The sequence below is a fragment of the Perognathus longimembris genome, chromosome 28 (genome assembly GCF_023159225.1).
Source record: "Perognathus longimembris pacificus isolate PPM17 chromosome 28, ASM2315922v1, whole genome shotgun sequence".
In the NCBI taxonomy this organism is placed as follows: Eukaryota; Metazoa; Chordata; class Mammalia; order Rodentia; family Heteromyidae; genus Perognathus; species Perognathus longimembris.
In genome coordinates this window covers 21,740,746-21,974,661 of record NC_063188.1, presented here as the reverse complement: position 1 = coordinate 21,974,661, position 233,916 = coordinate 21,740,746, and the positions used below count along the sequence as shown (strand labels likewise).

Below are 233,916 nucleotides of genomic sequence, written 5' to 3'. Positions count from 1 at the left end.
CCAGGTACCTTCCTAATCTTCTTAAAGCCAATCAAATTTTAAAATATTTGACCTCAAATGTAGAAAGCCACAAAAAGCACAAGCCATGTGGAATTATCACATGAGCCCCTTATGATCACAATGATAGCAGAGAATAAAACCAGTTAAACAGGGCTGGGGATATGGCCTAGTGGCAAGAGTGCTTGACTTGTATACATGAAGCCCTGGGTTCAATTCCCCAGCACCACATATATAGAAAATGGCCAGAAGGGGCGCTGTGGCTCAAGTGGCAGAGTGCTAGCCTTGAGCAAAATGCAGCCAGGGACAGTGCTCAGGCCCTGAGTCCAAGCCCCAGGACTGGCAAAAAAAAAAAAAAAAAAAAAAAAAAAAAAACAGTTAAACAGGGCTTGGAATATGACCTAGTGGTAGAGTGCTTGCTTCGCATACATGAAGCCCTGGGTTCAATTCCCCAGCACCACATATACAGAAAAAGCCAGAAGTGGCACTGTGGCTCAAGTGATAGAGTGCTAGCATTGAGCAAAAAGAAGCCAGGGACAGTGCTCAGGCCCTGAGTTCAAGCCCCAGGATTGGCAAAAAAAAGATGCAAAAAAATTCTAAAATAAACCAGTTAAACAAAAGCACAATGCATATAGTGAAGAATGTTGGACTATAAATTTAAAGCTTCCATATGAGAAAAGTCACCACTAGAAAGTTACAAGCAAGACCCACAAATTATTCACTATACACCATGTGGAAAATAAACTATGTAACTTGTGGGCAGGGATAGGAAAAGGAAACCAAGGGAAAGCAAAGGAAAGAGTGACATTGCCGAAAAAAATGTACTCATTATGTAACTTATGAAATGGTAATCCCTCTGTACAACACAATAGTAATAACAATAAAATCATATTTTTAAAAACACACAAATGGGGGCTGGGAATATGGCCTAGTAGTAGAGTGCTTGCCTCATATACATGAAACTCTGCGTTCGATTCTTCAGCACCACATATATAGAAAAAGCCAGAAGTGGAACTGTAGCTTAAGTGGTAGAGTGCTAGCCTTGAGCAAAAGGAAGCCAAGGACAGTGCTCAGGCCTTGAAGTCTAATCCCCAGGACAGGCAAAAAATACACAAATAGGAGAGATTTGTACTATAACATATACCTATATTATAGTAGTTATTATATTAACGTATTATTAAGGATATCCTTATACAACAAAATAACAACAGAAAAGTTAATTTATTGTAAGTTAATAGAAAATGAGGCCGAGTAAAAGCACAGGATGGAAGAAAGACACCCTCTTCAACAAATAGTACTGGTAGAATTGGCTATTCACATACAGAAAACTGCAATTCGATTCTTATATATCAACCTGCACCAGAACCAACTCCAAATGAATCAAAGACCTCAATGTAAGACCAGATACCCTGAGAATATTACAGGAAGGGATAGGGGAAACACTCAGACTCCTTGGCACAGGTCAAAACCTCCTAAGTAAAGATCCAGAATCACAACAAATTAAGAAAGACTGGATAGGGGCTGGGGATATGGCCTAGTGGCAAGAGAGCTTGCTCATATACATGAGGCCCTGAGTTCGATTCCCCAGCACCACATATACAGAAAACGGCCAGAAGTGGCGCTGTGGCTCAAGTGGCAGAGTGCTAGCCTTGAGCAAAAAGGAAGCCAGGGACAGTGCTCAGGCCCTGATTCCAAGCCCCAGGACTGGCCAAAAAAAAAAAAAATTTAAAAAAAATTTTAAAAAAAGAAAGACTGGATAAACAGGGTTGCATCAAACTGAAGAGTTTCTGTATGGCAAAGGACATAGCTAGCAAGATAAATAGAAATCCCACAGATTGGGAGAAGATGTTTACTACCTATGTGTCAAACAAGGGCCTCATATCTGAAATATATTCAGAGCTCAAAAAATTAAACTCCCCAAAACAAATTCCCAAACAAACAACCCAATTAATAACTGCGGTAAAGATTTAAAGAGAGACTTCTCCGAAGAAGAAATAAGAATATCCAATAGACACATGAAGAAATGTTTGATATCTCTGGCCATAAAAGAAATGCAAATCAAAACAACACTGAGATTCTACCTCACCCCAGTTAGTATAGCCATTATCAAGAAAACTAACAATAACAGACACTGGTGGGATGTGGCCAAAAGGGAACCCTACTACATTGTTGGTGGGAACGTAAACTTGGTTAACCAGTCTGGAAAGCAGTATGGATGTTCCTCAAAAGACTAAACATAGAGCTCCCCTATGACTCAGAAATCTCACTCCTGGGCATCTATCCAATTGCCACCAAACAACACTAAAGCCACCAGCATGACCATGTTCACTGAAGCATTGTTTACCACAGCCAACACATGGAATCAATATAGATGCCCCTCAGTGGACAAATAGATCAAGAAAATTTGCTTCCCAGAAACAATGACATTGCCCCCATTCTTAAGGAAATGGAAAGACTCAGAAAAAAATTGTACTAAGCAAAGTAAGCTAAACCCAAAGAAACAAAGGCTGCATAGTTTCCCTCATTTGTAATCATTAGAATGTACCTATAAACCTACAAGTAAACATTCACACAGTGAGAACAAAGGAGGATATTCCTTTTTTTTTTCATTGAAAAAGTGATGAGCAGGGGGGTTACAGTTACATAAGTAAGGTAATGAGTACATTTCATCCCTCATTTTCTCCTGCTTACCCCTCCCCACTCCCCTACCCCCCAAGTTGTAAGAGCATTGCATGGACTCAATATATATGTGCATATGATCTTATAAAATGATGCTTATCGAAATAAATTACAAGGACTGAAAACAAGAGATTTATTATTGTTTTACAGTTTGTGGTTCTTTTTTTTTCTTTTCTTCTTTCTTTGATTTATTCCCTCTGTGATTTTGTTGTTTTTTTTTATTTCTGTACCTTTTGTCTTCTATATAAGTTTATCTGATTTGGTGAGGGGAAGGGGAAGAGGAATCACAGAAACAGTGGGATAAAGAGAGAACCAATTCAACAGAGAAACCCACTAGACACTCTACTGGGAATGAACTGTACAACTTGGGGGGGGGGGGACTCGGAAGGGGAAAAACTGGGAGAGAATGAGAGAAGGGGTGATTGTTCAAAAGGAAATGTACTAGTGCCCAGGCCCAGAGTTCAAGGCCCAGGACTGGGAAAAAAGGAAATGTACTCATTACCTGACTTGTGTAACTGTAACCCTTTGTACATCTCCTTTACAATAATTTTTAAAAGAATATGGGGAAGCATGAATCTAACTTTACATGAGGATAAAAATGAGGACAGTGGAACTGTATGTAGCTCAAATGGTAAAGCAATAGCTGTGAGTGAAAAACCTAAAGGACAGTACCCAGGTCCTAGGGTACCAACACACATGCCAAAAAAAAATTAGATTCCAGGGCTGGGAATATGGCCTAGTGCTTGCCTCCTACACATGAAGCTCTCGGTTCGATTCCCCAGCACCACATATATGGAAAACGGCCAGAAGGGGCGCTGTGGCTCAGGTGGCAGAGTGCTAGCCTTGAGCGGGAAGAAGCCAGGGTTGGTTCTCAAGCCCTGAGTCCAAGGCCCCCCCCCCAAAAAAAAAAATTAGATTCCATGGTATAACCACTCGGAAAAATGAACAGGCAATGAAACAACATTAATACCATGAAACCAAAACAATGTTTTGACTGAGAGGAGATGGGGACTAGAAGGGGGAGAGAAGATGAATGGAGAGAAGAATGGTGAGTAAATACAGTCATAATACTGAATGTACATAAATGAAACCTGAACTTAGGCAAGTAGAGGAGATGTGGTAGGATGCTATAGATAGAGAAAAATGAGGGAATGGTGAGTCTAATCAAGATGTATCATACATATAAATTGACATTTTAAATTTAAATTACTTAACTTATTTAAAGAAAATAATTTTTTAAAAGAAAACAAGAGCCACAGGGCTACTTCCACCTTTTTCTGAGTAGTTTATTGGAGATAAGAGTCTCATGGACTTTCCTGCCCAGGCTGGCATTGAACTGTGATCCTCATATCTCAGCCTCCTGAATAGCTAGGATTATAGGCGTGACCTACTGGTGTCCAGCCTAATGTAACTATGATATTACTTGTGTGCTTAGATTTGCAAGATTATACATATAGCACATACATCACAATGAGTCGAAAGAAAAATGGTAATAGGATACAAAACACACAAATCACTTTTTAACAAACAGTAAATTGGATCGTGTGAAAATTAATGATTTCACTATTTAAGAGAGCAGAAAGGTTAAGGTGGGGAGTTTGAGAAAGCATTCGTAAAACAAATACCTAACAAAGACTTGGTGTCCATTAAAGTGAATAAGATGACAGATTAGAAGCACATCTATGCTGACATGGTGAATGAGACGAGTCAGGTAACATGATAAAGATGCCGTTCTAAAGAGAGAAAGATAGGAAGAGCATTGGGAACCTTGAAATATGTGGCAGGACCTAAGAAAAGCACAGAGAAAACAAAGACAGCATATCAAATCAGATTATAGCTCCAAACCCCAGCTGTGGCTCTCCAGGACTGGGAGGAGAATCTGAAAAACCATTACAAAGTAAGCCTGGTGGCTCAAGTGGCAGACAATTCTAGCTGCAGGAAATTTCACACTGCCCACAGCCTTAAATTCAGTGTAGGGAATTTGGTGAGATAGTAACTGCCCCAGGGAAGAAGGCTAATCCCAATAAAGAAAGACATTCTATCACTTTATCTCAAGGGTATATCAAGATGCCATCTTGAAAGAGAGCCTATTATTTGAAACTGAGTTAAACTGGCTTCAAATCAAGGAACAGCCATAGACCAGGGCGTCAGTCATGAGACACCCTGCTATAGTATCTGGGTGAGAGATTGCCTTGAGTGGTGGGGGGGGGGGGTTCTGACATGGTGTTGTGAATTATAAGCAGGGGAGATCTGGAAGCATAGGGTGCAGCAGTCAGAAGTGATACTCTCCTTGTCAAGGAGAAAGTCTCATTGCCCAAGGGCAATGGTGGAAATAAAGCAAAAAGTCTGAACCTGGTATCCTATTTAGCCTCCAGAGCTTAAAAATGTACTGGCTGCTAGGTTTATCTGTGGCACCTAGTCCCACATCCTCCAAATCACAATATATCCATAGTTTCTTCCCACACACAGGAAAGTAAACTTTTGGGGCATGGTCTGAGAACACTGAGCTCCAACTCCAGGAACTGTGTCCACAAAATGTGCTTGCTTTCAGACAGTGCTGAGGACCACAAATCAAGAATCACAAGAGTTCCATAGCCTTATCCCCCTATACAGAGGAGTGAACTGCTGAGCAGGAGTGAAAACACTGAGGCACACCTCCAGAAACTGCATCTCAGCATGTGCTTGTTGCCAAGTTGGTCTGAGTGTGCCAAGCCTGTCTGCCAAGTCATATGGTTTGTACAGCGTTCTCCTCCCCATAGGGGTTCTCCTTCATAATTGAAAGAGAAGTAAAAATCTTCATGATTGCCAGGCACCAGGGGCTCATGCCTGTAAGCCTAGCTACTCAGGAGACTGAGATCTGAGGATCATGGTTCAAAGCTAGCCTGGGCAGGAAAGTCTGTGAGACTCATATCTCCAATAAACCACCAAAAAAAAATATGATCAGAGGAAAATGGCAGAGGAGAATCCAGTTTTAGTGTTCCAGCAAAGACCCACAACTACAGAGTTCCACTAAGTGAGCCATAATAACATAGAGATTTTGCCCAGAAAGGGAATGCCCAGTCAGCTGGCTCAAGAAGACAGATAGGAGCCCCAGCAGTGGCAGCAGTGGCGAAGGCAGCAGTGGTCCACTGCCACACCGGCAGACAAACCCAGCTGAAGAGTGGCAGAGTCAGAGCCCACAACTCTCCACTCACCTCCAGCACACAGCAGCAATCTGGACCAGAAGCCTTCAGCCTGCTGACCAACATCTACAGAATATTCCACCCAGCAACATCAGAATATACATTCTCAAAAAAAAAAAAAAAAAGAATATACATTCTCGGCAGCACATGGAACATTCTCCAAAATAGATCACGTGTTAGGGCACAAAGCAAATAGCTACAAATTTAGAATTGAAATCATTCCTGGTATTCTTTCAGACTGCAAAGGTATAAAATTAGAACTCAATGCTAAAAGCCACCATAGAAAATCCTGCAACTCATGGAGACTCAATAACACATTGTTGAACCACCAGTGGGTCATTGAGGAAATCACAACAACAATTCCAATGTGTATGGTATTCAACCAAAAGGAGTACACAAAAGGACGCAGCAAAGGCAGTACTCAGAGGAAAATTTATAGCTATGAGCACCTACATCAACAAATTGGAGAAATTTCAATCCAACAATGTAACAATGCATCTGAAGCTCCTTGAAAAAGAGCAACATGCCAAACCCCAAGCTAACAGATGGAAGCAAATAATTAAAATTAAATGAATGAGTCAAAAGAAAAACATAGAAAGAATCAACAAAAGAATTGGTTCTTCAATAAAATTAAGAAAATCAACAAACCCTTGGCAAATCTTACAAAAAAACTAAAAGAGCACACCCAAATATAATCAGAGATGAGACAGAATCAAGATTCAGAATAGTATAAAGGACTATTTCACAAACCTGTTTGCTAACAAATTCAAGAATCTGAAAGAAATGAACAAATTCCTAGAAAATGTTGATACGCCAAAAGCTTAACCAAGAAGATTTAAGCCTACTAAAATAGACCCACATTAAGTAATGAAATATAAATGGCAACAAGAGAGCTCCCTTCCAAGAAAAGCCCAGATCCACATGGATTCACAGCAGAATTCTACAAGGCCTTCAAAGCAGAACTCACACAAATACTCCTCAAACTCTTCAATGAAATTGAAAGTGAAAGTTCACCACCAAATACATTCTATGAAGCCAGTATAACCCTTATCCCAAAACCAGACAGGAACTCATCAAAGAAAGGGAACTATAGACCCATTTCTTTGATGAACATCGATGCAAAACTTCTCAACAAAATTCTGGCCAATAAATTTCAACAAGTCATCAAAAAAAATTATACACTATGATCAAACTGGATTCATTCCAGGGATGTAAAGCTGATTCAATATATATAAGTCAATTAATGTAATTCACCACATCAATAGGAGCAAGGACAAGAATCACATAATTATTTCTTTAGACCCACAAAAAGCATTTTGACAAAATCCAGCCCCTATTTATGATGAAAGCTTTGAATGAACTAGGAATCCAGGAAACATTCCTGAATATAATAAAAGCTGTGTATGACAAACCTACAGCTAGCATTATACTTAATGGTGAAAAGTTAAAGCCATTTCCTTTAAAATCAGGAGCAAGACAAGGGTGACTGCGCTCTCAACTCCTCTTCAACATAGTACTAGAATTCCTAGCCAGAGCAATAAGGCAAGAGGCAAATATAAAGGGGATCCAAACAGGGAAAGATAAACTCTCTTTGCAGATGACATGATCCTGTATTTAAAGAACCCCATATACTCTACTCACAAGTTACTGGAGCTGATCCAAAACTTTGGCAAAGTAGCAGGATATAAAATAAATTCTCAAAAGTCAATGGCTTTTCTTTATGCAAACAATGAGAACAGACAGCAAGGCTGAAATCAGGAAAGCAACTCCTTTTGCAATAGCATCAAAAAATAAAGTAAAATAGTTAGGGAAAACCTTAACCAAAGAAGTGAAAGACCTCTATGATGAGACCTTTAAAAACCTAAAAAAGGAAATTAAAGCAGAACTAAGGAAATGGAAAAAATCTCCCATGCTCCTGGGTTGGGAGGATTAACACCTTGAAAATGGCAATATTGTCAGAGGCTTTCTACAAATTCAATGCAATACCCATCAATATCGCAACACCATTCTTTAATGAAATAGAGCAAGCAATCCAAAAATTCATATGGAACAACAAATGACCCTGAATAGCAAAAAGAATCCTAAGCAGGAGTGCTGGAGTGAATATCAATATCAAACTTGAAACTCTATTACAAAGCTATAGTAATAAAAAAAAAAGAAAGAAAACAGCTTGTACTGGCACAAGAACGGGCCTGAGGACCAATGGAATATAACTGGAGACCCAGAAATGAACCCGCAGACCTATGGCCACCTAATCTTTGATAAGGGAGCAAAAACAATAGGATGGATGAAAGACAGCCTCTTCAACAAAGGGTGCTGGCAAAATTGGTTAAATACCTGTAAGAAACTAAAGCTAGATCCTTATAGATCACCCTGCAACAGAATCAATTCCAAATGGATCAAAGACCTCAAGGTAAAAGCAGATATCCTGAAAACATTACAGGAAAGAATAAGAGAAACACTAGGGCTCCTTGGCACAGTCAAAAATTAATAAAGGCCCAGAAACACAGCAAATCAAAGAAAAGTTGAACAAATGGGATTGCATCAAACTGCAGAGCTTTTCATGGCAAAGGATATACCTTACAAGATAAATAGAAAGCCCTCAGACTGGCCATACAACAGATAAGGGCCTCATATCTAAAATATACTTAGAACTCAAAAAATTAAGTTCCCCCAAAACAAATCCTCAAAGCAACAATTGCTCCCTCAATAAATGGGCTAAAGACTTAAAGAGAGACTTCTCTGAAGAGGAAATGAGAATGGCCAAGAGACACATGAAAAAATGCTCAGCATCACTGGCCATAAAAGAAATGCAAATCAAAACAACACTAAGATTCCACCTCACCCCAGTAGGAATGTCCATTATCAGGAAAGCTAACAACAGATTCTGGAGGAGATGTGGCCAAAGGGAACCCTGCTACACTGATGGTGGGAGTGTAAACTTGTTCAACCTCTCTGGAAAGCAGTGTGAACGTTCCTCAAAAGGTTAAACATAGAGCTCCCATGGACTTGAACTCAGGACCTGAGCACTATCCCTGAGCACTTTGATCCACAGTGCCACTTCAGTTTTTAGGTAATTAATTGGAGATAAGAGTCTCAGGGCTTTCCTGCATGAGTTGGCTTTGAACTCAGATCTCAGCCTCCTGGGTAGTTAGGATTACAAGTGTGAGCAACCATCACCTTGCTGGCTGATAGTAAGTTAGCTATCTTTTCTCACATACAACCTTAAATATACTCTCTTTATCTTATGTGCTTAATGGTTTTTTTTTTAATTTTTTGTAATGGTGATGAGCAGAGGGATTACAGTTACATAAGTAAGGTAATGAGTACATTTCTTTTTAAATACTGTTTCTCCCTCATTTTCTCTGGCTTGCCCCTTTCCACTCCCACCCCCCCCAAAGTTGTAAAGTTCATTTCCAACATAGTGTCTAGTGAGTATCATTGTTTCACTACTTCATCCTTTGTCCTGCTGTTTCTGTGATTGCTTTTCCTTCCCACAGATCAGATCAACTTATATACAAGACAAGGGGTACAGAATACTAAAACAAAAGGACAAAATAGAAATAACTTCATACAGGACATACTAAGAACCTTTTATTTCTAATGTTTAAAAGTTCATTTTGATATGCTTCATTATATATAGTCCTGGGCACTTTTAACTATTATATATTTTGGAAAGATTGTTTTCTGATCTGGTCTGTTGGATCTTCTAAAACCCTCTTGTACCAGAATAGGCTTCTTTTTTTTCATCCTTTGGGAAGTTTTCTGCTAGTATCCTATTAAATATTTCTTTTTCTTTTTGCCAGTTCTAGAGCTTGAACTCAGGGTCTGAGCACAGTCCCTGGCTTTTTTTTTCCTTTGCTCATGGCCAGCATGCTACCACTTGAGCCACAGTGCCACTTCTGGCTTTTTCTATATATGTGGTACTGAGGAATCCAACCCAGGGCTTCATATATGTGAGGCAAGCACTCTACCACTAGGCCATATTTCCAGCCCCTTTAAATATTTCTTATGCCTTTAGCTATCTCATCTTCCCCTTCCTCAGTACCAGTAGACATTTGTCTAGACTTTTGAGTCCTGAAGTTCTTGAAAATTTCTTTCATATATCTTGAATTTTGTCTACTCTGTTTTCAAACTCAGAAATATACTAATATGCTTTATTATTTTTACTTTTTTATTTCTCAGCTTTCAGTTTGATCATTTTAAGGAGTGGAATAACAGGATCATATGGTGGTTGTAGCTCCATATATAGTTTTTGCCAGTCCTGGGGCTTGAACTCAGGGCCTGAGCACTGTCCTTGGCTTCTTTTTGCTCAAGGCTCTGGAGCCACAGCACCACTTCTGGCTTTTTCTGTTTATGTGGTGCTGAGGAATCAAACCTAGGGCCTCATACATGCTAGGCAAGCACTCTACCTCTAAGCCACATCCCCAGCCCCTATAGTTCCATTTTTTGAAAAAACCTTCACACTAATTTTCATAGCAATTACACTACTTTACATTCATATCCATAGTGCATGAAGGTTTCTTTTCTATATATCTTTGCTGGTAGTTGTTTGTATCCTTCGTGTTAGCTATTCAGAATGAGGCAAGATAGAATCTGTGTCATTTTGATTCATATTTCATTGCATCTAAGGATACTAAACTTTTCTCCATGTATTTATTAACCACTTACACTTCTGCATCAGATAATTTGTCTGCTTATTTACCCATTTATTAATAGTAGTGTGTTCTTCCAGTGTTTAATTTTTTGAACTCTTTACAAATTCTGGGTATTCTTTGTCAGATAATAGAATGCAAAGATTTTCCCCCCATCCTTCTAGAGGATGTCTCTTGATTCAGGGAATTGTTTCTTGTGCTGTGAAGAAAATGTCAATTTGATGGAATTCCATTTTAAGTTCTTACTTTTAGTTCCTAAGATATTGGGATCCTATTAAGAAAGTTGTTGAAGCCAGTGTCAGTGGCTCACACCTGTAATTCTAGCTACTCAGGAGACTGAGATCTGATGATGGCAATTCAAACCAAGCCTGCGAAGGAAAGTTCATGAGACTCTTATCTCCAATTAACCACCAGAACACCAGAAGTGGCACTGTGGATCAAAGTAGTAGAGCACTGGCCTTAAGATGAAAAGCTCAAGGACAATGCCCAGGCCCTCACAACTGACAAAAGAAATAGACACACACACAGAGAGAGAGAGAGAGAGAGAGAGAGAGAGAGAGAGAGAGAGAGAGAGAGAGAGAGAGAGAGAGAAGAAGAAGGAAGGAAGGAAGGAAGGAAGGAAGGAAGGAAGGAAGGAAGGAAGGAAGGAAGGAAGGAAGGAAGGAAGGAAGGAAGGAAGGAAGAGAACGTTGTTGAATACTGGCACCAGGGACTCACACCTATAATCCTAGCTACTCAAAAGGCTGAGATCTCAAGATCAAAGCCAACCATGGCAGGAAAGTCTGTGAGACTCTTATCTCCAGTTAACTACTAAAAACATCCAAAAGTGGAGTTGTGGCTCAAGTGGTAGAGTGATAGCTTTGAGCACAAAAGTTCAGCAACAGTGTGCAGGCCCTGAGTTCCAGCCCCTGGACTGGTACCAAAAAAAAGTTGGTGCTTATACGTACATCTTGAAGTGTTTTCCTGTAATCATTTGAGGTCTTAAAGTCATTGCTATATTGTGAATTGATTTTTTTTCAATAGTTAGAGTAATGAAAGGGGTTAAAGTTATATAAATTAAAGTAATGAGGACATTTCTTTTTAAACACTATTCCACCCTCCGTCATTTTCTCTTGCCTAGCACTCCCCTTTCCCCTCCTCCCAACTAATTTTTTAGAGGTGAGAGATAGGGATCTAGTTTCTACATGTGGATATCTGGGCTGGGAATATGGCCTAGTGGTAGAGTGCTTGCCTTGTATACATGAGGCCCTGGGTTCAAAAGTGGTGCTGTCGGTCAAGTGGCAGAGTGGTAGCCTTGAGCAAAAAGAAGCTCAGGGACAGTGCCCAGGCCCTGAGTTCAAGCCCCAGGACTGGCAAAAAAACAACAACAACAAAGAAACAAACATACATGTGGATATGCAATCTTCCCAATACCATTCATGGAAAAAGTTGTCTTTTCCCCAGTGTATGTTTTGGTACTTCAATCAAAAATCAGATGGTTGTAGCTATGTTGGTTTATTTCTGAGTCTCTCTCTTCTATCCCATTAGTCTATGTGTCTGTTTCTGTGCTGGCACCATAACATTTTTGTTACTATGGTTGTATAGTATAATTTGAAGTGAAATATTATGATAACTCTAGAATTGCTGTCATCTGCTAAGAGCTGCTTTGGCTGTAGTACATGATCTTTTTACTTCCCTAGGAATTTTAGAATTGGCTTTTCTATTTAAGTGAAAAATGACATTAAACATTTTTATGGGTACTGCATTGAATATGTAGATCCCTTGTTAACAGCCATTTTCAGATAAGATCGGTGTGTTTAGAGTTGTATGTCTGTACACATCACAGCCATTTTCATAATACCAATTCTGATAATCCATGAAAATGGAAGGTATTTTATTTTTCTATTGTCTTTGCTAAGTTCTTACAATTCTCACATTTTCATGTCTGATTTTGTCAACTTGGGTCTTCCTTTTCTTTTCTTTTTTTTTTTTTTTTTTTTTGCCAGTCCTGGGGCTTGAATTCAGGGCCTGAGCACTGTCCCTGACTTCCTTTTGCTCAATGCTAGCACTCTACCACTTGCGCCACAGCGCCACTTCTGGCCTTTTCTATACATGTGGTGCTGAGGAATCAAACCCAGGGCTTCATGTATATGAGGCAAGCACTCTTGCCACTAGGCATATTCACAGCCGGTCTTCCTTTTCTTTTGGTCAGTCCACTTAAGAATTTCTTGATTTTATCTTTCCAAAATCCATATATTGTTTTTTTGATTATTTGTATTACTCTACTAGTTTCCATTTCATTAATATCTGTCCTGAATATCATCATCTTCCCATATTTTCATTTAGGGTTTGGTACTTTTCTTTTTCTGAGACCCTGAAGTGCATCATTAGGTTATTTAAGATCTTTCTGAAATGTTAATGTAGACAATCATAACTATAATGCTACCTCTTATCACTGCTTTGTTTTGTCCCAAAACTTCTGGTATGTTACATTTTCACTTTCATGTGATTCTAGGGGTTTTTAATTTTTTTTAATTTCTTCCCTGGTATCATTCCACTGCTGTTCATCTCCATATGCTTCTGTTTCTATAGATATTACATTTTTTAAATTGTACTGTTATGATTTGCTAAGATCAAGAAATTATTTTGATTTGTCTGTATTTGTTAAAACCTTCTTTTGTAGCCTAAAATGTGATCTATTTTGTAGAATATTACATGAGCAGCTACAGAAAAATTCTGTGGCTGTTAGATGGATACTTTTAGGTGTTTAAGTTAATTTGATGATTAATGTGGTTTAATTCTGAGGCATATTTGTTGCTTTTCTTTTGCATGACCAATCTATCAGTGAGAGTGGAGTATTAAGATCATTATTATTATGTTGGGATTTATCTTAGGTATTTTAGTACAGCAGTGTTTATGAAATTGATTGCACCAACATCTCATGCTCAATATTTACAATTATTACATCATACTGATGAAGTGTTCCTTTATTAATATTTATTGACCTTCTTCCTCTCTTGTGGCTAATTTTTGCTTAAAGACTACTTTTATATAAGTTTTGGGCTGGGGGTAATGGCTCAAGTTGTAGAGTATTTGCCTAACAAATACAAGGCCCTATTGCTGCTTGCTTTAGCACTTGCTTTTCCACTTGCTCGCTGTACTATTTTTCCATCTTTTTAGTCTAAGTCTGGGCCATGAGGTGTGCTTCTTATAGATAAGAAAAACTTGGATGCACTTTTTAATCCAATTATTCAGTCAATGCCTTTTGTTTGGAAAGTTACATTTAGGATTATTTTTGAGAGATATTTGCTGATTCCTGTGATTTTGTTGATTTGTTTCCAGGTTGATACAAATATTGTCTGTTCTTATTTTGTCTTCATTTTTCATAGAATTTTGCTACTGTGCTAAGTTCCTCATATTCAATTCTTTCTTAATTCTCATGTACTCATGTGTTCCTCTAATGAAACTTACTCTTTTTTAATCTCTCAATTTGTGACTTTCTTCCTCTTCCATATGTAGTATTCTATTAAAAATTCTGTAATGCTAGCTCAGTAGTCATGAATTGCTTTAGATTATATTTGCCTTAAAGTTTTTACTTCTTCAAAAATTTTGAGGGGGGCTGGGGATATGGCCTAGTGGCAAGAGAGCTTGCCTCGTATACATGAGGCCCTGGGTTCCATTCCCCAGCACCACATATACAGAAAATGGCCAGAAGTGGCGCTGTGGCTCAAATGGCAGAGTGCTAGCCTTGAGCAAAAGGAAGCCAGGGACAGTGCTCAGGCCCTGAGCCCAAGGCCCAGGACTGGCCAAAAAAAAATTTTTTTTTGAGGGGGAACTGATAGATGTAGCAATCTTAGTTGGCAAGCATTTTCCTTCAGTGCTTCAAATATATCATTCTATGCTTTTTTCACTTTAAGGGTTTGTGCTGAAAGGTCTGAGGGAATTCTGATATGTTTATCTGTATAATTTCACAATTTCTATCATGTAGTTGCCAATATCCTTTTTTTGTTGTTGTATAGATTTGGCATCTTCACTATAATGTCACTTGGAGAGGTTCTTTTCTGGTCATGTCTAAATTTAATTAAAATTAAAATACAATATGCTATGAACAACTAGTGGTGTCACAATGAAGCCAATCATTGCAAATAGTGAATATCTGCAAAGAAAATTACTAAAATGTAAAAAAAATTTGAAGAGGCCTAGCCACCTTAAATCTGCACTTAGAAGTGTCAAAAGCCTTATAACATCCAGTCTAACCAGACAGGGCATCCAGTGCTGGAAAAGTTCTGTCTTCTTCCCAGAATTAGGTTGCAATGTACTGGCAGGGAACTATCTTGGGTGGATAATGTCTGGGCTCATGGCTTTTGGAATCAAAGATACTTTCCTATCTCTAGTAAATTAAAATTAAAATCAATGAGGAAGCAGACCTATCTCTGTTCCTTGCAAAAGAGGCATATAAAGTCATCAGGCAATGAGTAATGATACCTATTCCTCTTTTCATTTAGTCTTAAATCAGGGGCTAACTATGTAGCTCAGGCTGGCCTTGAACTCACCATCGTCCTAGCTCTGCCTTTCAGGTACTGAAATTACAGGAATTTGCCACCATGCTCAACTATATAATTCTCTTAGAGGAAAGGAAGGAGGTAAATAGCTGAGAACAATAATTTTATCAACTCTAATTTTCTCTAGGAAATTAAAAAAATATTAACTAAAAATAAATTCAATTCAATGTCTTAACATAAAAATAAAATTTAGACAAGCATTTTTTGTGACCAGTACTACTCTTTACAAATTTTTCAAGGTTAAGCAAAAGGCTACATTATAGAAAAACATTTCAAAACTTGAAAGGAAAAGTTAAATGTCATTACAGTACATCTCATTTTTCTAATAAGCTGAACTGTCAATCACTAGACTATATTAAAGTTTGTAACTTTGAACTAACTAACCACAATAAATTATAGTCCAGAAGTTTTCATCTTACAAAGTTAGAGGCCAGTTTGCTGGAAATTCCTAAGATTAGACTTATTTCTGAAGTAGAAAGCTTGTAGTCAACCCCAAAACTACAATAAACCATTAGCAACAATTGTATATAACTCATTATATTTCATTTGGTAGTTTTTCCCCAGATGATTATGAGTCCTTGGGTTTTTTCTTTCAAATTTTCTTAGAACCAGAATTCTTATTTATCTACTAGTTTTTTAACTAAATAAAATGTTCACAAGTACTACCAAAGGACTTTTTCTGAGATTTGTGCTTTCACCAACATTTCACTCCAAGGAGTTTTCTAGACATCTCTTTGCAATGTGTCCTTTGTTTCCACAGCATGCTGTACTTTTCCATGATTCACAAGTACAGTTCTTTCCATATCCTAGATGACTGATCAGTTTTTGTAGAATGAATGTTCTGTAATTCTTGCCAAGGTGATGAGAAATAACTAAATGAATGAATCAAGACAATTTGGTCCCTAAAATGAGCAAAGAATTATTGCAATAGACACAATTGTGGGGGAAAAATTGAAGAGAAGAGAATCAGTGTTTCTCACTTCAGGAAAAGCCAACAAAGGAAAATGAAATAGTGAACACAGGAATTTACACACATGTTCCTAAAGCCTGTTTGCATGAAATAGAGTGATCTGAATCAACAGGACCTCCTGTGTTGAAGCACCTCTTATTAATTACCTGAGTGGATTAAAGTTAAATTAACACCAGTACTTCTTAGAAATTTCTGTGAAATAGAAGCAGAAGAATCAATTCCAAACTCATTTTATGAAGTCAACATCACACTCATCCCCAAACCAGGTAGGGATCCAACAAGAACAATAACAAAAAAGGTAACTATACATCAAATCCTCTGCTGAACACAGACACAAATCTCTTCAATAAGTGCCAACAGAATTTAGCAACTAATTTTTTTTTAAATCACACATTATGCAGGCTGGGAGTATGACCTAGTGGCAAGAGTGCTTGCCTCGTATACATGAAGCCCTGGGTTCGATTCCCTAGCACCACATATATAGAAAACGGCCAGAAGTGGCGCTGTGGCTCAAGTGGTAGAGTGTTAGCCTTGAGCAAAAAGAAGCCAAGGACAGTGCTCAGGCCCTGAGCCCAAGGCCCAGGACTGGCCAAAAAAAAAAAAAAAAATCACACATTATGACCAGTTGGATTTTATCCCAGATTTGTAAGGATGGTTTAGCATATGTAAATCAATAAACACATTAATAGAGCCAAAGACAAGAACTACAGGGTCATCTCAATAGATCCAGGAAAAGCCTTCAACAAAATCCACATCCATTCATGATAAAAGCTCTGGAGAAGCTAGGAATAGAAGGAACCTACCTCAAAATAATAAAGGCTATATATGAAAGACCAACAGCCAACATCATCCCGGTTGGTGGAAAAACTATAACCATTTCCTCTAAAATCAGGAACAAGCAAGGCTGTCCATTCTCTCCACTTCTCTTCAATACAATTCTGGAATGCCTAGCCACAGCATAAGGCAAGAAAAATTACATAAAATGGATTCACACAGGGAAAGAATGCAGGGAAAGAAGTAAAACTGTTTCTGTATACCAACAATGTACAAAAAAAAAATGTGGCACCTATATGCACTGAAATGTTACACTACCATTAGAAAGAATATTTTATTTTGTCATTTACAGGGAAATGGATGGACCTAAAACAAATCATGTTAAGTGAAGTAAGCCAGGCTCAGAGAGACAAAAGGCTCATGTGTTCTCTCATATGCAGAAGCTAGACCTAAATACACAGGGACTTGATAAATTATACAAGACATTAGACATTCACACACAGTGAGAACAAAATAGTATATACTCTTAGAACAGGAACAAAAGGCACAAAGTCTATGTACATCTGATCATATAAAATATTTATTGAAATGGAAACTAGATTTTTTTCTTTGTTGCTGTTTTCATTTTCTTTTCTTTTTGCCTTGTTTGCTTATCTGTCTTGGGGGTGGGGATAAAAATGAAAGGACAAAGGATAACGATACTAGATACTCACTAGACACTATGTTGAAAATTGAATACACAACTAGCAAGTGGGGATGGAAGGGGAAAACTGGGAGAGACAGGGAAGGAATATTATCCAAAAAGAAATGTACTCATTACCTGACTTGTGTAACTGTAACCCCTCTGTGTATCACCTTTATAATAAAAACTGAAATGGAGTCAGCGAGAAAAGTACTTGATACTGTATGTGTATCAGAGTACACACAGAAGAGGAATATAAGCATATCCCAGAGAGCTATTTAGGAACCTATATATTTCATAAAGTGAACCAATCATACTTAAGAAAATGAAGAAAATTTTATTACAAGAAAATACTCTGTCCAGGAAATCCCTTGAACTAAAAAAAAAATCTAGAAGGTGTGACTTAAATGATAAGAGCACTGGCCTAGCAAGCACACTGAGAAAATTGTGCCAATTAGCATAGCAGCATTTGTGCCAATTTCTGGTTGGAATAGTGACAGTACATTGGAGCCAAGTGTTAATGTACCTTGTTCAAAGGATGTGAAGTCATCTGTAAAGACGGCAGTGCCAGGAAAGCACACTGCTTGAAGCTTTGGATTGCATCCTCCCAGCAAATCATCAAAACTGACAAGATACTGTGTCTGGCTTTCCAGGATGTCCATAAAATTGGTGATATCTACTGTCCCTGTGGGCCATATGGAGACTGCTGCTCTCCAACTGGGAGGCTTGAGAACTGAAATATGTCATGAAGCTTGGAGTGAAGATCTTCCTGTTGATTGTATAAACTTCAATGTCAAGTATATGCAAAGATATTTGTTATGACATTACTAATGAACATCAGAATGGTCCTGATGAAAATAGCTAGGTTCACTTCTCAGGTGGCTATTCTAAACCATCCAGGCCCAATCAGTGTTGGCAAGACCTGTTGACTGGATTGGCACACCGGTCACACTGCGTGCAAGCTCACTAAGCTGACAAGATTGTCCTTCTGGTCAGAAGTTGAAAGATGACCCTAAATTCCTGAAATACAGTGATGCTACCATTGTTGATAGAGTTCTAGGCAAGCCCACATGTATTTAGAGCTTCTCTAACCAACCTCCTTTTGGGTCATTCTGCTGTTCTTTCATAGAAGACCATGGACATGAGCCCCCTTAGCTCTACAACTCTACTTTCAATTGTGAACTAAAGGCTGACAAAGATGATCACTTTAAGGTGGCTAATGATGAAACTGAGCACCAGTTATCACTAAGAATGGTTCATTTAGGGGCTGGTGCAGAGGATGAATTCAGAACAGAGGCAATGAATTGACGGATGTCCAACTCAAGCTACATTGGCAACTTTGAAAATGTCTGTACAGCCAACAGTTTCCCTTGAGGGCTTTGAAATTATACCACCTGTGGTCTTAAGGCTAAAGTGTAGTTTAGGATCTGTGCACATTAGTGGATAGCCTTTAGCAACTGCAGAAGAAGATGCAGAGTCAGAAGATGAAGATTATGTAAAATTCTCTTAAGTATGTCTGGAAGGCAACCCTGGAAGTAGTAGCAAGGTTCCACAGAAAAAAAATAAAACTTGCTGATGAGGAGGAAGACAATGAAGATGGTGATCATGATGATGATAATGATTTTGGTGATGAGGAAGCATAAGAAAAAGTTTCAGTGAAGAAATCTATATGAGATACTTCAGCCAAAACTGCAAAAGGCAAACCAGAACAAAAGATTCAAAACCAGCAACACCACACCAAGGTCAAAAGGTCAAGAAACAAGAAAAAAAGTCTTAAATACTAAAAGGACTTAATTCAGTAAGAGTTGACATCTGGCTGTCCTTTTCATAATGCAAAATGAAAACTTCCCCTACTTGTTTTGATAAATGTTGTCCAGGATCTTCTGCCAAGATTGCCCAAAATGCCTATCTAGTTTTTTTTGCGGGCCCTGGAGCTTGAACTCAGGGCCTGGGCGCTGTCCCTGAGCCTCTTTGTGCTCAAGGGTAGTGCTCTACCACTTGAGGCACAGAGCTACTTCCAGCTTTTTCTGAGTGGTTTATTGGAGGTAAGAGTGTAATAACCTGAGAGCAAGAAAAATCCACGGGGGCACAGATAAAGGTGGAAAGGGGTTTTATTTACAAAGGTGATTTATTTACAATCTAAAACCCAGAATCAGAACAGTCCTTCACCTCCAAATACTGGCCTGCAACTACCTTGTCCTGGGGAAATTACCCAGAACCCAGATCAGCTCTGCCCTCCAAACCTCCACTCCTTAACCTCCAAATGTCCTAAGGAGCAAGCTTCTTTCTATTCCTCCTTCCTGCAGGCCTCACCTCTCCTCGGGCCTCAGGGCAGCCCTTAGGTCTCAGACTTCCCCGGCAGGTTTCAGGTTTCTGGCTTCCTGTGCAGCAGCTCTGCTCCGCTCTGTGCTCTGTGCTCTGCTCGACATCTCGGGCAGGAATCACCTGCTTTTCCTCTAGCCTCCGGGGTTCTCCTCCCACAGCCTATATATACACCCGGGCCCTCTGGCGCCCTGCCCCCCTCTAGCAGCTGGGCCCACTTAGAACTGCCACCGTGGGCAGTGAGGACAGCACAGGGCGGGTTCTCCCACTCCTGATGTTCCAGCAGCCCAACCATTCCCTAATGCCACGCCCCCTCCGATCACATGGCAGTGACACCAGCACCCAGCTGGTTATTACAAGTCTCATGGACGTTCCCTGCCCAGGCTGTCCTTAAACCAGATCTTCAGATCTCAGCCTCCTGAGTTCCTAGGACTACAGGCATGAGCCTCCAGCACCCCGCTCCTATTGAGGGTGGGAGTAGTAGAGATAAAACATAAACGTGTGACATAAACTCAGTTTTTTAATAAAGTTAAAAAAAAAAAAAAGGCCGCTGGAGCTACCAGTTATCAGACCAACCCAGACTCAGTATTAATCAGTGGAGGATAAACAGGATGTTAACTATCTCAAGTAACCATTCTGTTCCAGAGTCCAGGGGAGGTACCCCAAGTGGGACTCAAACCCATGTCCCTCCAGAGTACACCACGCAGAGTCTCAAACATAGACGGATTTATTGGAGAAGTAAAAAGTGAACTGACCAGCCAAAAACGCAGTACAGACTTGGGAGCTGAAACTGCAACCCCCCAACAGTCCTCAAACTGGGGCTTATACGGGTAAAAACGTAGCACAGATATAGGGGCTTGGCGCAGGGAGTAGAGCAAACAACAGGTTAAGCCAGCCATTTACAGAAGCAGAGTTTTGGGGTCAGGTTGACCTAATATTTAACTTCATTTTAACAATTGTTACCATGTTTCCCTAGTCAAGATGCAGTCAGCTCTACCCCCAACATTTGCTACCATGTTTCCCTAATCAAGATGGACTCAGCTCTACTTCCTACAACACATTCAAATTTTAAAGTAAAAGACTGGTTAATTATAAAAGTGCACCATACACCCATCCAATCTGAAGAAAAAAAAATGCTGGGAACCATTTTTTTTGTGTTTAAGTTTTGGTTTTTTGTTTGGTTTTGGTTGGTCGTGGAGCTTGAACTCAGGTTATGGGCGCTGTCCCTGAGGTTTTTCGCTCAAGGCTAGTGCACTACCACAGAGCCACTTCTGGATTTCGGGTGGTTAATTGGAGGTAAGAGTTGAACCATACTGGCTTTGAACAGCAATACTCCTTAGGAGCTAGAGTTACAGGCATGAGCCACCAACACCCAGCTATGTGAAAGTTTTAAGTTACTACCCTTTACATATCAGTACCTTGCCGGTGCCTGTAATCCTAGTTACTCAGGAGGCTGAGATCTGAGGATCATGGTTCAAAGCCAGCCCAGGCAGTAAATTCCACGACTCTTATCTCCAATTAACCACCAGAAAACCAGAGGTGGTGCTGTGACTCAAGTGGCAGAGCACTAGCCTTGAGCTACAGAGCACAGGGACAGTGCCCAGGCCCAGAGTTCAAGACCCACGACAAGGAAATAAAAGTCAGTACCTTCTAATGGAAATGAGAAAAAATCGGTCATAGAATTTTGAGACCAATGAAAAGCTTACTGAGAAAATGTAGGATCAATATAAATCCCAATTTACACACCATGTCCCAAATTTTAAAAAAATTTCTTGGACCTAACTAAATCATCAAAAATCTGTATGCCTACACCACATATTACATACATAATCCCCTTACTAGCCTGAATTGAGGTGTCAGCCATCAGCTAATACTCATAGCTGTGTAAGATACTAACATTATACCAAAATTAGACAATCTGCTGTCTTGAGACAATGGGGCGGGGGGGCAGGGAGGGCACACAATAAACTTGCCTCTGGCTGGGAATAAGGCTTACTGGTAGAATGTTTGCCTGGCATACATGAGGCCCTGGGTTTGATTCCTTTATATCACATAAAAACAAAAAAATTAAAATATTCGCCTGGGAATGTGGCTGTGTTTGCCTAGCATGCATGAAGCCCTGGATTCAATTCCTCAGCACCACATAAGCAGAAAAAGCCAGACGTGGCACTGTGGCTCAAGTTACTACTTGCCTTGAGCACAGAGAGGCTCAGGGACAGAACCCAGGCCCCAAGTTCAAGCCCAGGACTGGTAAAATAAGTAAATTTGCCACCTTCATCTCACAGAATCAGACAGATAAAGGAACATTATCACAAACTTAATGAGAGGACCTAAATATCCCTCGAGTCCATTAGTGAGCCTAAAGTCAAACTTTCTTTAGAAAACAGCAAGCCTAAATAGCAGTCTAGAACTGATGCATTACATGATTTTCATGTAAAGCTTTCAGATGAATTGGAGGACAGGAATCTCTCATGCTCCTATTACTTAGGAATAAAATGTCCATAGTGTGCTGTATTATTCATCTTCACTCTATAACATTATACACACATAATACACACACACACACACACACACACACACACATACACACACAACGTATTAAGTCCTTCTCCCCAGGATTCATTTTTCCTCATTACAGTTCCTTCTACCTAACATTATACATGTGTTTTTTTCTTTTAAGTAGAATGGATAGCCCCTCAGGGCAAGGGCATGTTTAAGAGGTACATATGATTTTAGAGAATTTCATGAAGGAGACTTTAAGTTGTCAGGCCCTATTTCAATCTACATTTTTGCAAATAAAATTTCCCTGAACATAGCCATAGTCATTTATTATCATTTAAAATTGCTTCCCTGATGCAATGGCAGAGTTGAGAAGTTCCAAAGGGAGCACACAATCCACAAAGCCTCAACTAAAACACGTTTGATAGCATTCATCCAGTCCTCAATTTCCAAATTAGACTGGAATCCCTATGGGAACAATATCTGGGTCTTATACCCTTTGCACATAGACCAGAGTACATGTTACCACAATGCAAAAGCATATATTTCATACTACCAACACTGCTATGCCTACTTAAAATGAAACCACTTATGGCAAAGCCACAACCAAGATTATCTCTATTCAGTAACTGGGAAACAGGTAGCGACAGCCACCCATGGTGACACACCTGCAATCTCAGCACTTAGGAGACTTGAGACTAATGAGACCTTGTCTGAACAATGACAGGAAGTATTTAAGGTAATTACAATCAGTTTTCTAGTTCAAAGTTCAGTCATCATCTTTAAAATGTGAATGCAACGTAACTACAAAACTCTTCCCGTTTCAAGCAAAGGTGAATCAATTATTCTCCCAAATGCCAAAAGACACATTAAATTTTTGTCTTAGGCTAGCCACATTATGGGTGCTTAACAGCCAAATAATTACTCTGCTCATCATTTTCTGCAATTACAATTACCTTAAAGTGGCAACAAGATTTATCCATTTGTCATTCCAAGAAATGCTCAGTATTTCTTAATCCTTGAAATATATTTAAATGTTTATCTTTTGAACTCTCAAGTATTTTCATTGTATAGGTATCTTGGTTTACAGGAAACCTAAAACTAACTGGCTATTTGTAGGCATGTTTTCAGCTCACTGAATAAACAGGTGTTTATCACATTGTTAAATGATAGGATATTTGACAATTATGTAGCCCATGGAGAAGGCTACTAAGCTTATTGAGGTATCTTTGCCAAGTTATTCTAAATAAGCAAAAGTATACACAATAATATACAATCATTTGAGAAAACTATTTTTTTATTTAGGAAAAAAGGTTACAAGGGTAGAATTCAGTTGAATAAAAATTATCCCTTAAAAATGTTATTGAGACTTTTGCAGACTTAAGCAGTACAAAGCTTCTACAGCTGTAAATTAAAACACACAAAAAAAGTTCACTTCCCACCCCCAAAATGTGTCTCTACTTACAAGAAAAAAATGGTAAGGGACAAGTGAGTGCTGTTATTTTGTTTAAAAGGTGTATGTGTACCATACAAACATGATTCTTAGGCATTGCATAGGACACAGCTCCCACTTTATTTTTAGTGACTCATATCAAAAACAGGCCAAATAAATTAAAACCAGTTTAAAATGAGGTAAATTCAAAACGGTTCAATAATTGTTTATTTTCCATTTCAAACAGTAAAAAGGAAGCATTTCAGATTGGGGATGAAGGGGAAGGGACTAAAACTAGGCAATATTTAATGAAAAGTGAAATCCTGTATACATGTAACCTTATTTGCTATTTGAGAAGTGTATCCAGCACATTGTGCTAAAATATGGAACAATGAACACTTTCAGCCATTACTGAAAATAAACATGTAGAAGTTAAGCAACAAGTCAAAATACAATAATACATAACTCAACAATTTTAGGTTTTCCACATAGAGCAAAGAAGCAGATAACTGAATAATTTAAGGAGGTACAAAGGGGCCCTCGTCATAATTCTTGGCAATCTACTCAGGAAATAAATTTCTGCTCACTGTTGAATAATTTCAATCCAATCTCACCTGAAAAAAACAAAGTGATTAAAGTGAAAGATTTGGAAGGAGGAAGGAAAGATGGCCAGAGAGGAGAAAAGGAGGGAAAAAAGGAAACAGCGAGTCAAAAGAAAAGTAGAAACAGTAAACTGGGGAAAAAAGGGGAAAGGAGAGAGAGGAAGGAAGAAAAAGCTGAGAAAAGTGAGTTTTATCAACAACAAAGTTCTAAGAAAAGGATGGAATATTTGTGTCTTTTCATTGTCCATTCTTAGAAACCATGAAAATAGACATACCATGACTTTTAAAAAGAGCTAAACATTTAAAATTGTTTGTAAGAGAAAAGATGCAGATGTAGAGAAAAAGAAACAGTAGCCAAGTAAACATTCACAGGGCAAACAATAGCTTATCAAAATTAAAAGGAATATAGAACATGTAGTAAAGAAAACAAAAAGAAAACAAACCTATTTTAAATGACCAACTCAAAAAAAAGAAAAAAAAAGAAAAAAATGACATCACATTTTTTGCAAGGACACAATTTTAATAGTGACTTATATTAAGATGCAATGTCTACTAAATTATAAAAATTGCTTTAAAAATATATTGACTCAATTATACTCATTTCCTTTCTTTTATGTATTGACATTTTTTCAAATACTGCATAATGAAATAAATTCAAAACATGATTACAATATGTAGCAAATTATGCCATTCTGCCTAATATTGCTCACTCAAATTTTAAGCTAGTGCTTAATGCATCAAATTTTATTGATGAAAATACTACATTCATAGATTTCATAATATCAGAGTGAGAAGAGGCCTTAGAAAATAATCACACTTGCATGAAATGTTGACAAATAATTTACATATCATTTCTACACATCATTCTGCTCACATCATGTATAATCTTGACATTATCAATTAGAATTGCAGATACATTGATGTTAAACTTACAATTTTAATACTTAAAAATTCATTGTTCCTGTCCATCAAATAATGAATAAACAAAATATGATACACATTCATTCAGTGAAATATTTAGCATTAAGAAGGAATGGAGCATTGATACATGCTATAACATGAATGAATCTTGAAAACATGATGCCAAGCAAAAGATTCTAGACACAAAAGGCCACAATATTACATGATTCCATTTATATGAAATATCCAAAATCATAGACAGAAAGTACATTAGTAGTTCCAGAGGCAGAGGGAAGGGGAGTATTAAAAATGACTGCTGCTGGGCTTAAGAGGCCCATGCCTGTAATCCCAGCTACTTAGGAGGCAGAGATTGAGAGGATCGCAGTTCAAGTCCAGCCCAAGCAAAAAGTTAGCAAGACCTCATCTCAACCAATATGCCAGGCATAGTGGTACATGCCTATCTTCCCAGCTATGTGGGAGGCCATAGGTAGGAGGATCACGGTCTGAGGTTGGCCTGGAACAAAAATTCAAGAACCTACCTGTAAAGTAATTAAAGTAAAAAAAAATTAAATTAAACAAGTTGCTAATACATTTGGGGCTTCTTTTGAAGATGAGATGCTCTGACATTACACAATGGGGTGAATGCACAACATAAGAAGTATAAAGACTCCTCAATTATGCAGTTCAAAATGGATAATTTAGATCATGTTTTTAAATTAAAAAAGCCAATAAAGATCATCATGGTATCCATATGACTATAACTTTGAAGAATTAGAAATGGGTTCTCAACCATGAAGATGTCATATGAAGTGAGTAACTGGGCAAGGTGAAATTTGATGGCATATTTAACGGCAAATCCAAAGATAAAATTGCTGTTACTGGTAAAATATATAAAGAAGATCTTTCCCAGGAACAACTAAAATTTAAAAAATTTACAAGAAGCCAAAACCCTCAAACCACATGATTACAAAGACAACCTATCTACATCATTAAGGAACTAGTTCCAGGAGTTGATTTCCTTTCCTTTCTGAGAAAGAAGGATGAACTATATTCAGTGAATTTTTCATTTGATGCTGCTTCTGGATGGCGTATCTCGAGTAAAAATTGTATGCACAGGGGCCTTGCTGCAAGAAAATGCCTGGAGGTGAAAATAATGTTCTGAAAATCAGTGACTTTGGAATGTCTCATCAAGAGGATGGTGGTATATATTCTTCTTCTGACTTAAAGCAGATTCCCATTAAATGGACAGCACCAGAAGCTCTTAAGTTAGGGAAGATACCGTTCTGAGTGGCGCATGGAGCTTTGGCATCCTCCTCTGGGAGACCTTCAGCTTTAGGGGTCCTGTCCATACCCTGGAATGACAAATCAGCAGGTACAAGAAGAACAAATAGAAAAAAGATACCAGGTGTCAGTCTCTCAACAGTGTCGAATATTACAAAACAATGCTGAAATCTTGGGATTACAAAAGTGAAAAACCTCCCCACAAGTCAAATCAACTTCACAAACTAGCTGCTATTAAGAACAAAGTCACAAGGTATTGAACCAGTGCTATTATTCAGCCTTTGGAATTCTATCTTCAACAGTAATAGTTTTATTCTCATTGGCATTGGGTTTATACATTACCTGCAATAGTCTTCCATATTGTTTTCTTTCGCTTATATTTAGAAACAAAAAACAAAACAAAACCAAAAAAACCTGCCACTTTAACCACTGGAAAATGCAAGAAACGTCAAGTTTCTAGATGTAATAGGCACAGAGATTTGTTTTTCCTACTTAGGATTGAAGTTTCCCAGAATTATCTTCTACTTCAGCTGTTTACTGCGATTCTTCTCTGCCGCCACCATGCACGCACACACGCCTAGCACGTAAACAGACGCCACGCACGCACGCACGCAAAGCACGTATGCACGCCTCTGTACTGTGTTGATGCTATGAACTGTATTGGTAATGTGTATCTACGAACATAATTTTTTATTAATAATCATCTGGAGCTCCTTAATTTTTCTTTTTGCCAAAAATGGGTCCCGTACATAGTCATTTCCCTGCATTCCATCCTATCTTCCTCTTTGTCCGGGGTTCAGAACACAATCAGTACAAAATTCCCTGTATTCTAAAGAAGTATGACAACAAGAAGTAACTCTTAAGTAATAAGATGTTCTGAAGACAGCTAGTATGGAAAGAAAGAAAGAGAGAGAGAGAGAGAGAGAGAGAGAGAGAGAGAGAGAAAGAAAGAAAGAAAGAAAGAAAGAAAGAAAGAAAGAAAGAAAGAAAGAAAGAAAGAAAGAAAGAAAGAAAGAAAGAAAGAGAAAGAAAGAAAGAAAGAAAGAAAGAAAGAAAGAAAGAAAGAAAGAAAGAAAGGGCAAATAAATCAGCTTTCATATCAGAAGGGTGTCTTTAAAAATACAATAGCACTTTTAAATTTTATTGTCAAATTCACCTACAAACGTCCAAATACATTTCAGTAGCTCGTAGATTTCTTATGAAACAACTTTTTATCAACAGAAAAACTTAAGAACTATAAAATAGAAGCCTGCCGAAATAATAGCTAACTCATGGTTAAATGGCTTCATCTCCAAGGAGACATCCCAAAACTGTGCTCCCTACACTTCATTACTTTTTGAAATTATCCAGACTTCCTAATCCTGGTGTTTGTTTCCTATGCCTCTCTTACACAGACACAAAGTAGAAACACACACACACACACACACACACACACACACACACACACACACACACACACCACGGATGGTTAAAACTAATGTTTAAAAAGTCAAAGAACTTTTGTGGGGAAGCTAGGAGTTATGCCTTCATGTGCTCTCTTATATTAAATAGAGTTTCTGAGTAACTGTGTGTATAAAACAGTGCTCCATGTGGATAAAATGTAACAGTTAAAACTGAGACATTGTTGAGATGAATCTAAATTGTTTTCAAGGATGTTTTTCAGAGTAAACAGCACAGAAGATAGTCACACTCAAGGGCAAATGTAGCACAAGAACCTTTCATAACAGTTCATACTTGGAGATTTTTTTAAAAACTGTACCTAAGTGAACCACTTACTGGTCTACCTTCAAGAGAAGGAGTAATAAATTCCTCCTGTCCACAACAAGGACACATTTATGGTATAAGAGTATAGAACCATATGTCCTATAATTGCAGTGTGTACAAAAGATGGTAAAGACAAAAAGAGTTTGTGTCTACCCTTTTAATCTAACAATAGCTTCCTTGGGTGCTTGTGGCTCATGCCTGTAATCCTAGCTACTAAAGAAGCTGAGATCTGAGAATCTTGATTCTAGCCCAGGCAGGAAAAGTCCATGAAACTTGTCTCCAGTTAACCAGGAAACTGAAATTGGAACTGTGACTCAAAGAGGTAAAGCATTAGCTTTGAACAAAAGGGCTCAAGGACAGCACCCAAGCCCCACAACTGACAACAACAAAATGGCTAATGAGGAATACATTCAGTCAAACACTCTGTCTACAAATGGAAATGCATTCCTAGTATTAGGAATCTGAAAATTAAGGTCAGTTTCCCAATGTGGGCTGAAGGGAGGCAAACAATTCCATTTTGGAATAACAAAAATCAGTTGACTACAGGAACTAAGAGTGTAAGAGAAACATATGAAGAGCACTAAGTGGAGACTGATAGAGGTAAATACCTTTGTGGGTTGGATGGCCTTTGCTCTAGAGGAACAACACAAACAGGTTTGACTATTACTATACAGAAATCAAAACAATGTTGCCATATGTTCCAGATCTTCAAGAGAATTGTATTTGTCAATTCTTCTGCTTGTTGAAGGCAATCAACTTTTTAATGAACACTTTGTATCAGTCTAAGAATGTATACCTAACAAATAATAGTTTGACCAAAGGAATAAGAATTTGCAGCCGTAGTTTAAAGGTAAGAGTTTGTACCTGGAGGTTAGTGATGGACCTAGAAAATTTAAACTGAAGAGCCAAAGGATGGTTCTTACATGAAAATTTGAAGAGACAGGGCATTTAAAGATTAAGTCAAATAAAAGTTAATAATGTTCAATAAGCTAATAATGTTCAAGAGACTAAACCAAGGAGATGAAAGATAAATTTACACAGACTCCACAGATAACAAGATGCAGAAAATAAGCAGAAACACTGTGCAATTAAAAAACAGGAGACAGGACAAGAACACAGATTTTAAAGGATTTTAATCTGGGTCATATTCGTATGCAAAAGTTTCTTAATTCTTGGGTGATCTTTTCACTATATTGGGTGCTTACTAGGGGTTGAACTCAGAACTCTGTGCTTGCCAGTTTGTCATGCCTCCAGCCCTATTGTGATTCTTTCAATGGTTCTGACATCAGGATGCGTGTGTCATTTCTGTATATAGTCCCTGTGTGTGTGTGGGGGGGGGGGGGGAGGACTATTCTAAAAACCAACCATAATGTTATAAAAATTTGTAATAACTTTGTTTGTGTGCAAGTACCGGGAGGGCCTGGGCAATGTCCTGAGCTTTAGTGCTCAAGGCTAGTAGTGCTCTATCACTTGAGCCAAAGCTCTACTTCTGGCATTTTGGTAGTTAATTGGAGATAAAAAGCCTCATAATTTTCCTTCCCAGGCTGGTTTCAAACCATGATCCTCAGATCTCAGCCTCCTGAGTAGCTAGGATTGCAGGCGTGAGCAACTGGTGCCCAGTTTATGACAATAATCATGGCAATAATCATAACATATGTTAAGCAGTTCTCTTCCCTTACAGCATAGAAAATAAGCTAAAAGGGGGAGCACAAGCAGCACATTTAGAAGCAGTCTACAGGTACAAAATACTGATCAGAAATAGTGAGCGCTCTGAAGGAAAAGTACATAAGTAAGAGCAACTCCAGAAGAAAACTTAAATACAAAGAGGCAGGCAGAAGACAACCAGAGACAGCCAGAAAAAAAAAGTCAACTTATACTTCACAAAATAATCTGCCTAAAAATATACTGCACAGTTGTCACTAAGCAAATCAAATTAAGGTAAACATCAAGCTAAATGTTTCTACAAAATGGACATCTGGGAAAGAACAAGATAACTGAATTCAATTTTAAAAGTTTTGCTTCAAGATCACCAGCCAAACAAATAGTTCTGGACAATTCTTTGACACTTGAAGATTAAGTTTAGCTCTGTAGATCACCTTGTCAATAAAATTTAATTTAAAAAAAATAAAAGAAAATTAAGATTACTACTCAGGCTTATAAAGAGAAGGTACAAACGCATTACCAGTGTAAGAGAAATTCAAATATGTAGCAAAATTTTCACATAAGAATGAAATTAGCTAGGCACTGGTGACTCACACCTGTAATCCTAGCTACTCAGGAGGCTGAGATTTTAGGATTGTGGTTTGCCAGACCAGGAAGGAAAGTCTGTGAGACTCTTGTCTCCAATTAACCACACACACAAAAAAAAAACTGGAAATGGAGCTGTGGCTCAAAGTGGTAGTGTGCTAGCCTTGAGCAGAAAAGCTCAGAGACAGTGTCCAGGCCGAGTTCAAGCCCCCTGACCAACCGGAAAAAAAAAAAAAGAACTGAGTTACTAAAATAAAGACAGATGTATGAAAATCACAGTGAAAAGAGAACAGTAACTACGATAAGCCATTCCTAATGAAAATCTGAGAGAGCTTTTGGTTTTCTAATAGATAATATGTGGAAGCAAAATGAGGAATTTTAAAAAATGAATAAAGAATAAGAGTTCACCAGAGAATAACAGGTGAGAACTAGAATTAAGATTTCTTTGTAATCTTTCTAACTAAAATAAGGATTATATTCTAAATGGTTTTTCATAATTGTTTATCCCACTCTACAACTCAGATAATAAGCCCAGAATAACAGCAGAAAAGGCATACTCCTCACCTGACTGGTAACCTCAACATTTTGTCCCATTTATTTTGGTTATAAAGCAAAATAAGTACAACAAAACTCACACCTTAAGAGTCTCCATACACACTTCAACAGCTTTCAGAATTTCTCTTTTAATGTAAACAACTATAAATAGCCTTGACTAAGTATTTTGTTTCAAAAAGGATCAGGAGCAGCTAATAGTATTAAGTACATACTTAATATCATTAAGAAGTGACAGTAAAAACAAGAAAATAGGCTATAAAAACAGAGTAACAGAAATGGTACTGTGGCTCAAGTGGTAGACCACTAGCCATGAGCACAAAGAAGCTCAGGGACGGCACATAGGCCCTGAGTTCTAGCCCCAGGATGGGCAAAAACAAAAACAAAAAATCTGAGTCAAGGCATTGGAAGTGTGACTCAGATGGTAGAGGGTCAGCCAATGAGCAAAATCATCAGATACTGAGTTCGAGTCCTGGACTCAGACCAAAAAAAAGTCAGAGTCAAAAGCTCCAAATATGTCTATGCAGAACCATTAACAGACAGGGCAAGTCATTCTAACATCCCTAAAGTACCTTAAAGCATCGCCAACAGACTATTCAAAAATATAACATTCTCATTTACCAATTATATCTCTCAACAAAATTCTGGAGAAAAAATAGTCCAAAAACACTCACACACATAAAAGACAATAACTATTTAGTCACTGACTTTAAGTGTTCAAAAGAATACTTTGGATCTGAATACCTGTCTACTAAAATGGACATGGAAATTATTTAAGATGGCTATAATACATCTGACATAAAGCAAAACTAAGTTGTGTATTTAAATTCTAGTACTGAAACTACAGACTTTCTTTCTGGTTTTGCAAAACATGGGCAATAGCAAAAGGGGGGAGGGGTCCAGAAACACACACAAAAAGTATTTAGATAACACATCTACATATAAAGTCAAAAAGAACAGAGAGGGGCTGGGAATATGGCCTAGTGGTAGAGTGCTTGCCTTGTATACATGAAGCCCTGGGTTCGATTCCTCAGTACCACATATATATATAGAAAACGGCCAGAAGTGGCTCTGTGGCTCAAGTGGCAGAGTGTTAGCCTTGAGTAAAAAGAAGCCAGGGACAGTGCTCAGGCCCTGAGGTCAAGGCTCAGGACTGGCCAAAAAAAAGAAAGAAATGTAAAAAGAACAGAGAAAGCTAAAGGCTGAGTTTGTTGTCTACAACTTCCATGAGCATCTTTAACTTAACCTCTTAATTTCAGTTTGTCTATAACTGCAAATACCACCAAAACGTACAGGACTACAGGAACTTTTAAAGTGTAATTAATTATTCAGAAAAGGTAGAGATAAACAGTGTAGAGAAAGCCAGATGTTCCTAAACACATCTTGATACTTCATAAGCTCCTAAAGCTAATCAGTGTCCTTAAAGTGAAACAGCATATTTATCTTTAAACAAACACAGTGAAAAATTCAAGTAGCTGAAACTTGCAAAATGTTTTTTTCAACATTAAGAGACTGAATGTTAGGTTTCATCATTATCAGACCTCACTTTATATTTTTTAATGAAAAGGAGGTGAGAGAAGACTCACCTTGATTGAAAGTCTTCATTATCTGTGCTTGTCCGAGGACTTATGAGTAGATGACAAATTAAGGGAAAACAACTTTAGGACAGGGAAGAACACTGTCCTACTTTAGTATAATCTTTCAGCTTCCAGGCCTAATTGGCACTGACTAGCCTGAGAACCCGAAATTCTATCAGTCTTTGCTGGTCTGTCAAATCATTTTACCTTTTTTGACTTACCTTATCACAGCCCAAGAGGTTCCATGTTCCTTTTCTTCATCTTGTAGACAGTACAGGATTGAGGACTATAAATTCTTTTGTGGTATGAAATATTTCAGTCACTATGCAAATTTAAAAAAATCATGCCATGTGCTGTTAGCTCACGCCTGTAATCCGGAGGCTGAGATCTGAGGATCATGGTTCAAAGCCAGTCTGGGCAGGAAAGTTCATGAGACTGTTATCTCCAATTAACCACCAAAAATGGGAAGCAGAGCTGGGGCTCAAGTGGTAGAATGCTAGCCCTGAACAGAAAAAGCTCAGGGACAATGCCTAGGCCCTGAGTTCAAGACCAAGGACTGGCAAAAATAAACAAATACATAATAACTAAAAAACAAGATGATCCAAGTTTCTCATTTGATAGATTTCATATCATTGAGAGAATGATCTGGAAATACTGTTTTCAATCTAATAAATTCCTAAGTATTTTATATCACATATTAAACAAAGGTTCCTTCATATTGCAAACATTTCCTCATAGTGATTGAAATTAAGATGAAAAGGATATTGTTTCTTCTCTTCCTTTCCTCCTGAACTGTCCCGTTTTTCTTTCTTTTCTATCTTTTCTTTATCATGCCTGGACTCCTATAAGGAATGGTGGATTAGTTGGGACACTGAAAACCAAGTATTAAAAAATCAGCTCAACATTCTACCACCCACCAGCCATAGCTTTTTTCAAAAAACCTAATATGACATCAAAAGTACATACAAAAGAAGATTCAGTTGACTACCAAAAGTAAAATGTCCATGAATTAAAGGACACTATGGAGAAAGTGAAAAAACAGCCTATGGAATAGGAGAAAATATCACAAAATCATAGCTGAACACAAGTGGTTCATGCCAAACTCAGATATGCAGATCACAGTTCACAAACAGCAGCAGACAGAAAAAATCTAACAGATTGTCTCTATTGCCAATAAAACAGCAAGAAAGCTAGACTGGAGGCATCACTTGAATGGTAAAGTTCCAGCTGTGAGGGAAAAATCTGAGCAAGATCACAAGTTCCTGAGTTCTAGCCCCAGTAATGGCATAAGGGAATAATATATCATATGTGAGTCTAGTATCCAGATACGCCTGGATACCATTTGTATATCTTAACAAAGACATACAAAATTTACAACCTCATAAACTGCTGATAGAAATATAAATTATAAGCCCGCCATCAGTGACTCACATCTCTAATTCTAGTTACTTGGGTGGCTGAGATCTAAGGATGGCATTTTGAAACCAGTAGGGCAGGAAAGTCCATAAGACATTTAGGTTTAATTAACTACTAGAAGTAAAACATAAGTAAAGCTCTGGCACAAGTGGTAGAGCCACCAGCCTTGAGCAAAAATCTCAGGACATTGCCCAGGCCCTAAGTTTAAGCTTAAGGACAAAGGAGGGAGGGGGGAAGGGGAGGGAGGAGGGGAGGGAGGGAGAGATAAAAAGACACAGAGATAAAAAGACGAGAGAGAAACAGAGAGAGACAGAGAGACACAGAAAGGGAAAGGGAAAGAGAGAAAGAAGAGAAAAGAAAAGAAGAGAAAAGAAAAGAAAAATAATTGTACAGACAGCCGAGGCGCTATGGAAAAATAGCTTGACAGGTCCTCAAAAAGTTAAACATAAATTATATAACCCAAAAGTTCATTTCTTGGGTGGGATTAAAGATAGATATCCAAACAAATATTTCATAGCAGCACTGTTCACAATAGCCAAAAGGATAGAAACAACCTAAAAATCTAGCAACTGACAAATGGTCAAAGTGTTACATTCACATAATAGAATAATAAAAATAAAGTGCAATAATAAGATACTACAACATGAAAGAACCTCAAAAACATTCTTCCAAGTGAAAAACGACAAATGCAAAAGGCGCTATTATTGTAAAATTACATTTATATGAAATTTTAAAAACAGATAAATCCACAGAGACAAATAGATCAGTAGTTGTCCAGGGTTAGTGGAAGGAGATGTGGGGATTTATAGTTATCATGAGTAAAGGCTTTTCCTTTGGGACAACTAAAATGTTTTGGAATCAGACATATAAAACTGCATATAATGTTATGAATATACTAAATGCTGCTGAGTTGTATATTTCCCCTGAGCTACCTTGCTCTAGGCTAGCACTCTACCTAGCACTCTACCACTTGAGCCATAGCTTCACTTCCAGCTTTTTGGTGGCTAACTGGAAATGATAGTCCCATAGACTTTTTTAACCAGGCCAGCTCAGAATCTTGATCCTCAGATCTCAGCTTCCTGAGTAGCTAGGATTATAGGTGTACGCCACAGGTATTCATACAAATTGTATACTTTTAAGCAGTTAATTTTCTATTACATGAATGTTGCTCTAATTAGAAAACTATGTATGAGGGCTGGGCACCGGCGACTCATGCCTATAAGGCAGGAAAGTCCATGAGAGTCTTATATCCAATAAACTCTACCAAAAAGCTGAAAGTGGATCTGTGGATCAAGTGTTGCACTGGTTTTGAGCAAAAAACTCCAAGACAGTTCCCAGGTCCTGAGTTCAAGCCAGGACTGGCAACATTGAGAAGCAGCAGCCTATTCCTATCAATGTAATATAGAAAATATACCTTATACCTAATTTCATAAGCAAATGCAAGTTTCCAACAAATGAGCTTGTTCAGATAAAATATTTCATCATGTTTAAGACTTTTTGACACTGAAAGGGTAAATATATTTCAATATTTTTAATATGTCTAATCTCACTTTAATCTCAAAAATAAAGAAATTAAATGCAAAGAATTTTAAGTAGACAAAAAAAGGAAAATACAAAGAAAGGTTAAATCACAAAAAACTAAAGTATATAGGAATGAAAGAGGAAAAGAAATTCAGAGGTATAGTAACCCTAGCTTCTCAGCATTTAGAATTGATATGGTTCAAATTCCCCCAAACAATTTGCCCTTCCCCCAGTATGCCCTCTTCCCATCTCCTAATAATTTTTAAAAAGGCTACTTGACTAGGACAAAAAATATGTGCAAAGCTTTTAAAGAGTCGTCTTTTAAAAATAGTTTTATTGTTATTATTGTGTTGTACAGGGGGGTTACAATTCTGTAAATTACATAGTGGGTAGAATTCTTCTTGCTTTTCCTAGAAGAGTCAATGTTTTTTAAAGAAAAGATAGACTGTTTGTGCTCATAATTTACCTTTTTGCCACCGGAGGATAGTTTATCCATCTTCTCAGATTTAAATGAGTCACCACTTTTTTCTTTGCCTGAAGATTTTGATTTATTTTTTTCCTTGTCTTTCTCATTTGGATAAGGAGACTCACAGGGACTTTCACTTTTGTGTTTTGAAACCCCCACTAAAATTACAAAAGAGGATCATGAAAGCCTTTTCAAATTCACTTTGACGATTGCTTCCAAGGTATCAGTAAGTCCACCTACTTGTGCCATTTTCCTCTTTCCGCCTCTTGGTTAAGTCCGGTGGTACTTCACGGTCATTGTTTGAGTGATCCTAGAATCAAGAATTGTGAACTACATTGATCACAAGTTTAAGTTTTTTTGTTGTTATAAAGAATTATTCTTACACAAGAAAGACACAGCTAACTAGAATTGGAGAATATTTGCGATAGTTTCACATACTTGGTAAAATGGCATGAAAGATAGATAAGCAGAGCTGGTAGAGATTACTAAGCTGAAGATCCTTATTACTGTAGAAGATGCAAACACACTTCCGTGTGAAAATACCAGTTAAAACCTGACACAGACTGCTACAGAATTAACTAGTAATTTTTAAAAAGCAATAAGCATACTACTATACATGATAAGGAGCTTTCCAAACTAATTTAAGAAAATTACAAACCCTTTTCCGCTCTTTCCTGTCCTTTTCATCTTTTTTCTCTCTTTCTCTGGATCTTTCCCTTGACTTGTCCAACTCTTTCTTGTCCATTTCTCTCTCCTTACTCTTGGATATTGGTGGAGGAGTATGATTAATGTAGAGCTGTTAAATTAAGGCAATATTACTAAAGATTATTAGTTTTCCAGTATTGGCATCTTGTGGTTTTATTAAGTGAAAGACAAACACATGAAGTCAGAATTCGTCAGCTCTCTGTATGAGAGGCAAAATAAAAAGAGTATGGTACAAATAATAAAAATATTCATGGCCTTATTTAATTCCCATTCAAACTCAATCAGTTCATTACAGCCTCAATTGAGACTCCTTAGTGAATTCACAAGCTAGAGTTCATCTTATCACTCCATTACAAAGACATATGACCACCATTACAAGAAAATATATGTAAAAACTTGAGTGACTGGACTGTCTCCAAAGAAAAAAACAAAATACAAATCTCAACTCAATTATGAACTTTTACTATCCACTCCTAGGTAGTCAGTAATAGTGAGGAAAAGCATACAAATAAAATCTAGCTATGACTTTACTAATAAGTCCTTTCTGTCTCAGTATAAACCCAAAGCAATAATCACTCTAAATTAACTTTTACAAATATAAACACTGCTACATATTCTCTTCTTCCAAAAAGACTCCAATTCTATCAAATAATCAGAATTGATTGTGTTCTAAATGGGTCAAAAATGTACTCTGTCAGGAGAAAGTGATTAAACTACTGCGTCTATCCTTTCTTTTGTCAAGAAGTATACAGGCAATAAAAATAAGTTAAAGCCAATCATTAGGGACATTCTAAGGCTAAATACTTGAGAGACAATATGGAAATCAACCATAAAAACTATTATTTAGGAAGTAGTCAGGGAATAATCTGATACCTAATTTTATAGCATTTACAATTATACTACAAGTTTATATATAATTTGATACAAAGTATTGGGCAACAATACAGAGTTTATGACTTTAAAATTCTAGATATACTTCAAAAATGAAGAGTAAAAGTCAAATGTTTTGACATGAAAGAATCTTTTGATACAAAAGGAATAAAAAGAGCCATTGGTTTGAGATTAAATACCACAAGACATTTTCTATTTAATTGGCTCAGAAATAATGCCATAGCAATGCAGAAGTGGTTAAAAATGATAAGTGTTTACTACTACCAAAGAGCAAAAGAATGATAGTTATCAAAGTATGTGTCTAAAATATACTCTTGATGGGCATCTCTTTAATTACAAAAGATTTTTAGAATCTATCATCTCTTAAGGTAATATTATTCTCTATACTAAAAAGATAAATATCAATAAAATATTATTGCAATACTCAGAAGAATTCTTTACAGAAAGTACTGCTTCATTTTTCCCAGTAAAAGCAAAACCATAAAAAAAAGTTGGGGTGTTGTATGCATGCAAACATCCACACACATGAATGACATTTTCTTGTGTCCCTGCTTGAATTGTATCACAAAGAATTAAGAACTTTTCTAGGACTTGATTATGACACAAATATTGAAGCATTTCATTCCTGACATAAAAAGTCAAATGACTCAACTGACACACAATCAATTTTTTTTGGTTTAGAAATGTACCCGATTCACCAGGTACTGGTGGCTCACGCCTGTAATCCTAGCTATTCAGGAAGCTGAGACCTGAGGGTCACAGTTCAAAGTCAGCCCAGGCAATAAAGTCTGTGAGAATCTTATCTCCAATTAATCACAGAAAATGCCAGAACTGGAGCTGTGGTTCAAGTGGTAGAGTGCTAGCCTTGAACAAAAGGAGTTCAGGGACAGTGCCCAGGCTCACAGTTCAAGCCCCATGACCTCCCCCCCCCCCCAAAAAAAATAAATAAATAAAATACCCAATTCAATTCCTTCTTACTACCCTTCCAAAACAGTCATGGTCACACCTTTTTACTCAAAGCAGTTTTTCACTATCTGCTGAATGGATTGCTTACTCTTACTTTAGGCATCCCAAGTTCTCCAAAATCATGTCACAATTCTAGCTACCATTCCACAACCAAATGATTGAATTACGTGCTCTTCCTATCACTGTTCTCTAACTCTAGTCCTTTCTGGCAGTTCTACGTATTAGAATGGTACTTACTTTTATTTTAATCTCTTTAAAACCTACTTGTCTTCAAAGACAGGTCAATAGCCATCAATTCTTAAACTATCCTCAACTCTGTAATTCACATTCCAATAAACCCTTGCACTATATCTTTTTGTGATAAGTATTCCCTACTAATTTCAAAAAGCCAAAATGCCTTTCGTGCTTTTATGTATTTCCCCTACATTCTTACACACAGTGAGCACTAAATACACATTTGCCAAATAAAGTTAATGATTTGTTCAGAGCAGCATTGTTGGATTTTGTGTATCTACAAAATTAAGAAAACTGAGGGAAGGGGTAGGTTTGGGAGGGATGGGGGACAAAGATGGAAGGGGTGATTTTGATCAAGATGCATTGTAGGCCGGGTGCCAGTGGCTCACACTTGTAATTCTAGCTACTCAGGAGGATCACAGGTGGAAATCAACCCTGCCAGAAAAGTTCAATTAACCACTCAAAAACCAGAAGCAGAGGTATGGCCCAAAGTGGTAGAACTCTAGCCTTGAGCAAAAAGCTCTGGGATAACACCCAGGCCCCAAGTTCAAATCCTACAACACCCCCCCAAATATGTACTGTATTAATAAACTGCTTTATTGAGTAGCAACTCCTTTGTACAGCTACTTAAAGACAACAAAAGTTTAGGCTCATACAACAGAGCACACTTTAAACATGTTTTGTCATCACATGCAGCTATTGGGATTGCTACATTTTCTAACGTAACTGGCCAAATGTAGAAATACAACAGTTGAAAGTTGGGGTGGAGAGTGAGCTAAAAATTTTTTTGAAGATTTTTCCTCCCTTTAATGAATCTCACCTGCAAGCTCAAATCCTTGTATACAGAAAGAAGTACATAATGCTGCAGCTGAGTGATATCACTCGGCATCTTTCCTAACACATTACTCAACAACTAGTTATTCTCACACCAACCCTGCAGAACTGCAAGGGAAGCCAGAGATGCCAGTTCAACAGATCAGAAATTGAAGATGGTAGAGATTTCTGGGCCAGCAAAGAAAGCCCTGTGGTAGTAACTGACTGAACTACATTAACCACATTGTAGAAACTCTCAGAAGACAAAAGACAGACACCTAAGATCCAGCATAGATCTGACAGCACCTCAGGCTCTGAGTTCACAAGCTCCAGAACTGGTACCAAAAACAAAAAACAAAACTGCAATACACATTAAAATGTTTCACCTCGATGACAAAGAAGGGGGAGACACAGAGAGAAAAACAGAGAGAGAGAGAGAGCACTAAATTCAAATCCTAGTATTTCAAAAAGCAAGGTCTGGGCTGAGTCCATGTATTGACTATGGTAAATAGTGCGGCAATGAACATGGTTTTGCTAGTAGTTTTACTGTAGCCTTGTTTGTGCTCTATTGGATAAATGCCCAGGAGTGGAATTGCTGGATCATAGGGTAGTTAGTTCTATTTTTGCTTTTTTGAGGACCCTCCAATAGTACTAATTCAGAGTGGTTGAACAAACTTACATTGCCGCCAACAGTGTAATAGAGATGCCTTTTGGCCACATCCCTGGCCAGCACTTGTTATTATTACTTTTATTGATAATGGCCATTATAACTGGGGTGAGGTAGAATCTCATTGTTGTTTAGATTTCCATTTACTTTATGGCTAGGGATGTTGAATATCTCTCCATTTGTCTATTGGCCATTTTTACTTCTTCTGAGAAGTCTCTCTTTACCTCATTAGCCCATTTATTAGTTGTTATTTCTTTAACAGTTTACGAATGGATCAAAAAAATGTGGTGTATACGTACAATGGAATATTACTCATCCATTAGAAAGAATACTATTATACCATTCATAAGAAAATGGAAAGACCTGGAAAAAATTATGTTAAGTGAAATAAGCCAGACTTGGAGAAACTAAAGTTGCATGGTTTCACTCGTTTGTTTATAGCTAGAATGTTGCTATAGATAAGTGAGGGCTGGGAATGTGGCTTAGCAGTAGAGTGCTTGCCTAGCATGCATAAAGCCCTGGGTTCGATTCCTCAGCGCCACATAAACAGAAAAGGCCAGAAGTGGCACTGTTGCTCAAGAGGTTGGGTGCTAGTCTTGAGCAAAAAGAAGCCAGTGACAATGCTCAGGCCCTGAGTCCAAGCCTCAGGTCTGGTTAAAAAAAAAATCTACAAGTGACACTTATAGGTGGCATGCAAGTGGTTACAAATGAATTGATTGAAGTATAATAGATTCTGTGGAATGCTCAAATAATATAATCCTTTAGAAAGAATAAATCAAAGCCAAATCCAAAAAAAAAAAAAGGCACCAGGAAATGGGTACTTACAAAAGGAACAGAGCAAGGAGAGGGGAAGTAGATGAATGAAGGTAGGAAGGGAAAAAGAATACAGTCAACAATTCATTGTATATACCACAAAATTCATAAAAAGGGGAGGAAGGGGGAATATTGAAGGAGATGCACACACCAAAATGCACAGTATTCATAAACTGCTTTGTGGAATAGCAACCCCTTTGTGCAACTACTTATAGGTACTAAAAAATTTTTAAAAAGAAAAATCTATGTGATTTTTTTTCCTGTGGGCTAAAACTGAAGCTAGCAAGTAATAAAAATATAGCATAACTAAAAGGTCACAATAGGGGCTGGGAATGTGGCCTAGTGGCTAGAGTGCTTGCCTCGGATACATGAAGCCCTGGGTTTGATTCCTCAGCACCACATATATAGAAAATGGCCAGAAGTGGCGCTGTGGCTCAAGTGACAGAGTGCTAAAAGAAGCCAGGGACAGTGCTCAGGCCTTGAGTTCAAGCCCCAGGACTGGCCAAAAAATAAAAATAAAAATAAATAAAAGGTCACAATAAAGCAAGAAAATAATTTTATATGTATAATTGTCAAGATAGCAAGAAAAACAGACACATGTTCCAAAAGCTCTAACAGGAGTGAGTGGAGAACTCTTTGGCCCACAGGCTGGATTGTGTAAGGCCTGCAAAAATATTCAATAGATGATGGGATAGAAAAGTATGCTTCTTATATGCTTCTAGTCAGCTCTGCCCATGCTGTCTGCCTGTATTGATAATTTTGTACAACCTATACATAAATATCCAAATGGCCTTTGGCAGGAAAAAAAAAAGTTCTGCTATGAGTCTACAGGGTAACAGCTCAGAAACAGTGAGAGTATAGGTAATCAATTTTAGAGACTAAAGCCTGATTTTTAAAAAGTTTGTATCAAGGTATTCAATTCTATTAAATTTCCTAGAAACATTAAAATGCAACATCAGGTACTATACAAATCAGTACTCAGGACAGTTTACCAGAGTTCAAAAGCTTAAAGATTCATTTCAAATGGTTAGTGAATATCTAATCTTATTGTCAAACATTACATTAAACGTAGTTCACTAAATATGAAAAGTGGTATGAGTCACATAATTTTAGTAGCATATTTATATGCCATATTCAAAATATTCTGGTTACATGTGAGATAAATATATTGAATTTTAAATGACCAGAAATAATTTTTTAGGTGGAGAAACTGACATAAATCGCTTAAAAAAAAAAAAAGCTGGGTGCTGGTGGCTCACACACGTAGTGCTGCCTACTAAAGGAGGCTAAGATCTGAGAATTATTGTTCAAAGCTAGTCTGGGCAAGAAAGTCCATGAGACCTCCAAATAACCACCAGAAAACCAAAAGTGGCGCTGTGGGTCAAAGTGGTAAAGCCCTAGCCTTGAGCAAAAGAAAAAGAGCTCAGCTGGGCTGGGGATATGGCCTAGTGGCAAGAGAGCTTGCCTTGTATTCATGAGGCCCTGGGTTCGATTCCCCAGCACCACATATACAGAAAACGGCCAGAAGTGGCGCTGTGGCTCAAGTGGCAGAGTGCTAGCTTTGAGCAAAAAGGAAGCCAGGGACAGTGCTCAGGCCCTGAATCCAAGGCCCAGGACTGGCCCAAAAAAAAAAAAAGAAAGAAAAAGAGCTCAGGGACAGTGCCCAGGGCCTGAGTTCAAGCCACAGTACACGCCCCCCCCCCCACAAAAAAAAGATAAACTGGGCATTGTGGCTCACAGCTGTAATCCTAGCTACTTAGGAAGACTGAGATATGAGGATTGTGAGTCGAAGCCAGCCTGAGCAGGAAAAGTTTAAGATACTCTTATCTCCAATTAACTATAAAAAGCCAGATCCAGAGCTGTGGCTCAAATGTTAATGAGCTAGCCTTGAGCACAAAAGCTCAAGAACAGCACCCAGACCCTGAGTTCATGCCCAAGGACGGAAGGAAGGACGGAAGGAAGGACGGAAGGAAGGACGGAAGGAAGGACGGAAGGAAGGAAGGAAGGAAGGAAGGAAGGAAGGAAGGAAGGAAGGAAGGAAGGAAGGAAGGAAGGAAGGAAGGAAGGCCCATCATTGGAGCTAGGAACCCTTTCAACTACTGTTGCTAATGCTGATGAACCTAAACTTTCCTTTACATTTTGGTACTAACAAGTTGTATGCCACCCACTAGGAGAGGCTGAAAACCTTTTTATCTTTCATTTATTAAAAAGACACTACCATCTGCCCTATTTAACTTCACATCTCTGTTATGAACATGATGTGAGATGAACATACATTATCTCACACAATGTTCCTATTCAGAAGACTTTCAAAATGTGAAGGAAAGGTAATCATCATCAAAGATAAGAAAATGAAGTTAATTTTAGTAGCCTGTTTTAAACTACTTAAAATGTTTCAGAAATACTCACAGATTAAGACTCTTAACCCATGAATAGCCCATATAAGCCATTGATGGTTACAACAAATACAATTATTAAATGGTTATAAAGACCTACTACACTGCAATACACACTTAATATAGGCAATAAAATGTTTTACTCTAAAACAAAGCACACAAAATATGGCTGATACTTTGCAATTAGTACAATTATTCAAAAGACAGGGCTACATTTTAGGGCACAGGCACACTGGCTTATCTAAACTGTTAAAAAATCAGTGCTTATTTGCCCAGGATCCACAGACATTTCCCTAAAAAACGTTATAGATCTAAAATCAGTAACACTGAGTGGCTGTTTCAAAATTCCATCTAGTCCATCAATAAAGAATCATACTTAGTAGGAAGAAAATAGGAGACAAGGTACAAAGTCAAAAGAGAGCAGAAATTTTGTAATATAATAAATGGCACTAACAATAGCAAACTATACATAAACTGCATACTGTTTTTAGTTGAATACTCAGGAAAGAAAAGGAATAGGTGAACATTAATATTAATATGCAAACACAACTGTCAATTTGATTGCTCCCTTCAGAGGCATAATTTACATTTACTATGCTTCCTGAAATTATGCTACAACTACTAAAAAGAAAACTCAGCAGGAGATATAAAGAATTTTGTGGACTATGATAGGACTTCATTTCTAAAAGTTATGTGAATGCAGCAAATAACTTTCTTGTTGTCTAAGAACAGCCAGAAAATAGTCCTCCTTTAATTTCACAAAACAAATTTGCCAGGGTTTTTTTGTAAAATTAAAAGAAGTCTACTGTACCTAAACTCCTTCTGCCCCAAAACTTAAGCGTAATACCAAATTTTGAAGCATAAAGGAGAATGCATTATACACCCAATAAATATAGATGACAGAACTGTTGCCACATCACACACATTTTATAACAATCTTTCTGAAAAAGATCACTGCTATTTGTTTTTTTGTGATAGGAATTTATACAGACTGCTCTAATCACAATACTTTTTTTCAAGTGATGCTAGCTTACTGAATTTACTAGGGAAAGGTCATCTACAAAACAAAAGGAGGGTTTTTTGTTTACTTAGGCATTTTAAAAGACTCAAACCTTTGATGAAGATTCCTTGAGTTCGATGAGACTGTCCTGTAGAAAATGAATGGAGATGACAGGTGAGCTGGCATAGTTCTCAGAACCCAGAGGAACTTTGGGAAGTACAGTTGTGACCTGGAAATAAACCGGCTACTCCTTGTGAAGATAAATTCCATAATATCGTTAGTAATATGGACACCAACAATAAAAACAAAAACAAAATCATGTAATGGAATTGTAATGGTTTAAAAAAAAAGGAAATTACATGTACTCTATGTATGAAAGAAAAATTTTACACTGACTGAAAGTTAAAAATAAATGTCAATGCCACATTTTTCATATTTCATAATAAGTAATTTTAAAAGCATAAAGCAAAAATATTTTTCTCCACAAAAAGATTAAAATAACGGAGGTCACAGTTGAAGAACAATACTGAGTTTTCATGGTCGTCTTTTAATTGGAAGGTTTTTAATTTTACTTTACTTATAACTCTAAAATAAATAAATATTTTCATTCTAGGTATAACTCCGTGGCATTATAGTGTAAAAAAAAACATACATTCTATAAAAGAGTAATCACTTTTTTGTAAAGTTCCTATGATTGCTGAATTTCATACCTCCAACAAGGAAAAAAAAACCATCAAAATGAAAAGAGAAAAGAAGAAAAACAAATCAACTATGGTATTCCACCACAGCATTCTTGATGAAGAATTAGTAACTTACAGTTTCAAAAGTTCAACGTACTGCAAATTCAAAGATTCCATGAAATTAGATGACTTTAGAATTAAAATTAAATATGGAGCAAGGAATGGCTACCCTGAGTCTTCAAGAAGGCTACACCCACGATTTTGTGCTGCAGTTGAATGCCTGCGGTTTCTCTTTGCTGGGTAGTAGGATTGGATGTCACATCTGCTTTTATCGTAACGCAAGGTTCAACTTGGTGGGAACCCAATGGGTATAAACAAACCTCCAAGGGAAGGAACAACTGAAGCTGCATGCTCACTGAATATACACAACTACAGGAGAACTGATCACCAAGGAGACTTTAAAATGGAACTCCTTTCAAGACTCCTTCTTAGAAGGCACATCGGTATGATGCTCATCAAGAAGCTTGATGAATTCAGAGGTATCTTGTGTAATCCTGTAATCATCCAGGAAGTCTTCAGTAATACACATTCTTCGATATTTATGCCGAAAAATAGCTTCGTTCTGCTGAAAATATTCTTTTGCTGCTGCTACCATTGCACTCCAAAAAAGACTGCATAAAGCAGTGAGGCACTTCTGGGTAAAATTTCTCTTGCACCTTGATACATTAGAAAATTAGTGCTAGGTCCTTGAAGTTTTAACATTTTTATAATAAAAATACTCAATGGGAAAAATATCAGTCCACCAATACAGAAAAACATTCATTTCTAATGAAATATAAAACCTTCAGTGGCTTCAGTGAATACTTGGCACAAGACTTGAAGGAAGTCAGGACACTGGTATTCCAAACACGTGAGCCTAATAAAGATGCTGCCTTCTTCAGGCTATACTAACCTTTACTGTGGAGGAATGTGATGGAGAAGGATGTGTATCAATTTTGCGGCGTTTCTGTTCTGTTCAGACAAAAAGAAACAAGAATATATATTTCCAGTCTTTCTGAACAATTTCAAAATGTGCAACTTTTGGGGCTGGGAATATGGCCTAGTGGCAAGAGTGCTTGCCTCATATACATGAAGCCCTGGGTTCAATTCCCCAGCACCATATATATAGAAAAAGCCAGAAGTGGTACTGTGGCTCAAGTGGCAGAGTGCTAGCCTTAGCAAAAAGAAGCCAGGGACAGTGCTCAGGCCCTGAGTACAAGCCCAGGACTGGCAAAAAACAAACAAACAACAACAAAAAAAAGTGCAACTTTTTTCAGCTTTTTGGTGCTGGTCCTGGGGGCTTGAACTCAGGGCCTGGGCCCTGTCTCTTAGCTTTTTTTCACTCAAGGCTGGCACTCTTATCACTTGAGCAGCACGCCTCCACTTGGTCGTTAACTGGGATAAGAGTCTCATGGACTTTCCTCCCCTGGCTGACTTTGAACCAAGATCTTCTTAGCCTCCTACTGAGTAGCTAGGATTACAAGAGTCAGCCACTGGCACCCAGCTTAAAAATGAGCAATTTTTAAGATCAAGTATTCTTTTCCCTAGAAAAATCTCTAGAAAATTTTTCAAAGTGAGGAGAAAAGACTATACGTGAATATAACAAAAGGTAAATGAACATGAAGAAAAGTACACTTACCCCTTTCAGGCTCTGCATTATCTGATCGGGGAACAGGTGACTTCAAGGACCCAGAAATTGGTGTTTTTTCTCCTCCTTTAACATTTTCCTTTGATTTCATTTCCTTTGTTACATCTCTTTCTCTGGATGGCTCCTTCTCTCGATCCCTTTCTTGAGTAGACTTCGATTCTGTGCTGGGGACAGTTGTTTTGAATTTCTCGTCTTTAGATTTTTCTTCCTTCTTGAATTTTTCTTTGTCTTTGTCAGACTTAGGTGTTCTTTCCTTGGTCTCTCTTGCTTTTTCATCTTTATTGGGCCGCTCTTCTTTTGGTTTTTCTTTACCGTCTTTACCAAGTACCCTGGCCTCTGGAGTAGTAGCTGGAGTCTTTTCTTTTTTTTCTTTTTCTTTCTCTTTCCCTTTTTCTTTGTCAGTTTCTTTAACAGCTTTGCTGCTTAAGAATATAAACATTAGATTTTTAACCATAAAATATATCCCATGATAGAAATCCTATAAAGTTTCTTATTGATTTAAAAAAGCTAAAGGGTAGTATCAAAAACAAGTAAAAGAAATATTTCATCAATAAATAAAAACTCATGAGGAGCAATTAAGAAAATGATTAAAATTAAAATGACTGTTGGATTCTTTTTACATACCAACATACCCTTTGTGGATAACAAGTTAACAAGCCAAAATCTACCCCACAAGCCAACTAAGGATGCTACATTTAGGAAATAGGTTTCCCAGCTTGACAGACCAAATGAATATAAACTTTTTTCTGCTATCTTCCCTTATTTAGATTGCCTACAGCATTCACTCATTCTATAATAAAATATTTTTGGCCTTAACCACCTACATTCCCTTGAATATACCAGCAAAGGAAAACAAGACTATTAAACGAAACATAATATATGAAATGTATTAGGAGGCTAACAAGCCCATTATAAACCCAGGGATACATACAAAATTGTAAAGCCTAACAAACATGACTTTAATACTGGCCAACTACCACCTCCCTTCTATTCATAGTTAATGAGGCCCATCAGATAAGAATTTAGGACACATATGGCACAGTGTTCCTCCTACCTGTTAGAGCCACTATTTCCATTGCTTGAATTCCCTTTTGGTGTGGCACTAGAAGCTTTATTAATAGCTTTCACACCACACTGAGATCTCTCCCTTGATTTATCTGAAATAAAAGTAAGGCTTTCTTTAATAAGCCCCCAAACATAAATAAACTACAATTTCACAGCAAAATGATTAGAGGATAATTAGAAAAAAATCATCAAACTAATTACTGAACAGTTAAATGTTCCTACCTAGGGAATAAAAAAATTAATACGACCAACACTGCATTTGTGATGTGATACAAAATATTTCAATGTATTATTTAAAAGTGTCTACAAGTAAGCATACCAGTCTCCTCAGTACTGCTTTCATCCGATTTAGATGCACTTCCTAGGGATGATGAAGAAGGCCCACCACTAGGCCCATTTTGTACACTGGCAACAGCATTCCTCGGAGGGGGGTCTTTGTGATGAAACTCATTTTCAGGTATCATGTATGACTTTTTACTTTTCAACTGCCCAGAGTAGCTGAAAGTCGCACAAAGTGTTTAAATATACACAACACAAATCAAACAGTACAAACATGGGATTTAAAAGAGTAAAATTAGCAAGTTACTCATTCTACTAATTATTTCAGAGAACAAAAAAGTTAACGTTCAGTAAAAATTCAAGATCTTTATGAAAAATACTAATTCCATACATAAAAAATTCAAACTAATTTTTAAACTGAGATGACTTTTCAACTTTTTGTTCTTAAAGATCTCAATATCCAACTATAACGCTAAAATTAATTTCCTCTCATTTGAGACATATTACATATGTCTTTTGACACTATCATCTAGTATAGACCGGAAGTTGATCATCAGAAGTGACAACTCTCACCAGCCTGTGGGAATATGATCACATAATCTCTCATAATCTCCTGAAGTACACAGCAGGAAATAAACTTCAACACCATCAAACATTTTAAAGTCTTCAGAATCCTTTGTAATCTAGTCTCATAAATCACATAAAGTATAATTTTGTTACCCCATTGCCAATGCATATAGATCTGGCCTCTTCTCTTTTTCCTCTTGGCAGATTTTATGTACTCTTCTTTCCAAAGCCTGACCCAGATTCAGAACTTTTGGATACCAAGGAAGTATTTTTGTTAGCACAATCAAGATATTCCTGATGTGAGTATATTCGCCTGTTTCAAGGCAATGCACCGATGCCTACAACAAACATTGTATGAGGCATTATTACAAAAATACAAGTAGGAAGAGAAAATGATTACTCACAAAGAATGTATATTTTTACCTTGGTTAGTTTGTAATGCCACTTATGAACCACATGTCGAAAATTTTCATAATCTAATTGATCAGCTTTATTTCCACCATCAAATCCAGTTGCCCGTAATATAGTAAGGAATCCTGGATAGTTTCCACATTCCTAAGAAAGGTTGTCACTTTTAAAAATCATGTTATACAGGGGACTGGGGGGAGGGATAGTGGGAGAAAAATGAGGGAGGGGGTAACAATATTCGACAAGAAATGTACTCACTACCTTATGTATGTAACTGTAACCCCTCTGTACATTGCCTTGATAAGAAAATTAAATTTAAAAAATCATGTTATGCCCCAAAAATAGCCAAAGCTGAAACTGAAGTACACTAGATTAACAATTCCACACAAAAACATACATATTTGGACAGTAAGCACAGTAAGCTTTATCTTAATGGTACTAAAAATGTCAAATTGGAACAGAATTAAATTTGCCATTTTAAAACAATGTTCTAATTGTACTTTTAAACATCATTTTACAAATTAATATTGAATTCACCTTCCCTTTTAAAAAAACAAACCATAGGGGCTGGGGATATAGCCTAGTGGCAAGAGTGCCTGCCTCGGATACATGAGGCCCTAAGTTCGATTCCCCAGCACCACATATGCAGAAAACGGCCAGAAGCGGCGCTGTGGCTCAAGTGGCAGAGTGCTAGCCTTGAGCGGGAAGAAGCCAGGGACAGTGCTCAGGCCCTGAGTCCAAGGCCCAGGACTGGCCAAAAAAAAAAAAAAAAAAAAAAAACCATCAGGCTGGGAATATGGCCTAGTGGTAGAGTGGCCTTGCATACATGAAGCCCTAGGTTCAATTCCTCAGCACCACATATATAGAAAAGGCCAGAGGTGGTGCTGTGGCTCAAGTGATTAGAGCGCTAGCATTGACCAAAAAAAGAAGCCAGGGACAGTGCTCAGGCCCTGTGTTCAAGCCCCAGGACTGGCGCAAAAACAAAACAAAAACAAAAAAAAAACATCTAGCTGGGCGCTGGTGGCTCATACCTGCAATCCTAGCTATTCAGGAGGATGTCTGAAGATTGCAATTCAATGCCAGACCGGGCAGGAAAGTCTGTGAGACTATTATCTCCAATTTACCAATAGAAAACCTAAGTGGAGCTGTGGTTCAAAGTGGTAGAGTCTTGAGCAGCAAAGTTCAAGGACAGTAGTGCCCAGGAAAAAAATAAAAAACCAACCATTGAACCAAAGTGGCTCATGTCTGTAATGTTAACTATTCAGGGAGCTGAGATCTGAGAATCACAGTTCAAATGAAGCGAGCCCAGGTAGAAAAGTCTGTGATATTCTTACCTACAATCAACCACCAAAAAGCCAGAGGTGGAGCTCTAGAGTACTAGCTGGTAGAGCACTAGCCTTAGGCAAAAAAGCTCAGGAACAGCACCCAGGCACTGAGTTCAAGGCCCAGGACCAGTGCACACACACATATATGCACATGTGCATGCACATGCATGTGTACACATGAGCACACATACACACATGCATGACACACACACACGAATCATCTAGAGATTACGGGAAGTAATACATGGGTAAAATACAAAGGTTTATAGTTTAATCACATACCTTCTCATATGTGGCTCGATCACTATGCCACCTGGTCACAGTCTCTAACATACAACAAAGAAATCTCCCATATCGACTAGCTTCATTTTCAGTACAGCTGGCAACTGTGTAAATTATGTCAGAGAAAACCTAAAGAGAGTTGGAAAAAATCAAGATCAAAACCAGCCGAACACATTACAAGATTATGAAAATGATAATAAACAAAATTTAGATCAATTTTCTCCTTTTATATTCATATTGGCCAACTTTTGAAGACTGTAGAGATTTGTGGGAAAATAACACATTTATTAAGCAAGCAAAAACAAAACTCTTAAAGGAAGCTGATTTATAATATGATAGAAGAAAAAGCTATCACTATTATGACATAAGAACATCTGAAACAGCCATACATGAACAGTTGAGTGGACAGTAAGCAAAGGCAAAGCTGATATTTAAAATAGGCAAGTGAGATAATATACATAACACTTCCAAAGTACAAAATAGGCATTTTTTAAAAGGCTAGATGCAAAATCTGAGTATGACCACACAGAAAGGCTTTCCTGCTTTTATGTATATGTGGATGTATAAAGGTTTGGTTGTGTTTTGGGGGGATTTTTGTTTTGTTTTGTTTTGTTTTGTTTTGTTTTGCTGCAAGGAGGAAGAGGGGAGGCATAGTGTTTTGTTTTATTTTAAAAACCAATGGTTAAAAATGAGGTCCTAGCTATGACACAACATGTAAACTGAAGTGCTGAGTTAGTAGCTGAACCTTGAGTGTCATTATATTAGCAGACACTATTCAAATATCCTCTAATATATAGTGATTCATTTCATCCTCCTAACAATCTAACAAAGCAAAGCAGGTCTCATTTTGCAGATAAGAAAACTGAGGCACAGAGAGGTTAAATAACTTGCCAGAGAGTAGCAAAGCAAAGATTCAAGTTTCAATCATTTGGTTTTTAAGTTCATGCTTTAAACCACCCACACAATACCTCTTTAGATTATAATGTTCAGTTTTCTTTGTGTGAGACTTTTTGTGAAAGGTTGCAATAAGAAGAACTTACTCGATCATAGCAAAGAAGTGTGGAAAAATTTGGAGTTTTCTGTTCATGTACCAATTCAACAAAACGAGCACAGTAAACAGCATCAATTGCTGAAAAAATGCATCGAGGAAATATACACAGCTGTAGAAATTTTGTGATGGTCTCATTTTTGGTAGATTCTAAAAATAAAGGAAGAATATATTAAGTGGTAAAACTTCTTCCTCAAGGGCCTCAAGGCCACTAAACATAACAACATATTAACTGTAGTGTAAGAATGCTCTAAAACCACAAGCTATTTGTAGTTTGTAACCAAAGGTCGTGCTTGGGATAAAACTGTATTTTTAGACTATGGACACTTTTTTCCCACCTACAATTTCCCCCAGAAGTATGATTTTATACAGGAAATTAATTGATAAGCTGCCACTATTATAGTAAGAAGTTACTTAGTTTCACCAACAAATCAAATCATCAGTTCCTTCAGTGAACATGTGAGATTGATTCTATATTAGTATGTAACAAAGAACATGATAGTGTATAACTGTTAAGCCAATAAAAAAAGAACTGCATAGTGAACAGAACTGAAATACAAACACAAGAGAATTCAACATCTCCAAAATTATAAAGGTTTACATTTGTAATAAGTAATAGCAACAATGTAACAATGTAATTTCACCAGCCACATGTGGCTCATATCCTAGCTACTCACAAGGTTGAGATCTAGGGATTTAGGTTCAAAGCCAGCCCAGGCAGGAAAGTCTGTGAAACTCTTATCTCCACTAAACTAACAAAGGACGCTAATCTTGAGGAAAGAAGCTCACGGACAGCACCCAGGCCCTGAGTTCAAGCCCCAGGACCAGCACCAAATAAATAACAATTTCATTAACTTACTTGCTAAAAGCCAATTGTCTTTTTCCAATTTCAGTCTCTGTAACACTCTCTGCACATGTTCCATTTGTTTCTTTTCTTCTTCAAGAAGCTTATCTTGAAGGGCAGTACAACGTTCCTTCTCTTTTTTCTTTTTATTTGGAGGCTACAAAAATACAAGTTAGATAAGTTTCTAGCTATATGCATATAATTCTCTACTGATAATTAAAATAATTTTAAAGAGGTACAGATGTTATATACATTATTTGAACATGAATATAAAACACCTGCCTTGACTGTATCCAAAGGAGTGTTATGCAGCTTTTCAAACATCATCAAAACAGGCTACATACCTAGGCCATCTTTATAACATTGGTAATATCCACCTGAAGCATGCATGTCATCTTTGATTCTTCCTTCTCCTTCATTCTTACATACCATCTGTTGTCTTATGTATTCCTATTACCTCCAGAATAATTTATTCTCTCAGTACCTCACAATGAATGACCACAGAGCCACCTAGCTGGTCTCTAGCTTAAAGGTAGCCCTGTCCTTATCAAAAGCATCATTCATGTTAATATCATAAAATATTTTTACTACCACTACTTTCCTGCTCAGATGTCTAAGTGACAGCTCAGTTTTTCTACCTGACATGCAATGTCCTGGGAGTAGAGGTGTGGCTCAAGTGGTAGAGCATCAGCCTTGAGCAAAAAAGCCAAGAAAAAGTGTGAAGCCCTTCAGTTCAAACCCCCATACCAGAAAGCATAAAAAGAAAAGATGCCGGGCGCCAGTGGCTCACACATGTAATCCTAGCTACTCAAGAGACTGAGATCTGAGGATCACAGTTCAAAGCCAGCCCAGGCCGGAAAGTCATGTCTATGAGAGTCTTATTAACCAGCAGAAATTAACCAGCAGAAAACCAGAAGTGGCACTGTGGCTCAACTGGTAGCCTTGAGCTGAAGCACTCAGGGACAGCACCCAGGCCCAGAGTTCAAGCCCCAACCCCAAGACCAACCCTCCAAAAAAAAGTTTCCAAATTCTGTGCCCTATATAATCTGCTATCATCCTAAACCCATTCAGTAGAGTAAAAGTAGTCTCTTTAAACGTCATACTAGTTTCTGGCTTTGCTGGAACTCTAAAATGGCTTCCACTTTGCTTCCATATTTTGAAACCTACAACCTATTTTACCTTCAAAGCCTGTCACTCTACTCAGTTTTTCATGAAATTTTTTTTGTTTTGCTTCATTAGTGGTTAGGCTTGAACTCACAGGCTGGGCGCTGGCGCTGTCCCTGAGTTCGTTTGCTAAAGGCTAAGGCTTGACCACTTTCAGCCACAGCTTCACTTCCAGTTTTCCAGTGAGTAATTGGAAATAAGAGCCTCATGGAATTTCCTGCCTGGAGTGGCTTTGAACTGCAATCCTCAGAACTCAGCCTCCTGAGTAGCTAGGACTACAAGTATAAGCCACCAGTGCCCAGCTAAGAAAGTTTTCTTAAAAGTTCCCCTTTATGGGGGCTGGGAATACGGCCTAGTAGCAAGAGTGCTTGCCTCCTATACATGAAGCCCTGGGTTCAATTCCCCAGCACCACATATATACGAAAGGCCAGAAGTGGCTCTGTGGGCTCAAGTGGCAGAGTGCTAGCCTTGAGCAAAAAGAAGCCAGGGACAGTGCTCAGGCCCTGAATCCAAGGCCCAGGACTGGCCAAAAAAAAAAAAAAAAAGTTCCCCTTTATGGAAATTCCTACTGTTCTTGTAATTGAAGTCACACAGATCACTTTAAGTTACCAGTGATCTTCACTGGGAAGGTAAACTCAATAATTTCATTCACTCACTAAACCCCTGTCCCATCCACACTGAGAAGGTACCATTAAAGCCACCTAAAACATTATATAGCCCCAAGATCCTAGCATCAAAAACCCTAAATTAAAGCAATTTCAAAATATGGATAACACTCTATATAATACTATTGTGTACTTGTACTGTCAGGCAAGAACATACCATTTCCTGATTGTCATCAATTGCTTTCATCTGGACTTTAAGTTTATTGACTTCGCGTTCATAGCTGGAATGTGGAACCGCAAGATCATACATTGTCAATGACCAGAATGTGGCATAGAACTGAGGGCTGATGTCATCCCAGACTTTGGCAACATGTATGGAGACCACTGCTTCATGGACAGGTGCCATCACCATCTCACATGATGAAATGTACTTATGTACTTTATGCTGTTGTTTATTTCCCTTTTCTGATTTTTTAAGTTCATCATATTTTGACTGGAGATTAAAAAAAGTAAAAACATACATACATACATACACACATGCAACACAATTTATAGCTCTGACTTTCAAAATACAAAATCCTATATTCCCCTCCCAGTGTTGTGATATTAACTACTTGAGAGGCAGAGAACAGCCCAGGTAAAGTTAGTGAGACTCTTAACTCGAAATCAAGTAAAAAGGGCTGAAGGAATAACTCAAATAGTAGAGTGTTTCCCTAACAAGCATCAGACCCTGAATTACTGAAGACCCTGAGATAACTGTTGCAATCTTTTGTCTTGTCTAGGAGTTATTCAGATTTTATCAGAGCGTACTTGTTAAGTAAACAGGGTCATGTGTGTCCTTGTCTAATTTCCCTGACTATATTCCCTCTTACTGACCTAGCAAGAATTGAACATGTAGTACCTCTACTGCTTTTGAACTATTCAACAGAACCTAACAGAAGGTTTTAACATTCTAAAAGATGTACACAATGTAAATAGCAAACACTAACAACATCCTACTAGCAGCTATAATTTGTCAATTAAGAAGCTGGCTCAGCCGGGAGTGAGTGGCTCTCCTAGTTACTCAGGAGGCTGAGATCTGAGAATCATGGTTCAAAGCCAGCCCAGCAGGCAAGTCTGTGAGACTCTTATCTCCAAGTAACTGCCAGAAAACTGGAAGTGGCACTGTGGCTCAAAGTGGTAGAGCACTAGCCTTGAGCTCAAGAGCTCATAAACAGTGCTCAGGCCCAGAGTTCAAGCCCCACAATCAACAAAAATAAAATAAAAAGAAGCTGGCTCAACACTGTAAAACTTATAAATCAGTGACCAAATGTCCAGGTCTGCCAGGGTTTCCTTAGAAGCAAAATGTCAGCGCTAAAACAAGAAAAATCCCAGGCAAAGTAGGACCAGCTGATTACTGTTAAAGGAAATCAAATTTTCTACAAGTATCTGTCGTATATTGAAGTTTATAATGTGTGAGAACTGATGATATTGCTTTCTTGATCTAACTGGTTTAATCTTACTTTGGGAGACAATTAAAGGAAAGCCACAGTCTAAATTATTTTTATAAAAAAACTGTTAGTGTATTGAGAATGACTATTAGTTCATAGAGCTTAAGTCAAGTTGTGTAAAATAAATACATTAAACAATTGTTGCTATTTTCTCATGTTCTTTAGTCTCTTTAAGATAAAATAGCTCTCACAGAAAAGATTTTACTTGAGTTAGGCATTATCATTAAGGTAAATCTAAGACAAATTCTAAAACTAGCTGATACTTTATGTTAGAAAATCACTTAAATATTCCATTTATGTTAAACATATCACCCAAAACTGATGGTCAGAGGTCAAAGGTTCTGCTCCAGTTCTGCACTCACATAAGAATCTCTGCTCCTTACAGTCCAGCTGCCTTCCTTTCTGAGTGCCGCATTTCTCCCCGGCTCACTGGACTGAAAGCATAATAAGTCCTCTTTATTACAGAGGGTATCTCAAGCAGGACCTGAGAGAGTCTTACAATTGTTATAGAACGGGAAGAATTTATTTCCAGTTATCCCCATGTTAGAGTGCATGCTGATAACTATTGAAATTACCCAAGTGACAAATTCAACAAAAACATTAGTTATGAGAAAGTGAGTTTATTACATCCAAGACCTGAGAGAATAGCAACTGAATAATAACATTTTTTAACTTTAGATCTTACCAAAGGTAACTATTATGAACGAAAGCAGAATTATTTCAGCTAAGCTAACAAAACAATTCTCAAACTACCTGCATGCAACAGTTTAGTTACCTAATTTTGGAAAAATCTAGAATATCAAATGGAAGATAGAAAGCTTATCTTACAAGCCCATGTCTAAAGGTAACTATCAATTATTACAAGTGAAAATTAAGTTATAAATATGAAAGTATTCTAGTCTCTATTATATTCTCTCCTCTCCCAACTTCCCCAGTTCTGAATTGGTAGCTTCTGCTAGACTCACTGAGTGCCTATCTAGATAGAGAACCAAGCTTGATTAGAAATGGCGTATTTCTTATTTACATAAGATGCCTATTACTCTAATGTTGGTTTACCTAATTCTTGAAGTTCACAAAGGGAGACTCATAAATGGTTACCTGGGGAACTAGATATCATTGAACAAATCTGATATTAAGTTCATGCTTTATTTCTAATTGCTGATCAAATAGGTTTTGCTGGCCCAAAAATCTGAGTAGTCTTTGGTTGAATCAGTCCCAAGAGAGCCTTGTTATTGAAGGGACCTAGTAATCCTCTAGTACTAACACACTTCACTCTCTCATCAAAGGCTCTTCAAGAGAGGATTTCAGGCTGGGAATGTGGCCTAGAGGTAGCATGCTTGCTTCGCACACGTGAAGCCCTGGGTCCAATGCCTCAACACCACATACATAGAAAAAGCCAGAAATGGCACTGTGGCTCAAGTGGTAGAATGCTAGCCTTGAGCAAAAAGAAGCCAGGGACAGTGCTCAGGCCCCCGAGTTTAAGCTCCAAGACTAGCAAAGAGATTGGGGGCGGGGGGGGGGGTGCGGTTCACCTAAGAAGCAAAATCACAGAATCCCAGCTCGGCTTGAATGACCATCCAGTGCATGCTAAGTTGCTAAGGAATTCCCTTTCTAGAAGAGCCTTTGGGCAAAACACTTATTAACTCTATCCAGGCTATATAACGTCCTCCATGTTCTGTTTTCTTCTTCAACTCTTAAGAAACAAATGCCATTTCTTTCATTAGATTTGTGTCCCTTATAAGACAAAGAAATACTATATTATAAAGACTAGAAATAAAGGTGGTTATTGCTACAAATGATCTTCTCTTTTTGCTAGGGTTTACTACTGTGGATTTCTATGTTCACTTCCCAGTATGGTACAGGGCAAGCTGGAATCCTGAGATGAAGCAATTCTTTCATTTGAAGTCTTCCCTCTTTCTGTAAGCTGAGACTCATCTACCATGGAGTATGTCAACAACATATGACAAATACACAAAGATAGCATACAATCTCTACACTGAGATTCTAAAGGCAAAGACAAGGCCCATTATTTTTATGCTTTATTTGTTTCCCCTGAGAATATATAGCATACGTAATTAAATCAATTAACATTAGGTAGTTGTAGATGAAAATAGGACACTGTAGTAGTTGGTATGTAACCACTAAATGTGGATGGTTGATAATATGATCAACCTAACCTCAAATTTCTTGGTACCTTTTTTGTGAAATCTCTCTATATTACTGGGAACAAAGAAGACATCTTAGTTGAAAGGAAAAGATCAAAACCTTCTCCCAAAATCAGAAGTGAAAGCCCTGTATTGCACAGACTAAAAAACAGAGGGGCAGAATCCAAAACAAGAAAAATGAGAAGCATGCTGGGGCTCCACGAGGGGCCTCAAGGGGAAAGGCAAAATAGGTTCCATGAAAGGTCTCTGCTTATCTCCTCTCCTCCTATATGGTTACCTGAGTTTCAATAGTTATTACTGGAAAGTTTATTATTGGGCAGACTTTTTAATATGGTTTTATTTAGGTGGATAGAGACCAACAACTACAAGCACACACTTACTAGAAGTTAAACAACAGAGATAGCAAGGCATTTTAGGGAGAGAGGGAGTTGATAAAACATTCTTTCTAGGCATAATGAATAATAGAAGTCAATTATCTGAAAGGAATATTCTCATTAGGACAAATAGGACTCAAGAAGAGAGCATCCCTGAGTGCCTTACCCATAATCACAAGCATCAAAATCATCTAGTGTCTGTTAACAAACATAACCAAAAATAAAACCAAAAGCCCAGAAGTTGCAAGGCACCCTTCTTGAGTTACTGAAGTAAAATTTTCAAAAGGAGGATTCTGAATTTTTAAAATGGTTCCCAGGTGATTCTGACCCTAAGATTTGAGAACTACATTTTGATAAGACACCAATTGACAGGACAATAACAATAAAATTACAGAACTTGTAAGATCTATTTTAAAAGGGAAATCATTATATATTGCTCAGAGATGAATATAAAAACATGGTAACTCTCCAAAAGACATAGTCTATATCAAAGTATCAAGGTTATTTAAAAAGTAAAACAGTTGAGAAATAATTTGAATTGTAACAGAGATACTGTACTTACCGAAATATGGTGAGCATACATTGGCCTAGACAGAAAAAATGCTGCATCATGAGGTGTATGAAATTCATTACAGAGCACATCAATTGAAGGTACTCGCTTTATATAATCTTCTGTGCTTAGATTTGATGCTAAAAACCCACCAAACTGTACCAGAGTATCATGACACTATATTTTAAAAATAAGACAAAAATACAGATAGGTTACTATTGTACAAATCCAACAAACACGTTCCAAAACTGATTAAGATATTATTCAGTAACATCTCAAATTAATAGTTAATAACCCAAATTCTGCAACAAGCACAGAACTGGAGAACATTTTGATAATTGAAATAAGCCAGGCACAAAAGAAAATCACAACATCTTCCCACTCATGCAGAAGCTATAATATTGGACTCCATAGAAACAGAAAGCAGAATAGTAAGTAGTTACTAGAGGCCAAGAACTAAGACAGGTGATGGAGTTTGGATCATGAGTAACAAAATACAATTAATAAGAGGAACAAGCTCTAGTTTTGCATAGCATATACTGGATAACTACTATAGAAGCAATATGTTGTGTATTTTGCAACAACTAGAAAAACTCAATTTCTCAAGGCAAAGAAATGATAAATGAGATGGAGATGCTTTTTATGCATTTGATCATTATACATATACTACGCTGAATTATCACAAAAGCAATTAAAAGTTTTTAAAATGTAATCAGGAGATGGGAATGTGGTTTAGTGGCAGAGTGCTTGCCTAGGATGCATAAAGCCCTGGGTTCGATTTCTCGGCACCATATACATTCAAATAGGCCAGAAGTGGCACTGTGGCTCAAGTGGTAGAGTGCTGGCTTTGAGCAAAAAGAAGCTAGGAACAGTGCTCAAGCCCCAAGTCCAAGCCCCAGGACTAGCAAAAAAAAAAAAGGAAAGAAAAGAAAAAAAAACAGTAAATCAGGGCTGGGAACATAGCCTAGTGGCAAGAGTGCTTGCCTCCTATACATGAAGCCCTGGGTTCAATTCCCCAGCACCAAATATACAGAAAACGGCCAGAAGTGGCGCTGTGGCTCAGGTGGCAGAGTGCTAGCCTTGAGCAAAAAGAAGCCAGGGACAGTGCTCAGGCCCTGAGTCCAAGGCCCAGGGCTGGCCCCCCAAAAAAAGTAAAGGGAAGAGAAAAGGAATCTAAATTTTGCATCTAGAAAGATCTTCAGAGACAAACCACAAATATAATTACATAATCATTTTTTAAAGCTACTTAGGAGGCTTAAATGTGAGGATAAAGTTCAATGCCAGCTGGGCAGAAAAGTTTGTGAGATTCTTATTTCCAACTAATCCCCCCTCCCCACACACACACACACAGAAAAAAAGCCAGAAATAGAGCCAAATCTATATATTTTGCTTTCTCCTGGACATACATATTATGATAGTTAATTTATACATAAGACACATTAAGAGATTGAGAACAAGATGAAACAATTATAATAGTATATTGTATTAAAAATTATGTGAATGTTATCACATTCTTTCTCAAAATACCTTATTGTCCTGTACTCACTCTCTTAGGATGATTTGAGTTAGTTAGTGGTGAAGCACTAGCCTTAAACAAAAAAGCTCAGAGAAGCATCTAGGACCCAAGTTCAAGCCCAAGGATGGATGGACGGACAGGGACACGGACACACACGGACACCGGGGGGGGGGGGGGGGGGGGAGAGAGAGGGAGAGAGGGAGAGAGGGAGAGAGAGGGAGAGAGAAGGAGAGAGAGAGAGAGAGAGAGAGAGAGAGAGAGAGAGAGAGAGAGAGAGAGAGAGAGAGGGAGAGACTGGCTAATCCAATGATTTAATACCCAGTTCATTCTCTAAGGCTCCAAGATATTGTTCAACACTTTTACAACAAATTTACCTAAAATCACATGTGAAAATAGGCATAAAAAAGAAATCAAGCTGGACACCAGTGATTCAAGCCTGTAATCTAAGCTACTCAGGAGGCTGAGATCTTAGGACAGTAATTCAAAGCCAGCCTGGGCAGGAAACTCATTTCCAATAACCTCTGAAAAGCGAGAGGTATAGCTCAAAGTAGTAGCCTTGAGCTATAAGAGCTCAGGGACAGTGCCCAGACCCTGAGTTAAAGCCTCATGACTGAAAGAAGAAAAAAAGAAAAAAGAAATCAAGTCCTTTATGATTTTAAAATAAAAATTTAATTATAAAATATATTCATAAATATTAAGAACTAAAACCTATGATGTGACCAAATATTATAAAGAAAAAATAGCATCTACTCTATTGTGATTGAAATTATAGACTTCTGGAGATGAACAACAAAAGAAAGCAAACAAGCTGAATTAGAAGGAATTTAATAATGGAATGTCAACTTAAGTGAAAACTTTAGGCATAAAAAACAAATCTACAATAGTTTCTTAATAATTTACACAGCAAAGGTATTTGACATTAGCGCTTTCATGATCATATGGTATGCAAAACTGGTATTTTTCAAATTATATCACATTCTCCATTTCCTTTTATGAGGATTAAAAACTACACCAACAGAAAAGGCCACTTTACATTACCTGGTCATACAGTTTTCCAACAAGTTTCAAATGTTTCTCTCCACCTTCCTGAAATATTACTCCATTCCTCTGCTGAGCCATAAGCAAACAGAGAGGAAGAGCAAGATCATGATCTAATAGGGCATCCTTTAATCTCTGAGATGATTTTTTAGTGTTTCTGATCTGGCCAAAATAACCACCCTGCATAAGAGAAGACAAAAATTTACTGGTTGACAGTATGCAGCCCATCTTATCCAACTTGAAGAGGACATTTAAAAAACGTTGAGTTATAATCTCAAAATAAAATTGCTACATTCTACATTTCTTCTACTCAACAGCTTATTTTAATGACACTATTATTGATTATACGCTGGCCTAAAGATCACTGTCAACTGAGTTTAAGTTTCTGCATAATTTCCATCTCGCACCTTATAGTCTCTTAAAAGGATTGTTTTCAATGTAGATAAGCTTTAGTAAAGTATATTAAAACTTACAACACTAAGAATACCAAGATCTTCTGTGGAAGATCTACCATTAATTTTCAGCACATCTGTGTAACGTTTTGGCCTACATATACTTTTCAATTTTTAAAAGGCTTTAGTAACTAGAATATTTCAATTTTCAATTGGATGGCTTGTGTGGCTTTTACATGTAGCATCAAGTACTTATATATTGTTTAGACTCTACTATGACCATGCACTAAGTAACACCATTTATTATATGTGACAGATGTTTTGTGACCTACAGAAGTTACTTGAAGCCACAAACAATACCAAATCTATACGTTTTACTTTTTCCTAGACATACATATTATGATGGTTGATTTATAAATAAGGCACATTAAGAGATTGATAACAAAATAAAACGATTATAATAGCATACTGTATTATAAGTTATGTGAACGTGATCACATTCTCTCTCAAAATACCTTATTGTCCTGTACTCACTTTTCTTAGGATGATTTGAATTAACATACTACAAAGGGCATAGGCACTATGATGTACCATTATTAGGCTACTGAGTTACTGTACAAATTATTTGAATACAAGTATACCGAGATAGTTGATTTAATAAGCAAGATTGTCGACCAACTAAGTCAATCTGATAACCAAAACAGCAGGTATCATATAGGACAGATATGTTGGTCAAAAGGATGAGTCATAGTCCAAGCAATAGTAGGAAGGCATAATATCTCATCATGCTATACAGAATGCACTTCAAATGAAAAGTTAGGATTTACTTCTGTATTTTCTCCTTAAAGATTTTTGAAACATGGTTGATCATGAGTAACTGAAACTTCTCTAAAGTAAAACCATGGAAGATGAGGAACCAGTGTACATCTTAAATCTTAAAAACTCAAGAGAGAACAAAAAAAGCAATTCTGACCTCAGCTTTGAGCTGCTCCCCACCAGTCATGGCCTCTAGTTGCTCCATTGTCATTTCCTCTGTAATTTCAATTCCTGCCATTTTTTGTACCACTTCTTTCAGTATAAGCAGATCAAAACTATTAGAATAAAATAATTAAAAATAATCTGTAGTTAAAACTTAAAACCGAAAAGTATACATTAAATTGAAACTCCCTCATTCTTTGCATATAAATATAGGGGGAGAGAGCTAATGTGGTTTTTAACAAACAGCATTCCTAGAACTATTAAGAGTATCCTAAAAAGCACTCCATGCTTATATTTACTTTCATTTACTACTATTCCATGCTTATATTTACTTTCATTTACTACTACTTACAAGCTTACAGACACAAAAATACAGTATGATACACTCATATATGCTAAACCTCAAATTCATCTATTTTTAACATTTTTATTACTTTTTTTAATTTACTTGCTTTATAATTTGCATTTTGTCTCCCTCACTCCATATTTCTCCCTCCAACATACATACACACAGCATTAGAGTTTGAATATGAACTGTCCCCGACAAGGTCATATGTGGTAATGTTTTGGGAGGTTCTGGAAACCTTAGGTAACGAAATCTAGCTACAGGAAGTGAGTAAAAGGCCTCATGGTCCTGGAAGCTGTCTGTATCTTACCCCTGGTCCTTTCCTTCCCCACAACTTGCTTCCTGGCTACAGTGAGGAGCTCTACTGTGATCTTCAACCATGTTCTGCTTCACTATGGGCTCAGAAACAATGAAACTGGCTAACTATGGACTGAAACTTGTGAAACCCTAAATCACAAAAACTTTTTAACTTGTTTCCTAAGGAATTTATCTCAGCAACAAGAAACTAACATGCATACAAACAATCTCTTTAAGTATCTGAGGGTAAATTGTTTAAATCATGGCCTTCTGTTCTCTGGAATTCCTAAAAATGAATCCTAAAGCCAGGTGCTGGTAATCCCAGCTGGTGTCTGTAATCCCAGCTGCTCTGGAGGCTGAGATCTGAGGATCTTGACTCAAAGCCAGCATGAGGGCCTAATGTCTATAAGACTCTTATGTCCAATTAATCACAGAAAAAGCCAACAGTGGTGCAGGAGCTCAAGAGGTAGAGTGTTAGCCTAGAGCCAAAAGATTAGCCACTGCATCCAGGCCCAGAGTTCAAGGTCCAGGACCATGGTAAATATACTTCTAATAGCAGAAAGAGCTATCCCTATAAACAATCCTATTACTAAAATTAAAGCTGTCGATTAGTCAGTATCACCTAGAAAAAAAGGAGGGAAATGTAAGGGAAGGGAGGCTCCAAGTTTTCACAGCTGAGCCTAAGATAACATTTATCTAGCCAACCCTAAGCACATTAGCAATATGTCAACATGTTTCAATGAGTTTAGACAATCCTGCTACATACCTAACCTTAAAACTTGTGATCTTCCTATTGTAGCCTCCCAAATCCTGGGATTATAGTTATGCAGAGCAACACCTGGCTTAACAAACACCAACTCTCAGTGGCTCATGCCTGTAATCCTAGTTACTCAGGAGGCTGAGATCTATCAGCCCAGACAGTGAGCCCCTTATCTCCAATTAACTACCAAAAAGCTAGAAATGGCACTGTGGCTTAAAGTGGTAGAACACTAGCCTTGAGCACAATAGGTCAGGGACACTGAACAGGGCTTGAGTCCAATCCCCAGGAACAGCACACACACAAAAAAAAGTTAATGGAAATAACATCTTGTGACTTGTACAATTTTCAAAACAGATAGGGGTCAGTGGCTCACACCTGCAGTCCTACTACTCAGGAGGCTAAGAGTGAGGATTCCAGTTCAGGCAGGAAAGCCTATGACATACTTATCTCCAATTAACTACCAAAAACCTGAAAATATTGCTGTGGCTCAAAATGGTAGAGCACTAGCCTTGAGCCAAAGGCTCACTGACAGTGCCCAGGCCCCAGGTTCAAGCCTCAGGTCTGGCACCCAAAAAAAAAAAAAAGTTCAAAACAGTTTTCTAATATCCTTATCACAATTTTTTTTCACCTGGCTTTCCTTTTATAGCTTTTTAAACCAAGATGGCCCTTATGCAAATTAGTACCAATTAAATACTTTTACCTAACCTATGCCCCGATTAGATCAATACAGAAAACTGAGTTACAGATTAAAACATGGGCCCTCACACTTGTACAGAAAAGAGAGTAAAATGTACAGGAATATCTGAGAGATAAGCATATCAGGAATGATATGCTGACACATTCTATATAGACATGTCTATATTTTTCCAAGAGCCCCAAATAAGAAGCTGCCAATAATTGCTTTAATACTTGTTTAGAATATCAGATCACTTTTAATCTTCCTTTGCTTTATCAGAAAGTTTCATAAAACAATTTCCAGGCTGGGAATATGGCCTACTGGTAAAGTGCTTGCCTCGTATACATGAAGCCCTGGGTTCGATTCCTCAGCACCACATATATAGAAAAAGCAGGAAGTAGTGCTGTGGCTCAAGTGGTAGATTACTAGCCTTGAGCAAAAAGAAGCCAGGGACAGTGCTCAGGCCCTGAGTTCAAGCCCCAGGAATGGCAAAAAAAAAACAAAACAAAACAATCAAAAACCAATTTTCAATTCTTTAGATTCTTCCAAATCTAGAAGTGTTTAGGATTATTATATATACTAATTCAAACACTAAGGCCCAAACTAAAATAAACTTTGGTCTTATACAAAAAACATTCACAAAGCACATGCTTTACATATCTCTCAAGTTCAAATTCAAAGATTAAATGTTTATAAATATTATGTACTCCCAAATAAATATGTTCCCAACTATATGTTCAACATACTAAAAACCAATTATTCAATAGTATAAGCAACAGTATAGTACATTTTGTCATAAGAAGACTTAAAGTATACTATACATTAACCATTCACTCAAAAGCCTAATAAGTGAAAGTATCTTTTTAATGAGTTACAAAAGACAATATTACATTTATGAAAAGGGTATCTTTATGTATTAAGTTCTAACTTCTCTTAAATAATTTTATACCTGTGATCCAGCACCCAAGAGGCTGAGGAAGGAAAATATACAGTTCAAAACTAACTTGGGTTACATAGGTGAAACCCTGTCTTTAAAACAATCCAACAGAGTACTATACAAATAGATAGGAAATAATTCAACTTGAGCCTCCAAATCTTTAAAAATAAGAGCAATCTCAAGTATCAGAAGTACTCTAATTATTGAAGTTCATTTACATATAATTTCTTGATTACCTTTTGCCTGCTTTTAGTTGATTGGCCACATATTGAAGAAGACCAGCAAGATCAATTGGATATTTACGAAAAACTGCACCACAGAAACTAGCCAGACCTATATGAAGTAAAAAGAGGATAATATTGAGGATAAAAACACCTCACTGATTAGAAATAGAAGATAGCACAGGATTGGGGGGGGGGGGTGGGAGACAGACAAACTGAACTTCTTCAAGTCTGAATCAATCATGGAAAAAATTATTGAAGTATTAAGGTTTAAACTCAGCCTGATGCATGCTAGACAACTACTGAACCATGTAACTATGCTCCTGGGCCTTTTTGCTTAATTTATTTCTCAAATAGTTTCATGCTTCTATATTGGCCGACCTGGCTCTCTATCTTCCAACCAGGCTTCCTGAATAACTAAAATGCTCGTGACCCCCAGTTTATATTAACTGAGATTGAATTGTACAAACATCTGTCCAAGTTTGCCTTGATTCTTCTAATCTTCAATGCTGGAATAGTTCCATCTGAGTATCTTCTCTCTCTTTTCTTTTTTTTTGGCCAGTCCTGGGCCTTGGACTCAGGGCCTGAGCACTGTCCCTGGCCTCTTCTTGCTCAAGGCTAGCACTCCGCCACTTGAGCCACAGCGCCCCCTCTGGCTGTTTTCCATATATGTGGTGCTGGGGAATCGAACTGTGAGCTTCATGTGTAGAAGGCAAGCACTCTTGCCACTAGGCCATACTCCCAGCCCCTCTTCTCTTAAATAATACTGTATGAATGACTTCTACTTCCCAAAGGTGTATTTCACCATATGTTGCTTTATGTAAACTGTCGATTTCAATCCTGGCTGGCCTAACAGGTATCTTTGAAATGATGCTGCTTATTACTTTTCTTTATCAAACCTTACCAATAAACTCAGACTCCTGGCTTCTCTTAAGAAAAAAAAAAAAAAAACTTCATAAGGGGCTGGGAATGTGACTTAGAAGCCCTGGGTTCAATTCTTCAGCACCACATAAGCAGAAAAGGCCAGAAGTGGCGCTGTGGCTCAAGTGGTAGAGTGCTAGCCTTGAGCAAAAGGAAGCCAGGGACAGTGCTCAGGCTCTGAGTTCAAGGCCCAGGACTGGCAAAACTAAAAAATTAAAAAGAATAAGGAAGAGGAGAATAAAGAAATAAAAGGAGGAGGGAAGGAAAGAGAAAGACATTGTTATAACACAGCAATAAAAGTTGTTTCCCCAAGTTTTATCAAGAGGTAGTAATAGTCTCTCGAAAAAGGAAAATTAATTTAAATATATAAAGTTAAATATGAATTTACTAGTAAATTTTATGTAACAAAGACTTGGCCACATTCACAAAGTGAATGGCTAGTCTGCTTTAACTAAGCATAAGCAACAGAATTCAAAGCATGCAGTTAACACCAATAATAATTCCATCCTTTGTAAAATAACTTACTCTGAAGCCAGCTTGAAATCGTTGTGTCATCATGTTTCATCCTCTCCTTTTCTGGATTAGCTAAAGCTTCTATGATACAATCTTTCATAAATTAAGAAAAATTATAACTAAATCTCTGAAAACCATAAAATATAGAAAAATTGGTATATATTGGGAAAAAATAAAATTGTTTACAATAAACTGTTACAAAATATTGACAAATGCACTATATTGTAGCATCAACTCTTGATCTTTAAACTCATTTCCATCTTTTAGCAAGGATATTCTGGGGCTTGAACTCAGGGCCAGGGCACTGTCCCTGATCCTCTGTGCTCAAAGCTACTGCTTTTGCCACTTGAGCACAGTACAATTTTTTTTTGCGGGGGGGGCAAGTCCTGGGCCTTGGACTCAGGGCCTGAGTACTGTCCCTGGCTTCTTTTTGCTCAAGGCTAGCACTCTGCCACTTGAGCCACAGCACCACTTCTGGTCATTTTCTATATATGTGGTGCTGGGGAATCGAACCCAGGGCTACATGTATACGAGTCAAGCACTCTTGCCAGTAGGCCATATTCCCAGCCCGCACAGTACAATTTCTGACATTGTTTTTTTTTGGGGGGGGGGCAGTTTATTGGAGATGAGTCACACCAACTTTTTCTGTCGAGGCTGGCTTCAAAACACAACCTTCAAATCTCAGCCTCCTGAGTAGCTAGGATAACAAGTGTAATCACCAGCACCCAGGAAGATAAGTTTTTAAAAAGGTTTATTTAAAAAGATGTTTGGGGGCTGGGAATGTGGCTTGGTGGTAGAGTGCTTGCCTAGCATGCATGAAGCCCTGAGTTCAATTCCTCAGTACCACATAAATAGAAAAGGCCAGAAGTGGCACTGTGGCTCATGTGGCAGAGTGCTAGTCCTGAGCAAAAGAAGCTCAGGGACAGTGCCCAGGCCCAGAATTCAAGCCTCAGGACTGGTAAAAAAAAAAAAAAAAAGATTTTTGGTAAAGTTAAGTTTATTCCTTGATACAACACAAAAACACTTGCACATTCACATACCCACACATCACTGACTGGCCAAAGTTCAAATCAACCACTTGAATTATTTACCATTAAAATCTGGGCTGTGAGGCAGGCTGTGAGGCTTGTAATCCTAGCTATTCAGAAGGATAAGATATGAAGATCACAGTTCCAAGCTAGACTTTTATCTCCAACTAACCTCCAAAAAAAAAACTGGAAGTAGAACTATGAGTTCAAATGGTAGAGCACCGCCTAGAGAGGAAAAAGTTAATAGACAATACCCAGGCTGCTTGAGTTCAAGCCATAATGCTGGCAGAGTAAATATAAAGATCTGGTCTCTGGAGAGTATGGTTCAAGTGGTAGATTACCTGCCTATCAAGCCCAATATCCTTAATTGAAACCCTAGTACCCCCTGAAAAAAAACTATGAAATTAATGTATTTCTTCACATAAAAGGATACAGGCCAAAACATCATAATTCAATGAAGTGAGATATTTTAATGAATCAACCACCGGTGTTATTAAGTTATCGTACTTCTGTATTTGTGACAAGATCTGGAAGACAGCAACGAAGAACAGATGGCAGTGACAACACAAAACAGCACTTATATCATCTAAATCATGGCTAAAATTTTTCAAAAGAAAAATGCAACAGCACTTATAATCAAAGTGGTTACCTATCATTTCATCTTTATATAAACTTACTATTCTATCATCTCCTTAGAGAATATTTTAGTCTGTATTTTCCAACTAAGAAATGCTTTTAGAGGAAACCAAACTTAGATTTGGAGGTGACAGAAGTTAATCTCATGTTAAATATATTTCAAGAGTCTGCCCCAAAAAATTAAAACTGAGTCACAATACAATGCTATTCAAATGTTTCTGAAACTAAAATGTTCCCTTCCATTTGCTCACCTTTTCTCCCTCCCTTTCTGTGCTCATTTCTTTGTTCCCCCCCAAAAAAGGACAAAACTATGCTCCCAGAAATCAGATCATGTTCAACAAAGTAATATTAGAATGCTATAACAGTAGCACTGATAATGAAATACTAGTAAGTGATCAATGTTAATGTATTATGAACTAAGTTTTATTTTTAGGGTAACCTGATATTTGCTCGTTTTTCCTTAAAACATTTTTTACAACTACATCATTCTACTTTAAACTATATTACTTTATCTCCACATGTGCTGACTTTTTAAAAACCAAAAAAAAATCCCATAAAATAATATAAATTTCAAAACATACATAATCAAACAAAATGGTTGGATTGCTGTGGCTCAACTTCCCAATTTGTCTTCCTGAAGGTTTCACATTTTCCTTTGTCAGACGCCTATAAGGAAAGACAAAAGCGGCTGAATTATCTTTAAAAATATTATTTATTATGCTTACAACTTTTAGGGGCTGGGAATATGACCTAGTGGTAAAGTGCTCATCTCGCATACAGGAAGCCCTGGGTTCGATTACTCAGCACCATATATATAGAAAAAGCCAGAAGTGGCGCTGTGGCTCAAGTGGTAGAGTGCTAGCCTTGAGCAAAAAGAGGCCAGGGACAGTGCTTAGACCCAGAGTTCAAGCCCCAGGACTGGCAAAAAAAACAAAAAAACAAACAACTTTTATCACACCATAGAATGGAGCAGCATTCCTTCCCAACTATACAAAATGGATCCAAATAAACAACTACACTACTACAAGAGTGGGGTAAGCTAGACTTACCCAGAATTTATATTACATGCTTAATATTTACAGCACATGATTTCACTTGGGGGGGGGGGGGGTGCCTGGGGCTTGAACTCGGCCTGGGAACTGTCCCTGACCTTTTGCACTCAAGGCGAGTATTCTACCACTTGAGCCACAGCTCCATTTCCAGCTTTTTGTGGTTAACTGAAGGTAAGAGTCTCACCGACTTTCTGGCTAAAACTGGCTTCAAACCAAAATCCTCATATCTCAGCTTCCTGTGTAGCTAGGATTACCAGCATGTGGCACCAGCGCCTGCCTATGATTCCACTTTGTAATAATAGAATATTAAGCAGTAAAAATGTTTATGTACTCTACAAGTACATAATATTCCTTTAAAGGCAACTCATAATTCTTTTACATTTAGAAGTGTTCAATTCTCAATTCAGGAATTAAGATATCAAATTTGAGGCTGGGAATATGGCCTAGGGGCAAGAGTGCTTGCCTCATATACATGAAGTCCTGGGTTCGATTCCTCAGGACCACATATATAGAAAACAGTCAGAAGTGGGACTGTGGCTCAAGTAGCAGAGTGCTAGCCTTGAGCAAAAAGAAGCCAGGGACAGTGCTCAGGCCCTGAGTCCAAGGCCCAGGCTGGGCAAAAAAAAAAAAAAATTCTCCGCTTTCCATATTGAAGGTTAACAATTGTTAATAATTTGCTTCCTGTTTGTTCCTCTGCTCATTGTTTTTTGTTTGTTTCTACAAAAACTGGAAAAGTAAATCAAAGAAATTCTTACAGCTCAAAGCCTAGTAACAGTGGCTCTTACATCTATAATTCTAGCCATTTTTCTCAGTCTCCTGAGATGCTAGGATGATGGGCATGAGCCACCAGCATCCAGCTTGTTTTGTATGCTTTTTCTTGAAACAGAGTCTCACTATGTAACCCAGGCTGGCCTTGACCTCTCTATCCTGTCTCTCAGACTCTAGAGTGCTGGGATTATAGGCAAGTACCAACACCCCTGGAAAAGTTTCCAATATAATATGCTAGACTTTTTTTAAATATGGCTGAGGGAGGAGGTAACAAGTTGGATAAGCAATGTACGCACTGCCTTATGCATGAAGCTGTAACACCTCTGTACTTTGAAAATAAATAAATTTTTAAAAACTATGGTTGTGGTGGTAGACACAGTAGATCAGAAGGAGTTAATTCAATAGTAATTAATATTAAATTCTCTAGTAAATAACCTCATTTAATTCCTAGCATACATAGTACTGACTCCATGAATATTGACTGTTGTGAAGCTAGATGCTACATCTGAGAATTCCCAAGAACTCACTCAGGCAAACCAGAGCTGATATTTTGTCAGGCAATAAAACTTTATAATAACTTTTCCTGTAGTAACTAATTATTATCTTGTCTATCTTCCCATAGCATTTTATACCATTATAACAGCAACTGTTAAACAAAATTGTGGTAATACACGTGTCTATTTTCCCAGCAGACTGTAACCATAGACAATATCACCAGGCAAAGACAACAGCATTGCATACTACTAAGTCTTGCTATACCAGAGATTGCAGGACTTATTAGAATATACATGAAACATGACAATTGATGACAATCTCATTAAAAATATGAAATATAGGGCTAGGAATACGGCCTAGTGGCAAGAGTGCTTGCCTTGTATATACATGAAGCCCTGGGTTCGATTCCTCAGCAACACATATACAGAAAATGGCCAGAAGGGGCTCTGTGGCTCAAGTGGCAGAGTGCTAGCCTTGAGTAAAAAGAAGCCAGGGATGGTGCTCAGGCCCTGAGTCCAAGGCCCAGGACTGGTAAAAAATATATATATATATGAAATATAAGAAGTGTTTTTAGGATCAAAAATAATACTAAACTGGGTACACAATTTTTACATTTAAACTTCAAATAGTCTACCAGGAAGTCGAACCAAGATCACTATTACATTTCAATGATGTAAATGTAGAAATTTCTCAAAATCTGGCTCCCTGTGAGAGGTCTTCATAATTCCATGATGGTAAGTTTCAGGGGAGGAAATGCCTAGATCTTTGACTGTACTATGCAAAGTAACTGTAATTAAGCAATAGTGACAAGATAAAGTACCCTACAGAATCCTATAATGTGATGCATTTAACGGGATGTTTATTAACTTTTCCACCTAGACAACAATGAAAACACTAAGTTACCAGTTAAAATGTGCTAAAACAACAAAAATTAATAGCCATTTTATATGCAGTATAGAATCAGCTTTACCTCCAGAAAATATTAATGAGCTTCCTTAAAAATAAAATAAATTAGATCCAGATATAACTTAGAATATAAAGAAAAAATAATTTAAACTTACTTCATGATATATTTGGCTCTGTCTATTGTTTGAGCTTTAACTCTTACTAAAAGTGGATGGCCGTTATAGGTTTCGTTCTTCCACTGGCCATACAGGCGATACCTTAAATTAAAAATGAAACAAATAATTAGAAAAGGTCAAATACTTAAGTCTAATATACTAGAATTACTTGTAGCTAAAACTATGGAACAGAGTTATTTACCTATGTTGATAGGGAAATGTTTTAAACATTCCCCATAGTTCCTCAGACATACAAGCATTGCAGTCCATCAAAGAAAGAGATGGAAGTAGTACCTGATCAGTAATACTTAGCAAACAGCTAAGTATAACTTCCTAAAAAGGAGAAAAAAATATTTCAGTAAGAGATCCATATTAACTACTCTCAAAGTATATGATAGTCTTAGAGAAATTACCACTTCTGGATATGATAACACAAGTATCTAGCTTCCCACACTACTTATCTTCTATTCACCCAAGATAGCATGGAATGAGGAAAATAAATATTGCTGATCCTTTCTCAGCATGTTACTCTTCAAAATAGGCTATTAATCTTAAAGAACAACTTAGTGTGATTTACTGAAAGCTATATTCAGCATTTAAAATACAAATTCACTATTTACACAAATGATTAAATCTTGCTCATACTAACATTCAGAGTACATTGCACTTCTAGACAAATATTTGGCACATTATAAGATTTTTACCAGTCTCTTACCGTTTTGTCTTTATCTTCTTGCTTGGTTCCTTCAGACTGAAACTGAAATTTTAAAAATCAATTGAGTGTACAAAGTTTGAACTTATGCTACCAATGTAGTGTCTTGATTTGAAAAAAAATTATTTTTAATTATTAAATTAACTTTTTATTATTTTACTTGAAATATACATACAGTTTTTAAATACAGCCTACTAACAATTAAAATTTTTTAATTCCATGAATAATTCTAAAAACTCTAAATCATTCTTCATATCCATGAACCGTAAGTACCAATTTTATAGGCCAATTTATTTCTCATTTCAACATCATTTAAATCAAGCCATCCTAAATCTGATCTAAGTTTTTTTAAATATTACAGAACTGCATTATATATTTTATATATTATATATACATTTCATTATAAATGTATTTGCATTTTTTTCAGCCAGATTTCCTTTACAGAATCAGTAATGACCAGACCAAAAAATTGTGCAATGTTTAAATGTTTTAACTCACTACCAAAATAATTCCTGAAAGATAAATATAACATATGAATAGCATTGCTGACAAAGACAAAACAATTGCTTAAATGGGTCTGACTGGGGGAAAAAAATCGATTTGTGTAATACCAGTGATTTGCAGATGGGTCCTTAAAGTGATATGCTTGGCAATGTCTATTCATTTGAAACAAAACAGTGATAATAAATGGTTACATACATACAACAGGTTTTATGCAAATACAGGCACATACACACAATAATATGCAGAATCCAAAGAATAACTAAAGCGCTGGCACCTAAGACCAAGATTTGTGGTAAAGATATATTTCAATATCAAGTGAAAGAAGGAAAAAGTTAATATGAAGCTAATAAGCATCTTATTTTCTTGATATATAATCATATAGGATATTTTCTGTAGGTATGTGCTTTCAGGCTTCAGTATTTTAATGCATAGTACCACAACAGGGAAGGCTAACTCGTTTGCTACATTTTCACCTAATATTAATTTAGGAACTTTCATATTACATTTATGAAAAAATGCATATATTTTTTCTAATTGAAAAAAGGCATGGAGCCAGGTGCTGGTTGCTCATGCCTGTAATCCTCACAACTAATGAGGCTGGGATCTGAGGATTATAGTTCAAAGCCATCCTAGGCTGTGAGACTCATATCTCCAATAAGCACCTAAAAATCAGAAGTGGAAGTATGGCTCAAAATGGTACAGTGCTACCAGTGCCCAGGCCTTGAGTTCCTCCCACAACAAGGATGGAAGAGAGAGGAAAGAGGACGGGGAAAGCAGGGAGGGAAGGGGAAGGAGGGAGGGAGGGAGGGAGGGAAAGTTTCCTTTCAGAGAAAAAACTAAGTCACTATACATTCTATCAATACAGAAAAGTACACTGACGGGGCTGGGAATATGGCCTAGTGGCAAGAGAGCTCGCCTCCAATACATGAAGCCCTGGGTTTGATTCTCCAGCACCACATATCTAGAAAACGGCCAGAAGAGGTGCTGGCTCAAGTGGTAGAGTGCTAGCCTTGAGCAAAAAGGAAGCCAGGGACAGTGCTCAGGCCCTGAGTCCAAGCCCCAGGACTGGCCAAAATAAATAAATAAATATTAAAAAAAGAAAATACACTGACAGAAACACAGCTAAAGAATTGTTGCCTTACAAGAAATATATCCAATGCCCAACCTATGATACTGTAACCTCTCTGTACGTCAGTTTGATAATAAAAATTTGAGAAAAAAAAATATTTCTGATAAAATACTTCTCCTAAAATAAAAATTGAATTTAAAAAAAAAAAAAAGAATTGTTGCCTTTTGTCTGGTCATTACGAACTTGTAATTCTGGTGCCATACATCAGAATATACATAAGGAGAGAGAAATTAAGAATTAAAAAACTAGGCTTTTATAGTTTATTATAAGATTAAGGCACTTAAAATACCCCTTTCTTAGAATACTATGATACAATGAAACTAATAAAACTACATATACAAACACATCTTCCCATTGAAATAAAATCTTAAGTTTCTAAGCTGGCCTTATGAGCTTATACTATCCTTTTGTTGATCTCTAAGATTCTAAAGCAGGAATATTTGAAAATTAAATATGAGAAAGAAGACAAAGGCATTTAGAAGGGAAGTAAGAAACTTTCCTACCAAAGGTTGACTAGAGCAACAAGGACCCCCCCCGCCCCAAAAAAAAGAATCATGAGAAACAGAAAAAAATAAGAGGGGCACACAAATAAAAGTGTATACACATACACACACACACACACACACACACACACACACACACACACACCACAAAATGAACTTTGCACAAACCTTAGTCAACATAACTTTTGTTAATTTGGACCTTCTTCTTGTTCCTAAAAATACTACTAAATACAAATATACTCTGAAGCCAGAACTGGTGGGTCACATCTGAATCCTAGCTGCTCAGGAGGCTGAGATCTGAGGATCGCGGTTCAAAGCCAGGCCAGGCAGGAAAGTCTATGACTCTTCATCTCCAATTCACCACCAGAAAACCAGAAGTGGCATTGTGGCTCAAGTAGTAGAGTGCTAGCCTTGAGCTGAACAGCTCAGGGATAGCACCCAGGCCCAGAGTTCAAGCTCCACAAGTGACCAAAAATAACAAATACTCGGAGTCTTTTCATCACAAAATTTAGCTTTCTCCAGGAAGAAAAGTATTACTAACCTCCTTCATAAATGACTTGCCTATGCGCACCACTTTTGCAAACAAAATGGGATCATGAGAAAGGTGAGGACCAAGGTAACAGAACATATTGAATACATCTCTCCTCAAATCTTCATAGCTCTCTGCTTGTTTTGGCGCTCTCTTATTTTGCAAAGCATCAACAGGTGAACCTTTAGCACCTTTAGGAACACCAACTCTATAAAAAGAATTCAAATTCATAAACATATATACACATATGCTGTATCATTTAAGTTAAACAATCATATTAATCAGTAAATGAATTATTTTCTTGTTCACATTTGCCTCTGTATTTTAATCATTCCTTATATTACTATGCCAAATAACTCCAATTCCCAACTAGGAAAAAAATATTTAATATAGAATAAAATCAGAGCTCAAAGGACGTTTCAAATTAATAAAGAAAAGGAAACCAGGGAAATGCAAGCTTAAACATTTAATTATATCATATAGCTCATTTCAAGAATTTAGATCTGAGAATGGGGAATAAGGGATGGACCTCAGGTATATTAGAAGATGAGACATAAGAATATGGCTGCAACAACACTGATTTTAAGTGAATAAAAAAACATTTATTTCTCTATCTGGGTTCCCTACCTATACTGAGTATGTGGGATGTGGTGGTAGGAAAGGTAAGCTGAACAATCAAAGGTGTCATACTAAAAAGTACCACATGGCCAGAGTTCTCACCTGCTGAGCAGGTGACAGGCTATGAAATCACAGGCATCATTCTCTGAAAAGAAGCCTTCGCAGTCTACAGCCCAAGTGGCACTGAAGGCAGCTGCCAGTCGCTATGCACAAGTCACAAGGCAGGCTATGATCTGCGAAACTGAAGACAGAACTGCTGCCAATACTACTCCTAAGTATACTGCAAATAGGCTGAAGGCTAGATGACTACTTGACACAGCAGGAATAGATCATGAGAGAGGCTATACTGAAAATTACTTTAACAACAGCGTGTATGTCAGGTTAGAAGGTATGCATAGTAGCAATGTCCTCAACCAGTCACTCAACCTAGGACAGAGGAATGAATATTCCATTAGGTAAAATTCTCTACCTTTCAAAAGAAGAGGAAAAATAAAAAACAGAAGAATAGAATTTTTAACTCTCAATGTAGAAAATACAACCTACAAATCAAACCTATAGTTGCTTCTTTTTTTCCAATTTTAATTTTATTTTGTTTTCTCAATTTCATTCACAGCTATCAGCATACATTATCAGGGTGCTTATTTTTGACATGCCCGTATATGAATACAATGTACCTTGGTCAGATTTACCTGCTCTGTCACACTCCCTCAACCAATGTTTATTATCATATTAACCTTACACCCCATAGGTTAAACATAATAAATGTACACTTGGGTTTACTAAACTGGTGCCTCAGAAATTAATTACAAATGAGACACCACATAATAAATGAGATTGAATTCAAGTAACTATACCTTGAAGTATCGAGTTCTCAGAACTATAGCTTTGTTTTAATTTTTTTATTATCTTTAAGTAGTTGTCCAAGGGGATTTCAATTCAACAGGTCAGTTTATGAGTAGAATGCATCTTCATCAAATGTACAGTTTCAAACTACACTGCAGCACATTTTTAAAAACTGGACATAAGTCAGTAATTAATATACATAAGATTAATATACCCCTATAAACAGTTACCTTTTGAGAAAAATGTGCTAAAAGTGCTTGGTTTGGAAAGAAAGGGTAAATACATTTTTTTAGTGATCCTAAACCACTCCTAACTCAATCATTAATGCTGCACACACTAACATACCTTCTATAGAGAGGCTCAACAGTTATGTGAATGAGCTTGCAAATAGCGAGGGCTATTTGTTTATGTGAAGCTGCATAGTATGGAGGCAACTGATCCATAATGTTCTGTGCATGCTGCCAATCACCAATCATTAACAAGGCTTCCAATAGACCAAGTTTTTGGTTGTCAGGTGGCTAAAAATGAGCAAGGTAAAAACAAAAATAATTAGGATACAGACATCAAGAACAATAAATACTTTTTCTCTTCAAAGACTGAGCTGAACAATACTATATACATCAAGAATAGTTGTCATGGGGGCTAGGAATGTGACTTAGGGGTAGAGTAACTGCCTACTATGCTTGAAGCCCTGGGTTCGATTCCTCAGCACCACATAAACAGAAAAGGCCGGAAGTGGCGCTGTGACTCAAGAGCGCTAGCCTTGAGCAAAAAGAAGCCAGGGACAGTGCTCAGGCCCTGAGTCCAAGCCCCAGGACTGGCCAAAAAAAAAAAAAAAAAAGAATAGTTGTCATTCCTGGGAAACAAAAGTACTTATCTTTTTATAGCTCCTGAAGAAAAACAATGGACCTGTGTTTTCATTTAGCATACAAAGGCAGTAGAGTTTATGAATAAAATTACTTAATGTATCAGTTGTTTAATGCTTAATGTTATATTGTATCAAAAGAAACTAGAATCAAGTCATCTTTGCAAACCTATTAATATTTGCAAATCCCTTTGGGATTTGAGAAAAATTACAAAAGGGAACACAACAAAAATATAATCAATATATTGTAATTTTTCTTATAACACACTGTGAAATGTACACAAAAACCACTGGGAGCTGGAAATATGGCTTGGCGGTGGTGTGCTTCCCTTGCATGCATGAAGCTCTGGGTTCAATTCCTCAGCATCACATAAACAGAAAAGGCCAGAAGTGGAGCTGTGACTCAAGTGGCAGAGTGCTAGCCTTGAGCAAAAAGAAGCCAGGGACAGGGCTCAGGCCCTGAGTCCAAGCCCCAGGACTGGCAAAAAAAAAAAAAAAAAAAAAAACTTAGCTACCTCTTTCAAGAAAGGTTGCACTCAAAATAAAATTTAAAAAAAAAAAAAAAACAGGTCACTTTTGTAAAATGAGTATTTCCAAATTCAGGTTTTAAAACTTATCAAAATTTTACAACTATGTTTCCATAAGGTGGTTAACTATCCAAAGTTAAATTTCATAATTATAATGCTAATTTTACAGGAATGATTTACCTTCTCTACTTTGTCATCATCTTTCTCCTTTTCTTTTTCTCTCTCATCCATTTTTTCAGAAGACAATACAACCATGTTAAGTTTTCTAACAATTTGCTTAGCTTCCACAATTTCTCGTTTATGTTCATCCATAATGCAACTATCAGCTGGAAGAAGCTAAAAAGGATTCATTAAATTTTAATAAAGCAGCTAATATAAACTACTTTCTTATTCAAAAATCAAAAGCTATTTTCAACTGATACTGCTTAAATAAGTCTAGCCTACTTGTGACTATAATTTTCCTCTAAATAAATGTCACTCGGCTATTATTATTTAAGATTTTGAAAACATTTTAAAATCAGGTAGCAAAGTTCCATATGTTCTTTATATTAAAGGTCCTGAATATCAATGATATTTAGTACTGACTTCATAAATTCACTCAAGAAAATATTTACATGTTCCATTGAATGCACTGGAAATGTCGCTCAAAGGTAGAGTACTTGCCTACCTAATTGCAACGCCTTGTGTTCAATACTCAACATACACACAAATGATATCCAAACCATGTATTTCCCCTTGAAAGTACAGTCAAATTCCAAATCAAAGTACTGCACATGGATTAAGTTTGGAAGGTGATTTACTGAATTACATACATGGATAAACGTGAACCCATCAAATTAAAAAATCTCAAGTAAAAAAATCAGTAACGTTTTATCTTTTCATCAGAATTAAGGTAAAAATGAAATTTCTAGGTTATTAAAAAAGAAGAAACTAATATGTGTTATAGTCCACCCTCCATTGTAAAGAAGGCTCAAGTATCTCAGGTATAGTCCCCCTTGGGTCTGTGACAATTACTGTGAACAGTTCATGTAATAATCCTGACAAAAAGGAAAATTATAATCAATACACTATTACTTAATTTCTGCTAGGAACAATGGTGAGCTACAACGTAAGTGTTTCTATCCAGTAGAAATGGATAATCTAGCCTGGCACTGGTGGCTCACACACCTGTAATCCTAGCTACTCAAGAGGCTGATATCTGAGAATCACAGTTCAAAGCCAGCCCAGGCAGAAAAGTCTGTGAGATTCTTATCTCCAATAAACAACCAGAAAACCAGAAGTGGAGCTGTGGCTCTAAATGGTAGAACACTGGCCTTGAGCACCCAGGCCCTGAGTACAAGCCCCATGACCAACCAAAAAAAGAAAAAGAAAGAAAGAAAAGCATAATCTATTTCAGTAGGTAAGATTAAACTAATTAAACCATCAGTAAAGACTATTCTATCAGGGCTGAGAACGTAGCTTAGTGGTAGAGTGCTTATGTAACATGCACGAAGCCCTGGGTTTGATTCTTTTGGTGTTGTGGCTCAAAGGGTAGAGTGCTAGCCTTGAGCAAAAGAATCTCAGGGACAGTGCCTAGACACTCAGTTCAAACCCCAGGACTGGGGAAAAAATATAATACACTAGCTGCTGGTAGCTCACGCCTCTTATCCTAGCTACTCAGGAAGCTGGGATCTAAGGATCATGGTTCAAAGCCAATCTGGGAAAGAAAGTCCATAGATTCTTGTCTCCAAGTAATCAGCAGAAAAGTGGCACTGTGGCTCAAAGTAGTAGAGCACTAGCCTTGAGCAAAAGAGCTCAGCGACAGTGTTCAGGGCCTTGAGTTCAAACCCCACACCAAAAAAAAAAAAAATACAGTAGCCTTCAGCAGAAAAGCTCAGAGACAGTGCAGAGGACCAGTGTACAGCTAAAAATTTGGATTTTCTCCCATAAGACATGCCCTGCTGATGATTAAAGTAACGTGAACTTTTTAATTCAACCTTAAATCTACAACTGGTCAAATAATTAACTCACTTTACAAAGTAAACAGAGTAATCATGTAATGTGGTTTCATAAACTAAGTATTGAGCAACTAGAATCAATCGTGCTCCCTACTCCTCTTCCAAGCCCTGGGATGGAAAACCAAATATTCTTCACAGCCCAGTTAACTTACATGAACGTAAAGATCATCTAAATCAATAAGATTAAATTGTAGAAGTACAGCTGCAACTCTGTATAAAGATGACGGAGTTTCACCACTTGGTTCCTTGAAAGACAAAAGAATAATTTCTACTTAGAGTATCAATTAAAATCATATCCTTACTTCCAAAAATTAAGAACAATTACATATAACTCAAGCATATACTTAAATGTTCTTATCAAAATTAAACCAGTATTTAGCATCTAAATTCAAGACAAAAATGGTTATGTCAGCATCCCTTTCCACATTGAAAATCCTGATTATCACAAAGAAACCAATTCTGAAAATGGACACCTTTTTAAGAAACACTTTTTATTGTTGTTATAAAGGCTAAATTGTACAGAGGGCTTAGTTATAGACACCTTTTAAAAGTACATTCATATTGGCGTAAAGGATAGTATTAATACTAGTCTCTCTGTTTTTTTATATGTGTTTTCTTCACTTGTTTTTTCAAGTAATTCTCCATGAAGATGAAGACAGATATGAAATGATAAAAGTGGAGGTGCAAAACCATGACTTTGCTTTATGCATTTTCCTTATACCTTTATTTCTTGAAGTTCATGCTACACTAATTTCCCTTTTTAAATAAGTGTCTATACACATTCAGATAGCTAAACAGACATTTTATTTTTTTAAAAAAATTTTGCGGCAGTCCTGAGGGCTTGAACTCGGGGCCTGGGCACTGTCCCTAAGTTTGTTGCTCAAGGCAAGTGCTCTAACCACTTGAGCCACAACTCTCTCTACTTCCAACTTTTTGGTAGTTTGTTAGAAGTAAGAGCCTCATGGACTTTCCGGCCCAGGCTGGCTTTGAACAGTGATCCTCAGATCTCAGCCTTCTGAGTAGCTGGGATTACATGTATGAGCTACCAGCTTCTGGTTAGATCGACATTGTAAACTACAGAATACCAAAACTAATTCTAGTCTAGACATGAGGGCCGTACAGAAAAACAAGGATCTATCAATTTTCAGGCTAAGTTTTAAACTGTTGGGGTCAGTGAGAAAAAAATTCAGAAACATCTAAGTGGTCAAATGCAAACAAAAATTAACACTTGTACTATGTTCTTATTTTGCTCAACACTGAACATAAAACCTTGTCTTAAGGCTCATTCCACAACTGTGATGGACATTATGAACAAAAATAGGAAGCTCTACAAACTAGATACTTATTCACTATGTTTTGGGGTTTTATTTGCTCAGTAGGGCAAGTCTAACAAACTCCCTCACTACATGAGAGGCAGAGATGGTGTAGATCATGCTTCCAAAGCAACACAGACAAATGCAGTCTGAGTCCAGTCAAAAACAAGAGGCTTTAAGAGTAACAATAAGGGGCTGGGAATATGGCCTAGTGGTAGAGTGCTCACCTCATATACATGAAGCCCTGGGTTCCATTCCTCAGCACCACATACATAGAAAAAGCCAGAAGTGGCGCTGTGGCTCAAGTGGTAGAGTGCTAGCCTTGAGCAAAAGGAAGCCAAGGACAGTGCTCAGGCCCTGAAGTCTAAGCCACAGGACTGGCACCAAAAAAAAAAAAAAAAAAAGAAGAAGAAGAAGAAAAAAGAAATGTACTCTTTACCTGACTCATGTAACTGTAACCCCTCTGCACATCGCCTTTATAATAATAAAAAATGGTTAAAAGCCAAATATCATATGTGTTTGTTCATTTGTTCATTTGTAGAAGCCAACTCTCAGCTTTTGTTTATCTAGGAATTACTTAATTACTGCAAAGATAATGGGGTGTTGTTTTTTTGTTGCCAGTCCAATGGTTCTTTGCTTAGGGGATGGAGTGGGGCAACAGAGCTCAAAAGTTCCCTACTAAAGCATTTTCAGTGATATCTTGTTGGCATCTATGGAACCTTGAGTTATTACCTTTTATTTCTGACTAGCAATTGATTTTAGACTCACTATCAAACACCTTTGGACCCTACTCCCTTTCCTCTCTTCTCTTTTTTTCTCCTCTTTTTTTCTCTCCTCCCCCTCTCTCATTCTTCCTCTCTGTGAAATGAGAGTTTTCCCGTGTTTTATAGGCTGGTGCTCATCTTGTTCACCTCCTAAACCCAACTACCTCTCAAGAAGCTGGGGTTACAAGTACACCCAACTCATACCTTTCTTAACTTCTGGATATCTTCATATACATACAGGCCTTTCAGTTTCTTGAACACTTTTCTTTCAAAAAATCATCTCCTTGACACTATCCTAGTCATTTGCTCTATATCCTAAACTTTACTATTACCAAAAGCTACAACTTTTACGTAATGCCAATATCATCTTTCCAGCCACAAGTGTACAAATATATTCTAGTTGTCTCTTCCACTAAAGTCAACACCCTCTAAAATGCCTCATCCCCTCTTTTCTCAGGTAATTTTGATTTGAATTTCTGTGAAAAAATAGCTAATTGCTGAGCTTCTACAAACTCCCATAATCACATTTAACAATAACTTAACTGTACCTACATATGATACCTTCATAACTACTACAGTTGAAGTCTCTGCTCCTAGAGTCAGTCCGTCTATTATAGCACTAAATCCCATTCTTTCTATCTTCCAATTCGCTCCTTTCTCTCCTACTATCACCAGTTTTCCCCTTTCTGCTCAATCATTCCTATCAGCAGACAAATCTATTCTCTCTCCTGGTAGGTATTACAAAAAGGACTTCCTCAAGTTCACTTCACCTCCCATCTACCAACTCATTTGTCTACAACAGAGCTGTTGATTCTCCCTGTCTCCAATTCAACTGTTTCTATTCTGTTAAATATAATAAATTTTACCAAAATAGTTTTTCTTCTTAACATAACTGCATTCATCAAGTTTCAGACTTAAATGATAGGTGAAGCAGAGCACAAGCAGCTCATGTATACAACACTAGCCACCAAGAGAACTAAGATCAGATCTCAGTTTGAAGCCAGCCCAGACAGTTATCTGAGGGTATATATCCCATTAACCTACATAATGCTGGACTGGAGGCATGGCTCAAACAGTACAAGCCCAGCTGTGAGCAAAAAAGCTGAATGTGAATGCAAATCTCTGAGTTCAAGCCCTAATACTGGCACAAAAAAACATCTGACAAAGTTGATCTTTTCTTCCTCCTTTTAGCTTCCAAAATGCCACATTCTACTTGAGTCTTACTTATGTATTATTGTGCCTTCTCCACCTTTCCCCCCGTTTCCTGAGACAAGGCTTCACGAACCTCAAACTCGTGATTCTCCTGGCTCAGCAGTGCTGGGACTATGCCACCACATCCAGCTCTTCTCTTTCTTCCTGATTCTCTTCTTCTGCCATATGCCGTTAATACTGAAGTATGTTTGGAATCTGTCCTTGGTTCTTTTATCTCCCTATTACAAATCTGTGGTAGTTTCACCTCCTGAGTGGTACTTATATGCTCTTGATAAGGCACATTTCTATTTAGAGTCTAGTCCTTTGTCCTTAACATCAAATTCATATATCCAGCTATTTACTCAGATCTAGTTACCAGACTCATATATCAGTTATTTATACTTGGATATCTAACAGATATCTCAAACATAACATAACACAATTGAGTTCTAAATTCCTGCCTCCAACATAAGAATCTACTGCACCTGAAAGTCTTCCTATCTCAGTTGCTAATAATACCAACATTTTAGCTTATCAATCCAAAAATTTTCTAAACATTCCTTAATTCAACTTTCTCAGTCTCTATTTGACCCATCAGCAAGCACCGGGAATACCTTCAAAATGCATTCATAATATCATCAACATATACTGGACACAAATATGTACAGGTGCTCACATACTTGCATTCTCATTCATTCTTATTCTTCTGCCTTCCTCATCTGTTCCACCAGTCCCTGTCACTACTCAAGTCACAATTAAGGGTTTCTACTAAAGAACCATTTCATTCTGAGAACTGGTAATTAAATAAGAAAATTAAAGCAGTTGTTTGGACTTTCTAGTAGGCACTGCATTTCAGGGAAACCAAGTGACTTTAGTTGATAATAGATAACTCTTCTTTGTTAAAGAAATAGACTAATAGGGAGCATGATAAAATTTATATGTCAACAACTAAAAACACTTAATGAAAAAAACTAGCTCAAGTAAGCATTAATCTATAGATTCTAAATTATTCAAGTTAAGGTGGATGATATAGCAGACATTTATATTGTGTCAAGGTATCAATCTACAGATACCTTGCTACTGATGAACACTGCATAATGAAGAATCACATTATCAGTGACTTACTGAACCATTTAAATACAGATATTATACAATATGAAATATGCATCATAACTTTCAAGTACTTAATTACACAAATTAGACAATCCAAAAGGTACAATCTTCTAAAGAATGGTTTCATCAACAAGTCAAGATCATTAAAAGTACACATGACTATTCTGAATTAAAAGAGACTGAAATATCTTATGCTATCTGTCATTTGGGGATCATCTTGCGTGTGTTTGTCTGTGTGTGTGTGCCTCTGTGTGTGTGTCTGTGTGTGTGTGTCTGTGTCGGTCCAGGATCTTGAACTCAGGACCAGGGGACTGTTCCTGAAACTGTGGGCTCAAGGCTAATAATATAATACTCTACTACTTGAGCCCCAGATCCACTTCAGCCTTTTGGAGGCTACTTGAGGATAAGACTGTGAGGCTTTCTTGTCCAGGCTGGCTTCAAACAGAGATCCTCAGATCTCAACCTCCTGAGTAGCTTAGATTATAAGGTGTGAGGCACCCGTGCCCGACTAGGATCATCATTTGAACAGAGTAGTTGTGAACTAATAAATACTATCAAATATACTATAAATATTATAAAATCTAGTTTTCTTATATGACAGCAGCTTAGTTTGGTATGAAATTGACATCAAGGTTATATAAAATAATGTCCTTACTTAAAGCAGAAGAAGGAAAGAAATGGTTTTCTCTGCCAAGGACCTGTTGGGTATTTGCAACATGATTTGAAATTCAGAGAAAATTATCAATAAAAACAGCTTTGGAGGGGCTGGGGATATAGCCTAGCAGCAAGAGTGCCTGCCTCGGATACACGAGGCCCTAGGTTCGATTCCCCAGCACCACATATACAGAAAACGGCCAGAAGCGGCGCTGTGGCTCAAGTGGCAGAGTGCTAGCCTTGAGCGGGAAGAAGCCAGGGACAGTGCTCAGGCCCTGAGTCCAAGGCCCAGGACTGGCAAAAAAAAAAAAAAAACAGCTTTGGTCAGCCAAGAAGAAGCACACATATCTATCCCATCATATATGAAATGTTTTGCAGGCATGGCAAGAAATTTTCCTTACTTTTCTTTTTGTTTGTTTGTTTGTTTCTCTGAGATCAGATAAGATCAAGCTTGTTTGCTGGGATCTACCTGGACTGTCTTTGAACATTGATCCTCAGATCTCAGCCTTCTGAATAACTCGGGTTATAGGCCCAAACCACCAGCACCTAGCATCCCTGTTCTAAATAATATCAACTTCAATATTAAGGAGAAACCTTCACAATATAAATATTATCGACAGCATGACTATGTATTAGTAAACTTAATTCTAGGTTACAAAGTTACAGTCAAATATATCACTTGTTCTTTTCTATATGAGAGACATAATGAAAAACTAAGAGAACATCAATCTCCTACCAGAAACCCTCCATATAACAAGTTAAAGACCCTGCTCTAACCCTATGTGATCTAACCCCCATCATCTCTGAGTTAACCTCCTGTCATCCCACTCATCCTTCTTATCTAGCCATATTGGTCTCTGTATTATTCTCCAATATATCAAGCAGGATCATATTTTAAGACCATAGTACTAGCTATTCCTTTTGTCTGAGTCTGTTCAATAGATATCTGCAGTATACATTCCCACATCCTCCATGTCTTTGCTTAAACCATAGTTTTTAATTGTTTAATACTTTGTTTTAATTGTTTAATACTGCAATCTATAAGTCCAGCACACTCATCCTCCTTATCCTACTGCACATTTTCCCATGTTGGTGATCACTTCCTATGGCATATTTCATTTTAGAATGTAAAAAGGAAGCTGGGTGCTAGTGGCTTATACCTGTAATTCTAGCTATTCAGGATGATGAGTCTTTAGATTGAGGGTCAGAGCCAGCCCAAGCAGACAAATCCAAGAGACTATCATCTCCAATTAATCTAAGTGTGCTCAAGTGGTAGAGGGCAGGTCGTGAATCAAGGCAAGAAGGCAATGATTTGTATGTATTATGTATGTAGCTCTACCACCGTGAACAGTTCTATCTTACACATAAGAGGTAATCAATATAACAAAAATTTGGAGTTTAATAGAGCCTAAACATTATACACAATTACTATTACTTTGTTTTAAATCCAGAAATCAAAGGTTTATGAGATCTTATCCTTTTTTTTTTTTGCCAGTCCTGGGCCTTGGACTCAGGGCCTGAGTACTGTCCCTGGCTTCTTTTTGCTCAAGGCTAGCACCCTGCCACTTGAGCCACAGCGCCACTTCTGGCCGTTTTCTGTATACGTGGTGCTGGGGAATTGAACCCAGGGCCTCATGTATAGGAGGCAAGCACTCTTGCCACTAGGCCAGCCCTCTTATCCTTCTTTCTTGTGGCAAGGTTAACTCCAGCCAAGTTTGTCTTTTAGTACACTAACACTTTCTAGTAATTCTTTCTTCCTGTTCTCTCTCATGTTGTACTCAAGTTCTCCTTAAATTATTGTAATTATCTCTTTTAGAGTAATAGAGATGGACCTGCCTTCCTCTCAAAAATAGTCATGTCATTTAAAACATTCACAACAGTAGATCACAGGTTGATACTAAAACAAAATCACTATCAACATTATAGGAATAGTTAGTTCTGCCTAGAGGAATAGCATTAAGTGAAGTTAAACAATTACAAATTGGTGAAAATGAGGTTTATGGGGGGAGAAGAGGGAATAAATATTTTCAGGCAGTAATGTAAATGAGGATGACCTATACACAAAGTTGACATACATGCTTAGGATAAGGTCATAGATATCCCTTAGGTTATATCCCATATACAGTTCTTAATTTTCATAACATTCCTTTCTAGACCACAAACAATCTAAAAATCTCTGACAATTCTTCCTCTACTCAGAGGCCCTTAACACTACAGAATCTGACAGTATACTAAGACACCTCTGACAACAGAAACAAGGAAATATTATAAAAGCCACTCCTTCCAATGACAGGTTATTTCTAAATCAAGCTGTTTGTGTATTTGTGTGTGTATTGGGCTTTTGTTGTTTTGAATTTTTTTGGTACTGACATTTGCATTCAGAACCTCATTCTTGGTAGGCAGTGCTCTTATCACTTGAGCCACACCCCCAGCCCTTTTATGCTTTATTTTTTGGATAAAGTCTCACTTTTTTGCCTGGGGCCGGCCTCGGACTGCTATTCTCCCACCTATGCTTCTCTCATAGCTGAATTACAGGCATGTGCCACCATGCCCAGCTTATTTGTTGAGTGGAGTGACGATAACTTCTTGCCCAGGAACTTCAATCCTCCTGATTTCCGCCTCCCGTGGTGTGCCACCACGCCTTGGACATAAATCAAGTATTTTGGGATCTTTCTTATATAAGAAAATTCCCATAATCTACAAAAAAGGATTATTCAAATATTGTCAAACTGTCCATGTATACTTTAATTCATCAGCTCACAAGATTATTACATTATGAAGAATATGTTTACATAAAGATTTCTATTTTTTAAGATTTTCAATTTAAAAAAATAGCAATCCAATAACTTGATGCTATACAGTTAAGTCATCATATTCACTGTGATATGCTCTGAAATCTACAGCCCTAATCTAAATTCTAATTAGTCATGGGACAAATTAAATTTTGGCTGCCATTGGAATTCAACAGTTTATTTCATGTTCTCAAGCTCAAGGCAATCGTGGTACCTCTTAAAATCTAAAGGAACATTTGAATCTGTTTCTGTCTATCTTAGTGACTTGCAGGCTTCCCATTCGTTTATAGGTATATAATATAAATATTGGCTATTTACATCATAACATCTTCATTCTCACACTGTTTATAGTAAATTCTCAACAAAGCCAGGATTAGTGTGGCTCAAGCCTGTAATCTCAGCTACTTGGGAGGCAGAGACCAAGATGCTTGCAATTGGAGGATACCCCAGGAAAAAAACCTAACAAGATGTCATCTCAAACAGTTAACCAGACATGACAGCACCCATCTATGATACCACCTACAAAGGAACCCATAGGGAAGAGGATTGAAGTGTGAACCAACCCTGACCAAATTACAAGTCCCTATCTGAAAAATAACTAAAGCCGAAGAGGGTGTGGGGGGAGGTGTGGCTCAAGTGGTAGAACTCCTGCCTAGCAAGCAGAAGGCCTCGAGTTCAAATGCCAGTACCACCAAAAAAAGAAAGAAAAACTTTCAATTAATTCCTAATAATGCTTTAAGGGACAGGCTAAAAAAAAAGTTATGTTTTCCCTGATCTCCTAAGGCAAAATTTAAGTATGCTTTCATATTATTGAAGCTATTAATATAGAACTTAACATATTGTTCGCTCTCCAAGTTACCTATCTTATCTGCTACAACGTCTGAATTGAATACCACTCATTTATAACCAAACCTCAACTAAATTATACACATAAAATTATGAAGTTAGCCTATACATATATTTTTACCTGATAAAACTTGAATTTGAACCCAAGAATATGACACAGTGTTTGCGGTTCACACATACTCATGTAAGATTCTAATAAAGATATAAAGAAGTCATCGTGTTCTGGCCTGCATTCAAATACTTCTAAAATGACATCCAGTACTCTATTGGGATCCAGATTGAAGCATCCTGTAACAGATGAAATATACACATGGTTCAAAGGTTATTATGTCATTTCTAGTAAGGCCACTAGCTTTTAGCAATAACCTAAATAACAGGATTTTGTTAACTTAGTAACTTCTTTTTAAAGTTGGCTTCCCCTCTTCAGACAAAACATTTCTACACATGAAAATGTAACTAGACCAAGATCTTAAAATAGGCAAACAAAGGGTTGAAACCCAACACCTGTGACAGTACTTAAGTAATTTTCTTCTACATTGTAGCCCTGCCTCATCAGTTCTTTGTTACTCAGGCAAATGCAAGAGATTGACACCATTAATTGTTAGCAAACTATGAAAATCAAACAATGTATTTCACAAGTCAGACAAATAAAGTATTTACCAATTTGTTTTAGGCAGAGGGGTTTGGAATGTTAATCAACAAAAGTTTAGGTTCATGAAACTGGGCCACTGTCATTTTTAGAATCAATAGTTTACTTTATCTTACATGTATAACACAGTTGCAAAATATAGGCATCATAGGTAAAGGAGGTAGAAAGAGAAAGAAATACTGACTGTGCACTGTTAATTATCCATGTTAATCTCCTATGGTGAACTAAAAAGAGCCAATCAAACATGGACTTGGAAAACTTCAAGCTGTCATTCTATATATTAGTAACTCTATATGCATTTTTCTTCAGCTGTTACCATGATATTGTGTACAGTCACTTCAGATGTACATTTTAATTATAGAACTCAAATATTTGTACCAAAAATAGAAAAATAATTTAACTCATAGAGGTAATTCTATGCCCTATTTCTCTCAAAACACATTCATGAGCCGGGTACCAATAGTTCCAACCTACAACTAGGAGGCTGAGATCTGAGAATCATGGTTCGAAGCCAGCCCAGCAGCTAAGTCCAATTAACCAGCAAAAAGCTCAAAGTAGAAATGTAGTTCAGGTGGGAGAGCCTTATGCAAAAAAAAAAAAAATATATATATATATATATATATATATATATATATAAGTGCCCAGGCCCTCAGTTCAAACCCCAGATCCTGCACCAAAATATACATGTGTATTCTTATGTGTATGTTTGTGTATTCTTATGATGTATATTTGTTCCCTTAAGTTCACATCTATTCCAATATGCCATGTATCAAACAGAATGGAATTTTAAGCAATCTATGTACTATTCATTAGATCTAACACCTCAGTACAAGGCAACCATTTCACTGAGACAGAAAGTAAACATCTTCTTTCATTGTGTTTTTGTTTCTTTGACAGCCTAGGGCTTGAACTCAGGGCCTGGGCACTATCCCTGAACCAATTTGTGATCACACCTAGCACTCAGTACTAACTGAGCCACGGAGCGATTTCTTGTTTTACAGTGATTGACTGGAGATAATTCTCACAGACTTTCCTGTCCAGGTTGGCTTTGAATCGCAATCCTCGGATCACAACTTCTTGAGTAGTCAGGATTACAGGCATGACCCACCAGCGCCCAGCAAACACCTACTTTTTTTAATTGATTCTTTACTGTTGTTGTTGTTATTATTATTATTATTATTGCCAGTCCTGGGGATTGAACACAGGGCCTAGCGACTGTCCCTGGCTTCTTTTTGCTCAAAGCTAGCACTCTACCACTTGAGCCACAGTGCCACCTCTCGACTTTTCTGTATATGTGGTGCTGAGGAATCGAACCCATGGCTTTAAGTATGCTAGGCAAGCACTCTACCATTAGGCTACATTCCCAGCCCCCAAACACCTACTATTAATGCTAGGGGAAAAAAAAAACAATAGTGTTCAACTAAGGAACATGTGTGAAATTTAAACACTTGTACCTTATGGATGGCTTAGAAGATTTTTCAAAGAAAATTTATAAGCTGGTAGCTATTCCCACTTGAACACTTCTGTAAAAGGCTTTCAATAGTTGCATCTATTAACTTTATTCAATGTCAAGATTTAGGAATCAAAAAACGAAATATGTCAAATACAAGTATTATTCCCACATTTTATATGACTCTAATAATACATTTTCTTCCATTAGTCAAACTAAGTAAAACAAGGAAAAATGCACTGATATCTTACCAAAAAAGAGCTCCAAATTTTCATAAATGCTTCAAAAAAGATATATCCCCTAAAGTTCTGGGAGAAAAACCTTCTAAATATTTTGCCTCCTGATGTGCTCACAAACATAAAAACAACTCCAAAACAACAAATGGAATCCTTAAATACTGATGGAAATATAAAGTTAAAAAAAACTATCAGCCCTTTGCCTGACCTTTTTAAATGTCTCTTTTAACAGGATAACATCCTTCACACAGGACGCCACCTGGGAACTTGCAGTTCAAGGCCATCCTCTTACTACAGGCAACTGGAGGCTTCACTTACACTGCTCTGCCCAGCACAGATCTGAATCCTGAAGACTCCAGCCCGTGTTTCCATGATGTGCCCAAGCTGCAGGAGGTAGCCAGAGGAAACCATGACACCCATTGGCCCTGATAACCATTCTCATGCAAATGATGAGGACTTTTACCAACCAAACTGTCAAATACTTCTCTGGACAGTACCAGGCAAATTGGGGACCCCTGACTATTTCACCCCTTTACAGCAGGAAGTAGCTCCAGAAGAAACAACCTTCACCCATACTTCTCACCTGGTACCCCTCCCCTGTTATTAATAAACAACAAATGGGGGAATGTTAGCATTTCCCCAGCCTCAGGTCCTCAGCTCCTCCCACTAGCCCCCAGATCCACCAATACCTAATGAGCCACTCCTACTCACTACCTACCTACTTCCCCTTTGACCCCAGAGACAGAAGCTGCCACCTGGATATGGTGAGGACATCATGTAGTTCCCTCTCCCAGCTCCCTCTCCCGTGGGAACTATGGCCCCACTAATAAACCTCCTTATGAACCTTAAAGAAAAACTACCTGGGGATGGGAATATGGCCTAGTGGCAAGAGTGCTTGCCTCGTATACATGAAGCCTTGGGTTCAATTCCTTGGCACCACATATATAGAAAAAGCCAGAAGTGGTGCTGTGGCTCAATTGGCCAAGTGCTAGCCTTGAACAAAAAGAAGCCAGGGACAGTGCTCAGGCCCTGAGTTCAAGCCCCAGGACTGGCAAAAAAAAACCTACCTCGGGGGTTGGGAATGTGTCTTAGCAGTATAGTGCTTGTCTAGCGTGCATGAAGCCCTGGGTTCGAATCCTCAGCACCAAATAAAAAGAAAAGGCCAGAAATGGTTCTGTGGCTCAAGAGGTAGAGTGCTAGCCTTGAGCAAAAAGAAGCCAGAGACAGTGCTCAGGCCCTGAGTCCAAGGCCCAGGACTGGCAACAAAAACAAAAACATAAAGCAAAACAAACAAACAAAAAAAAAAAAAAAAAAACAGGACCAAAGTATCCCCAAGATTCAGCATCTTATTACTCCACACATCCTGCCACACAAACGATGCCACATTGCTCTAAAGAAACAATGTACTAAGACAAACAAGGAGGAGGCTGCAGAATATACTAAGCATTTAGCTAAAAGAAGGAAGAAAGCCAAAGAAAATGGCAGGAACAGATCACCAGAGACAAGGGTATCCTCTCTAAAAGCTTCTATGTCTAAGTCTGAGTCCAGTCAAAAACAAGAGGTTTTAAGAGTAACAAATAAGGGCTGGGAATATGGCCTAGTGGCAAGAGTGCCTGCCCTGTATACATGAAGCACTGGGTTCGATTCCTTAGCACCACATAAACAGAAAAGGCCAGAAGTGCATGCTGTGGCTCAAGAGGCAGAGTGCTAGCCTTGAGGAAAAAGAATCCAGGGACAATGCACAGGACCTGAGTTCAAACCCCAGGACTGGCACCAAAAAGAAAGCAACCAACCAACCAACCAACCAGGACAGAGAATGTGGCTTAATGGTAGAATGCTTGCCTAGCATGCATGAAGCCCTGGGTTTGTTCCTCAGTACCACATAAACAGAAAAGGCTAGAAGTCAGTGTGGTGGTGGCTCAAGTGGTGGAGTGCTAGCCTTGAGCAAAAGAATCACAGAAACAGTGCCCAGGCCCTGAGTTGAAGCCCCAGGACCGGGGGGGGGGGGGGGGGAGGGGGAACCAAATTAGAATTTTGGGAAATTATTTTTAAACCTAAGCTTCAAACACTGGCTTTAACATTTTAAGTCATGGCTATGCTACCTCATACACAGTTAAGACTCTACTAACAATCAGTAAGTTTGAATACTGAAAAAAATTCTAATGACAGCTGTGACAGAACATAGACACTCTGTGTTCAAGCATCTTAGAAGGGCTTTTGTCTACCAGAAGCAGCAATAAGACATGTGATCTTGAAAGTGATCATAAGCCAAGCCTAGCTTCCTACCTCTAATACCAGTTGTGTTACAAAATGAAACACACACATACATACATACATACATACACACACACACACACACACACACACACGTACATACCCACAATACCCTTTTGCCTTTGGAAAAATAGAAAACTACACTAGAAGGGAGCAGGTGGAAAAACAAATAACAAAGCCCTAACAACCAGTTCCTTCATTCTCATAGTAGAGGGTGAAAAAATTATTTCTAACTAACATATAACGAAAATTTTCAACAAAGAAAAACTTCAGTTAAAGGTCTGTAATCCGGGCTGGGGATATGGCCTAGTGGCAAGAGTGCTCGCCTCGTATACAGGAGGTACTAGGTTCAATTCCAGCACCACATATACAGAAAATGGCCAGAAGTGGCACTGTGGCTCAAGTGGCAGAGTGCTAGCCTTGAGCAAAAACAAGCCAGGGACAGTGCTCAGGCCCTGAGTCCAAACCCAGAACTGGCCAAAAAAAACCAAAAAAACAAAAAAAAAACACAAAGGTCTGTAATCCTAGGTAATCAGGAGGGTGAGGTCCAGACAATTGAGATTCAAAAGCCAGCCTGGACAAAAAGTCTTCATTCCATCTCTAAAATAACCTGCAAAAAAACCCAGGCAAGACTCATAGCTCCAGGGGTAGAATACCAGCCTAGCAAACAAGCTGAGCAATCACAAAACCTTGAGTTCAAACTCTTGTCCCAGTAAAAACAGAAAAAAACACCCCGGCACTGGTAGCTCATGCCTGTGATCCTTGCTACTCAGGAGGGTGAGCTCTGAGGATTGCAGTTCAAAGCCAGCCTGGGAATGAAAGTCAAAGAGATTCTTATCTCCAATAAACTATTCAGAAAAGGCCAAAGTGGTATTGTGGATCAAGTGATAGAGTGCTAGCCTTGAAAGCTCAGGGACAGCACCCAGGACGTGAGGTCAAGCCCCAGAAGCGGGGGGGGGGGGGGGGGGGGGGGAGGGGGAGCGTAAAAAAAATGACATGGACCAAAGAATAGTAAAATAAAATGTACTCTCAAAATAATGTAATTAAAGGAATTGGATATCATATATCATTCCAAGAATAAAACTGTTTTGACATTCTTTGCCTTTTTTGGGGGGGGGGGAGTCCTGGGGCTTGGACTCAGGGCCTGGGCACTGTCCCTGGCTTCTATTTGCTCAAGGCTAGCACTCTACCTCTTGAGCCACAGTGCCATTTCTGCCTTTTTCTATATACATGGTGCTGAGGAATAGAACCCAAGGCTTTATGTATGCAAGGCAAGCACTCTACCACTAGGCCATATTCCCAACCCTTGTTTTTTTTATATATATTTTTATTATGTTTAAGTAGTTGTACAAACAGGTTTCATGTCAACATGTTTATGAGTAAAATGCATCTTAATCAATGTTATCTTTCATCATATTCCATCAACTTCTCCAACCCTACCAAGCCCCTCAATTTTCTTAGTTCCTTTGGTCACTTTACAAGCAACCAAGTAAAGCTGTGAAATTGAAAGGACAAAGACTCCTATTTCTACCCTTCCCCAGACCAGTCTACATAAATCCTGAGGCACCAATCAGCAAATTAAGGTCATAAACTCTACTTCTTGAAGGAAAGGTAAGGAATAGAGCCTAAAGCCCTGCCTACCCCACCCCTTCCCCCCAAAAAAATCATGGACCACTAAATCCAAAACTAGGACTAATTGTTTTCACTATCAAAAGCTAAGCACAACTCCGGGAATGAAAACATGTATATTTTTGTTTGTTAGGTTTCTGTTTGTTAAAAAAAAAGCTAAGCTCAAAAAAAAAAAAAAACTCTATGATTAATTTCTAGCCAGAAGTTTTGGTATAGGCCAAAAATCAACAACAGCATGTGCGTTAAACCCACTTGCTCACTCACACCTGTAATCCTAGCTACTCAGGAGGCTAAGATCTGAGGATCATGGTAAGCCCAAGCAGGGGTTGTGTGGCTGATCAGTAGAGTGCTTGCCTAGTATGCACAGAGCCCTGGGTTCAATTCCTCATCACCACATAAACAGAAAAGGCCAGAAGTGGCGCTGTGGCTCAAGTGGTAGAGGGGTAGCCTTGAGCAAAAAGAAGCCAGGGACAGTGCTCAGGCCCTGAATCCAAGCCCCAGGACTGGCAAAAAAAAAAAAAAAAAAGTATGCTCAAGCAGGAAATTTCATGAAACTCTATTTCCACTTAACCACAAAAAGCCAGAAGTGGAACTGTATCTCGTGTGGTAGAGCACCAGCCTTGAGAGAAAAAGCTAAAGGACAGCACCCAGACCCTAAGTTCCAACTCCAGTACTGACACACACAAAAAAGTAAAGGTTTACTAAAACACAGTCACACATGCTTATTTGTATATGGTCTGTGTCTGCTTCCACTCTACAATGACAATTAAGTATGTACAATAAGAACCAAATGACCCACAAAGACAAAACCCATTTACTATCCTACTAGGTTGTTATCCAGAAAAACGGGTGCTTAGGCACTGTCCCTGCGTTTTTGTGTTAAAGGCTAGTACTCTACCATTTGAGCCACAGCTCTCTTCATAGCTTCTTGCTGGCTACTTGAAGCTAAGACTCCTTAGTGCAATGCAAGCATCTTAATGAAAGAAAGGTCTATTTGACAAGTGAATAGATTTACTAATCACTCTTCATTCCTATCTAATTCAGATTTCATAGTAGACTTGCTATCACAAGCACTATTGTACAGCACTAACATTTATACTGCCAGGCTTACTCATGCTTTACATACTCCCTGGCTCTCTAAGAGAATGTAAATATTTTTGTTTCTTTCAGAAACAAGTTCCTTTCAACTAAAGGATAAGTAGGATTTTTCCTGATCACAAAAAGTACCCTAAATTTAAGAACACAAACCATATACCTTCTAAACCATGTATATTTCTGACAATCTCCAGTGAAAGACATGAGACCTATGAGAAATTTGTGTAAAATATTACTCATTAGAATTGCTCCTAAAATAGAAAATAGTGGGAATAAGCAGACAGAAATCCATCTGAAGATGCCATCTGAAAAAGGAAAAAAAACAGGGCTGGGAATGTGGCTTAATGGTAGAGTGCTTGCCTAGCGTGCATGAAGCCCTGGGTTCGATTCCTTATGAACAGAAAAGGCCAGAAGTAGCACTGTGGCTCAAGTGATAGAGTGCCTAGGCCCTGAGTTCAGGCCACAGGACTGGCAAAAACAAAAACAGGGTGCTGTGTCTGAATTGTTCTGGACACAACAGACTAGCCCTAGATGAAGTTTCTATTGAGAGAGAATTTAATGAATTGTAACATTCAAAGATACTCATTGAATTAAAAGTCCTGACCTCAATTTTTCCATCTATTAAAAGTTCTTTTTTCTCAGACCACTGGGGAAAGAAAAAGGTCATCTAGTCAGACAGAAACAAACACTAAGCCTGAGAGAAATAAATTTTCTGAACTTCAACACGTTAGGGAAGACAAGCTAAAAATCACTGTGAACTCTGTAAGAAAATGGACAAATTTATTATTCATTTTCACCTCGTATTTATTTAGCACCTACATACCAGGCACTGAGGACAAAATAATAAGCAATCCAAACAAAAGTGACTATCCTCAAGGACCTTACATTTATGTGGAAAGGGGCTTAAAATAGATCATCACTCAATACAAGAGAGATGATTCCAGGACACACTTGAGGATACCAAAACCCAAAGATGTTCAAGTCCCTTCTGTAACTGGCATAGTATTTTCATATAGATTACACTTTACATCATCTACACCTAAAATCATCTACAGATTACTTATAACACCTAATATACTGTAAGTGCCACATACAGGGCTGATAAGTTCCTTACCTTCTATGTTTGTGGTTACCAAAAATCAAACCAAAGAACAAGGAAGACTGTAATACATACTCTTTTATTTGGGTGCATATGTGAAGTATTAGAGGGAAAGGAATAAAGATTAGACCACTAGCTCTTACTTTGTTATAAATATGCCCCAAAGACAAAGGGAAGAAAAGGAGAAGGTAAGGACAGGAACTCCTAAAATGGAAACAATAAGGCAGAAAATAAGAGTTCTCTCTGTCTCAAAATGTAGGACCACAATACTGTAAAATTTACTTGACATTAGAACAAATATTAACAAACAATACCTGAGATTCCTTCCAGCTTTGGAAAATCAAGATTATTCTTTACAGTCTGTTCTAGTACTGGGGCTTGAATTCAATGCTTGTGTACTGTCTTTTAGCTTTTTTTTGCTCAAGGTTGGCACTCTTACCACTTGAGCCACAGCTCCACTTCTAGCTTCTTGGTGCATAACTAGAGATAAAGAATCTCACAAACTTTCCTGTCCAGACTGGCATTGAACTATAATCCTCAATCTCAACCTCCTAAATAACTAGGATTACAGGCATGAAGCATCAGCACACAACCCAGCTTTAGGTTTCTGTAACTCACTCCTACTGTGCATAGAAATTAACTACTTCCTCCAAATGCTCAATGAAATTTTCTTTTTAAAAAAATGCTACAGGAATGAAACTTTAAAAGTAAATTAACATTTTCCTGTTATAGTTTTGCAGCATTGTGCCACATTTATTTTAAGAGGCAGTTGTAAAGATAAAAATAAAATGAGCTAAAGTATCCAAGTCCCTTGTAAAGGTATTTTTAAAACCAAGTTCAGGACTAGAGACATAGATGAGCAGTGGAGTGCCTGAATAACAATCATCAGGTCCTGAGTTTAGACTTCAGTACTGCCACCTCAAAAATGTTCAAAAGAATACTGCGAAATATATGTAGTTACTTAAACTCAAAAAAATAAAACACACACACAAAAAGAACTAAACAGCACCAGGTTTCAAGAGTTCATTCATTAAAGTTTTCACTTTCTTTTTTTTTTTTTTTTTTTTTTTTTTTTGGCCAGTCCTGGGACTTGGACTCAGGGCCTGAGCACTGTCCCTGGCTTCTTTTTGCTCAAGGCTAGCACTCTGCCACTTGAGTCACAGCGCCACTTCTGGCCATTTTCTATATATGTGGTGCTGGGGAACTGAACCCAGGGCCTCATGTATACGGGGCAAGCACTCTTGCCACTAGGCCATATCTCCAGCCCCCACTTTCATTTTTCTGTCCCCTATAAAAAGATGAAAAAATTGGACCAACTGGCTCACACCTGTAATCCTAGCTACTCAAGAGGCTGATGTCTGAGGATTGCAGTTCAAAGCCAGCCTGGACAGGAAACTCAGTGAGACTCTTACCTCTAATTAACCACTGGGAAACAGGAAGTATCACTATGGCTCAAGTGGTCAAGTGCTAGCCTTGAGCTGAAGAGCTCAGGGACAGCACCCAGGCCCAGAGTTCAAGCCCACAATCGACAAAAAAATTAAAAGATTAAAAAAAAAACCTTAAGAACACAGAAATTTTACAGAACAGGAACTGATATAAACACACAAATGTCATTGATAGCATACTAAAATACAAAGTAGACACATGCTTATTTCATAACTGAAAAAAATTTTCCAATATACTCAATCTGTGTTTATGGATATTCTGTAGGTTAAAAAACTTACTAGGGGAGGCAGGGGGGAAAATGAGGGAGGAGGTAACAAGTTGAACAAGAAATGTACTCACTGCCTCATGTATGAAACTCTAACCCCTCTGTACATCACTTTGACAATAAATACTTAAAAGAAAAAAACTTAGTGACACATCTTATACAAAATATGTTATATCTTACCAATTAAAGACTTGATATTTTCTAAGATTAAATCACTAGTAATATTTCCAGATAAATCTTGTCCCAACTCAGCAATCAGCTTGGCATAACCTTCATTCTCTTCTCTTAACAAATTAAATTTTTGCTGTTTATAGCTGAAATCAGATAAATATCATTAAGTGGATAAGATTAATTTCAGTTAACAAGCCTGCGCAGAGTACTTTTCTCATTGAAAATTTTGGAAGGCAGCTATGCTCACCACAATACCACCAACGCCTCATTGAAAATTTTGATTTGTTTTGTTTTTGTTGCCAGTCCTGGGGTGTGAACTTAGGGCCTGAGCACTGTCCCTGGCTTCTTTTTGCTCAAGGCTAGCACTCTGCCACTTGAGCCACAGCGCCACTTCTGGCCATTTTCTGTATATGTGGTGGCTGGGGAATCGAACCCAGGGCTTCATGTATATGAGGCAAGCACTGCTGCCACTAGGCCATATTCCCAGCCCCTCATTGAAAATTTTGAAACAATCCTAAGAATAACTATTGAAAGTTTACCTCTTTGTGTTATCTTTTCAAACAGAAAACAATACTTACTGCTTTATAAGACAAACCCAATGGTAATTAAAGAAGGAAAATCAGCAACAAGAAAAAATACCAAGGAATAATACCCCACTTCTATCATTGATTATGAATCCTATGCATAAACATACTTGAAAATTATTTTACTGTTAATCCCAAGAACTTAGTATTTTAGCTTTGTATTATCAAAACAAATAGTAATATCATATAAGCAAGACTCAACTGCCATTGTCAATAATCTTTTTTTGTCTTTTTATTTTTGGCCAGTCCTGGGGCTTAAACTCAGGAACTGGGGTCCCTAAGCTTCTCTGTGCTAGTACTCTACCACTTGAGCCACAGCTCCACTTCCAGCTTTTCTGTTTATGTGGTACTGAGGGGTAGAACCCAGGGTACCATGCATGCTAGGCAAGCACTCTATCACTAAGCCACATTCCCAGCCCATCTCAATAAACTTAAGCCGAAAAACACACAAGACATTTGCTAACTGCAAAAAAAAAGTCTTCAAAATGTCTATGGCAACTGCTACCCTTCAAAATGAGAAATAAAACATTCAACTACTTGATTTACAACATAAGCCACATATACTTACAAGAGCTTTGTCTTGATTTTAACTGACTTTTGATTGAATTGCTGTGATTGTTTGATAAGCCCCAATGATTCCAATGTATCTGGATCCAAGCGTTCCTTTAGAACTGTGTCTGAAACTAAATACTAATAAAAAAAATTTAAGTCATTTCTCCTTTAGCACTACAAGTACACATTGACCATGTTAAATATATTGAAGAGAATTTTCCCAATAAAAAATTATATCATCTCTATATACACACACGTGTATATAAGTTTATACATACATGTTTACATATACATGTTTATGATTCTAAAAGACATAGAACTTCAGTTTAACAAAATACTAAAATATGTAATACACTTTTTTAAATTAGGAACTTAACAATATTACTAAAGATTGTGTGGAGGGGGGCTGGGAATGTGGCTTAGTGGTAGAGTACTTGCCTAGCATGCATGAAGTCCTGGGTTTCGATTCTTCAGTGCCACATAAAGAAAAAAAGCCAGAAGTGATGCTGTGGCTCAAGTGGTAGAGTGCTAGCCTTGAGCAAAAGAAGCTCAGAGACAGAGCCCAGGCCCTGAGTTCAAGCCCTAGGACTGGCAAAAAAGAGATTGTGTGTATGTATGTGTATGTTTGTATATGTGTGTATATACATATATGTATATAGAGAGAACACTTACATAATTTGGTAACATGTTTATCTTAGAAATATGTCTAATTTTACAAAACATTCTATTTCAAAATCCAAATCTCACCTTATGATAAAGTCAAGTGAATATCAATATCCTTCTCCATTAACATGTAATTGATTGTAACTTCAAAATTTAGAAGGGGAAAATGTTTTTAAAACTTACCAAACATGCTAATACCAATTGTGTAAAATAGTCTCTCTTGCTTTTTTCTTCTAAACAATTTGTCTCAATATCTATAATGTAACAAAAGAAAAAAGTATATTAATATAGACTCTAGTAGTAAAGGCAAATTCCCCTCTTTAAAACTAATTTTAACAGGGACCTGGTGGCTCACACCTGTAATCCTAGCTACTCAAGAGGCTGAGATCTTAAGATCGAAATTTAATGCTAGGCCAGGAAGAAAAGTCCCTGAGCCTCTTTTTTTTTTGGGGGGGGGGGGGCCAGCCCTGGGGCTTGAACTCAGGGTCTCTGCACTGTCCCTAAGCTTTCTGTGCTCAGGGCTAGCACTCTACCACTTGAGCCACAGTGCCACTTCGTGCTTTTTTCTGTTTATGTGGTCTGAGGTACCAAACCTGGGGCTTCATGCATGCTAGGCAAGCACTCTATCACTAAGCCACATTGTCAGCCCCATCCCTGAGACTCTTACCTCCAACAAACCACTCAGAAAAAGCCAGAAGTGGCACTGTGGCTCAAGTGGTAAGAGCCCTAGCCTTAATCAAAAAGATGCTCAGAGACAGCACCTAGGCCCTGAGTTCAAGCCCCAGAACCAGAAAAGAAAGAAACACTAATTTTTAAATTCCTCATTCTGAATCTCAAAAATAATATGGCATGCCTTCTTTCATAGGTATTTAAATTTCTCTGGATAGTGAAGACTGGCCCTATCACCTATGACATATCTGTACGATGTAAGTTGGTAGTACAGGAGTATACTATAAAAAGGCATTCGTTTAAGTGAAGAAAAGTGGCTTCTAAATGGTCCCCAAATAACAGACATCTTACTACAGCTTTGCTTCAATATACTTTGTACTGCCAACAATAAAAATGAAAAGAGGAGATTTATCATCAAACAAAATATTTTCCTCAAAATGGAATTTTACTCAACCATTAGAGTGATATTATGTCATTCACAGGGAAATGGATGGACCAAGAACAAATCACATTAAGTAAGGTAAGCCAAGGTCAGAGAGACAAACGGTGCATATTTTCTCTCACATATGGAAACTAAATGTTAAAATGAAATTGGACATGGTATTTTATACTGGGCTTTATGTAGTTACAAACAAACAAGCAGACTAAAGGGAAATACACTTAGGCACTTAAGAGGAGAAACCCAAAGATAGAACTCCTCTGAAATCTGTAACTCCTCTGAACATCTAAAGTACTAGTTATCAAAACAAATTCCAAGAAACATGTTTTTGTTACTGTTGTCTTTTAGGGGGGCAAGACGGGGACACAGGAATGGGGGAGGAAATGAGAACACAGGAATGGAGGAAGGAAGTGTGAACAAATGCAGCCCCTGTATTCAATATACACCATGCAAAAAATGAACTATGCAACCTGTGGGCAAGGACAGGAGGGGGAAAATGTGGGAAAGCAAAGAAAGGGATGACATTGTCAAGAAGAATTGCATTCATTACCTGGCTTAAGGAATTGTAACCCCTTTGTACAACTCCTTAAGAAAAACTTTTTTTCCTTTGCCAGTCCTGGGGCTTGGACTCATGGCCTGTGCACTGTCCCTGGCTTCTTTTTGCTCAAGACTAACATTCTACCACTTGAGCCACAGCACCATTTCTGGCTTTTTGTGTTTATGTGGTGCTGAGGAATAGAACCCAGGGCTTCACGCATGCAAGGCAAGCACTCTACCACTAACCCATATCCCCGGCCCCAAAAACAATTAAAAAAAAATTCCTAGTCCTTCCCAACCTTTCCTTCTTGGACAATTGTCATTTCCCATATTTGGCCCCAGTAGCTAAGTCCAAAGTCAGCACAAGTGTGTAAAGCAAGCTTAGGGGGGATGAGATGTAGCTGAAACCCTAGTCTGTTTGAGACCCTGGGTTCAAAGAACAAAAAAGAGGGTGGAGATTCTATAGTGTAATTTATGGGATATAAATTGTAGTATAATCTCAATTTCTCATTATGATTTTTAGTTCAGGGGTATCTTATCAAGTCTTTCCAGAAACTTCCACCAGCTGTTATGCTATTATCTGGTATTCTAGTCCCTGCATAGCCTAGAAATTCAAGGACAATGACGTTAAGGGTTTGAAACCAAAGTGGGCTTATTTACTTATTCGCCCTCTGGGCCCCAAAAGTTCCTAAGATTCCCTAAGATTAGAGTACCTAAGAGAAGATTCATCCTCTGTTCTTAGACACCTGACCTGAATAAGGTATTATCGTAGCTTCACCATGTGATCAAATGCTTAATAGGCCTCCATAAATTTCTTAGCTGAGCTTTCCCAAAAGTCAATATAGTACTTTGTTATCCTTATTATGCTTTCCCTATTTTCTTCGTGCTTTTTGTGTTTTTGTGTTTTTGTGTTTGTGTTTTTGAATGGTCATAAGACCATTCAAATAAACTCATTTTATCCCCAACTCCCGTTACCCTAATAAATTTTAAGTTCCCCACAGATTTTAGTGAAAAAAAACCTCAATTTTTTCAACGCTTGTCAACAGTCCCAAATAATATAACCCCACCTCAGAACATCAATTATGAGCATCAATTCTTCAGAGTCCCTTTTTTAAGTTAAAATAACTCTCATGCTCTCTCACACTACATGTTGTTTCTCCACTTTTTTCCCTTGTTTTTCAAAATTCTTTTTTTTAAATTATCTTAACTTGAAAAGGGCTGTAGCACGAATTTCTCTTTTAACTCAAACAAAACAGAAAAACAGTATGATGTAGCTGTTAAATTCTGGGCACTCTAAATAAACCAGAGATACAGGTTTTTAAATGCTCTCTTACTGACTATATGGTCTTGAAATAAAAATCATCATTTTGCTGTAGCTTGTGTTCCTCATTTGTACAACTACAATACAGAGCTTCTGGGGATTAAAACAAAATTACATGTTTATTAACATGATGCCTAAACCATGGAAGATGCCCCAAAATAGTGCCTACATTATTGCTAATATTATTATTATTATCATCAGGATTAGAGATCTCTCACAGTCTTATCCTGTTCCCCTACCACAATCTGGAATGACCCTATTTTATTCTTTTTAGTCTATTTATTCTACCACAGGTTGGAAGAGGTGAGGGGGCATGTGAGGGGAATCTCTTTCCAAGTATGCAATCAAAATCTTGCTTGTACAAGAGAAGGACACAGGAGGATTCTATTGTTGACATTATCTTCAAAGTTCTAGATGAATTTCCTGTGGCGCTCCCTATGTGGTTACTGTGTATGATTTTGGTACACTAGATATTGTACACACACACACACACACACACACACACATATATATATATATATGCCTACCTGATCTAGGGAAGGGAAAGAAAAATGAGGGTGTAAGATATCACAAGAAAGGTATTCACTGCCTTATTATGTAACTGTATCCCCTTTGCACAACACCTTGTCAATAAAATTTAATTTTAAAAAAAAAGAAAACTGAATCCATGGGGAAAAAATAAAATAGTGCTAGCTCCCCAGATACCCTCTAATGCCCTTGGCGCCTTTCCCTCTGCCCTGGAAGTAGCCATTGTTCTTTCTTTTTTTTTTTTCCAGTCCTAGGGCTTGGACTCAGGGTCTGAGCACTGTTCAAGCTCCAGGACTGGCCCAAAAAAAATAGAATTACTAGGACAGATAGGCTAACAATTGATGACTAGTCAAAGATAATCCTAAAACTATTAAGGATTAATGAAATTGAGAGCTTTTCACTAAAATCAAATGTAATTCTAAAACTATTAAAGAATAACAGCTTTGGGGCTGGGAATATGGCCTAGTGGTAAAGTGCTCGCCTCATATACATGAAGCCCTGGGTTCCATTCCTCAGCACCACATATATAGAAAAAGCTGGATGTGGCGCTGTGGCTCAAATGGTAGAGTGCTAGCCTTGAGTATAAAGAAGCCAGGGACAGTGCTCAGGCCGAGTTCAAGACCCAAGACTGGCAAAAAAAAAAAAAAGTGTTTTGTTTAGTATAAAACAACCAATCTGATACTACAAACATGTAATTTATCATCCAAACAAGGACAGCTTTGAGAATGAAAGAGGGTGCTACTACAGCGTGGAGCCAGTGACTAACACCTATAATCATAGCAACTTCAGGAGGCTGAGATCTGAGGGTCTCAAAGTCAGGATCTCAGTTCAAAGTCAGCCCAGGCAGGAAAATCTGTGACTCTTCTCTCCAATACACTACTCAAAAAAAGCCAGAAGTGGCACTGTGGCTCAAGTAGTAGAGCACTTGCTTGAGCAAAAGAAGCTGAGAGACAGTTCCAGGCCCAGAGTTCAAGCCCCAGGATTAACAAAAAACAAAAAACAAAATGAAAAGAAAAACAGGGTACCACTAATAATTATGCCAATGAAAATAAGAGACAAATGATCAAGAACATATGGATACTTTATCAAGAACCTGTTCTTTTCATTTAGAGCTCCCAACATTTTCAACTGTTCCCAACATTACCACTACTCTGAAATATGAAACATTTAAAGGATCACACACAGACCTTTATATTTGTTTAGATGAAATTTTGCAGTTTCAGTAAAACATATAATTTATCTAATTCTGGGAATTAAGAATGATGAACTAAAATAATTCATTCTACCTTGACAAACTCTCAGAGAGTATCTTTAAGTATTATAATATCAAGTAATGATTTCTACTAGATTCAACAGTATAGAAAGAAAAAAATTTAAAGCACAAAATTAATGGGAAAAGTATAATGTTTTCTTAGTCAATATCTAAAATTAAAGATATTTATTATATACATTATTTTTTAATCCATGCTCCCCATGAAGGGATACTACCTTTGTAACATAATTTTTTTAATGCACTAGTTCTTATTTATTCTGGAAAAGTAGAGAAGACATCTCCAAAGCTTGTTTCTCATTCTCAAAACACAAGTAAAACTTTCAGGTCCTGGGTGCTGTCTCTGAGGATTTTTTTTGCTCAAGGTTGGTGCTTCTACATCTTGGGTCACCACTTCACATCAGCTTTTCAGTTGTTAATTGGAGATAAAGGCTCATGGACTTTCCCACTTAGGCTAGATTTGAACTAAGATCCTCAGATCTCAGCCTCCTGAGTATCTAGGATTACAAGGATGAGCCATCAGCACCCAGCCAAACACAAGTAATTTGATTACTTTGGCTCTTTCTGGTCCTCCTAAAAGAACAATCAAAAGAGCACAAAAGCAAAATAAGAGTGACAGAAGTGTGAAACTCTTTGGAAACTGAACTGAATGATATTATTTGCTTTTTATTGGGTTTTGTTTTTGTTTTTTGCCAGTCCTGAGCTTGAACTCTAGGTCTGTCCCTGAACTTCTGCTCAAGGGTAGCAACTCTACCTCTTGAGCCACAACACCACTTTCAGCTTTTTCTGATTATGTGGTTCTGAGAAGTCGAACCCAGGACTTCATGCATGCTAAGCAAGCACTCTACCACTAAGCCACATCCCCAGCCCAACATTATTTGTTTACTAAAAATCACAACAACTCAAAGTCAGAGAACTTGGCTGTTTTTGCTTACAAGGAGTTAATTTAGCTCAAACTTATATAAATATATATTGCTAAACACTCAAAAATTTGCATTATATTGCAAACAAATTTTTTAAATGACTACAAAGTAAAAGATTTCTTCTAGGTTTGAAAAACATTTTAAAAGAAAACTTTTTATATTACTTAAGTTTCAATTTCAGGTCTTAAATGTGCCAAGCAGGCCTCCAGCCTGAAATAAAACTTTAATGTTAGTTTTAGAAAGCAGTACATTACAGGTGAAATAAAGGCTTAATACCTACCTAATATACAGAATACATCAGCAAGAATGGAGGGCATATCTTCACGAAATTCCTAATTTCAAAAATAAATTTATTTATAGTTAATAATAGCACACATCAAGCATTATGGCTTCAAAATAACACATTGCATACAAGCTAACAAAAACCCCAACGTTCCTATGTTAAAATTCTTCAAATTAAGTTTAATAGAAAAGACAGAACGATTTAGAATGATCAAACTTTTGCCATAAAATAACTGATAAAAGAAACTCATGAAAAGCACCAAAGAAAGCACTGAAATTCAGAATAACTTACACCTAAACCCAGACTGTCAAAATGGTACACTTGTTTTTATTTTCTTTTGGTACCAGTCCTGTGGTTAAACTAATGGCCTGGATGTTGTCCCTGAACTTTTTTACTCAAGGTTCATGCACAACCAGTTGAGCTACAGCTCCACTTCTGACTTTGGGTGGTTTACTGGAGATAAAAATCTTTCAAGGTGGTGGGAATGTGGCTTAGAGGTAGAGAGCTTGCCTAGCTAGCATGCACAAAGCCCTGGGTTCCATTCCTCAGCACCACATAAACAGAAAAAGCTGGAAGTGATGCTGAGGCTCAAGTGGAAGAGTGCTAGCTAGCCTTGAGCAATAAGAAGCCAGGGACAGTGCTCAGGTCCCAAGTCCAAGCCCCAGGGCTGGCCAAAAACAAAAGCCTCTCAGACATTCCTGACTGGGCTGGCTTTAGTAGCTAGGATTATAGGCATGAACTACCAGTGGCCATTAAAAATAATTATTTTTATTCAAGTATTCAAATGCTAAGTCAACACTTCACCTACACAAAAATCATAATGGCATCAGAAGACCAAAAAATCTAAAAATTATAAAACTAATTAACAACTATTTGTTCTACAATACAAGATTCTCTGGAAATAAAAATATTTACCAAAATCTATCTTTATTTTACCTATATGCTCTGGTTTATAGCTTTTGGAGTAACTGAGCCCAAGTCCTGTTTCTAGATGAGAACATCAGAATCATTCTACATTTATCTCCTGACTTCCCACTCATATGCTCAATTTTAGAACCATCTTCTATTAAAAAGGATCATAATTCAATTATTGTAATTTCACTTTGGTAGCACTATAGCAACTCTAAAATTCGCATATTTTCAGAGACTATAAGAAATTCTAAAAATAAGTTACAATGATATATATATACATATACTTACATATTATACAGTTCTGTGGCTAAGATATTACAGTTTGTATTATATGAAAAAGCTAGGACAAAAAAAATTGCTCAAAAAAGAAGAAAATCTGCCAAACTGTAAATGTATGTGTATGTGTATAAAACTATCACTAAGTAATCAAAACCAAAGACACTAAGGGCTGGGAATATGGTCTAGTGCTAGAGTGCTTGCCTTGTACACATGAAGACCTGGGTTTGATTCCTCAGCACCACATATATAGAAAAGGCCAGAAGTGGTGCTATGGCTCGTGTTAAGAGCACCAGGGACAGTGTTCAGGCCCTGAATTCAAGCCCCAGGACTGGCAAAAAAAAAAAAAAGAGAGAGAGAGAAACTAAATAAGAACCAAATACATTTACATAAAGTTCATTTGAACAACCTACAGGAAAAATAAAAGGAAATGCCTTCTTCATTTAAGTGAACTTTGTTTGCTCTTCTCAACTTGCTTACTCATCATATCTGCTTTACTCACAACCTGTTGGAAAGATACCTATACATGTCTAGGAAAAAATGACTTACCAACATTATGTTAAACACTACAATAATTTTGAATAAAATCAAATGTAAGTTACACCCTTCAAGGATCTTTGTATCAAAAGTAAGAGACATGTAAGAATTAAGTTTTAAATAAATGTGTATATACTTACACTAATATCAGTAAGAACATTAGATGCTTGTTCATGCTTTAAATTTCCTTTAATGACATGATATGATAACTCATACAAGGCTTGCTGAAAATCTGTTGAATATAAAAAAACAGCTTTAGGACAATCTCTTAAACACAAAAGGCAGTGATCTCTGGAAAATCTATTTTTTTCCTAGTTCTCAGAATTTTTATAAAGATCAGAAATGAAAACAAAAAAACGAATTCTAATACTTTTCTGTAGCAGCTTATAATTTTATTTTTATAAAATTGTAACAATAATTAGTTAAAAAGCAACATCTTCCTCTAGCTACTGGTTGAGCATTCACATTCACTATACATAATCTTTCACATTTTGATTCTTGGATACTTTTTTTGTGATGTTACTGGGGCTTGAACTCAGGGCCTAGGCGCTGTCCCTGAGCTTCTTTTTTTTTTTTGCTCAAGGCTAGCACTCTACCACTTGAGCCACAGCACCACTTCCGGCTTTTTCTATATATGTGATGCTGAGGAATCGAACCCAGGGATTCACGTATACCAGGCAAGCACTTTACCACTAGGCCATCTTCCCAGCCCCTCCACTTCAGCTTTTTTGGTAGTTAATTGGAGAAGAGAATCTCACAAGCTTTCCTGCCTGGGCTAGCTTGGAACCATGATCCTCAAATTTCAATCTCCTGAGTAGGCTAGGACTTCTGGCGTGAGCCACTGGCACCTAGCTTGTAGAAGTTTTTCCTCCCTGGTCCTGGGGCTTGAACTCTGGGCCTGGGCCCTGTCCATGGGCTTCTAAAATTTGCTCAAGGCTAGCACTCTACCACTTGAGCCACAGCACCACTTCCAACCTTTTTCTGAGTAGTTTATTGGAGATAAGTCTCAAGAATTTCTTGTTCCGCTGGCTTCAAGGCTGGCTTCAAACCATGATCTTCAGATCTCAGTCTCCTAAGTAGCTAGGATTACAGGTGTGAGCCACTCCCAGTGACAATTTTGTTGGTGGTGGTGGTAGTGGTCATGGAGCTTGAACTCAGGACCTGGGCACTGTCCATCCCTCTTTTGCTCATGGCTACTATTCTACCACTTCAGCCACAGCTCTTACTTCTGGTTCTCTGATGGTTAATTGGAGTTAAGAGTCCCACAAACTTTCCTTCCCAAGATGGCTTTGAACCTCAAGCCTCAGATCTCAGCTTCATCCATAGCTAGGATTGCAGGCCTGAGCCATCAGTGTCCAGCTACTTTTTTATTTCTGTACTGGGAATTTAACCCAAGGCCTCTACATGATAGGCAAATGGTCTAAATTAGTATCCTTTTTTTTTAATTTTGAGATATGGCCTCCCTAAATGTCCAAGGCTGAACTTGAACTTGATACCCTCTTTCCCAAAGCATCTAGGATTACAGCTGTGAGCCACTATCTCCTGACTCTATTTTTTTCTGATTTCTACCTTATAATCTTTAAAGGGGTTTCAATTCAGCAATATCAATTTATAAGTGCCATGTCAATAATTATATGCAATGTCTACATAGACATCCAGGAAGTAGATAGATATAAACTAAGCATTTTCCTCACCAGCCAATTTCATAGATTTTTCCAAACAAACTCACATTATACTCAGTTCAGTATCAGGGTTTCAGTGACAAACAAGAAAGAAGCCTTAACACTCAGTTTTGTGTTTCTACTACCAGAGAAAGCTCACCCAACATCTTCATGGGTTTTTTCTCTTCAATTGTATCATAATTCAAGCAAAACTATGTTTATGCATTTTTTTGCCAGTCCTGGTGCTTGAACTCAGGGCCTGAGCACTGTCTCCGGCTTCTTTTTGCTCAAGGCTAGCACTCTGCCACTTGAACCACAGTGCCACTTCCAGCTTTTTCTATATATTCGGTGCTGAGGAATCGAACCCAGGGCTTCATGTATATGAAGCAAGCACTTTTCCACTAGGTCATATTCCCAGCCCCTGTATTTTACAACAGCAATTCTATGAAAAGTGCCAACCTCAAGTAAACCCATTCAGAATTATTAATTATCATAACCCCAGTTCCTGAAGAGAAAAAAAATCGTTATTTTAACAGATTCAACAGACAGAGGTTGAATGAGTACCTTCTTCTACCCATGTTTTTCTTTAGTTTCATACACTACAACTTTTACCCAATTCCAAACATTAAAAAGAAGGAAAACCACATCTATAATTCCAGCTAATTTGAAGGCAGATCAAGAGGATCAAGAATGGAGACAAGACTGTACTGATGGCTCACGCTAGCTACTCAGCAGGCTGGGATCTGAGGATCAGGGTTCAAAGCCAGCTCCCAGACTCATGAGCCCCCTATCTCCAATTAACCACCAGAAAACCAGAAGTAGCACTGTGGCTCAAATAGTAGAACATTAGCCTTGAGCTGAAGACCTCAGGGGCAGCACCCAGGCCCAGAGTTCAAGCCCCAGGACTACCCCCCCCCCCGCAAAAGAAGAATGGAGACAAGTCCAAGGGAAAAAAATGGGAAACCATATTCAAAAAAGTAACTAAAGCCAGGTGCTGGTGTTCACTTCTATTATCCTAGAAATTCAGGAAGCTGAAATCTGTCTGAGGTTGGCAGTTAGAAGGCAGCCTGGGCAGGAAAGTCTATGAGACTCCTATGTCCAAACAGCTGTAGCTCAAGTGATACAGCCTTGAACAAACCTGCTAAGGGACAGCACCTAAGCCAGGAATTCCAGCCCCAAACTGAAACAAAAATAAATAGATAAATTTTTAGAAATAACTAAAGCAAAAAAGGTTGGAGATACGGCTCAAGTGGTATAGCACAGGACTAGAAAATTTGATGCCCTAAGGTCAAATCCCAATAGCATCAACAAACAGGAAAACAAACAGAAAAGGCTGGAAGTAGCACTGTGACTCAAGTAGTAGAACACTAATCTTGAGCAAAAGAAGAAAAGGTTAGGGACAGTGAAGCTCCAGGACTGGCCAAAAAAAAAATAAGTTAAGCCTGTGACTCAAGTGGTAGAGCACTAAATTGGGGAAGGAAAAAAAAGAGGTGGGGACAGTACCCAGGCCTTGAATTCAAGCCCCAGGACCAACACGCGCACGTGCATGCATGCACACACATGCACACACACACACACACACACACACACACACACACACTCCCCCAACGTGAAGAATGAGAGGCTAAAACTGATTAGAATATATTGTAAATATGTTTGCATAGGTAACAATCAAATCTAACTGTATAGTTATTAGTATATTATAACTCAGTATAACTAATATACTCATATAACTATATATAACTGTATACCTATATACTACTAATAATTACCTATATGCTAATAAAATAACTAACAATTAACATACAGGCCCCAGTGGTTCATGCTTGTAATGCTACTCAGGAGGCTGAGTTCTGAGGACTGCTTTAAATATTTAAAGCCAGCCCAGATAGGAAAGTCCTTGAGACTCTCATCTCCAATTAACCACCAGAAGACCAGAAGTGGAACTGTGACTCAAGTGGAACACTAACCTGGAGTAAAAGAGCACAGGGACAGTGCCCAGGCCCTGAGTTCATGCCTTACAATGGACCACAAAAAGGAAAAAAATCTCTAGGAAGAAGAGAAGTGTAGAGAGAGTTGATACAGGGAGTAAGACTGATAGGAACACTTTGTAAATCTGCATGCAAATGAAGCCCCCTGTATAAAAAATGTAAGTGAATAAAAAATACTTTCCCCAGATATGACTACTAATTACTAAACAGACTACTAATCACTAATCACTAAACTACTTTAAAGCCTTGTGCCAGTAGCTCACACCTATAATCCTAGATGCTCAGTAGGCTGAAATCTGAGGATCAAGGTTCGAAACTAGCCCAGGTAGAAAAATCTTTTAAATTCTGTTTAGTTTGCAATCAAACTGTAAGTCAACTCAATTTTTGTCACTGAAAATGCTGGATTGAATGAAAGAAATTTGCCCATTTATCATTTTCTAAGGAAATATATAAAATAACCAGATTTTTTCCAACTATTCACTAACAAGGCATGATGGTGGGGTTATTTTTTTATAATTTTGACTTCATTTTACTTATAAGTACACTATGTGAGAGCAAGGGAAAAATTATACTGACCTAAAGGAATGAGATCAATTTCATGCTTTCCATTTCTATTAATAAAATGCTCAAGCCAGGTGCCAATGGCTCGAGCCTATAATCCTAGCTGCTCAGGAGGCTGAGATCTGAGGTTCGTGGTTCAAAGCCAGCCAGGAGAGGAAAAACCATGAGACTCTTACCTATGATTAACTGCCAGAAAACTGGAAGTGGCCCTGTGGCTAAAAGTGGTAGAGCACTTGCCTTGAGTGAAAAGGCTTAGTGACAGTGTTCAAGCTCTGAGTGCAAGCTCCACAACCAAAAACAAACAAACAAACAAAACCCAAGAGCATTGAAGGTAAAATGGATTTGGAGGTGTGGCTAGAATGGCAGCCAATTGGGGATGGAGGCATGGTAGAATGCTGGGAATATGGCCTAGTGGTAAAGTGCTTGCCTCGTGTACATGAAGCCCTGGGTTCAATTCCTCAGGACCACATATATAGAAAATGGCCAGAAGTGGCGCTGTGGCTGAAGTGATAGGAGTGCTAGCCTTGAGCAAAAAGATGCCAGGGACAGTACTCAGGCCCTGAGTCCAAGCCCCAGGACTGGCAAAAAAATAAAACAAGCAAAAAAAAAGTATGTTCTTCCCATTAAGACAATATTTAATGTTTGACAGAATAAAATAAATGATTTTATAGAAAAACATTCTGTTCTTCATCTTCTAGTCACAAAGGTATTATCTAAATAACTATAATAAATTTTATGTATTGATTTATAAGTTCAAATAAAATACTGACTAGAAAAACCATGTTTTTCATATTGAAAACCACGGGTTTTGTCAATAAAAGGTACATATGCAAATGCAGCAGCGGTTCTCACTACACATGAAGTTGAAAATGAACTGTACAACTTGTGAGTGGAGATGGAAGGAAAACCGGGAGGAAAGGGGTGACACTGTCCAAAAAGAAATGTACTCTTTACCTGACATACATAACTGTAACCCCTCTGTGCATCATCTTTATAAGAATAATAAAAAACTTTTGAAGATACATATGAAAATACTTTAAAGCCTTGTGCCAGTAGCTCACACCTATAATCCTAGATGCTCAGTAGGCTGAAATCTGAGGATCAAGGTTCGAAACTAGCCCAGGTAGAAAAATCTTTTAAATTCTTATCTTCAATTACCCACCAAAAAGCTAGAAGTGGAGCTGTGACTCAAGTTACAGAGCACCAGCCTAGAGCAAAAAAAAAAAAAAAAGCTCAGGGACTGGTGCCAGGCCCAGAGTTCAAGCCCCAGGACCAATGGAAAAAACAATGGTATTTTAAACTTGCTATACAATCACAATTGCTTCTATTTTACCCCTCTTCTGCCAAACCCATAAGCCTAATTTTCAATTAGTAAATGTTAAACAGTAAAATCTTTTAAAACTAAAACCAATACCTTGTTTAATTATATAACATTTTACTTAGCAAATCCTTTTTGTGATATGCAGTAAACAACTCCTTTGCTTTTAATGTTTTCCATGACAACTGCCTTTAACAAGATCCCCAGATACCACCTGAACATAACTAGCTTTAGTGAAAACACCAAACTCTGTCTGTGGAAAATTTCTAACAAGCGAGATCAAAACTGTTTTTCTTTCCATGCTAGCTTTCTCTCACATTTTATGCATGGTACAGCTACAAATGAATGTTACCTAAATATACAAAAGCCAGGCAACAGCATATGACTAAAATGCAGGTCAAATAACATAAACATACAAGATGTGCCTTTTGATAATTTCAACTCATTTATATACATGCTGTATATATAATGTGAACTCATACCTTTGGTTCCCATACATAATGAATAAAGAATTATTAATTTTAGAATGATTTTCATCATCATTGTAAAAGTTAAAATGTGTACTGTGAAATATATGTAGTTACTAAATCGCAATAAAAAAATTTTTTAAAGAATTATTCATTTCGTAAGGAAATGGAAGGACTTGGAAAAAAATCATACTAAGTGAAGTGAGCCAGACCCAAAGAAATAAGGACTCTATAGTTTCCCTCATGGGGAATAATTAGTAAGGGTTTAGGTTAGTCATAATAGAAGATCACAATAGCCCAATAGTTATGTCCATATGACACATAAAATGATGCTAAGTGAAATGAACTCCACATTATAGAAACAAGTGGTATATCATTGTTGTAATTATTGTCAACATGCCATGTGAAACAGTACCCTTTTTTTCTCTCATATTCCTTTCCTGTGGTTTCACCCCTGCTTTCACTATATCTGATCTTAGTACCCTGGATACTGTATATATGTATATTAGAACTAGGGAAGGAAAAGGGAATACCAAAATCAAGAGACAAAGGATAAAAAGACAAACCATTCCAAAGCAATACTTACAAAACCATTTGGTGTAAACTAACTGTACAACTCATGGGGGGAAATGGGGAGGGGGAGGCGAGGGAAAGATGAGGGAGGAGGTAACAAGTTGGGTAAGAAATGTACTCACTGCCTTACATATATGAAACTGTAGCCCCTCTGTACTTCACTTTGACAATAAAAAAATTTTAATTATTCATTTTAATCAAACCAGAAAAAACAGCTATAAATACTTTTAAATATCATACCTCTGTAAGTAGAACTGTCATGGCTTTTATTTTCACTGAGAAGCCGGCATAAATGCAAGCTAGAATAAAACAGAAAAAAATAATCTATACATTTCCAATCCTAACAAATGATTCTAATAAAACAAATTTTATCAACCTTAAAAATATATGGAAATATACCAAGTACACTTAAATACATTAGTTCAACCAAACCGTCAAACCATAACCAGTCAGAACCAGGACACTATAATGAATCAATTCATTATTCTGAAAATTAAATTCATTAATGTCAATAGTGGATCACAAATATCTATAGGTTTTGAATTATTTCACCAATAAAGAGGAAATGAGATACATGGAGTATCTAGACTTTTTAAAGACATAGAAGTAGAGAAGGAATAATCTATTTGAATGGGGAATCAACAAGGAGAAGGGTAAGTGTGGGTGATAAGGGTGTGTATAATCAAAGAACATTGTATGTATAAAACGTCATAGTTAAATCCCTTATTTTGCACAATATATGCTAATCAGGAGGGAATGATACAATTAGAACATCACCATTTGAAGATCTCTAATAAAAATCCAGCCATCTGTCAATAGCTGATTGTGCCATAAAAACAAACTACCAACATGTACCTTCTGTTCCTGAGGAAAGAATGCACCAAGGGAATTAAAATCCGCATGTCAAAGTGATATTGCATTTTCATGTTCAATGCAGCACTATTCACAAGAGCCAAGATGGAATCAACCTAGGAACCTATCAATGGATGACTGGATAAAGAAAATATGGCCAGCACCATGGCTCACACCTATAATCCCAACTACCTGGGAGGAAGTCAGAAGAATGATGGTGAAAGGTCAGCAGAGGCAGGCAAGAGTGAGATCCACTATCTACAAATATGTTGGGTATTACAGTGGGAGTCACCTATCATCCCAGCTATGCAGGATGTAAATACATGTAAATTGATCATAGTCCAGGCAACCAGGTTTTAAAAATAAAGACTCACGCTCTATACTTAACTAAAGCAAAAAAGAGATAAAGCTGGACATCACTGGCTCACACCTGTAATCCTAGCTACTGAGGAGGCTGAGAGTAGAAAAGTCACAGAGAGACTCTTATCTCTAATTAACTACTAAAAAAAAAAAACAGAAGTGGTGCTGGGACTCAAAGGGATAGAGCTCTAGCCTTGAGAGAACACAGCTCAGGGACAGTGCCCAGGCCCTAAGTTAAAGCCCCACAACCTACAAAAAAAAAAATAGCCAAAAATGGCACTGTATCTCAAAGAGCCTTGAGCACAAATGCTCAGGGACAGTGCCCAGGTCCTGAGTCCACACCCCAAGACAGGCACAAAAAAAGGGATAGAGGCATCGCTCAAATGACAGAGTACCTAGCTAGCAAATATGAGGTCCTTAGTCTCACAGTACCTCCAAAACAAAGGGTAGGGAATTGAGTTGGGCTCAGAATAATTTATCCAGTCTCTACGTTCAATCTCCAGCACCATAAAAACAAACCAATAAAAAAGAAAATGAGGCATCTGTACACACACATTATTTAGGCAATAAAATCAAATTCTGTCATTCACAGCAACATAGATGGATGAAACTGGAGGACATTGTGTTTAGTGAAATAAGTCAGGCTGAGGAAGAAACATTTTCACTTACACAGGCAAGCTAAAAACTTGACTTCGTAGGTATCAGTTACTGAATCCTAGAAAAGTAGAGTGAGGATGATTAAAGGAGCACCAATGTGCACCTGGATAGGAGGAATAACTTCTAGTGTTCTGTATAGCATCCCATGATAATTATGGTTACCAACCATTTCAAAATAGATAGTAGAGATGATTTGTTTTTGGTCATGGGGCTTGAACAACTCAGGGCTTGGGCACTGTCCCTGAGCCTCTTTGTGAATAAGGCTAGTGCTATACTACTTTGAGTTACACCTCCACTTCCAATTTTCTAGTCGTTAATTGGAGACAAGAGTCTCACAGACTGTCCTTGCTCAGACTGGCGAGAGATCCTCAGATCTCAGCCTCCTAAGTAGCTAGGATTACAGGCGTGAGCCACCATTTGATGACCATCACTAAGATGATGGACATGCATGAGCCACCAGTGCCCATTTCATTCAGAACAAGCAATTTCCTCAATTCAATTAAGTAGCTGCCATTCTGAGGGTGAGTTTCAACAAAATCTGATCCTGAGACTCACTGAAGATTTGCAAGATCAAAGTTATATTCATAATAAAACCCAAGACATTCTTCTCCTTCTTGTACTGTACAGACATTTGCCTGAATATGCTAAAAGCATATAACTTTGATTAGAGTGACTCAAAGTGCTGACAGGATCTGGCCCACTCAAGATGCCTGGGGCCACTGGGACCAAACACTACCCTAGCTGGGTAGAGCTAGGCAATGATAGTTCACAGTTGTAATCCTAACTATTCTAGAGACTGAGATTTGAGGATTACAATTCAATGCCAACCCAAGCAGAAAAGTCCATGAGACTCTCCGATTAATCAGAAAAAAAAAAAATTGTAAGTAGAGATTGGTTTAAGTATCAGCCTTGAATAAAAAAGCCAAATGAAAGTGTAAGGTCCTGTTCCAGCATAAGCGCATGTACGCACACGCACGCACACACACACAGATGGGCAGCATGCTCCAGAGAATCCATGTTATAGCATATGAACACTAGAGACCGAGAATATAATACCTTAAAACAAAGAATAAACCAGTAAATCTCTTACTATATATAGTCTACAAATACAGCTAGGCAAAGAGGCACACACTTGTAACTCGAGGTATTCAGGAGGCAAAGACAGATGGATCAATGCTCAAGGCCAAATCAGGCAAAGATAGTATGAGACAGGGGCTGGGGGTATGGCCTAGTGGCAAGAGTGCCTGCCTCGGATACACGAGGCCCTGGGTTCGATTCCCTAGCACCACATATACAGAAAACGGCCAGAAGGGGCGCTGTGGCTCAAGTGGCAGAGTGCTAGCCTTGAGCGGGAAGAAGCCAGGGACAGTGCTCAGGCCCTGAGTCCAAGGCCCAGGACTGGCCAAAAAAAAAAAAAGATAGTATGAGACAGACACTATCTGAAAAAGAAACTACAGTAAAAGAAAAAAGAAAAAAAAAAACTAAGGCTCAAATGGCAAGGCAACTACCTCACAAATATGAGGCCATGAGGCTGGAAATGTGGCTTAGTGGTAGCATGCTTGCCTAGCATGCATGACTCCCTGGATTCCATTCCTCAGCACCACATATACAGAAAAAGCCAAAAGTGGAGCTGTGGCTCAAATGGCAGAGTGCTATCCTTGAGCAAAAAGCAGCCAGGGACAGTGCTCAGGCCCTGAGTTCAAGCCCCAGAACTGACAAAAAAAAAAGAACAAGTAAAAAAAAAAACAGGACAAAAAGATAAAACTAATACACATACACAAGCACAGGATATTTGTATATAGATAATGAGTGTCTGGAGGGAAGAGGAGACAAGTCTAACCACAAAATTCATTTGTTTCCTATATGCCTTATACACGTAGTCTTACAGATAGTTTTCTACAATGTTTTCAAATTGTGTAAGACAATACAGATGAATTCTATTAATTTCTGTAGGCATCTTTGCATAGAGGAATCTGGACATGGCATGTGCAAAAAAGACATTTCTGCAGCTAAGTAAAGGGGGACTAAGAGGGTCTTTTCCCTCTTTAGGACACTACCACTACATAAACTGTGTTGCATACCTGTGTTTTGACTCCAACCTGTCACTTAACCTGTCACTTAAGGTCAGGTAAGGAAGTTTATACTTGTGGAATCATGTTAGTGCACATTAAGTATCAGACTTTGGATCATTTTGATTCTAGGATTAGAGATGCTCAGCTTGCATCTGAGGAGAAGTTAATGTCCGAAATATGTAAGGAACTTCCACAATCTAACAGAAAATAAAATTTGATTTAAAAATGAGCAAAGTATTTAGAGACATTGCTCCAAAGACAATACACATAGCCAACAGGTATATGAAAAGGAGTCCCGCATCACTAACCATGGTAAATGCAAATTAAAACCACTTCTCACCTACCAGAACCACCATTATTTCCCAAAAACTACTAATAATTATTAGGAAGACTGGAAAAATTGAAACTCATACACTGCTGGATTGGGAAGAATGATTCTGCCACTAAAGAAAACAATATGAAGGTTCCTCAAAAAAATGTTAAAGAATTTCCCTCTAATTCCGTAATCCCACTTCTGGGTATTTATTCAAGTGGACTGAAATCAGGATCCCAAGGACTCTGAACTCCTATGTTCAATGAAACATTATTCACAATAACTAAGAGGTGGAAACAGCACTGACAAGAATGGTTAAAGAAAATGTTGTTATGGGCTAGGAATTTGGCTTAGTGGTAGAATGCTTGCTTAGCATGCATGAAGCCCTGGGTTCCATTCCTCAGTACCACATAAATAGAAAGGCTGAACGTGGCACTGAGGGTCAAGTAGGTAAATTGCTAGCCTTAAGCAAAAGAAGCTCAGGTCCTGAGTTCAAGCCCCACGATTTGGGGAAAAAAGAGAGGATATCTACTTCCCAATTTATAAAAATATTCCTGATTCAACAATACTAAATAATGTGTTTTTAAACAATATATAATTAAACAATATTTGGAAGAGCAACATAGTTCAGCTAAACAAAATTTTTGAACTGACCAAATATACAATGTTAAAAAGTAACACATGCGTGGCTGGGAATATGGTTAGTGGTAAAGTGCTGGCCGCCTCGTATAAATGGAGCCCTGGGTTTGATTCCTCAGCACCTCGTATATAGAAAAAACCCGGGAGTGGCGCTGTGGCTCAAGAGGTAGAGTGCTAGCCTTGAGCAAAAAGAAGCCAAGGACAGTGCTCAGGCCCTGAGTCCACGCCCCAGGACTGGCAACAAAAACAAAACAAATTTAAAAAAAAAAACATGCATACAAAACTATGCAATCCAAGTGAAAGTGAAAGGATTCCAATTCATGAAGTTCATTGGTCTGATTTCCAGCTGATGTTGTAATAAACTATGAAGAAACTGCCCCTTGGAGGGGAAGGATTGAGGATCAATTCAGCAGAAGAATTTGATGCTAGCCTTGGCAACACTGGGGACACCTTCCTCAAAAAAGAAAATTGCTCATGCCTGGGTAGCTTAGGCCTGAAATCCTACCTACTTGGGAGACTGAGATCTATGGAAGGCCATTCAAAGCCCCAGCATCACAGAAAAGTCTGAGACTCTTGCCTCCAATTAAATACCAAAAAGAAGCCAGGGGCTGGGAATATGGCCAAGTGGCAAGAGTGCTTGCCTCGTATACATGAGGCCCTGGGTTCAATTCCTCAGCACCACATAAGCAGAAAATGGCCAGAAGTGGCGCTGTGGCTCAAGTGGCAGAGTGCTAGCCTTGAGCAAAAAAAAAAAAGAAGCCAGGGACAGTGCCCAGGCCCTGAGTTCACGGCCCTAGGACTGGCCAAAAAAAAAAAAAAAAAAAAGAAGCCAGAAGTGGAGTTGTGGCTCAAGTGGTAGGTAGAGTGCTAGCTAGCCTTGAGCAAAACAAGTTCAGGGACAGAGCCCAAGACTTGAGAGTTCAACCCTCAGGACTAGTACCAAAAAAAAAAAAAAAAAACTGTTCATCAAATGTCACTGTTAACTACCAACTGAGTGCTTATGCTATTATGGAAATGCTGTTTTGTGTCCCTGAGAACAGGACAGAAGTCTACTTTGTGTTAAAAATCAACGAATGTTGAAGAAAAATTTCTTACATTCTTCCAAAAACATCACTACTTAGAGGGAATATCGTCTCTTCTTTTTATCTTTTATTAGGCGAGGCAGTACTGGGATTTGACTTCAGTGCCTCATACTTGCTAGGCAAGAGCTCCACCCTTTGAACTGTGTCCCAATCCTTGTGAATGCTTAACATGAATATTTTATTTTTCACCTGACTTGCTCCTCTTTTTTCAGTAAAAAAAAAAAAAAAGGAAATACAGCAAAAGCCTGAACTACTTCATTATGCTCACATCTCAAAGTCCATTTCCTGTATATAGACTGATGGTGTTGTTTTCCTCTTCTTAAAAACAGGACAATCAGAAAAGGGTTAAATCTTGGGGCTGGGATGTAGCTCAGTGGCAAAGCACTTGCCTAGCAAGTGCAAGTCCTGGGTTCGATCCCCAGTATCAAAAAAAAAAAAAAAGAAGAAGGAAAAGGGTTAAATCTGATTAAGCAAAATACTTACCTTTATTATCAGTGTTAGAACAGATATATCCAAAAAATAATTACTGGGACAAAATATAATGTAGAAACATGTATTTATGAAGTAAACAGGAAATAGGTAAGGACAAATTAACAGAAGTCCTTGTCCCTGAAGGAGGAAACTAACCTAAGTTCCTGCCACTATAGTAGGAAAAAAGTTCAAGTGGGATGGTGGTTTGGCTTAAGTGGGAAACTACTTGCCCAACAAGCATGAAGCACTGAGTTCCAGCCCAGGAACCACCACAAAAACCCTACATATTTAACAGTACTCATATGTAAATATTACAAATAATTTTTAAAAAGAAACTAGTGACTTAGATAATCTAATGTACTCCAATGTTTTGTGAATGCATTTCTCCTTGAAAAAATACAGACCAAGACAGGCTCAAGTCTGTAATCCTAGCTACTCAGAAGGCTCAGACCTGAGGATCACAGTTCAAAGCCAGCCACCAAAATTGGTAGCCTTGAGCTGAAGAGCTCAGGGACAGCGCTCCAGGCCCCGAGTTCAAGCCCCACAACAGACCAACCAAAAAACTAATAATAATACAGACCAAAACTTAATACTAAATTCAGACACAGATCAAAGGGAGACATTCAATGCCAAGTTAAAGCTAACAAATAGAAGAAAAGATTTCAGATAAAGTTTTAGCTGAATTCAGAGCAAATTTGAAAAGGGAAAAAAGACAGCCACCAAGACTAAAATTTCTTAGAATAATTTTATCTCCTCAAATGCCTTCCAAGAAATTCAGTATTGGGGGGCTGGGAATATGGCCTAGTGGCAAGAGTGCTTGCCTCGTACACATGAGGCCCTGGGTTCGATTCCCCGGCACCACATATATAGAAAACGGCCACAAGTGGCGCTGTGGCTCAAGTGGCAAAAAGAAGCCAGGGACAGTGCTCAGGCCCTGAGTTGAAGGCCCAGGACTGGCAAAAAAAAAAAGAGAGAGAAATTCAGTATTTACTAAATTTATTTAGATTAGTTCATCCATTCATTAGTTCATCCAAATTTATTTAGACTAGTTCTGAAATGTCCAAGATTATTTAGTAGAAGAAAAAAATGGCATCCAAAACAACTGGCAATTAAATTTTAAAACTTTATTATAACAAACAATAATCAATAAGACCTAACAAACTTTTCTTACTGGATATGTAACTATTTTAAAGAAATTCTTTGAACAAATAGGTATTTAACAAATTAAAATTTCAAAATTAGGCCAAGTAATGACCTGGAGCTAACATCTTCAAGAACAGAAATATAAATAACCCATTAAGGCTGCATATAACAAAAATATTCTGAGCTCACTATTAGTGAATTCTACTAAAAATAGAATTCTCCATCGTTCTACGAGCATATGCAAATTTATTAGCTTAATATGGGCAAATTCTATGATAATATGAAATCACAAAAGCTAAAACTATGGCAATAAGGTCCATATCTTACACATATGAAGAATTTTAAATCCTTTGCATATAGATGTGAAATCTGTAACAGTTCCAAGTATTACTTGAAAGAACACTATTACATTCTCAGAGTTCTCCTTTTTTTTTTCTGACACCTTTTGTAAAACCAAACATTTAGGAGTACTATAATTTTTCACGGAAAATATAATTGGTATGTCTGGAAACATAACAGGGCACAAGTATGTGGTAGATGGACTATTGTGAGATGAAAAGTATTTTACTTTTCTAGTTAATTGCTTAACAAAACTTGTGGTAGAGTACTTGCCCAGCAAGCAAAAGATCCTGAGTACAAATCCCAGTACAAAGAAAGGAGAGGGAGGGATGCAGATAGATGGAGGGAGGGAGAGAGGAAAAGAGAAAGGGAAAGAGACAGAGAGAGGAGGAGCTGGGAATGTAGCTTAGGGATAGAGCGCTTGCCTAGCATGCACCAAGCCCTGGGTTCAATCCTCCAATACCACATAAACAGAAAAGGCTAGACGTGGAGCTATAGCGCAAGTGGTAGACTGCTAGAAAAGGATCTCAGGGACAGTTCCTAGGCCCTGTGTTCAAGCCCCTGACTGGCAAAAAAAAAGAAGAAAAGGAAAGAAAGGAAGAAATGGAAGGAGACACAGGAGGGGAGAAAAGAGAGAAGAGAGGAAGGAGGGGGGTTGTGTGGTGTTCTGCAAGCCTAGCTACTCAGAAGGCCAAGGTCAGGAGAATCATGGTTCCAGGCCAGGCTGGAAAAAAAAGAGATCCTCTATTAGAAAAATAATAATAACTGGTAGAAAGAAAAGGTTAGAGAGCTGTGGCTCCATTGTAGAGCACTTGCCTAGTAAAAAACATGAAACCCTGACTTCAAACCCCACCACATCAGAAACAAACAAGGAACAGACTCGGGTGTGGGGATAAATAAATGAACCCTGTAATTTCTCATGAGAGTGGTTTAGAGAAAAAAATGTGACTATGTGCTGAATAGAATGGACTGGTTATTTTTTAACTGACCAACAGAAAAGATGACAGCAAAAAGTAAATTTTTAAAAATCCACTTAAGATACAATTTTACATATGTGTCATGCTCTAAAAGTGAAATCTACAGATTCACTCTACCTTCACTTTTTTTTTTGGAGGGGGGGGTCAGTAATGGGGCTTGAACTCAGGGACTGAGGCTCTGTCTCTGAATGTTTTTTTGCTCAAGGCTAGCACCCAACTACGTTTGAGACACAACACAGCTCCACTTCCACTTTTTTGGTGGTTAACTGGAGACAAGAATCTGACAGACTTTCCTGCCTACGCTGGCTTCAAACCCTGATCCTCAGATCTCAGACTCCTGAGTAGATTACAGGTGTGAGCCACTGGCTCACTTTTTCTAATTACAATATTATTTCCCACCTGTAACAAAAGGAAAATGGTAACATCTTTAATAAGACATTTAAAAAGTCCCAACTTAAGCTGTATGTAACAATATTTTCATAGATGAAAGAGGTCATATAAGTGAAAGCCAAGAACCCAATTGTGATATGCTTAAAACACTTCATGGTGTCTATAACTCTGCTGAGCATGGTGATCACATATGTAATCCCAGTATTTGGGAAGCTAAGGTTAAGTCCAACCTGGGATATGCAGTGAAACTATCTCAAAGAACTACTTAAGCACATAAAAAGAATGTTATAAATAACAGAATATAATCATAAAACTGAGTATATTGATTTGGATCTACTATAATTCAAACCACATTCCACAAACCATACATACAATCAATACATTTGCTGACAGTTTTTTAAGCCACAATTTTAACACAGTGTGGATCACATAAATATACAAAGCGAATTCAAATATACATAAAGTAAAGTCAAAATTCTGGTTTAACTTGGTATTTTGACCAAATGTATCACTTAAGTTTTTCTCCCCTGCCATTCAGAAGCCAAGCAAAGAATTTCACCAGTTATTCTAAGGTAGAAGCAATAACAGTAAATCTGTTAAAAACAATAGCTGAGGGACTGTGGATGTATGGATGTAGCTCACTGACAAGAACCTGTGTCCAGTACCACCACCACCAAAAAGAAAAAGAAAAACAAGCTAAGAGGAAGCTAAGCAATTTACAAACATGACCACCTCTAAATAAATGGTTTTAAAGGTGTAACAACAATGAAGTGGCTTATCCATTTGGGGCAATTACACTACAACACATGAAAATGGTTTAGTTAGGTTATCCCATCTTCTCTTCATAATAAGGGACCTGATAGGAGGCTTGTAACTTGCTAGTTACTTGTTAACACAAGAATCTGGAAAATGTTCCTAGCTATTACAAAAATGAAATAGATTTATGCCTGCATTATTAAGCCAGTAAGTATGTTGAACGGGGTGTTGAACAAAAAGTAGGATACATCATCCCTTTCCTTCAAGTGCCTCTGAATTGGGTATAAGTATATACACATGAAGGAATCAGACAGCAATTAATCGCTAAACCTGACTTTTATCCGTAAGAGTTGTCCAGAGATGTTTAAATATCGAAAGGCTGGAATAATATTACTTTTAATAGCTATCACTTGAGCACTTACTATGAGCCAAGTGCTTTACAGGCATTATTTAGTGTTCATAACAATCCTTTGAGTAGAGTACTTATTATTTCCAATTTACTCAAGGGGAAACAGTCAAAGTGGTTAAGGAACTTACCCAAGGTCACTGAGCTAGTTAAGTGGCTAAGACGGCCGCTTATTCAGGCAATCCAATCTCAAGCTCATTCTGTTAAGTTTCATACAACAGTGTGAGGGGGGAAGGGAGGCTGCGGGGGAAGAGTACGCCTTATAGGCTGGCAATATTACAAGAGCAAGATGGGGCAACGCAGTCGCGGCAGGGCTCGACGCTCCAAAAAACAAAGTTCCAAGATTCAAGCCCTCCCACTAGCCACAGTAAACTAGCTACCGGGGTAGGGTGCAGGCAGACGACCCAAATCGCCAATAAATATTAATCTCACACAGGACTAAGCTTTAATCTTCCAAAGCGATTGAAGAGAAGTTAGAACATTATTCGTTTTTAAATCTATGGTTAACTTTGTAGCTTAAACAATTCCTTCCCCCCCCCGGAAGGTGGGGGTGGAGCGCTATTTTAGGCTAGGAAACCACAAGTATGGCAAACGACTGCTTTCCATATTACCGAGAGGAAAAATAAAATAAAATAATAAGTTTTAGGAGCAAAGGAAACGTGTTCTCGTTGGTAGTCAAGCTTGGCGAGTGGCCACCATGACTTACAGTAGCAGGACATAGCGGGGCATAGGAAACATTTGCAGTGAAAGTTGACTCCAACCCGAAATCGTTCTACAGCTGAAAAGACGGAGCAAAGAAGTGCTGTAGATCTTCGGGGAGAATGGCATCCCAGCCACACTTCCCCACGGCCCGCGGCGCTGCGCAAGGCCAGGACAGTCCAAGATTATCTCTCCCCGGGAGGACGAGAGATGCCAAACGGGGTTCTTCACGATACCCCAGGCTTCTGGGCAGCGCAGAGGAGGGAGAGTGTCCAGGACAGTTCGCCCTCCTCAGACTTCGGGCAAAAGGAGGTTGGCTTCAAACTGAGGAGTCGAATGGGTGCAGAGTGGAGAAATGGCACCGAAAGAAATGCAAAGTCCGAATCGCTCCGGCTCAGGTCCATAAAGAAAGGAGCCAAGTGAGCTCAGGCAGACGGGGACAAAAAGACACCACAGCAATCGCGATCGGCAGCGCGGAGACCCACAGGGGCCAAACGACAAATCGGCTGAGATCAACGGAGCTGAGCCACTGGGTACAAGTAGGGGGATTTAGCGAGACCGGAAGGGAAGCGGGAGAACGGCGACAGTTACCAACACCTTCGTTCCCGGAGTTCGAAACTCCTAGCCAACCCCACAACCGCCGCCCCAGTGGGGGAGGGGGTACATTGTCCCCTTCCCCACCCCCAACCTACCACCACACTTAAGTGTACTGTCGACACGCCTTGACCCGGCCAGGCCGTGGAGCTGCCTGTGGCAGCGACACTCACAATTCGCATCTCCCTGTTTTCTCCCAGTTCTTTATCCACTCTGCGGGAAGCACCACGGTTGCGTCCGCCATCTTCCCCTCACTAGTAACAGAAGCCCGGATGTGTAGCACGCGAGCGCAGGGTCAAAGGGGAGCGCCGCCCACGGGGAATGCCGGGAGCTGGGAGTTCGGTTTTCAGTTTCCCGCCCCACCTTCCGTATCACCCGACCGAAGGGCAAGGCCGGGCCGCCTACGCCACATCTGGGGCGCGTTTCTCGCCGTGACTAAGCCGGCCGCGCCCTCCCCGGTCCGCGCCCTCCCGGGTCCGCGCCCTCCCCGATCCTCGCCCGCGCTTCTCGTTAGCCCGGGCCAAATGGCAGACTCGCTGACTCAGCCTCAGCCACCCTTGTCTTCTTGTCTACCCGCAATCATTCATTCAACCAGGTAATTCTTGTAGCCGGGACGTTTTAGTAGCCCCTGGGACACAAGAAACAGTATCCTCTGCCCTCCATCAAGCAGCACCCGATCTGCAGTAAGATACCGACAGGAGATTAAAAAGTTATCTCAGAAATAAACCTGACACAAATGGGGAAGGTTCCTATTTAACTTATGTCAAGCAATGTGAAGTCTTCTCAGTACTGTCCTGATCTGCCAAGTATAAAGAAACAATGTTTACTTGCCAATGCTAAAGTTATTTCTTGAGCTACTTACTAATACAAAACAGGAAGTTAAGTTCTCTGCGGGTAAACCTCATGACGGTACTAATTTAATCCTCCTGTGCTGCAAAAATGAAAATAACTGCCTCCAGAAATGCCAAAGAACATCTTGGGAAAAAATACAAAGAAATTTTTTTTAGCTTTCTTTTGTGTTGTTTTTTTTTGGTACGGGCGCTCGAACTCAGGGCCTGGGAACTACAGCCTTGTGTTTTGTTTTGTTTTTCTTTAAGACTAGTGCTCTACCACTTTGAGCCACAGCACCACTTAAAAAAATATTTTTCTAACTTTCACCCACTTTCCTGCCTGGAGAGGCTTTGAACCTGAATCCTCAGATCTCACCCTCCTGAATAGCTAAGATTACAGGTGTGAGCCCAATGGCCCCAGGCTTTTTTTTTTTTTACTTACAAATCACTCCAAAATTTGCATAAGCTGACTTTAACCCTGAAAGAACTTGAAACAAATCCATGCTTAGGGGCAATCTACAACATTTCTGGCTTTCACTCTTCAAAATTTGTGTCTAAGTCATGGACCACAAACAGGACTTCTAAAAGACAAGAACATCTGATCCCAACCAGATTTTTTCTTTTGCTATAAAGAAAATTATTACCACACTTGACTAAACTTTAATCTGGAAAGTAACAACATTGTATCAGTGAAAGCTGAAGAAGTATAACCATAACATCCTCTCCCAGATAACTAATGTAAGCTAATAAAAAAATTAAAGAAATATTGCCAGGCACCAATGGCCCACACATATAATCCTATGTACTCAGGAGACTGACATCTGAGGATTGTGGTTCAAAGCCAACCCAGGGAAGAAAACTCTGTGAGACTTTTTTTGGGCATTGTCCTGACCCCTTTTGCTCAAGGCTAGCACTCTACCACTTTAAGCCACAGTACCACTTCCAATTTTCTGGTTGGTAAATGAAGACAAAAGTCTGCTGGACTTTCCTACCCAGGCTAGCTATGAACTGTGATCCTCAGATCTCAACTCCTGAGTAGCTAGTATTAAAGGTCTGAGGGCCGGGAATGTGGCTAAGCGCCAGAGTGCTTGCCTAGCATGCACGAAGCCCTGGGTTTGATCCCTCAATACCACATAAACAGAAAAAGCTGGAAGTGGCACTGTGGCTCAAGTGGTAGAGTGCTAGCCTTGAGCAAAAAGAAGCCAAGGACAGTGCTCAGGCCCTGAGTTCAAGCCCCAGTACTGGCAAAAAAAAAGCACAAAAAAGGTGTGAGCACCTGGCTTTTGAGACTCCTTTATCTCTTAACCATAAAATGCCCAACAGTGCCCAAGCCTTGAGCTCAAGCCCCAAGATCAGCGCACACACGCACGAAATACTGTATCAGTGTTGGTTTGCTTTAAATACTTGTACTATAGTTACGTAAAAAACAGTCTTCTAAGAAACAACCCTCACGCTGGACTCATTACCTACTCTGGAAGCCCATATCTGAGGATCGTGGTTCAAAGCCAACCAGGGCAAGAAAGGCATGAGACACTGTACCTCCAATGGAGCACCAAAAAGCAGGAAGTGGAGCTATAGCTCAAGTGGGAGAGCACAAAACTCAGACCGTGCCCAAACCCTGAGTTCAAGCCCCAGGACCAGCACACACACACAAAAAAAAGAATCATCAGGACAGGTACTGGTAGCTAATGCCTGTAATCCTAGTTAGTCAGGAGGCTGATCTGAGAATTGTGGTTCAAAACCAGCTGGGGCAGAAAAATCCAAGAGACCAAGAGACTCTTGTCTCCAATTAAGCAACAAAGTCAACACCCACCCACACCCACACATACACACATACACATACACACCCAGAGGCTCAAATTTTACAATACTAGCCTTGAGCAAAAAGCTCAGTAACAGTGACCAGGTCCTGTGACCAGTTCCTGAAAGAAAGTACAGAAGCATAGCTATTGCTCAAGGGCTAGGGGCCTAGCCTGGAGCACAAAAGCTCACAGACAGTGACCAGACTCACAGTTTAAGTACCAGGACTGGTACTTAAAATAGTGGGGTTTTTTCCGTTTTTGTTTTTGTTTTTGCCAGTCCTGGGGCCTGGAGTCGGGGCCTGAGCACTGTCCCTGGCTTCTTTTTTGCTCAAGGCTAACACTCTTGAGCCACAGCGACTCTGCCGGCTTTTTCTGTATATGTTGTGCAGTAGGAATGGAACCCTGGGCTTCCTGTATGCAAGGCAAGCTCTCTACCACTAATCCATGTTCCCAGCCCCCAAAATAGTTTTTAGAGTACATATTTTGCAGAGATATTTGCAAAATACACAGATGTGTTAGTATATAATCTTTAGAGCTGGTATTGATATAGGAGTTAGGCAGGAAGTTAGGAAATCTGTTAGCTGAAAAAGATAGCTTGAGGGGGCTGGGGATATGGCCTAGTGGCAAGAGTGCTTGCTCTTACACATGAGGCCCTGGGTTCAATTCCCCAGCACCACATATACAGAAAATGGCCAGAAGTGGCGCTGTGGCTCAAGTGGCAGAGTGCTAGCCTTGAGCAAAAAGAAGCCAGGGGCAGCGCTCAAGCCCTGAGTCCAAGCCCCAGGACTGGCCAAAAAAAAGAAAAAGAAAAAGATAGCTTGATACTGATAGGGAACACCATCCTAGACTACTGATATCAACAGAATGACTGGTGATATGCACTAGGGTCTTCCTGAGCCACAGCCCCCACAATGTGTGTAAAACAACACCCCTGATCTGACTATCCAAAGCCAAGAACACCCCTGCCCAACTTGTGAGATAATTTGATGAACAAGTTTCTAGAAGTCAGTGCCATACAACAGTTCTCCAAGACTGACCACTCTCATATCCACAGACCCCCCCCCCCAATAAAAGCATAGTCTTGGGGCCCTCCATCTTGAGACTGCCTATCCTCTCACATGAAGGGTACATTTTTGGTCTAATATGCCTTTGCTTTACATTAACTGACCTGGTCTAGCTTAAATCTCTGTATTGATTCTTGAATTCTTTCTCTGATAAGACCAAGAATTTGCTATCATCTAGACCCACTGATTCAAATCAAGAAACACTGGGGCTGGGGATATGGCCTAGTGGCAAGAGTGCTTGCCTCGTATATATGAGGCCCTGGGTTCAATTCCCCAGCACCACGTATACAGAAAATGGCCAGAAGCGGCGCTATGGCTCAAGTGGCAGAGTGCTAGCCTTGAGCAAAAAGAAGCCAGGGACAGTGCTCAGGCCCTGAGTCCAAGGCCCAGGACTGGTCAAAAAAAAAGAAACACTATCTTCTAAACTTAGCAGAGGGCTGGGAATATGGCCTAGTGGCAAGAGTGCTTGCCTTATAAATTTAGCAGATTATTTCAAACAAACCACATTCATTTGCATTGAAAAACAGTTCTGGGGATAGGCTGTGTTCAGAATGCAGGATCAGGGGAAATGGAGGTGTGGCTCAAGTGGTAGAGTGGAAAAAGTAAGGGACAGCACGCAGGCCTTAAATTTAAGGCCACTACCAGCAGAGAATAGGTTGAACCAATAGTAAATAAGTAATTGTTATTGTTTCCCACCAGCTGTATCTAATATCTTTATAGAACAATGGATTTAATAGAACATAATATGAAATATAGCACATTATGATCTAGTTTCAGATTTTTTTTCTTAGCAGAAATCTTTTATTTTTTTTTCTTTTTTATTGTCAAAGTGATGTACAGAGAAGTTACAGTTTCATACGTTAGGCATTGGGTACATTTCTTGTACTGTTTGTTACCTCCTCCCTCACAGATTTGATATATAATTAATCCCTTAATGTCTTCACTGACTTTAGTTCTAAAGTCTCCCACGAGAAAAATATACCTCAATGACTTTCAATAACTTCTATTCTCTATAAAATTTCAAGGAGAGTCAAAGATATAAATGTTCTCTGATCCTTTCATGATTCATTATTGTAGACAAATTTAAATATATACAAACTTATTCCATCATGCTTCCTAGAAAATTTTGAAATAATTATTACATGGTAGCGTCTGTGGTACAAAAAAACCTTCTAACTTGCTATACTACTACTATTAATATTATTATTATTACCAGTCCTGGGACTTGAATTCAGGGCCTAGTCACTGTCCCTGAGATTGTTTTACTCAAGGCTAGCACTCTATCAGTTGAGCCACAGCACCACTTCCAGCCTTTTCTGTTTAGGTGATACTGAAGAATCAAATCCAGGGCTTCATGCATGCTAGGCAAGCACTCTACTGCTAAGCCACATTCCCAGCCCCTATGTCTTTTTTTTGTATTTTCGTTTTTGGTATTAGGGATTGAACCCAGGACATTGCACTTGATAGGCAAGCCACTAAGCTACATCTCAGCCCCTAACTTAGTATTTATATAAACTGTAACTTGCTATTTATAAATATTGCTCTGTATTATCTACCACACAGAGTCCCCTAACTTGGGCTCTTTCTATATTGTAGGCAAGATCATTCTCTGTGTATATGTTTAGGAGGAGATCTTCTGCATTGTAGGATATTTAGTAACATTCCTAGCTTAAACCCACTAGAAATCAGCAGCAACATATACAACTACACAACTTATTACAACTAACAATGTCTTCTGGTATTATTAAATATCTTCTGGAGGGCAAAACTAGATCCAGTTTAGAGGCACCGTGCTACTATTTTCTGTTGTACTGATGTGGCCACACAACCCAGTGATTTCCCTTTCCAAACACTGAGTTGAATACAGTATTCATATTCAGTGTGCTACAAATATGATATGACCTGAGTACAATGATGTCCTTGGGGAACTTGGTTTTCCCTTTTCACAGAGCTTGCAGAACTATTTTTACATACTATGATAGTTCCTTTGGGAATTACTCAGAGATACTTGGCTTTTGGCTCTACAGTATTGTAAAACTATCAGCCTGGCACTGGTGGCTCACACCTGTAATCCTAGCTACTGGGACACTGACACGTAAAGATCGCTGTTCGAAGTCAGTCGGGGCAGGAAAGTTTGTGAGTCTCTCATCTCCAATTAACCATTAAAAAAAAAAACCCAGAAGTAGCAAGGAGCTGGAGGCTCATGCCTCTAATCCTAGCTACTCAGGAGGCTGAGATCTGAGAATCGTGGTTCAAAGCCAGCCTGTGCAGGAAAATCTGTGAGATTTTTTTTTGCTAGTCCTGGGGCTTGAACTCAGGCCCTGAGCACTGTCCCTGGCTTCTTTTTTGCTCAAGGCAAGAACTCTACCACTTGAGCCACAGCGCCACTTCTGGCTTTTTCTGTTTATGTGGTACTGAGAGATCAAACCCAGGGCATCATGCTCTACCAATAAGCTACATTCCCAGCCCTGCAATGTCCATTTAATAATTTGGTGATGGGATCTATCTTCTAATATCCAGTTCATATTTGGCAGTTCAGGTCACATTGTCTCTTGGTATTCCATGGTCAGAAATTCAGTCTTTATGGGCCCTCAGCATTGGGGAGGGTTTCAATGAAAACAATGGAGTTGGAGGTCAACTGTGGGAATACCATTTTGACCCTTGTGAGATTTCACTTGCTGCTGGGAAAGTGAACTTTGGTCGCAATCACACTGCCATCATGGACATCTGGAATGACTTTAAGATTTGGACAAATATGTTGGTCCAAGAAGCTAAAGATGCCTATCAAGAGGTTACCTAACTTTGCTTGAAAGATAATTCCATTCTGTTTATACATTCTTTTTCTTTTATCAGTCACAGACCTCTTTTTCCTTTTCAAAGTAAATGTTTTCCCCTGTTCTTCCTTCTTCAGAACAAGAGCCTCCAGAACCTGCCTTCTGAACTGCAATTCCTATGAACCCAAATAAATTCCCTTTATTTTTGTAGTTTGAGTATTGAATTGATCAGCTCCTAGGTCTAGGAACAAATCAGGTGCTGCCTTTCAAAGGAGAATAATTGTTCAGCAAGGAAAGCATGGGCTTGCTTCAACTCAAGGGTGAGGGCTGTACGGCTTCTGTTAAGCTTTGCAGAATGATTCTGCCATAGCCTCTTCCAAAACAAGTATGCTGAGTCATAAAGCCCAAGTAACAGGACAGCATGCACTGAAGTCCACATTTACTGCCTAGCTATTGGTCTAGATTCCACTCAAAACTGGCAGCTTTACAGGTTACTTCGTAAATAGGTCAGAACTGTCTGCCCAAATATGGCATATATTGTCTCCTAAACCCAAAGAGGCCCACTGAAGATGGGTGGATGGGTGTTTTTGTAGTAGATAATACAAGAAAAGCAATTTCACTTTTTTTTTTTATTAAGTCAGGGCCTGGGCATGGTCACTAAGCTTCTTTTTGCTCAAGGCTAGCACTCTACCACTTGAGCCACAGTGCCACTTCTGGTTTTTTTCTGAGTAGTTTGTTGGAGATAAGGGTATCCTGGACTTTTCTGCCTAGGCTAGGTTTGAAGCACGATCCTCAGGTCTCAGCCTCCTTAGTAGCTAGGATTACAAGGATGAGCCACCAGTGCCTGGCTTCTCTGAGCTTTTATTTGCCCCAAACTAGTGCTCTCCAATTTGAACATTAGCTTCACTTCGAATTTTTTGTTTTTGTTTGTTTTGTTTTGTTTTTGTTTGTTTTTGGAGGGGTTGGTGGTTAATTGGAGATAAAAGGCTCATGGACTTTCCTGCCCCATCTGGCTTTGAACTGTGATCCTCAAATATCAGCTTCCTGAGTAGCCAGGATTACATGCATGAGCCACCAGTGCCCAGCTCTTTACAGGAGATATGCTGACATTCTCTAGACCAGGGACCCCTAGAAACTTGTTCCATATAAGAAGTACGTGAACTTTGAGGAGTATATCTCCAATGCTTTGGCCATAATGCATCGTTGATGCTTATTTTTTCCTGCTCATCACTAGAATGCCATCAATGTAATTGATGTTTAAAAGACAGCTAATTTCCTTCTGGACTAGGCATGATTTTTTTTTTAAAAAGTCACCTGAGCCCCACCGACTCCTAGCTACTCAGGAGGCTGAAATTTGAGGATGACAGTCCAAGCCAGCACAGGCAGAAAAGTCTATGAGACTCATGTCCAATTAATAACCACCAGACAACTGGAAGTTCAGCTGTGGATCAAAGTGGTACAGCACAAGCCTTGAGCACAAAAGCTCAGAGACAACACCCAGGCCCTGAGTTCAAGCCCCACAACCAACCAACCAAAAAAAAAAAAAAATCAACAGAATTGAAGAGAGCCATGAGATAAAACAGAGAAAGGGCAATTGGACCCAGGGCTTCTGTCATGCTCAACAGGTACTCCCTCAAAATGGCAGAACTGTCCCTAGAATTTTTATCTTTACTGATAACATTTGCTAAGGCACTAGAGGACTTAGGCAGTGTTCATTTGTTTTTTTTTTGTTTTTTTTTTTTGGCCAGTCCTGGGCCTTGGACTCAGGGCCTGAGCACTGTCCCTGGCTTCTTCCCGCTCAAGGCTAGCACTCTGCCACTTGAGCCACAGCGCCGCTTCTGGCCGTTTTCTGCATATGTGGTGCTGGGGAATCGAACCTAGGGCCTCGTGTATCCGAGGCAGGCACTCTTGCCACTAGGCTATATCCCCAGCCCAGGCAGTGTTCATTTGTTTCAGTAAAGATTGAACCACAGTTGAGATTGGCCCTACCACCTGTGACATTTCCCATTGGATAAACAGACAAGTTAAAAAAGGATGCATGGTGAGGTCATTTCACTTTCTTCCCTCCCTCCCCCCCCCCCCCTCTCTCTCATCTTGGGGCTTGAACTCTGGGCCTAAGTGCTGTCCCTGAGCTCTTCAGCTCAATGCTAATGCTATACCATTTGAGGCATAGCGCCATGTCCAATTTTCTGGAGGCTAATTGAAGATAAGGGTCTCAGGGACTTTCCTGCCTGGGCTGGCTTTGAACTGTGATCCTCAAATCTAAGCCTCCCGAGTAACTAGTATTGCAGGCATGAGCCACCAGCACCCAGCTACCTTTTTTTTTTTTTTTTGCCAGTCCTAGGGCTCAAACTCAGGGCCTGGGCACTGTCCCTGGGCCTCCCTGTGCTCAATGCTAGCACTCTACCACTTGAGCCACAGTGCCACTTCTGGCTTTTTCTGTTTATGTGGTACTGAGGAATCCAACCCAGGGCTTCATGCATGCTAGGCAAGTACGCTACCACTAAGCCACATTCTCAGCCCAACTCTCAGAAGGTTATAGGAATGATTTTTCTTGGTCATTGTCTTCTAATAAATGGTTAGAGGCCTTAGTCTGAGGAAGACTTGGAAAATGATTTGCAGAGCCTATCTGTGATAGAATTGCAGTTAAGACACTTTCTTTGAGATCTAGTCTCCCTCTTAATGGAGGGGCTGCCTATCTGTGAACTCACTTAGTAGGTCTGGTAAGTCAGCCAAGTTTCTGCTTACTGAGTCTAGAATTTTTTTGCTTCTATATTGTATCTATTTCATTATTGGAGACATCAACAATAATACCCCAGTGCAATCTATGAAACTGTAAACACTCTGATTACCATCCTTTCCCCCATGCTTTATTATGTTAATTCACCCACTTTAGAGCTGATAGTTAAGTGCTATTACCTGGAGAGTCCCTTTTAGAATGCTATGGTTCCAATGGAAACCCTGGAGCCTAGTTCCAGTTAAGCAACTCACACCTTCATCTCAGGCCCACAAATGATATTCACAGAGCTTTTAAGTAATATTGATGTATGCCAGGTGCATATGGCTTATACCTATAACCCTAGCTATTTCAGAGGCAGAGACTGGAGGATGATGCGAGGCAGTCCCAGCCCCCCCCCCCCCCAAAGCTACCAAGACCCTATCTCAGTGATCAAGTTAGTGCACATCAGTGATCTTACCTACATGGGAGGTTGAAGTAGGAGGATTATGGTACCAAGCCAGCTTAACCAAGAGCAAAAGACTCTATCTGAACAACACTAAAGCCAGGAGTGAAAATAGAGCACTTGCCTAACAAGCACAAGGCCCTGAGTCCAAACCTTAGTATCAAAATAATGATGATGATGATGATGATGATGTTACTACTCTCACCAATGTGTTTTTTTTTTAACTTGGTTGGTTGCACTTTTTAAAATTTAATTTTCTTATTGTTATTATAAAGATGATGTACAGAGGGGATGCAGTTACATAAGTGAAGACTACACACACACACACACACACACACACACACACATAGTTTGTTTCTTTTTTGTAGTCAAGGCCTGGGCACTGCCCATGTGCCTTTTCCCTCAAGGCTAGCACTCTACTGATTTGAGCCGCAGTGCCATTTCCAGTTTTCTGGTGGTTAGTTGGAGATAAGAATCTCAGGTACTTTTCTGCCCAGGCTGGCTTCCAACTGCCATCCTCAGATCTCAGCCTCCTGGGTAGCTAGAATTACAGACATGAGCCAACAGCACCTGGCTTAAGAGTATATTTATTTTTTTGACAATGTCACCTCTTCCCTAGCTGTTTCCTAGTTTTTCTCTCCCATCCCTACCCCCAAGTTATATAGTTCATTTCCAACATAGTGTCTAGGAAGTACCAATGCTGCATTTGTTCACTCTTTGTCCCTCCATTTCTGTTCCTCCCCTTACCCTTCCAAAGATAGATGAACAAACAAGACAAAAAGAAAACAGAAACAGAAACAAAGACTGAAACCTCTTTTTTTCCATGTCCTGGAGTTCATTTCAATAAGTTGGTTGTATTTTCATAGATTGAACCCAGGACTTTATGCATTCTAGGCAAGTACTCAATAATTACTCTATATTCCCAATCTTTTACCAATGTATTTTTCTTAGTGAAGGTGGTACCCTCCAGTAGGTAGCCAAATCAATTTTCCTATGACTGTACTAGGTTTAAAGTTGAAAATACTAAAACCAGACTGGGAGTGTGGCTTAGCGGTAGAGTGCTCGCCTAGTATGCATGAAGCCCTGGGTTTGATTCCTCAGCACCACATAAACAGAAAAGGCCAGAAGTGGTGCTGTGGCCCAAGTGGTAGATTGCTAGCTGTGAGCAAAAAGAAGCTCAGGGACAGTGCCCAGGCCCTGAGTTCAAGTCTCAGGATTGGCAACAAAAGGAAAAGAAAAGAAAATACCAAAACCTCGGAAACTCAAGTTCTGGGCAAAGCAAGGCAATAGGTCACCTCATTACACAGTCCTACGTACAGTTGAAAGAAGGAGGACATAACAGATAGTTCATAATAAATTCACTTCAACTTCCCCTTTCCCTTGGGCATTTATGCACCTGAGCTATGTGGAGAGCTAATAATTCTTATGAGAGTACAGACAATGAGGTATTGGCAGGTGGTGAAGCACATCAGTATTGTGAGGCAAGCACTTGGTGTAACTCACTTAAGGGATTTTATGCAGTGAAAGACATTTACATGAGGGGGTTTGGGGGATAAAAATTTTTTTCAGCCTCATGTATTTATGCTAAATATTTCTACCTAATATGATAGGGTGCTATCCTTTCCCCAGGAGTACTCTTAACTTGCCCTGAGAGTCTTGACAAGGCTATTCCTTTAATTGATAGTACACCTCTGTAATATCTATAATCAGTCCCTGAGCGTGATCTCCAGGTGTATCTTCTGTGTAGCTCCAGGAGACTAAAGACTACTTTAATACTGGCATCGGTGCCCTTTGCTTTTGGACTGTGATTTGAGCTGTGAATTCAAGGCTTTCAGTTTGTCCTCTTTTCGGTGTAAACTAATGTTTTCAGAAACACTTAGGCCTAGCCATACCCTTTGCAGTCATCATTGTTATTAGCAAAGGGACTAACTGCTTTTGCCATATGATTTCCCAAAGCTTTGCCCTCCAATTGCATCCCATTTCAAATCACCATGGGTATTAATTTGAGAAAACATCATTCAGCACATGCCATATTATAAGTGTCCCACATCCCCCTAGCAAGCAGTTGTTGCAAATTGTGTTCTTTAGGGAACAAGAAACTGGATCTGAGGGTGAAAAGGGATTACTGGAGAGTGGAACCTAATGCAGAAAACAAGTAGAATTGGACAGACACAGTATAAGCAGGCAAGGCAAACTCAAATCCAAAGTATGTACTGATTCCATACAGGACAACCCACTGTCTCCTCCAAGGTAGAAAGGGGTCAATGCCATTACCTTGGCACAAAGTAGCCTGACTAGTAATAGAGTACCAGTCACTGATACTATATCAAGGACGTGTAAGGACCTGAGGCTGGGGAAATGCTAACAGCATTGGTATCTGCTATGGACTTCTTTAGCACTAGAAGTTACAATAGCTAAATAAGCCATGGAAAAGTGTTGCTGGTTCTATATAGGGTCTCCATATCTACCTAAATTCACTGGTTCTCAGGCACCACAATTCCCTAGAGGTCTTGTTAAAACACAGACTGCTTAACTGGCTCCCAGGGCTTCTGATTCAGTAGGCCTGGGGTGGGACTTGATAATTGGCATTTCTAATAGGCTCCCTGTTGGCTTGGAGACCATTCTACATACTACTCTAAATATTAAAAGTGGTTCCTAAACAAAGACACTTTAACAGCTCAGATCAGAACCACCTAGATTTGTGGTTTCATGGGATGAGACTTACATTTGAAAGGATAGATAAAACAAACAAACATATAATGTCATAAAGATAAAGTGGAAGAAGAGAATGGAAGAGTAATAGAGCAAGTGCGATTTTAGATAGGATGGCCAAATTAGGTAGCTCTAAGAAGACAGCATTGAACAGAGATCTTAATGAATGGAAGGCACAGTTACTGATTATAAGAATTCAAAATAATATTTTAATATATAAGAAAAATCTTTATAAGAGAATAGACATGAGATAGAAATGTGTTCTGGAACTATTCAAACCAAGAATTCAGTTCTTTGTGTTCTACCTTCCCTAGGGCAGTAAGCTTCAATTCATTTTCTACACTTAAACTGGGTCATATGAAACATGCCCTTCTGCGAACTGCGTTTTCCCTTACTGATGAATCATAAATATTTTTTCATGTTACTATATTTAAGATCAATCTCCTTGTTTATAGAGCTATATATTATCTCATTGTATAAAGGGATTTCTTTTCTTTTCTTTTTTTGACAGGTCTTGAACTCAGGGCCTGAGCACTGTCCCTGAGCTTCGTTTTGCTCAAGGCTAGCACTCTACCACTTGAGCCACAGCACCATTTCTGGCTTTTTCTGTTTATGTGATACTGAGGAATTGAACCCAGGGCTTCATGCATGCTAGGCAAGTACTCTATCACTAAGCCACACTCCCAGCCCTCAGGTTGTTTTTTGCAGGTTTTGGGGCCTGAACTCAGGGCTTGACACTGTCCCTGAGCCTCTTTTTTTCCCAGACCCCCTGAACCTCTTTTTGTTGAAGGCTAGGGCTCTACCACTTGAGCCACAGCACTACTTCCAGCTTTTTCTTTCTTTTTAAAAATTAATTTCTTACTTTTTTGTCAAAGTGATGTACAGAGGGGTTACAGTTTCATACTTCCAGCTTTTTCTAAGTAGTTTACTGGAGATAAGAGTCTCATGGACTTTCCTGCCCAGGCTGATTTTGAACCAGGATCCTGAGATCTCAGCCTCCTGAGTAGCTAGGATTACAGGCGTGAGCCACCAATGCCAGGCTGTCCTCTCACCTCTTGCAGTCAAATCTACTAATATTCCTTCCAATAAACCCCAGGCTTTCATTGTTTCTGCATAAGCCAGTGGCCTTGTACAGAAAACACCCTTGCCTAAGGATTTTCTTTCCACAAGTATATGCATAGCCAGTGGACAAGTCAGGCCACAAGTGCCAGTGAGATAAGGACCAAAGGAACAACCCTCAATCCAAGACTGATATGTATTGTTAGACTTTTGTTACTGTGGTAAAATACTTGCCAGATCAACTTCAAGGAGGTATTGGTATTTTGGTTCATTGTTTGAGAGGTTTCAGTCCATGGTTGGTTGGCCGGCCAAGGGCTACCACTGGGCCATCATGTGGAAAAGCATTATAGCAGGCAAGGTGGAAAAAATCAAAGCGAATACGTTAGGGTGGCCAGCAAGCAGAGAGAAAAAAAAAAAAGAGAAAAAAAGGCCTAAGATGCAGCCTCCAGTGATTCATTTACTTCAACTGGGCCTCACCGCCGAAAGTTTCCAAAAACTCCCAAAATAGTGCCACCAACTGGGGACCAACTATTCAAATTTTAAGCGTTTGGAGGCACTTCACATTCAAAGCATAACAATATGAATGGAAGGAAAATGTATTATGGAAGGAAAACGTATTATTTCAGCTTTCTTAGTCCTCAGCTGGAAAACTCGGAGGCCATATTCTACTTACTCCTTCTATGATCCCAGTAGAATTGAATCCCACTTGCCCACAGCCCTAACCAGTTCACTAATAGACTTTGCATTGTTTTCCTCTGCTTCCTCTTCTCATTTCCTTTCATTATTACAACCTGGAATCACCTCCCAGATTAAGCATGTACACTCTAATACTCATCTCTGGGTCTGTTTTATTCAAAGTAAGACAGTTGGTACCAGAAGTAGTCCTTTAAAGTAAAATCCTCAATATAGAATTTGGAAATTGGATCACTTGAAGAAGGGCTGAAAAACAAGAACCTCAAGCTGGTTGCTGGTGGCTCACGCCTGTAAAACTACTCAGGAAGCTGAGATCTGAGAATTGCAGTTCGAAGCCAGACTGAGCAGAAAATTCCCTGTGAAACTCTTATCTCCAATTAACCACTCAAGAAATGGAAGTGGTGCTGTGGCTCAAGTGGTACAGCACTCTCCTTGAGCACAGAGAGGCTCAAAGACTAGAGGCCAGGCTCAGAGTTCAAGCCCCACAGTTGACAACAACAAAACACAAGGACCTCATTACCAATATAAGTAGAGTGGGGATATACCTGGCATGCTGTTGCATTACAATTGCTGAGTTTGGGATAGGGTACAACCTATATAACCTAGTACAACATTCCCCAGATTTTGTATAAAGCCAACCAAAGAAAGATTATAAAGTGTGACTCTTGAAAAGCCTACACTCAACCCTTGAGTGTGTATATAATGAAGTATTCTCTCAATTCCTTACTTTGTCTCATCTCTGACTTCTCATTCTGACAGTGACAAGAACCTGGAAACAGGGTGAGGTATGGTGACTCATACTGTAATCAAATCTACTCAGGAGGTGGTGAGCAGGAGGATCATAGTTTGAGGGTAATACTAAAGTGAATGAGACCACATGTCATCCAACTAGCTGAACACGGTGGTAGATTCCTGGGATCTCAGTTACACAGGAGGATGATCACTATTCCAGGCTGACCTCAGGCAGAAATATAAGATATTATCCAAAGCATAACTAAAGTGAAAAATGAGGGATAGGGGTGTGGCTCAAGTGGTAGAGGACCTGCCTAGCAAAAAATGAGACCTTGAGTTCAAATGAGACCCTGAATTCAAACCCCAGTACCTTCCCAACCAAATAAGAACCTGGAAACAAGCCAAGCACTGGTGGCTTATGCCTGTAATCCTAGCTACTCAGGAGGCTGAGATCTAAGAATCTAGGTTCAAAGCCAGTCCAGTCAGGAAAGTACCCATGAGACTCTTTTTTTTTTTTTTTTTTTTTTTTGCCAGTCATGGGGCTTGGACTCAGGACCTGAACACTGTCTCTGGCTTTTTTTTTTTTTTTTTTTTGCTCAAGGCTAGCACTCTGCCACTTGAGCCACAGCGCCACTTCTGGCCATTTTCTGTATATATGTTGCTGGGGAATTGAACCCAGGGCTTCATGTATAGGCGGCAAGTACTCTTGCCACTAGGCCATATTTCCAGCCCCTCATGAGACTCTTATCCCTAACTAGCCACCAGAATAACCCAAGTGGAGCTGTGGCTCAAAATGGTAGAGCACTAGCCTGGGGAAGAAAAGCACAGCCTTTTCTGTTTGTGTGTGCCTGGTATTTTGCTTGACCTGGGGGAATAGGGCAGAAATCAACCCTTCCAGAGACAGTTCCCAGGCTCTGAGTTCAAGCCCTAGGACCAGCACACGTGCATACAGAAACAACTATCCATGCCTATGCCAAAATATTGGAGTAATTTGAATTTTCCCTTCTTTATACTCAGCTTTCCACAAAGTCTCAGGGTATGTGCAAAGTGCAGACAGTTCTTTATTAGGATATTAAATAAATGGCCTCTAGTCTAATTAGCAATAGAGTCCTTGAAACCTCATAAGCGTAGATTACTATGTGCATGTCTATTTGCATGTTAGTCTTCTGAACTACTACCAGCTATTATTAATTGCCAGTAAGGCGCTCTATGCCTTTTCTGACCTGTATCTCTAAACATGTCTAAATGCTTTCTTGCTTGCTTGCTTGCTTTTTCTGGTTTTGGGTTTAAAAACGAAGAGCCTGGGTTCTGTCCCTGAGCCTCTCTGTGCTCAATTCTAGTAGTAACTTTTGCCACAGTGCCACTTCTGGCTTTTTCCTGTTTATGTGGTACTGAGGAATTGAACCCAGGGCTTCAAAGCATGCAAGGCAAGCCCTCTACCAATAAGCCACATTCCCAGCCCCTCCAAATTTTATTTTTTATTTTTTTGGCCAGTCCTGGGCCGTGAACTCAGGGCCTGAGCACTGTCCCTGGCTTCTTTTTGCTCAAGGCTAGCACTCTGCCACTTGAGCCACAGCGCCACTTCTGGCCATTTTCTGTATATGTGGTGCTGAGGAATCGAACCCAGGGCCTCATGTATACGAGGCAAGCACTCTTGCCACTAGGCCATATTCCCAGCCCCCTTCCTCCTCCGCCAAATTCTTTGTTTTGTTTTTTTTTTGCCAGTCCTGGGGCTTGGACTCTGTGCCTGAGCACTGTCCCTGGCTTCCTTTTGCTCAAGGCTAGCACTCTGCCACTTGAGCCACAGCGCCACTTCTGGCCATTTTCTGTATATGTGGTGCTGGGGAATCAAACCCAGGGCCTCATGTATATGAGGCAGGCACTCTTGCCACTAGGCCATATCCCCAGCCCCCCTCCTCCAAATTCTTAAGAATCACATTATCAGGTTTAGTTATAGCAACAACTCTCTCTGTCTCTCTCTCTTTCTCTGCCTCTCTGCCTCTGTCTCTCTGTCTCTCTCTCTCTCTGTCAGTCTGTCTCTTTCTTTTCTGGTCCTGGAGCTTGACCTCGAGTTATTGTGCTAGCATCAAAGCTAGCACCCTACTACTTGAGCCACAGATTCACTTCTGGCTCTTTTGGTGGTTTAGTGGAGATAAGAGACTCAGACTTTTCTGCCCAGGATGGCTTCAAACCACAATCTTCAGATCTCAGCCTTCTGAGTAGTGAAAATTATAGCCTGGCTTAACAAGCCCATTTCTATGGTACCATTTTTTTGTGTGTTAGACAATCAAACTTTCCATTGCTGTGACAAATACTTTTAAAGGAGGAGATACTTATTTTAGCTCATATTTTTAGATGTTTCAGTCCATCCTAGCAGGGAGGGCAAGGAAGGGCATAGCAGTTCTTATGGCATCCAGAAAGCAGAGACAATGCCTCTGCTGTTGACTTTCTCCCCAGCTACCTTTTAACAGAACAAAAAACAGTGTTTCCATTTCCTGGAGTTCACTTCAGTAGATAGCCTTTTAAATGTTGGAGAAGTTACATTTTTGTGTTCCTCCCTTAAAGGTATCTTCCCTTTGCCCCTTTTTTATTCTATCTGGGCCTCCAGTTTGTGGGCTAGTGTTCCCACATTCAAGGTGGGGCTTCCCCCTCCTTAGTTAATCCTCTCTGAAAACATCATCACAGACACACCCAGAGGCCTCCCTGGCAATTCCCAGAGTGACAGTCAAGATTAACGATCATACTTAGGAAAGGAAATACCATTTCTACCATCAGAGAAAAGAGACTTCACGGGGCTGGGGATATGGCCTAGTGGCAAGAGAGCTTGCCTCGTATACATGAGGCCCTGGGTTCAATTACCCAGTACCACATATACAGAAAACTGCCAGAAGTGGCGCTATGGCTCAAGTGGCAGAGTGCTAGCCTTGAGCAAAAAGGAAGCCAGGGGCAGTGCTCAGGCCCTGAGTCTAAGGCCCAGGACTGGCCAAAAAAAAAAAACAAAAATAACAAAAAAAGAAAAGAGACTTCACCAGTTGTTGGATTTGGTTACACTGTTTCTGCAGGAGTTGGGAGAATAAACTGGTAATGGATCAGTAGGTACCAGACCAGATAAGGCTAGATATAAGAGTATTCATAGATAATGGAATGCTCCCTCACCACTTAGGGTTTACCATCTCCCTCACCACTTAGGGTTTACCATCCTGCCCTGGTATCATACTGGAAAAGCTCCATGAAACTTGGAAGCAATCATGCCTATAGAGTAAGTAAAGTGAACTTCTTGGAACTACCTCAACAGAGAAAAATGTCAAAAAGCTCTGAAATGTTAGCAAATTAGAATGGCTTACTTTTGTGAAAGCAGAGTGCACAGAGGTTGAGAATGTCCTCTACAAATGTTCAGAGGACATTCCTTTGTTTAGGTAATAAGGAATGTGTTAGAGGTAATGGTAAAGATTCCCATGGTGGCTGTCACTATGACATAGGATTCATAATAGAGGATACATCTATGTAATTAGATTTCTTGGTGTTAATGTGGGTGACTGGATTCTAAAATAGCAGATGACAGGTAGCAGCAGTTAGCTGTCAGAGTCAAGGGAAAGGTAAGAATTATAATGGGCAGAAAGTCTCAACTGGCAAAGATGGAACTTTGACCTGTAGAAGTCTTTAGAGACAGCTAACAAACTATGACAAGATAGGACAAGATGGAAAATAGATGTTGCATTAATTTACCAGGCTGCCATAACAAAACACAACAGAGAAATAGCTTAAATAATAGATACTTATTCTCTCAGTTCTAGGACTAGAAGTCCCAGGTCAAGATATCAGTAAGAACAGTTTCTTCTAGTGCCTGTCCCTTCGCCTCCTCTTTCCTGTGTTTTCCCATATTTAATGCCTCTTTATTTATGTGTTGTCTGTGCCCTTGTCTCCTCTTTTTACGCCAATCATGCTGGATTAGGACCAAATTACTTGACCTCATTTTACCTTTTCTCCTAACGATTCCATGTCTAAATATGGTCACATTCTGAACTATTGGAAATTAGATATGTGAATTAGAAGGAGCAGAGGCACAACTTAGCTCTTAACAGAAGAAAACATATTGCTTATAAAACTAGAAAACTCTGGGCTGGAGACTGTAGTTCAATGGGACACTGAATGCTTGCCATGTGAAGGGTCTTGGATTTAATCTCAGGCACTCCACAAAACTAACAAAAAATGATGACAAGAATTGATGAGCCGGAAACTAATGTCAGTTGCTATAGTGGGGAAAAAAACATGCTCTTTCTGTCTCTCTGGCCTCAGAGCTAAGCAAATTGTGAGTTTCAGAGCTGATTGGGTACAGAGAAAACCAGGCCCCCTCAAGAAAAGACCCTGAAATGTCCCAGCAAATATATTGAAGTGCCAGACTTTGAAGTCAGGCCCCATTTTACCACGTGAACCCCATTTTACCACGCAAACCCCACTTTACCACGCGAACCTGAGATAAGCAGGCCCTGTGAGCAGACCCAGGACAAGCCCATTAGGGCCCAGTCAGTCTAGAACTCTAACCACTGGGAATGCTTAACTCTGACCACCCCTAGAATCGAACCCTGAGCCAATCAGATTGGTACCTGTGTCTTAATCTTGCTTGCTTGAACACCTGATTGTTGTAACTTTGTTTTTTGACTTTATAAGCCCTGTGTAATCGTAGCTCAAGGCACCCTCCTAACCTCCGCTGTGTCGGTGGGTAGGACGAGGCCCGAGTTGCAGCTCGCTTAAATAAAGCCTTGCCTTGCTTTTGCATTTCGGAATGTCTGAGTCTCGGTGGTCTTCTTGGTGGTGGTTTCGTGACTTGGCACAACAATATAAAGTTATTATATCAGCAATTCTTCCTCAAGAGAACCAAGACTTTTTATCAGTGTAACTAGATATTGGGGGAAAGATGAGTAGCCATATTTTGAGAGGTTGATATCAGGAAAGCCAAAGCACTATCATAGGACTTTATTAAAGTGAGATGTATTGAGTAAGAATTGGAGTGTTGGCTCCTGTGTGATTGTGACTCCATCAAATCCACAGACCTATTCTGTAATCATTTCTCTGGTGTGAGTGTACAATGCCCATACTCAGTAGTTAAACAACCCTCAAATTGTTCCTTCACCAAAGGAGAAGTCATTATGATAGAAGTGGCTAAGTGAAATCTTCTGAAATTCTCCCAATGTAGCTGAAATAAGAAGCAATCCTGACTGAGATACCAAAGTAACTGGCGAATTCATTACAGCCCGAGTACTGAGACAGGTGTATCTCATCATTGTCTAAAAGTCCTCAGTAGGACTGAGTCCCAGCTGAGCACAATGACCAGTTGTACACTAAGGCATGTGGCACTGGCTTCCTGTTGCCTTGTCTCGTTTTTCTATTTCCCTACTGGTACTTCCTACAATTTACCTCCTAGGTAGACTATTTTCTATGTTTTCTCTAGTCTTTGCTCATACTAAAAATAAACACAGTTTTTGTTGTTATCATTGTTACTGGTTGTTACCACAAGAAGGATCATACTATGCACAGCATTCTTCCATGTTTTTTCCCCTTTTGTAATACTTAATGGAATTTCTTGAAGATTTATAAAGTATATGCCTAAAATATTTTCACAGGTCTATCATATTACATAGTACGGGTATGTCATTCTCTTGTTGCAAAATGTTCAGGTGGTTTTCGCTTTGCCTCCACAAACAATTTTACAAAAAGCATTCTTGAACACATGAGCTTGTGAACAAGTACTTCTATTTGAATCAGATTAGACTACAATATGAAGAATTATTAATTCGAATGATGTATATTTTCTTTTCATGCTGATCATGGGCTTGAACTTGGGGCCTGGGCACTGTCCCTCAGCTTTTTTTGCTCAAGATTAGCACTCTAGCCAGGGGCTGGTGGCTCCTGCCTGTAATCCTAACTACTCAGGAGGTTGAGATCAGGATGGCAGTTCAAAACCAGCCTGGGCAGGAAAGTCTGCGAGACTTTTTATCTGCAATTAACCACCAGGAAACGGGAAGTGGTGGTGTCTCAAATGGTGGAGTGCTAGCCTTGAGCTGAGGTGCTCAAGGAGAGGGTTCAGGCCCAGAGTTCAAGCCCCACTGCTGGGAGGGGGGAAAAAACAAACCAAAAACGATTATTATTCTACTACGTGACCCACAGCTCCATGTCTGGATTCTTTGGTACTTCATTCGAAATAAGACTCTCATGGACTTTCCTGCCCAGGCTAACTTTGAACCATAATTTTTAGATACCAGCCTCCTGAGTAGGTAAGACCATAGGCATGATCGAGTGGTGCCTGGACATATCCTATCTGTTTTGTGTTATTTTTTAATGTTGGTCGTGGGGTTGAACTCAGGGCCTGGGCATGGTTCCTGAGTTTTTTACTCAAATGCAAGCGAGAGACTCCATGTTCAACAACACAAAACAGAGCAGCTTGGACGTGGCGGAAGTTTAGGACAGGCTGGAGCGGAGCTGGCATGGAGTGGCAGATCTGAGGGTCACTAAGAGCTGACTGACAGGGAGGGGGACAGCGAAGCCAGTGGCCCCCGGCTGAGCTAGCAGAACACCAGGGAGGAACTAAGGTTTTCCGGGCTTTAAAGCAGCAGCAGGCCCGCATCTTCCGGCATCGCCTACCCTGAAGCCGGCTCCTCCTCCTTTGTTGCTGCCTCCTCCTCCCCCTCCCCCTCCGGCTCGAGATGGTGAGGCCCCGCCCCGCCTGCCGCCGCCGCCGCCCCCGCCGCCGCCCTGGCCTCCGGGTTTGTCCTCCTTTCTGCCGACGTCCCACCGAGCGATCAAGTGGTGCAAGTGACACTGAGCCCTCAGCCTGCCGCGCAGCGAGAAGGGTGACGTTCACACGATCCGTGTAACAAAGAGTTGCTAAAAGCCACTTAGAGCCATTATGCTCCATGTGCCGTTATGGCGTCTCCATGACTGAAGGCCCTTTACTGCTGTTTGTCCAGACTTCCCCTGGAGTGCCTCAGTCGACGGGCACTTATCTGAGTGAAGAGGGGTGCGATAATTCTCTGTGATCTCCTTTCGATCTAAAGGTTTGGAAAGATCTGGGCACTCTAGATTAAACGTTTACTCTTCTACGATTAATATGCCCGTCATACGGCGGAGCTTATCTTTATTCCTGTATTGTTTGGAACGCCTAGTCACAGAACAAAAGTGAGAAGCCGCGTGCACACCATCAATTAGAAATATATGAGCCATAAATGTGAATTACTTCCCCATTCCTACCACTAGCGCCTGGGTTTAAAACTCAGTCCTCTCTCTCCCGGCTGGGTTAGAGAGCAGCAGTCCTGAATCTCTCCTGGGTGGCAATCCTTACAGGCAAGAGAACACCCTCCCCTTGCCACATTATAATCTTAAGTATTCTACTAGCTAAGTTTTAGAAACTTTAAAATATAGGAGGTAACCTAATTGCAATGTATCTCCTTACCTGGGTGAGGCTGGATTAAATCCCAAGCAGCAAATATATATTACCCCAAATATATCAATTATTCCATATAAAATTAAAGGCTATTTTTCATTCCCTCCCCCCTGTTTTGAAAGCACTGGGGTTTGAACTCAGGATTTCATGCTTATTATTTAAGCACTCATCATTTGAGCCATGCTCCCCTATACCAGCTCTAATAGATATTTTTTGCATTTGAAATCTTTGAAATCTGTTTACAGTTCCAGTAAATTTCCAATCAGATGAGCTGCCCTTGAAGTGCAGAATAATTGTTACTATCTAGAACACACTTTCTTGTATACCTCTCACTGAAATCAAAAGATGGAAGAATTATTCTGCCAAATCTCCACATCCGATGTATAAATAATGACTAGAATCTAATCTAGACAAAGCACAGGGGAGCACATGAACCATAAATATTTCTGTAATTATTTTCAGGAAAAAAAAAAACAGGATATTGTGAGGTATATCCCACTGAGTGTTACTAAATACTATCACAGAACCCCAGAGTAATAGAAAGACACAAGCTTTTCCTGTTTCATTAATGCCCAGTCAAACAGTTGTTGAAACTGGCAGGAAGGTCCACTGTCTGCACAGCAGGAACACTGAAGTTTTGCATCCTCAGACATGGCACTCAGTATAAGGAATGTGTCCTGATCCTCTGTCCATTGGGTCCAGGCCAGACTATACTACCCAAAGTACTGTTTCTGGCTCACTCCTGTAATCCTAGCTACTCGGGAGGCTGAGGACTGAGGTTCAAAGACAGCCCAGGCAGGAAAGTTTATGAGACTTACCTTCATTTAAGCAACAGAAAAACTTTTTTCCCTTCTGCCCAGGACATGAGTTCAAGCCCCAGGACCAGCACCCAAAACAAACAAACCCAATACAGTTTCTGCTTTGGAAAGGAGACACAGAAACTTCAAGCTAATAAAAAGTCCTCTTGTTTTCTGAAGGTTGGTCCTTTTAAACTTTCAACTCATTAAAATTTTCAACTTTGTTGAGGACAGTGGAGGCAGGTTTATATCAAAACCATTTGATATAAAGGCTTTGCCATCCCAGGTAGCCCTTGAATACTACTGCTTTTGCTTATCATTTAACAGACCCTAAATGTCCATTCAGCAGATCTGCATATATTCTATTTGCAAAACAAATTTGAAAATTGAATACAGACAAAAGAAGTGAGAGTTTTACGAGATTGAATATTCTTTTTCAAGATGCAACTGTTTTTTTATTGCCAGACAGAGAGGTGCAACTCAGTCCTCACTTCAGGAAAGATGTAATTGGGGTGGGGCAGGGAAGGTGGGAGAAAAATGAAGGAAGAAGTAACAAATAAGACAAGCAATGTACTCACTACCTTATGTATGTAACTGTAACCGTAACCCCTTGGTACATCACCTTGACAATAAAATTATTATTATTATTTTTTGCCAGTCCTGGGCTTGGACTCAGGGCCTGAGCACTGTCCCTGGCTTCTTTTTGCTCAAGGCTAGCACTCTGCCACTTGAGCCACAGTGCCACTTCTGGCCGTTTTCTATATATGTGGTGCTGGAGAATTGAACCCAGGGCTTCATGTAAACAAGGGAAGCAGACTTGCCACTAGGCCATATTCCCAGCCCTAAAATTAAATTTTTTTAAAAAAAGGAAGATTTAATTGTCTACCTGGAAGGAGTGTGAGCCATGGTTAGTGCCACAAACTCTTAGTACTCCGGAGTCCAAGTGTTAGTTGAAGTAATTCTTCCAGTAGGATACCCAAGGATAATGATAGAATAAGAGGAGATACTAGGATGTACCCTTTTTGCTTAATGTAGGACTCTTTTGATGCAAAGTCTTTTTTTCGTGGGTCATGGGGCTTGAACTCTGGGCCTGGGTGCTGTCCTTGAGCTCTTCAGTTCAAGGCTAGTACTCTACCAGTTGAGACTCAGTGCACTTCGGGTTTTCTGGTGGTTAATTAGATATAACAGTCTCACAGCCTCTTCTGCTGGGGCTATCTTCAAACCTCAATCCTCATATCTCAGCCTCCTGAGTAGCTATGATTATAGGTGTGAGCCACCAGTACCCACCTTAAACAAAAAGTCTAGTTTCTACATAAGAGAGAAAATATTCAAGATTTGTCTGGTCTGACATATTTCAGATAACATGATAATATCCAATTCCATCCATTTTTCTGCAAATGATGTAATTTCTCTCTTTTTTAATACTGGTCTTAGGGCTTGAACTCAGGACTTAGATGCTATCCCTCAGCTTTTATGCTCATAGCTAGTGCTTTACACTTTACAGCTCCACTTCTAGCTTTTTGGTGGCTAATTGGAGTTTCACTGACTTTCCTGACCAGGCTGGCTTTTAACCGCAATCTCATCAGATCTCAGCCTTCTGAGTAGCTAGGATTGCATACATGAGCCATTGGCATCTAACTCTTCTTTATTACTGAATAAAACTAAATTCTGTATATATACCCATACTTTCATAAAAATATGTTGACCAATTTTTATTATTTCTAATTTTGCTGGATTTTTTTTTTTTTTTGCCAGTCCTGGGGCTTGAACTCAGGGCCTGAGCACTGTCCCTGAGTTTATTTTGCTTGAGGCTAGCACTCTACCACTTGAGCCACAGCACCACTTCCAACTTTTTCTGTTTATGTGGTACTGAGGAATCGAACCCAGGGCTTCATGCATGCTAGACAAGCACTCTACCACTAAGCCGCATTCCCAGCCATGAATTGTGCTTGATTATAGTGAGAAAGTATCAATCTCAATCTTTAAATTTATGAAGTTTTTCTCTATGAGGAATGTAATTGATCAACATCAGGAAATGATTTATATTTGAAATATGTATGTAAATATATATGGTTATACATTGAAACTTGTTGGCTATTATATATGGTTATACATTGAAACTTGATGGCTATTGTATTCAAAACATGTCTACTAGTTTAGTTTTTGTCAATCATTTACATTCTGAGAGAGGTATGCAATAATCTCCAACTGGTAGTGATTTTAATGAAAATCTTTTGCATTTCTGAGAGTTTTTTTTAAATATTAAGCAACACTAATAATTTAGTAGACAAACATTTATAATTCATCTCTTCATCAAGGATTTAACCATTTATGCCCCCTCCTTTTTATCTTATTGGATGCTTTTGATCTTGAATTCCACTTTTGCAACATAAATAAGATCTCATGGCTTCAATAGTTCAGGAATCTGGACTAGTGTAACTCTGTTGTTTTTAAATCTCTTAATATTTCAACTAAAGTCCCAACTCAGGATCTTTCTGAAGCTGCTGCCAAAATGTTAGCTGGGACTATGGCCTCATATCAAAGCTTAGCTGGGACAAGATGTACTGTACTTCCAACCTCACTTACATTGTTGCTGACAGGATTTGGTTCCTTTCCAGGTAGTGCCCTACAACAGACTAATTACACAGAAAGGGCAAGTGGGGGGGGAATGTGAGCAAGACATAGAAGCAGTTGTCTTCTATAACCTAATTTTAGAAGTAGCATCCTATCACTTTTGCCACAGTCCTTTTGTTACAGCAAGTCATTAGTACCAACACTCACAGAGAAGGGGATGGATTTAACATCAGGAGGTGGGAGTCATTGGGATTCACCATAGACGCAGCTTTCTATAACTAGTATGGGATTTTAGCTAATATTATTTTCTCCCAACATTCTGGAGGTTTTGTGTTGTGGCTGAAAAGTCTAATCCCAATTTGTTTTCCTTTGTATATTTTCAGTCACAGTCCAATCAGCAAGGAAAAACTACTCTGTGTATTTAAAATAGAGTGAATAGGCCAAACATGGGGGCAAATATCTATAATCCTAGCACCCCAAAGACAGGAAGATTGGAAGTTCTAGCCCAGCATGGATTGCATAGTGAGACTTAATTTCAAAAAACAAAAACAAGGGTCACAAAAATGGAGGGAGGGAGATTGAGAAAAGTCCACCATGGTACTCAGTACGCACTATGTGGAAAATGAACTATGCAACTTATAGGCAGAGATGGGAGAGGGAAACTGAGAGTGAAGGAAGGGATGACATTGTCCAAAAAGACTTGTACTCATTACTTGACTTATATAATGGCAACCTGTTGGTATAGCACCTTAATAATAACAATAAAATTATATTTAAATAAAGCATAATAAGTAAGACTATAATAATTCAAGGAATAAATTATACAAATAATGGATGAATAGCTAGAAGCCACTACTCTCCTGAAGCTGGAAGATCAAAGAAATAAATGTTACTGCAACCCATGATATTGAGGCAGAGAGGAAGGTAGAGAAATAGCTTCCCTTTTTGCTGTTCTCTGCCTCCAACCTTCATCCCTGCTCCTTATTGACTAAACCCAGCTGGAAAAGAGAATGTATTCCTTCTGTAAGTGTGTGTGTGTGTGTGTGTGTGTGTGTGTGTGTGTGTGTGTATGTCCTGGGGCTTGAAGTCAGGGCATTGGTACTGTCCCTAAGCTATTGCTCAGCACTATTGCTTTACCGCTTGAGCCACAGCTCCAAAGGTTTTTGAGTAGTTAATTGTAGATAAGTGTCTTATGAACTTTCCTGCCTGGGTTGGCTTTGAACCTCAATCCTCAGAATTGTCTCCTGAGTAATTAGGATTATAGATGCGAGCCACTGTCGCCCAGTTTGTCTGTAACCTTTTTTGGGGGTAAGCTTTTTCAAAACTCTTCTTTGGAGGTATAGCTGTGACTCAAGGAGTAGAATGCTAGACTTGAACAAAAGAGCTCAAGAACAGCACCCAGGCCCTGAGTTCAAGCCTTATGACTAAAAAGAAAAAAATACCTAAAAGCCAAGTGAAGACAGAATTTAAAAATTATGCATATAAGCATAAAACAATAAAAAAAGTTTACCAAAAAAAGAACTTTTCTTTGTCCTTGTAATTCAAAGATTTCACAGGGATAGGTTTTTGTTGTTGTTGTTTTGCCAGTCCTGGAGTTTGAACTCACGGCCTGAGCACTATCCCCAAGCTACAGTGCCACTTCTAGTTTTCTGGTAGTTAATTGGAGATAAGAGTCTCACGGAATTTCCTGCCCAGGCTAACTTTGAACCGTGATCCTTAGATCTCAGCCTCCTGAGTAGCTAGGATTACAGGTGCAAGCCAGGGGCACCTGGCTAGTCTTCCTTTTTGTAGTTAGTAAATTTCCACAAACAAATCATTTCCTTTGCCTGCTCCTCGTTTTGACTTCTCAGCAGGTAGATGAGATGATTGAGGTCCTTAGAGCAGTGGTAAACCAGTGAATAGTGGAAGACTAGTTTTTGCTTTCATGTATCAAAAGCTAAGTGAAGTACATGAAGAGCCATTATACCCTTGCTGAGGGACAAGGAGGAAGCTTCATTGCCCCAATCTTCCCAGACCTTAGGTTGCAATCTCTTCCAATCACAGTGGCAGAAAACATCACAGATCAGCTATGGAATCAGACAGGCTCTCTAGCACTTCAGGAAATATGATAGGGAGGTCCAAGCTCCAGAGAAAAAGCTCCACAAAGCAGAACTCCCTCTGAGAACCACAGAATTAACACCTTTGTCCCAGGTTTCAAGAGATATGCCCTGTTCCCAGTCTCACTTGACACTAAGCAAATCATACAATCCTGGCTAGTATACTGAGGAAAATCAGAGCAAAGATTGCCTATTTGAAGTGTCTCACACTGAGAGGGCATTGTCATTTGCTGGCCTCACTGCCATGTGCAATGATAGCTGGACAGTGTTTAGATCTGTATTCTATCCTCAAGTGGAAGATCCTAAGAAAAATGCATTAGATACCACTTCCAAGCCCCATTGCCTTATGTATCCTGGCTGCTGTGTTCCTCTAAAAACAGAATCTAGAGTGTGTCAGAGATATTCATCCAAACTGAGGATAATATATACTCTTTCTGCTTCACATATATAGCAATATTGCCACATAGATGACTTTGAAGAGGGAAAGAAAATAGAAGCAGCATGACATTAATCGTTTTCTCAGATTTCAAAATGATCAACATCCTAATGACTAAGCTGAATTCTTTGAGGCAACAGGGGCAAACTGAAAGACTAGGGCCAGACAAGTAAGTACTTGAAGAAAGAGCCAGGAATGAGCACAGAGACATTGACAACATGAGTGCTGAGGACTAGGATGAGATCCAGAAGGGCCACTAAGCTCCCACATACATTGCAATGGGGAAATGCAGCCTGACCTCGAGTCTCATCTTAACCACGAAGCCATGCAACTAACATTCATTCACACATGCATCTGCGCCACCATTCATCGAACAGTAAAAAGATTACAGTAAGGCAGGAAATGATACCACCACTCTCTTGGCTACTCCAGAATACCACAAGGTAGATCCACTGAAGTTCATACCACCAGAGCAAAACTCATACCTATTTTTTTTTTTAATCAAGCAAAAGTATCTGTCAAACCAAGGTCATCATAATTTCATCACTTATTCTACTAGGATCTAATCCCTGATATAATCATGACTTCTATTTTATAAAGTGCTATTTTTTTGTCAGTCATAGGGCTTGAACTCCAGGCCAGGGCACTGTCCCTGAGCTCTTCAGCTCAAGGCTAAGACTCTACCACTTTGAGCCACAGTGCCACTTCCGGCTTTCTGGTGGTTGAGAGTCTCACAGACAGTTCTGCCCATGCTTGTAGAGTGCTAGCTTTGAGCAAAAAGAAGCCAGGGACAGTGCTCAGACCCTGACTCTGAGCCCTAGGACTGGCGAAGAAGAAGAAGAAGAAGAAGAAGAAGAAGAAGAAGAAGAAGAAGAAGAAGAAGAAGAAGAAGAAGAAGAAGAAGAAGAAGAAGAAGAAGAAGAAGAAGAAGAAGAAGAAGAAGAAGAAGAAGAAGAAGAAGAAGAAGAAGAAGAAGAAGAAGAAGAAGAGGAAGAGGAAGAGGAAGAGGAAGAGGAAGAGGAAGAAGAGGAAGAAGAAGAGAAGAAGAAGAAGAAGAAGAAGAAGAAGAAGAAGAAGAAGAAGAAGAAGAAGAAGAAAAGAAGAAGAAGAAGAAGAAGAAGAAGAAGAAGAAGAAGAAGAAGAAGAAGAAGAAGAAGAAGAAGCTGATGCTCATGAAGACTGCACTGCCCAGGCCCTGAGTTCAAGTCCCAGGACAAGCAAAAAAAAAAACAGAACAAGGAAAATTTTTGAAATTGTTTTAAGACGTGAGAAGGAGGGATGCGGGTGAGTGTGATGGGGTATATTGTATTGTATGTATGGAAATGTCACAATTAACCCCATCTTGTACGACTAATACATGCCATGTGCTCTTTTTTTTTGGCCAGTCCTAGGCCATGAACTCAGGGCCTGAGCACTGACCCTGGCTTCTTTTTTGCTCAAGGCTAGCACTCTGCCACTTGAGCCACAGCGCCACTTCTGGCCATTTTCTGTATATGTGGTGCTGAGGAATCGAACCCAGGGCCTCATGTATACTAGGCAAGCACTCTTGCCACTAGGCCATATTCCCAGCCCGTGCCATGTGCTCTTTTTGCTCAAGGCTAGTGCTCTACCACTTGAGCCACAGCTCCAGTTTGTTTTTGAGTGGTTAATTGGAGGTAAGAGTCTCACAGTTTCCTGCCCGGGCTGGCTTTGAACCATGATCCTCAGATCTCAGCCTCCTGAGTAGCTAGGATTATAGGTGTGAGCCACCAGCACCTGACTAACAAATCGTTCTTGACACCTAAATCTCTTATTGGTGGTGGGGGAATGGGCCTCTGGGGACATGCCTGGGGTCCTTACTGCACAGCTTGTGCTGCCTCTGGAGTTCTGAGGTTTCATCACATCTGGAAGGTCTGGTGGGCTGGAAAAGGGCTGCATGTGCAGGGCCTCAAAGGCTGTGGCCATGCTATTTGGCTGGTGAAGCCACACTTGTCCAGTGTTTTCCCATGATCTAGAAGCTGGTCATTGCTCATCCGGTGGCCTCTTGAGGAGGCCCTCAACAGCGTACTTCAGCTCCAATACGATGCTCAATTCCTTGGCATCTGTGAAGGTGGTGTTCCTGTGGCACCAGATCATGAGGAACACATTGTAGCAGATGGCAGGGCCAGTGTCAGCACCCAGTCACCATTCTCCTCCTCCCCTCCCCCAACAACTTTTTAGGGGGGCGGTCATGGGGCTTGAACTCTAGGCCTGGGTGTTGTCCCTGAGCTCTTCAGCTCAAGTGCTCTACTATTTGAGCCACAAAACCACTTCTGTTATTCTGGTGGTTAATTGGAGATAAGAGTCTCACAGACTTTCCTACCCAGGCTGGCTTTGAACTGCGATCCTCAGATCTCAACCTCCTGGGTAGCCAGGATTACAGGCATGAGCCACCGGATCCTGGCTCAACAATTTTGCTTTTTGGCCAGTCCTGTGACTTGAACTCTGGGCCTGGGCACTGTCCCTGGCTTCTTTTGCTCAAGGCTAGCACTCTACCACTTGAGCCACAGCACTACTTCTGGCTTTTTCTGTTTCTGTGGTACTGAGGAATCGGACCCAGGGCTTCATGCATGCTAGACAAGCACTCTACCACTAAGCTGCATTCCCAGACCCTCAACAAATTTTTTAAAAAGAAAAAGTTATGCATTTAATGCCTTTGTGAGCACATAATTTCCTTGACTTATGCTCGTGTGTGTGTGTGTGTTTGGTTGTATTATCATCTGGGGTCACTTGCTTTCAAGCTTGAAGGGCATCCTTTGGTCTCTCTCTCTCTCTCTCTCTCTCTCTCTCTCTCTCTCTCTCTCTCTCTCTTTGTGCCAGTCCTGGAGCTTGAACTCAGGACCTGGGCTCTGTCCCTGAGCCTCTCAGTACTCAAGGCTAGCAGTCTATTTGAGGCACAGTGCCACTTCTGGCCTTTTCTGTGGTACTGAGGAATCGAACCCAGGGCTTCATGCATGCTAGGCAAGCATTCTACCACTAAGCCACATTTCACAGCCCGGGGTATTCTCAAAAGACATGTCTGCTCATCACAAATTCTGTTTATTTATTTTTTGTTTGTTTGATTTTGTTTTTGGCCAGTTGAGGGCTTGGAACTCATGACCTGAGTGCTGTCCCTGGCTTCTTTTTGCTCAAAACTAGCACTACACCTTTTTAGCCACAGCACCACTTCTGGCCTTTTCTGTTTATGTGGTGCTGAGGAATCAAACCCAGGCTTTCATGCATGCTAGGCAAGCACTCTACCACTAAGCCACATTGAAGTGTCAGACTTTGAAGTCAGGCCCCACTTTACCACGTGAACCCCTTTACCACGTGAACCTGAGATAAGCAGGCCCTGTGAGCAGACCCAGGATAAGCCCATTAGGGCCCAGTCCTGGTCTAGAACTCTAACCGCTGGGAATGCTTAACTCTGACCACCCCTGGGGTGCCTCGAACCCTGAGCCAATCAGATTTGTACCTGTATCCTAATCTTGCTTGCTTGCACACCTGATTGTTGTAACTTTGTTTTTTGCCTTTATAAGCCCTGTGTAATCGCAGCTCGGGGCTTCCTCCTAACCTCCGCTGTGTCGGTGGGTAGGACGAGGCCCGAGTTGCAGCTCGCTTAAATAAAGCCTTGCCTTGCTTTTGCATTTCGGAATGTCTGAGTCTCGGTGGTCTTCTTGGTGGTGGTCTCACGACTTTGCACAACAACATTACCTGCCCAATGTTTTTTGGTTTTTGGGTTTTTTTTTTTTTTTTGCCAGTCCTGGGGCTTGAACTCAGGGCCTCTGTCGCTGGCTTCTTTTTGCTCAAGGCTAGCACTCTACCACTTGAACAACTTCTGGCCTTTATATATATATATGTATAGGAGGCAAGTACTATTGCAACTAGGCCATATTCCCAGCGTGTTTTTTTTTTTGTCTTTATTTTGCCTTCATAGTTGAAAGACTTTTGCTGGACATAAGAATCTTGGTTGACTTTTATTTTTTAGCACACTGAATCTGATTCTGAAGCAGTATAGACTAGGGGGAAATGAGGCATGGTAAGTGTTAGGTTTTTAAAGTAGGTAGCAGGTAAAGGAGAACCCCACGCGGTATTCAGGCAGGAGAGAAAGTTTATTATCTTGGCCTGTGGCCAAGATGATCCATGGCTGGAGAGAAGGCAGAGAAGAGAGACCCCCACCCAGCCCTGTCGTATATCTAGGGCAGGGGCAAGGGGTGTGGCCAGGTGGATTAGGATGTGACTTCAGGGAAAGGGGAGGTAACTGCCTCCAGGTCTGCAAGTTACCCAGGTAACTGGGTGGAGACTTAATGAGGTGGGAGCATCTACCTGGAGCCCTCAGGGAGAGGACCTAACAATAAGCCTTTAGCAAATAGGGGAAATATTCAACCATCTTCTTCCCTTAAGATTAGGGGACTAAAGTCATTATAGGAAAATGAGGCAGGATAAATTGAGGAAAATGAGTGCTGGTGAAGGCAACTCAGAAACATGGTATTTTAAAACATAGAAGTGCCATCTATATTTCAAAGAAAAGCAACAGGATGCATTCCTTCCTGAGAGATGCATTGCTCACCCCAGGAATTAACATTTGTTTGGCAGGATGCATGCCTTCCTGAAAGAAAAGCTCCTGCAAAACATAAGCAACATCCTACCCAAAAGACAGACAATAGGCTCCCTTCCTCATCTCCAGGATAAGGATCTATTTTATGGCAGGATGCCTTCTTAACTGGAAGAAAAGCCCCACAGGTCCATGAACTCAGAAAGTGTAATTACAGAAAAGATAAAGCCACCAATCTCTGCATAGCTTTGAAGTTAGACCCACTGTCTTTACCATATGAATACCCCTAACAGCCAAGAGCCCTGTGTGTCTCTCTTTGAGAGCACCCACACTGTTACAGTGCGCCTTCTTTCCACTTGCCTGTTTGCATTTTGTCTGCTTGCCTGCTTACATACTCATTCGGTGAAGTTCTGCCAAGTTTTCTTACTGTCCTAACTTGTCCAGAGATTCTTATTCTGTGATTGAAGTCAAGGAGCCTAAGTAGAGTCCCTACTTTTAAAGGGAAATTTCACAAACCTTCACCTGCATCTGTTGTGGGGTGAAATAGACTTTAACTCTAATATAAAACCTGTCATGAGAAAACTGAGAAGCCACATCTTGAAAGTCCGAATTTTGGAGCCTTTTATTGGGATTCTAGTGGACCGTGTTGGGCCAGCCAATTACAAAAACCTGCAGCCCTGAACAGAGCTAGCACCAAGCTTTTAAAGACAAAGGTCACCTGCTGGGTGGAGAGCGAGCCTCAGCAAAGCATCAGACAGAAACACAGCACCAGGAGCAGGCCTCCCCTGGGGCTAAACAACACAAGCATCTACATATTCCCCAGAGCTGGGCCCTCCAGGCTCTCTATTCAGCCAGGTATCTGCAATTCAAAAAAATGGCTTGTCTCACCTCTAGGCCTTGGAGCTGGGAGGACAGCCGCCCATCTCCTTGCTAGGCTACAGGATGTCTGTGACACCAGCACCCCCCCCCCCAACCTGGCCCAGCAAGGGATGGCTCTGACTCAGTTTCTCTGTAAGGTTCACCAGAAAGGAAACCCGCCACATGGTTCAGGCAGAGTTTATTGGGGGAAAGCCAACCCATACAAGATGGAGGCATGGGGAGACCGAGGGGATGGAAGCAGGGAAAAAGAGAGAATAAGAGAGAAAAGGAAAGAGAGCTAGGGACCGTGTGGGGCCGGGAGCTGTGTTGAGGTGGGAGATCTGGCCAGGTGGGTTGGATGTGACCTCGGAGGAGGAGGTAACTGCCTCCAGGTGTGCCAGTTACCTAGGTAACTCAGGTACTAGAGGCAGATTGATACAGCTGGGGGCATCTGCATAGAGCCCTCCCAGGGGTGGACCTTACATTCTCCATTACACAACCAGTGACAATTCCACTACTTTCTGGACTTTATTATTCCTAGTGAAAAGCCTTACTGAATTTCTGGTAAGAAATAAATCCTCCCCCCCCCACCCCCCGGCTTTCCAGATTGTCTCCTAGAGCTGAGCACCAGTGGCTCACCCCTGTAATCCTAGCTACACCGGAGGCTCTGAGGATCATTGTTAGCATTTCCCCAGCCTCAGGTCCTCAGCTCCTCCCACTAGCCCCCAGATCCACCCATACCTAATGAGCCACTCCTACTCACTACCTAACTACTTCCCCTTTACCACCTGAGAGAAGCTGCCACCTGGATGAGGTGCACAGGCCATGTGGTTCCCTCTCCCGTGGGAACTATGGCTCCACTAATAAACTCCTTATGAACCTTCTTCTCCTGTCTGTGATTATCTCTGCATGGTCCTCTGGGATGGCCAGGACCTGTCCTTGCAATCATGGCTTGAAGGCAGCCCTGTGGGAAAGTCCAGGAGACTCCAATTGATCTCCAAAAATCTGGAAGTGGAGCTGTGGTTCAAGTCACAGAGCTTTAGCCCTGAGGCACAAAAGCTCACCAGCACACAAAAAAGGATTATATTCCAGTCTCTCATGTTTAGCATTTTTAGTAGATGCATCTTTAATGTGACTTGTTTTTTGGTGTTGTTTTTTTTCCCAGTCCTGGGGCTTGAACTCAGGGCCTGCCCACTATTCTTGAGCTTCTTTTGTTCAAAATGAGTGCTCTCTCTCCGCTCTCTCTCTCTCCGCTCTCTCTCTCTCTCTGCCTCCCCCCCCCCGTGTGTGTGTGTGTGTGTGTGTGTGTAAAATATACCACAATCTTACTCAACCCTTCCTCTCTCACACCCTCTCCACACCTTATTAAAACCAGTTTAACAAGTTTCATTGTTCTATTTTCATTAGTTCATTAAGTGTAACAACCATATTGACCCCTCATTCAACCTTACCATTGGCCTTGCCAACTGGTATCCACACTTCCCAACATAGCTTGTGTAAGCTTATAGAATGTCACCTGGCCCATAAGCTCTGCCCTTGGCAATGCGACTCCGCCCCTGGCTACCTGAGGGGCAGGCGGAGCACCTCCCACCTTAGTTGCATGAGGGTATAGAGACCCCCCAAAAGAGAGTTCAGTTGCCATTTTCCTCTCCTCTGTGGGAACTTGGCCTTGCCGGTCCTGCTGGCAATAAACTCTTTTGCTCTGGGACAATTTTCCTTTCAGCTTGTCTTTCATTTTGTGTCATTTGTTCAGTATATAGTTTTGTTTGTTTTTTGCTGGTCCTGGAGCTTAAACACTGGGCCTGGGCATGGTCGCTGAGTCTCTTTGTGCTCAAGGTAGTGCTCTACCACTTGAGCCACAGGTCCACCTCTGTATATTGTAGATAAGAGTCTCTCAAGAACTTTTTTGCCTGGGCTGGCTTCAAACCACGATCCTCAGATCTCAGGCTCTTGAGTAGTTAGGATTACAGGCGTGAGCCACTGCATCCAGCCAAAGTATACTTTTTTTTGTCAGTCCTGGGCTTGGACATGGGGCCTGAACACTGTCCCTGGCTTCCTTTTGCTCAAGGCTAGCACTCTATCTCTTGAGCCACAGCGCCACTTCCAGCCTTTTCTGTTTATGTGATGCTGAGGAATCAAACCCAGGACTTCATGCACATGCTAGGCAAGCACTCTACCACTAACCACATTCCTAGCCCCGCTCTTTTTTTGGCAATCCTTGGCCTTGAACTCAGGGCCTGAGCACTGTCCCTGGCTTCCTTTTGCTCAAGGCTAGCACTCCACCACATGAGCCACAGCGCCACTTCCAGAGTTTCTATTTATGTGGTGCTAAGGAATTGAGCCCAGGGCTTGATGGCACATACCTGTAATTCTAGCTACTCAGGAGGCTGAGATCTGAGAACTATTATTAAAGACCAACCCAGGCAGGAAAGTACATGAGACTCTTATCCCCGATTAGACACCTAAAAACCAGAAATGGAGTTGTGGATCAAAATGGGAGAGTACTATCCTTGTGCAAGAAAGCTCAGAGACAGTGCCCCAGGACCACCAAAGAAAAACCCAAGAACTAATGTTTAAGGTGACAAAACTCAACATATACAAAGTATAAATGCAAAACTTAGTGTCACCTAAATCCCTAATAGTAGCTATGAATAACAATTTCATGTTTATCTTTCCAGACTTTTCCTAATGCATTTTTGTATATATGGACATTGAATTGACTCATTAAGCACTTTGAACTGGCTGGATTAGAAACAGCAAAACAGCTTTATCTGGAAGCACTCCATTCAATCAGTGCCTTGCCAATTTCCAGGTTTGCTCTGGCCTCTACTGCTCTTTCATTCTCTTTGTTCACTGTCATACTGTGGCAGGATAAATCGAGGAAAATAAGGCCTAGTGAAGACAATTCAGAAAGATGGTATTTAGAAACACAGGAGCACTATCTTTGCTTCAAAGAGAGACAACAGCATGCATTCCTTCCTGAGAGAAGAATTAGCATTTGTCTGACAGAATGTGAGCCTACCAGAGAAAAATGTTTCCCCAAAACTTAAACAACCTCCTCCCCAAAATAAAGACAGCAGGGTGCCTTCCTTTTCTCAAGGACAAGGATTGTGTTTTATGGTAGGATGCATTCTTACCTGGAAAGAATGTCCCAAACATCCAGAAACTCAAAAGGTAAAACTAGCTGTGATTAGAACAAAGATAAAATACCTATCTTTGCATAACTTTGAAGTCAGACATATAAATACCCCTAGCAGCCAAGGAACAGAGTGTGTCTCTCTTTTCCACCCCTTGAGAGCACCCACACTCTGTTAGAGTGTGCCCTTTCCTTTTTGCTTTTCTATTTGTCTGCTTTTTGTCTGTTTGTCTGCATGCTTGCTTGCTTACATACTCAATAAAGCTCTGCCAAGTTTTCTTACCGTTCTGACTTGTCCAGAAATTCTTATTCTCTGATTGAAGTTAAGGACCCTACGTGAAGAGTCCTTACTTTTAAAGGCAAACCTTCACCTGTATCTGGTGAGGATACCTATTTCTGAGTCCTCCAGGGTAAAGTGGGATTAGAATACAGGAAAGGAGCCGAGTGTTTTGTGTTTGTATTTTATTTTTATTTTACTCATCTGATCCTTCTTTTGTGGGTCTGTAAGGGATAATGGATAATATAGGCTGGTCTTTTTTTTTTTTTTTCTTTTGATTGGTAGTGGGGCTTGAACTCAGGGCCTGGGCACTGTCCCTGAGCTCTTTTCGCTCCAGGCTAGTGTTTTGCCTCTGTGAGCCACAGCGCCACTTCCAGTCTTGGAGTGGTTAATTGTTGCCTGCCCAGGCTGGCTGTGAACCGATCACAGCCTCCAGAGTAGCTAGTATTATAGAGGTGAGCAACTGGCACCTGGCTAGGCTGGTCCCTGATATATCAGGGTACATATGTGAATCTTCAAAGAAGCTGACAAAAATACTATCTTTTGTCCATTTTCTAATGTGTTCTTGGTCATTGGTTTGTAAGAATTATTTTTGTATTAAGTAAATAAGATTTTGCTATCATATGTAATAGAAATACACATGCCCATTTGAGTTTTTTTGTTTGTTTGTTTGTTTGCCAGGCCTGGGGTTGGAACTCCCTGGCTTCTTTTTGCTCAAGTCTAGCACTCTATCACTTGGGCCACAGTGCCACCTCTGGCTTTTCATGTACATGTGGTGCTGAGGAATAGAACCCAGGGCTTCATGCATGCTAGCCAAATACTCTACCACTAGGCCACATTCCCACTTTCTGAGTTTTAATTTTTATTATAACATTTAATATCATGTGAAATTTATTTCTTTTATGTAGTTGAATTTATACGTTTCTGCTTTTTTTTTTTTTTTTTTTTTTTTTGCCAGTCCTGGGCCTTGGACTCAGGGCCTGAGCACTGTCCCTGGCTTCTTCCCGCTCAAGGCTAGCACTCTGCCACTTGAGCCACAGCGCCGCTTCTGGCCATTTTCTGTATATGTGGTGCTGGGGAATCGAACCTAGGGCCTCGTGTATCCGAGGCAGGCACTCTTGCCACTAGGCTATATCCCCAGCCCCTCTGCTTTTACTTATTTATTTTTCTTTTATTTTGCCAGTCCTGGGCCTTGGACTCAGGGCCTGAGCACTGTCCCTGGCTTCTTTTTACTCAAGGTTAGCACTCTGCCACTTGAGCCACAGCGCCACTTCTAGCTGTTTTCTATATATGTGGTGCTAGCAAATCGAACCCAGGGCTTCATGTATGCGAGGCAAGCACTCTTGCCACTGGGCCATATCCGCAGCCTGTGTTTCTGCTTTTAGTTTTTTGGGTTTGTATTACATACAGAAAAGTCTCTGAGTTGGTGTTTTTGTTGTTGTTGTTGTTTTTGTTTTTTGCTTGTCATTCATGGGGCTTGAACTCAGGGCCTGAGTGCTGTTCTGGCTTCTTTTTGCTCAAGACTAGCACTCTACCGCTTGAACCACAGAGCCACTTCTGACCTTTTCTGTTTATGTAGTGCTGAGGAATGGAACCCAGGGCTTCATGAATGCTAGGCAAGCACTCTATCATTAAGCTATATTCCCAGCCCAAGTTTTTTTTTCTTACACTACTTTTCTGGTTCTATTAATTATATTCTTTTTTTGCCAGTCTTGGGGCTTGAACTCAGGGCCTGAGCACTGTCCCTGGCTTCCTTTTGCTTAAGGCTAGCACTCTACCACTTGAACCACAGCACCACTTTCAGTTTTTTCTGTGTATGTGGTATTGAAGAACCAAGCCCAGGGCTTCATGCATACTAGGCAAGCACTCTACTGCTAGGCCACATTCCCAGCCCTCTTTTTTTTTTTTTGGTTGATCATGGGGCTTGAACTCTGGGCCTGGGTGCTGTCTCTGAGCTCTTCAGCTTGACTAGCACTCTTTCATTTGATCCACAGCACCACTTCTGGTTTTCTGGTGGTTAACTGGAGGTAAGAGTCTCATGGACTTTCCTGCCCAGGCTGGCTCTGAACCATGATCTCAGATCTCAGCCTCCTGAGTAACTAGGATTACAGACAGGAGTCACTGGCACCCGGCTAAGATATTTGATTTTGATTTGTCTTATTTATTTTTATTGTAAAGCTGGTGTACAGAGGGGTTACAGTTACATAAGTCAGGTAATTAGTACATTTCTTTCTTTCTTTCTTTTTTATTTTCTTTTTTTTTTGCCAGTCCTGGGGCTTGGACTCAGGGCCTGAGCACTGTCCCTGGCTTCCTTTTGCTCAAGGCTAGCACTCTGCCACTTGAGCCACAGCGCCACTTCTGGCCATTTTCTGTATATGTGGTGCTGGGGAATTGAACCCAGGGCCTCATGTATATGAGGCAAGCGCTCTTGCCACTAGGCCATATCCCCAGCCCCTACATTTCTTTTTTAATAGTGTCACTTCTTTCTTCATTTTCTCCCAGTTTTTCTCTTCCAACCCAAGATATTTTATTTTATTGTTGGTTTTAGGGCTTAAATGCAAGGCCTGGCACTGTCCCTATGCTTTTTTGTATTCAAGGTAGTGCTCTACCACAAAGATATTTTAAATGAATGAAGAAAAAAGAAAGGACAGAAGGAAGCAAGGAAGAAGGAAGGAAGAAAGGAAGGAAGAAGTGAAGGAACAAATAAGTGAAGGAAGGAAGAAAACCTCTCTCTAAACTTGTCTTGTAGCACATATATAATCCCAGCAATTGGAAAGGTGAGGCAAGATGATTAGGAGTCCAAGGCCAGCCTCATCTCATAGTAATATCATGCCTTAAGAAAGAACAAAACACGGGCTGGGGATATGGCCTGGGGATAGTGGCAAGAGTGCTTGCCTTGTATACATGAAGCCCTGGGTTCAATTCCCCAGTATCACATATATAGAAAACGGCCAGAAGTGGCGCTGTAGCTCAAGTGGGAGATCAAAAAGAAGCTAGGGACAGTGTTCAGGCCCTGAGTTCAAGTGCCAGGACTGGCCAAAAAACAAACAGGTGCTGGGGATATAGCCTAGTGGCAAGAGTGCCTGCCTCAGATACACGAGGCCCTAGGTTCGATTCCCCAGCACCACATATACAGAAAAAACGGCCAGAAGCGGCTCTGTGGCTCAAGTGGCAGAGCGCTAGCCTTGAGCGGGAAGAAGCCAGGGACAGTGCTCAGGCCCTGAGTCCAAGGCCCAGGACTGGCCAAAAAAACAAACAAACAAAAAAACCCCAACGAAAACAATATACCAAGCTAGGTGCTGGTGGCTCATACCTGTAATCCGATCTACTCTGGAGGCTGAGATCTAAAGATGGAGGTTCAAAGGCAGCCCAGGAAGAAGAGTTCGTGATACACTTGTCTTCAATTAACCATCAGAAATCCACAAGTGGGACTGTGGCTCAAGTGGTAGGGTGCTAGCCTTGAGCAATAGAACTCAGGGACAGTGCCCAAGCCCTGAATTCAAGCCCCAGGACTGATGATAGATAGATAGATAGATAGATAGATAGATAGATAGATAGATAGATAGATAGATAGATAGATAGATAAAAAGAAAAGAAGCCAGGCACTGATGACTCACATCTATAATCCTAACTAATTATGAGGCTAACATCAGATAATCAATTCAAAAGCTAGCTTGGGCAGGTAAACCCATGAAACACTTATCTCTAGTTAATCAGTAAAAATGCTGGTACTAGAGGTATGGGTTGAGTGGTAGAGCACCAGCCATGAGAGAAGAGGCTGAAAGAGAGCTCAAGGCCTGTAGTCCTAACCCCTCTACTGGTACAAAACTGACAAACAACCTTAACCAGCAATCTTCATTTGGCCTACAGGGACAGTACAATACCACCAATTTTATAGATATACTGCTACTTCATGCATTAAGGCTTGTCAATTAGCAAATTGGCAACCCAAAGGCTTAAGCAGTGTAGTTTACTGGCACTGATACCTTTACAGGTGACTTTCCATCTTTTGAACAAGACACATTAACACTTGTCTCCAGCACATTGTCACCATTCCAACTAGAAATTGGCACAAATGCTAACTGTGTTAGGGTTGTAGCCAATTTTCTTAATGTAGCTGCTAATTTCTTTAATAATTTTTTCTACTCTTCTGGCTGTATTGGTGACCCTATTAAATCTATTTTTTGTTAACACCAACAATTGATTCTTTCGCACCCAGTGTGTAAGGCAGAAGGGCATGCTCACAGGTAAGCCCATTCTTGGAGATTAGGAAGTTCAAGTTCACCAAAACAATCAGGACGGCACAATGAGCCACAGATATGACTATAAGCATGCTATTGATCAAATCTCTGCTTCCCAGGCCTTATCCTCCCAATAATGCTTGGCCTCCAATTTCCACAGAGATGTCAATCATGACACTATGGTCACATTCAACTTTCAGTTTATCCAAGACCCAGGCACTGTTGAGAAAGTCCTTTTCTGCTGGGCGCCAAAGGCCCACGCCTCTAATCCTAGCTACTCAGTGTTATGCCAAGTCGCGAGACGACCACCAAGAAGGCCACCGAGACTCAGACGTTCCGAAATGCAAAAGCAAGGCAAGGCTTTATTCAAGCGAGCTGCAACTCGGGCCTCGTCCTACCCACCGACACAGCGGAGGTTAGGAGGAAGCCCCGAGCTGTGATTACACAGGGCTTATAAAGGCAAAAAAACAAAGTTACAACAATCAGGTGTTCAAGCAAGCAAGATTAGGACACAGGTACAAATCTGATTGGCTCAGGGCTCGAGGCATTCTGGGGGCAGTTAGAGTTAAGCATTCCCAGTGGTTAGAGTTCTTGAACGACTGGGCCCTAATAAGCTTGTCCTAGGTTTGCTCACAGGGTCTGCTTATCTCAGGTTCACGTGGTAAAGTGGGGTTCTCGTGGTAAAGGGGGTCCTGACTTCAAAGTCTGGCACTTCACTCAGTAGGCTGACATTTGGGGATCATGGTTCAAAGCCAGCCTGCAGAGGAAGTCCATGAGCCTCTTACCTCCAATTAACCACCAGAAAACTGGAAACGATCCTGTGGGTCAAAGTGGTAGAGCCTTGAGCTGAATATCTCAGGGACAGCACCCAGGCCCAGAGTTCAAGCCCCATAACTGACAAAAAAAAGAAAGAAAGAAAGAAAGAAAAAGTCCTTTCCTGTCTCAGCAGCCTTCTAAAATTTTAAATTAAATGACCAGTAGTGGTGGACTTGCCTGATCTATATGTTCAATGGGAAATATATTAATATGAGTCTTCTCCTTTCCCATCTTGTTGTCAGTGCAGCCATGATTTTCATGACATTTCTGTCATGAAAAAGCAACAATTTCATCATTAATGTAGTATTTCTAGGGTGTATATCAGGGACAATGCCCATGCCCTGAGTTTCAAGCCCCAGGACTAGCAAAAATAAGTAAATAAATGAAGCTGGATAATAGCATGGAGAGTAAAAGGCAAAAATGTGGCCAATTAAATAGCAAAGAAGCTGGACTGGTGGTGTGGCTCAAGTGGTAGGGTGCTAGTGTGTTGAAGCAGGGAACCCAGCAAGGGAAAAGGCCCTGAGATCAAGCTCCAGGCAAAAATGGTATTTTTTTTTTTTACAGGATGGTCAGAGAAGGCTCTTCTGACAGATAAAATTCAGCAGAGCCTTAAATGAGGTGAATGGGGCAGCCATGCGAATTTTATAGGAAAGTAGTTTCCTAAGTAGGTACAAAGCCCTAAGGCTCACACAAGATTGGCTCATTTGAAGTACAGTGTGACTTGTGTGTGGGATAAGATCTGAACGGTAATCAGGGGCCACCGTTACAGAAGTCAGTGTGGGTCATGGAAGAGATTTTGAATTTTATTCTGAGTAACTTTAAAAGTTACTGGGAGGTTTTTTTGTTTTTGTTTTTGGCCAGTCCTGGGCCTTGGACTCAGGGCCTGAGCACTGTCCCTGGCTTCTTTTTGCTCAAGGCTAGCACTCTGCCACTTGAGTCACAGCGCCACTTCTGGCCATTTTCTGTATACGTGGTGCTGGGGAATTGAACCCAGGGCCTCATGTATACGAGGCAAGCGCTCTTGCCACTAGGCCATATCCCCAGCCCATACTGGGAGGTTTTGAATAAAGAACTGGCATGCCTAATTTGGAAGATCTTTTCAAAGATTAGTGTTAGTTTTCTTTTTACTTTTTAACATGTAAAATTTAGTACAATATGATTATATTTTGGATATCCAAGTACACTAAGATTAACATGTTGATTTTTAGAGGAACAAATATAACAATGAGGCAATTACCTGAAGCCACTCAGAAAGTAAACACTGGACTATAGATATTCATCCTCCACAATCTCTCTCTTTTTCTTTTGCCAGTCCTGGGGCTTGAACTCAGGGCTTGAGCTCTGTCCTGAGCCTCTATAGTGCTCAACCACTTAAGCCACAGCACTATTTCCGGCTTTTTCTGTTTATGTGGTAGTGAAGAATTGCACTCAGGGCTTCATGCATGCTAGGCAAGCACTCTACCAATAAGCCACATTCGCAGCCCCTCCATTATCTCTTTCTATCTCTCTCTCACACATCCACATCTACAAAGCCAACCACAGACACGCACACATACAAACATCCTACTTGCCTTCTATTGTACTTCTAGTAGAAAGGTAATTTGATTAACACACTTAAAGACCAAGAGTGCTCTTGTATGCACCTTGGGTACTTATTACAACAGATGGATCTGAGAATCAGCCAAAAGGACTCTCCAAGCATTACATTCCCTCTATTCTACAGAGAGGAAATTCAGAATAATACACATTGGATGGTGGGAAACAAAAACTGATGCCTCAGGGCTGGGAATGTGGCTTAGTGGTAGAGTGCTTGCCCTGAGTTCGATTCCTCAGCACCACATATACAGAAAAAGCTGGAAGTGGCGCTGTGGCTCAAATGGTAGAGTGATAGCCTTGAACAAAAATAAGCCATGGACAGTACTCAGGCCCTGAGTGCAAGCCCTAGAACTGGCAAAAAACAAAACAAAACAAAAACCTAACTCCTTCACTTCTAGGAGTGCTATGACTGAGGTATGCATTGAGAGAGGCCATGGCCATAAGTGATAGCACAGTACACGGAGGCACTTTGATCCTATGGGGCTTTGAGAGTATCAGACAAGCTAACCTACTCACTTGGTATCTTTCATTTTTTTGGTGGAAGGCTGGGGGGAGGCAAAGGTGATAAAAGTTGGAATATGAAGTAAACTATCACCTACTTTGGGCTGGAGAACTCAATGGTTATAAGCTAGTTGTAAGAACAACCTAGAAACAAATCAGTCCTTATGATTCCTATACTTCACTTGTCATTTGGATAGTCATGAAAATGTTAACAATTAAATTTGGATTCCGGTACCTCCCAGGCACCTTGCAAGGGACAAATTCTTTCTGGGAAGAGATACAAATTATTAACTTTTCTGGTAATGTGGAATCAAACCCATGACCTCATAGATCCTGGCAAGAACTCTACTGCTGGCCTGGTGGTAGAGTGCTTGCCTAGCAGGCATGAAGCCCTGGGCTCAATTCCTCAGCACCACATAAATAGAAAATGCCAGAAGTAGCTCTCTGGCTCAGCTGGTAGAGTGCTATCTTTGAGCAAAAGGCTCAGGACAGTACCCAGGCCCTGAATTCAAGCCCCAGGACTGGCGAAAAGAAAGAAAGAAAAAGGAACTCTAATCCCCATAAATTATTCTCAAAATGGAAGGTCCAGTACATAATTCAAAATAGCCAGACAAAGCCAGAAGCTGGTGACTCATGCCTGTAATCCTAGCTACTCAGGAGGCTGAGATCTGAGGATCGGGGTTCGAAGCCAGCTCACACAGAAAAGTCACCATGAGACTCTGCAATTAACAACTCCAAAAACACAAGTGGTACTGTAGTTCAAGTGGTAGAGTGTTGTGGGCTGGGAATGTGGCTTAGTGCTTGCCTAGCATGCACAAAGCCCTGGGTTCAACTCCTCAGTACCACATTTATAGAAAAGATCAGAAGTGATGCTGTGGCTCAAGTGGTAGAGTGCTAGCCTTGAGCAAAAAGAAGCCAGGGACAGTGCTCAGGCCCTGAGGTTCAGTCCCCAGGACTGGCAAGAAAAACAAAAACAAGTGGTAGAATGCTAGCCTTGAATACAAAGTGGCTCAGGGACAGCGCCCAGGCCCTGAATTCAAGGCCTACAACCAAGGCACACACACACACACACACACACACACACACACAAAACAAATAACCAGACATAGTGAGGACAACACTGAACAAGCCAGGATAGCACCTGTGGTCCCAAATACTCAGATGCGGGCTGGGGATATGGCCTAGTGGCAAGAGAGCTTGCCTCGTATACATGAGGCCCTGGGTTCGATTCCCCAGCACCACATATACAGAAAATGGCCAGAAGTGGCGCTGTGGCTCAAGTGGCAGAGTGCTAGCCTTGAGCAAGAAGAAGCCAGGGACAGTGCTCAGGCCCTGAGTCCAAGCCCCAGGATTGGCCAAAAAAAAAAAAAAAAAAAAAAAAAAAAAACCAAATACTCAGATGCACAGGTAGTAGGATCACTTGAATCTATGAATTTGAGTTCAATCTGAGCAACACAGACTTCCTCTCAATAAAATTGTTTAAACATAAATACAAATACATGTACATGAAGAAACTAGAAACTATAAAATAATACTAGACAGTTGAAAAGAACCTAACTATACTTTATAGAGTGAGTGAGTGAGGTGAGATAGCTCACACATAATCATTGCCATGGTTGGGCTGGGAATGTGGCTTAGTGGTAAAGTGTTTGCCTAGCACGCACAAAGGCCTGGGTTCAATTCCTCAGCACCACATAAACAGAAAAAGCCAGAAGTGGTGCTGTGGCTCAAGAGATAGAGTGTTAGCCTTGAGCAAAAAGAAGCCAGGGACATGGGCTGGGGATATGGCCTAGTGGCAAGAGCGCTTGCCTCGTATACTTGAAGCCCTGGGTTCGATTCCCCAGCACCACATATACAGGAAATGGCCAGAAGTGGCGCTGTGACTCAAGTGGCAGAGTGCTAGCCTTGAGCAAAAAGAAGCCAGGGACAGTGTTCAGGCCCTGAGTCTAAGCCCTCAGGACTGGCCAAAAACAAAACAATACGAAATCATTGCCATGGTTACTTGGGAGATCCAGATTGGGAGGATCACAGTAACACGCCAGCCCAGGCAAAAGAAAAAGGTAACAAGACCCACTTCGACCCACATAAAGCAGGCTACAGAGGCATATACCTGTCATTCCAGCTACTTGGGAAGCATACATAGGGGCAAAAGCAATACATTATTTGAAAAATAACAAAAGCAAAAAGGTCTGGAGTGTAGCTCAGGATTAATGTGCTTGCCTATAAAATGCAAGGGCCATTTAAATAAATGAAAAGACAAGCAGGTATGGTGGAACAGGACTCTGGTTCAGCACTCTAGAGACATGTACAGGAAGATCTAGGGTCCAAGATCATGCCAGGCTCTGGTGGCTCGTGCCTTTACTTCGAGCTACTCAGGAGGCTGAAATCTGAAGATTGAGTTTGAAAACCAACTCATATAGACAAATCTGAGAACTCTTATTTCCGATTAACCAGCAAAAAGCCCCAGTGGCTAAAGTGGTAAAGTACTAGCATTGAGTGAAAAAGCCTAGCAAGAGTGCCAGACCCTGAGTTCAAACCCCAGGACTACAGTGCTTCCTCTTCCTGCTCCCCCTCTCCCCCCCTTGTTCTTGTGTGCGCACACACACACACACACACACACACACACACACACACACACACATCTAAGATCAACTTGGAGGTACATAGAAAGACCCTAAAAAGAAAGTGTCCAAATGGTCAATAAGGATATGAAGAAATTCAACATCACTAATCATTAAGCAACTGAGAAATGAAAACCATAATTAAACACCATTTCATACCCCCTAGTAGATAAGTATAATTTTTTTAAAAGTACAAACAGTAACAAATGTTGTTGACCATGAGAAGATACAGTTATCTTTATGTATGTAAAATGGTACAATTACTCTGAAAAACAGTTGGACCAACCCTTAAAATACCAATCACAGAGTTCTCATATGACTCAGCAATCTCACTCTTAGCTTTATACCCAAGAGAAACAAAAGTGCATATTTACACAAAAACCTGTACTCAAAATATTCACAGCAGCATTTGTCAGAATCTAAAAAGGAGGCTGCAGGTGTAGCTCAGTGGTACAGTTCATGCATACAAGGCTTTGCGTTCAGTCTCTTGTGCCAAAACAACCTCCCTATGAAATGGCTTGTCTAATTTGAAAGATGTTTTCAAAGATTAGTGTCAGTTTTCTTTTTACTTTTTTTTTTCGTTGGTCATAGAGCTTGAACTCTGGGCCTGGGCACTGTCCCTGAGCCACTTCCAGTGTTGCTGGTGGTTCGCTGGAGATAAAGAGTTTCATGGAATTTTCTGCCCTGACTGGCTTTGAACCAAGATCCTCAGATCTTAGCTTCCTGAGTAGCTAGGATTACAGGTATAAGCCAATGGTGCCCAGCTTCTTTTTACTTTTTAGCATGTAAAATTTAGTATAATATGATGCATTATACTTTGGATATGCAAGTATACTAAGATTACGATTTCTTTGGGACATGTTTTGTCTTATAGTGCAAATATACTTGTTATTTTTTGTTGGTCATGCGCCTTGAACTCGAGGCCTGGGTGCTGTCCCTGAGCTTTTCTTTTTTTCTTTTTCAAGACTAGCGCCCTACTACTTTGAGCCACAGCACCACTTCCAGACTTCTGGTGATTAATTGGAGATAAGAGTTTTATGGACTTTCTTTCCCCAGTTGGCTTTGAACCACTATCCTCAGATCTCAGTCTCCTGAGTAGCTAGGATTACAGGCAGGAACCACCAGTGCAAGGAGAATTTTCACTCTTGATGGGAGAAAGCCCTTCCATGATCAAATAAATGTTACTAAGTAAATGTTAAGAACATGTTTGAGGTCTTATGCATTATTAGAACACTAAGAATACAACTGAAGGGGCTAAAAACTGCACATAACAAGAAACAATATTCTTGGGCTGGGAATACGGCTTAGTGGTAGAGTGCTTGCCTAGCATGCATGAAACCCTGGGTTCGATTCCTCAGGACCACATAAACAGAAAAGGCCAGAAGTGGCACTGTGGCTCAAGAGGTAGAGTGCTAGCCTTGAGCAAAAGAAGCCAGGGACAGTGCTCAGGCCCTGAGTCCAAGCCCCAGGACTGGCCAAAAAACAAAAACCAAAACAATACACCAAGTTAGGTGCTGGTGGCTCACACCTGTAATCCTATCTACTCTGGAGGCTGATATCTGAGGATGGAGGTTCAAAGGCAGCCCAGGAAGGAGAGTCCGTGTTACTCTTGTCTTCAATTAACCACCAGAAATCCACAGTGGTGCTGTGCCTCAAGTGGTAGAGTGCTAGCCTTGAGCAAAAGAAGCTCAGGAACAATGTCCAGGCACTGAGTTCAAGCCCCAGGACTGGCCAAAAGAAAAAAAAGACAATACTTTAAAAATTTTTTTGCTGGGCCTGGAGTTTGAATCCAGGGACTAGGCACTGTCCTTGAGCTTTTTTTTTTTTTTTTTGGCCAGTCCTGGGGCTTGGACTCTGGGCCTGAGCACTGTCCCTGGCTTCTTTTTGCTCAAGGCTAGCACTCTGCCACTTGAGCCACAGCGCCACTTCTGGCCATTTTCTGTATATGTGGTACTGGGGAATCGAACCCAGGGCCTCATGTATATGAGGCAGGCACTCTTGCCACTAGGCCATATCCCCAGCCCCTGTCCTTGAGCTTTTTTGCTCAAGGCTGACACTACTAATTAAGCCACAGTGGCTCACTGGACATAAGAGTCTCACACACTTTCCTGCCTGGGCTGGCTTTGGACCGAGATTCTCAGATGAATTGTCACCTACAACTGGCAAAAGGCAATAATCCTGAATTCTCATGAACTCAAGAAGATAGGGAGATATAATTCCCTGGAGGAACATCACAGAATCAGATGATCATATGTCACCTCCTTCTCCAAAGCACCATTTACTACAGAAATTGTACTTTGTTGTATCAACAGAAGAGGGTGCTCTTCAATCAGTCAACCAAATAAAGCAGCCAAATCCCTTTCTTCCCATAGCACCAACTGTTATTGTGTGAACTAGGAAAATGCAGGACGCTTTATAACAGAAAGAAAAACATTCCAACATCTGTTATAAGATACAAGCAAAGAGAAAAGTAAGGGTCAAAATTTTACAGTTCATGAGGATAGTCACTCTCCAATAAAAAGAACCACAAAGTAGAGAAAAACACAAACCTCTAAGTAGAATTAAATAAAGAATTACACATAGGAAAGGACAAAGCAGACCATACATTCAAAGATTCATAGTAGAAAGAAACAGGAAAATGTGAAGTAAGTGCTGACTGAGCTCAAGAAAGAAATGGAAGAAAAAAGATAAGGTCATCTTAGGAAGACTAATTACAAGAGATCTAGGGGCTGGGGCTGGGGATATAGCCTAGTGGCAACTCAGAGTGCCTGCCTCGGATACACGAGGCCCTAGGTTCGATTCCCCAGCACCACATATACAGAAAAAAAAAACGGCCAGAAGGGGCGCTGTGGCTCAAGTGGCAGAGTGCTAGCCTTGAGCGGGAAGAAGCCAGGGACAGTGCTCAGGCCCTGAGCCCAAGGCCCAGGACTGGCCAAAAAAAAAAAAAAAAAAAAGATCTAGGGGTGGGGTATAGGATTGATGTGATTGAAAAAGTATAATAAGAAACCAAATATAAGGTTGCACACCTGCAATTCCAGCTGCTCAGGGAGGGTGAGGCAGGAGGATCATGGGTCTGAGGCCAGCATTAAGAACTTAGTAAGAATCTGGCTCAGAATAAAAATTTTAAAAAGGCACAGTGGTAAGGCTGCTTGTTTAGCATAGTCAAGGATCAGTCCCCAGCAACACACACACACACACACACAAACACACACACACACACACACACACACACACACACACACACACACACACACATAGTGTGGGAATAAAAAACCCAAACAAGATATAGGGGCAGAGAAGAAACTGATAGATAATGATAGAGTATAATGATAGATACTACTATACAGTAGGTACAGGTACAGTACATCTGAAATATGGGGTTGTATTTTTGTGGTTTGGGTCGTGGGGCTTGAATTCTGCGCCTGGGCAATGTCCCTGAGCTTTTCAGTTCAAGGCTAGTGCTCTACCACTTGAGCCACAGCGCCAATCTGGATTTTTGGTGGTCAATTGGAGATAAGAGTCTCATGGCCTTTCCTGCCCAGGATGGCTTTGAACCATAATCCAACCATAATCCTTAGATCTCAGCCTCCTGAGTAGCTAGGAATACAGGTGTGAGCCACTGGCACCCAGCTTTGAAATGTTTTTTTTTTTTTAGGTCAAATAATGAAACATAATGTTTCAATTGTAACATAAAGTTACAATTGAAGCAAAACTTTCTGGAAATAAAAGGACACCTAACTGTACATAAAGATCCCATGATGTACTTGAGAATATTTGCAGCTGAGGAAAACATAAGCAACCCTCTAGCATTATTTGCTTTTAGTTGACTTTAGGAATAATTAATTTGTGTGTGTGTGTGTGTGTGTGTGTGAGAGAGAGAGAGAGAGAGAGAGAGAGAGAGAGAGAGAGAGAGAGAGAGAGAGAGAGAGAGAGAGAGCTGGTCCTGAGGTTTGAACTCAGGGGGCCTGGTCACTCTCCTGAGTTTTTGTACTCAAGGCTAGTGATCTACCATTTTGACTTTCAGTGCCACTGCCAGCTTTTTGGTGATCAATTGGAGATAAGAGTCTAACAGACATTCCTAGGTTGGCTTTGAACCTCAATCCTCAGATCGCAGTCTCCTGAGTAGCTAGGAGTCCAGGTGTGAGACTTCAGTGTCTGGCTGTACCTTGCATCTTTTTTTGTTTTGCTTGTTTTGTTTTTTGCCAGTCCTGGGGGCTTGAACTCAGGTCCTGAGCACTGTCCCTGGCTTCTTTTTGCTCAAGGCTAGCACTCTACCACTTGAGCCACAGTGCCACTTCCAGCTTTTTCTATATATGTGGTGCTGAGGAATCGAACCCAGGGCTTCATGTACACGAGGCAAGCACTCTACCACTAGGCCATATTCCCAGCCCCCTGCATCTTTTTTTCCTTGTCTGCCAATTTTGTCCATAAGGCATTAGTTCTTATGAGTGGTGAGTAATGTACTTGGATTCAGTAACACACATTCACAAATCAGCTCTGCGACAAAGCTTACCCTGTCACTGATAATAAAATTCCAACTTTGGAGACTGAGGCAGGAGGCTGACAAGTTTGAGGCTTGCCTGGGCAATACAATAAGGTTATGTCTCAAAAAAAAAGGAAAGAAAAAAAGGGGCTGGGAATGTGGCTTAGCAGTAGAGTGCTTGCCTAGCATGCATGAAGCCCTGGGTTCGATTCCTCAGCACCACATAAACAGAAAAAGCAGGAAGTGGTGCTGTGGCCCAAGTGGTAGAGTGCTAGCCTTGAGCAAAGGAAGCTCAGGGACAGTGTTCAAGGCCCAGGACTGGAAAAAACAGGATATATACCCCACACAAAACTCTAAATCATCTACAAAAAGATAAATATATAAAATTACTTGGTAGAATTACAAAAAGTAAGGTAAAATGGAGAAACGTTTTAAAGAAACTGAGCTACAATAAAAGTAAGCTCAGAACTTCCATTTTATTCTTTCAAGACCTCAGGAAATTTTTCATTTCATGTCTCTTTTTTTTCACACTTGTGAAGAGTTTAACAAAGAAAAAAAGGCCACTCAGGAGAAACTGGTTGTTCCTCATTTAATAACTTTTTTGGAAGACACTACTAGAGTCCAATTTTCATCCAGTTAAGAGATGACTGGAAACTTCGGCAGAATAATAGCTATCCAAAAGTTGTGAATACATTTGACTGCAGGTCTAATACAAAAATTTATTTATTTTAGAAGAAAAAAAATAAATGTAAGGTTAAGAGTTGAAGAATGTGGAGAACACAAACCCTAACTACAGCTAAAAACAGGATCAAAGAAAACACATAGAATAAGCTCAATGATTGCAACATACGTCAAAGGGCATCATTTAAACTAGCAAATAAAATAACAGCGTAGGAGGGGCATAGATCAGTCATCAGTCCTAGGGCACCTGTACACTGCCCTGTTTTTTTTTTGGGGGGGGGAATGTTTTTAGTTTTTGTTTTTTTCCAGTCATGGGGCTTGAACTCAGGGCCTGGGTGCTCTGACCTTGAGCTCTTTAGCTCAAGGCTAGCACTCTACCACTTTGAGCCACAGCTCCATTTCCAGTTTTTGAGTGGTTAGTTGGAGATTAGAGTCTCATGGGGACTTTTCTTCCTCGGGCTGGCTTTGAACTGCAGTCTTCAGATCTCAGCCCCCTGAGTAGCTAGGATTATAGGCATGAGCCACCAGCCCTTGTCTAAGGGCCCTGAGTTTTATCCTCAGCACTGCAAAAAAAAATCACAACCTCCCCTTTTCTAGACCAAAACACAGGTAAATCATATAGTAGAAAGCTAGGTAAAGCGTAGCCCAAGAGCTAAGACTAACTGTACAGGGTAGATCGCTTCAACTAGTCTCATTAGTTAAGCCTTCTTGTGCTCTGATCCTTGAGATATCTTTGAAATATTTTATGTATCTGGCTTCATGTTAGACCTCTCAGTATCTGCCTTCTCTGTGTTTATCTCTCTGTCTTTCCATTTCTTCTTCACAGACACAGTCCTCAGCTCAGGCTATTCATTACATAATACCTCTTGAGTCTATGTTTTGTAATCTGATGGCGACACTGTCACATTCTCAGCCCACACAAAAATCCTTTACTGTCCTGCTGGGCAAGCTGTCCCAGTTCTTCTCAGGGACTCCAGCTCCTTTTCAGTTTGCCAAAGGGCTACCAGAGCAGTTTTATTTGCACAGATTTGCACAACATATTTGTCTTCTAGGACATCATCCCTGCCTTGGGTCAAAGACAGACACTGAAATGCTTTTTCCATTGCAGAAGATTGTTAAATTAAAACACACACATACACACACACACACACACACACACACATCTACATTGTAACACTTTGCTTTAGTGCTTTATTAATTGCTTGCTGTTCAAGCTATATAGGAGCACACAGGAAATAGGTCAGAAAAATGAGTACAAAAGACGATGGTAGGATTTTGAGGCCTATCTAGTCTTATGTTCAGGCAATGTCTTTCTGGCACTATTTTACTAAGACTTAAAAAAGTAATAAATAGGGGCTGGGGATATGGCCTAGTGGCAAGAGTGTTTGCTTCGTATACTTGAAGCCCTGGGTTCGATTCCCCAGCACCACATATACATATGGCCAGAAGTGGCGCTGTGACTCAAGTGGCAGAGTGCTAGCCTTGAGCAAAAAGAAGCCAGGGACAGTGCTCAGGCCCTGAGTTCAAGGCCCAGGACTGGCAAAAAAAAGTAATAAATACTATAAAGTAAATAGTATATTGAATTCTTCCAGATGCCTTCATTGGGCATCTTACTAAGAAGATCTCATGATTCTCTACCTTTCATTTATTAATTTTTTTAACATTATAGGGAATGGAGTGAGGTTCAGTCATAGAGCATATATTTTGGACTGTATAAGGCCCTGGGTTTAGTCTTTGGTACCAAAAATAGATAAAGAAATAAAAAACACAAATAGTAATTATTTCATTACACTGGCACTTGCATTAATTGAATGAATCTCACTTGGCCATAGCTAATGTGTTACTACATTCTCTATTTTCAATAACTTTCTAGAATGTTGTAGCAAAAAAAAAGTTCATGCATAGAATTTTGCAGCAATATTTTCATTACATTTTTTAAAAATTCTGTTTTTTTTTTATTGATTTCTATTAAAAACTCAGCTCTCTGGGGGCCAGGGGCTCTTATCTGTAATCCTAGCTACTCAGGAGGCTGAGAGATCTGAGGATAGTGGTTCAATGACAACTCAGGTAGAAAAGTTCTTGAGGTTCTTCTCTCTAATAAATAACAAAAAAGCCAGAGGTGGAGCTGTGGGTCAAGTGGTAGAGTGCTAGCCTTAAGCAAAGGAGCTCAGGGACAGCTCCTAGCCCCTGAGTTCAAGCCCCAGGACCAGCACCAAAAATAAAAATAAAATACTCACTTCACATTAATTTCATAATCCATCACATCATGCCTGCTCAATTCAAGAATTCTTCAATTCCGCTGTGTTCTAGTGACTCAGACCTGTAATCCTAGCTACTCAGGAGGCTGAGATCTGCGGATTACCATTCAAAGCCAGCTCAAGCAGAAAAGTTGCCAGCAGAAACATCTCTGTGAGACTCTTATCTACATTTACCCACTCAAAAAAAGAAAAAGAAAAAAAAATGGAAGTTACACTGTGGCTCAAGTGGTGGAGCACTAGCCTTGAGCCCAAAGAGGCTCAGGGACAGTATCTAGGCCTGAGTTCAAGCCTCACAACCACCACCAACAAAAAGCTTCAATTCTATGTCTTAGTCCAACACAAACAAACTTTTATATGGCCCACTGTCCTTAAACATAATATCTAGCAAGCTGGAAGATGACCCCATCTAAGTTCTGCACTCTTATCCAGACCTCTGCTCTCCAAATCAATAGTCAACCAGTCCTAACAGCAGACAAAACCAAATCAGTGAAGGTACAGACCCCTAATACAGTTCAATACACAGAGATATTTTCTTTTGCTAGTCCTGGGGCTTGGGACTGAGGGCCTGAGAACTATCCCTGGCTTCTTTTTGCTCAAGGCTAGCACTCTACCACTTGAGCCACAGCACCACTTCCAGCCTTTTCTGTTTATGTGATGCTGAGGAATTGAACCCCGGGATTCATGCATGCTAGGCAAGCACTCTACCACTAAGCCCACATTCCCAGCCCCTACACAGGGAGATCTATCCCACTCAATCTACATAAGAAATTGTAGGGGCTGGGGATATGGCCTAGTGGAAAGAGTGCTTGCCTCATATACATGAAGCCCTGGGTTCGATTCCCCAGCACCACATATACATAAAATGGCCAGAAGTGGCGCTGTGGCTCAAGTGGCAGAGTGCTAGCCTTGAGCAAAAAGAAGCCAGGAACAGTGCTAAGGCCGAGTCCAAGCCCCAGGACTGGCCAAAAAAAAGAAGAAATTGCAAAGTGGTGTTCTGCAGGTCATAATTTCTGTGCACACGTTTTGCCCACACTTTTCTTTCCTTATCCTCTTTCTTATCTCCTTCCTTTCTACTTTTCCTTCTCCCTCTCTTCTTTTTCCCCTCTCCCTTCTATCCTTTTGAAATTGAGCCAAACCTGTAGTTGGAGGCATGGCTCAATTGGTAGAGTGTTAGTCAATGAGTAAAAACATCAGGTACCATGTTCAAGTCAGTTTTGTACCAAAATAATAAATTGAGCCAAGCCAGGCACTGGTGCTTCATGCCTGCAAATCCCAGCTATTCAGGAGCCTGATATCTGAGGATCAAGGTTCAAGGATAACCTTGGCAGGAAAGTCCTCTAGACTATATCCAATTAGACAGTCAAAAAGCTGAAAGTGGCAGGTGGCTCATGCCTGTAAGCTAGCTACTCAAGAGGTTGAGATCTGCCAGCCAGCACAGGTAAGTCCATGAGACTCTTACTCCAATTAAACACCAGAAAACTGAAAGTGGCACTGTGGCTCAAGTGGGTAGAGCGCTAGCCTTAAGCTGATGAGCTGAGGAAAAGTGCTCAGGCTCAGGGTTCAAGCTCCAGGACCCACAAACAAACAAAACCCTGAAATTGTAGCTGTTGCTCAAGTGGTAGAGTTCAGGCCTTGACCAAAAGAGCTCAGGGACAGTGCCTCGGCACTGAATTCAAGCCCCAGGATCAGAAGAAAAAAAACCCGGGGCTGTGGATATGGCCTAGTGGCAAGAGAGCTTGCCTCGTATACATGAGGCCCTGGGTTCAATTCCCCAGCACCACATATACAGAAAATGGCCAGAAGTGGCTCTGTGGCTCAAGTGGCAGAGTGCTAGCCTTGAGCAAAAAGAAGCCAGGGACAGTGCTCAGGCCTTGAGTTCAAGGCCCAGGACTGGCCAAAAAAAAAAAAAAAGAAGAAGAAGAAGAAGAAGAAGAAGAAAAAGACCCCCAAAAATGGAGCCAAGCTTTTAAAAAATGAAAAGTTTGGGGTTGGGAATGTGGCTTGGTGGTAGAGTAGAGTGCTTGCCTAGCATGCATGAAACCCTGGGTTCCATTCCTCAGCACCACATAAACAGAAAAAGCCGGAAGTGATGCTGTAGCTTAAGCGGAAGAGTGCTAGCCTTGAGCAAAAAGAAGCCAGGGACAGTGCTCAGGCCCTCAGTCCCAAGCCCCAGGACTGGCAAAAAAAAAAAAAAAGTTTTATTTGAAAAACACAATTTAGATTTTTTTTTTTTGGTTGGTCACAAGGCATGAGCTCAGAGACAAGGCACTGTCTTTTGTGTGTGTGTGTGTGAGAAAAGATCTTACTAATGTAAGGTCCTTTCCCTGAGGGCTCCATGCAGATGCCCCCACCTCATTATGTCTCCACCCAGTTACCTGGGTAACCAGCAGACCTGGAGGCAGTTACCTCCCCTTTCCCTGAAGTCACATCCTAATCCACCTGGCCACACCCCCTGCCCCTGCCCTAAATAAAGCATGGCTGGGTGGGAGTCGCCCTCTTCTCTCTTCTCTCTCTTCTCTTCTCTCCCTTCTCTCCCTGCTCCCCCTTCTCCCCCTTCTCCCCCTGCTCCCCCTTCTCCCCCTTCTCCCCCTTCTCCCCCTTCTCCCCCTTCTCCCCCGTTTCCCCCTTTTCCCCCTTCTCCCCCGTTTCCCCCTTTTCCCCCTTTTCCCCCTTTTCCCCCTTTTCCCCCTTCTCTCCCTTCTCCCCTTTCTCTCCCTTCTCTCTGGCCATGGATCATCTCGACCACAGGCCAGCAGTTCGGTAATAAACTTTCTCTCCTGCCTGAATACCATGTGGCATTCTCCTTTGCTGGCTACCTACTTTAAAAACCTAACACTATGTAGTTGAGGATGGATGGGTGGGAATTTTTTTTTCTGATTCTGGGGCTTGAACTCTGGGCTTGGGCACAATTCCTGAGCTTCTTTTTGCTCAAAGCTACCACTCTACCACTTGAGCCACAGAACCACTTTTGGCATTTTCTGTGATTAACTGGAGATAAGAGTCTCAGGGTCTTTCTAGTGCAGGTTGGTTTTGAACTCTAAGCCTCAAATCTCAGCCTCCTGAGTAGCTAGGATTACGCACGTGGGCCACCTGCGCCCTGTGGGAAATCATTTTAGAGTACAATCTACACTTTAACTGGCTGTCCTATCAGAGATCCTTCCACCAAAGGTTCCCAAGTGTTGGGATTACAGGCATGTACCACATTTAGCTTGACAACTATAGTTTTGGGGGAAAGCTTATTCCCATCCTGGGACATAGTGGTGGGAGCCAGTCCAGTCGTAGACACAAGTGTGTGGAAGGGACAGTAGCAGCGACCACACCACCTGCAAGGCACGAGACCTCCAGCCCCCAGCCACAGGCTGCACACGGGATCCGCCCAGGACCAGCTGGCTGGCGCCCAAGGCAGGAGAGGCTGTCACATCAGGCCTGCTCTGAGCAAGTGGCAGCCAGGGCCATGTCGAGTCCCCCAGAAGGGCTCAGGAAATGCGCGGTGGCTGAGCTCAGCTGCGCGGCTGCACACTTGGCCATGAGGAGAGGCGTGAAGGGCCCTTCAAGTCCTGCCTGCTGCTGCTGAGGTTAATTGCGCAGGCAGCAAGAGGAGAGCCGGGCGGCCTCTGGGTCCTGGAGAGGAGCCCGTGGCGGCGGCAGCACAACTGGCAGGGATGGCGTCCAATGCCACGTCAAGTGGTGGCTCTGATCCCCGGGGCAGCCAGGCCCCTCCTGCGTGTGCACCCCGAGCCCCCTCCACAAGGGCCGGGGACACCTACTCCACCACGCGCCTGGGTGAGGGGCGATTCCACATGATCGGTCCCCGCTCCAGCTTCGCTGAGCTGCTGGGTTTTCAGGGAGCCAGCGTTTCCATTGGAAAAAGTAGGGTGGTCCCGGGCGCGTGGGGACAGTCGTTCCCGGAAGGAGGCAGTGGAACAGTGTCAGTGTCAAGCAGGACTTCCTCCCTGGTGTGGTGCTGGAGCGCAGAGGCAGTTCAGGGGGCAGGAGGCCTTGGTGCTTGTTGTAGCCCAGCAGGATGTGGCCAGGGGGACAGTAGGCCTACACTGGTGTGAGATAGGGCTGCCTGAAGGTGGCTGGCACTGGGCCCTCTTCTGGGAGTGCCCTCACCCTAAGGTGCTTCTTCTCAGCTCCAGTTTGGGGCCGGAGACTCAGATGAGAGCTTTGTAGTCCTGATCTGGAGTCTGGGTGTGATGCTTAATCTTGGTATATTTACAAATGGAGAACTGAGTAAAGGATTCGTGATTGGCCAGATCTATGTCAAGCCAGGCAGCATGGTGTGTTGAACAGGAAGTTGTTCCCATCTCAGTTTCAGAAAAGCTTGCCACTACAATGCAGGCATGAAAAGGTATGCCAGGACAGGTGTTTCAATATGCCCAGCTGAGGCTTGACCCTAAATTCTGATAAAAATGGCCCAGGATGTTGAGCTGTCACATAGGAATAAGGATACCAATTCAAAAGGATCATGGTAAGGAGTTGGGAATGTGGCTTCATGATAGACTGCTTGCTTGCCTAGCATATATGAAGCCCTGGTTTTGATTACTCAGTACCACATAAACAGAAAAAGCCCAAAGTGATGCTATGGCTCTAGTGGTAGAGTGCTAGCCTTGAGCAAAAGAAGCTCAGGGACAGTGCTCAAGACATGCGTTCAAGCCCAAGAACTGCCAAAAAAAGGAGGAACTTAGTAAGAAAAGTTTACTTCTCCTGAAGGGTGCACCATCAGCCAAAAATCTGGCAAGCAGGCAGCCAGAGCAGGCAGAGTGCTCCCTTTTATCTCTAACCCAGCAAGCCCTGCCCCTATATGTTCACATTGGCTGAGCTCAAGTTTGCAATCTGCAAAAGGACACGGTGGCTTAATTAGCAGGATGTAACTCAAGGAGCTTCTAACAGGGTATTTTAAGGTACAGTAGGAATAGGATGTATGTAACTAAAATGTAACCAACAAGGGCCACACCATTTCGCCAAAACAATTACCACAAGATTAACAGAAAGGAAGCAAAATAATTTGATAGAAAAGAGCTTTACTCAACAGTCCTAGTCTGGCCATGAGCTGGTTTAGGAAGTACTTTCTGTAGCTGTGTATGTAGAGTGTGTCTTTCATCCTGATGTATCATGATGTCATCCTGACTGGTGGTGCCTCCTAAGATAAATAGTACAGATTAAAAGACAGATCATGTCTGTCCCCTGGCACAATGGGAAGTGGTTGTTGTTTTTTTATCTTGTCCTTTCTAGACAGAGGTCTTGCAGTGGTGAATGGGTGGCTGAGAATTCGTGTGGGTTGTGCATCCTGAGTTCTGGACAGTTTTAGTGTCCTAGTTAGAAGTTCCCCAGGTTTCTTCAACAAGGATAGAAAATGTTCTTAAGTAGTGATGGTGAAGTTGAAGACAACTGTTAGGCAAGGAGCTCTCGGGTTAGTGCAGCTGGAAGGTCACACGCAGAAGCTATCTACTTGAGGGGGCAGCCGTGGTGATGATGTGTTCCCCAGCTGTGTTAAGGAAACAAAATTTTCTGCTAGGAATATGGCCTAGTGGCAAAAGTGCTTGCCTTGTATATATGAAGCCCTGGGTTCGATTCCTCAGCACCACATGTATAGAAAATGGCCAGATGGGTTTTTTGTTTTTGTTTTTTGCTTTGGTTTGGTGCAGGTCCTGGGTTTTTTTTTTTTTTTTTTTTGCCAGTCCTGGGCCTTGAACTCAGGGCCTGAGCACTGTCCCTGGCTTCTTTATAAAAATTTGGAAAAAAAAAAAAAAAAGAAAATGGCTAGACGTGGCGCTGTGGCTCAAGTGGTAGAGTGCTAGCCTTGAGCAAAAAGAAGCCAGGGACAGTGCTCAGGCCCTGAGTCCCAGGACTGGCCACACACACACACACAAAAGGAAACAAAATTCTATTTATTTTAATTTTTTTAGCATGGAGGTCGCCCAGGCTGGCCTCAAAGTCTTGGGCTAGAGCTATCCTCCTGATTCTGCCTTCCAAGTAACTAGGATTATAGGCACTGTGTCCAACTCAAATTTTCTCTTTTGTGAAAAGAGGTACACACAGCTTTTGATAAGGGGCCTAGGACTGTATGCCATTCCAAATAATCTAGGCCTCTACTATCCTAAAGACATAAGTAAAATATCCAGCAGATCTAAATACTGGAAAAGATGTTTGACACAATAAAAATCTATGAGTTTGCAGCATGCTTTTTTGAATAAAGTTTACTGAAATACAAATATGTCCATTTATGTATTGTCTATGGCCGCTTTGTTCATTATAAAATCAGTGTTGAGCTGTGCACCAGTAGCTCACACCTGTAATCCTGGCTACTTAGGAGGCTGAGATCTGAGGATTATGGTTCGAAGCCAGCTAGGGCCGAAAAGTCCCCGTGACACATTTATCTCCAATAAACTACTCAAAAAGCTAAGAGTGGTACTGTGGCTCAAGTGGTAGAGTGCTACCCTAGCGCTAGAGGTAGAGTGCCCAGGCTCTGAGTTCAAGCCCTACAGCCAACAAAAAAAAAAAAATAGAAAAAGAGAAAAGAAGGAAGGAAGGAAGGAATGAAGGAAGAAGGAAAAGTAAAGAAAGAATGTAGCAGGTGCTGGTGGCTCATGTCTGTAATCCTAACTACTCAAGAGGCATATCTGAGGATTGCAGTTTGAAGACATCCCAGGCAGGAGAGTCTGTGAGACTCTTATCTCTCATTGACCAGAAAACTGGGAGTGGTGCTGTGGCTCAAAGTGGTAGAGCACTCGGGAGCAAAAAAGCTCAGGGACAGGGCCCAGGCCCAGAGTTCAAGTCCCACGACTGACAAAAAGAAAAAAGGGGAAAAAAAGAAGAAAGAAGATGTAGCTCTAATTGCATCTCCCTCTGTACTTGATTTCAGAACGCTTTTCTTCCCTCCATAGGTAACTATTATTCTGAAGCTGCAATTTGTCTTTCCCATGCATGACAGAACTAGTTCAAGTAGCCTACCATTTTAGTTTTCTTTTTAAAAATTTCATCATCCAGCAAGGGTAAGAAATACTAGTTCTTCAAGTTCACCTAGTCTCCCCAATCATTGTCATCCTTCTTCTGATGAGCTATACTTTGAGCCTGTGTGTTTGAAGTCCAGTGTCTTATTCTTGATGATCTCAATCTATTCACGAGTGTGTGGATGCCAGACAAGAGTAGGGGGTGAAAGAAAGCAGAAGGGGAGCCATTAAAGCCAAGCACCAGTGACTCACGCTTATAATTCTAGCTACTAAGGAGGCCAAGAACTGAGGTTCCCAGTTCAAAGCCAGCCTGGACAGAAAAGTCCCCAGGAGACTTTTATCTCCAATGAACCACTCAAAAACTGGAAGTGGCGCTGTGGCTCAAGTGGTACAGTGCTAGCTCTGAGCACAGAGGCTCAGGAACAGCACCCAGGCCCTGACTTCAAGCCCCACAACTAACAACAACAACAACAAAAGCCAGAGCCATTAGTCATAAATATAGCAAAATCATTTTTTTTACAAGCTCCTTTGTTCATATCATGTTCCAGATGTGTGGTGAACTGGGTATGGTTACCCAGAGTGGAAGAAAGTGTCTTAGTCATGGAGATGAAGAGGAAAGCAGAAGGCAGAAGTGAAAAGCAATGACAAGCATTAGCTTCCAAGGACGATCTTCGGTTTTACATAGAAATTAGTTAAGGGCTTATGGGATGGCAAGGGCAGAAGCTGATGAGAAAAATCGACTATTGAGTTAAAAGGGCAAGAGCTAGACCAGGGTGGAAAAAGAAGAAAGGTTAATGGGGTGGGACGCATTTTTTGTGTGTGCCAGTACTGGAGCTTGAAGTCAGGGGCTAGGAGTAGCTAGGATTACAGGTGTGCATTTGTCTTGGGATTCATATCTTTTCTTTATTTGCCCTCTAGCTCTAGGGTGCTCTGTACTGAGGGAGGCAAATGCTACTTCCCAGAGCTCCATAGCCTCAGACTCTCAATCTGGTTAGATCATGGATAAAACAGACCATGTTGATAGGGATGGAGGGTATTTTTCTTGTTGCTGGTGGTGGTTGTGGGGCTTGAACTCAGGGCCTGGGTGCTGTCTCTGAGCTCTTTCCCAAGAGTCTAAAGCTCTACCACTTTGAGCCACAGCTTCACTCTCCTGTTTCTACAGGTTAATTGGAGGTAAGAGTCTCATGGATTTTTAAAAGCCCAGGCTTTCTTTGAAGTGTGATCCTTAGATTGCAGCCTCCTGAGTAGTTAGGATTATAGGTGTAAGCCAGCAGCACTTGGCTGGAATGTGTGTGTGTGTGTGTGTGTGTGTGTGTGTGTGTGTGCATGCGTGCGAAAGCAAATAGAAAGGAAAGGAGAAGAGAGGAGAAGAAAGAGAAGGAAAAGAAGAGCTCACAGCCAGTTGTAGCTTATGCATGTAATTCTAGCTACTTAGGAGGCTGAAATCTGAGGATCGAGGTTCAAAGCCAGCCCAGGCAGGAAAGTGCCTGAGACTCTTACCTCTCTAATCAACTACTCAGAAAAAGCAAGAAGTGGTATTGTGGCTCATGTGGTAGAGCACTAGCCTTGAGCACAGAGAAGCTCAGGAAGTGCCCAGGCCCTGAGTTCAAGCCTCAGGACCTGAAAAAATAAAAAGAAGAAAAAGGAAAAAAGGAGATAAAGGAAAAACAAGAAACGACTTCCTTCCTTTGCTGATTTAGGTTGAGGGACTTTTACAGCCTCCTACTTTCTGAGCTCCAGGCCCTGCAATACGGCCAGAGCCTTCTCTAACTCCTTCCCAAATGTCCTAAAGAGTTGCTTTATTAAATGCTTCTTTCAAAACAATTGGATATGCTGTTTGTGCTGGACATTAACAGATACAATGTTCCTATGTGTGTTTGCTAAGAAAATTCCTAATAAGTTAATTCTGTTATCTTTAACAAAGACAGGTTGTCACCTTTGAATTCAAGGAGGACATAAATAGAAATGCTAACAATCTGAGAAGGGAAGGAGGGAGGAGAAATGGGACCATGGTAAAGGGAGGGGAATTGAAGTATATTACATTCACGTATGGAAATATCATAAGGAAGTGATATCAAGAGGGCTGAGGGTATAGCTCATGTGCTAGGAGGGAAAGAGAAAAAAAATGGAAACAGACTATTTAGGAACACAGAGTCCTAATCCCAGAAATTTGAATCTTTGTAAAATGTTGAGATTTACAAAGGTATGTGCAAATTCACTTACCTTTCCGTTTTTATGGTACTGAGGAATCGAACCCAGGGCTTCATGTATCCTAGGCAAGCACTCTACCGCTAAGCCACATTCCTAGCCCCAGATTCACTTCATTTTGTGCCTCCAACTATAGACACCACAGACACTTCCCTATGCAGTACTAGAGTTTGAGCTCAGAGCTTTCTGCTTGCTAGGCATTTGCTCTACCATTTGAATCACAGCTTTTTTTTTTTCTTTAGCTATTTTTTATATAGAGTCTTGTGCTTTTTGCTTGGGCCTGGACTTGGGCAGGATCCTCTTACGCCTTTTGAGAAGCTAGAATAAGCCACTACATATGGCTTATTTATTGAGTTGAAGTCATGTTAACTTTTTTTTTTTTTGCCCAGGCTGGCCTCAGACATTGATCCTCTTGACCTCCACCTCCAGAGTAGCTGGAATTATATGTAGGTCTGTACCACCATGCTCAAATATGATGCTTACCTGTTTTATTTACTGCTATATTCTTAGGAATCAGCACAGCATCTCTCAAACCATAGGCACTCAATGTTCTTTTTATTTTCTGTAGTACTGGGGACTGAATACAGAGTCTTAAGCGTAGAAGGGAAGTGTTCTACTAGCCAGTTCCCCAAAGTCAAACATATATGTGGGGGTGGGGTGAATGTGTATGCATACAATATATTCCATTTAATCATTTTATAAATGATTTATAAATGATTAAATGGAAAAAAGTTAAAAGCAGTGGTAACAACAATTAATTGTCATGAATTACTGATGAATCATTCTTTATTAGAGGCAGGCACTTAATTTGTTATCTTCCTGAGGTGATCGTGTGACCTTTTTGTGGCTTGCAATCATGTGGTTCTGTAAATGCTGTGTGGGAGTGTTCGCACATACTTCAGGGTGTCTGCTCAATTACAGAGATAACAGGAGATGGTAAATTTCCACACAGCGTGCAGAAATTGATTGGACTTCACTTTAGGAAAGGCTTCACATACTCAGAGGTGAGGAATCCACGAGACACGCTTTGCAGGGGAGTCCCTGTAATAACAAATGAAGCCCTGAAGGGAAGAGGCTGTAACACCAAACAACCTCAAAACAGCTTTAGTGGGAGCTGCAACAGGGTGGTTCCTTAACTTGACCCTTAGCTAACTCCTGAGCCAGGACATAAACCTCTTCAGTAACTATGGTGAACGGTTCATTCTCCTATGCTTCTTGGCCTGACAACAAACATTGTTAACATACCTCTCTTGTGGACCAAGCCCATGCCCATGCCCCAAGCCCTGAACAATGATGGCAGTAAATAGTCTGACTCCGGAACTGCTGACAGATGGGTGGGACCATAATCAAAATATAACAGGATAAATACTTTAATGAAGACATTGTTTTGCTTTCTAACTTTTTTTTTTTTTTTTTTTTGCCAGTCCTGGAGCTTGAATTCACGGCCTAGGTGGACACTGTCACTGAGCTTCTTTTGCTCAAGGCTAGCACTCTACCACTTGAGCCACAGCGCCCACTTCTGGCTTTTTCGGTTTATGTGATACTTGAGGAATTGAACCCAGAGCTTCATATATGCTAGGCAAGCACTCTACCACTAAGCCACATTCCCAGCCTGCTTTCTAACTTTTTTTTTTTTGCCAGTCCTGGGGCTTGAACTCAGGGCCTAGGCACTATCCCTGGCTTCTTTTTGGTCATGGGTACCACTCTACCACTTGAGCCACAGCGCCACCTCTGGCCTTTTCTATATATGTGGCACTGAGGAATCAAACCCAGGGCTTCATGTATAGGAGGCAAGCACTAGGCCATATTCCCAGCCCGTTTACATTTAACTTTATTGCCAAGGTGATATACAGAGGGGTTACAGTTATACATGTGAGTACATTTCTTGTCATACTTGTTACTCCCTCCCTCAATTTTCTCCCACCTTCCCTCTCCCCATCACTGTTAATTTTTATCCTTTGCTTTATCATTTGTGATTTTTCTATCCATGTATCTATCCATGCATTTACCTACCTTCCTTCCTCTCCCTCCCTATCATGTGTCATCTATTATCCAGTCATAATGTGTCCATCCACCATTCACCCCCTAATTCTGAGTGTATTCTATATCACAGCCCTTCCTCCTAAAACACTTCACAGCATATTTCTTACAAAGTGTGATGATGCTAATGACCAACTTAAGAAATTTACATTGTTACAATACTTTCATCTAATCCAATCCTCCATTCTATATTCAGTGTTTGTATTTGATCTAATAGTGCCTTTTAGAGCCTTCTATATATCAGGTACAGAATCCAGTCTTTGGGGAGGCATTGTATTTAGTTAGGTCTCTTTAGCCAGGGCCAATCAAAATCCTGAAGGCCATAATTCCAAATGCCATATCCTCAATGATAAAAAGCCCCAAAGACCATAAATCCCCTAAGATCTAAAATCTCCCAGTTTACAATCTGAAAGATTTAACTCCCAAATATTGAAATTTGGAAAACTAGGATTTCTATCAAAAAGAAAAGGAAATAGAAGAGGGGTAGAGAGCCATATTCTGAGGAAGGATTTGCACATTTTTGGTGGTATGAGGGCTAGTTTTTAGAAAGAAGAGATGGCTAGAAACTGGTGATGTATCTGTGGAGTATTTGTTCCAGAGAGGATTAGGATGTGAGTCTCAGTGAACTAGTTGGGGAATATCTGTTTTCAGTATGACTGAGCCATCTAGTCAGCAGGGGGTGGAAAGAAATATGGAAGACAAATTTGCCTCTTTGAGCCCTGTGACAGTGTTCTAGCTTCTTGGACATCAGAACTCCAGGCTTGCTGGTTTGCAAATGTACCGCGCGTACTGCACGTGCAGTTTTAAGTCACTGCAGTTTTGATTAGTCTATCCAAAGGATTACGTTGTCTGTCATAGTATTTCCAGTGACTTCATTTACACAGCTGGGGGTGCATGATTACTCACTGTAGTGGTGTGCATTTAGGCATTTCACTTTTTTACTTATTTCTTTTTTTTCCCCTTTTTATTTTGCCAGCCCTTGGGGCTTGGACTCAGGGCCTGAACACTGTCCCTGGCTTCTTTTTGCTCAAGGCTAGCACTCTTCCTAGAGGCACAGTGCCACTTCTGGCTTTTTTCTGTTTATGTGGTACAGAGGAATTGAACCCAGAGCTTCATGCATGCAAGGCAAGCACTCTACTGCTAAGCCATATTCCCAGCCCCTTTACTTATTTCTTTATAAAAGTTTCTGCTTCTGATTATTAGAGTGTGTGCGTGTGCGTGCGCGTGCGTGTGCGTGCGTGTGCACTGGTCCTATGATTTGAATTCTGGGCCTGGGCTCTTTCCCTGAACTTTTTTGCTTAAGTTTAATGCTCTACCACTTTAGCCACAGCTCCAATTTCAGATTTTTGGGGGGGTTGTTCATTGGAAATAAGAGTCTTAGTTTCTTGCCTGGGCTGGCTTCGATCCAAAATCCTCAGCTATGAGCTTCTTGAGTGGCTAGGATTACAGCCGTGAGCCACTGGTGCTGGGCCCTCTGCTTATTATTATTATATCCATGTGAACAAAAATATGTATATTATTGTTTCTTACTTCATTGTGTAAAGTGGCCCATTAAACGTTCATTTGTCACATTTTTATGTTTCTCAAATAAATCTCATTTTATAAGAAGGGCTGGGGATGGGCTGGGAATATGGCCTAGTGGCAAGAGTACTTGCCTTGTATACTTGAAGCCCAGGGTTCAATTCCCCAGCACCACATATATAGAAAATGGCCAGAAGTGGCGCTGTGGCTCAAGTGGCAGAGTGCTAGCCTTGAGCAAAAAGAAGCCAGGGACAGTGCTCAGCCCTGAGTCCAAGCTCCAGGAGTGGCAAAAAAAAAAAAAAAAAAGGGCTGGGGAGTATAGTGCAATGGCAGAGCACTTGTCTAGTCTGTGGGTTATATCTCCGATTCTGTAAAATTAAATAAAAAACTTAAATTTGCCCAGTGGTAGAGTGCTTGCTTAGTGTTTGTGATTACTTGAGTTCAATCCCCTGTACCTAAAGCAACAAACAACAACAACAAAGATTTACTGCCAGGGGTATGGTGGAGCATGCCTACAATCTCAGCGCTTAGGTGTAATATGGCCTGGACGAACTTGAGTTCTAGGCCATATTATACTATGTAGTAATATATTGTTTCAAATCCCATGCCTGGAATTTTCTTCCTAAAACAATACTTTAGGGGTTTTGATTTTTCAAGATTTAGACTTCAGAGGTATGATCTTCTTGAACTTCAATAATGGCTTGTGGCTCAAACTCTACTTTAGCTGCCTTTATTTAGTTTTTAGTGCTGAGTGTTGGAACTAGGGCCTAGTGCTTACTAATCACATGTTCTAATACTGAGCTATAACTCAATGTATCCTCCTTTAATCTGGAATGTTTCTGTAGACCTTTATAATTTGTGACATATTTGCAAAAATACTTTCTCCTCAGCTGGGCACTGGTGTCTCTTACCTGTAATCCTAGAGACTCCAGAGGCTGAGAATTGAGGATTGCGTTAGAAGCCAGCACAGGAAAGAAAGGCCATGAGACCTTTATCTGCGATTTATCTCATCTCAGAAAAAGCGGAAGAAGTGGCCCTGTGACCCAGATAGTAGAGTGCTAGCCTTGGGCAAAAAGGAGCTGGAGGACAGCAACCAGGCCCAGAGGCCAAGCCCCAGGACCTGAAAAAACAAATAAAAACAAAACAAAACCCAGCAACACTTTCCCTCCAGAAAAAAAAAAATCTCACCAGAGCATAGAGGAATAGGCCTGTAATCCCAGCACTCTGGACGCAGAGACTGCAAGATTATGAATTCCAGGCAAGCCTGCATTACATACAAAGATCTTCTCTGAATTTTTTTTTTGGCAGTCTTGGTGTTTGAACTCAGGCCCTGGGCACTATCTCTAAGCTACTTTTTGCTCTAGGCTACCACTCTACCATTTGAGCCATAGTGCCACTTCAGGCCTTTTCTGTTTCTGTGGTACTGAGGAATCAAACCCAGGGCTTCATGCATGCTAGGCAAACACCCTACCACTAAGCCACAGTTCCAGCCCTTAATTTTTTGTGTGTTTGTCTAATATTTTCTCATTATTAGATTGTTACATACTATTATTGTTGTTATTATTATTATTGTTTGCCAGTCCTGGGGCCTGAATTCAGGGCTTGACACTGGCCCTGGCTTCTTTTTGCTCAAGGCAAGAATTCTATCACTTGAGCCACAGTGCCACTTCGGCTTTTTCGGTTTATGTGCTGCTGAGGAATCAAACCCAGGACTTCATGTGAAGTGCCAGACTTTGAAGTCAGGCCCCATTTTACCACGTGAACCCCATTTTAGAATCGAACCCTGAGCCAATCAGATTTGTACCTGTGTCCTAATCTTGCTTGCTTGAACACCTGATGGTTGTAACCTTGTTCTTTGCCTTTATAAGCCCTGTGTAATCGCAGCTCGGGGCTCCCTCCTAACCTCCGCAGCTCGCTGAAATAAAGCCTTGCCTTGCTTTTGCATTTCGGAATGTCTGAGTCTCGGTGGTCTTCTTGGTGGTGGTCTTGCGACTTGGTACAACATTTGGGGTTTCGTCCGGGATGGCCCCAGAGACCCCCGAGACCCCAGACTCCGAAGGTAAGAAAATAGGGCAGTTCATTCTGTGTGTCTGTGTCTGTGTGATTTGTAGTTTTGTTTTCTGTTTTGGCCAGCCGCTTGAATCTGAACCTGTAGGTAGTGAAGGACCAGCCCGAGTGGACACGCTTGAATGGGCAGTCCTGGGGGACTTGGGGAACACCTCAAGCCCTCCACAGGGGGCTCAGGCTTCCCACTACCACCCTGGACCTGAAGGACTGGACCGGGAGGCGCTTCTAACGGGCGCCTGTCTAGTCCATTCTATATTCGGGTTTGTCTGGTCCGCTCCTACACAGGAACGGGAGAGAGAGAGCCTCAAGACTGTGTGGTCTGCCCCCTCACAGGGGCAGGAGAGACTCAGTGAGACTGTGTGGTCTGCCCCCTCACAGGGGCAGGAGGGACACAGTGAGACCGTGTGGTCTGCCCCCTCAAAGGGGCAGGAGAGACACAGTCGAACCTGTAAGCCGCGGCTCCTTAAGTCTGTCTGTGTTGTCTGGGCTTTGTGCCTGTGATTATTTTTGTGTGTTTCTTTCTTGCGCTGTGCCTGACTGACAAACGGATGATGGGGAACGTTCCTTCCATTCCCCTGGACTTGACTTTAGCTCACTGGAAAGATGTACAGGAGACAACCCACAATCAGTCAATCAGTGAGAGTGTCTGCAAAAAAGAACTCTAGGGGGACCCCCACCCAGCCTTCTTAAGCAGAAAATTGTTCGGTGTGCTAAAATGTTTTACTAAAACTATCAAGCCCTGGAAAATGAGGCTGGAGAATGCTAAAATCATTTGTTAAAGGTTTTTGTCTTAAAATGTACAGGCAATGCTTATTCAGCGCGCTTTAAGATCTTTTGAAAATGTATGTGTGTGTGCATGTGTGAGTGTGAACATGTTCAAGACTGCAGTATGATGCAAAACTAAGTTTAAATTCAAAGGGTCATCAAGTTTGGGCATTACCAAATGCTTTAAATGATTTCTCAGGGTTCTTTAATTAAAATTTTAAAAAAATCAGAGCTAAGTGTCAGAAATTTGGATCTCAAAGTATATATATACTAATCTAATGGGGATAGAAGTAAACTCTCATTCACTCTATGTATGTAGGAAGTAATGGCAATAATGGGCCAATAATATATTGGAAAGCTGAATGGATAAGTATTTCTAATTGTAATTCTTGCATTAAGGAAAAATTCAAAGGTCTTCATGCCATGCAGTAACTGGGACTGAAGAAAAAAAAAAAAGCTATTTTGAAACAAGCAGCTCGTAGGCAAAGTCGGCACCTGGTTTCAGAATGTCTGTGAGCTTCAGTTTTTCCTATGCAGATAAAAGCTAAAGTGTTGTGTTAGTGTTAAAAAGGCTTTGGAAATCAAGAATACATTTCTAGATAAGAAATTTGGAAGTAAAATTGTCCTAAATAATTATTGCAAAGTGAGAAAAGGAGAATTATGGCTACCAAAATGTTTAATTGCCATTCCAGCTTCTTTGTAGGTTTTTTGTAACAGTTTCCAGCAGGCCCACAGAGAAGCACAGGTGATTCCTACAAGTTTGTTGAGATCTAATACTGACCCTTAATAAGTTCCAGGTAAGAGAGCATGCTTAAAAACTACTTCTGTGTGGACCACCTTGTTGCTTATAATTGGAGTAAAGTGGCCCCTTATAAGACTCACTGATCTGAATCTGCGGTTCAAAGCCAGCCCGAGCAAAGAAAGGTCCCTGTGAGAGACTTGTCTCTAATCAGCCAGCAGAGTGCTGGGAACGGAGTTGTGTGGAGCTCAAAGTGGTAGGGTGCTAGCCTTGAGCTGGAGAGCTGGGGGACAGTGCTCAGGCCCTGAGTCCAAGTCCAGTGGAAAGTCACTCCTCCTGGGACAAAAGTGATGGAGCATCCAGAGGCAGTAAGCCACTGCTTGGATGGCAGAGATGGTGTCAGATCCTAGAGTCACTCCTGTGTGGCCTTTCAAAAGTTAATCAAAGCCGGGAAGTCCTAGAAGAATAGTTGGTAAGCATGCCTTTCCAATGCCCATGTCTGTCTACTGGGCAGGAACTTGCCAGTCATCTGTGGTAGTGGTTAGTAAGGGTAAGTTTGTCAAATGAGAGGATAGATTAAAATCTCACCCCCCGCATTTACTCAAAGCTCTGACTGGCAGTGAGAATTTTAAGCTGATACATCTGTTTAGGAAAGAAAGCTTGTAGACCTGAGATTGTGTCCTTATTGAGATCTGTTAAAGGCCTGTCAGCTTGCCAATGCCCCCAATCAACAGATTACTAAAGGAGCTTGCCTCTGTGGGAATAGGCCAGGTGTGTATTGGGAAGTAGATTTCACAGAAATTACAAATATTTACTAGTTTTTGTAGACACCTTTTCAGGATGGTTGAAGCATATCCAACAAAGCATGAGACTGCAAATGTAGTGGCTAAGAAGATCCTGGAAGAAATCCTACCCAGGTATAGCTTCCCATCCACCATTGGGTCAGACAACAGACAGGCTTTCGTCTCAAAAACCAGGGGATTGAAATCCTTAGAACCATGGTGGAAGGAACCCTAGACGGCATTGCCACTTGGGTTCATTGCTCCCACACCAGGCCAGCTGACCCCTTTGCCCTGGACGATGACTACCGTGATGGAACATGGGAGGTCTCCAAGCACCACCCAACTCAGCCGCTTCGCCTTCGCCTCAAGAAAAGAAAGTTAGACTGAATATTGTTATAATTTTCTTTTTGCCTTCTTTCCTTACTACCCTGGCTAGTGTTGATGTTATTTTGGCAGCTCACTCCAAAGTGAGGTGACCCCCTTATTTTAGGTTGTTTTGGGCTTGCTCAGGAATACGGGTATAGCCACCCGACCCTTAGAGCACAGCTGAGAAGTTTATGTATTATTTTGTTGCTTACATTTGGATACTAAACACTATACAGCTAATGGTAAGTCTGTATAGCTGAAAGTTAATTTTCAGTTTGCAGTAATCCTGCAGTCCCTTGGTAAAGTAGACTAAGGTTATAGGTTCCTGGCTAGGTAAGGTCAACGCCCCTGAGTCAGCCTGAAGAAGTTACAGAAGATGGATGATCTTCACCCATCAGCCCCCTTTAAAACCAACGGACCAGAGTTGTTTTTGGGAAGATGAGGCAGGATAAACTAGAGGCATGCAAAACAGAGGTACAGAGACTATACTTGTAAGAAATAGTGACAGGCCCTTTGGTTACTACATTGGGCCCTACTGGCCCATGCCTTACCTCTATATCATCCCCTAGACATGCAAGGCATTGAAATGGACAGAATGGAGCCATGATTGGCTCCCAAGGTACCAAAAAGAAAAAGAGGGAAATGAAGTGCCAGACTTTGAAGTCAGGCCCCATTTTACCACGTGAACCCCATTTTACCACGTGAACCCCATTTTAGAATTGAACCGTGAGCCAATCAGATTTGTACCTGTGTCCTAATCTTGCTTGCTTGAACAGCTGATTGTTGTAACCTTGTTCTTTGCCTTTATAAGCCCTGTGTAATCACAGCTCGGGGCTTCCTCCTAACCTCTGCTGTGTCGGTGGGTAGGACGAGGCCCGAGTTGCAGCTTGCTTAAATAAAGCCTTGCCTTGCTTTTGCATTTCGGAATGTCTGAGTCTCGGTGGTCTTCTTGGTGTTGGTCTTGCGACTTGGCACAACACATGCATGCTAGGCAAACACTCTACCACTAGGCCACATTCCCAGCCCTGTATTACTATTTTTTTCTTGGGGAGGGGGAACAAGCTGTGTTGGTTTATTTCAAAACAGGTCAGATGTGATTAATTTCTTTTTAAATATAAAATGCTTTTTAAAGGGGAGGTAGAGAGGGGGAGGAAAGAAGGGAGGAAAGAGGGGCATGATTTCCTAGGGTAGATTAAAACATGGAGTGGAAAGGAAAGGAAAAACAAACTGGAGAGTGGCTAAGAGCAACTACACTGGACAAGATTCTTGAGGGCCATGAAGTAGAGTGGGGGTTCGCTACAATGAAATGGGGTCCCCCCCAAGGGAGGGGATTCCTGGTTCCCCCAAGAGTCCACCACACAGTCTCCAGCTACAAGATGACAAAAAGACAGATTTATTGGGGAAGTAAGAAGTGAACAAAAAGTGAACCGACCGGCCTAGGTCACAGCCCGGACTTGGGAGCCAAAACTGCCGACCACGAGTGCAGAATCAGGGCCCAGACTCGGGAGCTGGGACCATGTGTCCATGTGGCCTTCCAGCCTGGTTATTATAAGGCAAACATCCCAGTCAAACGTGCCACACGCAGGTGACCAATGAGGATACAGCACTTACAGAGCATGCTAGGCCGCACGCAGGTGGCCAATAGAGTTACAGTCTGTCTCATAGTATCTGTTTGAACCAACCTATCATTCCAGTTAGAACTGGTGCATGGATTTGGCGGGGCTCACATGATGCAAGTGGATACGCCTACTCATAGGAGGGCACGGGTTTAACCTTGAACGTTCCTTGAACTTCCCATGCTTCAGGTGGTCAAGCAGTTTACACAATCTTATCACAGCAAAGGGGAACTTCCCTGGATAGGGTGGGGGAGATCTTAGTGGAGATGGAGTTGGCTTCTGCTCTAATCTGAGCTGGAGTCAACCTGAAGTTCCTCCACAGCTAATGATGACACTGGCCAGATCTGACCTCCCTATTACAGCCAGAGCTCAGGACTTTAGGGCAACTCCTTTCCTTTTACTCTTTCTTCTTAGGCCCATAGGCCAGGTGACTGGCTAGGAGCATTGCTTTAACTGCATCCCAATTAGCATGAGAGACATGGAGAGGATGGCTCCCTCTTCAAAGGAGAAGTCCTCAAATGACCAGACCCCTAAGACCAACACAGGGACCCACACCTTTACTTGTCAGAACTTAGTTGCCCTGCAAGCTCGGGCAGTCACGCTGGGTCTCGGGGCCCTACCCCTGGCCTGTCTGACCAACACCAGGAGCAGCTCCACCTCCTAACCTGGGCCAGGTAGTGTGGCTTCAGGGTAGTCACCCAGCTCCTCTTTACTGACTCACACGTGATGGCCCTTCCTCCCCACCTGGGAAAATCTCCACTGAGCAGCAGTGCCCTGAAGGAGATTTTGGCCCCAAGGTTGCTCTCTGTCCGCGTGGCCTGGGGGAACTTGAACTTGTAGTGACCACAAGGGGAATTTCCTAGAAACTTGGCTTCCCTGTTTTCTGAAAGTGTGGCCAGAGCTCCCTGGGCTGTCCCTCCGGGCGTCTCTCCAGGCTACCACTCCACATGAGGCAACATCCAAACATCCTGGTCGTCAAGCTGCATTCTGACTAGCAGGACAAGGTTCCTATCTAGCTTCCGGTGTCATGAGATTCGGTCATTAAAAAAAAATCAGCATCTGTTTCTCAAGCTCTGAGTTTGAACTGGAGGAATTTCCGTTCCCAGGCATCTTCCAAATCTTTTTCTTTTTTTTTTTTTTTTGGCCAGTCCTGGGCCTTGGACTCAGGGTCTGAGCACTGTCCCTGGCTTCTTTTTGCTCAAGGCTAGCACTCTACCTCTTGAGCCACAGCGCCACTTCTGGCTTTTTCTGTGTATGTGGTACTGAGGAATTGAACCCAGGATTTCATTCATGCTAGGCAAGCACTCTACCATTAGGCCATATTCCCAGCCCCCTACATATGCTTTTCTACATTAGTCAATTGGCACTTGATATTGCACTTAAAGTAAGAATACTGGGGGGCGGGGAGGGGAATGAGGTAACAAATTGTACAAGAAATGTACCCACTGCCTTACGTTTGAAACTGTAACCCCTCTGTACATCACTTTGACAATAAATAATTATTAAAAAAAAGAATACTTCCTTCACCTCTATTGACAATTTTGACTATTGACTCTATTGAATATTCTATTCTTTATTCTATTCTTTTATTCTATTCTCTATTTTCTTCTTTATTCTATTATTTTTGTTTATCATTTATCATGGCAGTTATTTCTTGCAGTTATATCTATGCCAGTCCTGGGGCTCACAGCCTGAGCACTGTCCTTGAGATTCTTTTATTGCTCTACCACTTGAGCCACAGCACCACTTCTGGCTTTTTTGTTAGTTTATTAGAGATAATAGTCTTACAGATTTTCCTGCTCAAACTAGCTTTGAACTGCCTTCCTCAGATCTCAACCTCCTGAATGGCTAGGATTATAAGGGTCAGCCACTGTCACTTGGTGCAATTAATTATTTTGTTGATCACGCAATTGTAGGCTCCTTCAAGATGGCCTCTCAATTCTTATTTTTTTTGGCCAGTCCTGGGCCTTGGACTCAGGGCCTGAGCCCTGTCCCTGGCTTCTTTTTGCTCAAGGCTAGCACTCTGCCACTTGAGTCACAGCGCCACTTCTGGCCATTTTCTATATATGTGGTGCTGGGGAATCAAACCCAGGGCTTCATGTATACGAAGCAAGCACTCTTGCCACTAGGCCATATTCCCAGCCTCTCAATTCTTTTTTCTTTTTTCCATTCTCCTTTCTTTTCTTTCTCTTCCCTTCTGTTCCTTTCCCTTCCCTTCCCTTCTCTTCCTCTTTTGTGCCTTCCCTTCTATTTTCTTTTATTTCCTTTTCCCAGAGATTGTGGATGTAGCTTAGTGATAGAATGTTTGCCTGTCATGCTCGAAGTCCTGGGTTCCATTCTTAGCACCACAAAAAAAAGTCAAAACCATGCACTAGCCCTCAATTATGTCCTTTCTCCAAGCTCTTGTAGTGTTCAATTTTGTTGTTTTCCACTTCATTTGCCCCGTGTTCTTTTCTGACGATAAGCAAATAGGACTGATTTTTTATATTTCCTTCATTCTTGAACTAATAGGAAGCTAATACCTATACTCCTTTTTATTTTGCTTATCACTATGTAATAGTGGTATTTTCAAAGTGTGTTAACTCAGGTTTAAGATGAGCAAGGCATCTTGGGAACAAAATTTGAAGAGACCCTAGTAAACTTTGGTTAGAGGAGTCTGTGATGACAGAGAAGAGAGATGAAGTCATTTGGGACAAAGGGAGCAGGATGTGCAAGGACAGGGAAGCATGAAAGTGGAAGATTGCAATGTAACTGAGAGAAAGGATGTTTGTTAGGGAGGGCCTGGAGATTTGGTGGATAAAAAGTGAGTTGAGACTCAGTTTAAGTTGCCTTAGGTGCTAAAAGTGTGAACTGTATCCTCCTATAGGCAGTAAGAAGCACGTGAAGGTATTTTTTCATATCCTGATTGCATTATTCGCCTTAATCATCAGGTTTCATCCATTCGATTTCCCTCCCTTTCTCTCTCCCTCTTCCTCTCTTATACAAGCATATTCTTAAAAAATGCAATGTATATAGATACTGAAATAAAGAATTTCAGAAGAAGATGAATAAATTAGATACCATATGGGGAAATACAATATGTTATAGGCTCTTTTTCTGGACAAAATATTTGCAGCCAACAAAAGTCAACAAGGTAACATGCAAGTTCACACACACTTGGTCTTACTCAATAGCAAATGGTAAGGCAAATACGATATATTTCCCTGGAGAATTAGATCATCTTTGTACAGGCCTGTGAGATAATGCTGTATTCAGACACGAAGAAAACATCCTGCTGTCTTTCAAGAGTTGAATATGTTTTCTTACCTCCACAAACGTCTACATCTATACTCATTTTGTAAATTTTTTTGTGCCAGTCCTGGGGCTTGAACTCAGGGTCTGAGCACAATCCCTGGCTTCTTTTTTGCTCAAGGCTAGCACTCTACCACTTGAGCCACAGCACCACTTCCAGTTTTTCTGTTTATGTGGTGCTGAGAAATACTAACCTAGGGCTTTATGCATGCTAGGCAAGCACTCTACCACTAAGCCACATTCCCAGCCCACCAAGTATACTCTTTTATACTGCTATCCTTGCATATTTTGACGTGTCAGCACATGCTCCCCTCCCACATTTCACCAGGGAAACAAACCCATCAGCTTTTGCCATCAGTCTCTCTTTCAATAAGGCTCAAGAATGTGCTTCTGAGGCTTGGCAGGGAAATCAGTACCTAGGAAAAGGAAGGTACCACATTCTCTACTTTCATCTCTTCCAGCTGTCCATTCAAACCTCCTTCAAACAGGTGCCCTATTCAAATTGATATTGATGCAAATAAATACCCTTTGAGTTGCCTGACCCTTGAAGTCCTAGGACATGTTTAGGCATGGTTGAATTTCAGCTATGGGAATAATTAACACAAAGCAGGAGGCTCAGAGTAGTCATCTTCTTGGATGATTACTGTCATTTTAGGAGGTTATGAAGAATATAATACAGCTGGTTTGAGAACAAGGCAGGGTGAATGCCAACTCCAAAGGCAGCACCCAGCATTCCCTGTGCCTACTAAATACAATCACATCTTGATTTGTCACTCTTCTTGGTTTTGATGAGATTGTTCATCCTTATGAAGTCTGGATTAGAGAGGGCCTGAACCTCCCAGTGACAGAGAGAACTCTTTAGGCATGAATGGATTAGGAATCCTGTATCACTCTCTTTAGCAAAATGCCCTAGAGTTTTTTTGTTTTGTTTTGTTTTGTTTTGCCAGTCCTGGGCCTTGGACTCAGGGCCTGAGCACTGTCCCTGAGCTTCTTTTTGCTCAAGGCTAGCACTCTGCCACTTGAGCCACAGCAATACTTGCAGCCTTTTCGGTTTATGTGGTGCTGAGGAATTGAACCCAGGGCTTCCTGCATACTAGGCAAGCCCTCTACTGCTAAGCTATATTCTTTCTTCTTCTTCTTCTTTTTTTTTTTTGCCAGTCCTGGGCCTGGACTCGGGGCATGAGCACTGTCCCTGGCTTCTTTTTGCTCAAGGCTAGCACTCTGCCACTTGAGCCACAGTGTCACTTCTGGCCATTTTCTACATATGTGGTGCTCAGGAATCAAACCCAGGGCTTCATGTATACGAGGCAAGCACTCTTGCCACTAGGCCATACTCCCAGCCCTGTTAAGCTATATTCTCAGCCCACTGCCCTAGAGTGTTATGAGAAGAAATCATTGCTTCTCTTATCTTTACTTCAGGTTTATATTTGTCTTTTTTTCCAGGTCCCGGCTTACTTAGCTGTGTGGAAATACTGCAGTGTTCTGGTACCAGATATACAGCACCTCCTTGTCCTGAGACAGGTGCTTGATGGGAAACAGATGGCAAACAAAGGATCAATCTGAGGTGAGGAGAATGAGGATGTAGGCAGGAAGATGGGAAGCAAGGGATGGTAAAGTCCTTGGGAATTAGAACAGAAGGAAGGAAGTCATTACTACTGCAAAAACTTGGTGAGAGTTGGAGAGGTGGAAGAAGGATGCTGAGGAACCACTGCGGCAACTGAGAAGTCATGCCCCTTCCATAAGTAAGGCTGGGCAAGAAGGGAATAAATACCCCGACCTCTCTTCCTTCTCTTTAACCTTATGGCAGTGCCACTGTCCAAACCCAACCAGAAGCTACAGGAAAGGGAGTTTATATCATACTGGAGATGTGGCTCAAGTGGTTGATTCCACTATGGAACAGAAAAGCTGAGAAAGAGGGTAGAGTGCGAGCCTTGAGCAAAAGAAGCTCAGGGACAGTGCCCAGGCCCTGAGTTCAAGTCCCAGGACTGGCACAAAAGAAAAAAAGAGAAAAAAAGACCCAGTTCCAAGGGGTGGATATTGGCATGAACCCCCATAGTGCACCTGCTCAACACCCCACCCAGAGTGGAGCTGCCAGGAAGCCCCTAAAGTGAGGGACCAGTGCCAGCCACCTTCAGGCAGCCCTATCTCATGCCAGTGTAGGCCTACTGTCCCCCTGGCCACATCCTGCTGGGCTACAACAAGCACCAAGGCCTCCTGCCCCCTGAACTGCCTCTGCGCTCCAGCACCACACCAGGGAGGAAGTCCTGCTTGACACTGACACTGTTCCACTGCCTCCTTCCGGGAACGACTGTCCCCACGCGCCCGGGACCACCCTACTTTTTCCAATGGAAACGCTGGCTCCCTGAAAACCCAGCAGCCCAGCGAAGCTGGAGCGGGGACCGATCATGTGGAATCGCCCCTCACCCAGGCGCGTGGTGGAGTAGGTGTCCCCGGCCCTTGTGGAGGGGGCTCGGGGTGCACACGCAGGAGGGGCCTGGCTGCCCCGGGGATCAGAGCCACCACTTGACGTGGCATTGGACGCCATCCCTGCCAGTTGTGCTGCCGCCGCCACGGGCTCCTCTCCAGGACCCAGAGGCCGCCCGGCTCTCCTCTTGCTGCCTGCGCAATTAACCTCAGCAGCAGCAGGCAGGACTTGAAGGGCCCTTCACGCCTCTCCTCATGGCCAAGTGTGCAGCCGCGCAGCTGAGCTCAGCCACCGCGCATTTCCTGAGCCCTTCTGGGGGACTCGACATGGCCCTGGCTGCCACTTGCTCAGAGCAGGCCTGATGTGACAGCCTCTCCTGCCTTGGGCGCCAGCCAGCTGGTCCTGGGCGGATCCCGTGTGCAGCCTGTGGCTGGGGGCTGGAGGTCTCGTGCCTTGCAGGTGGTGTGGTCGCTGCTACTGTCCCTTCCACACACTCGTGTCTACGACTGGACTGGCTCCCACTGAGTGGGCTCAGAGCCAAGAAACCGTGTGTGTCCAGAGGACCTGAGGGTGAGGAACACGAGGCTCCAGTCTCAGATGCTAACGTCCACATCGGGAGAGATTGGCCTGGAGGAACACCTGGCTACCTTGTGGCACAGAGCCAGGTCCAGGTGTTGCAGGAGCCATGCACCAAGGCTTCCCTTCTTGGTGATGGGAGACCTGAGCGGAGGCGTGGCCTACTGCCAGTCGTGTGGACTAGGGGGTTTTCACGTCATCTAGGAGGGCCCAGGAGAGCTTGAGGAGGTGTTCATCAAGGGGGCGGGGCCAGGAGTCATCTGCAGACCTGAGGGCGGACAGCACATCATCGAGGCAGGTGGGACTCCTCCAACAGGTCCAGTGTGTCATCCTTGAACCGGTCCAGTGGGGTGAGCGCTGAAAAGCAACCATTCGTGCTGGACAGCTGCATTTACAGAGGCTCTATTCTGAGTGAGGATTTCCTGTGAGATGAAAAGGGAGGGCTGAGGCTCCTCAGCATGCTTGGGCCCCACCACTCTTGTGTAATGATGCTGGAGCTGGGAGTGCTTCCTCTGGGGAGCAGGGCTGCATGTGGCTGGACAGGACTACAGTAGACTTTGCTTGGCCTCTGTTCTTTAAAAAAAATAACTGTTATTTTAAAGGTGATGCATAGTTCATCTTCAGCATAGTGTCTAGTGAGTACCACTGCTGCATTTATTCACTGTTTGCCCTTCCATTTCTGTGCCTCCCATTACCCTCTCAAAAACAGATAAACAAGACCAAAAGAAAAAAAGTGAAAACAGTAATAAAGGAAATAACCTCTTGGGCTTGGGAACATGGCTTAGTGCGAGAATGCTTGCCTAGCATGCATGAAGCCCTGGGTTTGATTCCTCAGTACCACATACACAGAAAAAGCCAGAAGTGATACTGTGGCTAAAGAGGTAGAGTGCTAGCCTTGAGCAAAAAGAAGCCAGAGACAGTGCTCAAGCCCTGAGTTCAAGCCCCAGGACTGGCAAAAAGAAAAGAAAAAAAACCTCATTTCCGTTTCCCAGAGTTCATTTGTATAAATACTATTTTGTATGATGAGAATTGGCCTCTATTCTTAAGGGGGACCTGCATGTAGCTGGCTATGTTGCAGCAGATTGTAGTTTTCAATGGTAGCAACTGGTGATCTCAAGAGAGGACTTTCACAGGTGAGATGTGACAGGCTGACTTATGGGGTACTATGGTACATGTGAAAAGGTAGACACAGGAACTGCACACTACTCAAGATTTGACTTTGAAAATAGAAAGGGCAAGGCCAGATGTCAGTGGCTCATGCCTCTAATCTCAGCTACTCAGGAGGCTGAGAACTGAGAATCATGGTTCAAATCCAGCCCAGGCACTAAGTAGCTTGAGACTTTTATCTCCAACTAACTAATAAAAAGCCACAAGTGGAGCTATGGCTCCAGTAGTAACATGCTCGCCTTAAGCAAAAAAGCTCAGAGGCAGAGCCCTGGCCCTGAGTTCAAGCCCTAAGACCAGCACACCCCAAAATGGTAGAAAAGGCTAGCATGGGCATATACGATGGAAGAGATTTACCCAGTAATAGAAGGGAGGTTGGAGGAGGACACAGTAAAAAAAAAAGTGTGTGTGTGTGTGTGTGTGTGTGTGTGTGTGTGTGTGTGTGTAGAATGAATGAAGAACAGAGCAGCAGAAGTGCTCTTGTTCAAAGGCTAGATCCAGGTGCTCTGCATGGCAGTAAGCCTGGATATTGTGGGTTGAATGAAGGCTCATTACTGTAAGCAGCTGAGACCCTGGGGCCTTGTGAGAAACGTCTGACTGTTTCAGAGTTTGCTTGAGGGCTAGCATGTGTAGAAATCCTTGAGGAAGTACGTGTTTTCCTGTGCCTTGTTGCATAAGGGGAAAGGGCTTGTCCTCCACGTAGGTGTTTAGTTGAAGTTGGAATTATTATCCTGTTTTGTTCTGCTAAGTACAGGTATGGGTTGTCTCATGGTTTGCCGAGCCCTGCTCTATATCCAAATCTGAGTCTCATGGATTCTCCTGGCTGGGCTGGCTGTGAACCAGATCTCAGCCTCCTGAGTAGCTGGGATTGTAGGCGTGAGCCACAAGCGCCAGGTTCTACACTGATTCCTATAGTGGCTCTACCAGTTTACATTCCTGCAGTGTATGATGGCATATGTTTATCACATCCTCATCAGCATTTATTAATCTGGCTGTGTTTTTGATGATGATCATGCTTACTGGAGTGAGATGGAAGCTTAATACAATTCTTTTTCTGTTTTTTTTGTTTATGTGTTGTTTGCAATACTGAATTTGCATGCAGGGCCATCTACTTGTTAGGTTAACAAGATGCCACTGAGGCTCTAGCCTTGTTATTCCCTGGTTATTTTCACGATAGGGTCTCATTTCCCACCTGAGTGTGTACCTCGGGCATGATCCATCTACTTTTTTTTGTCAGTTGTGGGGCTTGAACTCAGGGCCTGGGCCTTGTCCCTGAGCTTCTTTTGCTAAAGACTTGCACTCTACCACTTGAGCCACAGCTCCACTTCTGACGCTTTGTTGTAATTTATTGGAGATAAGAGTCTAATAGACTTTCCTGCCTGGACTGGCTTTGAACTGCAGTCCTCAAATCTTAGCCTCCTAAGTAACTAGGATTATAGATGTGAGCCATTAGTGCCTGGCTTGCTGTTTAATTTTTTGAGCCATTTGTCTATTCAGGATATTAATCCTTCATCTGTTGTATAGTTAGTGAAAGTTTTCTTCCATTCTGTAGATCCTAGATTTGGCATTACAATTTTTTTGCTGTACAGAAACTTTAATTTGATGCAGATCAATTTGACCATTCTTCTTCTTATTTTCTGGGCAATAGCAGTCCTACTCAGAAAATAATTACCTTCACAGTCTCTTTATAAGAACTCCTTGGGGTGTTGGTATCATTCTATAGTGTAGACTGGCCCTGAGTTAACTATGCAATTCAAGTGAATCTCCACCTCCCAAATAATGGGAGTAGAGGTGTGTGCTACCACACCCAGCTTAGAACTGGCTTCTCTATATGGACTGAGTGATGACCTAGTTTAAATGTTGGTGTATGTGCAGCTTTGTTCTGGCATGTGCCCAGTCTTGCTGTAATTGCGAAGTATGGTGTGAGCAGGAGGCCCTTGAGTCTTCCAGTTGTGCTGATGAGTGGCATGGGTGTAGGCTCTGGTTTGGGTGGATGTTGTATTGCAGAGAGCCACAAAAGGCTACATGGCCCCATCTGAAATGTGGCTCTCTAGCCGTGTGTTGGGAGTTCAGGTATGTGCAAGGACTCAGTTCTTCACAGGGGTTTGCTCCTTGGTGTGTGTGTGCACATGCGCACGCTCATGTGCCAATCCTGAGACTTGAACTCAGGGCTTAGGTGCTGTCCCTGAGCTTTTGTGCTCAAGGCTAGCTCTCTACCACTTGAGCCACAGCTATTTGGTTTTGTTTTTTGCCAGTCCTGGGGCTTGAACTCGGGGCCTGAGCACCATCTCTGGCTTCTTTTTGCTCAAGGCTAGCACTCTACCACTTGAGCCACAGCGCCACTTCCGGCTTTTTCTGTTTATGTGGTGCTGAAGAATTGAACTTAGGGCTTCATGTACATGAGGCGAGCACTCCTACCACTAGGCCATATTCCCAGCCCTATTTCTGTTTTTTTTTTTTTTTAATGGTTAATTGGAGATGATGGTCTTATAGACTTTTCTGCCTGAGCTGGCTTTGAACTGCAATCTTCATATCTCAGCCTCCTAAATTGTTAGTTTTATAGCATGAGCCACCAGTGCTCAGCTTGCTTCTTTTCCAGTGAATAGGTTTGTAAGTCCTAGATGAGTCCATCAGTCTCTCTTAGTATGCTATATGGTAGAATGTAAAATTTCATGGTCTGATTTAGGTTTCAGATTTTTTTTTTTTTGCCAGTCCGGGCAACCTAGCTGGTTCTTGGGCTTTAACTCAGGGCCTAGGCACTGTCCATGAGCTTCTTTTGCTAAAGGCTAGCATTCTTATCATCTGAGACACAGTGCCACTTCTGTAGTTTTTTTTCCAGAGTAGTTTATTGGAGATAGAGTCTCCTGGACTTTGCCAGCCCCTAGTTATCACTGTTGATCAATAAGAACTTTTGAGGGGCCTGGGAATATGGCCTAGGGGCAAGAGTGCTTGCCTCGTATACATGAAGCCCTGGGTTTGATTCCTCAGCACCACATATATAGAAAAGGCCAGAAGTGGTGCTGTGGCTCAAGTGGCAGAGTGCTAGCCTTAACAAAAGAAGCCAGGGACAGTGCTCAGGCCCTGAGTCCAAGCCCCAGGACTGGTTAAAAAAAAAAAAGAACTTTCTAGGCTAAGAGTGTAGGTCAGTGGTAGAGCAATTGGCTAGCATGTAAAAGATCCTGGGTTTCATCCTAAGTATGAATAATTTGTCACAGTAACCTTAGAAAAGTATTACAACTTATCTCTTATCTCTATATTTTTTTCCTGTTTGGCTAGACTTTGGTTGTTTATTTGTTTTGTTTTTGTTGCCAGTCCTGGGGCTTGAACTCAGGGCCTGAGCACTGTCCCTGGCTTCTTTTTGCTCAAGGCTAGCACTCTACCTCTTGAGCCACAGCGCCACTTCTGGCTTTTTCTATATATGTGGTGCTGAGGAATAGAACCCAGGGCTTCATGTATACAAGGCTAGCATTTTACCACTAGGCCATATTCCCAGCTCCTGTTTGGCTAGACTTTGGATGACAAAGATTTCTCTTGCATTTCTCTAATGTATACTTCTTTGAACAAGTGAGCATAACTTAACCAATGGGATTTTCACCAACAAATTTACATCTGTGAGGCAACTGTGATTGTAGAAATATATACCACATTACACATGTGGCACCTATTTAAAACAGGGTTGAGGTTTTTGTTTTATGTTTTTAAACAAGCTCTGGCAAGTTTTATTAAAGAAAAATGATGCACTGTTTCCTTTTCTTCAGTTTGTTCTGGCATGCTTCTAATGATATCAGAGTCAGTTGGATCAATGATAGCCAGGGTGCATCCTCTGTAGTATTTCCCACATGATGCGTCCAGTTGAATATTATTGCCACGGTAGTGATGGACACCAGTTTTCACCAACATAGCATAGTATTCTATTTCAGATTTCCTCAAGGCTGGGCAGTTGTTGGCGAGGATGACCAATTTCCCTTTGCCCTGTCGGATCATCTTTAGAGTAGCATGTATTTTCCACTTTTCTTCTTCTTCTTTTTTTTTTTTTTGGCCAGTCCTGGGACTTGGACTCAGGGCCTGAGCACTGTCCCTGGCTTCTTTTTTGCTCAAGGCTAGCACTCTGCCACTTGAGCCACAGCGCCACTTCTGGCCATTTTCTATATATGTGGTGCTGGGGAATTGAACCCAGGGCCTCATGTATCCGGGGCAAGCACTCTTGCCACTAGGCCATATCACCAGCCCTCCACTTTTCATAACAAGTTGGAGTTTACAGTTGATCGACTCCAGAGACTTTTTCATCTTCTGGGTGGCCACCATCTTCCTGCCTTAGGAGAAGGAGGACTCCCAACTGAAAGCAGCTGACAGGATTGAGATTTTTTTTTTAAAGTCCCACATTTTTATTAGCATAAATGTGCTGTACAAGGTTTCATTTTGACATGTGCATGTATGTACACAGTGTCCCTTTGAGCATGCTCAATCCATCCATCATTGTCCTTCATCCCCCCTTCTTTATTCTCCAAGGGAGTACTTATAGAATATAACGTGAACATTTCAATTTCCTCCACAAACACCTTCTATTCTGAGAAAGAATAAAATACTTAGAGGCTGGGAATGGGGCTTAGTGGTAGAGTGTTTGCGTAGCATGCATGAAGCCCTGGGTTGGATTCCTCAGTACTACATATACAGAAAAAGCCAGAAGTGGCACTGTGGCTCAAGTGGTAGAGAGGTAGCCTTGAGCAAAAAGAAGCCAGGGACAGAGCCCAGGTCCTGAGTTCCAGCCCCAAGACCAGCAAAAAAAATTTTCAAAAACTGAATGTGGTGGCTGGGGATATGGCCTAGTGGCAAGAGAGCTTGCCTCCTATACATGAGGCTCTGGGTTCGATTCCCCAGCACCACATACACAGAAAACGGCCAGAAGTGGCGCTGTGGCTCAAGTGGCAGAGTGCTAGCCTTGAGCAAAAAGAAGCCAGGGACAGTGCTCAGGCCCTGAGTCCAAGGGCCAGGACTGGCAAAAAAAAAAAAAAAAAAAAAAAAAACTGAATGTGGTGGCACATGTCACCACTTGGGAGGGCCAGGCAGAGGTATTAAAGTTAGAGACCAATCCAAACAAAGTTTGAGAATTCATCTCAAAAACAAAATAAAAAAGATCTGGGGACATGACTCAAGTGGTAGAGTACTTGACTAGCATACATAATCCCAAGTACTACAAAAAATTAGCAAGTATTTCCTGAAAGCCTACTATGTGTCAAATTTTGTCCTAATAGGAACAAATGAGTCACTTATACTATTGCATAAAATTAATTTAAATCAGTTTCAAGTTGAGATAATGATACCCACATTATAAGGTTATTGTGAGCTTTAAATGAGATGTTTGTGTAAAGCTAATAATCTACTAAGTAGGACATGGTAAAGATATGGGGCCATTGTGATCGCTTCTGCATCTTCCAAGTCTGACCACCAGGTGGCAGGCTCCCCCAGCTAAACATCTGGCCAAGGGTGACCAAGTTGTCTTCCTCTCCAACACAACAGAAAGGGGCAAAGGGCCTCCATCTGACTCCTCACCTAGTCTTAGTATAATCTACTTAAGTACAGAAGCTTCACCGGACCCCTTCGGGTTGAGAGCTTGTGTGACTACAGAATAAGCCCGATTTGAAGCGTTCTACAGTTTGTCTGGGCATCACAATTTGGAAAAGACCAAAGTAAGATGTTAAGAAACCAAAAAGACTGTCAAGACAATGAGGAACAAAGCCTAGTGGATCCAGGTAAAGGCCAGAGAAAGAATTAAACAGAAGGAAGAGAGAAGAATATGAGGCAGGGGAAACGAGAAAACTCTTTTTGTTTAAACTCAGTCATCTTAAGCCTAAAGCTCAGCCAAGGTCCTTTCATGTCAGCCATGAGCACCCTGAAATCCTACCTCCCAGGCTCCTGCCACATGTCAAAGCCCCTTTTTTATCATTGTAATCCTGCTGAATCTCTAGCTGGCTTTCTCTCCAATTTATTTCAGAGAGGAGCTTGAGTCTCTGGCAAAGAACTTACAGTTCTCTGTGAGCCCATACAATTTCTACTGTACATTGGAACCTACCATGTTTTCCAGACTTGCTGGTTCTCCTCATTACAAACTCTATTTCCATTTTTTGAAAGATACCTTTTTCCCCCCTCACAATAAACTCTTTGAGTTTTGCCAGTTAACCAAGCTGTATATTTTATTTCTCAAGAGCCTAGTGTTTTTGATCGCTGGCATACTTTTTTTTTTTTTCAGACTTCCAATAAGGTCTTTTTAAAAGAGTCCACAAGCTTCCTGTGGGTTATTGACTTTTGGAATGTTAGTGTTAAGTTTTCCTAATGTCTTGTAACATGTGGCCTACCCAAACAGGAATGGGCCTTGTTCAGACCCCATTCTAAGCACAACTGTTGATTTAGTCTACTCTTACTGGGCAGAAAGCTGGCTACAACTGTTAGTTGGGCCCAACCACCAGTTAAGAGCTCTTTCCTTCACACAGAAAAAGATTTCCTTCATACAGAAAAGATCCTTCCTCGAGATTTTGGTGTGTGCCTGTCCTAGGGGTTGAGCCATATGCAAATGCGAAGCACACCTTCTACCACTGAGCTACATACCCCATCCCAAGAATTTCTAATACGAATATAATAAAAACGCAAACATAGTTTCATGGATAAAATAGCTAAACTTGTAAATGAATTTCTCCTTTCTTTTGCATAATGTGGAAAAATGGAGTAGATTGTTTCCAGGACAGTATAAAAATACAAAGAACTAGCTGGGTAGTGGTGGCACATGCCTGTAATCCTAGCTATTCAGGAAGCTGTTATCTGAGGATCCTGGTTCAAAGCCAGCCCAGGTAGGAAAATCTGTGAGACTCTTATCTCCAATTAAGCACCAGAAAACCAGAAGTAACCCTGTGGCTCAAACTGGTAGAGCACTGGCCTTGTGCAAAAGAGCTCAGAGACAGTGCCCAGAACCTAAGTTCAACCCCCCAGGACAAACAAAGAAAAAAAATTCTAAGAACTAATAGCCACTTACCATACCATAAAAATCAGAACTGGGTTTCATTGAAATCATGTTCCATCCAGGTTATTGCCAGATCCATTAAGAGAGTCTGTCCATTCAACCAAGGCAAATATTTTTTCCCAGTATATGGCTCATCTTTTCATTCTGTTGACAAATAATTAAAGCTGAAGGTTATTTTTTATTTTTTTATTTTTTGAAGGTTATTTTTTAATTTTAACGAGGCTTAGCTAATCAGTTCTTTATTGCTGATGAATCATGCCTTTGCATCTAAAAACTAGCAGCCTACCCAAAGTCATCCACATTTTCTCTGCTGTTGTCCAGAACTTTCATTGTCATGTTTTGGTTTTAGGTCTGTGCTTCATTCTGTGTTAGGTTTTATGAAGATATGTGTCTATACTTTACTTGTATGAAGGTCCTAGGACTTGAACTCAGGGTCTGGGGCACTATCCTTAAGCTTTTGTGCTCAAGATTAGCACTCTACCACTTGAGCCACAACTCCACTTTCAGCAATTTTGGTGGTTAATTGGAAATAAGAGTCTCATGGACTTTCTTGTCTGGGCTGGCTTTGAACCATGATCCTCAGATCTCAGCCTCCTGAATAGCTAAGGATACAGGCATGAGCTGCTAGTGCCCATCCTAGACTTTTCTTTCTTTGAGATAGGGTCTCACTATATAAGCCCAGATTGGCCTCAAACTCATCACTGTCTTACTTCAGCTTCCTAAATCCTACAATCATAGGTGACTGTCTCCATACCAGGCTTCTTTTTTAAAATTGTTTATAAATTTTTAAAATTATCCTCAGATAGTTGTACTAATGGGTTCCAATTCAACACACACCAAGCTTATATCAGTTTGTGTTTATTCCTGTGAAAATACTACACTGTGTTCATTGCCTTACTTTTTTTTGCCATTCCTGGGGCTTGAACTCAGGGCCTGGGCACTGCCCCCGAGCTTCTTTTGCTTAAAACTAGCACTCTACCACTTGAGCCACAGCTCCACTTCGGACTTTTTCTTTGTATGCAGTACCAAGGAATCAAACCCAGGGCTTCATGCATGCTAGGCAAGCACTCTACCACTAAACCACATTCCCAGTCCTGTCTATATAATGTTGACTATTGTGAGTTTCTTCTCTCTATATATAAACTGCAAAACATGAAAAAAAAACATGAGGAAGCTTAAATACACATTTCTATTATTTATTTATTTAGTTTTGCCAGTCCTGGGGCTTGAACTCAGGGCCTGAGCACTGTCCTGGCTTCTTTTTGCTCACAGCTAGCACTCTACCACTTGAATCACAGTGCCACTTCCGGCTGTTTCTATGTATGTGGCACTGAGGAACCGAATCCAGGGCTTCATGTATGCTAGGCAAGCACTCTACCACTAAGATACATTCCCAGCCCTAAGTATGCATTTCTAAAAAGTATCTTTGTGTGTGTGTGTGTGTGTGTGTGTGTGTGTGTGTAAGAGAGAGAGAGAGAGAGAGAGAGAGAATGAACCCGGGCTTGAATTGATGGCCTTGCACTCTCACGTGACAGATTTTTCTGCTTGTGCTGCTTTGAACTTTGATCATCAGATTTCAGCCTCTTGAGTAAGTAGGGTTACAAGTGTGAGTCACCAGTTGCTAATGAAAAAAGCTGGTCTGGAAAAGGGATATCCTGTAGAAGTGCATTTGTACAGCATTTTTGAAAGGGCAAATCTGTAGAGACAGGGGAAATATCAAAAGTTGCCTTTTCCCTTTCCTTCCCTTCCCTATTGTGAGATAGGGTCTTAGTGTATAAGCCCAGACTGGCCTCAAATTCATGATTCAGCTTCCTAAATCCTGGAATTGCAACTGGGTGTCACCATACCAGGCTTCTTTTAAAAATATTTTATTTGGGCTGGGAATGTGGCTTAGCAGTAGAGTGCTTGCCTAGCATGAGGCCCTGGGTTTGATTCCTCAGCGCTACATAAACAGAAAAAGCCAGAAATGGCACTGTGGCTCAAGATGTAGAGTGCTAGCCTTGAACAAAAGGAAGCCAGGGACAGTGCTCAGGCCCTAATTTCGAGCCCCAGGACCAGGTAAATACACACACACACACACACACACACACACACACACACACACACACGAAGTGCAACTTTTTTTTTTGCCAGTTTGGAGGCATGAACTCAAGGCCTGGGCACTGTCCCTGAGCCTCTCTGTGCTCAAGGCTAGCACTCTACCACTTGAGCCACAGCTCCACGTCCATCCTTTTCTGTTTATGCTGTGCTGAAGAATCGAACCAGGGCTTCATGCATGCTAGGCAAACACTCTACCATTAAGCCACATTCCCAGCCCCAAATTGCAGCTTTTGTGATAGAATGGTCCTTGTACATACTAGACAAGCAGTCCATCCTGGATCTACATCTTCAGCCCAAACTGAGACAATCTTACAGCATGAAGAATGAACCTCAATATATGCAAGCCAGGAAGAAAAATATTTAGGAAATCAAGAAGGGAGCCCTATGATGGAATGCAATCTGTAATAAAATAATCTAATTGTAATGCGCATGTAAGACCCATCCTCACTGAACAGAGTAGGGGAGGGACACTAACCTAAGCAATCACTGTTGGAAATAAGTGATGTCTGTTAAAGTCACAACAAACTGTATATGAGTAGTCAGATACTGGTGGCTCATGCCTGTAATCCTAGCTACTCAGGAGGCTGAGATCTGAGGACTGTGGTCTGAAGCTGGACGGTCAAGAAAGTCCAGGAGACTCTTATCTCCAGTTAACCACCAGGAAACCGGAAGTACAGCTTGGCTCCAAGGGTTACAGTAGTAGCCTTGAGCAAAAAGAGCTCAGGGACAGCACTTGGGCTCTGAGTTCAAGCTCCACAACTGACAAAAAAAAAAAAGAAGCTAAAGAGTGACTTTGGAGTACAGAAACCTGGAAAAGTCTATCCCACTCATGTGGTCAAGGTTAACTTTGCCAGTGATAATTAATGTTGATAAGCATGAGATAGTGTGATAAAAATGATACTTTATTTCTGTGATTTCCTCCTCAAACATGCAATCATTGAGTTTCTTTTTTTGTTGTTGTTTTGTATTGTTTTTTGCCAGTCCTGGGGCTTGAACTCAGGGCCTGAGCACTGTCCCTGGCTTCTTTTTGAGCAAGGCTAGCACTCTGTCACTTGAGCCACAGCGCCACTTCTGGCCATTTTCTTAGGTTACATAATGAGGCTCTGTCTTAAAAAACAATTTAAGGGCTGGGGATATGGCCTAGTGGCAAGAGTGCTCGCCTTGTATACATGAAGCCCTGGGTTCGATTCCCCAGCACCACATATACAGAAAATGGCCAGAAGTGGCGCTGTGGCTCAAGTGGCAGAGTGCTAGCCTTGAGCAAAAAGAAGCCAGGGACAGTGCTCAGGCCCTGAGTTCAAGCCCCAGGACTGGCAAAAAAACAAACAAACAAAAAAAAAAAAAAACAATTTAAGTCCAAGTATAGTAACATTGCATAGATGCTTCAAAAAATCAATGTCATAAAAGACACAAGGATGACACACAGACACACCCAAATACTGTGAGACTTGAGATTTGGAAGTAAATGAAATGAGAAGTAAATGCAATGTGTGACACTTGAGCAGATTCTGAATGGAGCTTCAAATACCTCTAAGGATATTATTACAATAATTGGAGAATTTTGAATTGAGACTGTAAATTAGGTGATGCCAATATAACAAACCACACTAAACTATCCTGAGTATGATCATTGCATTGTGGTTATGCAGAAAAATGCCTTTGCTTTAGGAAATATGTGCTCAGGTATTCAGAGGTTAAGTGCAATTTACTCACAAATGGTTCAGAAAAATGCGCACGAATCCATAGGGATGTAAAGCAAGTGTGGCAACATGCTAATGACTGGGAAAGGGTATGTGCTTTTCTTGCAACTTAAAACGCTTTGAAAATGTGGGTGAGCGGGCTACTGGTGGCTCACCCCTGTAATCCTAGCTATGCAGGAGGCTGTGATCTGAGGATTATGGTTTGAAGCCAGCCCAGAAGGAAAGTCTGTGAGACACTTCTCTGCAATTAGTCACCAAAAGCTGGAAGTAGAGCTGTGGCTCAATTGGTAGAGCCTCTAGCTCTGAGGGGAAAAAACACACGGGCAGAGAGCTCCCAGGCCCTGAGTTTAAGCCCCAGTACCAGCACGGAAAAAAAAGTATTTATATATCCTGTCCTAGGGCTTGAACTCAGGGCCTGGGCACTGTCCCTGGCTTCTTTTTGCTTAAGGCTAGCACTCTGCCACTTGAGCCACAGAGCCACTTCTGTCTTTTTCTGTATATGTGGTGCTGAGGAATCGAACCCAGGGCTTCAACACATGCTAGGCAAGCACGCTACCGCTAAGCCACATTCCCAACCCAAAGTGTAAAATTTTAACATCAGTATACTTCACTTTTAAATAAAAGCATATATATCAGTAACTAGTTTGGTATTTAATTACAAATTTTGCATGATATGCAAGGGCTGGGAATATGGCCTAGTGGCAAGAGTGCTTGTCTCCTATACATGAAGCCCTGGGTTCGATTCCCCAGCACCACATATATAGAAAACAGCCAAAAGTGGCACTGTGGCTCAAGTGGCAGAGTGCTAGCCTTGAGCAAAAAGAAGCCAGGGACAGTGCTCAGGCCCTGAGTCCAAGGCCCAGGACTGGCCAAAAAAAAATGTATATGCAAATACAACACAATGTCCAAAAATGTCTAAAGAATATGTATTCTGAGCTGGGGATATGGCCTAGTGGCAAGAATATGTATTCTTTGAGTTGTAACAAATGCATACACATCTGTATAATCAAAAGCTACAGCAAAATATAGGATATTATGATTTCTTCTAGAATGTTCTTTAATCTTCACCCCCTCATGTTAGTCCCTGGATCCACTCTACCTCTGATGATCTGGGGCAGGATGCAAATCAAAATACTGATGTGTGAAAGTGTACATACTGGGCAGGGGTCATGGTTCAAGTGGTAGTGTCTTCCCAGGAAGTACAGGACCCTGAGTTCAAGTCCTAGTACCACCAAAAATAAAATAAGAGTGTACATATGACCCAGTCTCAACACTTGGGATGCTAAAACTGTAGAACCACAAGTTTGAGGTTATGTTAGCCTACATAGTGTGTTCAAGGACACTCTCAGCTACACAGTGAAATCTGTCTCATAAACAAGACAACAGGGGCTGGGAATGTGGCTCAGTGACAGAGTGCTTGCCTAGCATGCATAAAGCCTGGGGTTCGATTTCTCAGTGCCACATGTACAGAAAAGGCTGGAAGTGGCGCTGTGGCTCAAGTGGCAGAGTGCTAGCCTTGAGCAAAAAGAAGCTGAGGAACAGTGCCCAGGCCCTGAGTTCAAGCCCCAGTACCAAAAGAAGAAAGAAAAATGCATTCCAGTGTGTGTGTGGGGGGGGGGGTTCCATTGCTTTTAGGGTGCAAATGATATACCACTACTCCTCCCTCCCCACAAAGGAAGAATAAGGTCAAAATAAATAATATGCCTGCTGAAGTACTTAGAAGTGAAGTGTCTAATGTATGAAACTTACTATGCATCGGAACACAAAACGGAGCCCAATACTACTGGTTCATGCTTGTAAACTTGATTATGCAGTGTTGTAGGGAGCAGAGCTGACTCCATTGTGATTAGGGAAACATGGTAGAAAATGTTGGGGGCAGTAGAGCTGACTCCATCTTGATTATTATGTCAATCTGACCCCAAAATTCTGCTTCTGTAAATGGCTTGCTTAACTTGCTTGCTGCTTGCTCTACCCCCTGCGTCAACCCCCTACATCTGTGCTATGCTTTTACCTTTATAAATCCAACTTGAGGGCTGCTCGGGGTCACGGTGGCAGCTCCGGAGTCTGCAGTGTCCCTGGCCCGTCAGTTCACTTTATGCTTCCCCAATAAATCCATCTTTTTGCTTGAGACTGTCTCTGAGTGGTAGACTGTTGGAGGGACGGGGAACCCCCTCCCTCAAACCCCATAACATGCAGAAGGTTGACATCTACAGGACAGCAGTTTGAAGCTAGCCCAGGCAGTAAAGTTCATGAGACCCCATCTCCAAAATTAATGAGCGAGGGCTGGGAATATGGCATAGTGGTAAAGTGCTTGCCTTGTATACATGAAGCCCTGGGTTTGATTCCTCAGCACCTCATATATAGACAAAGCCAGAAGTGGTGCTGTGGCTCAAGTGATAGAGTGCTAGCCTTGCACAAAAAGAAACCAGGGACAGTGCTCAGGCCCTGAGTTCAAGCCCCAGGACTGGCAAAAAACAAAACAAAATTTATGAGCAAATGTGGCTTAGTGGTATAGTGTTTGGTAGCATGCAGGAAGCCCTGGGTTCGATTCCTCAGTATCACAGAAACAGAAAAAGCCAGAAGTGGTGCTGTGGCTCAAGAGGTAGAGTGCACTGACAGTGCCCAGGCCCTGAGTGAGAGCCCCAAGACTAGCAAAAACAATTAACAAGCAAAAAGCCAGCCTGGAAGTATGGCTCAAATACTAAGAGTGCCAGCAGAGTAAGCTTAAAGCCTTAAGTTTCAACAGTAGTAGTAGAGGAAAAAAAGACTAAACCTAAAATGGTTTACCAGGCAGAGAGATAGGTAGACAAAAATGTAAGATAGCAGAGAGGAAAGTGTCAATTGTAGAATTTCAGAGAGGAATTATGGAAGTTTGTGTATGACTTTGTCAACATTGCCATTTGTTTAACAATTTTTGTAGTATCAGACCTGCTTGTGGCTCTTGTCTGTAATCCTAGATACCTGGGAGGTGGAGATCTGCTGCTCTGGGAAGGCAATCTAGAAAAGACTTTTATCTTCAATTAATCACCAAGAAAGCCAGAAGGGCTCCGTAGCTCAGAGTGCTAGAGGACCAGCCTTGAGCAAAAAAGCTCAGGGACCACACCCAGACCCTAAATTCAAGCCATAGTACTGGCCAGTGGGTGTATATACCCACACACTTGAGTGTACTATCTTGTCTGGAAGACCACAATACCTGGATCCCTGTCTCTTTTCAAGTAAAGAGTATTTTAGTAAGAAATACGGAAGATGGCAGTGCGGTATTTCATCCAGACAACAAATTCACTGTAAGGCTTGGTACCTCATTTATCTTAGGATTCAGAAATGAGATAGTTGTTACAAGAATACATTAACACATTTTTCTTTGAATTGAAAACCAAGTCTTACTTGAAAACAACACAGATCTCATTTGACAATTTCTTTTTTGTGTGTGTGCCAGTACTGGGGCTTGAATACAAAGCCTTAGTTGTTGCTTTGCCTTTTCTACTTAAGGATGGTGCTCTACCAACTTGAGCCACATCTACACTTCTTGCTGGGTAACTAAAGATAAAAGTCGGGGCTGGGAGTATGGCCTAGTGGCAAGAGTGCTTGCCTCCTACACATGAAGCTCTCAGTTCGATTCCCCAGCACCACATATACAGAAAAAGGCCAGAAGTGGCGCTGTGGCTCAAGTGGCAGAGTGCTAGCCTTGAGCAAGAAGAGGCCAGGGACAGTGCTCAGGCCCTGAGTCCAAGGCCCAGGACTGGCCAAAAAAAAAAAAAAGAAAGAAAGAAAGAAAGAAAAAAGTCCCATGGACTTTTCTGCCCAGGATGGCTGGTTAGTTCTGCATTGTAATTCTGAGATCTTAGCCTCCTGAGTAGCTAGGATTACAGGCATGAGTCACTGGTTCCCCCGCACCTTTGTATTTTTTTTTTTTTTTTGCCAGTCCTGGTGCTTGAACTCAGGGCCTGGGCACTGTCCCTGAGCTTTTTTGCTCCAGGCTAGCACTCTACCACTTGAGCCACAGCGCCAATTCCAGCTTTTTCTGTTTATGTGGTGCTGAGGCATCGAACCCAAGGTTTCATGCATGCTAGGCAAGCACTCTACCACTAAGCCACATTCTCAGCCACCTTTGTATTTTTGATGTAAGCACTGATTGCTATAACCTTTTTACTAATCTCAGAGGTGTTATTATATTATGTCTATTTTCATTTCATTTTTTTATTTTTATTTTTGCCAGTCATGAAGTTTGAACTCAGCCTGGGAGCTGTCCCTGAGCTTTTCTCACTCAAGGCTAGCCCTCTACCACTCTGAGCCACAGCGCCATTTCTGGTAAGTGGCTAATTGGAGATAAAAGTCTCAAGGACTTTTCTGCTCAGGGTGACTTCAAACCATGATTCTCAGATCTCTGTCTCCTGAGTAGCCAGGATTATAGACATGAGCCACCAGAGCCCACCTTTTGTTTTTGAGCCCCCCCTTAAACCTTATCTAGTGGATATATGAATCAAAACATCTCATGTGCCTCAGAAACATATGGCATATTATGGGTCAATGAAAATAACTTTAAAAGAAAAACAGGAAAATAATAACCATACAGCAATAAAATATGCAATGACAAAATAATTCAATGTTTGAAACACTGTTACAAAATTTCTTTCTTAATTTCTTTCCTGATCCACTGGTTGATCAAAGTAAGTAGTTTAATTTCTATGTACTAGCATAGTTTTTGAAGTTTTTCATGTTATTTAATTCTAGTTTTGTTACAACAAAACTGCATGGACAGAAAAGATGCCTGATATTACTTCAATTTTGAAAACATTTTTTTTGCCAGTCCAGGGGCTTGAACTCAGGGCTTGAGCACTGTCCCTGGCTTCTTTTTGCTCAAGGCTAGGACTCTACCACTTGAGCCCAGCACTACTTCCACCCTTTTCTGTTTATGTGGAGCTGAGGAATCGAACCCAGGGCTTCATGCATGCTAGGCAAGCACTCTACCACTAAGCCACATTCCCAGCCCCTTGAAAACATGTTTTGAGGCTTGGTTTTGGCCTACTATATGATTTATCTTGGATAATGTTCCTAGTGCTAATGAGATAGTATATTGTCTTGATTGACTCACTTTGTCTTCACTAATTTGTAATGTCTCCTATGTAATTTATCAGGCTTCCATACAGAATCATGAGTATTTCAGATGGGCTAATGTGTTTCTATTGCCACTTGGTGCCATTGGTCCACATGGAAGTGCTATTGCATTATCTAAATCCTTGCAGCCTCCCTCTTTTTTTCTGGGGGCAAGGGAGTTGGCCTTGAGATTTGAATGCAAGCAGAGGTACTGGCTAGACTTGCCTCCAGCCCTTAAGGCCATGCCTTCAGCATTAAATTTTTGTAATATTCTTCCTATCTCCTAGTCTCTCTATCTTTATACCTCTTCCTCTGTTTGTGGCTGTCAGTCCATTATTTGAATTTTTTTTAGAATTAGTTTGCCAAATTTTATTACAATTTTTTAATTTTTTTTTTCCAGTCCTAGGGCTTGAACTCAGGGCCTGGGCACTGTCTCTGAGCTTCTTTTAGCTCAAGGCTAGCAATATACCACTTGAGCCACAGTGCCACTCCTGGCGTTTTCTGTGTATGTGGTACTGAGGAATTGAACCCAGGGCTTCATGCATTTTAGGCGAGCACTGTAACACTAAGCCACATTCCCAGTCCAACATTAAAATTTATTTTACTACCCACCTTAAAACTCTTTTGGTGCCAATATCCCTGAAAATCCCATCACTTGGGAGGTAGAGATGAGGGGATTCTAAAATTCATGTCAGCCTCTATTACATAATGAAACTGTCAAAACCAAGCTCTCTGGATGCTTCTTTTATCTCCATAAATGGTTCTCAAGTCTGTCTGTCTCAGAATCAGCTGGGTGGGGGAGCTACATATTTTCTTAAAACATACCCCAAAGGACTGAATCTGAATCATGGGATTGAATGTCTAGGTAATCAGTACATTCCATAAAGATCTTCCAGTGTTTTTGATTTACCAGTAGATTTAGGAACCACTGGCCTAGAGGATAAAGGTCAAATCCTTTAAAAATTCATACTAAGGGTCATGGACTGAGTTATGTCCTCCAAAGTTTGTACATCAAAGCTCTAACCACTGATATCTTAATGTGTGACTACGTTTGGAGACTAGGCCTCAGGATACGTATTTCAGGTAAAATGAGGCTATTTGGATAGATCCTGAAGCAAGCTGACTGGTGTTATTATAATAATAGGACAATAGAGTATGAAGCAAGACATCAGGAGTGCCATACACAAAGACTGTGTGACGACAAGGCAGCCGTGTTCAAGCCAAGGAGAGAGGCCTTGGAAGAGACTGATCTTGTCCACACCTTGATCTCAGACTTTCAGTCCTCAGAGTTGAGACAAAATTAACTTTTGTTGCTTAAGCCATGTAGTCATAGCAGTCCAAATGGATGAAGACAAAAGAATTTATGGGCTGGGAATGTGGCTTAGTGGTAGAGTACTTGTCTAGCATGTATGAAGCCCTAGGTTTGATTCCTCAGTACCACATGAACTGAAAAGGCTGAAGTGATACTGTGGCTCAAGTGGTAGAATGCTTACCTTGAGCAAAAAGAAACTCAGGGAGGGCTGGAAATGTGGCCTAGTGGTAGAGTGCTTGCCTCATATACATGAAGCCCTGGGTTCGATTCCTCAGCATCACATATATAGAAAAAGGCCAGAAGTGGTACTGTGGCTAAAGAGGTAGAGTGCTAGCCTTGAGCAAAAGAAGCTCAGGGACAGTGCCCAAGCCCTGAGTTCAAGCCCCAGGATTTGAAAAAAAAATTCTTTGTCTTAGACTCTTTCAAATTCATCCAATTGATCATTTATCTTCACTTCCATCACTTAGTACTGCTTTTTGTTTTGTTAGCCATGGGGCTTGAACTCTGGTCCTGGGTGCTGTTCCTGAGTTCTTCAGCTCAAGGCTAGGGGTCCACCACTTTGAGTTACAGCACCACTGCCAGGATCCTCAGATCTCAGCTTTCTGAGTAGGTAGGATTACAGGCTTGAGCCACTGGCACCCAACAACTTACTACTTTTGAGACCTTGAGCTACCTGTCTGCTCCTCAATATTGTCATCTGAAACATGAGGTTAGTAGTTTACCTTCTTCAGAGGTTGGCATGAGGAACCAATATGATCATGTATGGGTAAACTTTTTAAATGATATTTGATAAGGAATGGACTTATTCAGGACTATCACAATAGATATCAAGATCCTGCAATGAAGTTTTGCAGTAGAACAGAAAAATTGGACTCAATTCCACATACAGCCTGGAAAAGTGGGAATGACCTGACTTAAAAAATATAACCCCTTTGTGCAATACCTTTCTTTTTTTTGCCAGTCCAGGGGCTTGAACTCAGGGCCTGAATACTGTCCCTGGCTTCTTTTTTGCTCAAGGATAGCACTCTACCTCTTGAGCCACAGCACCACTTCTGGCCTTTTCTGTTTATGTGGTGCTGAGGAATTGAACCCAGGGTTTTATACATGCTAGGCAAGCACTCTACTGCTAAGCAACATTCTCAGCCCTGTACAGAAATTTACAAAGCAAGCACGTTTGCCACTAGGCCATATCGCCAGCCCTGTACAGAAATTTAATAGTAACAATGCAGTCATATTAAAAAAAAGAAAAGTGGTGGATGGAAAATTACTAGGAGGAAATATCAGAGCTAGGGGGAGTTCTTGCTGGAGGTAGTCCTGGGTGATGAGTAGTGCAAGAGGAATTTGGTCAGATATGGGTGGTCAGATTTGGGAGATGAAGGAGTTTATGAAATAAACAGAACATTCATGCTAAAACTGGACTAAATGTTTCTTAGCACAGAACTCAATGTCAACTCTACTCAGAAAACAAGACTGAAGAGGAGCCTGACTCTGGTTTGGTTAAAGAAGGGAACTTTTGTCCCAATGTCACACAATTAACACAGTGTGAAAGTAATGATCGTTCAGTTCAGGCTAGGGTGATATTTTGTTCTACTTCTATGCATTAGCGCTTTCTGACTTCTTGGCTTGAAATGCTTTTCTCACTGCTTTGACTAGCTCACTCTTGGTGATTTTTTAAGACTTCCGATTGCTGGACCTTAGGCTGAAGCTTAGTGTTAGAGCACATGTCTAGTTAGTATTCCTGAGGCCCTGGGTTTCACCCCCAGTACTGCAAAAAGAGACTAAGGTCCTAGTTGCGGCCAGTGCTGATGTCTTCTGGGCTCTGGCAGCACGCTGCTTGTTTCTACCAAGTGAGATGCCATTGTAGGGAATTGTAGAGGAGTATCCTGAGTGGCTGGAGGAGCTACTACAAGTCAGTTATTCTACCTAGATTCTGACTCAGAACAAAGATAAAAAGAACACTTAGGTCACCTGGTTATGGAGGGGATTATAACAGATAAGATGTGCCAATCACTTAAGACAATAAACACTCAGTAAATAGGATTATTATCTGGATTCAGGACACACCTTCCAATTCATTCAGGTCTTTGGCTTCTGACTCACAGCTCTCTCTAAATGCAAATTCCACTCCCACCTATACTGACCCCTTCCACAGGCTACCCCTTTCTCCCAGAGCTCAACTTTAGTCACTTTCCTTTCCTGTCTGTGCTGGACACATTGAGACAATTTACTGATTTTGACATTGTTGTTGGATTGTTAGCTTTTTTTTTTTTTTTTTTTTGGCCAGTCCTGGGCCTTGGACTCAGGGCCTGAGCACTGTCCCTGGCTTCTTCCAGCTCAAGGCTAGCACTCTGCCACTTGAGCCACAGCGCCGCTTCTGGCCGTTTTCTGTATATGTGGTGCTGGGGAATCGAACCTAGGGCCTCATGTATCCGAGGCAGGCACTCTTGCCACTAGGCTATATCCCCAGCCCGATTGTTAGCTTTTTAATAATGAGTTAGTTGTGTATCACCATAGGACTATATTAGTATATAGAAAATGCAGGTACAATGTCATATCTATGTGAGCTCAGGGTGTGATCTTCTTCATTTGGAAACAAGCCAAGCCTCTTCCATATGACCAAGTCCCTGGAACATAAAAGTACGGAAGGAAGGGGCTGGGGATATGGCCTAGTGGCAAGAGTGCTTGCCTCGTATACATGAGGCCCTGGGTTCAATTCCCCAGCACCACATATACAGAAAATGGCCAGAAGTGGCGCTGTGGCTCAAGTGGCAGAGTGCTAGCCTTGAGCAAAAAGAAGCCAGGGACAGTGCTCAGGCCCTGAGTCCAAGCCCCAGGACTGGCCAAAAAAAAAAAAAAGTACGGAAGGAAAGCAAGGGCTAGGTGAAGATGCTAGATTTTCCAGAACAAGATAAAGGCAGACATTTTATGAGTGCACGAAGAGAGGAAATTACAGTTGCAATCTTTCCAGCAGTGAAGAGTGAGGGGTTAGTGATTATGACATCAGAGCCAAGTCAGGAGACTGAAAAGCCAAGGCTGCTGGTAGAAAATTGTTGCCATGAATGAATTTTACAAAGGCAGGAGATGACAGGAGCTATTTTCTTCAGGCGTGTATCTTTTCTTACAGAAGGTACATCAGACAACTCTTAAGGGCAAATCCTGGAGATCAAGGCTCGCTCTACATACACCCCTTCACTCACAGTGGCTCTACTTTCTGTCACATTCATTTGATCTTTACCTTGCAATCATTTTTGCAAAACAAAAAAGACTCTAGTGCTAAACCTTTGCTGTTCCTCTCAGCAGGTAAGTATTCTTTACTTTTTCCCCTACAGAACCCAGCTGCCACTGAAGGGTGGTGACTACCATCTAAATTCTCTTCTGCTCAAGCCCTCCAGTCTCTGAGGCTGTATCCTTTGTTCTGTTCAAAGCCAATGCCTCTGTTTGCGCTTGATCTCATCTTATTCTAATTTCCTGTCAGTCTTTAGGCCATGGATTTTTCCTTTCTCCTATTATGTGCAAACATATTAAATTTCGTGCAACATTTGGCATTGATGAAACATTGGCGATTTCATGTGGGTTTTTTTTTTGTTGTTGTTTTGGTTTGGTTTGGTTTGGTTTTTTGCCAGTCCTGAGGCTTGAACTCAGGGCCTGAGCACTGTCCCTGGCTTCCTTTTGCTCAAGGCTAGCATTCTACCACTTGAGCCACAGTACCACTTCCGGCCTTTTCTATATATGCGGTGCTGAGGAATCGAATCCAGGGGTTCATGTATACAAGGTGAGCACTTTACCATTAGCCCATATTCCCAGCCCCTCATGTGGCCTAATCTAATACCTCTCACTAGTCTTTCTCTTCAGCTCAAAACAATTGCAACTAGATATTCTTGTATAGGTAAGAGGAAACTCTCCACAGATACGTTTTTCCCGTTTCATGTCTTTTTATTGCCCTGCGTATAAAAACCTAGATACCACACCTAAGGTGTGTTCACATACACTGTGTCAGTCACTGTAGTAAGCACTTGGATATCAGTGGGCAAAGATATATCCCATGATCTTGGAGAGTATATATTCTACTAGGGACTGGGGATAACAGATTCATGGTCAATAAAATTAGTAACAAAACTATAAAGTTTATTAGAAAAGTTGCAGGTGCCATGGGAATGAGGAACTATAGAGCAAGGGAGACTATGCGTACTTAGAATAAGAGTTTTGTTTTATTTCACTTTTAATTTTTGTGCAAGTACTGAGGCTTTAACTCAGGGCCTGTAGCTCTTGCTTGATATTTTTCACTCCAGGCTAGCACTCTAGCATTTGAGCCATAGCTCCACTTGTGGCTTTTTTCTGTTCATTGGATAAGAGACTCAGGAACTTTCTTGCCTACTCTGTCTTTGAACATTGATCCTGAGATCTCAGCCCCAAGTAGATAGAATTATAGACATGAGCCACCAGAATTTTTGGCAATGCTATGGAAAGAATCTAAGTTCTTACACATTCTTGGCAAGCATTGGACTACTTCCTTGGACCTTGGAGTTATAATTTTAGGTATAGTGGTCTTTCTAGTCCTCTTGAAGAAGGTGCTAATTCAGTAAGGGATAAGCCATACCAATGGGGGGCGGGTTTCAGGCAGAATGAGTAGGATACACAAAGATACTGAGGTAGAAAAGCTAAAGCAACAACGGGAAAACATTAGGAGATGAAGATATAAAGGTGGCAGAATTCGTGATTGTGCAGAATATTTTGTATTCATTATATAATGTAAAATCATAGCTATACATAATAACAATGCATATCAATGAGGGATGGTTTGACTGGACAGTTCTGGCTTTGAGTCTCAAAACATTGAGATCTAGGCCTGCAATGTCTATCCTCTTCTCTTTTTAAAAATTTTTTATTTTCAAGGTGATGTACAGAGGGGTTACAGTTATATACATAAGGTAGTGAGTACATTTCTTGTCAAATTTGTTACCTCCTCCCTTTCTCCCATCCTCCCCACTTCCCCACCCCCCAGTTGTAGAGTTGGTTTACAACACATTGTCTTGTAAGTATTGCTGTTGCATTGGTTCGCCTTTCACCATTTTTTTTTTGCCAGTCCTGTGGCTTGGACTCAGGGCCTGAGCACTGTCCCTGGCTTCTTTTTGCTCAAGGCTAGCACTCTGCCACTTGAGCCACAGTGCCACTTCTGGCTGTTTTCTATATATATGGTGCTGAGGAATCAAACCTAGGACTTCATGTATATGACACAAGCACGCTTGCCACTAGGCCATATTCCCAGCCCGTCTATCGTCTTCTGAGTGGCACATTCACATGGTCAACAAGTTATGCTGGCTGGCTTTTAGAGGAAAGGGAGGTAAAAGGAGAAAAATCAAATTTCTCCCCATTTGAGTATCTTCATGCCCTGTTTCAATGTTTTGGCAATATCAATATAACTTGATGTGAGGCTTCTCTTAGAGCAAATAATCCAAACGTGAGCAAGAGAAACCAAAATACTTTTTATGACCCAGCCTATAAATGACACACTATCACATCCACTATAGTCTATCAAGTACAGAGGTTCAATGTAGAAGAGAAATAGTCAAGATATGATGAAATGACAGATCACTGGGGGTTCATTTTTTTGTACTGGTACTAAGGCTTGAATTTAAGGCCTGGGCACTGTCTCTTAACATTTTTACTCAAGGCTTACCCTCTATCACTTTAGCTACAGTTCCACTTCCATCTTTTTGGTGGTTAACTGGAGATAAGAGTCTCACAGACTTTATTGGTAGGGCTGATTTTGAACCATGATCCTCAGATCTCAGCTGCCTGAGTGGCAAGGATTACAGGAATGAGCCACTGGCACCTTGATGGGGGGTGGGGTGTTATTTGGTAGCTGGTATAGTTTTTGTAAGTAATTACAAAGTTGTAGCTTTTTCTTTGAGTGAAATGAGAACCTAATAAATGTGTCTGAGAAGAGAAATTCTCTGGTTTATGTTTTAGGGGCTACCTTGCTGCTGTTTGAATAGAGAGTGAAGACAGGCAAGAACATGAACTAGAAGACAAATGAGGAGGCTATTGTGAAACAAAGATATGAACTTGACAGAGTGATGATGGCATTGATAAGAATTGGCAATATTATGGGACAGTCACAGTGGCTCACACCTATAATCCCAGTTACTTGAAAAATGGAGCCAGGTATTGTGGTTTGAGGTCAGCCAGGGCAAAGCTGACCATTAATGGTTCACATCTGTGACCCCAGGTATTGAAGGAGGGTGGATGTCTTTGTCTCAAGCACCTTCTTATCAAACATGAAGCCCTGAGTTCAAACTGCAGTGAGGAAGAGGAAGAGGAAGAGGAGGAGGAGGAGGAGGAGGAGGAGGAGGAGGAGGAGGAGGAGGAGGAGGAGGAGGAGGAGGAGGAGGATAGCATTAGTGACGTTCTGAATCTATTTCTTTTTTTTTTTTTTTTTTTTTTTGGTATTGGGAATCAAATCCAGGATATTGTACTTCCTAGGCAAGCACTTTGCCACTGAGCTACGTCCCAGTCCCTGAATCTATTTTGAAGATAGTAATGATATATAGCATTTGGTCATGGATTGGATATGGTATGAAAGAGACAAATTAAAGATGACATCAATGGTTTTAGAAGAAGTACTGTAGTACCAGAATCCAGATACCCCAAAGACCACCAAGACCGGGATCGATGCAAAAGCAAAGGTGCCGTTGATTATCAAATCTGCATTCAGGCCAATGTGCTCTCCAGAGGCAGCTGAGAGACAAGGCCCTGAGGAAAGGGATTACACAGGTGTACAAACAACTTTGGGAACTTTTCATGTTGACAGCCATCCTATTGGTCGACCTTGAGTAATACCCGATATGTTCAAACATGGTTGGTTAGGGGCCATCTGCACATTTCAAAACAGCAATGGTTTATTCCTGGCTAGGTCAGCTTGCCTATCTGTTGTTTGCAACTTGCCTATCTGTTGCTTGCAGCTTGCCCCCTATCTGTTGTTTGGTCTGTTACTGGGTGGGCCCATAGTTGTGGTTTTTTTCAGTGGCTGTATTTTTAACTTCTTGGAGTCAGCTCTAACACCAACATGGCCGTTTCTTTTCCAAAATGGTGTCACTTTGGTCTCACATTCCCCCCTTCTCTCAGGAGACTGAGGAGCCAATCTTGGTTCCTCTGAGATGCCCGCATCAGTATATGGGGGTCATCTCAATGTACAAGTCCGTTACTCATGGGTCTAGGGGTTGATATTGTTGTCTAAGTACCATTAGTTGAACTGTATTCACTCAGTCCTTCACAAAAGCTGCAAACTTATTTATATTATAGCCAACTTGATTATACACCAACTTTACTCAGAAGTTCCAATTTTAAGACATACTCATACCATTTGCTACATACTTAAGCTTTCTGGGGATTGTCTTCCTCACTTTTAACATGCCAAAACCTTTTAATCTAAAGGAAATCATTTTTGTTTCCCCAATTCTCTTTTTAAGAGAATTTCCTTATACTGTTTTATAAGCTGTGTCTTATAAATCATAACACATCCCCACTCATACCATCTTCTACTTCCTCACACCATCAGCAACTTACTTGAACATTCTGTGACAATTGAAGACAATCCTTACTTTTTAAATCCCTTTCCCAAGGTTTTCTTTACCAATTTTTATACATTTTCCTGAGCTTTTGCAGCTTGAGTTTACCATGGTAGAGGTGCTCAGGGTGAAGATGTAGATTCCTTCAGATGACTGTCAGGCTGTCCTTGATCTTAACCCAAATGAAATGGGCAGGGGCCGTGGCGGCAGCAGGCAGCAGTGTCTCCCTGTGGCTCCAATAGAATGTCACACCTCCTGCTGGGTTGTCTGCAACTTTCTGCATAGACTGGTTAAAGAAGCTTAACCTAAGGCCTGACTTTAGTGGAATTTCCTAATTTTTTTTTTGGTTGCTTTTTTTTTAAGTACACTGGCTTTTTCAGGCTGACACCCCACTGAATTTCAAGACAGCTTTAGGTAATTAATGGCCCTTGGGTAATCTTGCCAGGGCAAGATTTTCATTATTTCCAATAAGGCTAGGATTTTCTAGGCCAACATAGAGGGCTTGGCCTGTAACTATTTCTCACAAGTGCAGTCTCCGTACACTTGTTAACACTGTTTTCTATACCTCTACTTTATTCTGCCTCATCTTCTAAAAATGACTCTGGTCCCCTGATCCTAAAGGGGAGCTGATGGGCGAAGATCATCCATCTTCTGTAACTTCTTC

At 40.6% G+C, this 233,916-nt stretch overlaps 1 protein-coding gene and 4 pseudogenes across 3 annotated transcripts; 2 read left to right on the top strand and 3 right to left on the bottom strand.

Moving 5' to 3' along the window:
- Window positions 1–18,615: 18,615 nt before the first annotated feature.
- Window positions 18,616–19,257, top strand: LOC125342975 (annotated as a pseudogene).
- A 4,677-nt stretch (window positions 19,258–23,934) lies between these two features.
- Thoc2 (THO complex 2) lies at window positions 23,935–128,002 on the bottom strand. 3 transcript variants are annotated; one of them, XM_048336908.1, is made up of 39 exons: window positions 127,915–128,002; window positions 116,232–116,290; window positions 109,561–109,652; window positions 107,693–107,744; window positions 101,909–101,979; window positions 101,079–101,200; window positions 99,936–100,069; window positions 89,734–89,900; window positions 81,092–81,184; window positions 79,123–79,278; window positions 77,896–78,068; window positions 76,102–76,297; window positions 73,428–73,469; window positions 72,915–73,045; window positions 72,713–72,814; window positions 69,918–70,002; window positions 69,134–69,227; window positions 67,685–67,765; window positions 66,254–66,350; window positions 62,997–63,114; window positions 61,632–61,811; window positions 59,090–59,254; window positions 54,716–54,991; window positions 52,745–52,886; window positions 51,878–52,035; window positions 50,838–50,966; window positions 49,246–49,377; window positions 48,976–49,160; window positions 48,296–48,474; window positions 47,966–48,068; window positions 46,903–47,333; window positions 46,177–46,235; window positions 44,657–44,692; window positions 36,718–36,855; window positions 36,300–36,369; window positions 36,060–36,217; window positions 33,422–33,498; window positions 32,666–32,711; window positions 23,935–26,587 (listed from the first exon to the last, which is right to left on the bottom strand). In XM_048336908.1, exons 1-38 carry the CDS (start codon window positions 127,983–127,985, stop codon window positions 32,684–32,686), a joined length of 4,782 nt encoding a protein of 1,593 aa, XP_048192865.1. In that variant the 5' UTR covers window positions 127,986–128,002; the 3' UTR covers window positions 23,935–26,587; window positions 32,666–32,683. The 3 variants fall into 3 exon arrangements, with proteins under 3 accessions (XP_048192865.1, XP_048192866.1, XP_048192864.1); XM_048336909.1 differs by having other exon boundaries at window positions 46,903–47,330; XM_048336907.1 differs by lacking the exons at window positions 23,935–26,587; window positions 32,666–32,711; window positions 33,422–33,498 and having other exon boundaries at window positions 35,716–36,217.
- LOC125342974 lies at window positions 25,987–26,860 on the top strand (annotated as a pseudogene).
- A 23,953-nt stretch (window positions 128,003–151,955) lies between the features above and the next one.
- On the bottom strand, window positions 151,956–158,084 carry LOC125342973 (annotated as a pseudogene).
- A 43,522-nt stretch (window positions 158,085–201,606) lies between these two features.
- Window positions 201,607–206,846, bottom strand: LOC125342972 (annotated as a pseudogene).
- Window positions 206,847–233,916: the final 27,070 nt, after the last annotated feature.

Coding starts and splice junctions, on each gene's coding strand:
- Thoc2 (XM_048336907.1), bottom strand. CDS start 127,985: ATGGCGGACGCAACCGTGGTGCTTCCCGCAGAGTGGATAAAGAACTGG. Junction 44,693..46,176: donor CACATTCCTCCACAGTAAAG/GTTAGTATAGCC, acceptor CATTTTCTACAG/GACAGTCTCATCGAACTCAA. Junction 36,370..36,717: donor ACAGGAAAGAGCGGAAAAGG/GTTTGTAATTTT, acceptor TCTTGATTCTAG/GATCACTCAAACAATGACCG.